Below are 234,284 nucleotides of genomic sequence, written 5' to 3' on the forward strand. Positions count from 1 at the left end.
TTGGATTTTCTACATGTGGTGTTAATGATTCATGATGGTTTCTAGGTCTGATAGGCACTTCTGCTTAATCATCACCTGAACTCTCCTCCACTCTGTGACAGTTCCTGAAGAAAAATCTTATTAGTGGGAAACTTGTAAGGTCCAAGCATAATAATTCAGGCTTTATTCATATAAACCTCTTCATACCATGTGACTCAATGCCTGTCTAGAAGTGTAGTGTAACTAGTGGTAGCCTTGGGAGTAAGAGATGAAGCCTTAGCCTAGAGACACAGAGTTAACCACAAGTCTCTTCCTCCAGCTCTGCGACTGGACTGCCTGGGACAGGCACCAGTGCAGCTGGGTTGTCCACCTGTGTGTCACAAGGGTGAGTGCATTTGAGGCATACAGGGCTCTACTCAGAATTAACTCTGGAAAAACTTGAAAGCATCAGACTTAGTTTTGACTTTTTGTTTCCTCTGCCCCTCTTTTCTTTGGTTTTGTTTTATTTTAGACAGCTGCTATCACAGCTGAGATTTGTAGGCTCCTGAAGGGAATAATTTCAGTTTCAGCAAAATGGTATTTTCTTTTAATGCCTGAAGACATTCTTATGAGTACTGGGAGAGAAAAGCTTTGTAAAAACTTTTTTTCCTCTTTATACAAACAACAAAAAGTCCTCTTTATTACATTAAAGTATTTATTGGAATATTTACTTATCTATACTTTCCCTATATGACAATACAGCATTTAAATAAGTAGTTAGTTTTGTTGCATTTTTGTCATCGGCCAAATAATTTGACAAATTTGCCATAAACTCCCTGACATTTTTGCTCAAAAGAGTTAGTTTTCTTCATTCTTTGCTGCCAGACAGGTCATGTATCTTTTCAGGCTTGAAGAATTTCTGTTGGCTATTTAAATGCAAGGCCACAAAGACAAAGGCAGACTCAGGCTGCAGCGAGCTGAACTGGGGTGATTCAGGAGCAAAGATGTTGCAGCACATAATTAAACAGTAACTGTGCCCAACTCCAGAGACTCTATATCTTGTAGTGTAAACTGCCTGCTTTAACAATTAAGAAGGGGAATATGTACAGTTACCAGAGATGTTGTGTGAACAAGGATGGTGAAAATTGTTATTGAGTGGCATTTAAAGTTTTCTTTTTCCCTACTACTTAGGCAGGGAACGTGACTAAAGATGGCTGCTGCCAATCCCCTGCTGCCGAGGGAAGAGGATGAGTCCCGGCTTCCCAGCTCTCAGTGCTGTGAGGAAAAGAAAGGGTAGATCTGGGCATGGGTCTCTCCTTGGCGCTAACGGCAGCCGCCTTTGCTTTTCCTCCCCGCAGCTGGGCTCAGAGCCAAGGGAATTATATACAGCCATGGCTGTGCACTGAAAGGAGGAGGAGGAGGTGGTAGAGTAATCTTTCTTAAGGCTTCTTACACCTCTCTCTGATGTTGTCCTCGGCAGCAAGTTTCTCTTCACCTTGTAGTGATCTGGGAGGATCGAAGATCCTGTCCCCCAGCTCACAGTACTAAAATGAGAGAGGAGAGATGCTATTAGCTCAGTTTTAGGGCAGTGAAAAGAATCTGGCACAAACAGCCCTACCGTTGTGTTGGCCTCTAGACAAGGAGGTGATACACCCCCACCCGATGCAGCTGAGCAGCATGAGAAGGGAAAGCCTTGAAGTTAGAGCTGCCGCAAGCTTGTGGGTTAGTAACTGAGCAGCCACGGGTTAGAGAGCACAGGCTCCACCAGAAAGTTTTGAGTTGAGGTGTCAGCAACCTTAAAGTGATTGTTATAGACGGCTATGTTGAATTTGATGAGGAAGAAACATCCTGAAAAATCTGTTGACAAAAAAAGGTTTGATTTTGCTGATTTTCAGAGAAGTGCCTCAAAGGAGTGGGCTATAGGGAAGAGGCAGCAGGGTCGTGAGGCTCCTCAGGCACAGGGCAGTTTGATAGCAAGTGCAGATGGTGCACACAAAGATGTGCTTGTACTGATGAAGGCAGCACCGTAGCATGTTCTTGCTGTGAAACAGGCAGAGGCAAGTGAAAGGCCTGGAGCTGTCACAACCTCTCTTACACAGCCTGAAATTCAGAAGAGGAGCACACAAGGCAATGATAACTGGAGTCTCACAGTAGGTCCTGGAATTCAAGTGTGAATGGTTCTCAGCATACCCTTTCTCAAGTCCTACACAGATGCCTTTGCCCTTTTGTTTGCGTCACAGTGGAAAGCATGTGTGCAGAGGAAAATACATGAGTTTGTGCAGCTTCCTGGGTATAAAGACTGTTTATTCTGCAGGATAAGTTTGGCCATGACTAGTCATATATTTATTTATTGGCATCTAGTGCTGAAATGAAGTTATACCAACTTTTACTTTCCACAAACCAGATGTGCAGCTTTCCCAAGACACTGGGCTTCTGCTTCCCCTTCAAGTGCGCTGCTCTGATGGTCTTTATCTGGGAGACTGCTGCCTGTGCTCTGCAGGTGGCCTGATGTGTCTAGGGGGTGATTTCTGGAAAGAAACCTGCAGCCATTTCTGTACCTTTGAAGATGTTTCTGGCTCTAGCAATTTGCTGACACTGTGGCCTGTGTCCCCTTAGTTCTTGTGCATCTCTTCACTCAGTGGGATTGTTTCCTGTCATAACCTCTGGGGTTATCTTGCAGCCTTCCTACCTATCCCTTCTTTTTCTTACTGTAATGCAGAGAGCTCTGCGAGTTCATTTCTGCCCACATGCATGCCCTTGAAAAATGGTTTTATGAAAGAAGTTAGTTTATTGTAGTAGTATCTGGGGGCTCCAGGCAAACTCAAGGACTTATTTTTCATACTTTGTCCAAGCAAACACATAGGAAGGTGCAACTTTTGCTCTGAAGACCTGTAATAGTAAATTCTGTGGAGCCTGGTGCATCTTCTAAATTCATCTGAGGATGTATGTTATAGCTTCCAGAAAGAAGGGCAGTAGAGTCAAATAAACTTAATGCTTTATCTCATCTGACTGGTAGGAATAAATCTGAAATAAGAAAACAGGAGGACAGGAGTGGTTGAGTGTACACTGTGGAGTGAGTATCTTTGAGTAGATTAGGTTAGACTTCAGTAGCTCAAAGGCTGCTTTTTTGCTACTTTGGACTCGTACTAGTGTGGAAAAGATTTTGGTTGGGACTGGGGCTGTAACGGTATGAAATGGGGGCATAGGACTGGATTTCAGAGACCACAGTTTGAGAACTGCTGTAACAAAATTTCTCGTGAATGACTGATTTTTCACACATTAAAAGTTCTTTTAAGACCAGTGGAAATGCTCAAGTATATAAGTTTTTACCCGACTAAGAAATTAATGCAGTTTATGTGCTTCAGTTGTTCATATGAGATGATTAATTTTTTAATGTACCATGGGATGGGGAGGGGATAGAAATTCCCAAGGAGCTTTGTTATGTGTGGGGAAGCATTTCAGCCTGTCATTTAAAAACAATCAGCAAATGAAACTAAAATGTAATAAGTTTGAAAGCAAGAAAGCCTTTTCTTGCTAAATAACCTCAGACTGAGTATGTTTTAACATCTGTGGAAAACTTATGCCTTCTTTAGTTTTATATGTTGGAAGTTTATTTTCAATGCAGACAAACACGAAGAAAAAGAGCATCTTTGTTCTTTTGCAGAGAGTTGGATTGAACGATGTCTCAATGAAAGTGAAAACAAACGTTATTCGAGTCACACCTCTCTGGGGAATGTTTCTAACGATGAAAGTAAGTAACTTGTAATTTATTTAAAATGAGTGTGAGTGTGTCCAAGTGGTAATTTCCAGCTCTGTAAGTTGCTACAACCTACTGATGTTTTTAGTGCTCTGTAGTTTGAAGAGTCAACTCTCCAATAGTTTTATTAATTATTATGCTTCTAGAATATTTGCTGGTTTGTATTATTTTAAAGAAAGTAATACTAACTACTAGTTAAAACAACCAGAATAATTTGTGTGTCACTGAATAAAGGTTGAATGACCTCTAAAATGTGCTGTTAGTATAAGCTCATGATTAAAACTGTCTGTTTTACTTTCCACTGGTGAACATCACGTGGTTAAAATACAGGAAAAATTGTGCTGTTTTTCAATACTACTAGATCAAATTACATATATGGAACCTTTCTTTTAAGAGTTAAAACCCGACACATATTAAATCTTACAGCTTCCTTTTTAGTCATAGAGAAGAAAGAGTTATAAATCCAGCTGGTATTAAAATAGCTATTTTTTTTCTCACCTGTTTTAGTTATGGTAATTTTAAAACTTTATTTTTAACAACCACAGGTAGTTACAAAGCCCCCCAAATAACTGAATATAACCTGTTTTTTAAAAAGTTGTAAGACAGTTTTTAGTTTAGCACTTAGTTTTCCGTGTTTATGCAATTTCTATTCTAGTTAATTTGCCTAAAGCAAAATATTCTTCATGTTAGTTTTCCTCTCTGGACCACATGGGTATGGTTATGTTACAAAATACTAATGGAGGATGAATTCTTTAATTCAGAAAGATTCATATTTTTATAGTATTGAAGTACATAAGTTTAGAAAAAGTATTTTTAATACCTTCTTAATTGTCAAATATCCTTTTATTTTTTTTTCCATTTTAAAAGAACTGATTTATTTTGATATCACAGTATAATTACATGCCTTGCAGCACAGAGTTTTACTGAATCACATGGTTTGATATACTGGGACCCTACTCTTGTTTATCCAGGGATTTCTTTTGAGGCAGTATCTCTTCTGAAATATTAGAAACACAGTATTTATTCATGACTCCTAAGCTGAGAACAGCGGACAGGATTCTCTAAAGATAGAGAATAAAACTTGGACAGGTTTGGGTTAAATTAAGGTCTACATTAAGGAATTAGAAATTGGTTTCTCTCTAAAAATATAATTGTAGCTAATTGTAGTGAAAACCAAAACCCATCTGGTTGTTAATTTGCATTTTGCAAGAATCTTATGAAAGACTTATGAAATTTCACTCTGATGCTACCGAGAAAGTGATGGAGAGAATCTGTAATGAATGAGGAGTGAATTTGGACTCTGGAATTGGGTCAGAATTCAGAATTCCACTCTATTGACTTTAGTGAGCTTTTCCTTAGACTCTCAGTTCAAGGCAGGATTGTCAAGGTAATTGTTTAGCACCATCCTTTATATTTTAAAAAGTTCTGATATCACAAATCTCCTGTTCTAGATATGTTATCCTAAATAGGTTTTATGTGCTTTCAGTTTAAATGCAACAAGAGAACTTCTAGAGACAGTAAGAAGTGGGTTATCAAGAGTAGGTATTTTGGACAGTGGCACTGAGAAGATAGAATGGTTGTTCGTTCTATCTTCTGGAATGAGGAATGGTGCTGGAATTAAGGGGCAAGAGATGATAATGAAAGGTGACAAATTGAGCACTCATAAAACATACATTTCTAAACAAATTTATCCCACAATTTGTGTGCAGAAGATATTGTCACAGTATGTAATGGAAACCTGAATGACATAGTTGATTTCATCTAGCTTACTTCTTAATGGCCAGTTTTTTTCAGATTCTTCCTTTGCACTGATATTAGCATTCCTTCAGTACAGGTAAGAGAATTAATCCACCTGAATAGTCATCCGTGTTTTGAGGGTCAAAGCTAGAGAAGGGAGAGGGTGGACTGGAAGGAGGAGGAAAGGAAAAAAAGACACTTGCCCAGCAGCTAGTAGACCAATAATCTGTGAAATCCAGAACAAACTAGAAATTTCACCATAGAAATCATTGTACTATGTGCTTCTTTCCAGCACTTGAATTCTTTCTAACGTTTCTCTAACAGTGCCCACACACCAACCAAGAAATTTCCAAACCATTGCGTCACTCTTTGTCCAGCCTCTGTCATACATTTGCAAACAGCAGGAGGCAAAATGTTTTGAGAAAACCTATGTAACCCTACTTGAATTCTTCAGAACAGTGGTCAAATTGCTGTTGTCAATGGAGCTCTAGTTTTCATCTTCTGCCAAAAGGAAGGCATCATCCATCTTTCTCTTGAATAGTTTTTTGTTTCTAAATACATTAGGTAGCTGTTGGCTGGACACTACAAGACAAAATGTGGGGTTTGGTGTTGAGGTTTTTTGGCCTTGCATCCAGTGAAGACTATGAGAATTCTCACTGTGAACTGATAATGTTCTTACTCAGTATTCTGCTTGCTCCTGTGACTATTTTTTTCCTGGATGTTTTTTGAGTTCATGGAGTTTTAAGTCAACAGTAATAGTTTTGCTTGTCTTCTTTTCTACAGTTGAAATATGCTGCAGAACCATACACAGGGTTCACAGGGGTCCTTTGCAGTCTTCCATTCTTACCCAGATACCTCCAGGCCTCTTGAACCTGCATTATGTTGTGAAAGGAAGCAATGACTCATAGCTGTGGATTCCTGTGGTTTCACTGCTTCTTGGGCACTTCTTACCCTTTTGGAACCTTTTATGACCACTCCTTAAACACAGCTTTTACACTGTAATATAAAAATTCTAGAGATTTTTTTTTTTTTAGTTTCCAGTGTTTCAAACATTTTTCCTTCCATCACATCCACATTCTACGTGTCAGTCAAAAGACCCAGAGGAAAAAGGAATAGCACAGCCTCAAACCTAATAACAAAAAAACCCCACTCCAGAATGTTTTCTGTGTAATCGCATGGAGCCAGATTCTCTAATTGAAGTAGAGGTCTGGAAGAATACAAAACAAGGACTATGAAAGTTTCGACTTCAGTTCTATGGGGAAGGAGTCATGATGTTATATGATGAAATGGAAAGGTTGTTTGTCCAATTTTTTTGGTAATGTTTAGAGATGTGGGTATGTAGAAAGTTCCTATGAGGTAAAAGCAGCGTTCAAAATCTATGTTCAAACTGACAGAAATGGAAGATTTATCCAATAGTTTCTTCTTTTGTTTAAACAAAACCTCTTGTTCTCTCATTAGAAAATAAAAATGTTTTAAAAAGCATCTCATTTATCTGAATCTTGCTTAGGGCTACATGTAAGAAAGAGACAAGGTAACTTGTTACTATTGATTTATGTTACTTAATGGTAAATCAATTCTGAGAAAGGTCAGAACCTGGACTGCAGGGTCTACTGAGGAGGAGGCAGCTGTTCTGAAAGGTGTGAACTAAGGGAAGAATTTTATCCATATAAAGCTGCTGATAATCCATTAACACTTCAGAGGTTCTCTGGACACCCAGAGGCAGCTCTGGAAAGTGCAGGACTCTTCTATGACCTCTATAGTGGAAAGCAAAGATTCAATTCCACTTTAGTTATGACAAATGGAATAACATCAACAATTTAGAAAAAGGTGTACTAAATGCAGGGTCTTCACTCTGTGGATGTTTCACTTACTGTGTTTAAGGCAGTGTGCTTAAAGAGGTGCTGAGCATAACTCCTTTTGCCTCCATGTCTTGGTCCAAGAAGGAAGAAATCCCTCAAGTTGTACCTCAAATGAGACAGCAGAACTTAGAGGATACTACTGAGAATTCAGGGAAAGCCACAATCATATGCACAAGGTACAAACAGAAGTCCCATCTTGTGGTTTTGAAACAGAATTTTGAAAAGAGAAAGATGGAGTTGTTAGCAAAGAAACTTCCATCGAGTTTGATGTGAAAATGATTCCCTACTATGTCTGAGAGACAAGAAATACTCTTTTCCTAGTACACTGTTGATTTCAGTTTTGAGTATCTTTGAAGGTCTCTTCCACACTGTGAGTTTTACTTGCAACTGTCTAAGCTATTACTTGCTTTCAGTTTGGCATGAGTACCAGGTTTGCCACCTAACTGGGCACCTTGAAGATACCTTTCCTTGGAATGCTGGCAGTGAAGTGAGACCTGCTCCTATCAAATGGGTTTCTCCCTGAGGAACTGTGCAGCTGCCACAAATGTAAGCACCTGCAGCTGTGTGTGCACCAGGAGCATGGTTTTACCTTGTGACTTAAAGTCCATTTGGTTTTATCACAGAAGAATTGTCACCTCTGTTCTCTGACAATGCCTTGAGGCAGGACTTCTTTCAGTGTCTTTATCTCTTTTCTTTACAAAATAAACTGTATTTGTAAAGTATTTTGTTTTAAAAGATACGAGTATAGTCAATTATTTGTTGATATTATATTGTTAAACCACACAAGTTAGAATAAAGTGCTTGTATATGTAACATGGAAGATTTATATTTCTAGATCTCCTCAATTCCTATTCTTTACACCTGTTTAATAAAAACCTGGAAAGTTTTCTGAAAGTAAATAGTTCAGCCAACACATAGTGAAATGAGATACATTGTGGCTAACAGCTGGTCCATTGGCAGAAAACCAAAAAGAGTTCTGTTTTCTTGTACAGAAATTTGATTTTGTTGAAGACAAGAACTTACTCTGTGAAAAAAAATAGTTTTGTTGAAAATCTGATGGTTCAATGGATACTATTTCAAAGGAAAGTGGTGCTTAAACATGCTTTTTTACCTACATTCAAAGTCCATCATTCTGCTTCTTGATTTTAAGGGACAATAAGTAGGAGATGTTGAAGAGTCTTGTAAAGAATTCCCAGGAAGCAAGCATATCTGAGGAGGCACTTTTAAATTGCAGTCTATGACCTTATTGTTAGTTTGTGGTGTTAAAACAAATCCTTACATGAGAGAAGATGAGTCTGGCTGGCTTGTAGAGTGTCTGAGTACAGTTTAGGTAAAATATTTGTTCACAGATAAACACTTTCAGGGTGAGTAAAAAACAGTTGGGAATAGCATGGAAGTTGAAACTCTAACATTGTGTAATTTAGACACGGGCTTGATGCCTGATAGTGCCCCGAGTATGCAGGGGAAAATTAAATCTAGTTAGTATAGGTGAAAGCCATCTAATTACAAACCTTTGAATATTAGCCCCTTTAGATCAAGAAAGATAATAAAAAGTTTTATTCTGGGGAGGGGAGAGCTGTACCTCTTCACAGATACAGGATTTCTGTACCTTCGTTAGATGAGGGGTTATTTGGATAATGGTTTTCAGCCTTTTTCTCATTTGCATCCCTCTAGCAATTTCCAGCTGCATGGTAGACTTAAACCAGTGAATGGAAGGCTTTGAAACTGACGTAGAAAATATTGATTAAGCAAATGAATGGCTTTCACATGTGAAGCAATAATAGTAATAACCTTTCACTTTTACTTCAGAAATGATTGTGAGGCCACTGGCTGCTGGGCACCTGCAGGGCTGCGCCAGACCAGCCTGCCGGTAGGTGAAGGAGCTGCAGCAGGCTCTGTGCCCCAAGCCTAGGAAACTGTCATAACCTGGACAGCTGGGAAGCCACAGCAGGATGCAGGTCTGGGCTGGCATCTGGTCAGGTCACCTGCCTCTTGTCCCTCCATGGCGACTATGGGGCATTCCATGAAGGGATCACTTGCCCTCACAATAGGTGCTTTTGCACCACTGAGCCATGCTCCCTTGTCCCCTGTTGCCTGGAAAACTATAGAACTCAACCCAAAAGGCTCTTCCCACTGGAAAGCAATGCAGACAGGAAAGGCTTGGAGCCAGGATAGCTCTTCTTAGGGTGTCCATGCTGTCAGTTAGGGCAAAACATTTGGTGTCGTGAAAGGGGACAGCTACAACTATTTTATCCACCCAGTGGTTTAAATCTGTGCTCCACAGCTCTGTCTCCTGCTATGAAGAAGGCATTTGTCTTGCCACAGGCAAGGCTGGGGGCTGTCGTCAAGTGTTAGTGGCCTGCGGCAGCCATGGCCACTCGGCATTCAAGCCCTGTGTGCCGAAGGTTTGTTGCATGCCGACCGTTTGTTTAGGAAAAACAAATGAAAAACACAATTTAGAAGTGATTTGAAATGTGTATGTTGGTCCTATCCGCTGAATAAAAGCGGGCCCCTGAAAGGCAAGGAAGGAGTGTGCGATCCAATAATTAGAGGCCCATTATCATGCAGATGCAGAAGAGGGGCTGCAGCAGTGTCTGTGGCAACTGTAAATCTGGATTTTCCCCACATTCAGGGGACCGGCCTCACAGGCTAAAGGATCTTCGGTTAACACAGTTTACCCTATATATAATGTAAACAAAGTTACGGTGTAAGGCTGAAGATAGAGTTTTCCAAAGTAGGGCTTTGTTTGTGTGTATTGCTTCTTGTGACTGCACAAAATGCTTCCTAAAGGAGTCTGAGGTTCAGAGGAGATATATGAGTTCCTTAATGATTCAACATCTTAAAGGCTCACTTAGATAACTTCTAGAAGTTAATTGTGTAGAGAAATGAAACTTGAAGCACGGTGTAGATGCAGTGTTTTACCTCATTGTTTAGGTATCAAAGCGTTCTACACTTAATGTTTTCATCAGGGATAAGTTGTTAAAACATCAAACTGTGTTTGATACAACAGTGTTTTGCAAAGAACACCCTTCTAGAGATGCTGATTGTGCTTCAACCCAGCTTCCATCTAGGAATGTTTTACATGCTTAGCAAATCACAATTTAAGAAGAATTATGCTACACGTGCTTTAAAAATGTATCAAAAGAACTAATATAAACCAGGAAGAATGCAATATTTTAAGGGTTTTATTTTAATTATGTTTTTCTTTGTTCATATTTTATTCAAATTTTTGGAAAGTCAGCAAATCAGAGTTACCTTGGAAACGGTTAATGAGAAATGTTATCAGAAAAAATATCTGAAAAGGGATAAACGTATCATATAATGTTTTTTATTTCATTTTTTCTTGTTCACAATTAATATTTGTAAATTTATAAACATCTAGAATATATCATATGTTAGGATCACAACAGTGGATGAAACCTATTGGGTTAAATGCCTCATCTAATATAAAATTTGGGTAAGGCAGCTGTTTCCTTAAAGCATGTGAAAGAGATTTTATGTTCTTATGTGCTGCTAGAGGTTTAAGAGTTGTTTTGTTGTTTTTTTTTTTTTAAATCTAAATGTATCCTTTCTAGTGTCATTGTTCCTGTGCAGCTCTCTGCTCTTGCTGTCAATGATGTTTGCAAAGTTTATTGCCTTAAGTAGTATGTATAGATGCTAGCTTAGCAAACGTTATTTACGTATCCACAATTTAGACAGCATTTTGAGAAAGCTTTGGCACTTGAAAACTTTATTTTTAAATCAAATAATTCCTTACCAGTTCATAAACACCTGAGCAATTCCCACTGAAACTACATAATATTTTGTTGTTTGTTTTTTAACAGATGAAGAAAAAGAAAATAATAGAGCATCAAAACCACACTCAACTCCAGCTACATTGCAATGGTAAGATGCCTTTTTAGACAAAACAAGAAAACCTGTTAGTGTTTTTTTCCTTATATCTTTTCCAGCTTAAGTTCTAAAGATATGTTCACTATGTGTTTAATCTGCTCATTAGTATCCTCTACAGTATTCATAGAATCATAGAATGGTAGGGGTTGGAAGGGACCTAAATGTCTTACTCTCACTGGATTTGTTTGAACACGGGAAACCTCTGACCTGGTTTAGAAGATGTATTTGGCATATTCACTTGCCACTTTGGCAGATGGTGATTTGTGGCTTGTCATTATTGTTATATTTATTACAAAAGAAAACTAGTACTTAGAATTTTTTCAAGAGCCACATTTGATTCAGTTTACGATGAAGCCCACCTTTACTGACTATTTTACTGAAATGAAATCTCAGTAATTTAACACAAAAGACAACAAAAGAAGAGAGTTTGAGATTTGACTTGTCTGTCAAAATCCCCTTTCAAATTTAGTGAGAGAGGAAAAGGGTAATTAGGAAGAGAGAAAGAGAGAACGGGGAGAGGAAGATTTGTGAGTTAGTCTACTGTGCTATGAAAAATTGAACAAGTGTTCATTGTGATTTACAACAGTAATTTAACAATTAAATTGCATTGTTCTGTAATGTTACCTACACTTTTGGCATCTTTTTCTATAGGTCATCACATACGCTTTTTTTCACTTTTCCCTTAAGTTAGGTTTTTAATTCTGGTTTAGCTTTCTTAATATTCTAAGTGATCAAGCATCTTTCAGGAGGTTCCTTGTATCTATCACAGCTCTGTTACAGAGAAGCCTCAGAGCATGCTTATCTGAAAACCCGTATTCCTTAGTTTAAGCCTTTTGAAGAAAGGCCTTTACCTGTAAGTAATTGTCATAGTTTTCTGGATGAAAATGGCAAAAAATGTGGTGCTTTTAGCAAAATATCAAAAATATTTTTCTGCTTCTGTCAGGCTCCTGGAAGATCTAACTAAACAAACAACAAAGAATAATAAACTTGGTGAATTTTTCTCTTTTTCTCTGACTGAGAAATTCTGTGATGCTGAGAAATACGAATAAAGACATTTGGTTTGTTTCATCTATATTTATTCCCTAATCAGTTAAGTTTTAGATGTAAAATCCCTCAAGACATATGGATTGTTTTAAGACAGGTTGCTGCAAATGTTCAGTGTTCTGCCTTGCAGAAACTTGCAGACACTTCCAGTGCAAATAATGAGACATGCAAGTACAAATAAAGCATGTAGTTCTGAACTACTCATTATTTGCACCTAATGAAGTGTCATAGAGATGTTTCATTATTTTCCATTGTTCACCCACATGACTTAAACACAGTTCAGACAGGATAACAAAGAACTATCTAGCTAAAAGAAAATAGTAGGTGAGACTTGCTATTTCCAAATTCAGAACAGTGTTTGTTTTACAGTACGGTCAGCTAAGAGTCTTTTCCACGGGAGCAAATAATGGAGTAGCCAAGAAGTCAGAGTTAATTAGAACATGCCAATGATACTGTTCCCAGCAGAAAACATGCAAATACTGTAAACAATCTTTTGCCAAATACTTTCAAGCTTCCTCAGTCATAAAGGTTAGTAAATCCCTAAACTCCTGGGATATTGAGCCCCGCTGGAATGCTGCATGCACGCTAATGCTCATTCAGCAGTATTTGCAATAGAATCCTAGAATTTGGATTCTGAAAGGCTACTTACATAATTTCCCTCCTTGCTAGTGTACTGGCTTACTACTTATCCTGTTTCTTGTACATTATGTCAGAAATTCTCTCCTTGGAGTCTTTTGGAGCATTTGCATTTTCCTTCATTCAGTTTTCCACACAAAAATATGTGAGGGAACAGAAAGCAAAGAAACTCTTGAGTTTTATTTCTTTAATTGATATAAAACTGAATTATGTTATTCGTTCATTTATTAATAGACTTGTAGGTTAAAGTTTCCCAGCTTAGTAGCCATACTATAGAACAGTTTTCTGGTGGTTTCCATATGCTTTTCAGCCTTTGTACGGCAGCTTCAAATTGGCATTTCCTGGAGAAACTGTGCTACCTGGTCTGATGCACTAAATAAAATGACAAGTTCAAAAGTTATGGTCAAATTACTAATGTAGTAAGCTTGCTTTGTGTGAAGATGTCAAGTTTCCACTGTTCTGGAAAGCCAGACATGGTAGCATCACGTTATTGGTAATACAGTGGCACCTAGCAATGGTCGGTAAACCATTGTGGTCAGCGCTGTATAAATGCTGCACTATTTTCTGTAGATTTAGCTTTATGTATTTGGCAGTTTTGCCTACTCAAGTCTCAGATCAAGTTTCTGCACAGTCAAGAAAGACAAAAGACTAAATTTACCTGAATATGCCTTGGGTAAGCATGTACCCTACCCTCTTACAGGATACAGGAATCTCTGGGCCATATTCAAGAGGCAGAAGGGGTAGGGTAAATTATTGGCCAGATTTCAGGATACAGTACCAAACTTGCCTTGTCCTGGGAAAGGGAAGCACCACAGTTGTCTGCAACATCTGATGTCTGACAATTTGAAGTTGGCAATGGTTTTCCTGTTAGATGCTATTATCATTTACAGCTCACAAAGGCAATGGAGTGTTGGAGAACAGAAACAGAGGAAATGTCAGTAGCAAGGAAGAGGAAGAAAACAGTCAGAAGGGTGAAACAACACATAAGGAAAATAAATTTTGTCACATGGTTCATATTATCATCAACTTTACTAGTTATTCATTGCCTGGCATCTTGCTGAAAGAGCTGAACATCGTCAATTCCACGAGATCTATCCTAAATGCTAATACCTTTCCAAGGGCAAAGTACATTGAACAGTACAAATAAGGAGGAGGAAGAAGTAGCTGAAGATGCCAGGAAGTATATCTGGGTGACTGTCAGTCTGGATCAATAATCTTTTCCTGGAAACAGGAATTATGTTTTCATTTTGTTCCATTGACGACACAAAATGAAGCGAAAAGCCTGGTAAATATAGCATTGCTGCCAAATGCATCATGTAGTGACTCAAAGAATACATCAAATAATCATAACTACGTGAGCTTGAATTTAACCATTAAGGCACAAATATAACTATACCTAATGTCCTGTGCTTATCCCATGTTTGTGTGTTCCTTATCTGTAAAGCTATAGCTTGCTAAACCCTTGACTCTAAACTGCTCATGATTATTTCACTGGTGACCTGATTGACCAAATTTTAAGTGTTAAACTTTATTTTACCCCAGTTCAGAATGGTAGGTGGCTCTGTGTGTGTGTGTGTGTGTCTGTGTCTACTTCTCCAAAGGCAGAATTATTCCAAGCACGGACAGCCTAATTTCATGCAGTTTGGTGGCTTACAGTGGAGGTGCCCCGAATAATAACAGTATTGTAAAGCTAAAAATCAACAAAACTATTCTATTTTCTGCTACATTCATAAGAAGAAGTAAAAAAGAGGAAGGTTAAACATTGCTAGGTAATGGATTCTCCCCAAATTAGTCGTTTCTCATAAATTATTGTAATTGTTATAACGTATTAAAATTAGTCTGTTCCAGAATCCATTATGTGTTTAGCAATGTTAACATTACAGTTATGCTTTGGCCTTCATCTCTGAAACCAAGCTTGCAGCAATACTACAGACCTGACTGGTGTAGAACAATCTCATTTAATCTAGAAGTATATAAGTGTATAAAGAGGGAAACGGTAATAAGGATAGATGAAATTGTCATTCCTGTGGAAGGATTAGGGATTTTACTGATATACTGTAGCGTTACAAAAGGTCTCATTGTGAACTACTGGATTTCACATGGCTTTATTAGGACATTTAAAATGTTATATATATATTATTTCTGATAATGATTTGTTAGGTAGAAGATTGAGTTCATTATCTTTCTACAATACTGTAGAATGAAGCTGAATTCAAAATATGATAAAGTTGTTAAATAAAAGACAGGAAAATAAAAGAAGTGGAGCAAGATGGGGTTTTGATCATTAAAAAAAAAAAGTTCAGGTATAATAGAGCATTGTTCAGTGTCAGACTAATGACTCTCTGTGAAAGAGAGGAGAAAAAGAGAAAAATTCATCAGATATGAACAGAAATAATTAACTGCTTTTCTTTCTCTCCTGTCTTGGTCACGAAAGCTGACATTCCAATTAGCAGCTATAGTATACAAACGAACTCTCCAGGTTTTGAAAGGAGGTTTTGTTAAAGCGCTATGAATTTGAGGAAAGATGCCATGATGATATTTCTGTAGAAACCAAGGAAGAATAGATGTTGCCCATACAAACCGCTTCCATTCATCTGGCCGGATATCTTATTAAAATAGTTTGCAGTCACAAATGATCACCATAACTGAAATGGAAGGTAGGTAGGTCCTGAAAAAGGCAATGAAGGAGAGAAATTAGATATCTGGAAGGTGCTCTGTAGCTGTAAAATGACAAGGGGTTATTTACGGTAAAATCAGAGTTGTTTGAAAATATGTATTAATTTTCTTAGGTGTTTAAGATGCTGTTGCACCTACCTTCTTCTCCTAGTCAGCAAGGCAGACAAGCACACATGCATCTGTATATAAATATGAGTAACACCATAGATGACAAGATTAATTATGGTTTAAAGTTAAGTGTGTATGTAAATATCTCTTGGACTTTCTTGGAAGAGCAATCAGAAAAATTGTCATTTCGAATGAATGTTTCTTCTAACCTGTAGATTTATGATGAACCCAGATTCAGATTTTAAAGGTGAAGCATATGCCTATTCATATATTTGATGCATTATTTAAGATTTTATAGTTATGTGTTTGCATGCATAAGTGAATAATAATAATTTCTACAAGTCAGAGGAGGATATCATTTCACTGTTTTATTCAGCATTGCATTTGGATAATGGACTCCTACTTTGTCCATACTTAATAGTAAGAAAACATTTTACTGATAAAATTTTGCACAGGTATTGAGCATTTGCAAATAACTTGCTTTAGCTGCACCTACTTTCTTGAGGTAAAGAATTTTGCAGCTGGACAGGATTGAGAAGAGTGTTAGAAACCAAAGGTAAACTATTTCAGAAAGAATGAGAGAATGCTTCCCCTCAGTGAATGGTTGTTGTTTCATAGTTGTACATGTATTTGTTTATTACTGGTTGGTCTTAGGGTATAACAGATTACTAGTGTATCTTTTTCCCCCAAAATAGTACTTTAGAGAACGATTAAAACCTGATATCCATTTTTGCTAATCTCTACTTGCCTGAGAACTCATGGCCTATGTTTTTGATAGTAAGTATGAACCCAGTGCAGCCAGAAAGTGGTATTGAAAAGAACATTTAGGAACAAAGCAGAGAAAATTTAGTAGGTAAGCAGAAGCCAGAATGTTTTATCTTGAAGATGCAGCTTTGCATACTGTTTACCATACAGGACATCCAACATACTTGCAGTTCTCTCTGTTTGCTATTTGCTTTTTAAGGCTGGAGGAGAACTATGAGATTGCAGAAGGTGTTTGCATCCCTCGAAGTGCTCTCTACATGCATTACTTGGACTTCTGTGAGAAAAACGACACACAACCTGTTAACGCTGCCAGCTTTGGGAAGGTGAGTCTAAACAGCAGTATGATGCCTGGAGCTTTCACCTAGTTCAGGTAGATTTGGATTATTGTATGGAATTAAATCGACATTTACTATTAGAGATAGAAGAGATTCCATAACAATAACAATGTTATTCCATAACATAACAATGGAATCTCTTATGTAGTCAAATTATTGGACAAAGGCTCAAGTTTCTAAGTATTTTTGACACTTGGAATAATTTCCAGTCACAACTAAGACTCATAATGCACTGTTGTTTTTTTTTAATGACTTCAGTCCCCAACCTACCTGACAGTGACATGGTATATGATATTGGCAGCTTGGAAGCTACATACAAGCCAGAGTAAACATATCTGCATTGTGACCTGTGCTGCTTTAACAAATATACATAGTTTTAAAAATAGAAGGGTAAAATATCAGTCATTGAATTCTGGAGCCTGTATATGTCATTATTGTAAGCATGATATGAACAATCCTGGATGAATGATATCAGCCCACACTGGCAAATTCACATAGTGAAGTACAATGCCTCCAGATGTGAAAGTCCAGAAAGCATCTAATGGCTGCCAAGTTATCTTTGTGCTGTGATTCCTTGTGCTTTGACTTTCCAGTCCAGCTCTAGTAAGAGTCACTGTAGTTGACTCTAGATTCACAGTGGAGATGCGCTCGTGGCAGAGAGGCAGCTGTGCATTGTCTAGATGTAAGCAGTAAAGCTCTTATGCTGTACACCACTAGCAGATGTTAACAGCTGTCTAAGATGTTACATAAAGTTGGGACATCCCTTTTTTCTATAGTAGCTAGTAATAGGACAAGGGGTAATGGGATGAAGTTGGAACACAAAAAGTTCCACTTAAACATAAATAAAACCTATTTCACTGTTGAGGTGAGGGAGCCCTGGCACAGGCTGCCCAGAGGGGTTGTGGAGTCTCCTTCCTTGGAGGTCTTCAAGACCTGCCTGGACATGTTGCTGTGTGACCTGATCTAGGTGGACCTGCTTCTACAGGGGGGTTGGACTAGATGATCTCTAAAGGTCCCTTCCAACTCCTACCATTCTATGATTCTATGATAAAGTTGGTATTTTGGATTTGCTGATCAGGTGATATCTTCCTCTTGGTGAAAAATTAGATGGTATTTCTACATTGGTAGTTTTTAATTTTATAACTGAAATTTTACTATGGAATGTATCACAGGCCATTAACACTGGTAGGCTGTGAAAAAACACAAAGTGTAGAGTTTACCACTGTTTTCGAAATACTCATAAGCATGAATCAGAAGCTGATTTGTTACGAGTGTTGGCTATTCAAAAAAGGAGAAGTGTTCCTAAGGTAAGTGCTTGTTTAAAGAGTAGGTGAAGGAGAGCAATGTATTTAATGATGTGTTTTGTTATAGTGCATCTTTACGTAGGCAGTTTAGCAAGGGACACAAAATGTACCATGTTGTAACATTACTATGTCTGTCATGACTTAGAGATCTGCAGAGTTCAGTTCATTGTGTGTTAGGTTTCTGTTTAAATACACTGCAAAAGTATGAATGAAATTGTTCATTGCACATGTTGTTGCTACTAAGTGGTAAGTATAGCAGCAACACATAATTTAGGAATAGTGAGAACAGGAAATAGATTTCATGCAGGCTAGCAATGCTGCTTTTGCTTCTGCTAAAAGCTTCTGTAAATTGTAAGGTGTAAATATCCTGAAATCTTTTAACCAGAACATAAATTTACCAGGGACTTCACCAATTTTCAGCATCCAGCAGTCTTTTCACACTGTATATTATTCCATCCTCCCCCCCTGGTTCTCATATACACATCTGTTCATTGATAGGAGTACCTTGACCTAGTAGGACAAGTATAGTGTCTTCCATTCAAAAATCATGGCTTTCCAATGTATTTTTCAAGTGTTTTCCGCTTGATTGCAATAAAGTTTTGAGGCAGTGATGCATGAAATTTATTTTCCCTTATTGTGGAGAGGAAGACACACAGAATTATCCTAGTACTGTCTCAAGCTAATACTTCAAGTGACTATTTTTGGATCTGGGAATTGAAGCTTCTGCACAGGCATGTCCAGGAACCTAAGAGAACACTGGCACAAATATTGAAGTGAAACAAGCTTCTGCATCTGTCAAACCTGGAGCAGACCCCAGTGATTCTTTCCAACCTATTATAAGAAAATGTACTACACAGTCATGAAAAGCTTCAAGACAGACACTCACTTCATTGAGTTGATAGTTTGCAGTCAGCTTTTCCTTAGGAACAGGTACATGTCTGGAGTTTTAACTAACAGAGTTGTTACCAGGTATATAAATACTGTATTGGCAACGTATGTTACGTAAATGTCTTGGAGGCAGTGCAGAGAAATAGATGCTATTTGAGGGATTCTGCATCTAGCTGCTGAAAGACTCCAAATGTCTTTGTCTTTGGAAATCATCAAGAGCCCTGCAGCTGTCATCTCCTCCAGAGAAAGGAGTTAGTTGTTCTATGAAATTGTAGACAAGTTTGCCTTTCAATAGACCACATCGAATTTATGATTCATCTTTGAACTTTAGCTCTGTGGGCAATGTTAAATATTTAGCTTTTTTCTGGTAGTTTTTAGAAAGAGACGTGGAGTTCTGCACACTAAAACAATCTGTAATAAGTAACTTCCTAATATATTGTTACATACTCAGTTAGGTCTCAATAAATAGTGTTGATGTCATACATCAACATCCTCAATGTTGTCCCTAAACATGTGAAGGAAAAGGTGAGTATCAGTGGAGTCAACATGGATTTACCAAGGGGAAATCCTGCTTGACCAACCTGATAGCCTCTGTGAGAGCATAATTGGCTGGCTAGATGAAGAGAGAGCAGCAGATGTCATCTACCTTGACTTCAGCAAGGCTTTTGATGCTATCTCCAATAACATCTTCATCAGAAAGCTCAGGCAGTGTGGCTTGGATGAGTGGACGGTGAGGTGTATCGAGAACTGGCTGAATGACAGAGCCCAGAGGGTGGTGATCAATGGCACAGAGTCGAGTTGGAGGCCTGTGGCCAGTGGAGTTCCACAGGGATCGGTTCTGGGGCCAGTCTTGTTCAATATCTTCATCAATGACCTGAACAGAGCACACCCTCAGCAAGTTCACTGACGATATCAAACTGGGAGGACTGGCTGATGCCCCAGAAGGCTGTGCTGCCATTCAGCAGGATCTCGACCAGCCTGAGAGTTGGGCAGAGAGGAACCTCATGAGGTTCAACAAGGACGAGTGCGGAGTCCTGCACATTGGGAGGAACAACTCCATGCACCAGTACAGCATTGACCTGTACAACATTGACCTGCTGGAGAGCAGCTCTGCAGAGAGAGACCTGGGAGTCCTGGTTGATAATAAACTAACTATGAGCCAGCAATGTGCCCTCGTGGCCAAGAAGGCCAATGGCATCCTGGGATGCATCAAGAAGAGTGTGGCCAGCAGGTCAAGGGAGGTTCTGCTCCCCCTCTACTCTGTCCTGGTGAGGCCTCATCTGGAGTCCTGTGTCCAGTTCTGGGATCCCTAGCTCAAGAGGGACAGAGAACTTCTGGAGAGAGTCCAGCGCAGGGCCACCAAGATGATCAAATTGGAACATTTTTCATATGAGGAAAGGCTGCTGGAAGTGGGGCTGTTTAGTCCAGAGAAGAGGAGACTGAGGGGGGATCTCATTAATATTTACAAATATCTAAATAGTGGATGTCAGTAGGCTGGGGTATCCCTTTTTTCTGTTGTATCTAGTGACAGGACAAAGGGTAAAGGGAAGAAGCTGGAACACAAAAAGTTCCATTTAAACATAAGAAAAAACCTATTTCACTGTTCAGGTGAGGGAGCCCTGGCACAGGCAGCCCAGGGAGGGTGTGGAGTCTCCTTCTCTGTAAGTCTTCAAAACCTGCCTGGCTGTGTTCCTGAGTGATATGATCTAGGTGAACCTTCTTCAACAGCGAGATTGGACTGGATGATCTCTAAAGGTCCCTTCCAACCCCTACTATTCTATGATTCTACGTTCAGCTAACTAATGGATTTTGTTTCCTTACTTTCTCCTATATTCCCTAAATCCACAGCCTTACTAAATCTTATAAATCTCCATGTTTCCTTGCAGTACATTCAGTTATTTCCAGGTCCATCTCACCACATCAAGGTCTTGCTTCTTTTAGTTTTCTTGCACCTTCTTTGTACACTATTTTTAGATTTCCTCACGTCCATTTGTCTGTCTCTCCTGCCCTCATGCCAACAGCTGGGCAAGAAGCAGCATGTGGGGTAGCTGAATCAAAGCAGCAGAAGGGTTAACTGGTTGAGTCATACTTGTGGTTGTCCAGTCTGGCAGTGCCAAATGTCTCAGAGAAGGCCTGAGCTTTCTTTCCTGTCTTCTTCTCAGCATTAACATCATGATACTCTTCCCACTCTCCAGCCAATGTTTTCTGTTAAACGTCTAGGATGTGGACTGCGCCTCAGGCATTTGGTAATGGATTAGTGACACAAAAACTGGTCTGGGAGGTGGACAGATTAGCAGTAATAAGTCATATAGAAACCAGGCTACTAGCAACAAAAGTAACAAGAAGAGGAAAGAACAGAATTACTGTGTAAATAAACACCTTAAAAAAAAGCAACCTATGCTCCAGAGCCACTTAAAATGTATATAAAATAAGGAACATATTAATATGTTTATTAAAGTGATATATTATCATATGACAAAAGGAACTGTAGCTTTACTATGTCAGCCAAGATTTTAGGGCTTTACTCACCTAATGAATATGTGAAAATTACAGGCAGGTTTGTCTATACTACCATTTGTCAATCTGCTAATAGCTATGCTACCTAGTCAGTTATTACAGAACTTTTTCTGCCTGCAGAATACAGAACCAAGCACTCTTTTACCCATACACTTGAACTGAACAGTGACTGGGGAGCACTCTGTATCTGCTGATTACAGCTCTGCATCAAGTGGAGACTCCCGTGATAAACTTCTGCTCTTACTATAGGCAGCAAGCCATACTGTATTCAATGGAATCACAGTTTCACCTCAAAGCAAAGCAGAATGAAACTGTTCCATGCAACCAGTGAGAAGACAGGGGGGTACAGTGAGGAAGAGCAAGTGTTTTGCTGAGTTATTAACAATAAAATGTGTATGAGAGTTAGTCTTCAGGCAGAAGGAGTGAAAGCCCTGTTGATGCTGCCAGCCTTGTATCTTTCAGCCCTGTGCTGCAAATGTCTGGTGCTCTGGGCTTCAAGAGCACTTTAAAGTGTTTCCAGCTGGAGGTTCTGCTGCTGCCTGCAGCAAGGAGGGCTGAGCAAGTCTATGGGTTGGGGTTTGGTTTTCTCTTTTTTGTGAGAAATGTGTTAACATCAAGTGACAGCAATAATTAATAGAGCTGGGAATTATGATACTTGAAGGCTCTGATTCATTATTGTCACTGGGTTTGGTTGCAAAAGATAAATCATTCTGAAATGGGGCCTTCATTTAATTAAAGAAAAAGCAGTTTTGAGCATTTCTAAGCCCCTCGGTAGCTATTGTGTATGGATGGGTACTGTTAGGCTTGTTGGTTCTTTCCTAGCTCTAGCATGTCACACAACTGTTTGGCTGGATTGGCAGGTCTTTGATCTCTTTTGCTTTTACTTCCAATGCTGATTTTTGTTCTTGTTTCTTTTGTGACTCCTTTTATGAACCTTATTTTCCTAATCAAACCCTTTGAAGATGTGATCTTCCTCTGCACCTGCTTCCTCTACCCTTCATGTGCTCAGCTCTCTGCTTTAAATGTACTGTGCAGTGCTAAGCCACCTCCTGGATCCTGTCAACTCTCTCGTGTAGAACACTTAATTCCTCGTGGTGCAACCTCTTTTGCATCCTCGTGAAGTGTTCCTCTTGCAACTCCCATATGCCCCCTGGAGGTTAAATACTTTCCTCTTTGTTTTTCTTCTTCCCCCCACCCCCCTCTTTTTTTTTTTCTTGTGGTGTTTTCTTGCCACGTGTTTTGACAAGCAATAATAAATTAAGATTTGAAAAGGAAAACAAAGGCTGATGATACTCTGCAAGATGGTTCTCCCCCAGCCTAAAATCCTTTTATATCATTCTGGAAACATAAAGTTGTTTAACATGGATGCATGCTCACACAAATTTTCGAGCCTCTTTGCTGCTTCCTGATTGACTTTGCTGTAAGTGAAAATTAGATTCCAATAAATTTATTTCACTAAATAAAAAAGGATAAAGTCCACAGTAAATTTATAATACTGGTTCAGAAAGAGATCTTTTAGATTTTTGATCACTATTTCCTTCCTATTTAAAAAAAAATGGGCTGAGTCAGAGTTACACCAGCAGAAAAGTGGTTTTTCCCCCAATAGTTTGCTTTGCTCTCAGGAGGTACAAGCTGTACCAGCCAGAGTTCTCTTTTATCGCTATGTACTGTCTCTATGCCCAGAAGTTTTGCCAGCAGAACTTCTCCTCCAAGAATGATTAGCATAAATAGGATTTACAGTTTCATGCTATCATAGTCTACAAATTTAATGTTTAAAAAGGATAGACAAGTAGCCTTATTGAAACTCCTTTGATAGTGACATTGTGAAGTGATTGTATTTTGATTTGTCTTTATGTCAAAATGCACACATCTGGAAATTGTCTACTGTGCATAAGGAGATATTTCTCCTGAAGATGTACTTTATTCCCTTTGCTCTCAATTTGCTCCAATTTGTTCAATATGAACTGGTTACAGCAAAGCCAAATTTACTCTTAGTTCTCTCCTCTGAGAGACTAAAAGGGTACTTACTTTATTCTGAATAACATATGGAACAATTTTTTTATAAGGCTTTTTTCCTAGTCAATCTAGAAAAGAAAAATAGAACTAGGGGAAAATCACTCTAAAGCTGAGGGTATGATTTCTGTTATTGCACCAAAGGATAGTGTCAGTCTGTCAGCACTATCTGAGCACTGAACAGCTTTTGAACAGCTAAAGTTCCTGACTGAAGGACGGTTAATATCAGCATGACTTTTCTTCCCAACTCAGAATCTTCTGAGGAAGCCATACTAACAAAAGTACTGCAAAAGCAAGTGGTCTTGCCAGTGTGGGGAATTCTTCAGTGTAGTTGGAAAGGTCTTTGCTGCCTTGGCTCTATTTCACTGATTCCTTGTAATATTGGAGGTTGCTGACTAATGCTGTTTTCTCCCTGAGATTGGAGAGTAAGAAAACCAGCAAGGACCCCTCAGTTTCTTTGGATTGACTTTTCCTTTCCCAAAGATTTGTCTTCTAGCAAAGGGATTTTCACTGGCTTTGCCACATCAAGCATCTGGCTTCTAGCTAGGTCTTCAGCATGAAGTAAAGCAGCCTCTGGGCTACTTTTACCTCATGCTTTGTCAACACGTCCCAGAGGCTGTTCTTACAGCAGAGGGTCTGCCAGAGTGCAGGGATCCTGGCACCCAGCCTTTTCCCACAGATATGCTGGGTGATGGTAGTAAGTGTGCTGGCACCAGTACAGAGCAAAGGGAGTTGTACAGGGTTTTAGATTTGCTTGGCTTCATCAAGTCAGCACCGAAAGCGGCTGCAGCTCAGCTAAGCATCTGCGTTAGAGTATTCGATGGTTACAGCTTTGTTGGGATGCAGTAATCTGTTCGATGATTCCTTAGGCTGAGTTCCATCTGGACAGTGGAGCTGCTTAAGTAGGATCTTGTTGTATACAGATGAATTTGAGGAGAGGTCTCACATACTTCACTAAAAGGCCCAGTTCAGTTGGAGTTCCTCATGGAGTCTTATCTCCATAGCAGGGAGAATTGGGCACAGGCATTAGAGAAAGTGCCAGCAGGCTTTAATGACTTTCTTTGCAGTATCAGTTGAGGTGTATCTGTGCTAGAAACAAGATCTTATCCTACAGCTAGACCATTCCCTGCTCCACAAAATGGTGTGAGAAATGAGAAGATTCTTGAACCTAAACAGACAAAAGATCTGAGGCCAAGAATACCGAACACGTACAATACAGCCTTCTCTCCTAGGCCGTGCAAGGGGGTATAGAGACAGTCACAGTGGATCTTTCTTGGGGCAAAACTTTCTTGACCTTTTCCTCAAGGTAACATGGTGTTAAGCCAGCTTCAAGACATCTTTGAGCCAAAAGGTGCCTGTTAACACAGGCGTTAATAATAACAGATTGTCTCAGGGCAGGATTCTCAAAAGCACTGAAACAGATGGGGAAACCCCAGGATGATCCAGCTGGAACAGTACAAAACCAAAGATGAATAAGCTTAAAAATCCTCCACTCATCATATAAGATTGAGGGTATCAGTGTTGTTTCTGTTTCACAGCAGTTAGGATAAGAAAAGCTATGTGGGAGTATAGTACCTGGCATCACTGATTTCTTTCCTTCTGCCACGACAAAGAAGTTAAAGATTGAAACACTACAATAAGATTATTTGTTTATTTGGTAAATAAACACAGATCTTCTGTACCTGACTTTGTAAAAGAAAAGTATGCTTTCTAGATATGGAATTTGAAACTTGAGTTGAAATTAATAGAGGCAGGCCCTGCTGTGAAGAATTGTTATCAGAGAAAAGAGAATTTATTCCATTGTATTTAGAATCTCTCTAGAACCTCCCAGAGATACGTAGCCTGGAGCCTGAATCCATTTCTCATTCTGTCAGACTGCAAATGCTGAATTGAAACTTAGTTTGATTTTATTAGTCTGTGAAGTTCTAGAAGCATGGCTAGAATGATTTCAAACAGAAAGGAACAAGAGTCATGAAGAATAACATCCCTCTAGATCAGATGCACTAACAAAATTAACATGCCTTTTGAAAAGTAGCAATTTTAATTATTCCAGGGAAAAGACTTTTAAAAGTCATCTGCCTATTGTCCCCAGAGCAAAATTTAATATTTTGACACAGAGAAGGAGGAAAATATTATTTCAGAAGTTTCCAGACATCTCTAGTTTCTTCCATCCTTGTTTGTTTGCATGAAGAAAAGTGCATAAGGTGTTTTATAAGATGATTTGAGGTGTGTTTTTTTCCGTGATTTGTTTTGGCATATAATAGAATAATTTCGATGAAAGAATTGGGAAATATAAAGTCAACATTTTGATAGAGAATGCAATGGGGAGTGATGTGTCACAGTGCTGGGATGAAGGCAGAATAGACAATATATTTCTCATTTTAAAGCTGGGACTGGCTCTGCTAGGGTTGGAATGTCACAGGGCTGGAGATATGAGGAGAGAGGGAGGGACAAAAATTACAGCTGGCAGTAATCAGGACAAAGGAATGCACCTTTGTAGCCATTTGTGGACAGCAGAACAGCTCTTGCAGTACAGACTACAATACAGATCTTCAGAGAGGAAATGCATTTTCCCTGTTGTTGCTCACAAAGCTTCCTATGTTTTGCATGGATGATTGAGTAACTCATTTAATTTTTATTGTATTGGGTCAAGAACGACACAAAATATAAGTAACTAAATATTTAGTTCAAGTTTATTCAGAACCCTCCACTAGGTTCAAAAAGCTGAAATGGGATCAAAATACTGTTAGGTCCAAGACTTGTGCATTATCTCTTGAATGTTGTACTACCAGCATTGTAATCTCAGTGTGAGAGAATGATATGAGATGACTTTTCCCCCCTGAATTCATTTTGGATGTCCCACGTGTTGAGTGGAGAGGTTACAGGTCCCCTTATGTTCTACCTGCCACAGACATTCCTAAAACCATATATCAGGATTGTCTGCAAAAGGGTTAAACAAATGCTGACCTAAAGATACTAGTCCTCTGAAAAGCAGTCAAATTCTACGTTGTAGGATGACTTCTATTTGGCCCTCATGAATGTAGTAGGCAATCACCAAAAGGACTATGGACTTGTGAAAAGATAAGGCAGTTTTTAATATTGTTTTAATATTATTAATTAAGAAAGGCATAAAATATCTTCTATAAGCAGAAGACAATATCACTTCTTGAGTAGCTCACAGAGGATGGGGAGAACAGCTGGATTTGTGGTCGCTTTGGAGAAGTATGAGATGAAATTTCAGTTCCATTGAAGGGCAACGATAAAAGACCCCGTTCACTCCAAAATTCCCTTGGATACCACCCATGAGATCTTTTTACCACTGCTTCTGTTGAGAAGCCAGCGCTGCTGTGAGAACGGGCACTGGGTTTCATTCAGAAAGCAGCTCAAACTGCGTGGTCTGGTCTTGATTCATTTGCTTATGCAACCCCACTGCAGTGATGAAAGGAAAATGATCCAACTTGGGTTTCAAACCCAAACCTGAATTTTCACAGACAATTGTGAATCCCTTTCCCTCCCCACCCACCTGTAAAATTAATTCATTTTCTCTCCAGATCTTTAAAAGTTAATAAACACGAAACACAATGATGATGTATTTTATGGGGTGACTTTTCACACTGAAATTACGATTTAAAAATCAACATTTTGGACACTCTGCTTTTTCCATTGATTTCAGCACACGGTGAACTCCACTTTGTCCTGCCTGTTCTGGCTTCCTCTCCCTTTCAGGGAAATTTAACTGCCATTGGCAACATCTTTGTACAGGAATTCACACAAATGTAGCTGAATATAAACATTTATATGAGCAGCTAGTTCATTTAGTACTTGACTTGTTTTATTCCAAATGCAAACATTAATACCCATGCTCATGTATATGAACGCCATATTATACGTATTTTACATATGCAACATTAGACCAAAAACTCCAGACCTTTTTTTTTTTAAAGGTTTGATAGATTATTCTCTTTTTTTAACTATTGGTAAAGAATATTTTAAGTTATTTATGCTTTACAAATATATTCTGAAAGGCATATCCCAATGTTTAAAATGTGCTGGATTTAAAAAGAAACAAACTAAAAAGGAATTTTCTGATCAACTGCTCTATTCTCTTTTCCTGATCACCTCTGCCTTGGTATGTATAAATTGGCTGATTTATTTAAATCCCAGGAACTCCCACGGCATATGGTTCATAAAGTAGCATTTACAGTGTGCATTGTAACACTTCATCACTACCAGAAACAGTTGAAAGTAATAGAGGTTCACGTTGCTCCAAAAGAAAAAAGAGAAAAAAAGTTACAGTATCTCTAATGTTAAGATTTACTTCTGAGTCTACTGTTGTAAAATTAACTTTTGGAGAGGAATGGTATTTTCTGAATGACAAATGCCCTCAAAAAAAATAAAAGAGAGAGAAGTAAAACTAGAAAAAATCCCCTAGCCCAAAATAAACCATCCTCAGAAAGTAGTTCTTCAGCACTGCCTTTTTTCCCACAGCCTTGTGGAGCCCCCAACCCTGTCTGCAGAAAATGAAAGAGAGAGGGGTGGGATTAATGTGTAATTAAAGGGAATTTGGAAGGCTGAGATGTTGCGGAATGTTAGATCAGTAGCTGGAACAGCATGTGGTGTTCTTTAGGCAGGCTTCATTGAATCCATACAAAAAAAGAGAAAGAAGGGCTGCTTGCCTGTCTGCTCATTTATCAAACAGCTAGGCTGAACTTTCACAGCTCCACAAAAGTGTTTTACTGTTTGCTGAAGTTTTGCTCCAGAAATTAAAGCTGAACAACCTAGCGACTCGGAGTCTATGCTGCGTTTTTTACATCAGCCTCATTGTGCAAAGCTCTTGGAAACTACCACAGGTCAATTTTTTATATGATGCAAAGGGAAGATGATTGTACATTTGTTAAAAAATTAAAATATTACCCAAGAAATGGTAAAAAATGTGACATTGTAATCTCTTTATTTATATAGTACCTTTTGAGCTAAATACATGTTCCAGAGCTTTCAGTCATCAATCAGGATTAAATATTTATCATGGTGGCAAAATGGCTAATAGAGAAAAAACATTCTGTATTATTTAATCAATTTTAATTGACTTTTTCTTCTAGTTGAGCAGTTGTAATCCATCTGTGTGCCTGTTTCCCTTTAAAATTAGTTATTGTCCTCCCCAAGAGGAAGCTTTTTAGCAATTTATATAATAAACCCACAAAATTTTGTATAAATTTAAAAAAGGAGAAATTCCTCTTGCAAGTGAGTCCTCAAGGCTTAATGCAGTCTTTCTTGCATGACAGTACTGCCAGAGAGTTTTCCTACTACTGCGGACCACACTGAGAATCAGATTCAATCCTGTAAGGTTCTGAGTGGTGCTTTTCCAGCAACTACTGCAGAGCTTTTTCATCAGGACTAGCCTGTTTGACAGAGGCTTTGGTTACCAAAGGCACAATCTGTGCTCATGAATCATTTCTTTAAAAGCATGTGACACTAAAAAAATCCTTTTTTACAGTAGCAATGTTTTTTTAATCTCTGTTGATGTACTAGAGTTACTGGATTCTTGATGACATCCTGCTGTTTCTGAGATGCACTTGTGTGCCATAGAGGATAAATTGATTACAAGATATCTTTACAAATGCAACAGTGAGTCTTCCCTGGTTGAAGTAGTGCCCCTGTCAAATACCAAAATCTTTTCAGGGAATCATCTTTTAGAAGAAGGAGTGTTTAATGGCAGGCTGTGAGGGTCTTCAAAGAACTGTGACCTCCAAAACTCAAAAGGAGTTTCCTCTATTTGCAGCAAAATGGAGTTTGTTGATTTTTCAAACTGACATAAATAAATAGTAGCCAATTCTAAGTACAATCTCCCTTAGTTTAGAGGCAGAACTGATCTTTGATTTTTAAGGAAATGTACTCTACTCCAGTAACTTCTTAAAAAACTTATTTAAGTTAATGATAGGTAATGGATTGATACTGAATTTTAAAGTCTCTTTCCTCTCTTTCAGTAACGGAAAACCCCCAAAGCTTTATTGCTGATTTCTCCTACAGTTTTTCTGTTTAAAAATCTATATTAAATTATTAGTAAATGTACTTTTTTTTCCCTAATATCAGTTCTGTTTATTTGCAGATAATAAGGCAACAGTTTCCACAACTAACAACAAGACGACTTGGAACAAGAGGCCAGTCAAAGTAAGCGGTGAATAGCGTTATCATCTTACACAGAGCCCTAGCTGGCTTGGGCTTTACTGAATAGGATAGTAAAAAATCAAGTCTAGTTGGGGACTTCAAACCCAAATTTGATGAAGGTTTTGTTGTAGTCTTTTACATTGTCTTATTGATTCAATGGTGATCCTGCAAAGATAGACTAATAGAGGTCTTTTACTGATTTTATCAGCAATATTTTCCATGTTATCCCCGTAATGTTTTTCATATTGACTCCCTTTACACAATGTAAGGGCCATTCACATCCAGGAGTTATGGAGCTACTATTGGAGGCAGGGAAATAATAGCTGGTTAACACGTTTTAGTTCAGAGGACAAGTGGCAGAATGATGTCTGGAATTTAGGTAGGAAAATGCATTGTCCTAAACTGAAACAGTCCATAAATCTGGATTTAACCACTATTTTTCCTGTAATTGAAATATAAAATTTCTTTAGATGATCCAGGACTGAGTTTATTGCCTTACTCAAAAGATCTTACCTCCTGAAAACAATTCATCCTAATTCCAGAGTGAGAAATTGATTCAGAAAGAAGAATGCACTTCCTGGGGTATTTGACTTTTCCCAGTTGTTGACAAGATGTGATTCTATTTATAAAGAGAATATAGTGTTTTTTAAACTACTTTTCTGCTTCTAGACTCTGATTTTTTTCCAGTGGAGCTCTATATCTTTCCTGGTAAACATAAGCCACCTAAAAAAAAGAAAAAAAAAAAAATCTATATCTGGTTTTCTTGATCAGCTTTCACAGAATCCCACAGGGTAGCCAAAGAGGGGTCTCTTTATATCACAGGTGGAAAACTACAGAGGGGGACATGAAAACCTGGGATAAGGTATTTGCAAAAATTTGCTGGTAAAGTTTCTTGTTCAAAACAAAGCTGAGAAACACAATGTTGTGAAATGTTGAGAAACAAATAAGCCATAAGAATTGAGCTTACATACTAAAGCTAGAATGACCCACTCTTTAAGGGAAAAAAAAGAAATGAACATGCTAAAGCAAATGCCATTAAAATTTAACTGCAGTCTTCTAACAAGTCATTAATGTCAAGCAGTATCTCTTTGATGGGACCAGATGTTCTCTCCTCCACCTTGAGATTCCCCTAATTTTTATAACTAAGCTTTCTTTTTCTAGAGCAGTCATATTTAAGTAACTAATTGAAGATTTTACTTCTCTTCCCAAATGCAAATTCAGAGTTCCTGTAACATCACTCATAACAAACCTACGAGAAATCTCTCAGGTTCTAATTATGGGTTAGTCTAACAGCATATTTGGAAAGTGTGATAGTTCATAAGTTCATAAAGATTAAATGAAAGCATGAACAAGTTGCTTTATAGAAGCATTCATATGACAGTACCCACTGTTAGCTATCAAATCACTCTCATATTGACTATCACTTTATTTGTCTTCCTGTTTAATGAAAAGAATGACCACTGCTGTATTTTCAAACTAAATTCCTCCCACAGTTCTCAGAGGGGTAAGATGCTCTTGATCTGCTGACTGGAGCAGATTTGTCTTGTCTCTCTCTACTCTCAATAAGATTTCCCCACTAATCTGCCTGCCTTCAGAGGGGCTTTCGTGCCATGTTACTCATCTCATTCCACCTTTGCAGAGTTTTTTCTTCTTGTCTAGCAAATAAGGAATACCTGTGTTCTGCAAAATCCTTGGCTCCTGAGAATCCCTGCTTACATCTGTGAAGGAGACCATAGTCACTCAAATTTCACAATAAGTTCTTCTGCTCCAAAGAGGATGCCTACATCTTGCCTAGTGGTTAACACCCCAAGCGTTATAGCATACAGAGGAGTCATTCTCACTTGATCCAATGAAGCACACATACTGTGTGTGTACACTGTACTTCTTTACAATAAATATACTCCTTACTAGACCCAACAAAGCTGTAACTGAGCTCTGGTTTTATTGTCAGAAACATCTGACTGCATTCCAGCTAAGTGTTACGTAAAGAAATGACTTTAGGCATTAACACTTCGGTCCCTTTACTGCCAGCTGTGCTGACCGATTGTTGACAGTATAATTTTTCATTCTGTTTCCTTTCTACTTGCCAAAGGAAGTTCAGCCTTAGACGTGGTTAAGATTATCTGACTTCACACTGTTCTGCCTCCAATCTTTTTATAGCAGGGCTGACTTGTAACATTAAAAAGTTCAGAGCTGCAATGATGCTATGCTCTTGGTCATCAGTTGTGAGGCTTTCTCTTTTTTGCAGCTGGGTTTATTGCTGTGAGCATGCAGCTGTTCTCTATCGCACTGAGCTTACAAACAGTTCCACCACAGGTGAGCCTTGAGCAGGCAGCTACACAAAAGCCAATTTCTTTCTGTACTGTAGTTTGAAACTCTTCAATTATGTATACAAGAGGTTAGTTAAACTGATAGAAATTACGTGGTGTGAAAGAAATTTTACTTCTTTATTTGAAGGAGTACTGCAGAGGCTGGCTTCACAAGAGTAAATAGCATTCTACCATTTACCACAAAAATGATTGTGTTGTCTGCATATTGTTCTTCTACAGATCAAACTTTCAATTCATGTTTATTGAATTAAGTTGGGGTCTTTTTCTAATAGAAATATGGAAAAGTGCTTGGAAAAGAATCTTTGTAACTGCACCAGTGAGTTTTTGCCCTTCGGGGTAGTAAAATTACTGAAGGAAGAAGCTATCTGGAAAAACTTTGGAGTTAATTTAGCTATTGCTGTCTATATGATTTTGAGACTACCTGAAAAACTTTTCTATGTAGTTGACTGCCAAGTACAATATACCAGAAATTAAATAATGCACAGTGAATTCTACTACATTTTCCAAGCCTTCATTCTTTTTTTTCCCCTAAAATGATATAAGAGGAAATTTGAATGAGACTGACCCCTGTTTAAATCATACAAACCTGTTAGCACATCTGGAACTTTTTCAGTCCTACTTGCTGTGATCTTTTCCCCTTTTTCCTCCGTTCCCTCAGCAATTTTTGGTGCTAGCTCCGTGTAGCATTTCCTTTCTAGTTCCCCAACTCCAAGTGCACTGCACAGGATGCGTGTGAGCTTTATGGCTTTGCACATATGCACATATGACAGTTGCTAGAGACCAAACTAGGGACTTGAACTGCAAGCTGGAGTTGTTACTATTCAAGCTAAAAAGCCAAACTTCTACAGCTGGTGTGATAACCCCAGTGTTAGCACAAACATACCATTAACTATCTGTAACAGGTAAGGACCAATTTGGAGACTGGTTTCTGATGTGGAATACACATATTGGCCGTGGCCGTGATGGACAGATTTGGAGCTGATAGTTTGACTTTCTAAAGTATTGACATTATACCATGTCAGCTTGATATTTTAATAAATCTCACTTGGGTTATTTGATCAACAATGTGGAACATCCTCAGTGGGCATGGTAAGAAAACCACACACTGGAAGTTTACTACAGCTCCCTAGACCTCCTCTTGACTCATCTGTGTTGGTGAAGAAGACTAGGGCGTCCAGCTCTTTGCAGCCATTTTCTGATGGAGATTATGACATGAAGTGATCTGTGAGTGAATGACTGAGAGTGAAAAAACAAAAAAATGTCACCTGAGTTAGTTTGAACTCCTATCACTTAAATGCTACTCTTTCACTGATTTAATTGATGACCTTTGTAAAAACAGCAGATTTTGCCTAAAGCAAACCTGGATTCATTCAAGTGAACAGATTTACTGGTAGCACTCTGAAATCAGTAGCTGTCTGGGGAGTACAACAAACATCCTGAGATGATAACTTCTCCCACCACAGTGTGATCCTGAAGACTCATCATGATGTGATATGCTTTTAATAGGCTGTAAGTAGAGAACTGGAAGATTGCTGAAAATTCCCTCTAGGAAAGTAGAGTGTGTCAAAGTATGTGGAATATAATCTTGTGATACCTTTTGTAACCATTAAAAATTTAGCTAGTGGGTTGGTGGTACCTACAGGTCAGAAACTGAAAGAAAAATAGCAAATTATGGAAGAAATAAGATTACCTTTGCTGCTTTGAAGTAAGTAAGGTTAGTAGTAAGGTTGGATAACCAGTGCTTTCGTTAACACCTGTAATAAAGCGAAGTTGTAGCATAAACAGAAGACATAAGACCACTGATCCATTTTAATAGCACAGCCAAACTGTGTAATTCCTACTGAGGTCTAGCATTGTGTAGCACTCTTGCTGATCTAAGCCCAGTTATGATGCTAAATATTGAAGTAAAATTATTTTGAACTGTACATTTCCTACTGTTCATTGCATTCCAGCATAAGCCTTTTCCTTTTCTCTTTTCATTGAAGTGTTTTCAATTTCTAAAGCATTTCTGATCAACTCATTTGCAATAAAGACTCAGGATTTTCAGGGATCAAACCAGCCCTCATCAGTCAGAGAATCAGGGAGCTGAAGTAACAAGAGAAGGGCCAGTCCAGAGGGTCTATACCTCTGCTTATTGCTAAACTAAAGGAGCAGCTGCAGAGCAGAGCTCTGCCAACAAGTAGCTTTAAGAAGCTTTTTTTTTTTTTTATAAGAAGGAAAAAAAAATATGAGTCCATTATTTTGCTGCCCTGTGACAGAATCAGTTTTACTAATTATGAAGAGAGCTAGTTTTACCAGAAGGAATGAAAACTGGAAGCCCAATATATTACTCGATGTTCTGCTACTGAATTAACGCTTGTTAATAACACATGAAGTACTGCACAGTCTTTTTTGCTGTAGAAATCATTATTATTATCAATTTCTCTTACCATCATACCTTTGAAAAAATAAATCAAGCAATATGATTTATAAAATATACATTTCTGTGTATCAGGTACCATTATTATGGAATTGCAGTGAAAGAAAACTCCCAGTATTATGATGTGATGTATTCTAAAAAAGGAGCAGCCTGGGTCAACGAAACAGGAAAAAAAGAAGTAACCAAACAGACAGTGGCGTATTCACCACGATCCAAACTGGGAACATTACTGCCAGAGTTTCCAAATGTCAAAGATCTAAATCTGCCAGCCAGTCTGCCAGAGGAGAAGGTAACACTTTGGAAATCTTTTCTCAACTTGTCTTGGGTTCTGGGGTTTTTTTCCTTGCTCTGGATGAAAGCTTTGTCTAAATTATAAAGACTTTAAATTAGAGTAAGTTTAATAGTGCTTTGACTTTATTTATGGGGGACTTAATTACTTCATATAATAGGAAGAAATGTCTTCCCTTAAAACAGGCAACTGTTGCTATCAGCTGCACCATATTTCTAAAGCTCATGCACACTCTTATTTAAAGTTACAACACATAGAACAGCTGAAGTTTGAAGGTAACTGTTTTTAAATACATTGTAGCTCTTTAATCTGTGAACACATTTGATGGTAAACTGAAAAACAGTTCTGATGCTTTCTTGGGCAGAGAGGGACTTAGTGCACTTCTTACCCTTCTAGACCAGAAACTAAGAGAATCCTATCTGCATGTATGACAAAAGTGTTCTAGCTGCTCTTGGCTGAGCTTACTAGTTTTCTGATGCTATTCACACGTGTAGTATCAATGTAAAGTGGACAAAAGAATAGGGTTTTATAGTTCTTTATGTCCTAATTAGGGCCACATTCTCGTCTTTGATCTCACTGAGGCTTTTTGCTCCTCTTACATTTGAAGAATCCCCATTGACATAGAAAAAAATCCACGAATTCAAAGGGAGAATTTACTTTTAAGAGGAAAACTCATCTTAAAGCTAATCTAACTAATCTTACTAGACTCTAACCAACTTCATTATTTTTCCAATTGTGCATAGATAAGATAAGAAAAAACTTACTTTTGTGTGCTCTATATTCTGATAGCTTTAAATGTGGTTTTCTTAAAGTAGAATGATCTTTTGTGTGTCTCCCTCATTCTTTTTCAGGTTTCTACCTTTATTATGATGTATAGAACTCACTGTCAGAGAATACTAGACACTGTAATAAGAGCAAATTTTGATGAGGTATGGTCAGAAACTACAGTTGTACTTTAATGATACATAAAGTATTAACGGATCTGAGAGCTTATTTTGAATGTGATGTTTCAAACTTATGGTTTTGTGGTGGCTGATACTTTTCATGAACAATGAACAGTAGCTATACTTGAGTATATAACACATGGCCAGCTGTGTTAAATGTCACTTAAAACCCTGTGTGAATTGGAGGAATGAAAGCAATGGGAACATTTTTGTGTCTGCATTGTCCAGCAGAATAAAGGTAGCAATATTCCCTTACAAGACGTTGGAAAATCCAGTTCTTCTAACTCAAGAAGTGTGTCCACCACCATTTTTCTAAGCTTGGAGCTGGGACCGAGCTCTGCTTCAAGGAACTTATCTGAGCGTTCAGCGCAAACCCAGGACGGGTGCCACAGCCAAAATGGTGGTCTCTGCTGGTCTGTTAACAATAGCACAGGGTGGTGGGGGCCTACAGTCTCCCGGATATCCCAAAAAGCTCAAGACTCCAACTGCTCAGTTGTACTGCAGTGCAGCTCACATTACGCACACTGCTCAGCAGTTGACACCATGCATCAGAGATGCAGAAGTTTATACCTGTCGCATATGTGACTGAATCTGAGGGTTTTCTGGCAGTCCATGTGAGCAGCTCTATGATTAGAGCTGAAAAATAAAATGTTACTGGAATGCAAGCAGTTTTACACTATGTGTAGTCAAGGCCCCTCGTCCAGGAAAACAAGTCTGACTATAGAGATGCTGAGAGCCTGATTCAAAAGTGACATCCAGGTCCTGGAAAAAAATACAAGGAAACAGGTATTCTGATTATGTCTTCTAAACAATGGCAAGAATTTCCTACTTCCTCTCACAATTTAATTTTCACAATCTCGCAGCTCAAAGATGAGGCTTCTGTCAATAATTGTACTCAGTCTAGATGTTTCCATGTGAGAGCAACATATGACATACATTCAGGAAATTCTGCTGGATGAGTCTCAGAATACTTTCTTGAGAGCACGATGTTATACTTTGTTAAGCAATTTGTTTGTCAGGATCAATGATGGGGAAGGGGCTGAGCAGCAACACTTTGTAAATGGCAAGTATTTTTTACTGTACTTGATGTGGTTACTTATTTCAGTACAGATTGTGTGCAAAAGTTTATTGCTTATGAATGCTGGTGCTCTGACTCCTGTAGAATTGATTATATCGTTCACTGAGCAACACCTTTGTTTCTTATATGAAATTTTTGTAGAGGTATACTTTGCTGCATCTGAAATCTCCTCTCTTTTTTTTTGTCTTTTTCCATTCTTTCTCGTCTTTCCTTCATAAAGAAGTCCAATAGTGTAGTGTTTCTTTCTGAAATGAAGAGAGAAAATGGTATATTGACCCCTGTAAGCCATGTACTATCCTTCTCTCCCTCCCTACACCAAGCCCTAGATTGCATTCCTTTGTGTACAGGGACACAGAGCAAAGAGGGAGAAAAAGGCTTGACATGTGGAAGCCAAAGAGTAACACTCACCAGCCACTGATGGAAGGTAAAAATACGGTGGTTACCATGGGTCTCTCTACCGTAGTAACACAAAGACACCCCGTCACCAACTCAGATTGTCTCCTTGCCCTTTGGTTGATTATCCCCTTGAGTGCTGTGTCACAGTATAAGCCTGTCTGGTTAAGGAATATGCATCACCTCTGTTATACACCATCAGTCAAGCTCTGGGGCTGAAACAAATGCTATGTAAGCAGGATCATTTAAAGAGAACAGTATTTGTGACCTTTGATTATTTTAATTTAAATATCCCTGTTTCTTCTCATGATTGCAGGTTCAAAGTTTTCTTCTGCACTTTTGGCAAGGGATGCCTCCTCATATGCTGCCTGTATTGGGTTCTTCAACTGTAGTTAATATAGTGGGAGTTTGTGATTCAATTCTGTACAAAGCAATTTCTGGAGTTTTGATGCCAACGGTACTACAAGCATTACCTGACAGGTCGGTATAGCTAGCAACACTGGCCACTTTTAGCTCAGCTGTCTTTGTCATATGTCTTTTCTTCAAGAGTGGCACTAGTTCTCAGCAAGCTGCCACCTGTTTTCTGAGTTTAATCACAGTGCCAGTTCAAAGGAGTTGAAGAGCTGACACATTCCTGAAGAAATGTTCAGATTTTAACAAGATTTGCATTGTGAAAAACTTGTTAATTTTTTGTGTGATAAAGAATGCTGCCACCTTCTTGGTTGAATAGCATCAAGCTGATAGTCATGTCCCAACTTGCAGTCAGAAGTCTGCAAGCAGATTTCCACACTGTCTTCTGAAAATTTTAGACACTTTTCTGTTAACCTGAGATAACAATATCACAGTATTCAGAATTATAGTGGCAAGAGGAGATGGCCTGGCTGCTTTGTTTGTAGATACTTACATGCATATTCAAGCACTGCAACCTAAGCTTTTGTCTCTGTATACACTCTTGGAATCCAACTGTTATTCTGCTTGCTAGGAGTATAAAACATGAAGATGATACTTGTGAAGTCTTGTCACTTTATTAATATTAAAAAGAATTTGCCTCTTGTGTTTCAAAGCTAAATTAACTTTTCAAATCTGTGTGGTAGTTCTCAGTTGTTCTCTTCCTACCTGGAGCTCATGTGAGTCCAAGAAATCTCTTTTGTATAGGTAAATCAAGACAGAGATCAACAATTCACAGCAAAAAGTGTAATCACTGAGTGCAGTCAACCTGTTTCTTCCTTTGATTTTCCTAATATGAATATCTAAATATACATGTATACCTTTAGTATTATTTGACTGGTGTGATCCTGAGACCGAGTAATTCATTAAGAATATTGCTGTAGGAGTTTCTTATTGGTGCTGTATATTTGGTCTTCAAGATTTTAAATCATCTGTAATCATGATGAATATTTTCAATATGTTGTTTTGCTCTCCTATGAACACTGTATGATGGCAAAGTACAGGAGAAGTATTTTTTTCCATAAGAAACCTGTCATAAGCATAGGCTTTCCTTGATAAGACATGTACATTTTTACAGGCTTTGCCCCTCACCCCCCCCCCCCAAATCTATTTCATTGGAAGGATTAAACAGAACAGCAGTCCTTTTCTCAAGCTGCTTAGTTCTTTCATAGCAAATAAGGAGAGACTTGAGTGTGAATATAGACTTTTGTAATGCATATAAAGGGCCAGATTGTGGCTATTAAGCCATAGCCTGCACTGGAGGGGGTGAAGAAGGGTCTCGTTGCAATGGAAGCTCCTGAAGGAAATCTTGCTGACTCAGCCAGAATCCTCTGAGGGACTTCCTGGGAACAAATATTAGCTGTCCAGAAAAGCCACTTCTTAGTGGATGCAGTGGTTGTCATCCATTCTCTGTCCTGTTAAGGTATCTTTGTGGAGCAGAGCAGGCCTATGGACATGTTTATTTTACCAGCTCTGTTCTCAGGGGCAGTGTGTTAGGAGTACAAAGAGAAAAGGCTGTCTGGCTCAAAGAAGAAAAGTTCCTTGCATTTTTCCTCTCTCTCTCATTTGTGTATCTCAAGTACACAGACAGTACATCTCAGTATGGCAGAACTGACTATTGGATTCCCCTGCACAAAACCCTGCAACTTTTCCTGGAAACTGACATTTTTTACCAAGCAATTCCAAGAAGAAGGGCACAATGAGCTGCCCACCAACTTTAGTGGGAAATAATGGAACCATCAGGAAAGGGTTGTAAGGAACAGAAGATAAATCTCTCTTGTCTGTGAAAGTTCCTATTATATGCAGAACTAAACCTCCTCTACCTGTTTGGGCTTGGCCTGGAAATTCTTCCCCACCATCAGCACCCACTCACTGACTCCAAACTGAGGTATAATTAATTGTTGCTTCACTCACATAAATGTGGGCATAGCTGAGTGGAAACCCAAAGCTTGATTATTGTCTTCTTCAAACACTTGTGATTTTATGTTCTTATTGTTTGTACAGAGTAGGAATGATTTTATTTTAAGCTAAGAATGCCATTTCTAAGTATCAAAGCAGTGCAGTACAGAGACTTTCATTCTTTGTGAGGTTTTATAACATGGTGATATGTTTTCCTGCAAATGTTTTCAGAAGTTTTACTTCATGCACACAAACCAAAATGTGTCAGCAACTCTGCATAAAAACGAGTTGTAAATACCTGACTCATAGCCTTCACGTGTGCACAGATTTTGTACTATAAAGCACAGAGTAAACACGTTCTGATGGAGTGATTTCTCTTTTCAGTTTGACACAGGTGATCCGAAAGTTTGCAAAGCAACTGGATGAGTGGCTGAAAGTAGCTCTCCACGATTTACCAGAAAACCTACGAAATATCAAATTTGAATGTATGTATTGCCCAATCTCTCTCCTGTTAACCCGGGATATATGTCTAGTGTTTATTGATTACAAATTAGTTGCAAGTGAGACTAGTGTATTTTTAGGAATCAAAACCTGTCAAGATTATAAATCTTGCATTCACTTAAAATCTGCACTTGTTCATGGGAACCAATTTCATTTAGTGAAATGAGGCACTGCTCAGAAAGAAAATAATTGCTTTTGCTTTCTTGTGGATTCTGGTAAGAAATTAGTTTTGTTGATAGTAAGCAAATATTAGGGATGATATTAGGCAAAGGAAATTATTAAACAAACCTTTAGGCTAGCACAATTTGAATACAGCTTGAGGCCCTTACTCAAAAAAGTGCCAGAGTTAAAAATGAAGGAGATCAAATTACCCTGTCACCACAGGAAAGGGCACTAGTCCTTTTCAGACGTGCTTTGTAGATGCCTGCAGTGCACATCACCTATTGATAAAGCCTGCTTTATTTCACGGCTCTCAATTCTTTGCCTTTCATGAGCACTAAATTCCACACCACAAAGTTAAAGGGGAAAAAAAAAATCTAATTTAGGAGAAGGATTAACTATTTTGATCAGCATGGAAAATTAGGTGTATATTTTACTGAGAACAGTCAGAATATACATTGGACCAACTAATTCTAGGTATTTTTGCACTGTTTGCTGAAATATTTTTAAAGTTACACCAAGTCAGGACTTAGAATATGCTTCATCACATCTTTGTCAGTTCAAAAACATTGAGAATTCTCCACAAAATACTCTTTTACAAACTTATAGGGATGGAGGGACAGACAATGCATTTTCTCGTCATTCTCAATCTGTAGTCTTTAATTGTCTATGTGTACAGTAAGTAACACAGGGAAAACCTACTCTGTGGCCATAACTGAGGCAAATTTGGATAGATCTGTAAGTCTTTAGTGATTTTAGTGTGAGGAAAAACTTGAGTGCACCCTACCTTTTATATGAGCCGTTGTGACTTCTACTGTTGATTCATTCTCATCAGAATTTGTGATAGTATGCAGAGTCAATGGAGACACTGACAAGAGTAACGGGAAGCCTCAGATTTCAGACAAAAGATGTATAACACAGCATTTTAAAAGTCCATTTTCCAAGAATAGGAAATATCTTGATACAAGGTCCCTATCACTTGGAAAGAGATAAAATAGGATCAGAGGACTGACAAGAAACTTCTGGGCCATTTTACTCTATGGGATATTAGTACATCATGGGATCTCTTTCAGAAACTTTGATCAAATTCTAAATGAAACTATATCAAATTTTAATTCGTACTAGTCCAGTTAAAAGACTTCTCTAAAACCTATTTGCTTTAACAGTTTTCAACCTTTTCTAATACCCACACACGATTTATTTATTGTTATTTTATGCCCACTTGTCCTTGCACCAACATTTTTCTTTCGATTAAATAGTTCTTCATGGTCTTCAGTTCCTTTGTGTATCAAGAGAAAATTTTCTATGCTGAACAAGCAAAGCTCTTCCATTGTCCTCTGCATTTCTCTTGTCATCTTACTATTCACCGCTTCTATAAATAATAGCTTGCAATATGTTTCTGTAGAATTCATTGACCATCCAGATTTAAGGTTTTAGGTCAAGGTTTAAACTAAGTTAAAACTGGGCTATTTGAATGAATCTTATGTAGTCACAATTATATAAAAGTGGATATAGTTATTTTGTTCTTATTTTAATTATTTTCAGAAGTAATTTTATTTAGCATATTATGTGAATATGTATCTCTTCTTTTCCTGCAGTGTCCAGAAGATTCTCACAAATACTCCGTCGACAGACATCACTAAATCATCTCTGCCAAGTAAGTATTTTGGTTACCCAGGTTTGCTGAATGCCATTTTTACTATTTTTTTCAACATATGAATTGGCAGTCTGGACTTCATTCCAAGAAGAAGAGATCATGTTAGCAGTTTGCCTCCAATATTTGTGTCCACCTTTACAAAAATCAAAAACTAATCAACAAAAATGATTTACTCGACAACCACTCACTATTAAATTACCCATGTAATTTACCCATGTACTTTTATGAAACAAAACTGTTGTTTTGAAGGGGTTGTTCACTTTCAGGATATAAATGAGAGATATTCCATTAATTTCAGACCAGTTTGTATTAAGCCAGTTGTAAAGCAAGTAAACATTCTATACACCTGATGATATTTCTATACACCTGATGAAATTCCAAGTCTAATTGTGTATTATAAACCTAATGCAAATTAGTAAAAACTGAAACAGTTGAACCACTGGGGTTTTAAATAGAAATACTCTTGCAGCCATGGCAAGTGAACATAAAAACTACTCTGATGTGTTTGGTTTTCACCAGTTAATTTAGATTGCAATTATCTATAAAAAAGTTATGAAGCCAAATTCTGTGTACTACAAAAACAAGGAGAATTAATTTAATTAATTAATGTTTCACTCATATTGGAGCAAACTATTGGCTTTCCTTGTCACACTGAAAACTCCATTTTTGGAAAGTGTATCCAACACCCTAGATTAACCATGTGAGTAATGAACCTGACAGGAAGAAGCTCTGGGAAAAAAATATTAACAGTCCAGTAAGGACTTCTTTGTAGTTGTCTTCCTCCATTATTTTAGTGTTGGAGGCAAAGATACCAGTGCTGCTTTTCCACAAACAAGGTGGATCATCAGTGAACTTTGGAGGTCCATAGGGATTCAGAGGAAGTCAACATACAGAGACCACAGCCTTCTGCAACACACCCAGGATCAGAGAGTTTACTTACATGAAGGACTCTTCAAATGCATTATTTTCTTGGGGAAACTGACAACTATAGTATGGATTATCATCTCAATTTACTGAGATCTGCTATATGTTATATGGGCATGACGTTTTGTCTCTTCCTTTCCTCTCAGCCCATTTTTCTCATTATCAACAGCAGGCCCCTGTCTCAGTTCAGAAGCAGATCTGATAGAGGGCCAAAGAAGCTTTAACCCTTTCACGTGGCTGAGGGAAGAATGAGAATCTTTGTAGTTTAGGAGAGGGGAGGGTTCAAATCTCAGTGGAGTTGGTTTGGTTTCAGTTTGATTTTGCATGATGCTATTTGGTTTTGAACTGAAACTGGTCATGAAAATGAACAGAGCTGTTAGCGATTGAGGGATCTAGCAATAACACCACCAGATTAGTGTTGCTCATCAGGATTTGTGGTGGATGCAATCAAAATACTTGCAGTTGGGTAAAATACACAAAATTACTTGGGAGTTCTCTGTGTTTAGAGAGCCCTATAATGTCTGTAAGATATCAGGCTTGTGGGTGGGGGTCCATGAGGAGAATCAACTTAGTGAGCCTAGCTAAGGAAGCGTAAAAGCGGATAAAGCCTATTTTTTAGCCTAATAAACCATGAACTAATGAATAGATTGGATTGGATTACAGGCATCAAGAACGGTGATCCACAGTGCAGACATCACATTTCAAATGCTGGAGGACTGGAGGAATGTGGATCTGAATAGCATTACCAAACAAACCCTCTATACTATGGAGGACTCACGGGAGGAACACAGAAAGCTCATCATACAATGTAAGAGCAGAACCCTCAAATAAAGCCAGGTGAACTTGGTTTCCTGATGGAAACAAAGCTCAGTGAAAGTAACACTGGTTTTGCAGCCTTCAGTTTGCTTGGAGGCTTAAGATAAGTACAGAGATATGTATCAGAATGTAAGGCAAAGCCCTGTCAAGGCCTTATGTTTTGAGGCATAGATCTGTGCACTCTTTCATTAACGAGTTTCTTTCTAGTACCTAGAACAGCCAATGTCACAAAACCTGAACACAAAATCAAGAGGGCTTTTTTCCCATGAACTTTAGCAAACTAAATCTATGAGTGAACAGTGAATCTGATGAAGTCCAATCTCTCCTGCTGTAGAATCTAAAGACAGTTGTCTTTTGAATTGCTTTGACACTAAAGTGGCTGTGTATTTGAGTTTCTTGTAAACTTGTATTTGTAGAAAGTTCCATTTTACACAGATTTTATAAACAAGACTTTCTGCAGGGGAGTTGGACAAGATGATTTCCAAAGGTCCCTTCCAACCCCTCCCATTCTATGATTTGATGATGTAAGCTTTCGTCTGGAGTAAGGAGTCCCATGCTGTGCAAGCTCATTGGCTAATTTAGATTCTGCCTACTATAGAAAAGGACATGAACTGAAAAGTAACTCGAGAGATGTTGGCAAATTGGTTTTAGAGTCAAAGATCTTTTGCAAACACAAAATTTTACTTGCACCGTCCAGCAAGTGTGTGTGGTTGGAAGCTTAGGTGTAAAGCTAAGCACACCGAGTTTGTCCCTCTGAGGCACCAGAGGTGACCAGCTTTGTCTTTAGCATCGTTCATAACCTCACTTACATGTGAATCCATTTATTGTATTGCCATCTCTCTCCTGAGGAGGACGAGTCATCTTTTATCCTGAACCAGCCTTAATGGGGAGCAACCCGGGCAACCACTTGTGGGAGCCCTGCAAGGGTAGGTTTGCCAGTGGGGTAAGTCTTCCAGTGAGTGGCTGGGAAGAGGAGAGGTGACACCTTCTCATGTGCTCCGGACTCTACAAGGTTGACTCTGGCACTCATCCCACTGTGTTAATGCTAGAAGTCTTCTCCCAGTTTAGGGACAAGCCTCACATTCTCTGTTAGCTCTGTTTTCCAGTAGGAGGTGCTCAGTACTCTTTCCTCTTCTTCTTAAACCTTGATTAATTTCCTGATACGGCTCCTCTTCCCTTTTGAGGAGAGAGATACTTGACGTGGCAGCAAGTGAGGTAGCAGAGAGTGAGACTGAAGCTGAGAAGCTGGATGCATCCTTCTGTCACACGCCATGTTTTCAATACCTACCCAACACCCTCTCACTGTCCAAAAAAGAGAATTCTCAAAGTTATAATCCCTAGTAGCAGCAACAGTTTTAGCCCTCATTCAGAAAATCCTTGCCTTTCATTTAGGAAAGCTTTTTGTAAATGTACTATTTAAATACAAGCTGAAGTGTAATAAAATAAAATGACTTTTTCCTGAATGCGAAGGGATTTGAACACATTTTTCCATATTTTAGGTCGATATATTCCAATAAACAATTAGTCAGAAACGGTAACCTAATATGAATCTTCATTATGAGATGAGGTTCCACTGAGATGTGCCAATACATATAGAGATCATTCTTGAACTTGGATTTTTTTTTTGCCCCGATCTTTGATGTTTATTCTACTTGGCCATTGATCTTTTCAAAGACCACGCTGCATGGCTTTCTTCAGGTCTGCTTTCACATTTTTGGTATTAATAATCAAGAAGATACAATTTCCAGCTACTAGAAAAGGATGCTTATGAGCTTGTAAGTAAACTTAGAGAGAAACAGAAATATCACTGAGTATAAGAGATCTTCTCATGCTCTGCTATGATATGGTTTCCTTCCTCTCTCTGGTATAGTTTCTTCTCTATTCCCTCTTTCTCGGACCCTGTTGAGGTATTTTTAACAGTCACTACAGGCTAAACAGTTACTTCTCAAATAGGCTTTTGTTCACAGTTGCATTTCTCCAGCAGCAAAGCAGGGAACTGATTTGTTTTTCCACTCTTGCTCTCCTCTTTGCACAGCACATGAATTACTTCATCTGTTGTATCAGGCAGTTTTTGTCCACCAAATACTCAGGTAAGGAGACAACATTTAGATTTCTTTGTGATCCTGTTCTGAATAAAGGGAGGTTGCCCATTCAGTAAAACAATGAAATAAGATTAAGGGTGGCCCAAACATCATTATTTCCCACCTTCCCCAAATAATGTTTCTGACCATCCAGCTTTTGCCAATCTAAATTAAACGAAGTTATTGTCAGACATGAAGCAAATGCATTCCTGCTCATCTTGCTGATCCAACTTAGAGACCAGGGAGCTTGTTCTTTGCATTATTCTTGAATAGTCTCTCTGATTCACTTCTCTAGATCTCATCTCTACGTTTTTTCTCCTCCACCTCCCTCATTATCTTTCCTATGATGAGAAATTCCTTCCTCCTGTTACTTATAATTAAGCACAAATGGAAATGCACAGCACAGTCAGATCATCCTGTAACACAGCAGGTAGAAAATATCTTTCTTCTTGACTTACTAGGCCTTTTATTTTAGCTGAGTTGAGGAATAGTCTCTTAATGTGTCAAGGCACATGATTCTTCGTCTATCAGCCATTGATTCTCTTAAATAAACTAGAGACTTGCAGTTTTATGAACTGCAGTTCAATGACTTGAGTATTTTTACTTTCTGTATTAAAATATGAGTACCTGTATTTGGGAGAGGTTAAAAAGTACACAGGTTGCTTTTTGAAACTCTTTTTCATAAATTAAGCATAGCATTTGTGTACTGGGAGCAGTTTGGTTTTGAAGAAGTAAGAGTTTATGGAAACCCTTTGTGTGCGTCTGGCATTACAAATAAATTATTTGCAGCAGTTAAATCATGTTTTTGCAACTAAAGCATTATACAGATGAGAGCCCTATCAACAATACTCATCCAATTGGTGCTTAGAAGATTCTTTATGCATTTCAAAATCAATTACATGCATGACCTTTTTTCATCACCAAGGTCAAGACTTGGCTTCACACTCTTCACACAGAACACCATAAATGTTTAACTTCCGGGCACACTAGACAGCTGAAGCTTAAATCAAAAGTTTAATCTTAAACAGTAGATCCTGATTTGCTCACAGTAAAATACCACTTCCAATAAGTCCATCACTTTCAGTAGAAACAAGATAAGAGACAAAGAAAATTTATAGGGTCGGCACCAACAAAGATATATTTGTTACAGCTAAGAAATCTATTACGAAAACCATGGGAAACTTGTGATGTTATTGGCAGCATTTTGTGATTTGTTTCTCTTTTGTTCAAAACAGAATCCAAGAACTGAGGTAGTGTATTTTTCCTTTGTTTGGCAGTGTATCAGGAGTTTGATCACCTTCTGGAGGAGCAGTCCCCCATTGAGTCATACATCGAGTGGCTGGATTCCATGGTGGACAGATGTGTTGTAAAGGTTGGTAAGCAGCAGTAAGGACCTGAGGCATAGATACACATCATAAGTTCTATTCAGGGTGTAGATTTAAAAAAAAAATAAAAAGAAAGAAAAAAGCCAGGCATTGGTAACAAGCAAGAATGAAGCAGCAGTGAGTAAAATCTCACCACCATTGATGGAGAACTACTCACAATCAGGATTCTGCTTTACTCTGCTCTGATCTATTCTGTCCTGAAAGATGGTATTCAAGAATGGAACAGGTCTGAGGCTTCCAATCAAATGGATATTTCAGTAATATGGAGAGAGAAATTCAGAATCATTCTAATGACATAGTGAAAACAAAAGCATAATCTAGTCTGACCTTTTAAGGTTTTAATGAAAAGGATACTTAGGCTAGCTAATTCATTCATATATATACTCAAAAGGAAGGAGGAAAGTCTACATTACCATTCAGTCAAGCAGCCATGTTGTCTTTTGGGCTGATTTGGGATACAGGAACTTACATTTCATTTTAAGTTCATAGAAAAACCTGCTAAAAAATCTCTACAAAATATATTCAAAAGTGATCAGGCATCACCATAATTTTACATAGAATATGACTATTTTAACTTGTGTCACTAACTGTACTTAGAATTTTCTATTAGAATTTCATCTCTTCCTTCCATCTGTAAGAGGTAAGAAGTAAAAAACAGCCCCACAAAACTGCTGGCCCTCTCTCTGCTGCAAAAGAAAACAAAAATCGAAGCAATCTTCCCCAAATAATTTGAAATACTTTGATTGGTTTGGGGAACTTTTCTTTTAGTCAGTAGAATGCAGTTTGAAGTTCAGACCATAACTGTTAATTTTCATTATGAATTTGACATTAATTTTATTAACTGATTGGGTGAATGTAAATCTTTCTCTTACATATGGCTACAGAAAATAATTTTTTTAAATGTTGATGTCTAAAGTGTGCTGTCTGAAAAGTATTTTTGCTTGTAAAATGACTACTTGACTTGATAAAAATAAAAACTCAAATGGACAGCAAAATTTATATTCAATAGTAAACTACAATTGAAACATTAATATAAAATTTTATTGTAGATCAGTCATTCCAGATTATAAATTGCTTCCTTGACTAGGAAACAAGAATGAACATGTAGGTAATTAGATTAAGACAAAGTTCAGAGCAATTTTTTTGACAGTCCTGTCATTATTTATGAAGTAGATTCAGTCTTGGTGTTGAATAACACTTTATTATTTCCTTTTTCTGATGATTGTATATGGTTATAAGATGGCTTTTTGTGTGAGGCTGCTTTGTGTTTTGAAAAACATTCTCTCCATGTCAGATGTATCTATTTTCTTGCAGGTAGCTGCTAAGAGACAAGGCTCCTTAAAGAAAGTAGCTCAGCAGTTCCTCCTGATGTGGTCCTGCTTTGGCACTCGAGTGATTCGCGACATGACTTTGCACAGCGCACCCAGCTTTGGTACTTTGATTTTGTTGTAATAACTGCGTGTCACAGTAAAAAATATATCTATATATATCCTGGGTTGTAATGTACAGTGTAAGTGAAAACATAACCTGTCATATGTTCAGGGTTCTATTAACAAAAGAGAATTGGGGCCACTGACATTTGGAAATAATACTCAGACAGATATCTGTCTTCAAGATCTAGCCTGGGGAGCTGAAAACATTACAACTTCCTTCTGTTTGTTGTTAGTCAGTAGCTGGAGTTATCAATCACATGTCAGCTGTAGGAGACACTTACAGGAGCATTACCTAATGCACTTCAGTGCAAAGTGAGCCCAAACCAGTCTGACCACGTGTTGTGCTAAGAGAGGTGACTTTGCACTGAAATGAATGAAAAGCTCTCCAGTGAACCGCTTTCCCAGCTCTGCTGTTAAAGGACATAGCATTCTAAACTAGCACCTGCAAAATGAGTGTCTCAACAACTTGAACAGATTCTCTTAGAATTCGGTCAGGGTGGAAAAATAGACTTTTACTTTTCAAATGAAAAAGTATTTTGCTTTTCTACACAGTTTCATAAGAAGCTTTGTCTTGTATCCTGGGGTATAAACTATTTGGGTTAAAATCAGTTAAAAGCGGGAATGTTTGAAAGTGAATTTCTATGTCAAGAGCGTCAACATTTGTAGTCATTTGGGACAAGATTTTGCATGAGGGATGGTTTTTATAAATGCATATTTGTCCAAATATATTAGTAGAAGCTTAATAAGGAATTAATTTTTGAAGGCACTGCATTGAACTGCAAGATTTTCTGACAGCTTAGCTTTGAATCCTTTATGCACAAATTCAGATACCATCTGAGATTAGCACAATATAATCTTCTATTTATATTTTACACTGAAACTATATTCAATGGTTTCCCATTGTAAGGAGTTTATGCAATAAGTATTAGTGAATCACCACTAGAGCTCAGGAGAGTCAGCATCCCCAAGATGATCACAATTTCCATCTACTAGATTGTGTTTTCAGCACCAGTAGCCTGGTCACATCTATTTTCCAGCTCCTCTAGTACTCATTTTCTCCTTGAGTCACTACAAGTTTTCTTTTCTTGTGGGCAATGCTTAACAGTGTACTTTCCTCCAGTATTTAAAAATCCTTTTGCATGAGTGTTGAACAAAGACTGAATTTTCTTTTCTGGCACTTTGGGCTGCTACATTTCTCTCTGCAGACATAATCCCAACCTGTGAAACACAGCAGTATCCAATAAATTAAAAAACCCCATCCAGTATTGGTGCAGTGTTGAGATTACAATGAAATGTCAACATTATACTGCCCTAAAGATAGATTATTGCTACTGAATTTCACGTTACAACATTATTTTTATTCCTGTTCAGGATATGTTTGTCATCTAATTCTGTTTTAGAACATCAGTAACAAAAACACCTTTAGTCAAAAAAGAATTCCCCAAATAATTATTAGACCATCAGTTGTCTGGACTATCTGTGCAGTGACCCTCAGCTGTCATCACTCACCTACTAACTTTTATTACTTTGACATGTAGGGAGTAAATCACAGAATACCAGAAGTTGGAAGGGACCTTAGGGACCCTCTAATCCAACTCCCCAAAATGAGAAAACACCCTCAAATGAGAAAATTAAGAATTTTTGTTGGTTGGAGTGTGGGACCCACTGCAATACAATAAATCAGATCTACTAAAATAATTTTTAGCTTGTTCCTGTTATAAATTTCACTCTTGAATTTCTCATTTTTGGGAACTTCAACTGCTCAACCAAGTTGGTAGCATTTGAGTGCTTTTTTTGACTTTTTAATTTACTGTACAGTGTGTATACAAATACATGATTTTCCCTCTTATCTGGACACACAACTTTGAATGTGAATTTGATATGTTCCTATGTAACAATGGTCAGGGAAAGAATGTGCTGGTGATAGCTGATGTGTTTTCCATGGGTATATGGTATTATCATTAGAACTGAATCAATAACTGATTTTAAATTTGGCAACCAAAGCAAGAAGTTTAAAAGAAAAATCATCCTGCTCAGCGGGAAGCTGAGATTGTTTAGGATTTTTATCGAATTCTGAAATCCATAAGTTTAAAAAAGTAAAATGAAAGAGAATTCTTTCTCATCTGTAACATTTTAGTGCTTAGATCACAGTTGCCTGACTCAGTAGTCTCGAAGCAGTGTTAATCACTGCCAGAGCAAGATCTCTAACCACAGAGCTGGAGGATTCATCCTGTGGGAACTTTTCCTTATCTTTTCTGGTAAAACTATTTCACTTCGTACAAGCCACATAACCATTTGTTGAGCTCCAAAAGTCTGCAGCCTGCTAGGTGGGTTGTCTCCTGGGAACTAATGTGGCAAGAGTTAGTTTAGCCTCTATTCTAATCTTTATTTTTACAGAGTGCCGTTTGCCCTGCTCAGGTACAATGCCAGTGGAGGCAGGAGATGATCTGAGCCTTCAGGTTTTCAAAGGGGAGGCCAAAACCATATTCTTGTCCTACCAGGCAGAAGTCTGGGCTATCCCTACCTTGTTTCCTCCAAAATGTCTCATGTGCTATTTAGCCATGGACACAAATTTATAATAATTTGTATTAATGATGCTAGTCTTTCACTGCAAGGCCATTTCACGCATGGTTCATGAGTTAGAGTGGAGCAAGCTGCAAAAGAATAACTTCTGAATGAAACAGCTTAGAACTAGGTGGAAGAAACTCTTCTGTGCTTAAATTAACACAGTTCCTTCTACCTTTTCAGAATAATATATGCATTTAAGTGAATTCTATGGAGAGAAATGAAGACAAATTTACCATTCCAAATGTTTACAACTATATACCTTTGTTCTTCATTTGAATAAAAAGATTTGCAATTTTACTGCATTGGAAAGTGAACTGACCTTTAATGGTTTTTCCCACTTCAAGCAAAATGTAGACTCAGAAGCTCACAGTTTAACTTTCTTTGAAGGAAAAAAAAATGTGTTAAATGATGGAATCCTTACTATTTACAGGATGGAATATTTTAATCTTTAAAATAGATAATACAGAAGTCTGATTGGAGGAAACTGGAATACCTGTCACTGGACTGGCTAGCACAGATTTGATTCTGCAGAGCTTTTAAGCAGGTTGAAACAAGCTCTGGCTTAAAAAAAGCTCTCTCTCCCTTTTTCTCTCTGCCTGCTTGCCTGCCTCCCTCCCTCTTTCTTGTCTATGCATATCAAAAGCACAGTTGGTGGCAGTGTTTGGGTAATGCATCCAGAGTATAAAGTAATTAGAAAAAGAAGCTCCATGATTTTCTTCAGATCTGGAAATCTCACCGTTGTTTTTGCTATGAAGACATAATTTCTGTATCTGTTAATAGCTGCTGATACTTACTGTATATTAGCTAGGTAATCGTTACAGTGATTTCTCTTAATGTCTGAAAACTAGAGTCAAATGTTATTTATTATTGTAATTACAGTCTCTTGAATGACTTCTTGCCTCTTCATAAAGAGATGTATGGTTTACCAGCTACAGCTGCATCCGTTTTGGAACTTAAAAGATATATTTGACAGAACTAAATAGTTTAATGTGGAAAACTGTAGCTTGCAAATACAAAATAAATTATTGTACACCATGCTGAATAACTACTCACTGTGCAGCTGAAATGTGCTCCCTGATATTGGTTTCACTTTATAGTTTACATTTCATTTGACTCATTTAAAAAGATAAAAATATTGCATTCATTCAGTACCAACAACTTGTTTGTGTACTGCCTTTCACACAAATTCTGGGCTCAAAAACTCTATGCAGACTTTTAAAATACACAGTGACAGAAATAATAGGAGAGGAAGAGAGAGATTCAAAAGAGTGACAAGTACATTAGAAAGTTAAGTGCTGCATTCAGTATTGCCAACTCCAAGGCTTCAAAATAAGGCATTGGACCCTCCTCCAAAAAAGACATTTTTTAAATAGCACATCTTACTGTTTTTTTGTTTGCTTACTGACATTTTAGTTTTCAGGGTTTGCATTTCCAGACATTTTTATGAAACTACAAGCAACTTTCCCTATTTTTTTTTAATTAAAGCTGAGCAAGGATTTTGATGGCAAACACCAATATACTGAGCTTTATATCACCACATGAAATTTTCCAGCATTTAAACCTGTAAACTGTAGTCAGAAGTGAGCATTTTGGGGAGATTCTTGGTAATCTAGGTTTCTGGGGAAATCCTAGGTCAGTAACAAGGTGTTCAGCCAGGCCTTCTGTCTTTATCGTACTGCTAATTTTAATAGCATTTTATTTCACAAGATTTGAGCCCAAAAGATTTCTAAACCCAAAATCTCTACAATAGTTAAGTGAAGATCTCCTGTATTTATTTGTGCAAAGCTGGAAAAAACTTGTTGCTGTTTCGATTTACATAGATCAATGAAAATTAATTGAAAATGAAAAATTGAATGCTTCAGGTTCATCATCAAAGATTTCCTCTCCTTAGTAAAGGTGTTGCAATCATGTATGTCCTTTTGCTGTGCTGCCTTTGAACACAAAGGCTCATGTTCACCTCCCAGTGTGTGCACTCAGCTCGTATCAGTGATGACAGAAGCTATGCAGGCATGGAGTGAGAGAATGAAACACAAAGACCATCCAGGTCACAAAGAAAAAGAATGTGCTCAGAGTTGCTTTGAAAGCTGAATTGCCAGCTAGAATTGGATAAGGATATAGGGTCTTTCAAACCACTTCTTCCACCTTTCAACAGTATATTTGGGTAGAGAAGTCAGAGTAGGGGCAGTTATGCTTTGCTATGGTAAAAGCCAATATCCCAAGATAAACCTAACTTTCATATGGAAAAAAACCCCAATCATTATGAAATTTGATTGAATTTGAAACTTTTTGCATCTTCTTCCCATGGAAATGTTTTTTCCTCAAAATGTAGTGATGGAATTTTGAAAAGAGCACATCTAGATGGGGCTTTTTTTTTCAACTGGTAGTAGTTGATTTCTGCTTCCCTCTCGGCTGGTGATCTTTCCCTGGTTTAAGGCAGCTGCTGGACTGGCTATTGTTTTAACCTGACTGCATTTATACTTCCCAGGGTTATTTAGTGACTTACATGAACATGTCTTAAATATTCCACACAAGCCTAAATAAACATAGAAGCTTTTTAAAAAAGACACTGTATGGTCAAATCCTGTCCAGAGCTATTACAGGTGATCTGTATTATGGAGTCTATTGCACAAACTGACCGAAATCTATCTTGATACTTGTCAGTATTCTCCTGCAGATTAATTCCTTTCTGGAGGACACTACACAATATCTCATCTCTGATGCTTTGTTCCTTTAATTTTCTCCTTAAGTGCACCTATGGTCTCTTCCTACACATTGATTCTTGTGGCTATGTGTGCTCTGGAGCAAACATTTCTTCACCATCCCTGACATGTATCCTTCTTTGTAAATTATGGGAAGCAACTCACTTCCTTTCTGCAAAATGAAGCCATCTGTGCATTTTTAGTCCTTTGAAAACTATTATCCATTCCTACATCCTCCTGGTAATCTTCATGCCGGCTTCAACTTGTACTCATTTTTCTTGAACATGAGTGACTAAAGTTATGTGCAATATTCTAAGTGAGATTTCACCAGTGCCTTGTGCGATAGTATCAATACTTCTGTTTCTACAGAGAAAATGTGATCATCAGAGCATGATATAAATCTCTAAGTGCAAAATTTCTTACAGCATCCTTTTACATTTCATTTCTACTACTTCAGTCCATAGCATCACCCAGTTCTCTCTTCTAACAACATTGGCAAGCTCTCCATCTGTACTCAAATCTTACTTAAAGGTTTGTGTCTGATAGCTGTCCATATAAATTCTTTTTCTTTTTAAAAGTGTTTGTTGACTCCATTCCCAGAATTTTGTCCATAATCCTCTCTTTAGCCCTTCAGTTTTTCATATTTCTGTCATGGTGGTTAAGAGATAGCATCTATAGCATCTTCAGAGGTAAACTCAGAAACAGGCCAAATGTTATGCTGCTGATATGATTTGAACTGTTAATTAGGAAAAGATAATGTAGGAGGAGAACTACGACAGAGCAAAGCTTTGGCACAATCTTTCCATTTAAGACACCCTCAACTGCAGCTATTGCCTCTATGTTTGGCAGTTAATGGATATCTCATGAAATCCAGGCAGTGCACTGGAGACACATCAGCATGAGATCTGGAAGATTCTTTCTACCTCCTGTTGATTAATCTCTTATTTCTTTGTCTGACTGACACAGGTAGTTCAGAATATTCACACCAGGATGTGTTGCTCATACAAACAAGGAAACAATTCCACTGTAGAACACAGGAGAATAAACCTGCTCTCAGCTAAGCAGCCTCCATGCACTGTAAACCACAACAACTGGTTGCATAAGTCCAGGAGTGAATAGAGTTTGCAAGTTCTCAGTTTTACTTTAACCTCTCTTACCTTGAGTAAGAGAGATACTTCAATCCTACTCAGTACTGTTTGTGTTGAATACTGTAATCATTGGTTTAATGAGTGTATTGAGATAGTCAATGGTTTTTTTTGTTTGTTCACTTTATTACCAGGGTCTTTTCACCTTATTCACTTGATGTTTGATGACTATGTATTGTACCTGTTAGAATCACTCCATTGTCAGGAGAGAGCTAATGAGCTAATGAGGGCAATGAAAGGAGAAGGAAGCACAGGTGAGTTTGTTCTTTTATTAATCCTTTGTTGTTTTGTTTCATTCACTATTCTTTATGTTAGGACGTTTCTTTATGCTCATCTAACCCAGTGAGGCTTATCTAGGAGCAAAATGTTTTTCAGCTCCACCGTGATGTCAATCAAGTCATTTGTGAGGCAGATATCTCTGGTTAATACATTCTGAAAGAGGTGTGCCTGGTTCATGATGTAACTGGGTGTTTGAACTCCCATTCCTAAGCACACACTTGGTGGTTCAGTAAAAGATTTTTGTACTGATCCTTATACCTCAGTCGTTCTAACTCATTATTGTATTTCAGTGAACTCAGTCTTGATTCTCTCTCTCACCCTGGTTTAACGCTAAACAAATTCACTGATATTAAATAGATTTTTCCAGTCTAAATAAGAGACAGAGGTATGAGAAGGGAGCAAAGACAAAACCCAAAGCTATCATTTCTGGTACTCTTTTGTTTTAAGTGCTTATCCAAAAGCAGATTCCGAGTCCTGCTCCACTCCCTCTGTATTTACTCATCAGAATAGAAGTGAACAGAGATTGCCTTTAGTATCTCTGTTCAGGAGAGCATCTTGTAGTAACAGATACACAGTGATCTCACATTCATTTTGGGAAGTTCCACTCTTTATTTTAGCTGTGGCTTAATTTGTCATCCTGTAGATTTATGGGAAGATAACTTCAAGGATTAGATTAATATCTTCTACACATTGAAAGATCTGGATTTCATTCATAGCCCTGCCATAACCTCTTGGCTTTTTGACACACAAGTTACTTTTCCGTGTGTACTTTCCACATACCTTTAGCAGCTAGAACTATCCAGAGTATCATCCTCTTTAATCAATGAAGAGAGTTTCCACTTTCTTTCCAGTGTCTCTAGAAGGCATAGGAGTGCCTGACCCAGGAGGGACTCCTAATTTAGCTCTCTAATAGTATATTACTGGAATAGAAACCTTAAGCTCTCTGTGCATGAGTTTCCTACTTATACGACAGGAAAAATAGCATATTCCCTTAAGAGCTTTTATGAAGGTACACTGAAGGTTGTAATGCTGAATGCTATAGAAGTGATCTTTCAAAGATTTGTGATTCCTGATGTGCATTTCTTGAAATACAACCTACAGAACTTCACTGCTTGCACTATTTTTTAGTTTCTCAGTGTTCCTTGACTCTGCTTTTAACTATGATGACTTTTCTCTCACCCTGCAGCAGAACTACGGGAAGAAATTATTCTGAACGAACCAGCTCCTCCAACTCCCTCCCCAGTGCCATTCTCCCCAGCTAAATCTGTCACCTCAGTGGAAGTTCCCTCTGCCCCCTCACCTGTCAGCAATCAGTCCCCAGAGTACGGTGTCATAGCAGCTACAACAGGTAGGTAGGCTTATGGCAGCTAGATCTCTTTGAAAAGGGCTTTTGCCCTTGGACACCTGAAATTGAGCCTGAGAATATGATGTGCCAGCTTTCAAGAGTTGAGAAGTCTTCCCAAACAGAAATCTCTTTCAAGTATCAGTTATGCCTCCTCAGTGTATACAAACATGATGTGCAATCTAACAGTAAAATGATCTAATGTTTGGAGTCCATAGGCCTAACAGGAGATCCCAGACCTCAACGTGTCAGAACCTGTTGTTTTATTTCTCAATGGTTTGGAAAACAGTCCAATTTTTCATCTTTCTAGCAATGGCTCAAAATATTTATTAATATAGCACTTTTGAGCATCTTCAATGACCTTAAGGGTAAGGCTCTCTGAAAAATGTTATATACCTCAAGGAAATATGCCAGATATTTTAAGGTTTAGTGAGGTTTTTGGAATACTGAACCACTAATGGGCAAAATGGGAATTGGATATCTTTCAACAAATTTGAGACCCAAATATGTTTAAATACCTGCACAAGTTTCTCTTGGCAGTGTTTTACCCATCATTGATAACTTTCATCTGTCAATGTTAAACACTAGGGACTACATGTCTGAAGCCTGTTTTCAATTGCATACTCTATTATGGCAACTCATGAGGTAGTTCTATTCTGATGGGCCTACAGATTTAAAAATCTGTGCTTAAGGATATTCAATATGTGGGCAGAATTGCAGAAAGCAATAAACACGAAACTGGCTTCTTGTTTGTTCTGTGTAAATGGGCAATGATCCTTTGTGCTGTGACGAAAAGTCCACTCATTACCTCTTCCATGAGGGCAAAACAGTCTATCTGTGTGATCAAAAGACAGTGTTTTCTTAACTCATGGGAAAAAAAAAAGTCAGAAATGTGAATGACTTTCAGAAGGTCTTCCAGGCAGTGAAATTCCAGCTTTACTTCTCTTCAATGAAATGGGTGTATAATCAGAATATGGAAACTATCACTTTTGTGAGGTACTAGAAAAGTTACAAAATCTTCTTGAAAGAATGTCAGGAAGTGATGATTTACCACACTGGAGAATTTGGCAGTGGCTAAAGGACTAATAAATCTTTCTGACAAATGTTTTCCATGTTCTCAAAGGTGCCACAGGGAAGCACAATACATAGTTGCAGTAGTAAGAGATTTAAGAACATTTCTCCCTATAACAAAATGTAAGGCTTTCTCACTGTTAAAGCCTATACCATACTTGAGAGAGAAATAGGATGGTGTCACCTCCAGATCAATTAGACAAGGGACACATGATTCCTAGATGTGGCAGATGAGCATATGGTTTTGGATCAGGCAATGATGAAGGTTGTGTATATGAGTCTAGAAATGTTGATTTTGTATTTGCTCTGTGGACATTGTGGCCCAATGGGATCTTTGTGATGTTATAAACAGAACTTAGTATGATGTGGGCCTGTACTTAGAACTAAAAGACTGAAAAGTAGGGAACTGCATATTCTCCAATGGCATTGACAGGAAAGGAGACTTGTGTTTGGGCTGCAGTCTATAACTCTATGTGATTATCATAATTATTAACCCAAGGCTTATTCCATATTTATGCAATAGTCTGTTTGTCAGCTATACAGGCTTCCACCTTCAGCTTACTTGATTCAGGTACTTGGTTTCAGAACAGATCTGGGCAGGACTGGGTACTGAGCGGGTCTTATATGCTCCTCCTGAATCTCACCACTAATACAAAGGAACGGACTCACACAAACATTACAAATGCAATTCCTTTTTGTTTTCTTATTGTTTATTCTTTTTATCATAAACTGGTTTATTCTCTCACTCCCTCTAACATTTTGTGTCCTGGTAAGGACAAAATCTGCTAGTTTGAAGTCTCAAGCCAGAAACAGGATCATTTGGGAACAATGGCTGAAGGACTTATTCTCCCAGTATAGGCTGTACGACTTGGTGTAGTTGTGCCAATAGCAGAAATTTTAGGCAAGAAAGCTATTTCTGATTTTTTTTCCCCAGCTTTTCATTTTTAGGTTGTTTTTAAGACTTCTGTTTGGTTCAGTTGGATTTTATTCCTATGGTCTCCTGAAGTCTCACTTTTGCAAGCATGAAAATCAGTTTTGCCTAGCATATTCCAAATTTGTCAATGCAAGTAGCAGTCTGGTTAAGATTAAATATTAGTATGTGGCTACTTCCTAGTACTAATTGGGGCAATTAATAAACCTATTTCATATGTTCATCATGTAGATGAACTCATCACCTTTTTAGCTTGCTAACCATTATACCACAGAATGCAGGGTCCACTGACACAAAAAGTAATAAAAAATAACAAGCATGCTTCAGCTATAGCAATTTGCCATACTTTAAAATAGGAGTGCTAAATATGTATTACACATAATCAAATTATTCCATGTACAGATTTCTGGCATTAGTGTATAGAATATTTTGGAACAGGAACATCTATTCTGGAGAGACATATTTAAAGTACACTCTATTGATTTTTATACGTCTTTTACGAGGTGAATGTAAAACTGCAAATGCTTTGCAGATCTTGAGAACTCATTCCATTTCTTACCACTAGCTCTCAGTTCCCCAGTTTAAAGCATCATTAACTCTTTCTTGCTTGTGGCATTGGCAATAAAAGTTAACTATTAAACTTAGATTTTAACCTTTTTGCCTTCAGTCAGTGGTCAGCACAAAACCAGCAAATTAAACTGTTGCGATAACACGATACCAAGCAAAAGAAAGGTAAACCTATAGCACTCTGTGTTAGAACATCTGTCATGGCTCAGATAACATTTTATTTAAAACTTTTTGTTAAGTTACTAGACATTTAAAAGGACAATTAGTCTGCATCCTTTCTAAATCACAAAGGCCAGATTAATGATTATTCAACTGCAACAATATTGTAATAAAAGTGATAGCTATATGGCTGACCATACTACTCTCTCTTAAAACCCCTCTTAAAGCTGTGATTACTCATTTGCCAATGGGGTTTAGACAACTCAAAATGAACTCTAAATTGTAAATAGTTCCTAATATATTAGTAAACTAATATATGCAGTTTACTGTTTAGTTTCAAGAAATATATATATGAAATAGTTCTTCAGGTCAGCAATGGTCATTTAACATCACTTAAATGGTCACTATTCTTCCAAGTCTAGGCTAGACCTTAAAGTTCAGGGAATATGGAAAAAGAGATGTTGGCACAGAGCTACCACTTCTCATATTTGTGTGTGTGAGCAGAACAAATGTGTATTTTTTCCCTAAAACTTCAGCTCCTGGACTCATAAATATATGAGCCCATCAGTTCTAGTTCAACAACCAGAGTTTGATTCTTATAGCTACAGAGTGTAAAAGTCAAAGGTTCCAATTTCAAAAAGCAATTCTCCCCTTCTAAATGGAAAGGTTTGTGTTTTTTCTAAAGCTGATAGTTAAGATAACCTCTTTGTTGTGTGGAGGCAGAATGGGAGTCAAACTCCCAGTTTCTAATTGATTGAGGTTGTCAGTACTACTTACTATCAAATATAGTAGAGTGCTCCGAGTGTCTTGCGTCTACCTGAGTAGATGCAACAATGGTCACTAACTTCAGCATAAAGCAAATATAAAATGACGCAAAAGCAAGCAACTTTTGTTTCTTTCTATTCTGGTGTACGTGATGGCACCAATGACAACACGGTCATTGTTAGAGTGCTAGCAGTTCCATTTATATCTGTCCCTTCTACAGGTCAGATGGCCTCTTGGTAAGGATCTTCAAAATCAAATTTTTCATTAAAAGAGGAAAGAAAGAGGAGCGATAATAAATTAAATACCCTATTTTAATCAAACCCTGAAAGTTCAGAACACAAAGCAGAGTAAAATGTTGCTCAATAGCTATTGTTTTTGCTGATTTCAGAAAGCAGTTCAGCTGGGTTCAGTCATATCTAAGAGATATTTCATCTCCTGGTGTTCAATTCTACAGTCAGCTGAGGAAATTATTCATGTGCAGCTGGGATATAGGCAGGTATTAAAAAGCTAACTATGGAAAACTTTCAGACTTACCTCATAACACCTTTTTCTACCTACCACAATGTTGGCGATATCCTGGAAGATCTAATATATACAGACACACATCTGTAAATCTATTGTTTTCTTTTATCTTTTCTCTCTGTCTTTGTGACTAGGCCACTGAAAATAATGGTATCACTTCCACAAAGGCAAAGAGAACTGAGGCAAATGTAGTTTCCCAAGAACATCCTGGAAAAAAAAATTAACAGCTTTCTGTCACTCTGTACAGCCAGAGTAAAACCCAACATACTTTTGCTTCTAAACCATAACCTTCAAAAGAAAGTGAGCGTTTCCTAGAGCAGCTGTGTGAAACACTATCCCGTAGTACCACGGACTATTCTTGGTTAGGAAAATTAAACAAAGGTATTCACCACTCTTCCAGTGCAAGACCTATTCTCTGTATCTGTTTCTGTGTTGTGTGGACAGAGGCAAGACATGTTACACTCTAAACATTTATTTTACAGTTCAACTGAGGTAGCTACCAGTTAGACTTGAATGGCCAAGTTCCCTCATCCAAGGAGTCTGACTTTCCACAGCAGGTACAGGAAGCAACTTGCTGTCCCAGACTGACCCATTTTCCTCAGACTAAGATAAGATTCATACCATTTTCCAAAAAATCATAAAAGGATGCTGTCACAATCTCAAGGGCCAGTCAAATTAGGCATATTTGGTAAAACACAAAGGATCTTATGGCTCTGTTATTACTGCTTCTTGTTAGAGCTAGGAATGCCATAAGAGTTTTGGCTCAATGGCCAAATTTTTTCTCGGAAAAAGTAAAATCAGGTCGAAGTAAAATTTATGGTGAATTTTAAAAATGAAAAAGTGAAAGTATCCCAGTAATGTTACCTAAAAATAAGTATTTGAGTTTTTTCCTCCACCTTTGTTGACCTCTTTTCTTTCTGTTTTTAGCTTTTAAATTTGAGCTTGTTTTGAAGCAAATGACCACATAAGCTGTTTTGGTCCCTTCCACATAATCTGTATTTTCAAGTGGAGACAGGCTTCCTTAAATACTTTTTCTCAACTTAAGGAACTATGACTGCTGATAGCCACAGCAGCTCTGAAGTGCTAGCTCAAATGTATATGTCTCCTCTTTAGCATGAGGGATCTCAGTGGTCAATAGGAGGACATGAAAGACTGAAAATTCAAGAGCTGGTAACAGAAAATGCAGGCATATGAAAACAGACCTAGCACGATATCTTTGGTTGTGACCCATCCAAGGATATCTCTAGTGTAAGTTCACTGAATCACATCCTGCTGGAGTATTTCAAGCTGAACTTACATCATGAAGCTCTGAATGCCTTCATTTGCACACGGAATTAAGTATTTTCCATTTCAAAAAGAATATTTATCTGATTTTGCCAAATAAAATCACACACATCTGAAAAATATTATGCACATCTGAGATAGGGTTTTCATTCCCCAAAGCCATGGAGTGGACACAGACCTGGTAATACAATCACTTTGTCTTCTGAATTAGGTGCTTTCATACTACAGGAAGCCCTAGAATCCATACTGAAAAAAAAAGAGTCACCTCCTGCAATTCCTTTTAGCTGCTGAAAAAGAGTCAAGAGTGCCCAGAGCCCCCCAAACTGGTGTTCGTACTGGGTTAAACTCAGTGTTCTGGTCCTCATTTACAGGGTAATCTCAGCTAGTATGGTCATGACCTCCAGCAAGAGCTATGTTATACTGGAACAATGGATCTGTCAGCCTCCTGAGTGAAAGGGGTGTGTGCAAAGGACAAAGGTTTCACAGCAGCTGGCTCATGAGTCTGGAGTTCCTGCCTGGAAGGGATCAGGATGATTAAAAAACTCAGCACCTTCCAAACAAAATGGAAAACCCACTTCTTTGCTTTGCTCTTCCCACAAATGCTCTACATGAAAAAATAAATTAAGTCCAGACACCGCCGTCTCAAAAGAAGAAAGAAGCATTATTTGCAGGAAGAAACTGGCTAGGCTACTTCTGTCTATCTACTTGTTAGAACTTGGAGATCTACCACTGTGTGGCCACTACAAAGGCTGGTACCTAGTTGGGTGGAACAGATACAAAAGGACTTGAGAAATGTATTTGTGTAACAGTCATCTTTTTCTAATCCTTCATTGTTCTGGTTCGCTCTTCGCTCATTGCTGCTTCGCTCTAGGCCTGATCAGCCTCAGAGTTAAACAGCCCATGTGAAAGAAATGTCAAGGTTTGGTGCATCATGCCTGAGAATTATTAGCACTGGTGTTCCTCCAGTCCTGTCTCAATTTTTCTATAAAAATTATAGCCTCAAATTGCAACACCACACTCAAAGTTCAGTCTGAGCTATTCCAGATATGTCTCTTCCCTCTGGATCTTTGCACATTTAAGATGATCTATTTGTGTTTTTGTTTATGCCTCAAACATGAGTGTTTTGTTCACTTTGGTTGATGCTGTTTTCATTAACAGTGCCCGTTAGGTGGGTTTCCTGTAACCATCTCAAAGGACAACACCTCTACCAACAACATGCTACATTAGCTGTATTTATTTAACACTTGTTTGTCTGCAGGGGCTATGCAATCCTACACGTGGTCACTCACCTACACTGTGACAACAGCTGCTGGGTCACCTGCTGAAAATTCCCAACAGCTGCCCTGCATGAGAAGCCCACACGTACCATCGTCATCTGTCACACACCGGATACCTGTTTATCCCCACAGAGAAGAACACGGGTAAGTCACTCCCTGGTGTCTTGGGGTTTTTTTGTGGTTCTTGTATTAACTTGTGTTTAGGGGATTTTTGGAAATGCGGAGAAATCTGTTTCTTGACATAGTAACTCTGTATTGCAAAGATGCTGGTATCATTGTTGCTATTGTTGTATCACAATGTGTCTCAGTTTTACAATTTCATTTAGTTCTGTTTAAAAACACAGTAGGTTTGGAGAATATTTTGTAAAAGACAAGGCTTCAGAAGTTTCTTTCTCTGATTGCTGTTTTCCTGTGTCATGTTCTGTCCCAAAGGCTAGATGTGACCAAAGAGTGACCTTACTATATCAAGTCTCAGGAGAGGTGATTATTCTCCTCTGCTCAACACTGCTGGAGCACTGGATCCAATTCTGTGCTCATCTGTACAAGACAGACATAGGCATGCTGGAGTGAGTCCGGAAAAGAGCCACTTAGATGATTACAGAACTGGAGAGCCTGTAATAGAAAGTGAGGCTAAGAGAGCTGGACTTGCTTATCATCGGGCAGAGAAGGCTTAGGGAGGGTTTTATCAAGGCGTATAAACAACTGGTGTAGGATGGAGACAGATTGTCCTTAGTGGTATTTATTGACAAGACAAGAGGCAGTGGACACTGACACAAGGAATTCTGTTTACATATAAACAGGAACTTTTTTTTAATGTAAGTGGGATTGAACACTGGAAGAGGTTGCCCAGAAGCCCTGTGGAGCTTTCAGCTCACTGAAATACACACCCCATCTGGACACAATCCTGACAGCTTACTCTACTGGATTCTGCTTTAAGCAGAGGACTAGAGTAGGCAACATCCACAGGTCTATTCCAGTCTCCATGATTGGATGATTCTGTGACTAATGTTAGACCTGCAAATAAAAAATGTCCAAAGTTTGGAGAAATAGTAATATTTTCACTGTCATGATCTAATCCCATCTCCTTCACCAAAATTTGGTCCAGGCTCTCGGATGGAATAATTACAGTAGAAATTTATGTAATGTTACTTGATCTTGGAAATCTTCAGACACCCAAACTAAGTCTCTCAGTGTTCTTTTCGTTAAGCAACACTTCTTCTGTGCCATCCTCATTCCAGTGAGTGTTACACAACTCACAGATATCTATAACTAGAAGTGTCATGAAGAAAGGCCAGACACGTACAAAATTAGCAAATGCTCAGATACAAGAAGTTCAAAAGACTTTACTTAGAGTTCCTCAGTCTCACTGTGTGCTCATTAACTTTGAAGAAATGCTTTCCCTGTGTGGAAGACTGTATACTGTTTAGAAAGGTAATAGTAGATTAATTTGAACTCTGCATGTCCTTCCCTCTTAGATGTGATTAGGTTTGGATTTCTGATTGAATGTCAATGCTAAGTCCTAACTGGAAAATCCTGGATATGGAAATATGGAATATCTCTCCTGTCCAGCAATATGATTGCTTGGTGGCGGCAGAAATAGGTCAGCAGGGAGATTGAGAGTTAGGCAGAGAAGAACCTCATGAGGTTCAACAAGGAAAAGTGCAGAGTCCTGCATCTGGGAAGGAACAACCCCACGCACCAGTACAGGCTGGGGATTGACCTGCTGGAGAGCAGGTCTGCAGAGAGAGACCTGGGAGTGCTGGTTGATATTAAACTGAACATGATCCAGCAATGTGCCCTTGTGGCCAAGAAGGCCAATGGCATCCTGGGATGCATCAGGAAGAGTGTGGCCAGCAGGTCAAGGGAGGTTCTTGTCCCCCTCTACTCTGCCCTGCTGAGGCCTCATCTGGAGTACGGTGTCCAGCTCTGGGCTCCCAGCTCAAGAGGGATGGGGAACTTCCAGAGAGAGTCCAGCGCAGAGCCACCAAGATGATCAGGGGACTGGAGCTTCCCTTGTGGGGCAAGACTGAAAGACCTGAGACTGTTCAGCCTGAAGAAGAGGAGACTGAGACACAATCTCATTAATGAGACTGAGACACAATCTCATTAAATACAAGTATTTAAAAGGTGTATGTCAAAAGGATGGGACAACACTTTTTTTCTGTAGTGTCCAGTGACAGGAAAAGGATTGACGGACAAAAGCTGGAACACAAAAAGTTCCATTTAAGCAGAAGGGAAACCTGTTTTACTATGAGAGTGAGGGAACCCTGGCACAGGCTTCCCAGGGAGAGTGTGGAGTCTCCTTCTCTTGAAGTTTCCAAACCTGCCTGGACGTGTTCCTGTGTGACCTGATTGAGGAGAACTTGCTTTAGCAGGGGTATTGGACTGGATGATCTTTAGAGGTCCCTTCCAATCCCTACCATTCTGGGATTCAGAAGCTAATAGGATGCAAGAATTGGGACCGACCACAGTAAGGCAGTATATATATATAATATACATATGTGTATATGTGTGAGAAGTCATTATTCCTAATGGAATCTCTTGCCCCTGCTAGATGATTTGAAGAAATTTTACATCTAGATAAATCAAGTTTTCTGAAAAGCAAAAGAAAATTTATAATCTGACTTCTTTTGGCATTTTGTGACACACAGATAGAAACATTTTGGTGGTGCTTCTAAACATTTCAATGATATCTGTCTTGTCTGGAATTGACTTTGTACACTCATAGGGATAGGGCCTCTGTCATTCTGAATTGACATGGCTTCTTTCACAAAGTTTTTCTGATCTCATTTGCTATCTATATAGTGCCATTAATTTTATTTTTATTCATTACAATTTGTACTTATTTTGAATCTACAGTAAAATCAACATATTGGTATTTCAGATTTTATATGACTTGAGTCTAATGTGACAGGCTACAGAGACATGTTTCAGAAAAAATGTTTGCAGGGAAATCCAGTGACCTCACCCATGGTGTTTTGAAGCACAAGACTCATGATGTAGTTTTTATAGAAGTTCCAGTCACAGATTCAAGACAGATCTTGTTTAAAATCATTAAAGAATCATATTATCAGAGAGGAAAAGATCATACACACACACAAAAAAAAAGTCCTTGCATGCAAGATTCAAACAGCCTACTGCCCTGGAAAGAAAGGGAAAAGATCAATATATCCACTAAGATTTCAAGATTTCTGGTGAGAAAGGTAGTGAGCAGCTGCTGTAGCCACAAAGGCTGAGCCTCACTCCCATGCAGGGGGCCCAACAGAGACCATAAGAAGTATGGAGCCCACAGGTCATTTCCCTGATGCATTTCTCCACAAATGCAGACTCTTAGCCGCCTGTCATACCTAAGAGTTTCCTACAGCAGTTCTGCTCAGGTCCTACCAGTCTTGCACACTAAAGATGATCCTCTGCGAAATATAAAGGCTTCAAACCATCTTGAGAAAGAAAGAAAATACCTAAAAGATCAGAGTGCTTTATACCACTATATTCCACAATGCAAAAACATTTAAGAACTGAAGCCTTTGAACGATGTGAAGCCCTAGTAGTTCCCAAGAGAGAACTGGATATGGGCTGCTATAAACTGAAATATAGATTATTGGATTGATTTGTAAAAATACTTTATTTTTGCCTCTGGCTAGCTATGGAAAGTTAACTGTAAATTCAATGATAAAAACTGTCCCCTATGAAATAAACTTTGATTAAGGCTAAATACATGTTACCAGAAATGCAGAAAGGACTACATGATCTGTTTCCAGTTTTTTAAACAAACCTAGAGCAAGCAATACTAAAGTAGATTTGTAAAACTAGAGAAGATCACAAAGTCCATAGTCTATTCTAGCTATCTCCAGTAAATCTTATTCTAAATCCACAGTGATACTCTCCACACAGTGTTACTCCACACACAGTGGTACTCTCAGGACTGTAAATGGGAGATCTGTGGTATTAATAGAAGAACATATTCTTACATATAATTGGAATTTCCCTTGTTCCAACTTGTGTCTGTTGCCTCACACTCTGTCACTGTGAATCTCTGAGAAGAGTTTGGCTCTAGCTGGTCTGTACCCCTCTGTTAGACATTGGTAGATCATCCCTTTACCTTTCTTCTTAAGGCTGGACAAACACAGCTCTCGGTCATATGTTTCTGTCCCATATCTATCTTAATAGCCCTGCAGTAGACTCACTGCAGTATGTCAATATCCTTTTTAGAGTGGGGAGACAGAAACAGGACAAAGTTCTCCAGATGTGGTCCCACATGTGTCAAATAGAGAATAAATAGTTCTTCAGGTCTGCTGTCCACATTCCTGTTAAAAGAGTTCAGTATGTAGCTGATCTTCATTGCAGGGTCATGCTGGTGACTCACGATCAAGTTTTTGTCCCCTGAAACTTGTGGCAATTTTCAGCAAAGCTGCTTTCTCTCCAGATGGCCTCAATCTGTACCACTGCAGGAGTTATGACATAGCAGATGCAGGACTTTGTATTATTCTCTCTATTGTCAATCAACCACTCTTTCTGAATCAGAGCTACTAGACTCCAGAGTAACTGTTAGTTCCCAGATAGACTTCCTCAAAGATATGCCATCTGTGCATTGTTCCCACAACTCAATGATCATAGATGCGCTTCAGCAACCCCTGTAAGATATGGTACTTGGCAGAAAACATTTTTGTTGGATTTTTCAGGTATACTTTCTTCTTAGAGAGATGTAGGGTTCCTCAGACAAGCACTTTCAGATAGGCAGAAAAATACTAGCCTTGAATGAGCATAGTCATCTCCTTCTCATGTCCTCAGTACCCTCCTGAAGTTGAAGAGAGACAGCAGGAAGCTTCCTAGATGAAAAGTACAATAGAGATTAGGATAAGAAACTTTATAACTGCATACTCAAGTGAATTAAAGTGTTGTATTTTAGCCAAGAGGAATGGGTTTTAGAACAAAGGAGACAAGACCAATAGCTTCCAGACTAGCATCCTTAATGAGTAGAGAAGGCATGAATTACAAACACTACTTGACAGGACTTGGGTTGGTTTGTGTGTTAAAGGGCATCCCTGACTATAGGAGGAACTAGATAGGCAAGCATCTTCTTCAAGTAGAGAAATGCCAGGCTTACACATATCTTGCAGATCCTGCTTATCATTCTATGGTGTTGAAGGAATTAAAATACAAGATGTCTGCCTGCCACTGTGTTAAACAGCTCCGTGACATAGCCATTCCTTTCTCCCCTACTCTCCACTATCAAAGTGAGAGACTATCAAATTGGCATCATATGAACACCAGTTTTTCTGAGATAGTTTATGAAAATCACTCATGTTTACAGCTAAGCACAAGTGAATGTAAGATTGAGAGCTCAATGTTGAACAATGAAGATGGACATAGAGCCTTAATGTCTTGAAATTTTTTTTGAGGGAGTTCTCTGCTCTCATTTTGAAGCTGCTGATTTGGTTGGTCTAAGACATGATGTGGAGTCTCTAGAATATTATAAAATCAAAAGAATAGTAGATGTTTAAACTCCACCCAGTGTAGAAAATTACACTGAACCTTCCAGAGAAAGTCTGTACAAATAACTATCTTCCCTTTCTTACAACAAATTGGTTACCCTGTTTGTTTATTTATGATACTTTTTAATACTTATTTACGATGCTTTGAAAAGATAACATATATTTTAAGAGCCTTTAAACTTCTTTTCTGAGTTAGCATAAAATGTTCACATGGTTACACAAAGATGGAGAAAGTACCCAGGCATCTTCTGCTACTGGTGGCCAACAAATATTGACTCGAAAGTTTTGTATAGTTAAGGAAACTGCTACCTCCTTTACCTTGTCCCTAGAAAAGAGGTTGGGATAAAAAAAGGAAGTAGACAGGTTCTCCAACCTCAAATTCCACTGTACTGTTGAGTCAGCTGTGCTGAAGCTGTATCTTGTATGCTTCAGATGCAAATTAATACACTTCTCTTCCTCCCAAAAAAGGAATATTTAATCCCAGTGCAAGGAGGTAGCTGAACTCCAGAATGAAGTTCTTCAAGTCAAATCTTACTATACTTCCTCAGCCTGGATGACAATCTACTAGGAATATGGCAATAAAAAAATAATAAAAGGGAAATATATTTTCTCCTTGAAAAATGCATGAATGACTCTGCAATTTAAAGCTAGACACATCAGAGAAACATTCTGAGACTCTCTAGTTGTTGTGCTGAATACACTGTGGCATCTGCTTCCCAGCTGAGATGAGAAACATCTTTTTTCAACAGGTTATTTAAAATACCATTCTTCTATGCAAAAAAGTGTAACTGTGTGTCTCAAAAGTTACAGAATTATTAGTGGCAGTATAATTATTATGCATACTAAATAATGTTTTTAAATGGATTTTTAGATACACAGGAAGTTACAACTACGGTAGCTATAGCAATCAGCATCCCCATCCAATGCAGAGTCAATATCCATCCTTACCACACGATACTGCTATTTCTGGACCACTTCACTACTCAGCTTACCACAGAACCTCTTCACAGGTAAGCTGGATTTATTACTTGGCAATGCTTGCTAAAACATTTTGAGTAAAGTTGTTCTTGTAAATTTCTTATCAGCATTTTAGCTGTCTGAAACAGTGCAGTCATTGGTGGTCTCTAATTTTTTTCTCTTCTAATATGATCTAGATGTCTTTTCATTCTGGTGGAAATTCTTTTATCAGAAGTAGCTTTAGATTGTACTAAACTCTGAAATCCAGCAGTCTGGATCATAGAAAGTGTTTCTGTATTAAGAAGGAACTTAATATAATTATATAGTTATAATTGTATGTTTCTTATGTGTTGGGAACAGGAAGAGATTCCTAAGAAGTGGTAAGTGTTTTTGTATAGTTGAAAGAAGATGCAGAGAACATAGTGAATTCATCTGGGGCCTCTGCTTTTGGGAATATATATCTTTAGGAATTTTGCAAAAATGTGAGTTCTGATTGCATCTGAAGTAGCTTCAGGATGCCATTGCAAAGAGGTTTTGTTTCATCTGTATACCATAGTCTCCTAAAATAATGCTGACAAACTACATCAATAACTATTTCGGGACTATTTCTACTGAGCCAGTAGAAACTAGCACAGATTAAGTGGGAAGATGATATTTGGCAGCAGTTCAAAACTAATGTTACTGTAGGAGGGCGTTAGTACATCCTGCAAGTGGTGCAAGGAGGTGATGGTATTGGGATATTCCACCCGCATGGCACGTCTTATTCATTATTTGGAAATTTATACAAGTATATTAGGGACCACCATGCTTACGTCTTGTCACTGGACTGGAACAAATTCATACCAAATGCAAAGTTGTGAATTTGATAGTGCTTTGGACAAGAACACAAAATGTGCATCTCGTTCTGGTCTTTGGCATCAGTCTGCCAGGTGATCTCAGAGTAGTAATTTCTCTTTTCAGTGCCTCACTTTCCTGAACTGTAAGAGAAGTGTTACACTAGTGGTTGGACTCAATGATCTTAAAGATCTTTTCCAACCATAATGATTCTATGATTCTAAGAATGACGGTGTTGATTGCCTCAAAGCTCTTTGAAATCTTCTGGGAAGATTATTCCATGCAACCCCAATATGCTTGTTTGGACCAGCTCAACAATGGGTTCCTAGCTTATGGAAAGTCTACAAATTTTCACCTGTATGTGTAGAACTTGGTCCATCAGACAGACTACAGGAGGTGTGAGGATTTCTTTGAGGGTTGTTGCAGCCGCTGTATCTTCAACAGGAACTGTGAGTAAATGTTTAAGCACAGTGTCCCGTGATAGTTTGTGTACGTTGGTTTCAGTACAGGTATTACCCTGTTATCTCAAGATTTTTTTCCAGAATGCATCACTTCCTGACTTAAAATTGGCTCATCCATTTTCTTTAATCTCTCTTATCCTTTCCTGTAGAAAACCCACATGATTGCTAGATCTGAAATGGTTTGCAAGATCATGAATCTGTGTGTAAACCACAGGATTAAGCTTTTACTGTTTAGAAATCCTATGACTTGCACAAGGAGTTTCTTTTAATACTCTGACAACTATCTTTGTCACACTGGTATAGACAGCGTAAGTTATGCAAGTTAAGCATGACATTTGCACTTTACTCATGTCCTGAATAACATGTTATATGGAAATAGTGACATACATTAAAATCATGCAATGCTTTTCATACTGTAGTAGGCTGTCTCTACACATGTAGATGTCAGGTCATTTCTTCCTCTCTTAAACTTTCCTGGACGTAGATGAAAAACAGCTATGCTTTTATGATCACACTTCAGTGCAAAATATTTTCAACTTGTATTTATCACATTCTTTCTCATGCTACTTTTTAACTGAGCTAGAACCTCACAGCAGGATGCAGCTAACAAAACCCTATAACTGCGCTCATTCTGTATTGAAAGGAGCTACAAACTGAAACACTGCTTTCCAAAATAATCTAAAAGTCTTGGAAGATTTTCATATGGAATTTGCTGATATTCTTTTTGAAGCCAAATCCTTTTGAGCCTGCCCCGATCATAAGTCCTTTCTTAGTTACTTTTAAATAACAGAAGTTCATAATGTACCATTGCCTCAAATCCTAATAAGATGTTATGGAATTACTCTTTTTCCAGTGGGCTTTCTAAGAGCAACATGGGGTAAAGGGTTGCAACAGGACTCATGACACTGCAAAATTAAAATATAGGAAGCCGAATTTTCAATTAACATATAAACAGCTGCCACTACACTGAAACCAGAGCAGAAGCAATGTGTATGTCTGTGGTAATGTAATCAGCCAAGAAGAGGAGGCATTGACCATAGCTCTTTAAAGAACTCTTTGTTACACAATCTACATTCAATCCAAATATAGAACTCTGGTTCAGCTTTAGCTAATATTCTATCATACTTTTCAGGATCATGTCTAGAGATTAATTCCTAAGAAAAAAAATCTGTGTGGGGGGTAAGTTCTCCTCTACAAACATGGAATCAGAGAGAGCCCTTGTCCTAGACAGGGGTCTGTGCCAAAATAGGTGACATGTACCAGAGGTGTGGTTTAGGCTGCAGCTAAAAATGACTTTTTTTATTCTCAAAGAACACCGTGTCCAACCTCTTAATGTGGAAGAAAGGAAAATACTCCAGGTTTTATTGGGTCTATTATTTTGAGACAATTTTCCATCTCAGAGCAATGTATCTAAAGAAAAACAGACAGTTATCCTTGATGTTTTGTTCATTAAGTAGAACTTTAACATGGATCATTTCACAGATACAATTTAAAAAACAAGAAAAAAAAAATTGGAGTTGGAGCTAAGGGAACAGAGTGAATAACTTTTGTGTAGTGGAAGTAGGGAATTGAACCACTGGGAAAGCAGGAGGGAATGAATGACTCATTACATCATATTGGCCAAATATATAACATGTTGATCCCAACCTGACAATACAGTGACGGTTGCATTGTATTAATTTTAGGATGCTGTTGCAGTTTTGTCATTGGAATACTTACAGTGGGGCTGTGCTGCGGAAGAAGTCACACAGATGTAGATCTTATACTGTCTACAGCTCTCAAAAAGCACAAGTGGGGCTCCTAAGCCAAGCCTGCCTCACCTGATCAGTGGCAGGTCCATGTTAGCAAGAGGCTTCTGGACAATTTGCATTCCCCAGTGTTAGAGGAAATGAGACAGTGGTAGTTGCTGATACTGCTGAAGCACCATGTGCCACAGCTGCATGCTCACTCACACCGTGTCCCATAACAGATAGGTGGGAGCCCTTGAGGTTTACTCTGAGACAGTCTTGAAGCTTACCTTGGCTGATGGGGGAAAGTGGTGCCTTGTGACTTTGGGCTAAATAGAAATTTTGATAAGTAGATTATATTTTCAGAAAGATCAGTGCCCCCGAGATGGACAAGAAGACAAAAAAAATGGAGGAGATGACTTGTAAAAAACTTTATAGGTGAATAAATGTTTTGCTGAAGTAATATCTGCAGCTACTAACCCAGCCATAAGCCCAAAATTGGCTCATTCTGGCTGGATAGGCTGACTAATTCCCACTAAAGGCTGAGAGTCTTTTTGCTGACAGGCACAGTCTGTTCAAACCTTGGTCTTAATCCGATTTTTTTTTCTTTCATCAGCATCTGCAAATAGTTCTCAGAACAGTTGGTTTCTTGTAACTCCAGGCCTGATTGATCATTTCTTGAGTTGGCTTTACTGGCCAGGAGCCTGGTACACAAATAGAAAAATCATCTACAGATTGATTTGTTATTGCTTAGTTCTCTAAGCCACACTGCAGAAGTGCATACAAGCTTCTGATGCTACTGCATCAGCAACTAGAAGGGTACATAAACATATCTATAGAGACTTTATGCTTTGGCAACTCTCTTCCTCTGCAGTTTTTAGGTATTAGATGCCAATGCTTTGGCAACTCTCTTCCTCTGCTGTTTTTAGGTATTAGATGCCAGGGTAGAAAATAGACAATTCTGTCTAAAAGTGTCTGAGCATTCCTATCAACCTATGTCAAGTTTAGCAGAGAGATACCCCCTTCAAAGGTAACTCCTTCACAATGTCACTACCTCACCCACTTCCACAATGTTTACTTGACTGGTCTTTGATCACAGCTTTTGCCTGCAGGTTCCACTCTGGTTGGACAGCTCTTGAGCCTCTTTCAGGTTCTCCGTAAACACTTCAGTTCACATAATTCCACTTCTTCCTTAAACACAAAGTAATTCATGCTGAAGTAATTTATCTTTGTAAGACACAAGGATAGCAATTTTAGTAGGAAGAGTAATTAGAGAAACTTTCAGCAGTATGTATTTTTATATTTTAATATATCTGGTAACACATAGAGATGCACATCATACGGATGTGCATCACTGTGTATGCAGTACAGAAGACAGAAAACATGCAATATATATGTGTAAATACTCTTCATGCACAGCTGTAGTGACTTATACTGCAGGTCCATTTATCCAGGTCCTGTCTCGAGTAATGGCCAGAAATGAATGTATGGAAGAAAAGTCTTAGAGTATGTAGAGAGCTGTCCTTTCACCAGCACAGCCATGCTGTGTTTGCCAAGAGCTGACCTAGGTACTTCCTGAGTAGGAAGCAGCAGCTGGACTTTTTGTATTTTGTAGTAAACTGCTCTCCATTGCTCTACCTTTAAGCTTTTTTTGTTCTTTGAGCTTTTTTGTACTTATAGACATCTTATGGATGGGTTGTATGAAACACATTCCCTTGTTAATTTTAAGCCTACTATCATACAAGTGCATTGGGTGCCCTATGTTTCTTGAGTGATGAGGAATAGAAAATATTCACTCCCTATTTATCTACTCTCACCTTTTGAGACTAGATCTGTGTCATTTCTCCCACTTCCTTTCTGTCATCTTTTTTTCAGATATAAGAATTCTCATTCATTTAGTTTCTCCTGTGATGGATACTCTATACACAGGAGTTATCTAAGGACTGTAGGTGCACTAGAGGGCAGGCATAATCTGGTGAGCACATGGACATCCCATTCTCTCAACTGTGCTGAACAGGAAACCTGCTGGAACTGCAGCTTCCATCCAGTCCTGATCCCAGAGTAGGTAGGAGGGATTCAGTTAAGAAGCTACTAGATCAGTCACTTTGATCTGGGAAGTACTCCTGGATCCCACACTGCATACAGGCTTATTTAGCTTTTCTTCCTTTGCACTTCCAGGATGGAGTAGCCACCTCCAAGTGGCCTAGCTCAGATGGAGATATTTAAGAGAGAGCCTCAGAAGTGGCATGGCAGTGTTTACCTCTGTTCCTTGAGATGCAGCTCCCATCCTAAAGACAAGTAAATTTTTTGCTGCCTTTAGTCTATCTCCTGTTGTGGAGATGGGTCAGCTGTTTGTGAATCGGGAGTCTGTCCTCAAGAGGTATGCATGGGCTTCTAGCACTGGGAGGAGCACTTCTGTATCAGTAAGTGCTCATGCTGCTGTTTTGTTGTCATCAGATTTGGTTTATGAAGAGCATAGCTGACTTCCATGGCCTGGACAGAACAAATCAGCCTGGAAAACACTGCAATACAGTAGTACAATCTGCTCGTAAGCAGTGGGTTGGGTCTGCACCACTCTGAGGCACAAAGCACAGTATTGCAGTCATAGTTAGAGAGGCTTTAAGCAGTGTTTGTACTCTTGACTCTCCTAAATCACTCTGAGGACTGCGGTGGTCTCACATAACTTCATGAAAATACCCAGAGTTGCAGCACCACTTAGTTTCTCTCTGCAACATTGCAGATCACAATTCTACTCAACCATGTCTTCACTTCTTTTCACATACCTCTAGAGCGGGATTTACATAGGGGAAGTACTAGAAGAAAGTAGGTTTTTTTGTTGCAGTAGGGAAGCAAAAGAAATCCTCTCCCAAACCTCATGCTTTGGTGTCCATTCATTATTCTGGCCCATCTATGTCACAAAAAGAAGAAGAAGGGGGAAAATTTATTGTTCCCTCAGCACATACCACAGTTTAAACAGGTGACTATACCCATGCACTAAGAATAATACACTCTTCCCAACAACCAGTCAGTCATCAAACAGCTTGTAATGACAGAAAGAAAAAAATACTGTCCTCCCCCACCATTCCTAATTTATTTCCTTCATTTATGTATTTAATGCAACAAGTGTCTTGACTTCTTTTAAAATAATTGCAAATAGCGTTTTAATAAGGCTGCAAATGCTACTTCCTAAAGTACTTAAATTAAGTCGTTTGACCCAGCCTATTTGACATAATAATATTCAATAAGCTTCAGTTTTTTGAGAAAATGGTCAAATTAAATGTTATAAAGATGCAATCTATCAATAATTTTGATTATGTAAATGTTTCAGATTTTAAGCATATTTTATGAAGTTAATTTATAGACATTTCTTCACAATTGCTATAATTTCTGGTATGAGTTATTTGCAAGTCCTAAAGTGTGGCTAATGTACAACATTAACCAACAGCATCCTCCAAAAGTGTGAACTAATGCAATGTAAAGTCAGAGCCACACTCATAAGGAAAATATTTTGCTGTTTGGACAGAAATACCTTTCACCTCCATGTATAATCAGTCAGTCAGTTGAGGATAAGAATAAAGGGATAATTCTCCATCCTCACACTGCAGGAACTCAGCCTTCACTGGAGGACATATTTAACACTGAATTTTAAAAAATAATACTAAAAGAAATTGAATTAATTTTACATTTTTGGGCAAGGCCTTAACAATAATCTGCTCAAAGTCTCCCAGACTTAAAGGGCTTCTTGTCTAGGTCCAACAGCAGCACCAGCAAGTGTGAGTTAACCCAGAAAATGACAATTTCCTGTCAAGAGCCCTCCAACAAATGTCGCTTTTATATCTGGCAAAGATCACTAGGCCCCAGTGTTTTGAGTTCAGCATGCTTAAGGACTCTTCATTAAACCGGATGTAGAGTGTGAAAGGTGATTCAGGCAGCATGGGCAGGCATCCGCCCAGATGGCTATGCTTTGGACACTCCAACAAGGCTGAATAGATCCTTCATTGGGTGAGTTAATAGTCAGGCAGAGGCCAATGAGCACTTTAAAAATATTGTCTTTCAATAGTCTCTTCACTGTAGAGAAAAAGAAGTCACTGACTCATTTGCGATTAACTGACCTACCATTCCAAAACTTTCCATCTTGCACTCAGTCATAACAGAATTTATTGTAAAATACCAGATATTTAGAGTCCATGTTATTTTCAAGCAATTATTCTTTTTACATTCATGACACATTCATAAACACAGCTGCACTGGGAATGCTGGATGAAAAGGAAAAGCAGCGCACTGTATCCTGTCCCCTGATGCACAGCCACTAGCCCTGTCTTCTTATAGCATGGCCTCTTAACTGCAGAGAAGAGGAGGATTATCTTTTCTTTTCTGTTCTTTGTGAAGTTCATTCTGGGAGGCAAAGTTTCGTTCCCCCAGTGGCACAGGTTTTGTGGTTCCAAATTACTTTAAAGGCATTATGTGATTTCCCCAGATAATGCCATGTACAACCAGGAGACCCACCACAATATTCCCAGAGTTCATTTTGTTTCTCTTGCTCACAGATGAAAGTTTTGCAGGCTACAAATTATTGAGTAGTAAATTATCCCAGTTGAAGGCATGGCTTTATCTTGGCATTTGCAAGGGGTATGAAAGCAAGTAATTCCCCTGTTATAAGTCACTACCTCTGTTTCACAGCCTCAAAGGAAAATTGTACTCAGGATAGCAAAGGATTCTGTTGCTGTTAAAAACAGAGGAGATCAATTATCACATTGAGAAGAAGACAAGAGATAATCATTGGTATATTACAGCAAAAGTCTAGATTAATCTTGTTGTCAGTATATTCTTTAATACAAGAATCTACAGCGACTTCAGGTATAGATCAACGGATAATAAAGACACAGACTGTGATAAATGGTATCAAGTAAAATACTACTGAAGATAAAGAATGTTTCTAGGTTGGCTCCCATCTTGCAGCTCTGCAGGTGACATACAGGAAAGAAGAAAGTTAAAAATGTATTGCCTGTATGATGTGGTTTGTTTCCCAGTGATCCATCCTAGTACTGCCTCCAAACATCTGAAAGCATTTTGTATACAGTCATTAGTGAGACATTTGAGATCAGCCAGGAAAAACAACTTATGGCTTTGACAACTATGAAAAAGAGGCTTTTTATTTAACTTGAGCCAACTGAACTAATGGATTATATCGTGTAACAGGAGGAAGAAAAGAGCCATCTTTAGAGGACTGCTCCTCTTATGTCTTAAATATTTATCTTGAGATTTGATAAATTCTTCTGGTGACTGTAGACTCACTTTTATTAGATGCCTGACTTTTTGATAATTGAAGTTAGGCAAGGTGAATTCAAATTTGAAGCTGTGGCAAATCGTGAGACAACTTGTTCCCCCTGCATGCATAATGGCAAGAGCTTTGTCCAAGAAGATGTTCAGGTGCTAGCATGTTCAGACACCAGCATGAAAATTACTCTTCCATATTGCTGGTGTAGACCAGGAAAGCAGCATCTGTTTCTGTGGGATGAAGGTGGAAATTCAGATGATCTTGTCTAGACTTGTTGCCAGTTCTGCCAATACTGCTTATTCTGATAGCTTTATTAGCAAATAGCAGTTGAAGTGTTGACATTCCAGTCTGGTACTGCCATTTGCCAGGCTGTTTCAGCAGATGACTGCACAGGGAAATCCACAGTCTCTGTGGCAATGAGAAATACATGCTAAATAATACATCATACAGCTTTGATGTCTTTCTACTCATTTGCTAACTGGCCTGTCTCCCCAAGACACAATGGAATATGGTAAACCACCAACTACAGTATGTTGGTAAAAAATAGTGTTCTGTTTCTCCTCTCTATTTAGGAGTGTCCAACATGTGGATTTTGAGCTGCCAGAGGCTTATGAACTCTTTGAATACATTTGCCAAGGCAGAGCTACTTTTCTGGCTGCAGTCTAAGGGGAGTCAGCACAAGCTCCCCACAGAGACTTCACTGTAATTGCTTTGGGGACCCACTTAGGCAAGTGATTAACCTCAGCCCAATCTGGCAGTGGAGTAACATAATAAGACTCTCTGGGAATCATTGCCATCTCCCTCCTATGGCAGCTCTTCTCTCTGTGACCCTCCAAAACATAAGGAAGGGGTTTTACAGTCCTCAGCTATATAATATTTTGGCATGCAACTTGCAAGGTCTGTGAGCATCAGAAGTGGAGACAGTCCTGCTTTGGTGACAGCTTTCTAGATAAGGAAATACCAGAGTGTCAAACATCCCAAGACAAATTTTTTAAAAGGTAAAAAAATACAAAATGCAGAAGCTCTGAAGATACATGGCACAGTGATCCTAACCCTCTCTGCAATGGGGATAAATACAAGGGTAAAACAGGGAGAGACATTTCTTAGACACAGCACACAGATGATCTGCTCCTGTAAGAGAGACAGATGTTAAGCAAACACAAGTTTACTTTCTGTTGCTGGGCAGTCTGTGGCTACAGAGGGCAAAAGCTGTTCTCTGTTTTCCTGCCTATCCTATCCTATCCTATCCTATCCTATCCTATCCTATCCTATCCTATCCTATCCTATCCTATCCTATCCTCAGTACATCTTCTCTTTAGTGAGAGGCATTTGTCAAATTTCTTTGATTTCTAGTTTCCAACTGTTACTGCAAACAGCTGGGGAATAGAGACATTATTCTTCTGCCTGCCTCTTTTCATGTTCTCCAATTAGCTTCTCTCTCCAAGGCCAGACCATACTATTTTTCTGCAGAAAGTGACAGGATGGCTTGTGAACATTTAAAAAGGAAGGCACCTTTACAGTAATAAGGATCGTTTTGCTCTCCTCCCTCAAAACCCAGCTGAGTGAGTAGGAGTCAGGATATTTTATAATGTTTTTTACTGAATAGCAAGTTTCCAAGTAAAAGCTGCATGAAAAAGATTAGATGAATTCAATTTATTTTTCTGCTCCCAGATAGACCTTCCAGTACCTAGATCTTTGATACTTGAGTTAATAATTCAATATTTAAATGCAGTGGTTGCTTTGCAAGACTTTCCCTGACACTTTTGGTGTGACTGTAAGCACTAGGTATATGATATTTCACTTTCAGTGTGTTAGCTAGTTGTTGGAGAGCTGCTAACTCATGCAATTTTGGTTGGGTTAAAGATGGCACTGTGATATCATCAGCCCTTATTTGAAAATTAAGTGTGTGACAGATAATTCTTTAAGTTCTTTTTCTTCATTTGCATTGTAGTACCCTTTCAACAGCCCAACATCCAGAATGGAGCCCTGTTTGATGAGCAGTACTCCAAGGCTGCACCCCACACCAGTGACTCCTCGCTGGCCGGAGGTCCCAGCTGCCAACTCCTGCTACACAAGCCCATCCATGCACTCCACAAGATATGGGAACTCTAGTGACATGTACACCCCTTTGACTACACGCAGAAATTCTGAATATGAGCACATGCAACACTTTCCTGGCTTTGCCTACATCAATGGGGAAGCCACCACAGGTTGGGCTAAGTGAAAATGATTGGCATCAGCTAAGCCCATGTGCTGAAAGAGAGTTATAAAACCTTCATGTTACGTGGGACTTTTCATGGATGTTCTTCAAGGGAAGCGAAGATGGGAAAGATCCTGGGCAGATAAATGTAGTTCATAACGTGGGCAGACAGCGGATCAGTATGACTGAATGTTCCTGTAGCCGAAGAAAGGGTTTTGTCCTATTCTAGACCACTTGGGGCCAATCTGTGCCTTTTTTAATTCTGGCATGTGGGCCAACCCTGTGTGATGTCAGTTTGAGTGAGATGTTTTTGTCCCCCTCTCTTATTGACAATTGTTAATGAGTCTTACAAAAGAAAAAAGTTCTGTTATGGGACCTATTTATAATTTGAATTAAAGACAGGAAATTCGCCCTCAGCAAAACTCTGTAATCTGTTCTTCTTTTAAGCTCTTAAAAACCATTCTGCCAAGTCATCACTTGCTCATATAAATTCCTCTATCTGGCTCCTTAAAAGACACGTGTTATTGTAGGTTTCAGTCTACACCTAACTTTGTATATTGATGCACCTTTCTGTCGATCCAGTAAGTTTGATCTTTACAAAAGAGAAGAAATGACATGTAGCATTGAATTATACACTGCCTTAAGTTGACTATTGTTCTTATTGTATATGTATTTGTGTTAAGTTTGCACAATCTGGAAAAAATCTAACTTCTCTGGTCAGTAATGACAAGGTTAAGAAGGGACTTGGGGACTGGGAAGATTTGGATTCAGAGCCACATATGTTAAATATGATGATATGAAGCAATTATGTAAAGAAAATGACAATGCAAACATGATTATTCATTTAATTACCTATTGACAGGTATGAAATTGCTCTCTCAATTCTTTCATGTGGTGGTAATTCTATATACTTCTACAAAAGCAAAATTCAAAGCTGTGCCTTTGAACTTATTCTGTACTATGTATGTGTGGAAAAATGTATTGTATTTTGGGGAGAATTTTTCTTAGACATTTTCTGTCAGATTTGTAGCTATTTGTGAGTTTTTGTTAGATTTTATTAACATAGCTTTTTCTTCTGTATTATAAAATGCACCAAGCAATTATGGTGGACCTATTACCCTATGGGTAAGAAATAAATAAATGGAAATATGACATCAGGCATTTTAGTAATTGTTTTGTAAATAAAATCTTTGATAGCACCCAGTGTGACGATAACGATGTTTATGCCTAAAATGGACATGTGTTATTTGTACAGTTGTGCAAGATATATGAGGGATTTTCACACTCAAATAAAGTTCTTGAAATTAAATGGATGCTCTTTAAATTTACTTAAATACTTAGAAATTTGTACAAGCTGCAAACCTTCAAAAAAATCCTAAATGTGACCACGTATGTTTTTATCCAACAAAAGACTTGAGAACATACCTAACTCATGGCAAATGAGTAGTCCTGCACCTGTGCTTGCAGCTACAAATTGCACGAGGCTCAAGGCTATGAGTGGACAGATGGCTTCGCAGTGTTTGGTTCAAGCCCTGCTGGTATTGTTCACCCAGGCCATTGCATGTACCGAGGCAGGTAAGATGTGTTATCTTCTTTACCTCGTCCCTTGTTAACAAACGTGTTGCCAGTGGAATGCTGGAAACGGTGAGGTCATATTTTTTTCCTTAGGCAAGTAAATAAAGTGGCAAAATTCTCAGACCTTGTATATTTAACTCATGAGTAAACAGGTGACAGTTTGGTATCTAAAGCAACCAGAGGAATGTGCTGGAAATCTGCAAGGACTAAGATAGGAAGGATGTTCCAGGCTAGGTTTGGCAAGCATCCAGGCCGTTAAATGTTCAGCCAAGGTCCTGGTGAGATTTCCAGAAACACATTGAGACCCTATCTCTGCCTTTAGACATGTGATGAAAATCTTGTTTCTGGGTTGGTGCCACAGGCATTATGAAATTTTACCCCTGTCTGCTGGTGTTATTACCCAATATGCTTTTACTCTTCACTTTTATTAAAGACAGGAGAGATCAGGCTTAGGCTGATTTGTCTATTTTATTCTTGTTCAAATTATATTCAGGCAAAACTGTCTACACGTGAAGAAAGTAAGTCACACTTTAGTGGCCAGTTTGCAGCAGCTGGAGTTTTGATGTGTTTGTGACCAAAGTCCTCCTTTTCATTTTGTTATTGAAGATGTTTAAATCAAAGCATTGATTCTGGCTTATTAATTTTTAACAAACTTATATATATGTGCCTCATCAAGACTGAGAAATTAGTATGAGAAAGGCAGTGTCACTAGAATAGAAAAATCCACTTTCTTTTCTCCAGCAAATTCCAAATCTATGCATTGCTTCACATCTGAGAGGAGCCCACTGTGACCTTGTTCACTCCTGTATTATTGCTGGGACATAGATTAATTTCCTGATTAACACTTGGTGGACCACAGATTGTTACCTGACATGGTCCTGCCAAAGACCAGATGCAGTGGTGAGGCATTTGTTGGCAGAGCTGGCCAGTAACTCAAAGCTGGGTCTTTGGAAGGATCAGGATGGATATGAACTACTCCAGGGAAGCTATAAGCACTTCCTACATTTTTTTACAATAACTTGCTAAACCAAATGAAGTATAATCTCCACTGACTGGAAGACTGGAAAAAAATGATACTATTTCAGCATACAAATGTGCAACATCCTTCAACGCATTCAACCTTCATTTCAAGAGCTCAGAGAGACTATTTGGGAAGGAGAATGGATATTGAACACAGTGCCAGCCCCAGAAATAATAAAGACTTTCAAAGTGGACAACTGCAACACCCTATGCAAAGTCCCTGGAGAGGGAATTTTGACAAACAGCAGCACTACAAAACTACTTATACCAAAGCACCACAGAACAGCACCAGTCAGACAAGGCTTTTGAAGTTGTTTGCAAAAGAACCTCCACAGTCTTTCTCTTTTTTTTACTTTTAATTAATTTAGAAACTCGTATTGATGTCATAGGAGTCTGAATGTGTCCTTCCAACTACCTTTGAATTGCTTCCTGATGAAAGCTTTGAAATTTAAACTGGACCTTCATGGGGAGCAATATTTAGATTACTGAACACAGCTCTATAGAAGACACCATCATCATCTGCACCAGCAGTGCTGCAGGGAAAGCAAGCCCCCTCCTCAGCCACAACAGGTCGGAACCCACTATATCAATACAAACCACCATGGGTTTATACTGTCATGGGGTATAAACCAGGCTGTGAAGTGCAGCAGCTCATGAGAGAATGATAATCTCTGAGTGGAATGGCTGGTTAAGGGCAGGAATCTCTTAAATCATCCTAGTACAAATTGCAAAATCTCCTGAATCAGAGCCTACAGTCTCTTAATGAAGCCCTTTCCTTGATCATGGTAACTGAAATTGCTGTTTCTTACCTAGCCACATATTTATTTATTTATATATATATTTATTTATTTATTTATTTAATTTTCTCTTCCTTTCTTTTTTCTTTTTAATTTTCTTTTCCTTTTCTTTTCCTTTTTTGTTTCCTTTTGCTTTCTATTTTCCTTTTTTCCTTTTCCTTTTTCTCTTTTTCTTTTGCTTTTTCATTTCCTCTTCCTTTTCTTTTCCTTTTTCATTTCCTTTTGCTTTTTCTTTTCCTTTTCCTTTTCCTTTTTTCCTTTGCCTTTTTCTTTTTCTTTTCCTTTTTCTTTTGTTTTTTCATTTCCTTTTCCTTTTTGTTTTTCTTTTCCTCTTTTTCTTTTTCTTTTTCTTTTTCTTTTTCTTTTTCTTTTTCTTTTTCTTTTTCTTTTTCTTTTTCTTTTTCTTTTTCTTTTTCTTTTTCTTTTTTCCTTTGCCTTTTTCTTTTCCCTTTTCCTTTGTTTTTTCATTTCCATTTCCTTTTTATTTTTCTTTTTTCTTTTGCCTTTTTCTTTTCCCTTTTCCTTTGTTTTTTCATTTCCTTTTTCTTTTTATTCTGCTTTTTCTTCTTCTTTTTCTTCTTTTTCTTTTCTTTTTCATCTTATTTTCTGATCACTTTTTGTCTTCTCACAACAAATATTTTTCATGGGCTAAAACATAAAAGATAGATACACGTCATATATACAATAAATGATAGTGTAATAATATGTGGTATAATAACATCTCTGATATTTTAAAATAGATGTATAAATACACACAAACATGTATGTATGCATAAAAAAAAAATCCATTACAATCCTTCAGGATTTTTCATTACCAGGTAGAAAAAAGACACAGCGGGAGAAGAGCAGTGAGAACTCCATTCACTAGCATGAATCTTGTTTTTGTCAGGCTACCTCTTGCTGCTAAGGTCACTACCCTTTGACAAAAATGGCCTCTGACCTCCCCAGCCCCACAATTCTGTTGTGACTGACCCTGAAACCCATGAAATTCAGGGGCAGACATTGCTTTGGAAGGTTTAGATAAAGCTGACTAACATGGGAAGGGCTCACGGTATGCACCCATCTGAAAAGGTCTGGCAGTTCTTTGGTAGAGGATGCAATTTATTCTGTCCCTCTCTTTCATTGAAATCCTAATCCTTCATATGCTACATAAAGTGGAAACTAAAACGCACTGATGATGAATAACAATGTGCCTTTAAAGGGCAGTAACAGTTTATTAGTCTTCATATTTTGGGGGTTTTAATTAAAAAAAAATTAATTGGCTACGTACAAGTAAAATGAGCATTTTGTTGTGCTGTGAAGTAAATCTAAGCAGGCTTATGTTTTATTCGAGAGTTGTAAAATAAACAAGCAAAGGATTATTTTTACTGGATTGCAAAATATCTGCATTAGTATGTATGCACACGGACCTGACTTCAAGATATTGTTTTCTGCTATCTGGACAGTGAGTATTGATTACAGAGCACCTTGGGTATAGAAACATTACATATCTTCTCAATATAGTTTAAACCTATGATCTTGCAAAGCACTTTAGAGACATAGGTCACCTCTGACCTGTCAGTGAAGGCTCTGCCAGTGCAGCCCACCCTCCCCTCCTCCCACCTCCTGAACCACGTGGCACCAGTATCTCTCCTCTGCACCACCCAGGTTGCTCACATCCATACCACCACCCACCAAAAAGTATATTGACTCCTCTAGGAAAGGATACGAGGGCAGTGTTGGGAACATAGCCTTTCTGTCCATCAGGGAGAGGGTTTTCTATTCCAAATGGAAAGGGAGAATTTACATGTACCATCATCACCACTCTGCTTGGCTGGACATTATTGTGGGTGCCCGCTCCCTGGTGGTAATCAACCAGTAATCAACCTGGTGGGTAAGGGCAGAGAGGGGAGGCAGATCCATAGCCATCACACACTGGAGCATCTGCCCTGGAGAAAGGTGAGGTGAAGGCCCACAAAATCCTGTGATATTGTCGTCTGAAAAGGGGATTTGTGCCTGGTGTGTAAATAAGCCAATCTACACACAGAGTCGACATACTGCTTTATTTTGTGTCTGCGCAGAGAAGGCTGCTAGGGGATAATTCCACACACTCATCAGTTCATCCTGCTCTGTATTTACACAAAAACTTATATAACATGTCTTTAGTTACTCTATTTAGTAAGTCCTCTGCCTGGTATGTAGATCTATCCATTCTCTAGCATCCATCCTCTGGCACCTGGGCAGGGCCAGTGTCTGATCCTTCTTCGAGCACACAGTCATTAACAAGCCATCTGTATAAAGCAATCAGGCACGTGCCATCGATCTGATGATTGTTAGAGTGCAGTCGTTTGCAAGCAATGCAAATCATCCACCTGTTGATAATGGTCCCTCTGCCTTAGGCAAAAAAACTTATCAGACATTCTTTATGAGGACAGGTGTTTGTCCTGAGCTCAAATGTTTATTTTGATCAGTGCCATTGGAATATTCTAGCTATGCATCAGACCTGGTACATGTTATTTTAATCTGTCTCCTGTGTTCTTTTATCTGGTTACAATACGACTATTTTGTCTAAAAGCTTGAGGAAAAGGAGCCAGTCCTCATTTTGACAGGCTGTTTGCCTTCTGGAGGACATGGCAAGCACAAGGTAAGCCGCAGGGAGTACACCACTGAACAAGCCCAAAAAGGAAGGAATGTGATGGAGTGTGCTTTGTGGCACGAAGCAGCCCGAGGGCACGCTCGGGACTCGAACCTGCACTTACTCAACACGCCCCGCCGCCCGAACTACCCTGCGAACTACCGCACCCATCCCTCCCCGCGGTACCAGAGCGCGACAGGCGCGGGCGCGCACCGCACTGACGCGGAGATGAGCATGCTGGGAGTCGTAGTCCTCTCGTGCCGGCGAGAGGGGAGCCAATAGGAGGGCTCGGGGGTGCACGCGGCCGCTCCTTCCGGCCAATAGCGCGCGAGCCCTGCTAGTCCCTCCGGGCGGTTTCCAAGGAAAGCGTCGCGTCGCGTCGCGTCACGTCACGGGACGTCAGGGGGGCGCGGGGTGGGAGGTCAGGGCGCGGCGGGGCGGCGGCTGGTGCTGGCGGAGCGGAGCCTGCTGCCAGCGGGCATGGAGCTGGGCGCGGCGCTGGAGGCCCTGGAGGGCCGCGGGGGCGCTGAGCCCGTGGAGCGCGTCTTGGCGCGGTACAACGAGGAGGTAACGGGCCGTCGTGGGGAGGGCGGGCGTCCTCCCCCTCCCCCCCGCGCCGCCCCGCCCCTCCCCTCTCTCGGCAGCAGCGCCGGCACCGGCCCGCGGGGGTCCTGCCCCCGCTCCGCTGGCCGGACAGGGCTCCTGCCGCCGCCTCCCGGGCGCTGCAGCCGCGCGGCTGCCGCCGTTCTCCTAGCGAGGGGGCGCCGAGGCAGCCCTCCCGGTGGAGACGGCTCGCGTCCCCGCGCTGCCCCGTGCGCTGCCCGCCCGCAGCTGCGCGGGACACTGGGGCGGTGCCGGAGCGGCGAGCGAGGGCAGCGCCGAGAGGAAAGCGGCTTTCTCGGGAGCAGAAAGCCCGCGCTATGGCGGGTGCACCCAGCCCGTTGCCAGACTTGGTCTCTCACGCCTTCTGTCTTCCCTCTACGTGCCTGGCAATAGCATAGTGGGGTATGGATTATCAGACCGTGAAAGGAACCGTGCCACAGCCCAAGTGTATCTCAAAAGTATCTTAACCTGCTTCTACCTCCTAGAGGAAACTGGACAGAATAACACTGAAGCATCACGGTGAACCTACTTGCCTACCTTTCCTGGGCAGACATTTGTCGTGGCTGGTGTATGGGAAGGAGGCCCTATTGCCACAGACAGCTTGTCAAGGTGCAGAGGAGCTCTCTGCAGTGGGAGAAGGCGTGTGTGAAATGAGCTGACAGACCTCACTTGGCTGTTCTCCCTTTCTGGTCAAGCAAAGGGAAAAGGGGAGACAGCTAAAAGTAAAGTTACAGAGGTTCAGCTTTTAGTGCTGACAGGTATTAAAGGTTACCTGCCGTTTACCTACTGCTGCTGCAGAGTCATATGTCTATGCTAAGTCAAGAACGGAAGGGATTTCCTGGTGATGCTAGGAAGTAGAAATTGGAGTGAAGTTAGTTGAATTATGTTTTTTTCTCTCCTCTGATTGCAGTGTTACAACATCCAAGATTTTTTGCAGAGCAGTATTCTAAAGGTCACATCTCAACCCACTGGGTGTCTTGTCTTTTGTGTAGACAGTTCTGTGACTGATATGCAAGTCTCTAAAGCTCACAGTGGCCTTAGAGTTTGCCTATGGATGTAATTTAAATGCAGTTATGTTGAACTGTCTCCTGAAATTTAGGAATCTGTTACAAAATCAAACGTTCAGGGTTTTAGTCTTAGATCCCTATCTCTGTGATTAAGGGAAAAGCCAAAGAATGTGAGGTGGTGTATGATTATTCCTAAGCCTCCAAGAGATGGCTTGAAGTTTGCTGTCTTGTGTGCAATACATTTTAAGTCTAACAGTGGCGGTATCTGAGCTTTTAGAATAAGCTTGAGCAACAGTCTCGATGTAGGCTGCCTTTGTGCCCTTGAAATTCAAATGGAGACACTGATGCAGCTGTAGGACACTTTCTGTCAAGGATTGGTAGGTGTAGAGGTCTTTAGACACGTTAACTTTTACTTCTCTCACCTCTAAGAGGATGGATTCTGATTAAGAGAACCTTTTATTTCCTATCATTACTCCTGAGAATGACCCTTTGTTAAGTGTATTCAGTCAAAAAGTCCACAGAAAGATAATTACTTTGTTTTGTTGTACTGGATTTTATGCCTTCTGAGCAGCTTCCTCAGGTGAATTATTTAGGCTTAAATTAAATTCTCAAGGACAGAGTTTAGAGCTGCTATGGTTTCTATTCTGACATTCCAAGTCTTTGAATGAAGTCTTGGAGTTATGTATGTAGCTATATAATGCTTTTGAAGTGGGATGGTTATCTTGTAATACTGAGTCAATGTGACATTTCTCTCATTGTATTTCTTGTTAAGAAGTTTGCCTTAACATTTCCTACATCTCTCTTTCCATGCAATGTGTTACTAACTCAGATATATTGCCTATGGGCCAGCAAAGACTGGGCAGAGTACTCCAGGTTCCAGATCTTTACCCATGCATCTTCTGGATTTTAAGTGTTCTTAGTTTGATTTTTTTTTTCTCCAGTTTTAATATGCTTTAATTGAAAAAGAAGGATGGATTAAGTGAAGGATGATTAACTGAAGTGTGTTCTTCTTGTAAGAGAAAGACAAGGAATTGGTAGGTGGGGCCAGTCTTGTTCAACATCTTCATCAACGACCTGGATGAGGGGACAAAGTGTACCCTCAGCAAGTTCGCTGATGACACCAAACTGGGAGGACTGGCTGATGCCCCAGAAGGCTGTGCTGCCATTCATTGGGATCTCGACCCGCATGACAGTTGGACAGAGAGGAACCTCATGAGGTTCAACAAGGATAAGAACAGAGTCCTGCATCTGGGAAGGAACAACCCCATGCACCCATACAAGCTGGGGTTGACCTGCTGGAGAGCAGCTCAGCCAAGAGGGACCTGGGAGTCCTGGTTGATAATAAAATAACCATGAGCCAGCAATGTACCTTCGTGGCCAAGAAGGCCAATGGCATCCTGGGATACATCAAGAAGAGTGTGGCCAGCAGGTTGAGGGAGGTTCTTGTTCCCCTCTACTCTTGCCCTGCTGAGGCCTCGTCTGGAGTCCTGTGTCCAGTTCTGGGCTCCCCAGCTCAAGAGGGACAGGGAGCTTCTGGAGAGAGTCCAGTGCAGGGCCACCAAGATGATCAGGGGAACGGAACATCTTCCTTATGGAGAAAGGCTGCGGAATTGGGGCTGTTTGTTCTGGAAAAGAGGAGACTGAGTGGGGGGATCTCATTAATATTTTCAAATATCTAAATGGTGGATTGTCAGGAGGTTGGGGCATCCCTTTTTGTGTCTACACAACAGGACAAGGGGTAATGGGATGAAGCTTGAACACAAAAAAGTTCCATTTAAACATAAGGGAAAACTGTTTCACTGTTCAGGTGAGGGAGCCCTGGCATAGACTGGCCAGGGAGGGTGTGGGGTCTCCTTCCTTGGAGGTCTTCAAGACCCGCCTGGATGTGTTCCTATGCGACCTGATGGACCTGCTTCTGCAGAGGGGTTGGACTGGATGATCGCTAAAGGTCCCTTCCAACCCCTACCATTCTATGAATTATTTTCCTACCATCCTCAAGGCTCTAACTGATACTGGTAACTCCTGATGGAGGGCAGATGTCCAAGATTTTTCTGTGTGACTGTGAGCTTGTATCATGAAAGGTGAGAGGCTCACTGATGTGCTATGGAAGGCTGCTTTTGTTTTTCAGTCACTTGCCAGTTGTGTGTTAGAAATAATAGGAATTGAGATTTCATTTTCTTTTAGAAGTTGTTTATTGTGCCTAATCATTTAACTTGGAAGTTTTACAGTCAGTTGAAATAACTGTCTGAGATTACCGCTGTTTTCTTTTGACTGGCAGAATAAACTTTGTGTTGAATGAGTAATGTACTTCAGGATACTAACAGAACTAGACTCAGTTACTCTTTGAGCTTTTAAACAGGATATAAGTACTTGGCTTTAGACGATGTCTGTCTTGTGTTTAACTATACCAGACAAACTAAAACCAGTTTAACTATACCTTGGTAACCTGTTTTGTAAGACACTACAACACATAAAGTAGTAGGTTTTGTAGGAAGGTTAATCTGATTTGTACTACTTATTTTCTGAGCAAGGTTATACTGTGGTTGTTCTAGTGTGGGACACTGTAAAGCTCAGTCAAAAGCTTGTTATCAAGAACTGCTTAGGGAAGAGTCTGTGTAATAAGGCATTTGTAAAACACAAGGCTGCAGCTAATATTTTTCCCTCTGAAGTGCCTTGTGTGAGGTGGTTGACTCATGTCAGAAATGCAGCCCAGAGGTAAAGGCTTGCTCTGCACCAGTAGTAATTGTGAAATTGTTAGTTGGAGCTCCTTAGTGAAGCTCTTGCTCTTGGGTAAAATGGATAAAGGATGTGAGTTGACATAGTTATGGCCTCATTAACTGAGGCTGGTTTTAACCAGACCACTAAAGTGTTGTAATAGTTTTTCAGATATTACATACTTAGCAGCTGATGTTCATGTGACAGATTCAGCTCTTTGTTTGTTTGTTTGTTTACAGAATCGAACCATTTTCAGATTTGATCCAGCAGATGAAGACAAAAGAAAGGTAAGGAAAATTGGCTATCGAGCTGCATAACTGCTGTGGTAAGAAGTATAAAAAAAGTAAAAGTCCCTTAACTGCACTGCCATTGTAGAATTGTACAAGTAGTGATTATAAAGTTCTGGTTTAATTTTTGTTTCTTCAGTGCAAGAGACACGAAAGCTACCCGTTCCACGTTTCTTTTTTTCTGAAACAGAAAAGCAAATTGCCCAAACAAAATTGCAATTGAATGAAAGAAGTAAGGGCAAAGCCATAAATAGTTTTACTGGATACAGATTTGGGATGGGGTGGAGGAATAAAGCACAAATAATGTTTTATATCTACTGAGATGAAAAATTTGTAGTACATTTTTTCCATTTTCTCTTTTCTCAACAAGTAGCAATATCACAGATGTATTTCTTGTCAATGTTAGATATTTAAAGAATATCAGAGATTAAGATGAAGGGATAAGTACAGAAGAAAGCTGTGGAGCTGTACGGGAGACAGAGTTATAGAAGCCTGTTAATCCAAAAGTAGCTGTCATCAGCGGAATGTGTACTGTGTGTGTCAGGTTCCAAACATGGGAAATGTTTGTATGAGAGTGTGGATTTGTACAGGTGTGTCCCTTGAGATCCACCCACAGCTTCCCATTTAAAGCTGGGACATTGCTGTTCTTTTTATGGTGTAATATGTAATGACAAGACCCTTCCTTTCTTTTCTCTAATTAGTTTTTGGGCTGATTTGCATATTTGTTCATAAAATGCTCATTAGTAAATGAGGCTGCATGTTTCTACTATTTCTGAAATAAAGTCAAAGCTTGCAATCAAGGTTCCTGAAGGGATAGCCTGTCTCAAATTGAACACACATCGATTCATCCCATGACTTTGTGCTAAACCTAAATATTTTCAGGCATTAAGTCTTTCTCTGGTAGAAATGTATGGGATGATAAGTTTCTGTCCTTTGCATTTACAAAACTGTGTACTGAATCTTGTTACAATCGTTTTATTACACTGATGACTCAAAGACCTCCTGCCTTGGCTTTTTCTATGGCTGTACTCAAAGCTAATGTTCAGTAATGTGGTGATGGACTGTGTGTGTCCCTTGTGTCCTGTGTGTGTCCCTTGTGTCCTGTGTGTATCCCTTGTGTCCTGTGTGTGTCCCTTGTGTCCTATAGAGGAACTTGGTTGGGATCCTGACTTGACTTTCTTACTCTGTGTGTGTGATTCCCTCTGTTTCCTCCCCATCTCTTACACTTCTTTTTACATGAGAAAGTGTCTAGTCTGAAAAGCTAAGTAGAGGATGTAGGAGAGTAAAGCAGAAGCCAAATTGTCAAGATGTAAATAAAGACAATGAACCTTGAAGGATGTAGTATTTTCTCTCTGGTGGTTTGGGGGTTGGGGTTTTCTTTTAACAATTTCTCAATTGCACATGCCCAATAGTATTGAGAACTCTCAATCTTTCAGTTAAGGTAAAATGTAAAGATACTTTAAATTGGAAGGTAAATTAATACATACTTTTGATAAGAGCAAACTGCTGAAGTTGTCACCATGATTAATGGGGTGACTGGAAGACTGTATGATGCAACCTGATGCTAGTTCAGAAACAAGTTCCATTTTTTGTTTAGTAATACCAAAATACACGAGTTGCTAGTATTTGCAGTTCTGCTGCTGTTAGCTTAGCATGATTCTTGTGAAGGAGAATTTAGACAAAGGGTCACAATCCGTAATGGAGTCACGTAGTAGACTTGGAGTTCAGATCTGGGGGCAAATACAGAGAGACTTGAGGATTTTGTCTTTGGTTACTGGTGCTATTGGAAACTTACCACATAACCTGATTAATGCAGTATGTACTTCTCCCCAGTCTCTTGCTGCATATTGGGTTTGCTCGTGCCTAGGAGTAAATTTGCTTTTAGTTATTTACTCCAGCAAACCTCCCAGCCTTTGTGGTGAGTCATTCATGTCTAAGCAAGAGTGTAAATAAAAGATCAGCAGTAGCAAAGCATGTATTCTTTTCTCTATCTCACCACACAGTTTCAGCCATGACCTTGGAATTATAGCAAGGTTGTGTCTGTAGTGTAAATGTATCTTATCACAGGTGTAACCGTGCTTTATACTTTTCTAGGTTGGATGCTATTAGGGAGAAGACAGTCTGTAAATTACAGTGACATACTGTAAAATGTGAAAGACACAAAGGTCAAAACTGTGACTTGGCTATAGAAGCTGGGTGAATTGGACAGCAGAAGTTGTTCTGCCATAATAAGGCTATCAAATCATGGTGCTTTAAACTGTAAACTACCTAAATTGCCAGTAGGTTTGTAATACTGAAGTCCAGGAGGAAAGTAGGTTGTGTCCTCTAGAAGGCAGGAAGAGAGGTAATGCTATCAACCTTCTCTATCTGGTCATAGCCACAGGACTTTAATACCTCACAGGATGGTAAAAACCCACAAGATAGTAATGTGAGCTGCTGTTTGTCCTGCTTGCTTTGTTTCATGATGTTTGTGTCTGCACTGGCCTATATGATGGATGCTATGGTTATATATCAGTTGGCAACCTGTGTTGTACTGTAAGATCTGCTCAGATAGCAGGCAGGTAAACTCGATGCCATTCCTTCTTAACTAGTCATATACTAATTAAAAAAAAATAGGAATTTCTGAAAGTCTGTTTTCAGTTAGTGTATGTGAACAATATAGAAATTGCCAGCCAGAGGTAAACATGTTCTGGAATAGCAGTTGAAATTAAGGCATTGTGGTTGCTTCAGATGAGCTTAGCCAGCTCTTAGAAATCTATTTGTCGCAACCAGCCAAGAAGTTCTGGACAATGTTTTGCTGGAAGAGGTTGAGTCTTCAGAACTGCAACAGCAGCAGGTTGACAGAAACAATTGGTCCTTTAGGTCTATGCTGGAATGAACTCCAAAAAATGAGTATCTGGAACTTGACTAGGAGATCACCTTGGAGAGAGCTCAAGTATAGTGCCAACCTCTTGATGTGACACAGCAGGAGCTTCACCTTGAGCCTCACATGTCCTAATGCAAAAAGCAAAGGGGTTTTTTATAACTGCTTTCTCATTTAGTAACTTTATTCTTCTTTACTTACACTTTGACAGATCCAAAGCCTGTTTCTGAAGTAGCAACACATTTGTGCTGATGATAGACTTAAAATAAGAAAATCACAGCACTGTTTGTGTCCTGGAAACGTCTGTCAGTACTGATTCCCTAGTTAGCCATGGCCTTCCACAAGTGAAGGGAGCTACAGCACCATTTGCCTAGGTGGTGTAACACAAAAAGTAAGTCCATCCAAGATAGCAAGCAAGACTGACTTTTTTAGTTGGATAAAGGTGTTGTGTTTGAAGGAGGAAGGGGGGAAAAAAGAAGGAAGCAGAGCAGCCAAATGTAAGAATATTAGTCATAAGATGTAGTCTTACCTGAAATGATAGGGTCTTCATGATTTACATATTTCCTCTTCAACTAATTATGTTTTGTCTGCTTTACCTCTTTAGTACTTAAAGTACCTGATTTCTACTGGCTCCTACAATAAGTGTTGGGTCAGTCCTGTGACATAAATCTTGAGATCAGTTTTCTTGACTTATTCACTGGGTTCAAATCAAACCTCATGGATCTAAAATTCAAGTTGTCTTTTAGTGGGAAGAGAATCACCAAAATGGTCTTTTCTCCTGACTTGATGAATGTTTTAAAGGTGTTTAAATAATGATGGTAAATGATATCAAGTGTATCATAGAACTTTCTCACCCAATTTAAATTCATGATGTGAGGAGATTCCATAAGGCTGTGGACTGGATCATGTTTGAACTTGGGAAGCATGGAAGTACTAAAGTACATTGATGGAGCAAGATGCTGTCACGCTTTAAATCTCAGAAGAACCTCATTAGACAGGGCTGTTGACACTGTGACGCTTCTGGGAGGTCTGAAGATTCCCACAGCCACAAAGGCACCGAACTTTTCTCCTCCCAGCAACTTTGTTTGTAAGCTTTTAAAGTCTGTTAGTGAGTGTCCTATAAAAATACTAAGCTCAAGTGCTCCTGTGGGCACACTGTGTGGTATCTTAATATTAATTGTTATTGTTCTGACTTGTACTCCCTTAAGGGGTTTCCATACAGCCTGCAAGAGAATAGAAGTTACTAAGTATCCTTCATTAGTATTAAGCATTTGTTCTAATTCCCTCTGGTCTTGCCCACTCCCATCCAGCATTTTTCATTTCTAAGGTGTCTCAAGGTTTATGTCAAGCCAATGAAACCTATCCCTCCTTTTAATACCATCCTGTCACCACAGGTTTACAGAGGATATAAAGGGTTCTCTCTCTTTAGTGATATAGGCAAGGAGGGCTACTGAGAGTGTAGCTATAGAGAATTCCACCTTTCTGTGACTATGAACCAGGTGTGTTTATTCACCCAGTCCTGACAACACAGGTTACTGTGCCAGCCCCTCACTTTACCTGTGGAGCGCATCAAGCCTGAGCATGTTCAGATCTGTGACTTGGACCTCTGCCTTGTCAGAGCTGGCAGGCTCCTGCCAGGCAGGACAACCTGCTGTCAATATGGTCTGAACAAAGAAGCTTTGAAGTGAAGCAGAGTGAATCCTCAAGGAATACAAGTGTACACCTTCCCTGCCCACCCACATCTGTCCACCAAGACTAAGCAAAAACTGAGCATGGCCTTTTCAGAAGAGGTTATCTAATTGTCCCATTATTCAGCACAGTTGATTATAAATGTTATACAAATGTTGTCTTGACTTCCAGAGAAAATGAGAGCTTGCAGTAATGTGTCAAATACTTCTGGACTTGACATGTTTAGGAAGTTGGTTGCCAGAGTCCCTTGAGAGGCAGCCCTGAAGGGCAAAGGAGTCCTGGATGTGTCCTCATGGGCAAGAAGATGAGCCAGTGGGGCAGAAGATCATCCTGGCTGAACAGGGAGCTTCTGCTAGAGCTCAGGATAAAAAGAGAGTTTTTGACCTTTGGAAGAGGCGTCTGACAACTCAGGAGGACTACAAAGAGGTTCTGAGGTTACACAGGGAGAAAGTTAGAAGGGCCAAGGCACAATTAGAACTTAAGCTGCCCACTGCTGTAAAAGTCAGTAGGAAAAGCTTCTGTAAATTTATTGGCAACAAAAGGAGAGCTAAAGGGAATCTTCATCCTTTATTAAATGCAAGGGGAAGCATAGTGACCAACCCCATGCAACCCAACAGACTTGGGACATAGTGTCTGGAAGGCTGTCCATTGGAAAAGGACCTCGGGATGTTGATCTTCAGCCAGTTGAACACAAGCCAGCAGTGTGCCCAGGTGGCCAGGAAGGCCAAAGGCAACCTGGCTTGTATAAGAAATACTGTGGCTGTCAGGATTAGGGAAGTGATTATCCTCTTGTACTTGCTGCTGATGTGGCTGCACCTTGAATACTGCATTTAGTTTTGGGCTCCTCACTAGAAAAATGGACACTGAGCTGCTGGAGTGTGTCCAGAGACAGACAACAAAGTGGTGGAGGGTCTGGAGCACAAATCTTATGAGTATCAGCTGAGGGAAGTGTTCAGTCTGGAGAAAAGGAGAGAGGGGAGACATGATCACTGTCTACAACAAAGTGAAAGGAGCTTATGATGAAGTGGGGGTTGGTCTCTTCTCCAAAGTGATGAGTGATAGGACAAGAGGAAATGGGCTCAAGTTATGCCAAGGGAGGTTTAGATTGGAGATTAGGAAGAACTTTTTCAGCGGGAGGGTTGTCACACACTGGCACAGGCTGCCCAGGGAGGTAGTGGAATCCCCATCCCTGGATATATTTAAAAGAAGCATAGATGAGGTGCTGAGGGACATGGTTTAGTGGTGGGCTTGGCAATGTGAGGTTAGTGATTGGTTAAAGTTCTTTTCTAACCAAACAGTTCTGTGGTTCTGCTTCTTACTGCTTTGGATGCTTAACTCTGAAACCTAATAAGAGTGCAATACAACAATTATTTTATTGTTTCAATGGTGCTCCTGTTAGCAGAAACAATGAGCCAACATTCTTATTCCTCAATCCCAAATGATGCCTCTTTGCTCCTGGAATCTCTTATCTCCGACTTGCCAAAAGCATTGTTTCTCTGCAACACTGATTTGCATAGTCTACTGGAAATAAAAGAAACATGTAAAATGCTTATTTTTGCCTCATACAAGACAGAGAAACTCGTGTTTTAAGAGAAGCTTGTGGATAACTTTGAGAGCCAGAAACTTAAGTTTAAGTGTATTTATTGTGGTTGCTACTAGTATTTCTTTCATCTACCTGAAAATTGGATGGAGTCTGCTAGGAATCCTTCTGTTTACAGTAAAGTAAAAGATAAGTTTGAGGAATAGAGAGCAATACAGATGGGATAAATAATAGCAGAACTATGACCTGTTGGGGAAATACATTTCCTTGTGAGCTTTGTGTTTGGTGCTACAGTTGATCATTAACCATTCTCACCACCGAACAGCTCCAGAACTAGGTGAATTAAATTAAGAATGCTCTTCTCCTAAACCCCTAGAGACAATTTAATTAAAATTTAAATTTTAAAGTTATTAAAAACGTGAGTCAGAAGACAAAATGATCTGGAGGGACTTAAGCCAGTGCAAGAGAAGGAAGATATGACCTGGTACCACATAAGATGTTCCTGTTCACCTATATAAATGTTGTGCTCTGGCACATAAAACTTGATGAGGCCAAAGACATGACGACTTCTGATTTGCCAGTGCTAAAAGAGTGAGCAAGCACTCACTGTTAGGTTTGTGACTTTTTCTGAGCAATTAAAGAAGAGAGGGGAGGACTCATTTGGCTTTTGTGAACAGGTCTTTAAAAAGCTTCATTTTTTTTTTTTTTAAGTGAAGCCTGACAAGTGTAGTAAGAGTTTCCTATGTCAAACACAGTCATATTACTTCCTGTGTGCTAATATTCATTGATGCTCAGTCAAGATGGATGTATTTATGCATTGAAATGTACAAAGAAGTCTTAAGAAATCTTGCAAAATGACTGAAGGGGATACAAAACCAAGCATACCTCCCGTGTTGTGCTGTTGTAGACTTTCTGTTCTTTTCTGGCATTTTTATTACTAACGTGCTCTGCCAGTGAGGCCTTATCAGGAGTACTGTGTCCAGTTCTATGCGGCTCAGCTCAAGAGGGACAGAGAACTTCTGGAGAGAGTCCAGCGCAGGGCCACCAAGATGATCAGGGGAATGGAACATCTTTCATATGAGGAAAGGCGCAGGAACTGGGGCTGTTTAGAGGAGAGGAGACTGAGATATCTTATTAACGTTTACAAATATCTAAAGGGTGGATGTCAGGAGAATGGGGCATCCCCTTTTTCTATTGTAGCTAGCAACAGGACAAGGGGTAATGGGATGAAGCTGGAACACAAAAAATTTCAGTTAAACATAAGAAAAAACTATTTCACTGTTAAGGTGAGGGAGCCCTGCCACAGGCTGCCCAGAGGGGTTGTGGAGTCTCCTTCCTTGGAGGAATTCAAGACCCACCAGGACATGTTCCTATGCAACCTGATCTAGGTGACCCTGCTTCTGCAGGGGGCTTGGACTAGATGATCTCTAAAGGTCCCTTCCAACCACTACCGTTCTATGATTCTATGAACATGTCTTTCCAAGTCAATTTGACACCACGCTATTGGTTTGTTTTTCACTTTGCTTTAATTTAAGCTTATTTGCTGAGAAATGTACCTCTCCTGGTACTCACAGCACCTACAGTATAATTGAAAAATAGAGTTGCAGAAAAGAAGAGATAAAGTGTACACTATTTCGGTAATATTTAGCAGAACTTTTGCTGCTCACCTTTCATTTGCAGCTTTAGCACTGAATAATCTGTGGCTAAATTAAATGCTGCATTTAGTAACACAGTGGTGTTCACTTGAATTTGAATGCTTACAGAATGGAGACTATATTATCTCACTGCTCTAATCCAAAGCCTGCATAAGTAAAGAATGATTTGCCAAAGAGGAAGAAGTAAATAAAGGGAAATTGTCTCCTTTGCTTGCTAAGACTTTTATTACTCTGGTGTCAAGAAGCTACAGTAAATTCAACTGACATAATGTAGCCAAAGTTTAGTGGTCTGTGAATTGAAAAAAGTGAATATAGGTCAAGTGTGCTTTTAAAAGTTCTTCAAACACAAAGCAAGGAGGTGGAAAGGGACCTCACATGAAGGCATCCCAGGACCAAAGAGCAAGATCATGAAGTACCCTATTTTTCACAAGCATCCCCAGCTGAGGTTGATCCTGGAAAATATAAGCAGCTGCTAGTATGCACTTACAGTGCTCCCCTCTCCTCCCCCTACCCCCAATCTAATTAGCCTGTAAACAAAGATGAGAAAGGAAAATGAAAGTAAAGAGATCATACAGTTTTGCTCGGAGTCACACAATGGATCTGTGGCTGAGCAAGGAAGAAAATGTAGGTCCCCTGTAGAAAAAGCAATATGCTGAGATGACAGGACTGTGTTGCTTCTCAGCATCAAACCTTTATGCAATCAGGATAAAGGAACAAAATGCATTCAAATTTTACTCGTTTAGACAAAATGACAAACGAGTGTTTCTGGGCTTCCTGTTTTAACATGCAATACTATTTTCAAGTGTTTCACCATTATCTATGATTATTCACACTACACTATAGACAAAAGGAAGGGTATATATTGCTCCATCTTAACCTTACGGATAGCATGAAAGCTGAGCTGAGAATTTGAGAGACATGAGTCTATTTTCCAATTTTAAAAAAAAATCAGGAAGACTAGAAACTGTCTGGGTTCTGTGGAAAAGTATATGAAAAACATTTCTTGCTGTAGCATGACTGATGAAAGTCAGACTCCCTTCTGGACAGTGAAAAGATAGAACTCAAAACTCAAAAATGTTAAATTCATGCAATAATTTAGGAGTTGGCAATAAGCCCCTGAAATGAAGGCAGTCATATTTTGTAAATGGGGAGGTATCTTACTGTCTTAATTCTTTCATTTGCTTTGATTTCCAACCAAATAAGTAACATCTGTGTCCCTTAGCTTATGCCATGCTAGTGGCCTACAGGGTGGTAGAAAAGCACCACCTAAAGAAAACGAAAGGGATAATAATGCTTTTGTGGTTGCATCCTTTCCTGTTTCTCTTTGTGCATCACTTCCCTCACACCATGAAGAAGAAAGCAGATGATGTGCTGTGTGGTTTTAGTTGTATTCAAGGCAATTCCCTAATAGGATGAATTTTGTTTTCTTGCTTCAAAACTTTCCATGGGTAACTCTTCAACTATAATCAGATTCTCTGTTTTCTTCCTAAGTTCCTGTTGTCACTTGAGGTCAGCCAGCAGAGGTTCAGTGTCACGAATCTTGGCAGTGTTGCAAGTGGCGGTGTCATAACTGGATTCTGGTTCCTTTAAAACCACTCGAGGGCTCACCAGGGTCCAGCTTCAGAGAACTTTGTCAGCAGTTCCTATGTATTATTCACTTATGTGACATGTATATCTTAAAAGAATCGTATTTTGCTGTAATGGCTAGGAAGCTTAGTAACTGTTCTTAAGTGTGTGATGGCATAGTTGTTGATTTAGTATTTATAAGACTGTATAATTAATGCTTTTAAAAATTAAGCTCTAGCTTTGTTTATATTGTGAAATCTTTTATACAACTGAGGCTTCAGGGACATGTAGGGAATAAAGCACCTTACAAGCACACTGGTGTTTGTTTAAATTATAAGCACGTTCCTTAATCTCAAAAAAAAATTGCTCGCATTCTGTTCAGTATCTGTTTTCAGTACAGCTATTCAGAGTTAAGAATCTTCTGTTGCTGCATTTCATGAAGATTAGAAGCCATCAGGTGATGTTTCTTACAATAATTAGTTAAATAGCAAGGATATTTTTCACATGTATGGAGGGAAGGTTAGGCTTCCATATGTTGTGGCAAATCAGTGGGACTTTGGTGCCCTTTGGGATCTCCCCTGCAGTGCTTTTAACATTTTGCAGTAAAACTTCCATAACAGCAGAAAATTAATATCAGCCTGAATTTGGGAAAATTGGTCTCTACAGTCAAATGAGTGTTCAGGTTTTATTTGACTGAGATTAAAGACCAAAGCCCCAGATGCAAGATGTGTATAGTCTCTGCTGCTGGCAAAAAATAATGGAAGCTTGAAAACTCCCCTAAATTTTGATGGATATTGACCAGACCAGATAATTTATGAAGTGATTCTTCGTGCTTAAAGTCCTAGAAGAAAATTTTGGCACTGTTAATGAAAAATCGGATATAAAATTGTGCTGTGTTTGTTTATAGATAAAGCAATCTGTTTGGCCCAGTATGTCCTTGAAGTGTTCACGCAACATCTAGGTTTGGTAAAGGCTGGTAACTTGGCTTCTTGTGTTGTCAGTATGGTACTGCCACACAGATCCTGAAGAGGAGAGTCCATTTGGTGAACCAGCTCTTGAATTTGGGGAAATTATTACAGACCACCTTGTAGCAGCTTATGTCAACAAGGAAGACTGTAACCACAAAGTTTAACAGAAATATGCTTAAACGGGAGATAGAATAAACTGGCCTTTTCATGGAGTTCTTTGAGCTATTCATTCAGTTCTGTTGCGCCTTAACACCAAACAGACCTCACAACCGTTGCTTCAGCTTTCAGAGCAAAGTTAATTGTATGGAAAACTCTCTTAACAACAGCAACAAAATTCATGTGGAAAGTTGAGCTGTGACCAGATAATTTGACTGTGAATCTAGACTGGTCATTCTTTGTTTGCTAGACATTTTTTAAGAAACAATTAAAAAGATGCTACCTTCATGAAACATTTAGCACAGGTCTAGCGTACTGTGCCGGGGTCAGTGAGTTGTACAGATCTATGGGAACAATGTTAGGTCAATGCTGAAGAACTCTGAAAGCTCTGTACGTGTTGCAGTGTCCATTATATTCTCACAAGAGATTTCTCATGTTGCCTATGTGATAGTAAGAGGTGGAGCTCCCTCCTTGTTTTCAAACTCTTACTGAATTAATCTAGTCAGGGCTGTAGAGATACAGTCATGGTTGCCTGGGTGGTGTTTTTGAGTGGGCTTCTCCATAGGACAAGCATATTGGAAATCATTTTTTGAGTTCCTGCTGTCTTTGTTTACAGATTGTCTTTTAATATTGTAGAAGACTTGTGCTATTTCCTCCCCTTATTCTTCTGGAGTGTCTGTTCTAGATTTGCTGTAGACTTAACTTTTGGGTTTTTATACTTAATTGTAAGTGATTACAGTAGCAAAACTCGTTTAGATGTCCCAAGTGGAACTTTTGTTCTGAACTTTGTCTCAGAGTGGTAGGCTGCTGCGAAAAGTACAGATCCAGAGACTGTTCCTCAAGAACTATTTTTTACTTCATTAGTATTCCTGTTTGGGTGGTTTTTTAGCACCTTCTTAGTGACATATACTGGCCGAGGCTATTGATATGAATTTCAGGTCCTAAGCAGACTTCTGAACTGCGGCTATTCCACTCAGTTGCTACTCTGGCTTCTTTGATAATTTATTTATGTCAGTGGTCAAGACATGAAGCTTGGAGGGTGAGAAGGGGAGAGGAACTGTGTCCTCTAAGATATAATGCAGTTTGTATTGCTGCTTAGCTGGAAACTTCTGGCTCTGGTACTCATGAGTAGTAGTGTTGTCTTGAGCTTAAGTCGTAAGAACCCTATGGAGTCCTCCCCTATCAAGCAATCTTTTCTGTCCTGTCTCTTCTCCCTTGATTGATCTGATTGTCTCTTTCTGTCTTATAAAGATAGTTCTTCTGTAATTCAGATGTTACTGCTCTGACCAGCAGATTCTTGGAGAGTTTTGCTTTCTCATGCCGCATTTACATTATTAAAGTTTATCCTGTAGTCATGTTGGTATAAAGTATCAGTGAAGTGTTTTGATTTCAAGGACAGTCTGGATTGATGAATCAACCAGTGGAAGTGCTACAGCCTGTCTTCTAATAAATCTGTTTTGTGTTTCTAAGAATCTTATTTAAGATGGGAGAAGTCCATAGATTAGGTTGAAGTGGCAATACAATTTACAGCTGTTACCAAACCTGGAGTGCTGATGAGTATGTTGAGCAGCAGTTACTTCAATTTGGTTACTTTTCTCCCAGTCTCTTGACTGAAACAATCTCAACTTACAGTTTTGCAGGTACTTCAGGTGCAACTGTCCTACTTTGACATATTTTTAAAACCTTTCACTTCTCTCCAGCTTTGTTTCTCTGACTACTCAAGTTTTTAGTCCTGCCAGTGGTGAACAGCATCTGCCATTTTAACGTAATGCTTTTGCCAGTGTTGGTGTATTTGGATTGTATCCATGGTAAAAACTGTTTTTAATGATCTTTGGCGGTGTTTTGCAATAGTTTGTTTTGAAGAGCTAATACAGAATACCTACTTTCTCAAGTCAGCTGAAAACTCGAAAGTTACGTGGAAGCTTAGCAAAAGTAGTTTCCTGTTGCCACCAATATTTTGAAGCTAAAATTGTTTCTTCTTTCTGTTGTTTGTGTTTGCATAGAAACTATGTGAGGGAATTCTAAACATCCTTGAAAAAGACACAAAAACGTCATGTCAAGTTGCCTGCCTGGAGGCCCTCAGGATTCTCTCCCGGGATAAGAAGGTTTTAGTGCCTGTAACCACAAAGAGGAACATGCAGATCCTGATGAGGCTAGCAAAGCTGGACGCTGTGGAAGATCCTTTGGAGCGAGTATCTGAGTTTCCTGTTATAGTAGAAGCTTTAAAATGCCTCTGTAACATAATTTTTAATAGTGCTGTTGCACAGAAGCTCAGTTTGGAACTGAATCTTGCAGCTATGCTCTGCAATCTTCTGGAAAAATGCAAGGACCAACAGTTCGTTGATGACATTAAATGCTTTGATTTGCGTCTCCTTTTCCTCTTGTCGCTTCTGCACACAGATATTAGATCGCAGTTGCGTCAGGAGCTGCAAGGGGTACAAGTTTTGACTCAGGCTTTGGAAAGTTCCCTGAGTGTAAGATGGATAGAAGAATACAAAGCAGCAGAAGATCGTGACAGGCCTCCTCTCTCTTTGCAAGAGACAGATTGTGCCATTGAGGCACTAAAGGCCCTTTTTAATGTAACACTTGACAGTTGGAATGTCCACAGCAAGGTAAGGCTCAGCTGAAGTGTTTTTTAAATTGGTTTTGTTTAGCCTGCAAGAGCCAGCAGGTAGATACACAAGAGGAAATTGTTGTCCAAGCATCAGAGCAAGGATTTTAAACCTAAATTTTGTTACTGTAGTTTTGATCAAATATTGCATCGTAATTTCTCTATATACAAAATCGGTCTGAGAAAAATTTTCTGCCTGAATTCTGATTGTGTCATGTATTGGTGATCTTTGACTTTCAAGAGCTGTTGAGACTTTAATGCTTATTGCATGGAATACCAAAGTAACTTCTTTGTTCTTGTTATTCCTTAGGCAAAAAAATCTAATGCATACGTTTTCTGTGTAATGGGAGAATAGCTGGGATTATCTAATGCAAGTTAGAACTGTATGTATCAAACGAAAAAAATGCAAAGACAACTATTTCATAAGAGTTTTAAGATTTCCAAAAGAAAATAAATGCTATTCACTAATGATTAGCTGGCTAGGAAAAACTTATTAACGTAAGTGCATCAGATGACTACCTCTGTGGGGACTCTCCTTATTACAGTGGGGTAATAAGGAGAGCTGAGAAGTCTCCCTAGTTTTCTTCTGTTTGTCTGGGCATGATGATAAGCATATCAACTCCAATTTTTAAAGAAATAGCTCTGAAGAAAGAGTGATACTTGTTTTAATATCTTCATCTCCCATCCTCCCCAAACGAGATCTGGACTTATATATGATCTTTTATGATGAGGTCGTGTACAAAGACCAAATGCACTCTCATGTCTTATGAATAAGATTTCTCTCTTTCATTATAATATTTGATCTGTCTTTTTATTAGACAAATATGCTTTCCTATGTGTTGCATCCCAAAAATTGTAAACAGAAATGATGAGGGTAAATGTTAATAACTTTTTAATCTGAATGTGTGCTACAATAATAAAATTATTATAGGGAATCAGTCTTTCCAGTCCATATCATATTGTCTCTAAAACAATTTTTTTACTGAACATTGTAAATTTGCAACATTTAAAGCTAATCAGAAGTTTAGTTAAAATTGAATAATTAGAATGGTTCTCTTTAGTGCATTGGACTAAAAAGCAAATAAGACGCTAATTGTAACATTAAGGAATGTAAATTGAGAAAAAGTCTGAAGCTTATTCTTTGCTTTAATGTCTCAAGGATATACTGAATAAGAAATTCTGACATGAGTGAATGAGGGGGAAAAAAATTTTAAGAACCTAATACTTTGAATTTCAAGGAAATACGAAGGAAGTTTCTTTTGATTCTATTCCTGACTTAAACCTTTATTATAAATAACTTTGTCAGAGGAAGTTGTTTGTGTAAGCAAGTGATTGATTTGTAGGTAGAAACTTGGGTGGAGGAAAATTGCCCAAAGTCAAGCATATAATGTAGCTATAGGAATGTTTGCTAGTTCAAGTTTGGAAAGTATTGTCTTTGTGATTAAGTTTTGTGTGGAGGAAATAGTGTCAGGTGTTGGAAAATGAAGTTATATTACATATTCACGTCCCAAGAAGTAAGCTCTTGAAGTCTGGATCTCAAAGTTGGTGTACTCTTAAAAAATATTGTGAATCTGGAGAGATGAAAAGCCCAGTTTACCACAGAAAGGCAGGTGGGAGATGGCACAGGATTGCAACCTTACTCAATGCAGTTTTATGTGGCCCCTATCTGTGGAATGATGATTGGTTTGTCTCACAAAGTTTTTCCTCCCTAAAGAGTCCAAGCATGCAACTGTCAGGAAAATTTCCTTCAGGTTGGAGGAAATTCTGGTGTTATGAACCACCTCCTTTTTTTTTTTAAAATTTGGTTGAGAGTTTAAGACATTCTGGGGCACGAAAGGCTTATTTTGTGTTTTAAGAGAAAGCTTATATAATAGCTCTTTACTAAAATTTCCTAAAAGTAAGGAGCCTTTAAATTCCAGAGCTCTTTAGTAGTTGTAAACTGTTAGCCAGATCTGTTAAGTGACATTCTGCTTAGCAAGTATCCCTGTGGAAATATTAATGACCTGTAAGAAGAGTAAACAGCACGTTAATTAAGTGTGCTGAAAATGCAGAATTTGAAGAGATTACAAACAGTAGACGGGATGGAAAATAAAAGGAGAGCCCAGAGGTTAGGCATGTGGGTAGAAAACTAAATGAGATCCATCCACCATTTGAAACACCAGTATTTAAAGACTGGAGATGGTTTCAAAGTAGCAAAGCCAGACAAGAGCCGCAGGTGGTACAGCTGGCAGATTTGGATGCTGATGTTACAAAAGATGCATTGGGGTGCTTTGTGCTAGGTCAAACACCCCAGAACATATGATGGATGCCAAGAAGAGCTAATGAAAAAGGACCAGAACAATGATACACATAGTTAAACGATTGAAGTTACTGATGTACTTCTGTGTGGTGGCTGTCTGGTGGGAGATTGGAAGGAGGAGTTCCTTGGCTAGAGCAAAAGTAGGGCAAATAAGGTTGCTGAGAGTAGAGAAGTTATTAAATGAAATGGAGAAAAGGTATCGAGGAAACAGAAGCAAGTGAATTAATAAAAGAAACAGACTGTGTAGGGGAATGAAACTATTGGCAACAAAAGGTCTAAATGGGGAAGAGGCAAATAAAATGGGGAACATACGTGATCTAAATGGATGAAGAGGCGTCTGGGAGCAAATACAGAGGAAAATAGTAGTGGTATGTTAGGAATAGTGACATGGAGTTGAGCAAATGTTTGTAATGGGATTTTCTGATAGTGAAGGCTCATTTAACTGGAAAAAGAAGTCCCCAACAACTTTTACAAGGCCTAGCTAAAAGGCCAGCATAATACAATTAACATTGCATTAAGCATTCAGTGAACTCTAAGGTACAGTCCTTTTATTGGTAGGGATGGATGTTATGATCTAATAGGTATTTTCCATCTTTAATTTTTATTATTCTAGTGACCTGAAACCCCACTTGCAATCTTCAAAATGAAAAAATATCTTCATAATTTATATTTATATAGAATGAATCTCATCAATTTCGTTACATGGCTGCCATCCTTCGACACTGCTTATTAACCTCGGGCCCCACTGAAGACAAAACTGAAGAGTTGCACAGGTTGGTAGAATTGCAGACCAATATGTTTTTTAAAAGGTCGGGGTTTTTTTTTAATAGGAAAAATCAAAATAAAACTTTATCTAAAATCTGAAGTGGAAACCTGAGAAATAATAAAAACTATTAATTTTGAGTACAATGTTATTAATGTTTTTGATGAAATCTGTTTACTTGAAATATTGAGTAAGCATGTGCACCATTCCAGACAGAAAGTGACTAGCAAGATTGTTATTTTTGATCAATAATACTGAAGCTGATCTTTTTGAAATCTCTATGTGTGTGTAACACATCAGGATGTGAGGATAAAAACACAGGTGGAATTTCTAGGGGTAGCATACGCTTAAGTGGAGGCAACTTCTAATGTTTTGCATAAAAGGTGATGAGAAAACTGCATTTTGAGCTTTTTGGGTGCAACTTTTGCAGTTCTGATGGATTGGAGTGGAAGTGACAAGCTGATATTTTATCTCCAGTAGTTCTAGGCTGCTTTATTAAAAGTAAAAATATCACTTCCCTGGTGGTAATTTTATCTTTTTCCCAAAGATGAGTCATCCTTTAGCTTTAGGTGCATTGGGTCTTTTATCCTCAGTATTGCATAAAACTGTTTGTTATGCATTTGCAGCCAATAATTTAATAAAAATTCAGGGTATTTTTAGTAAAGTGGTGATTCTCAGTGGTTTTTTTTTCCCATGGCACCTTTATTTTTATCCAAGTAGGTCAGCTGTTCGTAGGGCCTGACAGTTTGGTAGCTTCAAATGCCACCCCATGTTATCTCTGGGCAATGAAAGTTGTCGTTTTCTCCATCAGAGATGTCTGTATGTCTAAGTGTAGGATCTTTTTGGTGATCTTCTGAACCAACCATCTCCAGGAAGAGGGATGTATAACTTCACACTCAGCAGTCTTGAAAGTGTTAAATGATCTTGATTAAAGTCTTGGAAAGCTCTTAGAGATTAACACTAAAACCCTTCATCAGAGCCCTTCTCAGTTGGTGCAGGCTAGTTTGGAATAATTTAGGAAACTACTGCAGTAGTTGCCACGACTAAAGTTAATGCTGTGTCCTAAAAGGCAAACAGTGTATTTTCTTTGCTGCTTCTTATGGTGGGTAGTTTATGCTCTCATCCTCCTTTAAGGGAGGGTCTGGTGTAAGTTCCTCACTGCTGGGAAAATTGAACAGGTTTGGATAAACTCAACAACTACAAGAAGACAGAGATTGGCCTGTAACATTTAAACTTGTATGTAGTCAGCAAGACTGCCTGATGTTCTGTTGAACTGGTATAGTGCCGACACTGTTCCCGTGAAAACATGTTTTGTTCCCTTGTTCAGGAATCTGACTAATCACCCTGTAAAATATATAACCCTGTAAAATTTAATTGTCTTGTGCTATTGCAAAAGGATGCATGTTAACTGGTCCTTTTGGTTTTACCTTTTACAGACACTTACAGATGAAATCCAAAAAGGGCTTTACATAGAGAAGTAGGCAGCTGTGGAGAATATGTAGTATTGGTGTGATTTGTGTCCTCTTTCCAGTCAGAAAGGTTATTTTGTGTAGCGGTGCTGCCCGCATGACTCTTATGGAGATACCAAGTCAAGGCAGGGGTTCTCTGTCATTGCAAAAAGGGGAACTGGAAAAGAAAGGAGGATGGCTATAACTGCCTTCTCTCACTTCAGTCATTGCCTTTCCTCCATCAGACTCAGTATAGCACTGCATCAGCTTTTCTGTTATTCTGGGAAAACAACTTTCTTCCTCTGTTAGCTAACTGTTGCTAGTTTGTGTAGCTCAAAGGTCATAGCAGAAAGAAGGCAAGTATAGTATTGCTGCATGTTGTATTAGATTTTTTTATTTATGTCATACTTGAATTTTTTTTTTTACCTGCACAGGTTTTGACTTTTTGTGATTCAAATATTTCAGCCCGTTTGCAGAACCCGAGTTCTGGTTTTGAATGCTACAGGACACAATAAAAGCCGAATCATTTAATAAGCTTTTCCTCCGAGACTATTCATCACAAGGCAGCTCTGGAATAGAGAAGATGTAGCCAGAAGTAACACCCCTGCAAATCCTCAGAGGGATCAAGGGCCTGGATCAGAGGCCTTCAGTCCCCTGAGGTATTTCTGCAAACGAAACTTTCATTCCCAACAGGAGCTTCAATAAGGAATGAATAAACTTGTGTCAACAGTCTACAGCTAACATAGTATAGCAGAAAAAATGAGACTGTGTCATTGTTTGAGCTAAAGATGAGGTGTAAGTTGGAGAGCAGAGTGTAACTTCTCTTTCTGCTTTCCACCTGGAGCTTATCAGTAAGGCAATTACTATAAAAATGTTTAAAATTGAATGAAATAAAAGCAGTGTTGAATGCAGAATAAACTTTACGAAACATCAGGGAGGCGTAAGTATCTTTCTTGGAATTGCTGATCACTTGCACTTCTCTAAGTTCCTAAAACTGCAGAATGTAAGGTGCTTAAATGAAAGATTGGGGCAGCCTGTTAAAGCACATTGTATGAGGGCTTGTGCTCTGAATATGTAAGCTGAGGATTTCTTTTATGTGAGCATCAGGTATTGGATACATGCCCTGAGCTGTGATGTGAGTGTGACTATTTTTAATAAATAAGCAGAAGTTACCTATAAAAATATCTCAACTAATTTAGTACCTGGTATCATCATCATTATTGCAGTTCTGTCATGTCATTGCTTCACGTTTGAAGATGAACAGCTTAAAGCACCAGAGATGAGAGTGAGTGCCGTTTTTACCCACTAACAAGGTTTTAATCAAGGCATTCAGCAGCTCTAAATAGGCCTTTGCTTCTGAATTTGCATATCAGGAGGGGGCTGGGAGCATGAGTGGGTGGATGTCATGTCCCAGTGATTAATGATCTCTAGGAAGCCGAAAAGGAGAGAGTAATATACGCAGTATTTCTACCCCCTGGAGTAGGAATGCAAACACTATTGTGCAGATCTGTGCATAGTCACTGACTTCCTGGTAGCTGGAGAATTTCATACACTCCTCAACCACAAATAAAACTGTCAGTGGAGTGACAAAGATCAGAAAGCCAGGCTTCATTTATTGAAAAGAATAGCTCAGACACAGTGATCCAGAAAATTAATTTTGTAGGTGTTTGGGAACTTGGTTGTTTAATAAGAAACTGGTAAAAAGAGAACTTTTGATGAAAGGCCTGAAGCCACCAAATATTTGTTGAATTTCAGTCTGATTTGTTTCTGACTATTCCTGAATTATTGGAGAGGGATAACTTCCCTGATATAAAAGTTGTATCTTAAGCAGGAGTTAGAAACAAAACAAAGACAACAGGCTTTCCAAAAAGTAGAAGCTGTCTGAATTTCAGATGCTAAAAGAGCAGAAGGGAGATGGCATAGTGTGGAACAGCCACCCAGTCTGATAGGACTGAAGCCAGTGCATTTGTTAGGAATCCTGTTATGTTTGATTGCCGTGATTTGCTTTCTCTTTTCCTAATTCTCTGTTTGTATTAATAACATAAAAACTGAGGGCATCTGCTAAGAAGACATTGTTTAAAGTGATAAATGAAGTTCAGAAAGTTTTCTCTGTTCTTGGAAGACTTTCCCAATCCTCAAAACATTGATGCTCATGGTTTGGTTGATAGCTTTGAGGTCTGCACACGTAAGCCTAATAGTTCTGGAGCATTTCTAAATATATCCATTTAGAAGTTTTATTTGGCCATCAGCAAGTAACTAATGACAGAATTTTAACTTTTGCAGCATCTGTGTAACTTAGCCCCGTATTCAGGGAGAACACAGACCTGATCTGTGTAAAGAGAACAGGATAGATGGCAAACGCAAGGAATGTGTACCATACAAGAGGCTTTTGCAAAGTGAGTTCCATCTTACTCCATTAAAGAGGAGGGAGGGACCCTGTGGTCTAATTTAAATCACTTAATGGACATTTGGGAAGCCCTCCTCTGTGTGTTTTCTAGAATGCAAAGACTGCCAGTTACTGAAAGGTAGTGCTTGGTAAATAAACCTGAATCTTTTTTTTAATGTGTAAAAAGCCTTCTGTATTTCAACACAAGTTAAGTAACAGTGGAAATATTTCAGGGGACCTGAGAAGTTGCCACCACGTCCCACTGTTATAGGAGGAGGAAATGTTGTCTGTGGTGTACTTTGACACATTAATGATGGTAATATGGAGGTGTTGTAAAAGGTTTTAGGTTTATGGATGTGTTGTAAAACGTGGTAAGTTTCAAGGAGGAAAAAAGAAACCTCTTGACTGCTACAAATCAATGTGAGAGTTCCCCCTGCTGTCCTGCAAGATCAGCTGCTGTAACAGACTGCTGGAAGCAGTCCCTTATCTAGGGGATGGGGTCCTGGGAGGCTGTAAGTAATAATGCACTGCTGCAGTATAACTTATGGAGCTTTCATCTTTCTTTTTCCTTGTTTGTTCCAAGAGCTAGCACTCCCACAATAATGCATTTAAAACACAGAGTGGAAAATAAAGCATTGTTTGAGCTGCAGGGCCTCTCTTTGGTTGCAGTCGTACAAACAGTTTATGGTGAGCTGTACTCTGTTTTTAATTCTTTCTTCCAAACGAGTAATTAATTTTTAAAATCTGTTTCAGCAATGCAATCAACCTCTTAAGCAATGTTCCCATTTCTTGCTTGGATGTCCTTATTAGTCCATCATCCCAAGAGGAAACAGATATAAAATACAATGGTATGAATATGAGAGCAATTCAGATTTTACTGGATTTCATGGAGAAGAGAATAGACAAGGTATGAGTTACAAAAATTCTTGGCAGAAGTGGCTCTCCTTCTTTTACCCTTTCATTAGTGCAAAAATGCACACGTGTCAAGCTTCTTACAAACCTTTCAGACAGCATTTAACACAAATGTGGATGTCCTTGCTTCTGGATTGTGAAACACCTCAAAGTCGAGAACAAATTCCTGTGACTACCTGAGGCATACTTGCTCATGTTTGTGTGAAGATGAACATTTGTCTCTTTGTTTATATCTATGTAAAGTTCATATTTTAATTGTCATATAGTACTTCACGGAAGGGTTCATAGGATTTGACGAGGAAAATTTGCTCTTAAAAGTGTTTAATTTGTATTTGGTTTTATTTCAGGGAAGCAGCTATAGAGAAAGTCTGACTCCAGTTCTCAGTTTATTAACTGAATGCTGCCGAACTCACAGGAATATCAGGAAGTTTATCAAAGCTCAGGTAAGTAAAATATTCATCATGATCTGAATATGAAGCTAATGATAAACATTGAGATTTGTACATCAGTGCAAGACACTGATGATTTAAAAATATGAATGGTTTTGTGTTAAATTACCCACAAAGCTCTCTGCAGGTTTTTTTTCTGTTAGGTCTCTGACAACTGTCAGCTATAGAAACAAGTTTTCAGTCACATAAATCAATAGCTATTGTGGCCCGAGCTCCATGATGCGTTTTGTAGAGCTGTTAAATAATATCGTTAGGTGTATTGTAAAGCTGTGTTAATGAAGGTCACCATGGATTGTGTGACACGGGCAAAGAAGTCAGTGAAGTCCGTTCCCTTACATCCAGCATATTAAAAAACCCCATTTCAGCGTGGTTACAGCTTTGCACAACTACATGGTAGCCGCTGAAGCTACAGGTGTTTCAGTGTGCTCTGCTTGAGCTTTAGGTTGACCTGAGCAGGCAGGAGTCATTGAAACGCGGGTACCAGTGTGTATCAGCTGTTCTGTCAGTGTAAAGCTATCTGTGAACAGAGGCACACGTCGTCACTTGGTCTCTTAAAAAAGCACAGTGCAGAGTCTGGGTAGGCTTTCTGCAGGAAAAAAAGATTTCCATGCCACAGGTTAAGATCTAAAGGATCTCTGTGGCTTGATCTTTGAGTGTGGTGTTTTCTGTTTGTTTTGCTGCTTTTCCTGAAGTTGAGAAGAGAGAAGGTAAGAAAAGAGCAAGGGAAAGGCAGCTGAAACCAGGCCAGCAAATGTTCTTTTTTCCTAAAGCTGCAGTGATTTTTCGGATTTCATCGTAAATGCCGCTTCCAGATCAAAGCTGCACCTGAATTCATATATGGTGTTTATTATGGAAAAGGACATCTATTTCCTGCCTCTTTCATCTATACCAGAAGAGTGCTTTTGAGGAGCCTTAAGAAACTCATTCTTACTGATTATTGGTTTAGGTCACAGCAGCTCCAGAACGGCAGAGGAGCATCTTTCCTCAGATGCTCTTCTGATCTTTAAGTAAGAAAAAAACAAACTGCAGAGAAAAACATGCAGAAGTTGAAAAGTGAAGTTGTCTGCATTTTTTGTGACATCTCAGCATCTCGATGTCAGGATGTAATTGCACACTGCTTCCTGCCACAGGGCCACCGCCTCACATAGTGCACAGAAACGATGGATGCTGCTAACTGCATGACTACAAAATTCCAGTTGATATTTTGAATTATCCTCATTGTTAAGTGTTGCCCTTAGGCTTTATGTATTGTGCACTATTCAGATTCTGATCTGAAGACAGAATGATTAATTTCTTGGTGGACTGTCCTATGGCACTCATCGCTCTGTTAGTATTAGAGTACTCTAAGAACATTAATTCATTCTTACAACACTGTGACTAGGCATTCATGGTATTATCCCCATTGGGGAAAGCAAGCAGGGACAAAGTAAAAGGTTTCTGGTGATTGTTTGAATACTTAGTTTATGAAAGAGGGGGTCTCTTTTTTTTAGAAAGTAGTCAATACTGTAGCAATCATTTGCTTAAATATCATTTCCCAATGAGTCCAATTTCAGTAGTAATTGTGCAGTCATTTTCCCCAGAATAGGACATTTTACATTAGACACCTAGAAGACAAAGGACCTGTAATTTTTTATGACAGTGATATCTTTGGCTTCATTCCCTAGTAAAACATTGAATAATTCTTATAGGAGTCTTCAGATTATTAAACTTCTCATATTATGGCCCAGATTTGTTTGCAAATCATACCATATCCTCTGAATGTGAGGGGAAAAAAATAGAAGTGGGTTTTGAGTCTGAAGGCATATGCAAAGGAGGTGGACTTGCAAACCAGTCCTACTTCAGGCACCTCCTGCCTTTCTTGAGGGTTGGAGTTAAGAATATTAGTGATATTTAATGAGAAAACAGTGTGTTTGAGGAAAAGGTAAATAGTGTTTTCTCCAAAATCTTGCTGAAATTTAGCTTGAGCTTTGAAAGAGTGTTTTCTGGGAGAAGTGTGCATTTCCTTCATACATGTAGAGCCAATTTTTGAAGTCTATGGTAGCAGAACTTGCAATGTGACTTATTTTCCTGCTTTTGCATTGTCAGCGTGTTCGTTGTGCTGTACACATCACACATCATGTTAATATTGTAAGTTTCCTTGAGTTGGTATTTTTAATGCTTTTACTAGATAGCTGAGTAAAACAGAAGAAACACAAGAACGTGTGAGGTTACTGCTGCCTGTTGGCCAGGGACACAAGCATTTGAGCTCTTACTCCAAAGAGTTGTCTTTTTCTTTCAAGTCTACATTTGGGACTGACTACTTTTCTGCCCAGGATGGCAGACCAGAAAGCTTGAATATATTAAGAGCTAAGAGTGCATCTAAGCGAGTTGGGTTGATTTTATTCCTTTTTCTTAAAGGAGCAGAGCTTACAGGTTTTTTTCTTGTTCCATTGACTGTGTTTGTTTCTGCAGGGATTGCATAGGTATTGCCATACATTCTATGCTGGTTTTCCCTTTTTTGTGCTGCTAGGTACTGCCTCCCTTAAGAGATGTATCGAATCGCCCAGAAGTTGGCACAACAGTGAGAAACAAACTTGTGCGCCTTATGACTCACGTTGACCTCGGAGTAAAGCAAATTGCAGCAGAATTTCTTTTTGTCCTTTGTAAAGAGAGAGGTAGAAATTACTTTTTCTTCTCCCTTTTCTGTAGGTTCTTGCTGTAATTACTGTATTTGCCTTTTGATATAACTGCGCTATGCTGTGTTTTGTTTTGCAGCTGATAACAGCTGAGTAATTTTCTGTATCGCTCTTTCCAGTTGACAGCTTGTTAAAATATACAGGCTACGGGAACGCGGCAGGATTGCTGGCAGCAAGGGGCCTGTTAGCAGGAGGAAGAGGAGACCATTGGTACTCAGATGATGAAGATACAGATACAGAAGAGTACAAGTCTGCAAAGCCAAAGTATAGTATTGTTTTAAGTTCTACCTGTCCTGTTGCAGTTCAGATGTTTTTACTTTGTTTGTTTCACCTTTTCCAGAGAGGACAGTTTTAAATTTACATGTGCTCATGTTCTCTACTGTCTCCTCTTGCCTTCGTGGTCTCATTATTGAGAAATCAGCATGTAATAGTGACCATCATATCGTCAGATGGCTCCAGAGAAAAACAAAAATCACTATGAGAATCATTTAATGCCATTCTGAATTACTATTTAAAATTCAAGTGTCAAAATGGTTTTTTTAAGGAAATTATAGGGAAAAAAAAATGTTGTAGTAACAAACAGCAGGGATGACTTTGGCCCCAGATTTTCCAGGAAGTCACATGAAGCTGCCAAACTACTAACTGTTGTTTGTGGGGTATATCTCTGTAACAGGGAAAGTAAAGGGGTCAGATATGCCTTAAGGTTTTAAGTATGACTTTGTGAAAAAAGGAGCAATCCAGTAGGTCTGCTTCCAGTCAGTCAGATTGCCTGGTACTAAAATTTTCCTGAAGAATCATAACATAGGTAAATGTGGAAGGAGCAAATTAACTTCTGTAGAAGTCACACATCAGAAATCCAATACATTTGTTTGAAGGATTCAGTGATAATATAGGAGCTCACTCTGTTGATTTTTATTAATTGTAATTGATTTGATGCTAGAGGTTTTGGTTTGCCATGTTACATCTATCATTTGATACCATTTTAAGTAGGTTCTGATAGTGTTAGTATTGGGCACGTTATTTTTCTGCTTTACTCCATTTTCTTGAACTACACAAACTTGATTTGGTATATGCCAGGGGGTTGTGGTTTACCAAAAGATTCTTATTAAGGAACACAAACAAAAGACAGGATCAAATGTATGAGAAGTTACGGGAATTTATATTGATTCTATGCCAAGAAACAAACTCTAAACTAGGAGGTTTCTGTTTATTTCTGCACTTAAGGATTCTTTTTTTTCCCTACTCTTTTGTGTGTGGTCTTTCAAAAGCCTAATATCTACTTACATGCATGTAAGTAAAATTATAACATCTATTTAGTTAAAAGCTGAAAAAAAAATTAAATGAAACATTCCAGACGACTTTCAGTTGATTTAAGCCTTTGATTTTCTGTATTGCTGTTAGATGTTTATGATTAAACTGCTTGAAAAGGTAATTTGCCCTGAAAGTGTTGTTTTAAACTACTTCTCTGTTTTTGTTATCATTTCTGCATTGCTGCTCACTTACTTTAACATAGAAAATAAAACTAGCATTGTAAATTTTGAAAGTAGAGTAACCTTAATTTGGTGTGAGGAAAAAATGCCACTGCAAGGGTGATAGTAAACTAACTCAACAGTTCTTCATGAATAAGAAAATGTAACTGGAATCTGACTGAATTTCTAAAATTAAGCCTGTACAGAATTAGTTTCAAACCTTTACCTGTCCTCCTGTTCAGTATCTATGTCATTATTACCAGTGACATTGTCGTTGTTACCATCGTTGTTCCCCTGCTTTTAAGGTGCTTGTTTGGGGGTTATTGCATAACAAGTATTAGTGGCCTGTGTATTTCTGAGTGGCTAAGAAGAAATTAATGCAGTGAGTCAACAAGACTCATGGTTTGTAAGAAAAGGCTCCAAAACAAAAGTGTAAATATAAAAGGCGGGCATTTATAGGGAAAACTTGAATGTGCAATTTGGTCTTAATCCTGGTGGTTTCTGTTGGTGTGTTCCTCTTTCCTGTACAGAAAATAGAAAGTTTACATATCCCTGCAGAAATGTAAACTATTGTTTTTCCACTTCCAGCATAAACCTTATCACTGGTCACTTGGAAGAACCAATGCCCAATCCAATGGATGAAATGACAGAAGAACAAAAAGAGTATGAAGCTATGAAGCTTGTCAACATGTTTGATAAACTTTCCAGGTATTGTATTATAGCTGCTTTTGAGGGAGGCAGCTCGTACCTTGGCTCTTTACTAGCGTCTGTTGCTTCAAAATAGTGCTGTAATCAACTTCTTTGCAGGATTAGGACTACTTTAACTGCAGAGAAAAATGTTTAGCACTCCAAAAAAAAGTGTGATTTGTAACAGGACTTCAGAGGAAACCTCTTGGAGAGGACTGGACGGTATCAGGGAGATGTGGTGGTGTGGGGACTTGCCTCCTAAATGGACAGGCTGATAAAAATGAAAGGAATTTCTATTTTTAAAGAATGGGACGCAGTCCAAGCCCAAGGCAAGTGTACTCATTTTTCCCCAAGTCAGTGTGCAGCATCTCGTGGTAGCTGCTTAGGTCTGCTGCTTATATGGAGACCAAATACAGAGTGAAAATAGTTGTCACCAGAAGCAATAAATTATATAATGGATCCATTAAAAGGAAATTTGCAGTTAATAATTATTGTGGCCTGGATTACAGTTGAGTCTTCACAAGTTGTTTTAAATGGCTGAGGTAATGCTATAAAAGAAAATGGTACTTAATGTGACATAAAGGTGTACATTGTTGATACAGAAAGTTGGGGTTTTGCTTTATGACTTTCTGTATACAAAAAGGGAACAGACCTGTGCTGTTAGCTGTAGCTTTTTTCCTCTTTTATTCAATGTGCCTAGAATTTGCCGATTTTTCTTCCCCAATATTTGTAGCCATATGGGAGTGGTTGTTTGTAGTTTGTTTTCAGCATAAGCAAAGTTTTACATTCTCGAGGAACATTTCATGTAATGCTAATTTAACTTTGAGCTTAGTATAGGAATTTGGGTAAATACATAATGAGTCATTCTTCGAACATGGGAGAACTCAGCAGCTAGAAATATGTTTGTTTTTCCTGAGAGTTTGTAGATATTCAACTACTAAGATCTATTGAGAAAAATTCAGCAAGCCAAGCATTGGTTTTTTCCTCTATTAAAGATTAGGAATACAGCAAAAGATATGGGAAGAATCTGGATTTTATATTATCTGACAAAAACTGAACTATAAGCAGGAGTCAATGCGGGAAAGGATCTTGGAACAACTGACCTGAGACTGTCAGTGAAGTAATTAGATACTTGTTCACATTATTGGCATGGAAAGCAAGTATAGTATGTTACAGTCTTTTTAGTAAAGAGAAGAAAATACAATGCACAAATAATCTGAACTACTCTGTGAAATGGAATGATTGCCACATAAGCTGGGGAATTTAGAAGCTGAGTGTTAGGAATATCACAATAAAACGACTAAATGGTCTAAAACTTTTTTAAAAGGAAGATTTGAGGCCGAGGAGAAACTAAGCCTGAAGACAAGTCAGTTGCTATCACTATAGCAGCCACACAAAAAGTCCAAATGGCATTACTGTAGCATAAGAGCCTTTTCAGTTTGGAGGATTGGAGGCACCTGCTGTGTCGCCCACTAGAAACTGACAAGAACTAAGCAGCTGGTGCCCCCTGTCAGCACTTATCCTCTTGGCCAGGAGCATTACTTTCACCTTGGGCTTTCTGTGTTGCTTACATCCACCTGCAGTTTCTTGGACCTCAAACTCTTCTGGGCTGGGACTCTTTCTGTTGTAAGAGTTTTGTTTAGTTGATTTTTAGTATAGTGATTACTGTGAGACAGTGTTGTTGGTGTTGACCGCTTTAAGTGCTGTGATAACATGAATAAAATCACTTGACTGTTCTTCCCACCCTTTCTGTTTTACTGAAAATTGGGAGGGGGAGGGGAACGCTGGCAGGAAGGAAAAAACAAAGGCTTGGTTTAGGGAGACTGTGGGGTGTTTTTAATGAATGTAATGGAGTGTAATTGTGGGCTTTGCAGATGTTAAATAAAATGGGAAGCTACCAGTCTTGTATACAAGAAGAAAGAGTTAGTGACATGCTGATAGTAGTGGGAGTCCCTCTGTGTTTCTGGAATTAAACACTTCTGCCTCCAGTGCGAACCCTTCAGTACTTGGAGATTTCAGAGACTTAAAGCTACCAGTGGAACACACTCTTCTTTGCCTTGGTTTGCAAAGTACAAATTTCAAGTGGAGATTGCTTTGATAGGAGGCTTCAGTTGATTCTAGGTTTTGAATCTCACTGTGAGGCAATCTAGCAGTGGCAAGTTTCCTACTTCTACTGTTCTTTGTTGTTAGCACTCTAGGAGGGGACATATACCATGAACTGAGCAGTTTCAGTTTAGTGCAGTGCTTTGCTTGTAAGAGGGGAGAAAGTTGGACGGGGAACCAACATCTCCTTCTCACCGTGTCCAGTTCTGGGCTCCTCAGCTCAAGAGGGACAGGGAAGTGCTGGAGAGAGTCCAGCACAGGGTCACCAAGATGATCAGGGGAATGGAACACCTTTCATACGAGGAAAGGCTGCAGGAACTGGGGCTGTTTCGTCTGGAGAAGAGGAACTGAGGGGTGATCTTATTAACATTTATAAATATCTAAAGGGTGGGTGTCAGGAGGGTGGGACATCCCTTTTTTCTATAGTATCTAGCAACAGGACAAGGGGTAATGGGATGAAGCTGGAACACAAAAAGTTCCACTTAAACATAAGAAAAAAATATTTCACTGTTCAGGTGGGGGAGCCCTGGCACAGGCTGCCCAGAGGGGTTGTGGAGTCTCCTTCCTTGGAGGCCTTCAAGACCTGCCTGGACACGTTCCTATGTGACCTGATCTAGGTGACCCTGCTTCTGCAGGGAGGTTGGACTAGATGATCTCTAAAGGTCCCTTCCAACCCTACCATTCTATGATTCTAAGCTTGAACGAGTTTATGTAACTTTATCTGTGTAACTTGAACAAAAGCATAAAGTGAACTTAGGTGATGTACAGCAAGACTGGTTTGCTTAGTACATTTATATTTTCCCAGTAATGAAAGCTGAGCTTTAAAGAGCTAGCATGCTTTTGCTGGAGAAGGGTATGAAAAAAAGGGAGCTGAATGACTGACAAACTTGTTTCCCTTCTTGACTGATGAGGATAATCAGGCCAGACTGTCACTGGGCTGTTCTAGATTTGACTTTGATTTGCTTTGTATAGTTTTTGAATAGTTACCTGATGACAGATTGAACTCAGAAAACAAATTTGCAAAACAGTACTACGTCACTGAAAAGTTACAGCCTTCATTAACTCACTGTTTACACTGTGCCCTTTGTACAGGTTTATTGAAACTATAAGTAATAAAGAGGCATTTTCTCCTTTGTTCCATAAGATGCCAGTAGAGTTTTGCTCTGTGGGTTTCTCTTTATTTTCAGCATTGGCACTGAAGAATTGAAACTGCTTTGAGGTGATGTAAAACTGATCCATTTTTTTGGTTGTTTCAGATCTTCCTTCCAAAGTTTTTACTATTTTATTAGGTTGTTTGTGTTTAGTTATTGACTGTCAGCAAAGCTAAATTAAAATTAATCGCCCAGGTTTGTTTTCTCAAAATACGTGGAGGGAAGCTGAGTGTTGTTTGTGAACCCATTTCCCCTGCCACAGTATTTTAACATAACTTCGTTCTACAAAAGCTTTTCTAGAAGTTAAACTTTTGGATGAGATTATTTTTTGAAGTCATTACATGTAAATTTTAAGTGTAAATGGAGATGAAAAATCTTGATTACTTCAGCTCTTGGGACATGTAGATGTTACTTGTCTTGGACTTTGCTGGATGCCTGAACTTGGCCCTGAGGTAACTCTGTGAGCTTTGCCTGCGGTAAGGGTTGCCTTGGTGGTTCATTGAGATTTTTTTTTGGTGACTGTAGATCAATGTCCTCTGTATGTGATGCACATCTTCGAAAAAGTTCTCCAGATCTACAGGAATATTTAAGTCAACTTGAGTGTTTTTTTAAATATCAAGTTGGCCACCTTAAATCAGTGCTGTATGATATTCTCTCTGGTTTTAGTGTAGGTTATTGGAAATACTCCGTGTTAATTAAAATGTCTGGAAAAAAATGGTGACATTTTTTCTAATATAAGCAGTAGGAAGAATTGTATATTAATTGACTAATTTAAAATGTCAGGATGCTTTTACCAAGCCAACCTCGTATTAATAGCAAGAATCCTTTTGCTGTTGAAATGGTCTCCAATTATCATAGCTTGGTTTTGTTGTGCATTGAACAGAAGTCAACAAAACAAGTGTGTAAGAGAAGCCATCTAAATAAGCAACCATACTCATTAAAAACACAGAATTAATCATAGGATGAATGAAGAAGGCAATGTTACATAGATTTTTTTTTTTCCCTTCCTCTTTTTAATTGTAGAACAAAATAATGTTACATGAAAGGATCGGAACTATTATGTAGTACTCAATTATAAGGAGGTGAATAGGTCCCTAACATGCCATTTTATCAAAGGAGCAGACTGGTGTTTACATGATGGCTGTTTCATTACAGACACCGTCATTAATTCCATGTGTCAATGCTGCCCTAAAGCACATAGAGCAGACAAGAAAGAGTTACCCTTCAAAACAAGGGAATGATTTTTGAGTCGTTATCAAGCTCAATGGCAAGCAGGAAGCTAGAACTTGTATAGATACATTCGAAGGGAGTCTTGGGAGATGTGAAAATGGAAGAAAAGAATGCATTTTACCAACTGTTTAATTATGGTGTGTTTCTAAGTACACTTGAATAGAATGCTTTGTTTGCATGAGGGAAATGAATGTTGCAAGAGGTGTGTTTGAGTATATGGGAGGTCACATAAGGATGTTCAAATATGTATAAATGTGCACATTGTGTACTTGTATGTATCTTCATGGACAGAGAAATGTTCTCACTGGCACATGCAGGGCCAAAGCAATCTGTCTTCTGTCCTATAGATGTACCTTAAACATCCAGTTTTGAGATAGGGAACCATCTTCTGAGGCTACACATGCTGGTCTCTGGTGCTTCCCTTCTATCTTGCCTTAATCAGTAGGTGCATCCTCAGCTAGCCCAAGCTGTCAAAGCTCAGTTGAGGTCTCTAAGCAACCAGTGCTAAATGGGCAAATTACTGAGGCTGACAGAGCTGAGACCATTCATATCAGGTAAGGATCGGTTCTGTGGGCTCTTGTGTGGTACTGAAGTTACTGAGTGATGCCTCTTGCAGTCCTACCCAAAAATCTGTTGTTTGGTTGGTAGTTGTTCCAGACTTCTGAAGCTAGCTTTGTTAGGCAGCCCAGATCTTTTCATCTGCTCGTCCTTCTCTATATTTTTTCCCCCTTGAAAAAACAGGAGTAAGACTGTGTGATCTTCAAAGCTTGCAGCCAAATCTTCACCACTGGAAACATATCCTTTCTTTTGCACCATTTTAGGGCCAGAGCATGGCTAGGGAAATGAAAAAAGGCAAATCCCTGCTTCTCCACCAGCTGCTTTTGATGGCCTAGAATATTTCTGTCTGGTAGAGTTCAGTTTTGCAGGGTAACATTGGTCTGAGGAAGGATGTATATGGAGTTCAACCTCCCGATACAGAGAGAATAACAAACTTGTAACAAGCGTCTTTCACCCTGCTCAAGGATTTGCAAAGCAGGAAGCTCATGCAGGAACAGAAACGTAGCTGACAGACATCCTTGTTATTCTATGAAATGTGAGCTCATGCAAGCTCATAGTTAAACCCTAGAGAGAAAGAAATGCTTTGGAAATGAACTTCAAATGCAATATATAGCACAGGTGCACTTGGAAACACCTCGAGCTGAGGAACAGGCTTTTGATCATCACAAATGCACATGAGTCTCTGAGTAACGTTCGGCATTGCGTTGTCAAGCAAAACCTGGCGCATTTATCCCCAAAAGACCCCCAAAAAACCCACAGACCAAGACTTGGGCGAATGGGTGTGTCTTGTCCATTGCGTCTGGTGTTCAGATGACTCACTGGGAGAGAAAACATTTGTGTCAAGTTCTGGAGCGTGCTTAGCAGGATATGAAAAGTGAAGCACGCAAGGGAAGTTGCAGAGAAAGAACTATGTCTATAATTGGCAAGATATCTCTTAAGTGGCATTATGTAAGGAAAGGGAGGCCTCCACTTATGGGGATCTTGGGACCTTGTTTTCACCTGCTTCTCTTTCTCTTGAACTGTTTCTTTGTCCTTTACTAGCCATTATAATCTCTTTATTACTGATAACAAATGGTAAATGACTAGGAAATGATGTGATTCTGTGACTTCTGGCTGCAGTGTTACACGTTGCAACCTAAGAGTACGCATTGTGCCTTTTAAAAACAAAACTCTAGGATCCTCTCAGCTTAGAGGGCAAGCAAAGATGATTTTGTTCTTTGTGGCTATGATTGTAGTTTTAGAAGTTAAAAAATATGAGCAGGGACTTACTCTTCAGGTTGTTGTTCTCCAAAAAAACAGTGTAATATATCATTAGCGGGGCTTGAACTTGAGTAAGCGACACTGAAGAAATATTGCAAGATTGATTACAGGTTTCAAAGGACGTTTCATCCGTGTTATGATGTTTAAAGTTTAAAAGCCAAAGAGGCCTTAGATGGATAGGTTTGGGTTTTTTTTCTCAGGGAAGAAGTGTTTGCTATCAAACACAGCTCCAAAGCGCTCCAGCTTTGCCTTTGGGAGACCCTACAGGAGGCAGGCAGGGTTCTGGTCCTGACTGGACCCTAGATCTGCAGTCTGCAGGGGGTTCTTTTTGAGCCCTTTCAAATCTGATTTCAAGTATTCTTTTGATCTCTTCTCTCACACATCTCCAGTGGATACTTGAAACTTTAAGAGTGCTCTTATTTGTGCAGAATCAGCATGCTACAGGTCGCATTGCCTGAAGGAAGAAGACTTGCTATCAGTCCTTAAGGTTGGCTAGCTATCTCCACTCTGTTTAAAGACAGATCCTACTCTTAAACACACACAAGCAGAGTGTGGCCTGTGCTCTTCAAGTATGGTCACTGAAAACCTTCTTCCCTGGCCCACAGCTTCCCACACAAGCCTGGTTTAGCCAGAGCACAGCAATTCCTCCAGCTCGTGTCTCCTGTTTTGAGCTGCCACAGGTGGTGGGATTTGCAAGCTTATCACTGTAGTACCCGATGGCCACATCTGCGCGAACAGCTGCATTTCTCTCGCTGATCTCTGCTCTTCCTGAGCAAAAAAAAGCTCTTGGAGATTGAATTTGACTGGTGTTTGGCTGTACAGTATCTAGTGCAGTTCAGCCGTTGCCTTTCTCGCTTTTCCTCTGGCTGTGTTAAGGTTAAATCACCAGCACTGTACAAGCAGTTCCTGTCTCTTTTTTACAGCCAAGGTAGCAACACCAACCAGACAGAGAGCTGGTGAAATACCTTTGCTTCCCCAATCAGTGATGGAGTTTTATTGTCTGTGGCTTGGGAGGATGGTATATGTGTGTTAAAGTAGCAGTTTTACTGGGCTGCCTTTCAAGCACTCGGACACCAAGCCTCTGCTCCTTTATTTAAGGTGACTCGTGAATGTTTAGAGGTGTTCTCCGTTATGGGTTTTTTCAGCAGAAAATCAAAATGTTATCTTTGCCCTTACAGCTTTTGCCATAATCCACATATAAATGAGATGATAAAAAGTAAGGATTAAATAAATCTTTGCTAATACTTTTTGATTGGCTTAATCAATAATTAATCATCTCTTAGATGAGGCTGTAGCTTGTGGAGTAGATATAATTGGATTAGCTGCTGAGAGGCCTTTGGAGCTTTGAGGAGATTAAAATGGCTGTCAATCCTGTAATTAAACTGCCACAAACAAAAGCAATAGTATTAGAATCGGTCAGCTTTTTTTTAAATGAAGCAACAAGTACTTACACACCCCTAGCAGTGGTGTAGGCAGAGTCTGTTCTCGTGACTGATTTATTTCCTTCAACACGATGAATATGTATCAAATCATTGTTTTAATTGCCTGGGTCTATCTTGGCCAGAACGGCAGGTGAAGTTTTAGGAAGAAATCTCTGTCAGAGAACTGCCAGAAGAAAAGCTAGTTTGTATATCTAAAAACAGTGAACTTGCTCCTTGCCTTGAGCCTATTAGGCACTGACTTTTCATGGTGTCTTTAATTGGCTAAGTAGGTTTGGCCTACATGAATGAAGTCTTTATCTGTCCTGCTCTTCCCCTCCCACCTATTTTGGAAGGTTTTTTTGTTCCCTTTTCTTCAAAATAGAGGGCTTTAGCAGAAATAACTTCCTTTTAAAGGCTCATTATGGACTAAAGCATATACTGTATGTGACTGTATTATACACATGTGAATTGATATGTGTGCATATGCTAATAGATATTCTCTGTTTTTAAATCTCTTACAGAGATGAGCTTATAAAACCAATGGGAGTGCGGCCGGATGGTACAATGGCTCCTTTGGAAGAAGCAGTCAGCCAGTACCATACCAACAAGCAAGACAGCTCAGATTCAGACTAAAGCATCACCTGCTTCACTCTCAATTCTCCTCTAATCCAGACTTTTACTTAGAGCCACGGCATCTTTTATCTAGGCATTTTACCCTCACATTAGCCAGCATCACTTTAACTGTTCTATTGCCAGGATATTTAAATGATGGGTCCTGTGGTATAACATCTGGTTTTTATATGATGTCTCTTTAAAAGAACGTATCAATTTATGAGTTTGTGATCTTTATTAATTTAAAACTAAACGTATTTCAAAGGGATAAAAAGTGAAAGCCTGCAAAGTAAAATAAAACACACTTTAGTTTTCCAGAATCCTGTTTTCTGAACTTTGTAGGTTTTCCCTTTATTGATATTTAATTTTTTTTTTGTATGGTCTTGCCAATCTCTCCCTTTATATAACTGTAATTGAGGAAGTGTGTTTGCTCAATGGCATTAGGAGCAGAGAGTGTTTGAACTTAGAAGTCTGACTGACCTCGTGAAGCTACTTCAGCTGGCATTCAGTGGTGGTTTCAGAGCTACTTTTTAAAAAGTCATTGGTTTTAACTGCAACACACTTCTGTGGTTAAGCTGCTGCTTTTACCAATGTGTCAATCACTGACTGCTGCTAAAATGAATTTTAAATTGGGAACAAGATGATATATGTTGTATGCCCTCCCTCCCCTTCCCCCTTAGGACCACATGAATATGCCCCTGCTCCTCCTCCTGTCTTAGGTTAAGTAAAAACATCCCTATTCAAAACAGCATTCAAGTATGTACACTTAAATGTTGCCATGAATGAGAGTGAACTAAATTGAAGTGCATGTGCAAGTGTTTCACTGAATTGAGGCCTGCTTTTGGAGATCAACGAGTGTGCCTCACTTGAAGGGAAGTCAAAACTAATCAACAAAGTAGTATTTCCTTTTAGGGAGGACATAGGAAACGGTGGGATAGAGACTGGGAAGGTGGGAAGGAGAAGAAAGTGTCACTTCCAACTATGTACTCTTTAAAAAGCAAAGATTAAAGTTTTGGGCGTGCTGCACTGCTGTTGTTGCCTCTTTGCATGCTTGGGTTTTTTCTCTGGGTGTTTCTTGCAGCATGACTTACATGAAGAATAATCCATGTCCTGCTTTGTAGTTCCCTTTGTTTTTCTTCTCAGAAACATACACAGGCTGTTCTTGTGACTCTTTCAGAGGCTGGCGAAGGTTCCCCAGTTTGTCTTTGTTTCCTATGACTTGACTCTGTTTCACTGAGCTAAGAAAGTTTGTGTTCAAAGACATAGCAAAGGGAGGACCTGGTATGAAGTGATGCTGTGGTTTCCTGGGCGAGGAAGCTTCCACAGGTCTCTTTAGTCTGGCAAAAGGACTAAACAAAACTAATGCACTGCTGTCCCCTCAGCAGTTAAGTCTGTTTTCCCAAGGGACATTGCCCCAGCCATAGCAGAGTACAAACACAAACTGAGGGAGCTTAGAGACGTTAATTGTACACATTTCTGTATGCTGGGACCTTTATGAATGGTAAAATCATTGATTTTTCAAGTTATGAATTGACTTGGGCTATATCATCTGCTGCATCCACATGGAGCACTAACCACAGTTTGCATAGGAGAGAAGGGAAGCAGCTACTGTTCCCACATGGCAATAGCTAAAGCAGAACCCATCCAGGGTATGAATAATACTGTCATTATAGAATCACAGAATGGTAGGGGTTGGAAGGGACCTTTAGAGATCATCTAGTCCAAATCCCCTGCAGAAGCAGGATCACCTAGATCAGGTCACACAGGAATGCATCCAGGTGGGTCTGGAAGACCTCCAAGGAAGAGACTCCACACCCTCCCTGGGCAGTCTATGCCGGGGCTCCCTTGCCCTCATCATGCCTATTATGTATGAGGCTCAAAAGGAGGAGTTGTCCAGAAGCAAGAAATATGCCTAACTGCATCTACAATGGGTCTCAAAAATGGAATTCTGAGTTTGGCATCATCTACTGCCTACTCTGAGCCCAGTATGGGCAAGTATTAAGTGCACAGAATTTATGAACGAACACTTCCTGAGGAGCAAAACTTAACTAGGTCTGTTAAAGAGAAATTGAGCCTGGTCTTGGCATCAGGTGAGACTCTTCCTTGGGGCTGGAGAAGCAATTGTTTCAGTAATAGACTTCTATACAAGTCGCTATAGGGGGATGAGCACCAAGCATGAAAAAGAGCAAAATCTCAATGTGTTGCTTTACAAGTTGTAGAATATGTTCCTACAATTAGCTGGCTGAAGAGATTAATAAAACAATAATGGCTCCAGGGACCTTGTTACAAAGGGTATATAGCATGAGGCTTTTGTGGTCTGGCTCCTGTCAGTTGCAACAGGGCAACAATAGTCACAATAAATAGTCCTTCTGGTTAGTTTATCTTGGAAAGTACATGCTCTTAGTATGTTTTACAAATGTGGGATGCTGCTTCAATTAAGAAGAAAAAAAATGAAGACTAAGCATAGAAGGTTCTGCCTGAGTCCTCTAGCTCCAGAGGGATTTTCATAGTTTAGTTTCTTGTGGCACAGGTTGATTTAGTTAATTTAATAACTTCCACTAGTGCAGTGTCTGAAAGCATCTCTTGTTTCAAACTGGTACGTTGTGGAAGGGATGCTGCAAGATACTTCGCTTAGCTGAGATCTATCCATAGCTGCACCAGCTGGAGATCAAGGAAAATCCTGGGACAGTGTTCCTCCAACACAAGAGTACATCTGCTTCCTTGTGTGCTGTGCAATGTTTTCTCTTCAAAGTAGCCTCATGCGTTGAGACTTCTCTTGGATTGGAGTCTGGAGAAAAGTAGGGAGTATTTGATGGTTAAAAAGGAGGCTCCCTGGAATTCTTTGTTTATTGTGAATTCAGGATTTGCTCCCAAATTTGTTTCCAAAGCTGAACCCACAGAATTGAGTGCTTGGGCAATTGGGCTTTATTTAAACCAGGAAAGTGAGTGATAAGCCTGACCAGTTTGGGGAATGCTAGCTCTTTCCTCCCCGGCGGAACACAGAGGTGCTGCCTCTGCGTTTGAAGGAGTATGCAAAGTTCCTGTCTGATATGAGCATGAGAATCTGCTGCAACTATGTAATAGCTGTTAAGTCTCAAGCCTGGAGAGCCATGAAAGGTTTGCTGCAGTTGTTCTGGTAGGGTCATTGTGTACCTATTTGACTAATGCATTTCATTCCACAGAGTATGAGTTATTCTCTGGTACGTGAAATAACAATGTTTGATCATATACATACATGTTTTCATTATTCCTCCAAAACACTTGAGCATAGTTGACTAAGAAAATACTGTAATCAGAAAAAGGAACTCTTCTGAGTACTATAACAGATTTTCTGGTGGTGGCTGTAAAGGTGTTAGCCAGGAGGTTTCAGAGATGTGTACCTTTCATTCCCAAAAACCCTTTCACAGTCAGTCCCAAATACAAAAACTCGTATTTCAGTCTTTATTTTGGCATCATCAGTCCAAAGAAACACAGTTCTCATTAAAGCTCATCAGTGATTGAGGAGCTTTGCTTTCCTTTGTTTCCCATTAGAGTTATGAAACCAAAGAGGATGGGAAATTGCTGAAATTTGTCAGGATACTTTGTTCTTTTGCATAATAAGGCGGATGTATTTGTTTATGCGTTCATGAAAACTTCCTGGCAGGTATTCTCGGATGCTAATTGAAACTTTATGTGCCCCAAAAGTGGTTTTCAGGAAAAAGGGCCATTTACAGTCTGTTAAAAATATTCTCCTCAGAAAATTACCAGAACTTTAAAGAAATTTGCCACAGAGGAAAACCATGTTAGCTTCATGGTTTTAAATGTACAACATTACTGTATATACATGTGACCAGTGGAGGTTTTTCCCCTTATATCTGGAGTTTTTTGAAGTACCTGAGAATCTACAATGGCTTTTTAAAAAAGTTAGAACAATGAGGCAGTATTGTATTTCTCTTATAATCCTTCAATCAATAATTTCCCTCTACTTGGGTAAAAAATTGGTTGTCAAACATGCCTTTAAGGAAGAGAATATTACAAAGAGGCAGTTGTATTAGTTGGTTGCCAAGCATCCTAGTCCAAAAGAGGAAAATAAACCCCAAAGCATACAAGGTCTCGAATCTCTTGAAGGAGCATTCCACAACATTGTCCTTCACCTTATTACCACAAAACAGCTAATAAAATCCTGTGCTTTAATAAGGCTGGCTGTAAAGAGACTATTCCACTGTTCAAACAGTTGAGAGACAGACTTTGCCAGTCTTTGATGAGCAGCAAGTTAAACAGCTGCCCAGGTCAGATTCTTTTCTGATCGAGCATGGAAAAATGATGATTTAATGGTAGAGCAAAGATGCAGCTCACTTTCAGATTAAAAAAAACCAAAAAACCAAAAAGCAACAAACCAAAATACCCTCATAATTTAATCCTACAAATGAAACTCTCTGTTGCTTCAACATCGTAAGTCATTTGGATGGCTCTGGCTCTTATGAAAAGTGATAGGCAACATTTCCTGCTTTTTCTGTGCAAAAGCTTTTGCTGATCCTGAAGTTGGTTCTCCAAAATACGTGGTCTCACATTTGGTAACACAGTATTTAGGCCAGGAATTTTAGGGGGAAGAGGTCTCCTTTCAGCTTTACCATGTGTCCTCCTGCTGGGTGTGCCTGGGAATGCAGAAGCACCTCTCAGCACCTTCTGAAGAGCCGGCAGAAGAGCCTAGAAAGGTAGGCTGTAACTCCTCCCTGACCTGGGAGCGTCCCCAGGGCAGGGAAGGCCCTTGCTGGCCAGGTGGGAGCCAGGAGGCCACCCTGCCTATCTCTTATTGCCTGTGAGTAAGCAGAGCAGGCTACAGGGCAGCCAGGCTGATGAGGGAGACACAGGTGGCTCTGTGCCATGGAAGATGGTGGTAATTGCCTATTTGCAGCAAAGCTGAGTATTTTTCAGGGCTCCTCCTCTCACCATCAGCAACACTGTCTGCAGGGGAGTGGTTAATCCTCTGCTTTTACCTGTTGATGGTGTGGAAGGTTGTGCCTGTGTTCAGATATTGCCTTTGCAAGGATCAGTAGTACTTTGACTGCTGTATGTCTTTCCCTCATCTTAGGGGCATGCCATACCTCTAATTTGCTTTCCTTCTTGCGAGTGAACCCCCCTCACTCTGGACAAGTGGGGGGGGGGGGGGTTCTCACAAGAAGGGATGAAGCTTTTGCTGGGAAGGAGCAGCCATGTCTCCTGTCTATGCAGCACAGGAGCCACTTTCAGCTCCACCATGAGAGATCTCTGAGGACCAGGCTTTTCTGGAGCTACTCCCATCTCGGTGGCCTCTGTTCGGGCTGGGCGCTGCAGAGCCCAACAGGATCAAGTGAGCTCCTCAAGCCTCCCAGCTTTCTCTAGAGCAGGCCTGAGCACAGATTACTGAACTGCTGACATGCTTGGGAATCGATCCCTCCAACGACATGCCAATCTCTGTGGGGTACCTAGGCAGGCTTTTAGACGTTGGTGGGGAAGGAATTATTCAGACCACCCATCTTAACTGGCTAAATTACCCGAGTAGTCTCTTCAAACTCCTTCTCCAGTCATGGATGAGAGAGAGGACAATTCAGAGTAAGGCTAATTTGGGTGCACTGAATGACCCTCTGCAGGAGCTTTGCTTTCCCTCCCTCGACTACAGAGGGAGCCTGGGGAGACCAGCTGGTTACATTTAACTGCTAAATTGGTTGCCAAAAGATGGGTGGTGAGAATTCCTTTCAATTTCCCCTTTGCCACGGACCACACTCTTCCCCAGAGCAGGATGCTCATTTGCTCTCCCCTGCAAATTTGGAGAGTACTCAGTGCAGTGGGATACAGGGCCCCAGGAATCACCACAAGAGAAACATTGTGTCACAACAGCTGATAGGTGTTGCATATCGTTATATGGAAGATTTCATGGACTTTTACTTAAACAGATCCTTTAGAGCAGCTTTCCTTTTGGGAGCCTCTTTAACAATTTGCTTTGGTATAAGCCAAGCTTTGCAAACATTCTGAAATTTAAACAGCCAAATGAAACCTTGAGCAAAAATTTGTAATTAGGGATGTACAGACAAGAGAGAGAAAAGTTCTCTCCAGATGTTACAAATGGAGAGGAAGGTGAAGCAGTTCAAAAGAAACCCTGCTGAGATTGCCTCTTTCTCTTTGCCTGATAAACCCATTACAAATTAAAACAAAAGCAGCCAAGATCCACAGGCTTCAGGGTCTCTGTAAGCCCTCTTTTACCTTTTAGAGCTTGTAACAGATGCTGACTGTGGGCGTTAGTCCTGGTCTAATCAAAAGACCAGTTCTTCATTCCGGTAGCTTAAAATACAGGTTTCTGCCATACAAAAGCCATCAAGAACAAGAATCCAAACATAAACCTAAACTACCAGAATTCAAAGGCTTTGGAATTATTTTTTGCTCAGGAAGTCCCGGTTAATAACAGTGCTGTGGCACCTTGCACTTCCAAAGGCATTTGGAAAACCAGTAGTTTATTTCTTTTCCTTTTTGAGGACAGAGGAGTGACTGCCTGGGTTCCCTCCTGTTTTCGCAGCCCCCAAATGTTCATAACACCCTGTTGGGGAGGAATAATTCTCATCCAAGTTGTAAAACACACTTGTAAGTAGATGGGAAAAGCATGAACAGAGCCGTACAGAAAACAAAACCACCAGGAGCAAGATCTTATTTTGCATGCTTCTCACTGTTGTATTTTTTGCCCCAATTAGCATATTTTAAAGACAAGCCTTTAAAAAAAAAAAATATTCTGCTATCTGCCCGAACAGTTCTCAAGCTTTGAACTTTTCCATCCTTTCTATTGATTATGGCCAAGTGACCCATATTTAAAAAGCATTTACAATAAAATTATAGCACTTTCTTTTGTGCTGCCGGCTTTCCCAGTGAAAAGCTAAAATGTTTTAAAATTGTCACTTTTTGACAGAGGTAATGGCTGTAATATATTTAGTCTCTTCCCCCTTGTTGTGCTTAAAATGGCTATGCTAATAAAGGGCACAGCTGTCGATACTTTATGGCCTGCTGGGGGGAAGAGGGGGAACGAAGGCAAAAAACAGATTGACTGTGTGTCAACAAATGCAGCTGGGAAAGAAAAAAAGCAGCCCCTTGAAGGCCCCTGCAACTTAAAGTCCAAGATAAATGATGTCCCTATGCTTAAAAAAAAGAAAAAGGAGGTTGGAATTCAATAAAGGGGAACTGAAAAGGAAACTGCTTAAAACTGAAAGCCTTTTCTCTGCCTCTAGACAGCTTACAAGAGAAATGAGCAAAACTGACCACAGAAAGAGGGTGAGCGGCCAAGAAAGAAAACAAAAGCCTATCCTGGAAAATATATTGCGTCAACGAATTATCTGAAGTGCATTATCGCCGGCGGGCGGAGAGCGTACAGTTTAATGGAGATACGACAACAAACTTTTACATGCCGCTGCCTTGTGGGGAGCTGACTGCTTTGTGCCCAGGCCCGAGGGGAGGGGAAAGGGGAGCTGTAATTATTCATAACAAATAAATAAGGCCAGGACAAAACAGCCGCCGGGGTGCTGGTGGACATTGCTCCTTGGGGAGCCGGGATGGGCTGTCCCTGTGCTCCTGCCCAGTGTAGCAGTGCCCTGTGGCCTCGCTCTTGCTGCACCCCACTTTAAGGGGGTTTTTCAGCAGAGCTACTCTGGTTCAAGTGTTTTGGAAGCAGCATGGAAAATAACGATGCTTTTCCCTTTTCCTAGAGGCAGCAGCTGTAGGAGGAAACACCATTTGGTTTGGCCTCTAGCCACTGACAACAGTGAGCCAGGCCCAGGTGGCTGGCACAACATGGCAGACACGGCCCTTCACAGGCGCACCTGGACAAGCAAGAAAGGAGGCTGGTAGGGACCGACTGCTCCACCCAAGCCTTTGCATGGGGAAAGCTGGTGGGAGCCATCACCTAGCAGGCTGAGGAGTGCAGGGGGAGAAGGGCCATTGCCATCGGGAAGCCCCATGGATAATGATTGGCCTGTCCCCACCACCCTGGCAGTGCTGCAGCTGAGCTGATGGTGAGGCTCATCCTCTCCAGAGATTATATACCCCAAGGATGTAAGCAGATGTTTTTATTGTGGTTCTTTTGTTTTCTGTTAACAAAGCCTTTCTTTTTTTACTCATACCAAGGTACGTTAAGACCTAACCCCATGCTTCAGATAGAAATAGCCCTTGAAATGGTTGTCTGGAAGGTGGAAACACCCTGCTGGCTGTCCTGGCAAAGGGCTGCAGTGGGTCTTGCCCAGCCTGCTGTGAGGCACCTGGGCACACCATAGAAAGGCTTAGGGCCCTTCTTTAGGCATGGTGAGAGGTGCAACAGGGTTGTAAGAGGCATAGAGATGAAGACCTTGAATCACTGCAGTGAATAAATGGAAATATTGGGTGCAAACCTGCAAGAATCAGGCAGGTTTCACCCCCTAGGTCATGGAGCAGCTTGTTTGCATGGAGGCAAACCCATAATAAAATAATGAATGACAGGGAGCCGTTTGTTCATTGTCATTTCTTGGGTAACTGTGGAAGATGAAGACAATTTTTCCCAGCCTAAGGCAAAATGCCATTTTAAGAATGTCTTGTGTTTCCCAGGGGCACGTCTAAAGTACGGGTGAGGCTGTGTCAGTGCCACTAGAACTCCTGCATCCACCCGAGGAGAACCAAGGTCCAGACACTCCTGCTACCCATTTTGGACCTGGAAAGAAGCTTTCTGGGACATAAAGGCTCAGAAGGAGGTGAGACCAGGAGAGCCAGTCAGCCTGCAAATAACTTCTGCTTCTGTAGGTCGGAGGGTGAGAAGCAGCAGCCTTGAGTGGGATGTCCTGCTTTTAGGAACCATCTACTCTTCTATTTCTCCTTCCCATTTCTATCATTCCCCTACATTTATTTAAAAAAAAAAAATATTATTCAAGGCCTTTTTTGCCTGGTTGGATGTTCCCATTCAATAACATCTGGAAAAGGCAGTCAGATAGAAAAGAGTGTTATCCATTTTCTCAGTTTCCCAGTTTTTGCATGCATGTGTTCTTTGTAACCTCTGAAAATTACTTGAAGAATGGGAGGAAGGAAAAATAAATAAACAAAGATGAGGTAAAATCAGGAAAGCAGAAAAAAAAAACCCAAAACTGAAATGGAATAAAACAATCATGTTAAAACTTTACTGAAACAGTAGGACATTAAAATGGCACAGAACGTTCTCATTTCCTTCTGTAATTGTTTCAAAGAGTTTTAAAAGGCCATAATTTTTACTGTTCCTTCTAGATTTTTCTTGGTTAAGCCCTTGCACCAGTAAAGGTCAATATCTCCTAGAGTTTCTACATCTGTGGAGTGACTGGTTTGACTTTACTTTAGAGAGAGTTGAGTTTTTTGTGGCTGATGTGCAAGAGGAAAAGCAGGATAGTATCTCTTCCCAAGGACAGAAGATATAAGAGGTCCCCTGCCCGCATATTGGTTTCTCTGGTGCTGCCCTGTTTTGACTTTGGAAAGTAAACTTAGCCTGAGATAGTGACACTGTGAATCCCACTGTCACTTTGTAGTTGATAGTTGGGGGAAAAACAGATTAAAACAAAGGACAAAAACACCTGAACTCTGTGTGTAATACAGCTTAGATGTTGGCGAGCATGGGCTGATATGATTTTACAAAGGTTCTCCTGAAGATGGGTTAGAGGTGGAAATGTATGGTCCCTTCTTAAATAAGAAGTAATGTTATGAGAACAAGTAATGATGAAATTGGTGCAGTGCATGGAGCAGGACTGTGAGTAGCTCAGCAGCATCTGAGCTGTAACTCTTGCTGAAGAACATCATCCAAAGGAAAAGGCCCAACAGGTTCCTGGAAGATCTGTGGCCCTGGGAGCCTCAGTGTCTGCATCCATGATTTAGAAGAGAACCTGAAAAGAGGAGGCAGCATAGAGATGGTGTGTAATGGTCAAAGCCGGTGAGATGGACAGAAAGGCTCCATAATCCCTGTGTGGGGAATGTGGAAAAGTGCTGTCAGCCGGGAGGATCTGTATCACAGAATGATAGGGGTTGGAAGGGAAACCACAACCATGGCCAGCCTCAGTGCAGAGGCCCGAACAACCCAGTGAGATGATGTACAGCCATGTTGCTTAGCATACTCAGGTGAAGGCTGACTGACTGCTGCGTGGGAGCCAGAGCAGATGGTTTCTGCTTTGCAGACCACCACAATTTTCCAGGGGAGGTGCAAACCCAGAATGGCAGCTGCTGAGCTCACACAGAATCACAGAATCTTAAGGGCTGGAAGGGACCTTGAAAGATCATCTAGTCCAACCCTCCTGCTTGTGGACCTGCTGTGTTTAATTACCACTTACAGGCTGTTTAATCAAGAAACACCAAGAGCCAGAAACTGACAAGGACCAAACATCTCTGTAGGAGGAAGGTATGTAAAACTTTGAATTACTTAATGAAGCTGAAAAAAGACTAAATAATATTTCATGTACATAATTGAGCATTGAAGTGATAGGCTGTGAGGTCTAGCAGGCTTGCTGTCACCTGAAACTCTTCTTTTGGCCAAGTCACCTTTGAATCTGGACAACAAGGCTTGCTGCTGCCCTTGGTGTTTCATCTGCTACTTTGGATCTGTGGGCCCTCAAAGGATCTGTGCTTTGTCACAATTACTTTTAATGCAGGTCTTCATGTCAAAGCCTTTTAAGTATAGTGTCTACCATAGTCCTTTTAAACAAAAAAAATCCCAGCAAGCAACAAGTCAAATTTTAACTATTGGGTTCGTGGGTTTTTTTGATTATCATTTTGTATTTCAGGCACCTTGGCACATTGTCCTCATTGCCTGATCTGTCAGTTTTAATCACAGAGTGGTAGGAATTGGCAGGAACATCATCCAGTCCAACAGCGTTTGATGTCTTAAATGTCTTCCCTCTCAGTCATAGCTTCATCTTTGGGGCTGATGTTAATTATCTTACTTTCAACCCACCTGGTGAGAGGGTCCCTCGGTCTCCCTCCCAGGCTCTTGTGCTCTCTGCTGGTTTCCGTCCACTGAGGGTGGGCAATGGGTGGATTTCTTGGAGGTATCAAATCACCTAAAATGTAACTAAAGGAGGCAGGGAGAGGGGAAGGAAGGGTTAAATGTGTGCTTTATAAAATACCAGAGGATCCACCCAGACAAAAAAGATGAGTAAGTACCTTACTGCAGGTAGGGGTTTGGACCAAGCTATCAGCTTCTTCATTGCTGTCAGCAGCTGGGCACAGATCTGCAGGAAATAGGTTTTGCTGGTTCTTGTGTGCATGAGCAGAAGGTCTTTCTCAATAATTTCTTTAATAATAGTTTCATCCTTCTAATAACCAGCTTTCCAATCACACCATCAGTGTGTAGGTAGATGTGTGTTTTCCTCCTTTCCCTGTGTCCCCTCTGGTAGCTTTTAAACCTGATGGCCAGCTTCAGACTATCTGCCAGGGCATTGAAGGTGATCATCATCGGAGAGATGATATTCCTATGTGTTTAATGAAAAGCTGTGCCCTGAAAGAAAAGAGAGGTGCAAAATGCCCCCCCTCTGACAGCAAGGCTGCAGTACATGCTTGCAGTTTGCTGGAGAATTTCCCATGTAGATGACCCAGCTCAGCCAGCCCCCAGGTCCCCATCAGACACACATCTGCAGCAGGCCAGACGTTAACACTTCCAACACCTTATTGTAGTATTGTGGTACTGCCTCTCTCTTCCTTTTCTTCTCCCTTCACTTTTTCTCTCAGAAAGACAGGCCCTGGGTTTACCTTGCCAGCTGATGTTTAGGGATGAGTTGAGGGGTGTTTAGGGGATGTGCTAGAGTTCAGGATTGCGTCTAAGGTAGATATCTCCTTGCTTATCTGCTCCAGAGAGCAACTCATCCCACCTGTGAAGCCCATCCCAGGAGGCCTCACTTGCTCTTCAGAGGTGCCCATATCTCCACTGTGTCCAGAGCAACCTGCAGCAGGTCAGACATATTTTTCAGATAGTTAAATCCTTGAGTTGAATCTAATACAGCCTTCAATTCAGGCAGTTAAATCCTGAGACTTGCTCTTGGCAGATGTGGTTTTCGAAGGCGACAAGGAGAGCAGCTTTCCCTTTCTGCCACCCCTGAGCTGTGTGAGACACAGCCCCAGAGTGGCTTTGCTGTCCTTAGCCATTCTGTGGTGCCCACAGCCATTCTGTGTTGCCGAAAGGGAAGGGGGCTTCCACGTGGGACGGCGACTGGCTGGCTGAGCAACACACACACCAGCCTGTGGGTGCCCGCCTGCGTTTTTAGCTCTGCTGCCAACACTTCAGAGTGAGTTATGAAGTGGCTGGGAGAGATGGGTTTGGTCCAGGCTTGTGTGTCTACACAAAACTGGGCTGTGGTTCAGCACTGGGCAGGCTCTTCAACCTTCAGCTTGCCCTGAGGTGGGGAGACAGCAGCTGCTGGAGCAATTTGCGGTGAGAATAACTGCAGAGCACAGTCTCCAAATTACCCTCTGCATGCAGCCCCTTGTATTACCCCAAATGAATCTGAGAAGATTTGCAAGGGAGGATGGTACAGTGCACAATCCAGGCACTGTGGAAGGATTTAACCCAAGCATTTGAGAGTGTCAGAAAGCCAGTTAGATCCTGACAGGAGGGACACTGATGAGAAGCCCTTGCTGAGTTTCTGATGCTCAGAAACCTTCCTGGTGAGAAGCTATAAAAACATAAGAAAAGTATAAATTACACAATAAGGTGTTTGGGATCACAAGGGAGACCTTGCAAATCTAGCCAGGAGATATTTGCCCACTAAAAAATCTAAGTTTAAAACAGGCAAACAAAAAAACGGCGCTTCCTTCAGCTGCAACCTAAACTTTGTGCAGAGTTAAATCTCCCCAGCCTTGGGCTGATCCCTGCAGCCCCTCCCGGGTTTTCAATGCATCCAACAATGAAAGTGAAATCCAATCCCATCCAATTAGAGGAAAATGAATGGCTCATCTACAATAAATGGGCTCTGAATAACAATAAGCCAACAAGAGAGCAATGAACTGGAGACAGAGTACAATCTTCCTGAATGTTAATCGGCAACTAACTCCACAAGCTTCTTAGAGGTGGAAAGAATTGGAGGAAAATAGATTAGGGAAGCTTTAGAGCACATTGCCTTTTAACTGCTTAGGCCTCACATTTTAACCTAAATGCAAGAATGTTTCTAATGCTGCCTTTTGCAGGGTGAAGGGGAGGTGTGTGATGGGGTGTTTGTTCTCAAAGTTGAATGTTTTCAGTTTATTTATCATTTTATGTGGCAGTTCTTACTGTATACCCTCTAGAATTATTTCATGGGTTTATTTATTCAAAAGTCCCTCTTTTAAGTTACAAAGTAAAAGGGAAGAAGTCTTAGAAATATTTTATGTAGATCTGAGGATTTGGGGAACGAGGTTGAATGAATCCAGAAGTCATCCTGAGACTGAAGAGAGGCTGGAGAGGTGAAAAGGAAAGGATAAGGGAAACTGCAGTTCAGCAGCTGAAGTGCTGTCCCTACCCAGCAGGCTGCCCATTCTCTGGTCCCAAGCAGCAGGCACCTTTTCATGCTCTTAGAGCTAACAGTACCTGAAGTACTTGAATACCCCACCACTGCTTTCCACTGTCCTCAGCCTCACAGGTAATTTCTTTTAAAGCCAGGGGAAAATGCAGAATTCTTCTGTAGCCATGCAGGTCCTATACTCAAGGCAACCAGCTCTCACCAAACTGAGCTGGGTAGTCCATCCTCTCTATTCACCTTCTTAATTTCCTGGGAACCCTTTTTTGTCCCACTCTAGGCAGCTAGACAGTATTTACCTGTGCCAGCACTGCCATCTCCTCCTATCTGCTTTCATCCACAGGAGTCCAACTCAAAGTCCATGGAGTCCCACTGGCCAGTGTGGGCATCTGATTGGGCCTCATTAGGTGAGGGCAGGTTAACCTCACTGCAGCCTGGGCACTCACCTGGGCTGTGGTGGCAGAGGGTGAAGAGCACGTTGGCCCTTTGGGGAAAGCAGTGCTCCTGCACTTGTGACATAGAGCCACGGTGCTGTGGCAAAAGAGAGCACACGGGGAGGTCCAGCAGCTCTCAGCACTCGCTGCTGTGGAGCGACAGCACCCTCCTGGTTTGTGATGAAAGTGATGGTTTTCACAATCCTAGTATCTATAACTTACACAATACACATATACATACATGCAAGCTATCCCTGCTTGCTCCTGAAGAAAGCTGTCAAGAAATTTCTTTCAGAAATCATGAAAGCAAAAGGCCTTCAAAGAGAATGGGGATGTGAGGGGAAGGTGCCATTGCTGGCTTTGAAAAAGGCCTGGGAACATAGCCCATAGTAATGCACACTGTGATTCCCAAATCTGCAGAGAGGCTGAGATGATGTGCAAAGGGTGTCTAATGCCTTTGAGGATGCTCTGAGCCCCTGCTCTCCTCTGGTCCTTCGGTGTCTGCTTTGTACACTGTTCACAGAACTACAGAATCCCGGAATGGTAGGGATTGGAAGAGACCTCTAGAGATCATACAGTCCAACCTCCTCCTAAAGGTTCACCTCTATCAGGTCACACAGGAATGTGTCCAGATGGGTTTGGAAACCTCCAGAGAAGGAGACTCCACACCCTCCCTGGGCAGCCTTTGCCAGGGCTCCCTCACCTGAACAGTCAAGAAGTTCTTCCTTGTGTTTAAGGGGAATTTTTGTGTTCTATTTTATGTCCATTACCCCTAGTCCTGCTGCTGGACACTACAGAAAAAAAAAAAGGGTTGTCCCATTCTCCTGACATCCATTCTTTAGATACTTGTAAGTATTGATGAGGTCCTTCCTCAGTCATCTCTTTTCTAGGCTGAACATCCCCAAGTCCCACAGCCTTTCCTCATAAAAAAGATGTTCCCAGTCCCCTGATCACCTTGGTGGACCTCCGCTGGACTCTCTCTGCAAGCTCCCTGACTCTCTTGAGCTGAGAAGCCCATGACTGGACGCAGAATAGCTCCATGAGGAGTGAGTGCTAACAGCACATGGGAGGACTGCAGGCATGGCACGTCTGGCTTTTCTGTTGGAGACAAGCACTCGGCTTTCACATTCAGCTTGTGCTACCAGAGCTGCTCTTTATCTGCAGGAGAGAGAGAAGTCTTTGGGCAAACTCAGAGCTCTGATTGAGGGCAGTGGGGTGCAATGCAGTAGAAGAAGGTAAGGTCAGCTCCCAGGTCCTAAAATAGATGGTCCTGAGCAAACCATTTTCAACAGCTCACCTGTGTAACTCCTCCAGTATGCAAAGGCTACAGTGCAGGGGCCTTTAGAGTATTAACCAATCCCCATCAACATGAATCCTGTAGGCTTCAAACAAGCCAAAAATAAGGAACTTTGAAGGCAAATGGTACAAAATATCATTATAATTCTATCAGCAGGGTTACTGGTGCAAGTACGTTTCTTGTGTTGCATTCCATATCACAAATGTCTTCCCAGAGGCAGCTATAAGTTTGATATCTCATGGCCAAAAAAGCTGGCAACCATGTCCATAGAAATCCAGAGCACATTCTTTCTCTGTATGTCAAGATGGGAATGAAGACAGGGGCTACATCCCCTTTTCCTTCTCCTAATCTGCTGTACAGGCACAGGACTGCTCATTGTATTCTTTCAGAGGAGCAAGAATTTGATAGGCATATGGATAAGCTATTAAGTAATATACATGTGGAGCTAAAGGGGATTTGGAAGGGAGAATTATTCATTTGTTAAATTAAATAACAATTTGGTCTCGGCAGCATTAAAACAAATTTCCAAAGGCCATTGTTTGTTTGAACAAAGAGGGGAAAGGAGCTGTTAGAAGCAGTTTGCACAGTTCAAATATGAGGGGTTGTGTGCATTAATAAGATCAGCGTTGGTGCTCAGCACATAGCACAGAAAACACATTTACTGTAGCATGCTGGACATGCTTTGGCCAGCATTTGGAAACACAGCATCACAGGCTGCCAAAACAGCATTGAGAGTAAGGGAAGCCAAGAGGAATTTTAAACTCCACAAATGGATTTTATATATAAAAACTGCCTTAGGCTGTTGGACCAGGGCAAAGCAGTGGCAGTGAACAGTAAAAGCCCCAGGATTTGACCATTTAGGGCAAAATAGTGCTCCTTACACTTCCAGCTTCCTTCTGCCATCTTCCTTCAAGCCCTCAGCAGTGAACAGGGATCATTTGCTGGAATCTTCCATCTTGTCTAGTTTCTTGGCATTAGTCATCACTAAACCAATACCTACAATTCTTCGGTTAGTCAGCAACTCTCGGTGCAAGAGATTTGCTCTGGAAGGCTTGGGAAGAGTTAGGATTGCATTGCTCTCTAGCTGAGGTCAAGTGTGACCTTTAGCTCAGGCCCAAGTATCATAAAAATACTGAAGATCTCAGCACCTGTAGCCCTCTTATGCAAGAACTGCATGGTTTTATGTTCATTACACAACAAAAGGGAGCGGCACCAATCAGTTGAATTGCTGGTCCAAAGTTTTATAAAACCAGACTCTAGGAGCTTTATTTACTCCAAACAGCACAACTTGTTCTTCAAGGTTGGACCTGTGGAGACAGTGGTATTGCTCATGTAACAAGTTGCTACTCATTGCGGGGGTCATGGTTGAGGGTAGTAGGTTGGGTAAGGGCAACAACTCTAACTGATGGAAAAACAATCTTCTGTGAGAGTTTCACAGTAGGCATTTCCATTTAGGAGAACAATATCCTATGAAAACATATTCCTTTTTCATAGATGCTCATCACATTTTCATTTTTTGTCAGAAAAGGAGTAATTTCTGCCAGTTCCTGTGACCATGATGCCTCCAAAGAGCAAAAGCAGTCTGAGGGCTAGTGTCCCTCATTTTCTTTTGGAGCTGGACCATCCCTCCTTTGAGGATCCGTGGCAAATGCTCCTAGGAGGCTCCTGGCCTGTTCTACATGGCAGGCAGCCAAGATTCCCAACAGATGGATGATCTTCTCCTGGTCAGGAGAGCTTCCTCAGGGACCTCAACAATGGTGCTCACAAGTCAGCCCTGAGGTAAAGTGTCTGTGATTTGGAAACTTAGGACTGCCCTCATCCCTCTCCCTCATCCTGGCTCTCGATCTCCCTGCCAATAGAGGAAAAATAGTTCAAAAACTTGCTTATGGCATAAAGCTGGGCCTTGCTGGGCTACAAGGTGGTCTTGCTGCCAAAATCTTTGCTCATAGCTAGAATCTCAATGCCTTGGAGAAGATCTGGTCTCCTTGTTCCTGTGACAGTGGTAGGCTCCACCAGATCCAAAGCATTTTGGCCTCAGGTCACTTAGCAAGCTGAAGAGACCCGTGTTCATGTGTGACCCAGCCCTGGCTGCCCTCCCCGTGTCTGCATAAAATGCTTGAAAATTTCCCTTTATGTGCCTCCATCAGACGCATTTCTGTTTGGAAAATAGGAGCTGAAAGCCCGTCCCTTTATCCTTGTCAAGTCTCAGCCTTCTTTCTTATGGGGAAAGGCTGCAGGACCTTGGGCTGTTTAGCCTGGAGAAGAGAAGACTGAAGGGGGACCTCATCAACACTTATAAGAACCTAAAGGGTGGGTGTGTCGAGAGGATGAGGCGACACTTTTGCTGTAGTGTCCAGCGACAGGACAAAGGGTAATGGAAAAAAGCTGGAACACAGAAAGTGCTTTCTGTGGTGTTCAGGTGAGGGAGGCCTGGCACAGGCTGCCCAGAGAAAGTGTGGAGTCTCCTGCTCTAGAGGTTTCCAAATGCGCCTGGGCGTGCTCCTGTGTGACCTGATGGAGGTGAACCTGCTTTAGCAGGGGGATGGACTAGAGGTCCCTTCCAACCCCTACCATTCTGGGATTCTGTGATATTAGGGATAGATTTACTCTGCCATATTTTGTATTCCCAGCCTGCCAAAGAGGCCGGTCCCCAAAGCAGAGCAGAGCATAGTACAAGGTCAGTGCTGCCCTGGCAGCTCTCTCCGGAGCTGCCTGAACAAAGCATCATTTGAGACCATCTTTGGTGGCCTGTGGCTCCCTACAGGGAATCTCTTCCACTCTTGAGAAAAGCCTGGCAAATGTTCATTTCTTCCATCCTGAAGTTTGTGACTGCTCCCATGTGAGAAGTGGTAAGTTGGGGATTGAAAAAGCCAGGTTCCATGGGCTCCCAGCAGACTGCTGAAAACCAGACACCTTTCCCTCAAGAAGTTTTTACATGTCTTGCCTAGTTTGTGGGTTGATAATTAACAACTAATTCCTGCTGTGTTGATCTACTTCAGCTCCACTTTCTGTGTGTCTATCGTCTGGGAAATCGAGCTGGGGGAAAGAGTGTTATAAAAAAAGGTAAAAGTTATGCCCAGGTAGTTCTTGGAAGGGAAATCAACACAGATGACTTTTCTAATTATTAATATGAACATCTTTACTGACTCCAGGGATATCAGTTGTTTGAAAGGGAGCACTTACTGGGAAGCGTTTTGTTTCTTAAGTATTATTTTGAAAGAAGAGCACCTCTTTCAGGAGAACACCTGGCTGGAAGGAGACTTGTTCTGTTAGTGCTGAACTGCATGAGGCCAAAAGTGGCCTCAGATAATGTCACTCTATCATGAGACCAGTTGTACTTATCAAGGCACATATGCCCAGGAGAGGGCAGGATTTAACACAGCTTTTCTTCAGGGACATGGTTTTGTGACGGGCTTGGCAATACTCGGTTAGTGATTGGACTTGATGATCTTACTAACCAAAATGATTCTTTGATTCAATTACCCTGCTGAAAAATGTAGGCAGAAATGTGTCCACTTTTTGTGACTCCTTCAGTCAACACTCCTGGAGGCTTCACAAAGGGAGTGGAAGGCAAGGCCAGAGCTGCAGGTGGCACTTTGGGCTGAGGTGTCTGACAGTCATTGCATCATCCAGCTTCTATCCTAGCTTTGGGCACTCAACCATCTCCCATATTTATCTTATAAACTCATGTTGTCTGAATTTAAATTTCTGATATTGCTTTTCAAATCCTTGATAAACTTTGCTGCAATCAGCTTATTTTTATTTGAGTGACTGGCTATATCAATAGTGGCAGATACTTTGTTCCCTTGAATCTTATAGGAGACCTCAGGTCTCTAGCCCAGCATCTGCATCCAGCATGTCCATCCCACTCCAAAATTCAGGAACCACCATGAAGCTGTAGCACTTACAAAGCACCACCATCACCAGGAAGACCAAACTCAGATTTATATGCCATTAATGTGCCACTCCATGCCACACAAATTCAGAGTGTCTCTTTATTAGCTGTAGCACTGCAGGAAAGACCATCTCAGATCTTCATGTGCGCCTTTGCTCTCCTCAACTTGTCCAAAAAAGAGATTTTAGAATATCTCCTGATGCACCCTCCACTTTCTGAGGAGTTGCAGGCCTGCTACATCCTTAGAGGCTGCCAGAGTGTACCACAGTTCATTTGAATTTGAATATGCACTGAACTTTATTTTGAGCCCTAAAATTCAAATCCGAGTGCGATGAACACATGCCTGGTGGATGTGAATTTTAAAAAGAGCTATTAAGCAGAGCTGTTTCCTGTCTCTCTGGTTTTGTCATCTGGAAAGCAAGCATCAAGGCAAAAAAAAAACCTCACAAACTAAAACAAACCAAAAAAAAGCCTCCCAAAACCTGGACCTCACCGAGTTTCGTGGATGTTTTTCCATGAGGAAAAAAAAGTGAATCCTTGTTTGTTTTTCATCAAAATAAAATTTTGGTGGACACAGAGAGGCTACCCTAACTGTCTCAGATTAAGAAAAGCAAAAATCATTTATTTTAAAAGGAAAAACTGGGGGGGGCGGACAGGGGGATGGACACGGACCACCTTAAAATGCTAAAGATTTATTCCATTTCTGGTTTTGACAAATTGCATAGAGTTTTATTGACTTGGAAATATTGTCAAAACTGAAAGTCATGTCACAATTTTCTACAGGAAAACAGCTGCCACATTTAGTAGATCTAGCAAAAAAAAAAAATCTCAGTAGTTTGTCAGAAAGAGTGAAAACCAGCCAGCCTTTCCCTGGAGTTACATAGGACTGCAAATTGGCAAGGCTCCCCAGGTAATCCTTTTTCAGTAGAAGCTTACAGAGAAACTATCAAACCAATCCAAGAATAATAAGAACGTTAATTATAGGCTTTCTCTCCCTACAGAACACATGGGTTTTAATGCCTCTTGCAGGGATTTTGCATACATGAGGATGTGGTATATTTTTGACTGCTCCTTCTTGCCCTTTCGCTCGTGAAATACTGGAGTTTTCCAAATGTGATGCTTTGCTCTCAAAGACTAAATCCTTAGCTGGTAGAAAATGGGATAATGCAGCTAATTCTCTCTGCAGCTATCCCGATTTGCACCGGCTGCAGATCAGCCCCGTTACATTACCTAGGTGCAGAGTGGAGCCACTTTAATTCATTGTTCTGGCTTGATATCAGTTTCCAAAATAAAACTGTCTTACAAAGTACTCTTTTACAAACGAATCAAAACCCGTAACGCTGAAACTGTTTAATTGTGAGCTAGGTCGGCTTTCTTGTGATAAAAGCTTCTGATATTGGTGTCTCTTTCTTGCTCAGGCTTAAAACTTTACTTGCAAAATCTCCTTGTATTCCTTTGAACTCCCTTGGGAGATTAAAAAAAGAAGAGTACTCGGGTTAAGACTCCCTCATTTCATTTTTAAAGGTCATGCTTCGAGCTGGCAGTTGTTATAGGAGCTGTCCTCTGTAAAGAAAAGTCTTAACTAGCCAGGCACAGACTTAACCTCAGCATCGAAAAACTAACATTGTCACTAGGATATGAAGAAACCATGGTGAAGAACTAGCAACAGCCAGGCCACGGCAGAATGAGCAGTCGGCATCTGCTCGGTGGGCCTTTATCATGCAGTGTTGTATGTACGATTCAAAACGCACAGAACGATTGTTGAAATGATGTAGACAAATTGACTCAAATTAGTTTAGCATGGGCCATGCAAAGTTTAAGCTTGTTGAGCCCAGACACATAGCAACAGCCACAGCCGCCGTCGCCGCCGTGCTTTGGAAGGAAGGCCGGGCCGCGCGCTCCCAGACAAGCCGTATTCCGGCCCATGTCCGCGGGCTCGGCCTTTGTGCAGCACTGCTCGCTGCTTTGCTTTTCATTTCACCCGGCTCTAGAAAGCCTTGGCAGAAGCCATGGCTGCTGAAGACTACACCAGCACTGATAATTTTATAGAAGTACTTGCGAGCTTTAATGTCGTTTCATACTTCCTTAATCTTTTGACTGTTGCTTAATGACAAACAAATCCCCAAAGAACTCGGGGTGGGGGCGGGGGAAAAGGGGGGGGAAGATTAAAAGGATTTTGAGATTGTGTTCTCTGCTTTCAGTCAAACTGTCCCAAATCCTGCCAACACAATTCTCCAGTGCCCTATGACACCCCTCCCTAGACCACCAGGAGTGAGTTTCTTATTGTATTTACAGTAATCTAATTACAACAGTTCTTCAATTCACAGCCAGCTTTGGTATACAGACTTTAGCAAGAACTCTCCTCTCACTGCAGACTGCAAACTTTAATCTTTTAAACTAACATACTTACAGACACCTCCCCCAACCCCCCCACCCCAAAAAAAAAGTTCTGAAATGCCTGTGTAAGCTACTAAGATGTGTTCCTCCTCCCACGGCCGCCAACGCTTCTCTCATCTTTTTGTTAAGTTTTTCTTTAGTGTTAATTTGCTGCCTAAAGGTAATGAGAGAGTTCCTAACAGATAATATTCTGTAAGGTTATAAAATGATGGTTAAAAAAAGAAAGGTTGTCTGTCAGAAAATACATTTCTTTTTTTTAAAAGATATTTCTCTAAACATGTGTAGTCACTTCAATTTTGTTTTAGTGTCTCTCTATACTTCTATAGCTGAAGTGAAAGCTGCGTAGAGGAAATGAAGACTAAACATTTTGCATCAAAGTGAAACACCATCTCAGCTTAAAATCCTCATTGCCCAAAATCAAGCGACACCAAATCTTAAAGCTGATTAACTTTATTTAAAGTCAGATGACAGAAGTGGACGGGAGTTTGTACATAATAAAAACGTCAAGAAAATGAAGACAGAAAAGACCGCTTTATATGAAGCAAAACATAAAACCAAAGTAGAATCGGCAATGAATTAGCAACTCCGGACATGCTTAGTGTGTCACTGCAGCCATCTAGCAACAGATACGAGTATTGCACCATTCCGTTTGATTTCCACCACGGGTTTCCCACTTAAAGCTTTTACAGTAGTACTGAGTTTACCAGTACACCTCCTCCTGGAAGTTTGAGAGAGCTTTTCTCTTCTTCCAGTCTGCTATTTGACTCTTTGAGCTGTGCTCACACCAGGTCTAATCTCGAGCTCACTAAAGTTAATAAAGTCTTCACTCCCAAAGACATTAGGAATAATTTTGGTCCAACATCACTATAAATTAGTCTCCCCCATTAGTGTGTGCTTTGGAAGATGTACACAAGGCAGAAATACGTGTATGCACATACTTCACTTGCAAGTGTTTCACATCCTTGGTTTGGCCTTTGTTATCTGTTTGACTGGTTTCTGTGAGGCTCATCAATCATTTTGCTCCTTGTATGTACCAACACTCCCTATCATGTCTGAATTGTTTTAATACTTGATTTCTCCTGTTGAGATCCATTGCTGTGTAAGATGAAATGAGCTGGACTGTCAAACCCCAGCTATTTCCTACTGTTTGCTGTGAACCTCAAAAAAATTGGAACACAGTAATGTCTTTTCTGGTCTCATATTCACTCTTGGAAAACTACCTCTAACGTACCTTTGTGCTGTTTCCCTCTGAGTAAACTATCTGCAGTGATACTTAATAAACAAAACAACTATTCAGTTTATAAAATCCTTGTGTTTCTAGATAATGCGTGTACGCTCAGCTCAGCCCGAAGAACTCAGAATAATGAAATGGCTTCGAACAAGTCATATGAAAGAGTAAGAGACAGCAGCTGCTTGGAAACCTCCCAACCTTCATCAACATGTTTTGGAAATGACAGATTGTACACAGTAGATTATTTCTGTGAGATGTAATTTAAATTTTGATCTGTGGGATAACATGTCTAATCCTCGCAGTCCAGTCATTTATCAGATCACACAATGTACAGGAAATACTCACGGCTTTATAAAAACAAAGTTCTTTACAGATTTGGAAGATATTCTTGTGTGAGTGGCTTCCCATAATAAAGGGAAAACATCTCGAGTTGCTGCAAAGGAGGTGTGGAGCAGGGAAGGCCAAAGCGTACCAATGCCATCTGCTGGTTTGCTTCAAATTGACGACCCCCCAGCAACTGACGCTGCTACCTTTGAAGATGAGGGTGTGGGGGGACAGATCTTTTAACTCAGCCAGTCACAGTATTCTATACCTAAACTCATGTTAGTAGAAGAATCAAACTGAGATGATACAAGCCAAACCTGCCTTAATGTGCTTGAGCATTAGGGTTGTTTAAGGCTTTATGTCATCGGGGCTTAGTTAGATTAAGATTAAAAAAGCATCTGTGCTTGCAGTTTTGCTGAATATCGTATTCAGATGTACTAATCCTTATGTACATTTATACCCATTAGGCTATTGTTCCATAATTGCAAAGCTGCATGGAAATTGTTCTGCACAGCAAAGCCAGCTTTAGCCCAGGTGATTTCATCTCTTTGGGTCCGTAACCAGCTTTCCTTCTCAGGGTAACAATCTGGCCTGCTCCAGAAGGATCTCTGGAGAGAAGGAGCTGCTCAGTGAAATACAGAGAAACCCAACCACACAGAGAGGAACTCGCACCCTTGACAGGAGCTTGTACCCTCTTTGAACTTCTGTTTAGGGGTCAAAGTAGAAACAGCAAAAAAAACCCCATGTGTTTTTTAATTAAATCACAGAAAAGAGTCCAATCATTTGCAGCAATTTTACAGATTTGAGAAATTTTTCCTCTGTACTTTATGGTCTGTCTTCTCAGCATGTTCCTACAGAAAGGGGTAATTCAGTCTGCAGTATGATGCTCAAAGGCAATCTCTTCCTGGATACGGACAAGCAAGTCCATGCCATGTATAAGTGCTGGCAGATCTGTGACCCATCTATTCTCACTGTGATGAGGCAAAGAAATGGGAAGTAAAAACTAAGTACAGGTTCTCACCATGGTTTGTCTTTCTCTCCTGGTCTGCACTGGAAGTCCAGGTGGGGAGGAGCATGGTTCCTTGCTAGGTTCACCCTTAGGTTTTGGCAAAACCAACTGAGTGTGAGCCCTGCTTTTCCTGACCTGCTCATGTCTGGCAGAAAAGCTGGCAAGAGATAGACCCAACCTGTCCTCATATTTCTTTTTTTGCAATTAAACCAGAGAAGCAGCTGCTGCTTAGAGACTTTCCACCTCACACATTAAATTCTTTGAGGGAAAAATAGACCACAGTTGGTGACTGTGACCTTTATTGCAGCAGTGTAAGCCATAACCTTTCCAAATTTGCCACAGACCTCCAAATTCACAGGACTTTAAAAATACCAAACATTGGCTGGGTTTAATTTGCCCTTCCTTGCCTTTTGGCTTCTGAGCTGTTACAATTTACAGGCAACCCATTCTCTTCCCACAGCACTGCTTCAGACAATGTAAGACGTCAGCATGGATGGAACAGCACTGACCAGGGCATGTGATTTTTATCTGTATAGAGATGTGACTGATTTGGATGTTATTGCTTAGAAATATAAGGGTGTTTTCAGGTGACATGTTTGCAGTTTATATTAAAAAGTAACATACTGTCATTTTTTAATCAGCAAGCAGTCAGAACACTCCCTTTCTGGACCTTCACGTTCTCTTGGGTGTATGTATTAACAAGTAGCACCATCTCCCTCATACTCCCCACAGTGAATATGATGCACTGTATTTTTCCAAGGATGATGCATTCTTGTGAGGCTTTACCCATTCCACGGTTCTACTCAGAAAAAAATGTTTTCCTTTTTCTGAATTTTCTATTGTAGATACTTCATGTTGTTCAGAAACGACCCACAGCCAAGCAAGCTGAGAAAAATGTCTTTAGTTAGTGCCTGAACTTTAAAATAAGGTCAGAGCCTACAGCTCTGAGAAGTGGCTAATGACAGGTCAATGATGGTTTATGACTAATGAAGGGAAAAAGATTGCAGAACTGCAAAGTCACTGAGTGCAGTGCATGGCAGATAAAAACTCCAAGTCCTTGTATAACCACAAGCCTACAGCCACTGTTTTGCCCTCTCACTCCCCTTCCTGGTAACACAGCAAGAATTTCCAAATCACCCATGGCAGGACCTTGCAAAGGCCGCAGTTCCCACCACGAGAGTTCAGACTGACTGCACACACTGCCTCCAACAACCAGCCCCTGTCTACTCTGAGGGATGTCAAAGAGTGGTAGTGGGATGTCCCCTAAGCAACGACAGCGATCCCAAAACTTCTTTCTAAAAAGCAGTTCTGCGTCCTCTACAGACATCTAGCTGCATTACAGGAGTGAGTCAGTGCTATAAAATGCAAGTCATGAATTATACCATCATCATCCTTATCACCACCATTATTATTCTTATTCTTTTATTGAAGAGAAAAAGGAATTAAAGGAAGTGTAGGACTTGATTAGGAAAATGGGGAGGAGGAAGAAAACTTCTTCACATAGAGACATGGTACAAAACCAGTGTGCAGAATTTAGATCTGGTTGTGTAGGGGATTGTATGTGACAGTGTTCAGTGGGTTTGTGAAGCCATGTTTCCTCCTTTACTGTTAAATCTTCCTTTCATCCCCACAGAATGCCAGATATAGGTATGGAGAGGTCAGGCAGTGATCAATGCCCAAGAAAGCTGGTCGATCTTCAAGTACTACTTCCTCCAAACCCAAGATCAGTGTGTCCTCACAAGCAGAAGATCCATAAAAAGAAGCAAGAGGTCTACATGGATGAAAAAATAACTACTGGAACTACTCAAGGGAAAGAAAGAAGTCTATGTGAAGTGGAAAAAGGGCCTGATTGCTTGATGTATAGGAACATCACCAGAGTATGCAGAGACAAAATCAGGGAGGCCAAAGCCCTTTTGGAACTAAACCTGGCAAAAGAAATTGAGGAAAGCAAGAAGGATTTTTTCCGATATATCGCCAGCAAAAGGAAGATTAAGGAAAATGTGAACCTGCTGATGAAAAAAGAGGGTGCCCTGGCGACAGAGGATGCAGAGAAGGTTGAACTATTGAATGCCTTCTTTGCCTCAGTCTTCACTGCCAAGGCCGGTCCTCAGGAAGCTCAGTCCCTGGAGGATAGCAGAATAGTCTGAAGAATGGAAGAATTTCCCTTGATGGACAAGGATGAGATTAGAGAACTGTTGGGCAAGCTGGACACCCACAAATCTATGAGATCTGACGGAATGCACCCACGAGTACTGAGGGAGATGGCTGATGTTATTGCTAAGCCTCTCTCCATCATTTTTGAATGATTATAGAAGACTGGCAAGGTGTCTGAGGACTGGAGGAAGGCCAATGTCACTCCAGTCTTCAAAAAGGGCAAGAAGGAGGAGCCAGGAAACTACAGGCTGGTCAGCTCCACCTCCATCCCTGAAAAGTTGATGGAACAACTCATCCTGAATGCCATCATGAAGGAAAAGATGGTTATCAGGGGGAGTCAACACAGAGTCACCAAAGGGAAATCCTGCTTGACCTTAATAGCCTTCTATGACAGTATAACTGTCTGCCTAGATGAAGAGAGGGCAGTGGATGTCGTCTACCTTGACTTCAGCAAGGCTTTTGACACTGTCTCCCATAACATCCTCATCAGAAAGCTCAGGCAGTGTGGCTTGGATGAGTGGATGGTGAGGTGGATCAAGAGGTGGCTGAATGACAGAGCCCAGAGGGTGGTGATCAATGACACAGGATTGAGTTGGAGGCCTGTGGCCAGTGGAGTTCCACAGGGATCGGTTCTGGGGCCAGTCTTGTTCAACATCTTCATCAACAACCTGGATGAGGGCACAGAGTGTGCTCTATGCAAGTTTCTTGATGACACCAAACTGGGAGGACTGGCTGATTCCCCAGAAGGCTGTGCTGCCATTCAGTGGGATCTCAACCTACATGAGAGTTGGGCAGAGAGGAACCCGATGAGGTTCAACAAGGGCAAGTGCAGAGTCCTGCATCTGGGAAGGAACAACCCCACACACCAGTACAGGCTGGGATTGACCTGCTGGAGAGCAGCTCTGCAGAGAGAGACTTGGGATCCCTGGTTGAAAATAAACTGAACATGAGCCAGCAATGTGCCCTCGTGGCCAAGAAGGCCAATGGCCTCCTGGAATGCATCAAGAAGAGTGTGGACAGGAGGTTGAGGTTCTGCTCCCCCTCTACTCTGTCCTGGTGAGGCCTCATCTGGAGTCCTGTGTCCAGTTCTGGGCTGCCCAGCTCAAGAGGGACAGGGAGCTTCTGGAGAGAGTCCAGTGCAGGGCCACCAAGATGATGAGGGGACTGGAACATCTTCTTTATGAGGAGAGGCTGTGGAACCTGGGACTGTTCAGCTTGGAAAAGAGGAGACTGAGGGGGGACCTCATTAATACTTACAAGTATTTGAAAGGTGTATGTCAAGAGGATGGGACAATACTTTTTTCTGTAGCATCCAGTGATGGGACAAGAGGTAATGGGAATAAGCTGGAATACAAAAAGTTCCACTTAAACACAAGAAAAAACTTCTTTACTGTTCAGGTGAGGGAGCCCTGGCACAGGCTGCCCAGGGAGGGTGTGGAATCTCCTCCTCTGGAGGTTTTCAAACCCATCTGGATGTGTTCTTGAGTGACTTGATCTAGATGGACCTGCTTGAGCAGGGAAGTTGGACTGGATGATCTTTAGAGGCCCCTTACAACCTCTACCATTCTGTGATCCTATTAATTAGAAAGGCATCAGGTCATATTCACTTCTAAGCAGCGTCAGTGTTGTTCTCCTCCTTCTTTGAAGGAGGTTGTTTATATTTCAAAATTGAAATGAAGATGCCTTTTTGGAGTATTCCCACACCTGGTTTACAACTCTGTTTCATATTTGTCTTTTCTTTGCAGGAATAAATGCAATAACATCAAAAAGAGCCTCTGGCATGTCACTACTGTGATATGCACACCTTGAGGACCAGTGGAAATCTGTTGGCTCTCGTGATTAACTGTTAGCAATGATCAGACAATTTACTAGACCTTAAGAGAGATTGTGGAGTGTTTTATTGTGACGCTGTTAGCTCTGCAAGGTACCAAGAGTACATGAAAGCACTTGCTTATCTATTACCCAATAATTAAACAGCTGTAACAAAGTATGGAGATACCCACCTGATTTTCCAAATGCTTGGGTGTCTCGTCAGTCCACTGGGGAGAATAAGGAAGCAGAGCAGGGAGTTGAATGTCTAATTAAACTGATGGAGGGCATATCCTCAGCTCTGCAGACCCCTTGGGAGAGAAAAGCAAGGAAAGAGGTGCCCAGTGCCCTTAGAGGCCTGGGTTTTATCTTTGCTTTGTTTGTGACCTCAAAAATACGGAAGGACTTCTTGCTGTGTAGATCTGTAAATCTGACAATTTTAAAGTTGTATGCTGCAAGAAAAATAGTGGCATGGTAGAGATAAGACTTGAGGAGTGACTTTACACTTAGTACAGCTTGTAACTTTAAATGTCAGTCTCTTGGGGGAGGTTCCCATGCCAACAATTCTCTTCAGAGCTCAGATGCTACAAAAGTGGGTGAACACACACTCAACTTGTAACTCAATCAACATTCCAACTTGATAAAAATGAGCAAAAAGCTCATGAAAACACACTGATAGTAGAGCGCATAGCTGGGAAACAACAACCAGGATATTTTCCTTAAAACTGGATAAAGATCCAAACCATCACAAAAGAGTCGCTGCACTTCTATGCAGAGTGCCACACCTAGGAGACTAAACAGCAATATGATCATCTACACCTATTTATTCAGGGCAGGATGTGACCTCTCCAGACTCATTCATTTCAGCAATCTTTGCTCATGCTACTCATGACTGCTCCTATTCATAAGACTTGCAAGATTTGAATATCAAATAATTGCTGATAACATAAGGAAAGTGTGATAGGGGGAACAACACTGGTTCTTGTTATGTGATTATCTTTTTTTCTCTAAGACTCTGAGAAACCACTTCAACTATTTCAATCATTTTCTTCTCAAAGGTACATTTTTAAACTGGCACTGGACTTCCACAGATAGGAAACTTTTTAGTGCAACCAGTATTAATGAGCACATAAAACGGGGGCACCATAGTTCTACCAAATAATATTGTAATTATTTTGTTCCAGGTTTGTCAACGTCCACCCAGGGATTCTCCAGAGGAAGCACCACCCTGCATGTTGAGCAACAGATCCAGGATGCTTCAGGGTTTGGGTGGCTTCAGTCACTTGACCCCAAAGTGACACTGTGTCCTGACCTATAAAATGAGGACAATAAAATCCATTCACCTTTGTACACACTAGTGCAGCATATGGGTGAATAACAGTGTGTAAATTTAAAATCTTAATTAAACTGAGGCAGAGTGCCAAGTAATCACAAAGCATAGTCTACTTGAAACAAGCTCATTAATAGTTATGCTGCTGGAACCAGTTTTTTAATGGCTCGATAATGAGCTGACAGTATAATCTGCAAAACCACCTTCTTGGTGATTTTTTAAAGTATATCATTATATTGTGATAATAGCTTGAACTTGTGTGTGTACAGGTAACAAAAAGATACCACCAAACAATTAACAACCTGAGACTTAAAGTTTATTCTTACTTAATTCCCAGTTTGTACTGGTGTAACTCTGTGGCCGGCTGTACTGTGAAAAGGAGTGAGGATAGTCTGTCCTTTCTGTCAGTTCCCAGGACTGCAGCAGTACTGCAGTAACATGTTTGATCTGTCATTTTCTGAAACATCAGCCTAAAATGCTGTTACAACCAACTCAGATCTCTGCCCTTCTTCCCCTGCATGCCACAGCCACTCAGTACTGATAGCAGACAGTGTCAGCTTCAGACAAGGTGCAGGTAAGATATCCCACTTAATTAAGCATGTCTTTTCGTATGCAATGAAGACATTACATACATTTGAGTGGAGTATGCTGCTCTTTCATTCCAGCCTGGTTTGGTTAGTGAGATACGGTCAGACAGTGGCTTCACTAACAACAAACGCTGGATATTAATCTCCCTCCCTCCTCCCAGCACATTATTGACCTAGGTTATCTACTCAGGGAACTCATTTCTAAGCCCTGAGGTAGAATTATATTTCTCATTTGCAAAAACACAGTTCTTGCCTAATCTTTGTCCACTACACCACAGGCATGGATCTGTGATAGGGATCTATTCACACCCATGGCTGTATTTGCTGTGGCTGTATTGGCTTTGCATGGTGTGGCCTTTTGTGGTAGTTTGGGAGGGGTTGCAGTGGTGGCCACTGTAAGAAGCTGCTCAGAGCTTCCCCAGCTCCAAGTCAGACCCAGCTGTAGCCAAGGCTGAGCCAACCAGGCACCTCTGCAACAAATATTTAAGAGGGTAAAATTTAGAGCAGAAGGAGAAAGTTAGGTAGAGTGAGAGAGAAAACAGTTGTGCAGACACCAAGGTCAGTGAAGAAAGAGGGGAGGAGGTGTACTGGAGCAGAGGTGCTCCTGCATCCCATAATGAGATGGCAGCTGTTCCCCTGCAGCCCATAGAGGGTAACAGTGGAGCTGAGATCTGCTGGCAGCCTGCGGAGGACCCCATACCGGAGCAGATAGAGGTGTCTGAAGAAGGTTGTGATGCTGTGGGAAGCCCATGATGGAGTCATCCACTCCTGAAGTACTGTAGCCTACAGAAATGAGCCACACTGGAGCACTCTGTGAGGAGGTGCAGCCCTTGGGAAGTACTCACAACAGAGAAGTTTGTTAAAGACTGTATCCTGGGAGAGAAACCCAACGTTGGAGCAGGGGATGAATGTGAGGAGCAATCCCCCTCCGAGGAGGAAGAAGCGGCCTCACAGATACCATCTGTGAGACACTGAGTCCGTCCCCCATTGCCTGTGCCTCTGATTGGGGAGGAGGTAGGAGCAGGGAGCTGAGCATGGGAATAGCTCCTGATTGGAGAAGCTGTTTTTAAGATGTTTGTGTGATCTTTGGTTTTTGGGGTTTTTTTTTGATTGGTGGTGGATTAAACTGATTTTTCTCATCTCATCCCAAAGTGAGAGGAGAGGACTGAGGTGCTTTCTTGCCATCTGGGTTTAAACTATGACAACGGCTTACAAGTTAAGAGATGGCAACCCGTAAGATCCATCTCTGGCCTTCATCTTTGGCTGCTATACTTTATTATCTCTAGAAATGAACCAAGTAAAACAGCACATGCAGTATCTCAGGTGCTTTCTCGCTGTGCTGCTCATTCAGCTCTCCAGTTAAGTAAAGAGTCCAGCTGGAGTTTGCTGTTCACTCACATGCCCATGGACTTCAACAGACCGCAAAGCCTTTTGCTCTCACCAAAGCTTTGACTTTTCACAATGGCTGCCTACAACGGGAAAAATGAGATTGCAAGGCCTAGGAGTTCAGGAGACACACATCACGTTTTAAGTTCTGCACTGGAACAGCAGGGCTCCTTTCAGAGCTGTCTCCTAGGTCTACATTGAACCCAATACAGTGAAACTCCAACCCTGGCTGCAGTTCCCCATAGCTACTGCAGAAGTAGAAGTAACCACAGTCATTGCAATGGAATACAAAATGAGTATATTTTGACCTTGCTTCTATTATTTCCTGCATCTGTAATCATAGTACATTCACAGACAAAAATCTCACAACCTGTAATCTAAATGAAGGAACCACACCTTGAGGGAGGAGGGGTGGGGAAGACTGAATGTTGCTTTTTTTTCCATTTAAAAATCATTAAGAAGCTGCTTTTGTGTCATTTCCAGTGAAAGGAGGTTATTTATTTCTCATAAAGACTAAATATACTAAGGTAGTCTTTACTATTGCAACAGCGGACTATCTTTGAGACTATTTACAGAAGAACCAGTTAATGCATAAAAAAAGAAAGGAGAGCAAAAATAGTCACAATGGTGACATCTCTGCAACAAAAACCTTTTCCTCAGCTTTAACGTTGGTTTAGCAAAGTAACAGGGATGCTCCTCACGTGTCTTCTGCCGTTTGCAGAGATGTCAGCCTGAAGTGATTTCAGTTGCTACACCTGCCTGTGAGGCTCCACCGCCAATGGCTGTGGTTTTACAAGGAAGCTGGTGCTTTCCATTTGCTTGGCAAAACACTTCACCAAACCAAGTGCTTCTGTCCCATCCTCTGTTGTCATGGTTTAACATGATTAATTCATCAACCCTGTGGTGTAATGTGACCATTCCCATGTCCTGAAAGATCCCAAGGTGTGCTCCCAACCAGACATTGCCCTTGGTTTTTCACTTGGATTATCTCTATTCATGCTTTCACCTGTTTGGTGACAAACTAAAGAACACAGCTGGTATTTGTTCAGCAGGTCAGGAACACCAAGTCCCTGTTATCAGCCAGCCTGTCTGAGGCTAGATCTGCATGCTCTCATGGAGGAGAGATCTCTTTTACCTTCATCTCACACCTGTGTTATATCCTTCTGTGCTAATCCAGAGGTAAACTGCTGGAGCTCAGTTTACAGAAGAACTAATTGGTTTGGAGAAGTCCAGGAAAGATTATGTTCCATACATCCCTCACTGTGGAGAGGATGGAGCAGAAGGGCAGCAGTCAAGCTGGGCAGAGGAAGTAGGTTTTGCCTATACAAGTTTTTTCAGTTTTGTGAAGCATTTCATGGGGTGCTCAGTATTCCCACGCTGCTGAGAAGGGTCTTGTTTCTAAACTCGCATTTAAGGTACATGGGACTTCTCTCTCTCTCTCCCCCTTGGCTATCCAACACTTCTTCCTGTAGTAAACCTGAAAGTCACTGCTCATACCCAAAGATCCTTAGAGATGGAGAGGTCCCAAGGAAGGAGCTGCATGTGAGAAAAACTCTTTGCCCAACTACCTGTGGTGGTGTAGTTAGCTAGAAAATCCTGATCTGACTATAAATTCATTCCCTACAGGTTCATAGAATCACAGAATGGTAGGGTTGGAAGGGACCTTTAGAGATCATCTAGTCCAACCCCCTTGCAGAAGCAGGTCCACCTAGATCAGGTCGCACAGGAACGCATCCAGGCGGGTTTTGAAGACCTCTAAGGAAGGAGACTCCACATCCTTCCTGGGCAGCCTGTGCCAGGGCTCTCTCACCCTCATACTAAAGGAGTTTTTCCTTCTAAGTAGAACTTTTTGTATTCCATCCTATGTCCATTATCCCTTGTCCTGTCACCGGACGCTATAGAAAAAAAAAAACATCACTCCATCCTCTTGACACCCATCCTTTTAGGCACTTACAAGTGTTGATGAGGTCCCCTCTCAGTCTCCTCCAGACTAGACAGCCCCAGGTCCTGCAGCCTTTCTTCATAAGAAAGATGTCCCTATACGACCTAATCTAGGTGGACTTGCTTCTGCAGGAGGGTTGGACTAGATGATCTCTAAAGGTCCCTTCCAACCCTACCATTCTGTGATTCTATGTTCCAGTCCCCTGATCGGCTGCATACAAGTAGCTCCACACACTCAAGTAATAGCTGGGATAAAGAGCGCAACGTAAATGCTGCTTAACATGAACTCTGGTCCTTCAGATGAGAAGTGCCACAGCGAGCTTCTGCAGCCTTCACTTTGTACGGACTGCAGGTGAAGTGCCAAATGGGCACATCTACTCACCCCAACTTCTCTGCCCCCCAGCCCAATGCCACAAGCCAATCTCCTGCACCCTGTAGCATCTCAGTCAGTGATGGCAATGCCGTCCTCCCTGTCAGCCTCCCCTCTTCCCAACCACTACCTGGCATCCCTCTCCACCTTACCGCCCTGGCAGCTACGACAGCATCCCTCTGCACAGGAACCAAACGGGCCCTTCGCGGAAGCCGGACCCCGCGTAGCTGGGCCTGCCCTGCCCCCCGGCGGTGGAAGGTGACCGCGGGTCCGTGGAGGGCATTAGGGTCGGGCAGGGGCCTGCGCAGCCCCCCGGGGGTCTGCTGGCGGGGCCGCCTGACGCCAGAGCACGCGCCTGCCGCGATGGGAGGCCCCGGGAGCTCCCCGGCAGCCCCGGGGCGGGGAGGGGGCGGGGGCGGCGGCGCCTGCGCGCCCCCCGGCCGCCGAGGGGCCGCGCCGCGCCGGGCGCTGGGGCGGGGTCTGCGGGCGCCGACGGGGCGGGCGCCACGTCGGCAGCTGGGAAGGCGCAGGACTAAAGTCTGCGGCGGAGCGGAGCGGAATACAGCCTTGGTCAGCCGAGCCGGCCGTGTTCGCCGGGCGGTGAGTGAGGGCTGCGCGGCCCCCCGCTCCGCCGTTAGCCGGGCAGCTGCCCCAGCGCCCTTCCTGCCGCCCCTCTTTTCCTCCCCGCGCAGGAAGGGAAACTTCTGGGGGAGGAGGCGGGTGGGGACCCGGCGGAGCCGCCGGCGGGAGAAGCGAGGCCAGCACCTGCCCCCGGTACATCACGCCGCTGCGGGCTGCTCCCGCCCGCCTTTGTGCTTCCTGCCGCGGCACCGGGGGGCGGGAGGCAGGGAGGGCCGGGCCGGCTGCAGCGGCTCCGCCGCGGCCTTGGCTGCCACGTCAGGGCCGCCGCCCTGCGCCGAGGTGCCCAGCGGTGCCCGCGGCCGGCCCGGCGCGGGAGGCGGGCAGGGGGTCGGCATCGGGCCGCTTTCCGACCTCCGATGGGGAGGCAGGTAGCTGGGAGGGGAGAGAGCGGCGGGGGCTCGGGCAGCCCAGCGAGAGGCAATGGGGGTCTCGACGGGCCGGAGTGGGCGCCCCCGCGGCGCGGGAGCGGGCTGGGGGCGGCTGCGCGTCCCGCCGCTGCTGCCTCCCCGCACCGGCGGCCGCGCGGCCCCAGCCCGCCGCGGGGGACGGCTGAGGAAGCCGTGCGCGCCTCGGCCTCGCTCCTCCCCGGTCTTGTGCTCTCCCGTGAGCTGCTCCGCGCCAGGAGGAGCTTTGTTTCGCGTTTTCTTTGCATCTTTTGAACTTTGCAGTGTTCTGATGTTTTCTGTAGTAACCTGCTCTTTATTTTGTCCATTCCTCTCAACTCTAGCTTGACGGAGCAGAATCTGCAGGAGTTTTGTGTAAACTGTTTCAGAGCAGCTTAGCTTTCTGCATTCATCTAGCCTAGGCTTTTACGTAGTGTGGCCTGAAAATATATCCAAGTTATTTTAGCCGTGCAGCTGGTTCTGGTCATTGTATGAAGCTCATGGACATCCCCTGCGGATGCGATTAAATGCTTCCTTCTGCTCCTTTAACCTGGCTGAGAAGGAGAGCTTGGAATCAGGATGTCACTCTGTAAGGGAGATAAATACCAAGTGCACGTAGCCTGCTTCAGTGTGTCCAGAGCATTCCTTCTGGCAATATATCTCTATAATTGGAAGGGTGCATACAAGATAGCCTAATTTAGTACACAAATACTGGTTTATATGCACATCCGTTTTAAGGCTGCTCAGTAAATACTATCCAGGCTGGCTTGTTGGGTTTTTTTTTTTTTTTACAGCTTTCTGTTAAGCTGTGGTTAAACATCCAGTCAAGCTGCTGTTGCCTCCTTGGTGTAGAAATGAACTATGTCACAGAAGCGCAAACCAAAAAGCAATCCTTGTCTGGCAAGTGAACAGGTCTAAGTGTCAAGCAGGAGCCAACCAACAGGTGTTGGATGGTAGGGAAAATTCATTATTTCATTAGCAGGGGTGGCAAGAAATTTGGGCTTTATCATTCTGGCTGTGAGGCACTGACAGGTTTCCTGGAAAAGCAGAGCTGAGGCGAGCGTGGAGTGCGGAGCTCGGGCATTGGCAAAGCATTCAAAGAAAGAGGGAAAGACTCTGCTTTGGAAACCTGAGCTAGCAGGAGGCAGAGGCTGATGGGACTGGGAAAGCAGAGCTTGCGTGGCTTTGCTGAAGCTGTGTCCTGTACCCTACAGGAATTTACTGTTTAATTTCTATACACCAGTTTTGGAGGACTAGAAAAGAGGAGTTCAGGTTCCTGCTACCTTTGATTTGGTGTCCCGTGAATCCTTGCTTCAGACAAAACTCAGTTGCCAATATCAGGTGTTCCCTAGAGTCTCTATACTTTAGTTGAGGTTGATGGAGAAATGCTGGATTCCCTGATAGGCAGACACAATGCTGTCATGTCCTGGTCAGAGTTAAGAGTAGTTTTTTGCAGCAAATAGATCTGGTTTTTTGCCTTTAATTGTGGTGTGTATTTCTTTGGGGGTTTTAACACAGATGCATTGCATTACCTTCTCAGCTGTGTGCTGAACCCTGTGTGCTGTAAGCCTCTAGAGAGTTGTAGCCTATCCTGCTGTAAGTTTAAAAGTAAGCTGTGTTTCACAGCAGGAAACTTCGGATACACATTTTATAGTCTTTCCCTCAATACTATGTCTTTTTGGTTTTTATCCCCCTGTGAAATGGGCATGCTGGCTTCGAAGACAATCTAGCTTTGTATATAAATCTGAATTTTGAAACTTGGCTTTTAAACAGGAGGCTTGTTAAAATGTCAGCTATGCTCTTGGGTTTTAGCTGCACGCTTTCTACATGCCTGGATTTGTTGCTTTACTTAAGCGCTGTGAGCATTGACTCTTGTAGAAGTTCAGTCAACTGTCTCCCTTCTACCTGAAAAACACATTTCCATATTGGCTGTGCCCCGAGGGTTATGTCTGAGGAAATCAACGATGCTGAGCACTCTTACCCTGTAACATGTTCCAACCCCTAGTCCAAGAGAAGCTGATAGTCAGGGGTTGCTTGTGCAGCTTGATGTGGCACCCTGAAGAGCAGCCATAAGTGGGGTTACCTCTCTTCTAGCTTCATGATTGTTTCCTTGTTTAGTTTGGAAAGAAGAGTACTTCTTAAATATATTCCTTAAAATATCAGCTCTAAAAATTTTTTTTCCTTCGTGTATGTGAAAGACATCGAGTTCATTTTTAAACCCACTGAAAGGGGAGAAAGAGAGCCGTGCATGTGGCAAGGCTTGTTTTGTTTTCCATCAGCTCTGTCACCAAGCTTTCTAACTAACTGCATAGCTGGTGGGCAGAAGGAAGGTTATTTTTTTCATGCAATGAGTTTACTTGCAGTTCTGTCAGGTGAGTAGTTTCAATGCTGTCTGCTACTGCAAGCCTTCTGGAGCAGTGTTATGCTGCCAGCCAAAATTGGCGCCATCCTTGGGTAGTTTCTGCCTGCAAATATCTGAGTAGTGGCATTGAAACAAGCCAGTGTGTACTGGCTGCTGCTCAGGCCAGGTTTGCTCTGCAGTAACAGTTGGGCTTTTTGTCTGTGAAGTCAGACATCGAGAGCATCATCTGAATCTCTGGAAGTTGCACACACATCTGTAAAGGTCAGAGTCCACTTCTCAACACAAAGATAAAATTTGACACACATTGCTGTCCAAGAACTGCAGACTAGTTAAGGAGAGGTTGTGTCTTAACATTGATTACCACACTGTGTAGTAATGACAGCATATGAAGCATGTAAGGTTATCTCCATTGCCCAAGAACACAGAAGGAATTAGTGTTTTAGAGAGACAGATATCTCACAAAATCTTGCCATCTAAAGGCCATGGTGCCAAGTGTGCTTCTCGCCTGCCGGGAGGCTTTGTATTCCCGTTTCCCATGGCAGGTATGTGACAGTAGCACTGTTTGGTAAGATTATATTAACCTTCTGCTTTTCTTTTCTCATAGGTGTATGCAAAATACTTCTTTGGAAGCAGCAAACTAGAAACCTTCACGGAGGAGCATATTTGGTGAGAAAGCTTTACTTTGATCATCTTTGATTAAAGTACCTCCAGAGCTTCCTAGCGCTTTCATTCCTGTAACGGTGTTAGTGTTATACATGCTATAAATAGCTCTTAAATTAAAAATCCTGTTCTAAGTGATTCATTACAGTTGTGTGGAAGTTTGAAACTCCCTATGTATAAAGCTTGGAAGCTCACTGTAGCAGGAGGTTGGACGAGATGATCTCTAAAGGCTCCTCCCACCCCCTACCATTGTATATTTCGTGTTCTGACAGTAGGAAAGTGCTTTCTTCTTCAAAACCAATTGAAAGAGTGACTTCATTTTTTTAATTTTAGTGTGACAGTTGATACGTGTTTTAACGTGTTGTTTGAAAAGATGAGGAGCTATTGCTTCTTGCTTGAACAAGTAGCTCCCTCATAAGCACACAGAGGGGGGAAAACCTCACAAGGTAGTTTGCTTGTGTCTCTGAAATCTAAGGATCTGGGTTTACTTCCATTTCTTAACATAAGAAAACACAAAGCTTACGTATTCATCTGCACCAACAAAGGAGGAACTGAAGAGTGCCGCTGATATGCCATGTATCTTCTTTATGATTGTCTATGTGGGTTCTGACAAGGCTTGGAGAGATCCTACCTCATTCCATGTGACTCTTTAATGCAGTGATAAATAAAACTCGAGGCTTTTCCCCTGTGACACAAGACACTGGCATCACAGGATGAAAACGCCAAAGAAATGCATTTGCTTGGGTTCTTTTTTTCCCCCTTTATTTTTTTTCCAGCTGATCTTAGCATACTTTGAAGAAGATCCTGAAAAGGTATTGGAAAAGTTCCAAAGTTCAGGCTTCTGACAGATCTTTGCCTTGCTGCATGCACTTGCAATCTTCATGACTAACGATTCAATACATGGGGGACTTTGGATCTGCAGCTTCAGTTAGCAAAGTTCCTTGATCAATACTGTGTCTGAATGACCTAATTGTCTGCAAAACAGTCTTACCCTTGCACCTTCTGATTGATGCCTTTTAGCTAAGTTGTGATCTCTGTTGGGTCTCATGGGTTTTGCTTTCTTCTTTTTTATGGGTACGTGCTTTCAGCAGGGAGCCTGAAGAGGAACCTTCCTTAGGATCCACTGCAGTCTGGTGACCAGGGGACTCTGTTGCAAAGTGGGACGTATGAGCTTGAATCTTAATAGACAAAGGAGGCATTGAATTGTAGGTGAGTGCTTTCATTTTGGTGGAGTTACGTAAAAGCTAGTGAGGAGTTTCTGCTTTTCTAACTCAAATGTTTGAAGAGAAAAATTGTATTCCTGTCCTTTTTGTCCAAAGACTGGATGAAATGATCTGCCACCAAGCAGTTTTTCCAGGCCTTTGATCTTCAGTCAATAGAAATACCTTAATTCTCTGGAAGGGAGCCAGGTTTGAGACATGCTCCAGTGGGTCGTGTTTTCTGCTCACCAGATATGCTACATGCATTTTAGGACATGGGATTTTGGATCACTTTTCAGGGGCTCTAAGGTTTCCTGACGTGGTAAGTGAGATAAAAGGATGCATGACGCAGGCTGTAACCTAGGTGTCTGAAAATTTTCTGCTGGGAGCCCTTTGTTGGATCTCAGTCTTGTTTCTCTGATTCACTGGAGAGCTTCTACAGAGAAACAAAAGGACTTTAACTGCACTTTGTGAGCTCTTGTGTTCTGTTTAGGGTCAAACTGTGAGCCTTTTCTGACAGTGGTGTCATTCTGTTTTAACTTATATTGATGCAGTAGGAGAACAGTGAGTAAAACCTAGCGCCAGCTGGTTAGTCCCATCTCTTGCAGCATCTGTAAAGGGCTTCCAAAAACACATCATACCTGTGGTGGTTTAGCCCTGGCTATGTACTAGGTGCCCACCAAAGCCATGGGAGAGAGTCCTCCATGAACTTCCTCAATGTGGATCCTTCCAGGCTACAGTTCTTTGCAAACTGCTTCAGCATGTGTATCATCCATGGGGGAAACAATCGTTCAGGAACTAATTGCTCCAGTGTGAGTCCCATATGAGGTCACTGTCAGAAAACTTGGTATGGGCTCCTCTCTCCATGGGTTCGCAGGTCCTGCCAAGAGCTGTTCCAGCATGGGCTTTCCACAGGGTCACAGCCTCCTTTGGGCATCCACCCACTCCAGTGTGGGGTCCTCTGTGGGCTGCAGGTGGATCTGTCTCCATCATGGACCTCTGTGATTGCAGGGACAGGACTTGTCTCACCATGGGCTGCACCACAGGTCGCAGGGGAGCCTCTGCTCTGATATCTGGGCACCTCCTCCCCCTCCTTCTCCATTGACCTTGGTGTCTGCAGAGATGTTCTCACATTCTCACTCCCTGCTGCTGCTGCCTTTGTCAGCAGCAGGTCCATCCTAGAGCCGACTGGCACTGGTCCTGGCCCTGTTGGATACAGGGGAAGGCTCTAGCAGCTCTTTTTGAAGAAGCTACCCCTGTAGCCCGCTGCTACCAAAACCAGGTCATGTAAAACCACTACAATACAGTAGTCTTCTACTATCTGATCTCTAGGCACCTTGAGGGTCCCTTCTGTGTCAAATTCAGTCCTGTCAGCAGTACCATACTTCTCATAGCTGCTCCTCTCAGGCCCATGTAGTTGTCTGGTAGCAGCAGGTTACTGGTGCCTGGGCTGTAGAAGATGGCCCACTGTGGTCTATGTAGATGTAAGAGAGGGAAGTATTTCTGTGGTCTAGGAGTTGCAACTGTGTTCTGTCACTCACATGCAGAGATTTGTTGTGTAGTATTCCTGCCTACCTTTTAAAAGCAGCTTGTGTTAAAGAATGATGTGACCTTGATGTTCTAGGGAAGGTAGCAGAGGAAGGCATGCCTAATCTTACCACTTTTTTTTTTTAATCTAGTGTTGTGACTTTTATATGCTGGTTTGGATTTTTTTAATATACTTTATCACTAAACTAGAAACTGTGCTGTGAAGATCCCCTGCCAATATATAGCTTCACTTATTTAGCTTTGCAGGAACCGCAGGCAAACCTGACTGCAGCCTAAGCTAGATTCCAGAGAGTTATGAAAGCATCATTTAGCTGTGCTGTTTGCCAGTCTGACTCTTTCCGTTGGATGAGTCTTATCTTAATTAAACACTTGCATGATGCCCAGCACAATAGATTCTCAGGGCTGTTGGTGCTGCTGTGTCCGATACTTTCTTGGCAGCAGAAAATACTGGAACTTGTGCGGTGCCTCGTGACCCTTTCTAGTGTTCCACCGTGTTCAGAATGGGTGTCTTACTCCAACTCTCCTCTAAACTTGTTCATAACCCCTGACAGTATTTTGTCTTTTCTCATGAGATTAAATAACTTTGCTGAGCCTCTTGTGAGGAAGTGTTGACAGAAACCTTTTGGGTTTGTTCAGACAAGCAATTTCATCTAGGTTTATTTTGGGAGTTACCTGCTGGTTAGATACAAATGTATCTGTAGCTTAACCCATTTGTGCCTCCCTTAATTCTGCATTAAAACTGTTTTGGTCTCTTTTTTTGGTCCTTTGTTTGAAGTAAGATTTCCTAAGATGTGACTTTTATTTTACCTTTTTTAGGACCTTCCCTAATGCAGCAAATAAAGTCCTTCCAAATTCCTGATAATTGTCTTAATGAACAAAATGGCCATGTGTTGAGTCAAAACATAGTTGCTTCATCTTTGTACAGATGTTCTGATCAAAGGATGTCAGCCCTGTCAGTTTCTTATAGCATTTGCCTTCTCTTTCTTATAGTGCTTGATATCTCTGTTTCAAGGTGGGAAAAAGCAACAACACAGTGAGGATGAAATACTTCCAGTTCTTCCAGCTTGCATTAGATGAATGCAAAGAAGTTGTGTAGTACCTGCTTTTGGTAGCTCCCTGTGATCAGTTGAGCTCTTGTTTTCCATTTTTTGTCTTTTTTTTTCCTTCCTTGACCTACTGACTTGTGATTAAATAAAATAACAGATAATTTTCCAAATTGCCTCTTGGCCCTCATGTATTCAGTTGTCCATCTTGGTGACTTCCTACTCACTTTCCTGTTTCTTAGCTTCTACGTTTGCGTTCGTGGCTCCTGAGAGGTACTTTTTCAGCATCACCATCAAATCGGCCATCTGGTAGTAGGTGTCTTTTGAGTGTTTTCCTGTTCAGCTTCTGGCATAAAGGTGCCTATGTTTTGAGTCATGAACTGACACCCTTAGTGCTGGTTGTGAGGACTCTTTTAATATTCACTTTAAGCTTGCTTTGCATCATTTAGTGTGTGGGTGCAGGTTTTTACTGTGATGTTCTGACTCCATAATTATACTGTGCGGGTTTTAGCTGTTGGTTTCCAGGTGAGTCTTCCCACTCTCAAATTCTACCTCTGCCTCCTCATCCCTTCAGATTCTAGCCACTGCTTTCTCACCCAGAGGAGGTACAGAGAGATCTGGGCATGGTAAGACAGGCTGGAATTATTTTTGTGGTGGTCGATGACTCCTGGAATAAATGAAATTATTTAGATTTGTGTATATGTGCATGGAAAAGGAAAAGAGGTCACTGGCAGAAAGATAAGAAGGATGCTGGGTGGTATAATGCAACTTAACACTGAGGGACATGTTGGTAGGTGAGGAAAGGAGAGGGGAAACCTGGACTAAATATTGATTTCTTCCTCTCCAAAGAGAAAATGGAGTAAGCAAAGCTGCTGATTTGTGCTTTCTCCTGTGCTTCCCCTCGTCAGGGACTGCTGCTCTAGAACTGCTGGAGGAAATGGCTTTTGGTGTAAAGAAATGTTCTGTCTGTAGTGTTTTATTTGGAAAACTTGGGTAGAGTTATAACAGTCTGGTTCTGCAACTAGCACCACACCATGGATGCAGTACTGCCACAAGATTCCATTGCCTTTTTTTCTATGTTGTTTTCATGGCGTTGGTTTAAGTTCTGTTGCAAGAACTTACATCTTCAAAGTAGTGCTTTACACGTACTAACAGATCTTACAGGCATGGTGCTGTTGTTTTTTTCTGGTGTCCACTGCCTCTATGATCACTGGGCTTGGCTTTCTTTAGTACTGAAGCTGTTGTATGGCAGTAGCTGTTTTGATTTTTATATTGTTTTTCTTCAGGATTGCTTTTTGGGTTTGAGATGCACTTGATATGGGGTGGCAGCCCTCACCAAGCCCTCCAGCCTGATAGAGGGCTCCTTTTTCCTGTAATAAGCGTGGTTAAAGAACACAAAAGCCTAATGTGACAGTGAAATAGCGATGGTTTAGTGGCAGCTTCCAGTGTATCTAGTGACCAAAAAAAAAATCTTTAGCTACATGAATTTTAGATTCATGGATTACATTGATGTTTTGCCAGAAAAGATGTACAGAGTATGTGAATTTCTTTTTTTCTTTTTTTTAGGGAATAATGAACCAAATGGATAAAAATCAACAGGAAGTCCCATCATACCTTCATGAGGAGCCTCCAGAAGGTATGTATTAGTTTTTATAGTATCAAGTAAATTCACAGAATTTCATCAGAAGTTCAGACCTCTTAAAGAAAAAAAAGGGTCTGTAAGCTGAATGCTTTAACTTTCATTTGAGCAACAGTAAGTGAGCCAGGCCTGGGATGGGATGGGCCTGGATTATTGTTTACTTCTGCATTTTCCTGCTGTCCAGATTGGTTGTTGAGTCTCTTTCTCTGGGGGTGTTTAAAACCCAGCTGGATGAATTCCTGTGTGACCTACTCTAGGTGGTCCTGCTCTGGCAGGGGAGTTAGTCTTAGCTGATCTTTCAAGGTCCCTTCCAGCCCTTGAGATTCTGTGATTACAATAAGGCCACCGAATATAACTCGGTAAACAACTGTGCCAATAAATTATAGAGAAGGTGGGCAGGTATGGAAGGACATAATTTGCAGATTAGTTTCCAGAGATGTGATTTGGTCCAATAAGTATTTATTTCTGATGCTCCATGTGTGAGGTGGAAAGAGCGCAGCTTCACATTTGGGGATCTTACTGAGTTCACAGAGCTTGTGGCTTTTAAACAAGATGTGTTTAAAAATGTGAAACTTCTATTACTACTTTTGGAGACCCTTTTCCATTATACAGTTAACTGTGGTTCTAACTGTTAACTTAATCTCATGGTTTTCTAAAGACAAAGAAACAAACACATGCTTGATTTTATTAATGCGGTGTCATCTTGGTCTCCTGAACCAAGTGAATGGTAAATTGGCTATTAAATCTGCAGAGGAAATGCAATTGTAAATGAGCAGAGTTCCCTTCCAGACTATGGAATGACAGGACTGTGAAGAGTCCTGTTTGCATAATGTGTCTGGAAGCATACTAGATCAAAAGCCATTCTTGGCATACAGCTTGTCTGGGTTCTGTCTTCTCATGATTTAAGACCAGAAGTGTTGGATGTAGGAGGTGAGTGAGTCCTGATTCCACTCAGTTTGTTGCTTTTCACTTTGCAATAGCCTTTTAAAGGTCTGTATGTTTGTTGGTTTGGGATTGTTTGGGGTTTTTCCTCAGGTTTTATTTGTTGTTTAACTGATTTTATTTCACTTGGGCAACATCATTATCCACTAACTGTAGCAGAAAGGGTTGAAGTGAAATAGCTTGCTCTGTTCCTAAAAACCTATTAGGCAGGAAACACAAGTACAAGAAGATGAGAGGAAAGGGAAAAATAGATTTGTGTCACAGTGGTTCTTAAGCTCCACTATTCTTGAACTTTTACAGTATCATGTTGTGAGGGGAAAAAAATCTTTCTTGTTAAGCATTTCTGAAAACAAATGACAGGTTGGAAACTATGGCCTAATGTGTGTTATCTTAAAGTCCAACTTTTGAAGTGCTTTTTTCTCTTGCCTTAAAAACTGAATAGCTGTATATATGTTAAACCTCATGTATAGAAATTGATCGGTGGTCTGACTGGTAAACTACCACGGATTCTTGAGGAAGGCAGGGAAACAAGTGGGTCGTTTTTGTCATCATAGAATATTCAGTAGGTTGTTCCAGATCCAGAGCATAACAGCAGAGTCTGATCATAACTAGATATTGCAAGGTTTTGTTTAGAACTTGTAAGCGATTGATTTTTCATCTGAACAATATCTTCTTTCAGTATGACAATAGCCGGTTTGAATGTAAAGTTGGTGTAGTTAAGACAGTAGAAGGAAACACAGCTCATCTTAGTGGGAACTCCATCCGTGAAGAGGCTTTTTCTTTTTGGTTCTCTGTCATGTGCACTCTTCAAGCCTTATGAATTTAGTTAAAATGTTGGAATATCCTTGAACATCCCAGTTTTAAATGTCATACAAGGCCTTCATGTGCAATCCACTTACTCCATCATAGGAAAATGGCCAAATGTAGATGGAAGGCTACCAGTTAAGTGTTGGCAAGATCAGCTCTCTGAACAGACTGCCAAAAAAAATCCTTAGAGGAAAGGCTCAATTCCAAAACCAATTTGCAGTTTTTTTCTAAAAGGTATAAATAGTTCCAGTTTGTCCAAGTAGCACTCGACAAGCCTGGTGCCCAAAGGCTTTAAAGAAATGCATGTGTAGGACAAGCTTTTGTGCTCGTGCTCTCTGAGTGGTGCTTTATTTTCTGCTTTGCAAGTGGCACCAACCTTTGCAACCTAAATTCATTCAGACTTGTTCACTGTTGGACTCTGGAGGAAGCTGGCTTCAAGGTAGCAGGGCAGAGCCAACCCCTGAGCAGGGAACTTGTGTCATTTTCTCCCTAGATTTAGGAATGATGTGTTTTACCCTCTTTCTCATACTGATTAGAAACAAGGAGAGCAAGAATTCATATCCTGGAATAGAAAAGAACCGGCAATAAAAACTCTTTTCAGCTGTGGGCGTTTATTAGATCTAACGGACAATGTGAACAGGAATGAAACGGGAATGTGTCAGCCATCACCAGAACCTATTAATACAAGCCACAGTTTGTGTTTTCACTTGTGAAATCGAGTAGATGTTGCCAAAAGATTGGCTACCTGAAGTCATGTGAGGAAAAGCAGGTCAAGATTACTTTTGCTTGTTTCTCTGTTAGTTTTTTAAGTTAGCTGTGATGGGTCTTTTCTGGCAAGTGTCAGATCGGATTCACTGAAAACTGCTTTTAAAATTCAATGGGATAAAATTTTTCTCTCATTCACCCTGGTGACAGTGATCTAGTTAGCTGCAAGTGAGGCACTTTTTGACTGAATTTTTGGTCAGAAAAGTAAGTCTGGTCACAGGAATCCTCTAATTAATAATACTTGCACAGTGGATTTTATACCAGGCTCTATATTTATTGCTTTGATTCTTCAAAGGCTTTCTGTATGTAGATAGAAGTTCTGATCTCTGTGTACTTACATTGACAATGCATACCTGATGGAGGTGTCCAGGTTGAAAGCTGCCGGCCTAGAATGAACCAGCCAAGGGTATTACTTGGCTTCATGTAAAAGACTGTCATTTATGTTTCCAGTTTCCATGACCCTTTCTGTTATCTCTATCAATTTCTTAAGTAAGAGAGACTAGCGCAAGCTGGAAGCATTTTCAGTATTTTTTTTTTGCTCCTTCAGCTGCACTGTTTGTATGTTTGTTTTTTTCTTTTTATCAAACTCCTAAGAAATTTTCTCATTTAAATGACATATTTTGTATGAATTCTCAGGGTACATGTAGGAACTCTGAACTTCATGCTTTTGTGAATGAATTCCAAGTCCTGGGTCAGTCCTGGCACTATCAGAAACTCCTTGGAGGAGGTGCATGAGAAGTTGTTCCCCCTCATCTTATAAGAAGTGACTCCTGGTAACTGGCCTCTGAAGGCAAACTGTCAGCAGTCAGGGCACTGGAATCAGAGACCTGTTCTGCTGGTTCTAAAGCATGTTGCACTGCACAATGGATGTGTTGATGGGAGCTGGAGAGTGGACTCTGGAGGATCTAGATCTTTTTTCTTTACCCACACCTCCCTTGGTTCATTGTCCTCTTCTGAGCATTTTCTTTTGGCTGCTGCCTTGCTCACCTCTTTATTTTGTGTTCATTTCTTCCCTTGCTCTGCCCATTGGGGTTCCACTTGCTCTTTTCTTGGTTACCTCTGTCCTTTTTCTCCTAAGAAAGGGAAACATATCTATTAAATCCCATGTATTGTGTGCAGGTAGCTAGAACATAGGAGAACCTGTGGAATTCCTGCTTTGCTGTCTGTCTCTTGCCATGGTTCTCCAACTATTCTGAAGAAGTGTTTGGAGTTGGTGAGGAATTAACAGGACAGGAGCTGTACCTGTGCAATGTTGTTGTGAAGACCAGAGACTTTCTGAGGTTCACATTGAAAACACCTCGCAGACAAACATTTGTCAGGGCTTATAGGTGCAGTCAGTGATATTGTGTGCTTAATATATTAACAGCCTATTTCCTCTTCCTATGGTTTTTGGAGATTTAGATGATGCTTATGCAGTAGCAGGGCATGGAGTCTTCATTTCCTTTGGAGTTGGTGCACATATATCCCTTTAGGGTTTTGGATTTTGAAGACTACATTTAGAAATATAAATTAATTACTAAGCCAGTTAGCCTTCCAATAGTTAACTCTGAGAGTCTTTCTGTTACTCATAATACCTTGTTATTTTGAGGCTATGTAATTGTACCATAAATATGGAATAGGAGTTGACTTACACAGCATGTAGCAAGAAACTGTGCAAAATGCAGGTTAAGCATAACATAAAAAAGAAAAGAAAAACATTTATGAGGTCGATAGCATGCAGGAACCCTAGGGTTTGAGATTTGGTTTTGTGCATCATATTGGGACTTCTGTTCCAACTATTATTATTGTTCAGCTCTTTCTATTGCTATTGCCTTTGGGAACCACTTCTGGTATTTAATGAGCTTATTTGGCCATTAGAGTTCCCTGCTCCTCTCTATTCAAATTTACAGTAAAGACCTTTTTGGAGGAACACATTTGTGTACATGATGAAGAAAGGAAGAGATAAAGGGAGGAGGTGGCATCAATCTTGTCCTTCTTGCACTTCTTTTGAGTCTTCTAATTGCTCTCAGTAACCTTCTTTCCATCTCTCCTGATCCTTGCATACCACTCACCTAAAGATATTTTCAAAACTAATTACTAAGGAAAGAAGCAACTTTGTCTCCAGGTGAGCTCTTTTCAAAGAACAGGGCTGATTGAGTGGTTTCTTTTTTTTGGTAACCTTCAGCTCCCTTTCTTCTGGAAACTTTTCCCAGTCCTTAGAGATTTGAACAGCAGAATAATGCTGCTGCTTTTGGGGGTGCCTCCCATCTGTGGGTTAACTCCTAATATTATGATAGGGTGAACGGGAAGATGTGTCATGTCCCTCTAATAAAGTCCAGAAGTGAGGCTGATTTGGCTTCCAGAGTCTGGGAAGGTAGTGGTGTACATGGAGGACAGAAGTCTAGCACGTAAGACTGCCTGGGAGCTGTATGTCTGATATCTTTAGGCTCAAGATTGACTTGTGGTTTAGAAAACAGCATTTGAGGTGTGTCTCGCTGCAGCAAAGTCTTCTCTTACTTGTTGCCATGGTAGTGTAGGAGCATCCAAGAAGAGTAGCCTGCAAGGTAGGCCCTGCAGGCTACAGTGTGCAGTGGCTGTTAGGCAAGGGAAGGAAATACTGCTGAACAACTTTTCCTTTTGAAAATACTTTAATCCTACCCCTGTGATTGATCTTCTTGTTGTTTCCTCCCTTAGGTTCATTAAAAGACCACCCACAGCAGCAGCCTGGCATGCTTTCTCGTGTGACTGGTGGCCTCTTCAGCGTCACAAAAGGAGCTGTTGGTGCCACGATTGGGGGTGTTGCTTGGATTGGAGGAAAGAGCTTGGAAATAACCAAAACAGCGGTCACATCTGTGCCTTCAGTGGGAGTGGGGCTGGTCAAAGGAAGTGTGTCTGCTGTAGCTGGAGGTGTTACAGCTGTAGGATCTGCTGTTGCAAGTAAAGTGCCTTTAACGGGAAAGAAAAAGGATAAGTCTGACTAAAACCAAAACTGAGACATAGTCAATTCTCCCAAATATTGCATCAGTGGCATTTAAGTCTGCTCAGATTTGGACCATGAGAAGCCATGTGTCTTAGACACTCTTATCTTCTAAAGAGTTGTGCAAGTAACTCAATTTCATCTGAAAATGACAGAAGGAGCTTGGCTAGCACACCTATGAAGATTTGTTAGAGCCTAGATTGAAGCTTTGTATCGGGTGAAATGTTACACTTGATAACTATAGAAGTAAGTGTATCTGAAGGGATAATGCATATTTGAATATTCATTTACTGAAAGGTTTTTTTGCAGCTTTGGACTAAAATGTGAACATAGAAACTCAGTGGTCCCTGCCATACCATCAGTATGATGAGATGCCATTTACCGTTCTCAATGGTTTCCACGTCCTCCTGCTATGGATCCTTCGGCTGCAGAACGACGTCACCAGACATACCCCAATAGTTTGGGTTGGGAAACTGTATTTGCAGGCAGCCTGTAAATGATCCGTAACCTCAGAACTGGACGTGTGCAGAAACTGGAGAGCAGGAGATAGAAGTGAGAGAGACTTGATGATGTGGTAGAAGGGATTATAAAGAATAAATGAAGTTAACGCCTTATTAAAAAAAACAAAAGTATCTTTGTACTGGGTGAAGCTGTGTAAAGACCTTTCCTGTCGTTTCAGCGCCATTCACAGAATGAGCTTCAGACTTGATAGCTGAAACCTTGTCAGTTTTTACTGAAAATAAGATTGCTCCATCTCAGGTGTATTTAATGATACGCATCTATCTCCAGCAAGTGGAAACTTGCTTCTAGTAAGCCTCTTACAAGCGCTAGGGAAAATGATGGCATAATGGAAACTGGACTGATGTTTGCAGTCGTCTAGATCAACGGTCTGACTTGAAATAAATTCCTTTTTGTACAGCTGGGAACCACTGAAGAACTAGCAAAGCTGTTGCCTCAGCTCTACAGTGTGCCAGGTGAGCTGCTGGCTCTGTTTAAGCAAATGCAAGGAATTTTTCACTACATCTTTCTCTTATACTTTGCATTTTGATTTTGGAGTAAAATGCAATACTTTTATTTAAAACAAAAAAAAAAAAAAAAGATGAGGCCTTAAGAGAAAAAAAAAAAAAAAAACATCCACTTGTATACTGACAGAGTCCCAACATCAACACACCTCAGATGGGAACATCTGGAGTTCCTCTACAGCGTGTGAGGCAAAATGCACTTGTAACAGCACATCTGAGGCTGCCTTAAAATAGAAGCTGTTGGTGATCTCTTTTTTTTTTTTTTGTGTGTGTGTACTGACTTTGCAAATAAGTAACCTCTTTGGAAGCCCATAGAAGGCAGCTGTGAATGTTAACCAGTATTTTCTAAAACCTTGTGTTCCTCCAGAGAACTTCTGAGCATGTAAGTTTCCTTTTTCAGTGGCTGTGGGTGTACAAGAAGGACATATAGAGAGACCTTATAGAAACTTTAAAAAAAAAAAAATCAAAACATGTCACTTGTCTAAACTTGGTCCCATATTGGTGGGCATTGAAAGTACACTATGTGTAAATTATGGTACAGGAGTTGCTATGTCTCTGAGCCATTTGTACTTCAGCTGCACTCTGCAACAACTTTGATGTTGGTAACTGTCTATGTTGGCAGGATGGTATTGGTCAGCACAGGGACTGGGGAGGGAGAGCCAAAACCCAGCAAATGCTCCTGCTCCTTTCCTTTAGTGCACCAACTGCTTAGCTCCAGTCTGCCACAGGGATGTAAGGAAATAAGTTTGTGCAACAAATGGAAAGTATTACCTGGCTGTTAAAAGGTAGTGGCATAGAATATGGTGTGGTGTAAGGATACCATTTAGCTCTAGAAAAGAGCTGTCTTGGGCATCAGAGGCCACCTGGCTGCAGCAAACCGTGTAGCATGGTCTGCTCCCCTGTGGCTCCCAACATATCCTGCCACTAAACTCTGAAATGTCACCTGTTTGGAGCACAGTGGTATTGGTGACACTCAACTGAATCCTTCCCAATCGTCTTCTGGAAACATAAATGTCATACCCCTTTTTTTTAATGATGTTTTCTCATTTTTATACTATGAAACTTGCTGCAAGCAAGTGTGGTCTGAGATAAGCAATGTTAGATCTGTAAAGAGCTGCCAACACTTTATTATGGTTTTTTTTCTTAACATACTCTGTAGTTCTTAGTTCTCAATCTTGTAACTGAAGCTTTAACATGGTGTATGGTTTTAGTTTTCAGAAAGAGCTTTGTCCTATATCCTGCCTATTTTCCATTCACTTACGAAACTTGCTTTGTCTTAAACTTGTTCTAATTCTGTCCTGACACTTGTTAAACATTAAATTGTTGCTGTTTCAGATATTTGGGAGCTTCTTTAGTTGATTTGTGGAGAAACGCATACTTGGGTATCAGTCTTCCCACAGTATCATGCCCCAGAGTGTCTTTTACCTGCATCTAAATTGTGCCAACCAGCTCTTAACAAACACTGTAACTACTCTGTGTAGACTATGCATAGACACAACACAGAATCTCTTGTACTAAATTCTCTTTTTTCATGGGTACTAAGGCTTGGGGATACCCTCTTTTTAAGATGAAGTATGGAACTGAGTTTTTCAGGGGAAAGTGGGGTTGCTCTTGTCTTGGGGTTGTTTTTGTGGTGGTTTTATATTGCTCTCCTTTTCCCAGCCCCTGTTTCAAAAGGGGAAATGTTTGTGAAGACTGATATGTATGCCTGGCTGCTCAGTATGTCATGAAAGGCTTGTCCACAGGCTTTTATCTGTCAGACTAGACTTTAACAGTATAAACTGGTTCACATTCACTGTAACAGCAAGAGATGAGGAAGCAGACTTCAGCAACACATTTTGGTAGCTGGGAGCTTCCCAGAGGTTTTACTACAAATGAATCCCGTGAAGAATAGAGAAGCAAGTCCCAGGTGTAGAGTTGTGAATAAAGGACTGAATAAGTTTCTGTCTGCCGGTAGAGAAAAGGAGCCTTTCTGCTTATGCTTTTGTTTTGGACTGGGAGGAAGAAGTTTCAAGATTTGGAATGGCAAGTGATTTTGTGGTAACTCCGCCTGTGACTCAGTTAAGGAAGTATGTCACTGCTGGTTTGTTGTCCGTTGCCACTGGAAATGCTGTGAGTGGTGGGAATACGCCCTTTCAGGAAGGTTAAAAACATACCTGTAGAAAGGCTGAAACTAAATTTTCAGGGAAAAGGCTATTCTACATCTTTGTTTCCTTTTCAGTTCTGTGGTTCGGCCTTACAAGACTGTATTATGAATAGCTTCAGAGAACTGAAATGCCCCCTTGTGTCTGAGGGGAAGGAGGCTTTTGAATGCAAATAGTATTGTGGTCTGCTTTAATAGCTGAGCACTGAGGTACAGCCAGAAAGTGACAAAGACATCTTCCTGTGAATTTTTAGTATGGCTATCTTCCCAGTGTCCTCTTAAACAGTAACATGTTTGGAAAAGTCAGCAAAGACATGGCTTAGTACTGCAGCCTGAATTCCATCGTGTTGGTGCTACATGCCTCTGCTTGAATTCTGGCCAGGGTCACATGTGCTCCTGTAAGTGTGATGTTTCCCCCCTGCCCCAGGCTGCTCTCACATCCACACTCGCCAGCATGGCCATCGGCTTAAGACCTTCAGCTGTTGAGATCTTGGCACTGCCCCAACCAGATGTTTCTGGCCCTTTCCAGGCTCGCAGTGGATACCGTGACAGGCTATATCAAATCATCATCTCACAGCCCACCCTCTAAACAAGTAATTCAATGCTGGCTTTCCTCAGCAATTTAAAACTTTCCTTTAAGAAACCCTGGACTTGCTGCCAAAATGTCTGTTAAAAAATGACCTTGAAGAATGGCCCAGAGCACGGGGGGTGTGGAACTGGCTTTTTTCTCCTGCTGACACGAGGGAACATGTACAGACTAGTTGCTTAGGAAACTGTTTCTGAGAAAGGAAATCACTGGTGATCCTGATACTATTGAGATGACCGTCAGGGATGCCACTATTTTATATTATCATTCCACAGCCTGTAAATGAAAATAAATAAAATCCCCCCAAGGACTTAAACACTGTCAGAGTTACTATTTTGAAAGCCAGCACTTGTCAACAATTGCCATACGGTGTTATCTGAGAAGCAGCATCACCCATATATTTAGAAACCGTGGCAGCTGTTTGCAAATCTGGTAGTCATTTTTAATCACCAGTGGTTTGCAGACTAGACTTCTGTTACACCTAATATAAAAGCACAACTTCTTCCTTTCTCCTACAGCTGTCTTGAGACTCACTTCAGTCTCTCCCTTGCACTTTTCACTCCCCTCTTGGACAAGAGCAAGAAACGTATTTCTTCCTGCCCTAAGTCTTTTGCAAAAGGAGTAAATTTTGAATTCTTAGAAATGTAAAGGAGGTTGTCTTAACAGCTTCTTTACAGTAGGGCCTTGCTGGAACAGTCACTAAATCGTCCTACCTTGTTCTCAGACTGTGCTTTAGGTAGGCTTTCCTATCCAGGAACTCAAGCCTGCTGCAGGACAGGATCTGGGAGCAAGAGGTATTTCCTGCAGAAATAAGGAACGGAGCTCCACAAGAGTCTCCAGAAGTCTGTGAACTGGTGGGCTGACGAACACTGCTGGAAAAACAACCCACCTTTTCTTTGACAAAGATTGTGCTAATGACTGTGCTCAAGCAGTGACAGAGCTGAAAGCCCAAAGCAGTTAATGCCCTGCTAGATAAGGAAACAACCACACAGGTACTCCAGGGGAAAAAGAGGCAACCTTTATCATAACCAAGGTCTCTGATGTTGTTTGCAAGCATTAAAAAGCTACAATTGTACAATGCAGTTTATGCCCAAGGCCTGTGCCAGGACACAGGACGGGGTGAGTCTGTAGTCTGGTCGAGGCTCCTTTTTGTTTCTGCTCTTCTCAATGAACCAACAGCTCCTGCTTTGAGAACTTTCTTTTGCATAAAGCACAGCATTGAAGTTAATCTTTGATGCGTGTGGGAGCCACAGGATTAAAAATTGGTCTCTCCTCCTTTGATTGTATCTTACCATAACTGACTTCAAAGTCTTTCTTAGTACCACTCAGGCTCTCCAGAGTCCCACTCCTGATGTCATGTCCCAAGGCAGACAGTTTTTTAATGCGATACTGAACAATCTGCGTCGTCAGCTCCAGCACTGATGGCGTCTCTCGAATCTGAGCTACAGAAACTCCTTCCTTCAGGAGTCCTTCAAATCTCTCTTCCAAAACCGGAACAGAATAGTAGAGAAGGGCTGGGCATTTCAGCACCAGCTGTTTTAATTCTTGGTCGCTACACTTAAAGATGTTTTTGGAAAAAAGCATGCTCTCCTGCATGGTACTAGAAGTAAGCTGAAAAATGAAACCTTTGAGTTTGGACAGCAGCTGTAGAACTTCGTGGTCGGTGAAATCATTCTTCTGGAGAAATTCCAAGCTCTCCTGGATCGCTGTGGAGGTATTTAATAAAATAAATGGATTTTGGCTCAATAGCTTCAGTATCCAGATCTTCATATTTGCCTCAGAACCGCCTAAACTTAAATAATTTCTTTGTAATGTCTCTATCACCTCTTTGTTTTTCTCAACAGGATTAAGGAAAATACTGGGTGCGCTTGTCAAGAACCTGGTGATTATGTTATTCTTAAGCCCCAACTCTTGCAAAAACAGTATATTTGCCTTCTGGTTCTCATGACACTCAGTAGTAAAAAAAGACTCTGGAAATTGCTCTATTAATTTAATCAACTGTTTTTCATTTTGGCATACTAATTGCCATAGAGCTTTCTGAGAGTTTATCTCTGCAGGAGTATGAAGAATTGCCTCAGGGCAGCGTTCTAAAATGTTGGCTACAGCAGCCTCGTCTGCCCCCATTTCTTGTAAGATATCAGTAACTTCTTTAACATAGGCCACGTCCTGGAGAAGGACCCACTCCTTCAGCCTGCGTATTTTCTTAATGTCAACTGCCAATCTGTGGAGCCCCTCAATGGTTTTTTCGTTTTCTTCTCCTGATTTTGTATCAGTTGTGTAAATGGAACGTATTAGGAATCTGTGTGCTACTCCAGTCCCTACTGATGGAAGAATCAAGCCCAAGTTACAGTACTGAGGTCTTGTCAGAAGAAGAGTAAATGTCTCTTTTGCACCGTAAGCGACTCCTCTCAACATGGTGGAATTCAGCCCTATGGAGAGAGAACAACCGTGAGAAAACACATTTAAGGCACAAGTTAATGCTCAGAGACACTGATACTTAGATTGAGCTGGCATTAAGAAATTACTCTCAATGGTGTTTTTTGTTACTAGCACAAAATTCAGCTTTCAGGTGAAAGCAGAGGCTGACGGGGAGGGGGTGGAAGTACTTTTGAAAGGTTAATCTTCTGAGGGATGCCTCACTGGAACAAGATGTGGGGGCAGCACTGTCTCTGTAAATGCTTGCAGTCATGTAAGAACCAAACTGCCAGTCCTTTCCTGCAGCTAACATTGTTACTATGTTACAGCTTACTCACACTGTAGGAGAAAAAGGTTTCATGCAATTTAATTTGACAGTAATTCTACTAAATGAATTAAAACAAAACAACAAATCAGCTTAAAAATCTTTTCTTAACCCTTCTGCGTATGTTTGCTTAACTTCTGAAGTGTTATTTGGAGCATGACTTATTCCTTCGTGGGTCAGAGATACCCCCCCCCCCCGCTGCTCCTTCAGCAGCAATTTGTAGCCTAAACGCATTTTGAAGTCATTCTTGTTGGCATTCAGGAAAAAAAAATCACTGAAACCTTTATGTGTTTTTCACCAGTTGAGTCTGATAAGTGAGTTCTGGATAAGCACACCAGTATTCAGAGGGAGGAAGTAAGTGCACTCTGACACTTCAGGCCTTCATTTGCTACTTCACTTACATATTTTGCTGCAGCAGCCCTTTGCACTGCCACCTTACTTCTGTCTCCAGGTCCCTTCTGTCCTTGCTGCCACTCCCAGCAGGCAGGCAGTCATTGAATCACAGAATGGTAGGGGTTGAAAAGAGCCTTTAGAGATCACCCAGTCCAACATCCCTGCCAAAGCCAGTCCACCTCCATCAGGTCACAGAGGAACGCATGCAGGTAGGTTTTGAAGATGTCCAAGGAAGGAGACTCCACACTCTCCCTGGGCAGCCTGTGCTAGGGCTCCCTCACCTGAACAGTGAAATGGTTTCTCCTTATGTTTAAATGGAACTGTTTGTGTTCCAGCTTCTTTCCATTACCCCATGTCATTGGATACAACAGGAAAAAAAAACAGGAATGCCCTAACCTCCTGACATTCACCATTTAGATATTTGTAAATATTAATGAGATCCCCCCTCAGTCTCCTCCTGACTAAACAGCCCCAGTTCCCGCAGCATTTCCTCATAAGGAAGATGCTCTAGTCCCCTGATCACCTTAGTGGCCCTGCACTGGACTCTCTCTAGGAGTTCTCTGTCACTCTAGAATAAGTGCATGGCTGTGCTGGAGTCCCTACAGCAACCCCAGGGTAGTCATGGGTGACGCTCTATCCCACCTTTGGTCCGAGTGCCGGGTATGGCCCATGCACTGCCACCTGTTCTGCCGTAGCCCAGGGAGCCAAAGGCACCGCTAAGGGGGTCTGCACCTTCATTGGGGGTGTTTCCAAAACAGCCTTTTGGGAGCACGAACTGTGAAAGGGAGACTCCCTGATCTGTGAAACACATAAATTTGCTGCTGCTGGTAACATGCCTCAAACAGCTCAAAATTAAAATGAGAAAAGAACCCCTTCCAACTGGTGCATTTGACAATTCTATTTCTACAGCTGCTTTCATCTCTCCCAAAGTACAGCTTGCTTCAAAAAGTAACTATGGGAAACTTAATTCAATTACTTTTTTTGCCTTTTTTTTTTTTTAGGAGAGAAAAGACTGCTATGATCATGCAGTCTAATCTCCTACCTAACAGGCCAAGTCTAATGCAGGAAGAGCTATAGCAGACACCATGAATCTTTCTTATAGGCCATCTTTTAAGAAAATACGTGGTTTGTTTAGAGAACTGAAGTGATAGAGCCTCTATCTAGTTGCCAGGTAAGGTTAAATATTTTCCAGGGGTATATCTCAAGCAAGTGTACCTTTTAAGTTGATGTTTTTCAGCATCTAAAAGCTGCACATTACTACATAATGCTGTTAGTTTATGATGCAGTAAAGACATAAAAATGATTTCCTACGGGTAAACTTATTATCAGAAACTGTTTACCAATAAATCATTTTTTAGTAGTATTTCAAGTCTCTGAGGCAAAATCCAATTGCCTAATGACACTGCTTGTATCAAAACCTCAAGGCTAAGGGTTTTATCTTCATAAACTTTGTGACTTGAAAAGTGCTGTCCAGCAAACTCCACCATACAACAAGCAATTTTTCCTCAATAGCCCTGAAAGTACTCTTAAGTGTAGGTAAGTCAAAGACTTTTCATGTGCTGACCTTTCCAGCTCCTGAAGAAGTGGCTGTTTTCACTGGGACTGCAAACTGAAGCCTCTCCAGGGAGTGATACAACTGCCCGTGTCTGAGTACTTCGAGCATTTCAATTGAATTAAGTGGGTCCTGTCAGAGAAAGTAAATCTCTAAAGGATCAGGGCTTTCTCCACTAATGCTTCAGCTCACATGGAAACTGCCAGAAAAATATTAAAATTGTTTGGGATACTGATACAATACTTTTAAAATATACAAACTGGAATAAGAACTATGACTTTTACTTCAATGTTAAATCCTACTGTTACACAAAATTGCCTTATGAGTAACAGTCACTTAAAATACAGTAATTTTATCTATTAGAGAGCTATTAAAAAATTCTGATATAGTAAATCAAGCTCTTCCAAGATTTGACATGGAAACAATTACGTTCCCTTAAAAAAGCTTTATGTTGTTGAAATGCTTGACGTTGCAGTCATTTTCTTTTTCCTGCTGTTAGTGAGAATCATCCATACAGAAACACAGAATGCTATAAAAGGAAGGAAAATTTTATTTGCTAAGCCACATTTAATTGGGGCAGGTACTCAGGAGCCCTTGAAAAGCACCAAGCAAAATAAAACATGCAAAACAAAATGAGATGTGAATGTCACAGTATTCTAGAGAAACTCTGATGATGATTAAAAGCACAATTTGCTGTACTTCAGAGTCCTGAGATGACAGTATCACATTGCCAGGGTACGTCACCTATTCTGGAGTTCAGAGTTCTCTTAAAGCTCCTGCTGGACAACTGATCCTGCAGGACCACAATGTAACTTTTTTACATAATTACATTGTTGTAGGAATTGTAAATCAACTGAGAAGTGTTTGCTCTTCCTGTCAGCAGCACCCTCTTATCACCAGGTGTCATAACAGCAATAAGGAAGTGAAATAATGTCTACCTGAAAATTGTCTGTGGTCCTGCTTGCTAGCATGCTCGCAGTGACCTACATCATAGAACCACAGAATGGTAGGTTTGAAAGGGAGCTTTAGAGATGATCTAGTCCAACCCCCCTGCAGAAGCAGGTCTGCTTAGATCAGGTCGCATAGGAACATGTCCAGGTGGGTCTTGAAGACCTCCAGAGAAGGAGACTCCACACCCTCCCCGGGTAGCCTGTGCCAGGGCTCCCTCAGCTGAACAGTAAAATAGTTTTTTCTTATATTTAAATGGAACTTTTTGTTTTCCAGCTTCACCCCATTACCCCTTGTCCTGTTGCTACATACAATAGAAAAAAAGGATGTCCCAACCTACTGACATCCACCATTTACATATTTGTAAACATTAATAAGATCCCTCCCTCAGTCTTCTCTTTTTCTAGACTAAACAGTCCCAGTTACCACAGCTTTTCCTCATATGAAACATCTACAGAGGAAAAGGGTGTTACAAATGTCATTATTTAATGAGACTCCTATGTATGAGACCCTTATGTATATCTTCTATAGGAAATGGATACTAGGATCAACTGGCTGATTCATCCCTCATTTCATTCAGAAATTTTGAATTTCTGAATGTGTATTTGAGACTCACATCTCACTTTCTGAAAATCAGAAAACCAACCTCTTGCTTGTGTAGTAAAAATCTTTCAGTAAAGAGAGCAACAAGATGACTACTGCTGTATGCTGGTCATTACCGCTCTCATTACAGCAAACCATCGCTGGGTCTTAGTAGCCTGTAGAGAGTTAAATGAAATTACTAAATGCCTAGATTGCACTTTGAATTAACCAGGATGAGCAGATATCTCCCTAGAATAGAGCAGTGTAGCCAGGCTTTGAATAGCTTGTAAAGAAATCAGGAGCAGCAATAGGAAACAGGTTTGTAGATTAATGCATAGCACTGTAAGCATTCACGCTTCTGCACTTACAAGACAAAAAAATAGGAATCCCTGCTTTGTGTCAGTCGTGGAAGTGAGGTAAAAAAGGATCACACAAATATGCTAGACTGGCATAAAGCTTTCCAGGAAAAAAGAAACTACAGAGGTCTGAGGAGATTTTAGGTATGCAGGGGCCTCAAGAGTTCAAATGACAGTTTGCTATAAGACCAGGCTGCTTTGTCCAGTCAGGTCTTTAAAACCTTGATAGAAGGAGCCCACCCCATCTTCTCTGGGTTGCCTGTTCTACTGCTCAACTGTACTCATGGGGGGAAAATAGCTTTTTCCTTAAACTTAGGAAATGCATTTAAAGAAAAGTCTAAGGAAGCGTAGCACCATTTAAGCCAAAGGTCATCAAGTGGTGCTTTTAGTCCACAGAAAACAAAGTTTTCAGCTACAGCCAGGTCGTGTTAAGTCTGGCTGCCTGGACCACCCCTATCCCTACACCCCTTTCACTCCCTTTGAGCTCCGCTTCGGGGCGGAGGAGCAGGAGGAGGAGACGGTTTTCCTGCTGCCAACGTGGGGGCTGAAGGTGAGAGGCCCCGCTGGACTCTGCTCACTTAGCCCGGCCACCGCAGCCGCTGGCTACCGTCACGGCCTAAGCCCCCCGGGGCAGAACCGCCACTCGCGGCCTGCAGCGAGGCCTCGCACCTATGGGCTTCTTCCCCAAACACGCGTCACTCAACAAACCGGCAGCTTCTCCTTCTGCAGCCCGCCCCGTGCGTCGTCAGGCCCTCATCGCCATCACAGGCCGCGGCTGTTGGCAAAGCCCGCCAGGCCAAACAGAACATAACGTCGGCGGGCCGTGGCTGAGGGCCGCGCCGAGGCAGCCTCCGCGCCTCGTGCCTGGGCTGAGGCGGCTGGGACCGGCACGGCACCCCCGCGCCCCGCCGCTGCGCTGAGGCGGCTGCGAACGGCACCGCACCCCGCACCCCGCCGTGCCTGACCCAGCTCGCTGCCTGCGACGCCGCGCCGGGCCCTACCACCGGCGCCGCCCGGGGAGGGGAGAGAGGGAGGACGTACCATGTGTCGGCTGCGGCGAGAAAGTGCGGGCATTCAGCCGGAGTTTGTGGGTAACGGGGACCGCCGGTGTGATTCGAGAGAGCTGTGGTTCACGTGTGGGAGCTCTCTCGTCTTCACCGGTGTGGTAGGTGGGCTTGCACGGTGTCTTTGTGATGCAAAATCGCCTGAGGTTCTACTGCTTGTTAAAATATGCTTTGTTAGGATTGGGAATACTTAAAGGTGGTTGGATGTAAGCCGTTTTCAACAGAGAATTAGTTTAGTAGATGATTAAAAAAATAATCAAAATTTCATTTGAAAATCGAGGCACTGGACCAGGCTGCCCAGAGAGGCTTGTAGATGCTTCATCCCTGGCACTGTTCAAGGCCAGGTTGGATGGAGCCCTGCTGAGCAACCCGCTCTAGTGAAAGGTGCCCCTGCTGATCTTTAAGGTCCCTTCCATCTCAAATCAGACTCTGATTCTATGGTTATAATAGCAAATAAATTAACCTTTTAAAACGAGGCTACTTGAGCAGCTGTGTTCTGATAGGAAGCAAATGATGCCATTGATTCAGTAAGCAAAGTGCTTAGTTTCTTATATCTGTCCAGAAGTGAAGTTGAAATAAAGGTGCTAGTGCAGGCTCACACCCTGCACAGCACGACCCAGCAATCACAGCGCAGCTGCTCCCAATACCAAATGCATCGACCTCTGCAGAGATGCTTCTACTCTTTTTGAAAGCAGTACTCTGAAAAATCTCTTCAGGATCAAATTTGGATGAGAGAGAGGCAACACCGATGTGAGGATAGGAGGCCTGTGTTATGTCAGTATGTTTTTCTTATGATCACTGCACTTATTACAGAATAAAAGAATAAAATTCAAAAATGTGGTCATTGGATTGATAAGGTTTTGCTGATGGTGTTTCAGAAGTGAGACTCATCTTCCTCCGTCTTGTTTCAGCTGTATTGACTTTATTTCTCTTCAAAAGTTACGAGTAACGAATCAGCAGAGACACATAAATGATTTCTAGACTAAAAAGACTTTTCTAACACTAAGTAAGTCTGAATCTGCACAAAAACATCCTTCAGAGAGCAAAAATCAGTACCATTCCCTCTGGGAACACTTCTTTTGTTGGCTACGTTTTCAAGAGTTGGTATTAGAGCTGTGAAAATTATGTAACGAAGAAGAGATCTGCTACAGAAAATTAAACTACTCTATGAGCCCAGTTCAGGCTTGGTCTCCTACATAACTGCTTTTTCAAGAACAGTTAACAATCCTTGTGAAAGTAAAATGACACACAATGATGTTAACTAGACATTTCTAAAAGACACTTCTGATGTGTGGTATGCAATGTATTGTATAAGTGCTTCTGTTGTGTTTTTCACACCTATGCGTTAGCTTTTTTTTCCTCCTTCCTGCTCTCTTGGTTTTTGCACTTGTGATCTGGGCTAAATTAGCTAAATTTGCAATAATGTTATTTAAAAAAAGATTATTCACAGGAGAACGCAGCAGTGAGGTTTACTCATACGAGCTCCTTGATTTAACTGGGATTCTATTTCCTTTTCCCGCTAACTTGGAGAGATGCTCCCCTTGAGATCTGATGTTTTAATTAATATATTCTTCACCTTCCTTCCACTTCTAAATCAAAACCAAACCGTCTAGCGAAGAAGATATGGCGAGAGCTGAATGGTGGTGTGACATAACGATGCACTGATGACATACTACAGTTGTTATTTAGTCTGTAGCGACAAAGGGCTTAGAGGCTGATGATTTTCATGGTAGCAATTTGGTTATGAAACCATAACGTCTAGTAAGGGAGGATTGCTTCTGCTTCAGTATTCCCAAGAAGGTGGACCAGTTGATGCTGGACTTTATTCAGGGCCACCTTCAGTATCACAGCCTTGTAAGGAGCTAGCAAGGGAACTACAAGGAGCATGAAAAAGTAGTTTTAGAAGCTTGAAATAAAAACTATATTGCGAGGTGGCTTTCCTTGAAAATAATCTACCTTCTTCTGCGTGCTCAAAAGTTACAGAATTAAAAGGAGTTTGATGGAAAGTGGTCATTAACTACTGAGATTTCTTTTCTATTTTATTTCTTTGAAAATGAGTCACCAAATATTTGGCATCTCCTAGGAATAAAAAACAAACAACTCCCACAAACAAACAAGCAAAACACCAAGCAAGGAAAAATGTACTTTGTACTGACTGAGAAAACAACACTCAGCTTCAGAATGACCCAGCTACTCAAGGTTTGTGTTGCAGCGAGGGTATATGACAGGATCCCGTATGTTCTTGGACCAGAATGATGAGCTGTGGAATAGGACTTTCCACGTATGACAATGTGGTAATTGAAAAACTCAGTAATACATGCTGTTGTTAAAACCAGTGCTTATGAACAGTTTGACTGACTTCTGTACTTTCTAGGAATATTTTTGTATTAAGCCAAAGAGAACGGGATTCAAATAATAGCTGAGGCCTTTGCCACTAGCATGCCTTGATCATGAATGACACTTTATTAGGTACAACTTCAGTTGTTCAAGTGCTGTCCCACTCTAGTCAAAAAAGGTCAGTACTGCTGATGTGAGTCCTTGGCCTTTTACTTGGCAGTCATTTCTAATGAAACCTCTCTTAGTGTTGCCACTCACTTGTCTACACTCTGGAAGTTGTAGATTTGAGTTACAGTCCACAGGTGGGAGGTTTCTTTTCAGATCTTCATCAAAAGCTGCCCTGTTAGGACTCAAAACTTCTCTACCATGTCCTAACAACAGTGATAGGACTAAGACTAATGGACAAAAGTTGGAACACAACAAGTTCCACTTAAGTAAAATCTTCTTTACTGTTCAGGTGAGGGAGCCCTGGCACAGGCTGCCCAGGAGGATGTGGAGTCTCCTTCTCTGGAGGTTTTCAAACCCACCTGGACGTGTTCCTCCGTGACCTGATTGAGATGGACCTGCTTTAGCGGGGGAGTTGGACCGAATTACCTTTAGAGGTCCGTTCCAAGCCCTACCATTCTGTGAGTCTGTGATTTTGTGTGATGCCCCATTCCTTCAACAGCCACGTGTAGTAGGTAATGCAAGAGAGGTTACAGGGAAACCTGCAGTCTTGGCAGCACGCAGACCTTGGCTCGAGCTCTGTAATTAAAAGCAAAGATGTTAGATATACACCATTTACTAATAAAGATTTTACTAACTGCGTCAGAGAGACCATTTTAAGGCCATCCTCAGAACCCACTTCCAAGCACGTTTTCTTCCTGCAGCCCTACATGGCCGAGCTACTCTCGCTCAGTGGTTTGGTTTTTTTTTTCCCCCAGATCTTCTGACAGCTCCTCAGGACTGCCGCGGGCGGCCACAAAACCAAGGACTGTTTCATAAGCAACGCCACGCATCTCAAACTAGAACAGGAGGAGTGGGGACCGGGCCGAGCGTGGGAGGGCAGAAGAAGACGTACGAAGGCTAAAAGAGGGGGGGTGGGCGGCCGCCGTCCCCCAGCCCTCCCGGCCCAAGCGCGTCTTAGAAGCACAGCGTGCACCCGGCCGCGGCTGGGCTCCCTACGCACAGAGCTTACATAAATGCTCCGCCTTTGCCCTGCCGGAATAGGGCGCGGCGGGGTCGGCCGAACCCAGCCAGGACCGGCCCACAAGCACAGGCGACCCCGCCACATCCCGCCGCGGGCGCGTGTCGGGCACAGCCGCGCCTCGCCGCGCACGCGCAGACCCCCGCCAACGGGCGCGCGCCCGGCGCGATACATAACAGGCCGGCGGGTGCGCGCCGGGGGCTGCCCACCCCCCCACGCGCGTGCGCGCCGGGGCCTCTTGCCAGGACTCGGCGCCTCCGAAAGCCTCCTCGGAGCCCCGTGCTCATCCGGGTCCCGCCGCCCGCAGCTTGGGGCGGGAGGGGCCGCGAACTCCGCCCCCGGCGCCCCTCCCCGCCGCGGCTCACCACCTCGCGCCCCCCTGGCGGGGATTTTCCCTCCGAGGTCGCGGCACCCCCGGTGTGAGGCTGCCCCGGCGCGGGAGCGGGGCCCGGCGGGCCCCTCACCTGCGCTCCCCGCGCCGCCGCCCCCCCGCGCCGCTTGTAAACACACTTCAGAAACGTGAGGACCGGCGGTCACGTGGGAGAGGGCTCGGCCAATCGGCTGCGGGGGGCGGAGCGGGGCAGCCGGCGGAGCCCCGGCGCAGAGTCACAGGGCGAGCGGCGAGGCGGCGGCCGCTGGCTAACACGAGGCAAGCGCGGGTGGCACCGACGGCCGCTTCGCACGGACAGGCAGCGGTTCCGTCGCGACCCCCGGATCGCGCTTCTCTCCGTCTCAGCTCTCCCCGGCGCGGGGGCACCGCGGGGTGATGCGTCCCCGCCGGGCGGCCGCCCCCGTCATCTCAGCCGGGTCCTAGAACCTGCCGAGGCGAGGCCCCGCGGGCCCCTCTCCCGTTGCTCGCCCGGGCGCCGAGCGGCGGCGCCGCGCCATGAGCAGCCCCGAGGGCGACGACGGTGGTGGTTCCCGTTGAGCGCCCCCGGCCCGGGCATGGGGGTGAACGCCGTGCACTGGTTCCGCAAGGGGCTGCGGCTCCACGACAACCCGGCGCTGCGGGAGTGCATCCAGGGCGCCGACACGGTCCGCTGCGTCTACATCTTGGACCCCTGGTTCGCCGGATCGTCTAATGTGGGCATCAACAGGTGGCGGTGAGTGCGGGGCGACGGGGGAGGCCGGCGGGGGCCCCGCTCCCTGCGTTATGTATGCGGTCACGCTGCTTCTCCGCCATCACCTCCCCTCGCCGCCCGATTGGGCCGCCGCCAGCGCCGGCTTCCCTCGCCCGCTCGCCCTCCCTTCCCGCGGCTCCGGCTGTGGTGTTACATATCCAGCCCCCGCGCCGGCCCGGGCTGCGGTTGCCGCTGTGGGGGTGGAAGGAGGAAGACGCAGAGAAGTCTCTTGAGGAGTGCGGGCCCCCGAGGGAGCGGGGGGCTGTGCTTTCCCAGGGGACGGGGATTCTTGGACTCGCCTCTCCAGAGCAGCAGTTGGGTGCTCGAGTGCGACCTCAGTGCCCTCCCGCGTTCGAGCTCGGGGAAGGGCTACTGCCGGGCTGTCAGTCCCGGGACGAGCAGCCCGGAGGGCGTGCGTCGCCTCGGGACCTCTGGCCAGTCAGAAAGCCCGCGACCGCACTGAGTAACTCCGTTCTGGAAAAAGAACTGTGAAGCTGCTTCATTAGTTCAAAAGTAATTTCTCGAGAGTAGTTTTCCGAAGGGGAAGGACAGGTAGTGTCCTTTCCCGGAGCATGCAGATCTATTCCTATGCCTTCAAGACAGATTTAGTCCTTCCTACCTAATACAAAAATGAACCTTACTGTGAAGTTGTGACGCTAAATGCGTGCCATAATAAGACAGAGATTAATGAGACTTCGGTGCATGCTTGTCTTGTGAGATTAGTTAAAGCATCACTAGGGATCTGAGAGTTACCATCTTAAAAGGTTTGATAACGCAGTAGAGTTCTTATATCATCTGTCCATCCAGTGTCAGAAACTTGAACTGCTCCTGAGCTTAGCCTGCCCAGGCTGTGATGCTGAGAAGAGTTGCCTAATTATGGAACAAGCGCGGTGAAACTTGGCTTAGCACCATGTCATAGAGGAGTGACAAAGTTGAGATACTTTGGGTTTAAGTTCAGAGTTTACTTCAAGGATCACTTCTTTCAGACTTAATAATTTCTATCTCAGGTCATTAAATATGTTAGCAGTAAGGTAACTTACTTTGGAGGTTGACTTTTTTTTTTTCAAGTTCTGAGATTTTTTTTCTTGTGGTCCTATTTCTGCTTTTCAGAAGATAGAAATATGAACAATGCTTTCTGTGAGCCTTAATTTGATGATTATTCCGTGTTCACTGACAAAAATAATATTCACGCCACTAAAGAATAGTACTTTGATACTTGTCTTATCTGAAGTACATTATGTATGTTTCTTTTATAGAGGCTTTTTAATTTGTTTGCTTTGAGGAGAATAAGTGTGTGGTTTTTTTGACTAGCAAGTAGTGGCTTTATAAAGACAACTCAAAGGACTTAGTTTTATGGATGAAGCATGAACAACTAACAATTTAAAAGACTGTAGGCAATTGGTGCAATTCTAAGTGTTGAAGAAATCGCATGTCTTAAGAATACTTCATGGGTTTCCATTGTGTTTTGCAATTGAAATGTAAAATGGTTATATTCTCTGAGCTAGTAAATGACAGACAAATAGGAACTTTGATTCTAGCAAAAGGAAGTTCATGTCTTCAGTGTCACTGCTGTGATCCTTCAATGACTTTTTAATGCGATCATTAGCTAATACAGTCCTTGAGTACGTTTCTGTGTGATGTGTTTGCTAGTTGGCTTACTTTAATAGCGTTCTCTGCTCAAAAAAGACAACTGGTCCATGCATTGTGTTCTAGGTGAACCTGCTTTAGCGGGGTGGGGGGGTGGGGGTTGGACTGAATGATCTCTAAAGGTCCCTTCCAACCCCTACCGTTCTGTGAAAACCATCTTCTCTCATTGCTGCTTAGAGGGGTGAGTTTTTGGTGGTAGATGTCTATTTTAGTCCTTCATTTTTGTGTGTGCCTCCCTCACATCCCACGAGGATCTTCCAGAAGAAAGTTAAATTACAGCTCCCTTATCCAAAGCCCTTCAGTCTCCTGGGACTCAAGTCCCCTCCAGGTACATGCTGCACATGGATTTGAGTAGGAGATCTTGCTGCCTGCATAGCCTGATTTTGTGAGATCTTCAAGTTTTCTTCTAATTCAAAAGTATAGAAACTTCATATGGCTGCTAGATCTGTGTGTTTATTGAAGTGATCTCAATTTTTTATTTAAATGATCAGTTACTAGTTTGAAATGAATCTGTTTTAGGTTCCAATGGTTTTAATGAGCTATTTTTAACCAGTGGTAATGACATGCATTCACAGTATGCATACCCAAGATTCATGATGCAGTTTTTTGGTTTGTCAGTCTCATTTGGCACTCATAATTGATAATCAAGGATTTTTATCTCCTCAGTCACCTGATGACCCGAAGCAAGATCCTTGCTTACATACCTGCAAAGTAGGGTGTTGAATTAGTGGAAAATTTTATTTGAGATTAGAAGCAGAAGCATTTGGAATGTGAGTCAAGTTTAATCTTGTGGTGTGAGTTTTTGGTGGTCCTTTCTTAGATTGAGCTGATTGACACCAGGAGTTTTATGTTCTGGTGAACTTATGGACCTAATGCCCTGGGCAAAAGTCTTGTCTGTCAGAGATCAAAGTATGACTGACACAATAGATATGAGAAGTAATGCAAGAATACATGAAACCAGGAGTTTTAGTTTATTGTTAGAAGAAACTGACTGCAGAGTCCCCAGTTATGGTTTATTCCTTAAAATGTATGTTAAATCTGGCAAATAGCAGCCTCGAATACCTAGGTGTGCTCTCCGATTAACTTTTTTCTTTAAACAGTCATGTAACACTCTTGAACTAATTTTTGTGTAATTGCACTATTGAGCAAGTGTAATTACTAAGCAGTCACATGGTCTTACTGACCTCCTTTCTCCTGGCATTCAGCCTACCTGTACTAAAATCATGAATGCCATGCAACATATGCCAGGATCTTCCTCATCTCACTTCATTTTTTTTTCTGGTTCTATTCTGTGTTTTTCTTATTATTTCCTCTTTCAGGCTATCAAAAAAATCAAGATGTACTTTCATTGAGACATGCTTTTTCTATGCAATGAGTTTTTTAGTGTCATTCACAGACCAAGGCATGTGAGTAGGGTTATTTGGTGCAGTAAAAGGTGATGCAGAAATGGTAGAGGGAGATGCTAAATGGAAGATTGCTCTAACACTCAAAGTTCTGTCAATTGCCATTAAACTTTTGGCACCAGAACTAATGCGTCAACAGAACAGACAAAGAATGTAACTTACGTACTCCCGACAAGTAACCATTACCTACTTATGAAAAAATGTGTTTGTGTGTTCTCACAGACTTTTCCATATTAAGGAGAGTGGGATCTCCTGGTTAACTATATCACTTAGGGGAAGGTTTCATTCAGCCCTGATTTTAGTACAGAGTGGCAATTGATCACAGTACCTAAGAAGAAATATGAACATTCCGTTAGTTGATGCATAAGAATTTACTTTGGCTAATAATTTACTCTTTCAGTTTATCTTTTAAAGTGTGTATGTGTGTTTCTGATATGCTAGTTAAAAGACTGGTTTGCACTAATTGATTTTAAAAAGATGGATAGTCTAATCTTGCCAATCCTTGTATTTGTTTTTTAATAATTCCTGAGGAGAATAACTTTCAATTTTAAAATAAAAGTAATAATATTTGTCTTGTGTAACTAGTAGATTTTGTGAGAGATATGCTTAACATCCTGCAAAGTTAGCTATTGATACTAATGATTTAGGAGAGAGAAATGAGATTTTTAATTGCTTTTTTCACTCTTGTACATCAAACAGTGTCAAAAATTAACAACCTGATCAAAAACAACAATAAAGAAGTTTAATTTCCAGGACAATCGCTGCAATTCATGGAAATGGGAGCTTGTTTTAAAAAATTAATACTTACACATCCTTCTGTAGCATCTGTTAAATTGTGCTATTCTGTGCATGCTTTTTTAAAATTTTTCTCCTCTTCTTAAATATGTTATCACAGAGGTGCTACCACTGTCACTAGTTGGCTCAGTTTTGGCCATCAGCAGGGCTGTCTTGGAGCCAGCTGATGTTTGGTCTGTTGGACACAGTGGAAGCTACTTCTCACAGAAGCCACCCCTGTAGCCCCTCCTACGAAAACCTTGCCATGCAAACCCGATAAAACACATCACTTTTTAAATTAATGGCTTCAACTCTAGTACAGTGAGCAGCTTGGAGCACTTTTGTTCAACCATCTCACTAAATTGAGGATAATTACTCTATAAATTTTAAATTCTGTTATCGAAGAGGCATAACTTATTTTCATAAGCAACTTGTTCACATGGGAACTCTGTGATAGCAGTGATTAGATCAGAGAAACCCTCCAGTGCCACACACCTGGGCTACCCACCTTTCAGAGAAAGCCTTGTCTACCCTAAAAATGCCCACAGTTCAGTGATCCCCTCTATAATTCATCGTGTTATATGGTCTACTGCTATGGTTTACAAAGTACGTCACTGAACCATTCTGACGTATGTCCTCATGTTTTTAATACTGTGGTGTTGATGAAAGGAGTGGTTCCACCCTTTTGTGATAGCACACAGCCCTGTGGTGAACCAGACTGGCTCATTAACCAGTCCAAAATAAATTAGTTACTAGTTTTGGTAGGATTAGCTTCGTAGTTGATTGTGCAAGCAAAAAAATCCTAGTAGTTATAGTGAAGAGAGGAGAGTGGGAAGGGCAGGTATAATTTCCTTCAGTGGCAGTATGAATTCGAGCCAGATTGAAATGGCCATGTAACTGTGTTGCTCATGTGTGTATTGGTTTCTTCTGGGATTTGCTATTTGTTGATACTCTTTGAAGTTATATTGTTGAAAATAAGTATTGGCCTTTTACCTGGTAGGGGAAAGGCCTGGTTTATTTTTTTTTTTGTCAGACTGTCAGAATGTGAGAGATAACCCTGCCAGCCGAGAAATTACACCGTGCTCGTTTGTTTATGTTTCGTGAATGAACTTGTATCGCCAGATTCTGTAATGTAACTATTATTTAATTGGACAAGAAGTCTGCACTGCTTGTTCTGGAGAGAGCAGGTATTCCTGCAATCCAGTTTTTATACAAAGTGCTCAGTAAGTTGTTTTCCCAAGTATCAGTTACTATAGACCAGAAAAATGCTAGTAAGGATTTCCCTTCAATATTGATGTAGAAGGGATTTGATTCCTCAGGTTAAGAAGTTTTGAGGTTTTAGAGGCCTGGTTTTTAATACCTAATCTGCAGGTTTGAGAATAATGAGAGAAGATTTGGGTAGAGCGTTCCTGATGAGTAGAGTAGTGACTTTGAGTATCAGGGGCCAAATGCAATCTTGAAACAACTGCATAGAATTATTTCGGTTTTCGTTTGGGAGCAGAAAAGCATTTTTGTTTCAAAAGTGTCTATGGAAACTTTTACTGAAGTATCCATAAATTGCATTCATTGTTTCAGTAGGGGAAAGTAATCTGTCTGCAACTTGTGGTATTAGCTGCTCTGGTCGTAAAAGGAGAGGGTGATAACCTCCAACAAACACCATCTATGATGAATGCAAAAGCAGCTTTTTTTTAGGCAATTGAGATGTCTTTTTTTTTTTTTCCCCAACTCATCAGTATGTGGCAGTGTTAATGATTTCTGCATCATTTCCTCAAAGCAAATTATTTTATATGTTATCATGCACTTGGCCATTTTTATGCAATAAAGTATGTTTATGAAAATGTCTTCATTCTTTAAACATATATCATTATGCAAATATTGCAGAAAAAGCTGTCTGACATTGTACCACCTAAACCTTTTGACTTGAGACAGTTTCTCTACTGCATGGAAGCCTTTATTTTCAGGGAAAATGATTATTTTCCATACTCTCTCAGTGCCTGGCAGGTTTTCAGGTTAGTTATATAACCTGTGATAGGAGGAAGGTCAAGCTGCCAGCAAAATCGGCCATTTTTTCAGTGAAGACACTAAAGTCTGTAATGTATTAATCTGCTTATTGAAAGAAAGTCTTTGCAATAGGGAATTTTGTGACCTTCCCATAGTGACCTAAAAAGGCAAAAGTCAGCTTGAGCATTAACTGCTCTGTAGGAGCGTGTGGCTTTCTGTTTATAGGCTTAGTAATTTGAGTATCATATTTTAGCAGGATTAATATCTGTGCCTTTGGTTACCTCTAGGAAAAGACTGGGTTTGATTACTGGGGTAAGAAATCCATGGTATTTTGGTGGAAAACATTTTACGATATGGAACAAGCTAGTTTGTGTGCCTCTTCATACTTCTGGCTTTCAAGTTCTTTGCAATCTAGGTCAACAGGTGAACTATAATTGCAGTGTTCTTCTAACCCCAAAGCTTCCATGGTTTTTTTTCAGGTCACCATTAAGCATTTACCTTCACCAATTTTTGTGGAGTTTTGTGTGTGTAAATGTTTCTTTATGCAGAATTAAAGCTTTAATGGAGGTGAAAAATAGACCAGGAAGGATTAGAGAATACAGATCAATATTGTAATGTTACATTTTCAAGCACGTAAACGTAGACAGATTTGGCAAAAAAACTATCTACATGTGTATCTGTACTTTTGAGATGGTTACAAATCTGAACATACCAAAAGACTAACAGAGAGATAATGAAAAATTAACACATGAGCTTTGTTAGCATTATTTGAGACAGTAGCTGAGCTTCAATGAAAAGAGCTTCCTAAATATGTACTTTTTTCCTAAAATTCTGCATCTTGTTGTGCTGGGTGGTTTTTGGTTCTTTTTTTTTTTTAACTGAATTAGTGTTTGAAATGTCTGAGAGTCTCTACTGGTAAACCTGGGTGAGGAAGTAAGAAGTCTGTAATACTTCTGAGTTTCAGAAGTAAATTCAGATGTCAAATTGTTGCTTATAATCTCTTTGAAAGGTGCTAACACAACAAGTTCCTTGCAATAGGATGAAACTTGGTTGGATTATCAGAGATAGAAAGAATTTTTTCCAGTCAAACACTGATCAGGATGTGTCTTGCAAGAAGTTCTTGTGTTGTCAGGCATGTGATGTCATGTACACTTGAACTTGTGTTATACATTGTTAGCCCCTGCAATGAAATTGGAGAAATTTTCTGGTGCTCCTTTTGAAACTTACTTTATATCTCGGTGTTTCTTGATTAGTGGGAAAGTATTTCCTTTCTTGTTCAGCTCCATGCCTTCTGTTTTTAACATCTGTTTGTTACTCTCGAGCAGTCATGAAAAGTAAAGACTGCAAAATTCTTGCACTGCAAGTTTGATTTAAGGACACAAGCTCCTTGTCCTTTCAAAATGAAAACCAGAAATGTCAAAAGAAGTCTATGTAAGATCAAATGGGAAAATTTTGAAGTATGGGTATGCGTTTTTACTGATTCTTCTGTGATGAAGGTGGAATATCTACAGCGCAGCCTACTTAGTCATAACTCCTGTAAGGAAAGCTTGTATTTTTTTTAATCTGTTATCTATCCAAAATGTGTAATCCATGACCTAGGTAATGCCTTTTTATAGTAATGAAGGTGTGGAGTTCAGTGCTTGAAGATTCTTTTTTTGTTAATAGTGCTAATGCCAGTATTCTACTTGGCATGTAGGGGAAGGGTAAGACTATGCTGCAATTGAGAGGGGCAAAATAGTGATCAAAAGAACTGAAAAAGGAGGGCAATTTGCATCAAAAAAGATGAGTAAACAGGCAGGTAACTCCTTCATATAGAATGCCTGTTCCTTCATGCTTTTTATATTTCATAAGATATGACCATGGTCTGCATAGTTACAATTTTGCTATGTAGTAAAGATGTAGAACACCATGGCAAACTTTATCTCAGTTTCACAGTCTGTGCAGTTGTGATGTACTGGAGAAATGTACAGGGAATTGTGAGACTCTGTTTTATAGAGTAACTGCCATTAAAGTAGTTAATGGTTTAATTTGTAATACATTGAATTAATTGAAGAATGGGGTAAAATTTTTCTTTTCTATCTTCTCTTTTGAGTTTCATCAGAGTTGAAGTTTCCTGTTTTTAAGTTTTGTGGCATTAAGTGATTTTTTTTTTTTTTCCCTCATTTTTGATGTTTCACATGCTTTAGAGTAAACAAAGTTACTTTTTTTTCTAGGAGTCTTAAAGTGGAAAAAGAGAACAATACAGCTTTTAGAAGAGATTGCCTGCTATTGTTTCCCTTGTTCCTCTCTTGAGGGAGAGGCATGAGTCTACATCTGTTAAACTGAGATATGCATTTAAAATAAAAGGCTGTATGGAATAATTTTTACCATCCAGGTTTCACAAGAGTCTTTGATTGAGCTGGAGATTGCATTTTGCTTTTGTTCTTTGTTTTGTAAGTCTAGCTATTAGTGAATTCAAGAAGTTGAAATTATCCAAGGCTTAATGAGGGTGATCAAGCAAAGGATGTCATCTGAATTGTTTTATTTGTGTTGCCTAGGGATAATTCCTCTGTCTTTCCATCATTATTTTTCAGTAGATGACAGGCTTAGTAAGGTCTAGTTTACTGTGCTTTATCTATGTTTCTTTATAGACAGCATAGCTTCTGTTCACTGCTACTAGGCAGTATATCTTAAGTCCTGTGTCTGCTTCTTCAAATGACTTGTCACTAAGGACCTTTTCTCCACCATATTCTTTAACTGGTATGACAGTGAAACATCTACTCATGCATAGTTTCTTCAGTTTATAACAAAGGGAAAAGTTGTAAGTTGATGTGATGGTGATAGTTCAGCTTTAACGGTGGTATATTTTCTTTCCCCTTTTATTTCAAGACTTTCATAATCTGAAGAGATCTGTACAAAGATTAATTTTGAGCTATGGTGGTTTTCAGTGAGTGGGGTTTTTTTCATTTGATTGAAATTTCATTTCTGTAAGCTAATTGCCCATAAATCTACTGGTGAAAAGTACTTTATTTCAGCAGTAGTGTGTGTTTTTGCTAAACCATGAAGAAAATCTTGGGTTTGTGGGGATAATATGGATCTTCCTGTTTTTACATTTTAGATTTTCATAACTCCACCAGCCTCTCCTCTTCAGTGCCAAGTCTGAAACATTGGGTTAGTTTGTCAAATAAAAGTTTTTTCAGTGCTGCATTTACTGAAAGTTTTGCTCTGGTTCTTTACTATTTCCATATGAGACAGCACAATAAGACTTGTATTTTTGGCAGCGGAGGTCACACTTTCAAGCTGGAAAGTCTTACTAGTGGTCAGATGTTGCTGTTGCAGCAGCTGCCTTTCTGATTTATTTCTTTTTTCCTCCATAATTCTATGGGATTTTTTCATCTATTAACTAAACTTTCTTCCAGAATTCTACCTTTGCAGATGCTGCTCTATGACTTGTCAAGTGCAATGTCAAAGAATTTTTACGGCTTTTCTTTTTTTGCTGTTTTGTTTGAAGATTTGCAGGAGTAATTGTCTCATTATATACAGTTTATTCCTGAGTGAAATTGTATGCAATTTTTTTTTTAAAATACACCTTTCCACTCACAATTCCGTAAATTCCAGTATTTTTCCTGCTGAATTTGTGAATTTGAAGAAGAGTTAAGTAAGGTAAAGTTAGCATTGGAGAACTTTGCTATATGTATACTTCATTTTTCAGCTTTCATAGTATGAGCTGTATCTGTCAGAATCTTTGTGTTTGCTGAAGTTTCAATTAGGATGTACTCGATGGTAAAGCAAAACTTGCCTATTGTTGGAATGCATTGTCTTTCCTGTGGAAGTGTTAATCTCTTGTGTTTACCTCTTAAATCTTACCTTCACTGAAAGCTTTTGAACTTGAGATTTGCATGAACCCATTGAAAAGTACCTATGCACAAGTCAGTGTGATTGATGTTTGAAGCCTTGTAGGATTGTTTCTACAGAGACATCTTTATTTTCTTCATGAGGTTAAGATACTGGTGGTTATTGTTTTCCTCTGGTTATGGTCATTAACAGTAACAGTAAACAGGAAATTAAGCAATTGTCAACATTACTTCCTGGATGTGTGTGGTACCTTCCTAGTTCCCTGTTCCACTGTCCATGCGGTTTTATATAGGGTTTAAAACCATGTTAGCTTTACCTGTCATTTACGAGGGTTTTCCTTTTATGCAGATTTAATGTTATTTAGACCTGTAATAAGGGATTACATCCGTTTGCTTGTGCTTGGATGGTAGTACTGGGACAGTCTGTTTGTGCTGACGCTTGCTGCCAGCTGCTGACTCTGGCAGGGAACACGTTGTTCACGAGCTGCTGTTGTCTTTGACACCTCTTCCCTGTATTCTTTTTTATCAGCCCCTCCGGTTTTGAACGTTGACTTGGTACTTTTGAACTCTGAGCGCATACTAGGTTTCACTTAACCTTTCATAGCCAACACTTCAAAATATGACACAGAGGAGTAGAACTGACTCTCTCGCTGCTTGAACCTGCTCAAATCCTTTTTCTGTCTCGGTTAGGAATAAAGTTTAGCTGCAGTATGGGAATCCTCTCAGAGCCGCTCCAAAGGGAAGGAGAAATTCAGCTCCTACTACAACGGTTACGTATGACTGGAAAAGTAGGTCATTGTGGCAGGGAGTAGTCCAAACAGCCGCCTGGTTGCTGCAGCAACGACCTACTTCAGGAAACTATTTTTGTTGATTCATATTGAAATGTTCTTCTTACAAATGGTACAAGGAAATGATAAGGTTCTGAGAAGGGTACCAATGAAAGCTGCAGACTTTGTGGACTCCTCCTCCCTCGCACCTCACCTCACACTCCCCTTTTTTTTTCCTTCACTTTGGTCTTGCCCTTTGATATTAGACATACGGGGATTAATGCAAAAAGGGCTTGTTTTTCTTCAGTTTGACCTCTAGTGGGGAACATTTCTTCTCTCTTGAAGGTTCTGTGCAGCAATACTTATCAATGCTGATTAAGTTTCCAGAGTTGAGCACCACTTACAAATGCTCTCCTGTTGTTTTTGTTTGTAGAAATAACTTTGGAGTTAGGAAAAAAAAAATAAAAAAAGAAGTCTTTCTTAGGAGTATCTGTTTAACTAAGTGTATCCATCTTCTGGAAAGTGGGCTTGTTGCCCCTCCTTTTTCTTTCCTTTTTGTTTTTCCTCTTCAAATTGGCAGGAGTCCTGTCTGCATCTTCTGTGTTTCTATTAATTCTGTTCCTGGCACAAGCAAACTCGAAAAAAAATAAACTGATCCTGTGTGGGATGATGTTTTCCAGTTGTCTACCTTTATTCTTTCAACAGTGAAAGTAATAATAATAAAAAAATCTGTGACTGATGTTCAGGAGGAGAATTTTACTAATTCACTCCAGTCTTCTGAAAGGAACGTGTATACAGGGAAAAGGACGAAAGTACAAGAGTGCAGTTGTTCTAATAGAGATTTCATTCTTTTGTAAAATAATTCTTTATCTAAAGTATATAACTTCTGCAAAGATGATTAAATATCACTTTTTACTTATCAGAATGTTCCACTTAACTGTACTACATAAGTTTTCAAGACTAATTTAGTTACTTCAAATGAGATGCTGTCTGTTGGTCCTTACTTTCAGTATTGCAGTGAATTGCTGTGGTTGTGACAAATGAAGATGGCATATTTATCTAGAGGTTTTGGGGATTTTTTTCATCTACTATGTCTTAAGCAATATGTCAGTTTTGTTTACCGGGGTTTGTATTACTGTGCTCCGTGCATCTTTTTCATCAGCTCTAGATTTTGAGATGGAAGACCTCTTCAGCATGAAGTGAACCATTGCTTCCACTAGTCTGTTCATACACAAGGGAAGTTTTGGACGAAGGGGAATGTTTCTGGATTTATGCAGTTTAACAAACAAAGCTGTGTTTCAGTTATTGGAGAGTTTAGAATGGTGAGGGTTTTTTTTTTTAGTATACATTCTTTCTGTGTTGTTGTTACTCAAAAACCTGAACACGTTTTGTTCATGTTTGCTTTGTATTCAGGTGTAAATGACTAATTCCAATGTTGAAATACTAGTTCAGAAAATTTTGTCCCTTTTGATTCATAGGAGTAGCAATGGGAAGTTGAGATAATGCTGAATATCTGACCACCATTAAGGCAAGCACCACAGAGATGAAATCCAGGCAGTTTTAGTTAAAATTTTCAGGAATAGAATCATAGAATGGTAGAGTCAGAAGGGACCTTTAGAGATCATCTAGTCCAACTCCCCTGCAGAAGCAGGTCCACCTTGATCAGATTGTGTGGGAACAGTCCAGGTGAGTCTTGACCTCCAAGGAAGGAGACTCCACAACCCCTCTGGGCAGCCTGTGCCAGGGCTCCATCACCCTCACAGTGAAATAGTTTTTTCTTATATTAAAGTGGAACTTTTTATGTTCCAACTTCATCCCATTACCCCTTGTCCTGTTGCTAACTACAATAGAAAAAAAGGCTATCCCAACCTCCTGCCACCCACCCTTTAGATACTTGTAAATGTTAATGAGATTTCCCCCTCAGTCTCCTCTTTTCTAAACAGCCCCAGTTCCTGCAGCCTTCTCTCATAAGGAAGATACTTCAGTCCCCTGATCATCTTGGTGACCCTGTGCTGGACTCTTTCCTGAAGTTCTCTGTCGCTCTTGAGCTGGGGAGCTCAGAACTGAACACAGGATTCCAGATGAGGCCTCACCAGGGCAGAGTAGAGGGGGAGAAGAACCAACCTTGACTTGCGTCAGGTTTTTTTTTTCTGTTTTCCAAACTTTGTGCCGATTTCTGTACTTGCTACTGGATTTCAGCTGTATCCTTAATTACCTTCTATTGGTTTAATAGATTTTTCAGATATGGCAAGCCAGAGATGATGGAATTCTACCTTAAGGACTTGCAATTTATACAGTGTAGTTGAGAAAATATATTCATTTTACATAGTGTTCAGTTTCTGAGAAACTTAAAACTCTGCAAAATCATATTAGCAGTAATTATAGCCTTTAAAAGGTCACTTTAAGGAAAGTAAAAGGATTTAGGGTTTGCTTAAAGTAAATGAGAGGCAGATTAAAATTTGCCCTTCAGAATCAGATTGCAAGACTGCATCTTGTTATAGTGCTGTTATCACACTTGCTCTTTTGAAATGAGCTATAGCTGTTACTTTCTCATGGCTGGCTTAGATTGCCAAAAATAATGTGGCTGAACTATTTTATAAAGCTGGCCAGCTCTGCTTTAATTACATCAAGCGTTATGAGCTGCTCATTTAAATAAGAGAACTTGAGTATGTGAGAATAAAGAATTTAAATTTATTTAGATATGAGCATGTCTGTACTCTCAAGTAACTTTTCTTGGTAATTTGCTTCTAGATCCTATTGCCCCAGCTGTCCGCAGTGCAATTACATTTTATTTGCTCTTGGGTTTTCCTTTATGGATCCAACTAGTTTCTCTGTGGAAAGAGCAGGCATAAGGATTTAGTCAAATAAAATAATGTCTTTGATTTATTTGATTGGACGTAGAGCATTAGAGAAAATAAGCACAGAATATATACATGAAAGAATGGAAGACACTGAGAGAGAGAGTTTTTTAGGAAGCTTAGGACACTTTTAGTCTGCTATCACCAGAAGGCTGACCTTTGTAACGACATAGCAATTTCATATGTTTGTTGCTAGTTACATGGGAATATTTTAAATGAATAATAGGTGCTTGTTGAATGTGAAGTTCAGATCCAGTCATTACAGAAGGTAAATGCACTATTTGCTGTGATGTATGGCTTGCAAAATAGGCACCAAATACAGATTGCTGTTTGTGAGATTATGAACCTCTTTTGAATAGGACAAAAATTCTGTGTGTTTCCTTCCTTTGGAGAATGCTAACCTTCAAAAGAGTAGTTCAATTGGAAAGAAATTAATGAGGAATTGTGTGTAAGGAAATGGTAGCTTTGTGTCCAATGTAAGGTAGGTTATATTAAAATGATTCTTCTGCTCTTGAGAGCAGTCTTGCTTGCTCTAGTTGGTATTCTAGTCTCACTCCATCTGTGGGATGGTCTGCTTAGCTTCAAAGAAGATGCATCTAAAAGGACTCAGCTCACAAAGATTAAATTTTAAACATTTATTTCTCAATTATTATTTGAAGCCTTTTCATCCTTTTTTCAAATAGTTGAGTTTGCTGTAAAAGAAATGCTTAAAAAACAATTATGAATGTTTCAGCTGTAGATGGGCTGGGGTGTATCTTGCATTCTTTTTCCATCAGCTCTGCTTTGGCTTTAAGAATATAACAATAGTAAATGTTAGAGGAAGAAAGCCAAGCGTGACGCAGGTTGTGGTCTCTGTTTAGTTCTGGTTTTGCATGTGGATCAGCTCTTACTAAGTTATGAAAGATGCTGAAGTCCTGAATTGCACTTTAAAGGAGCTGTTTTTTTCTCCACTGCCTGTAGAGCAGCCCTGCAGGAGATTAGTTAGCTCCCACTGCCACTTCACTTAAGTATCTGGAGTTGAATAACATGAAGTTTTTCCTGCTCTGGTGTATAAGCTTAAGGAATAATATCTCCATGAAATGTATTATTGTATACCTTTTAAGGATGTGGAAGTCCTCTGTGGTATTTGCTGAAACAATATAATATAATGAGGCATGCCTCTGTGACCTTGATTTGGTAATAGGAAAATATTGCTATGGCTTGCTGCCAAAAGATGTGGTGGAGTGTACATAACACTTAAATCCTGTCTGAGCTTAATCTTCTTATAGTTTCATAAGAATATACTGCTCTCACTAAGACACATTGGTTGGTAGCAATCAAACAGGAAAAATATGCTGATAAAATTATATATTTATTTAAAAGTACATCAGATTTGAGGTACTTCAGTGTCTTATATGCTGTTTTGATATTACATGGATTCCACCTTATGATTCCTCTAGAAACTAGTATGGGGAATAGAGGACTTTCATGGTGACCTAACCAAATATATGACAAAGTAGCAGGTATGCGTAAAGGAAATGTGCATTCTCTCACTCTTCCTGTGAAGAGAAAAAATGTTGCGTAATTTATTAATACAACAAGGATCTAATGCAGTAAACTACACTCAAATAAAAAAAAGTGCTTAATGCTGTACAGTATGTAATAGTCTTTCTTTATATTGAATCCAGCTCTACTAAACTCTGAAAGATGAATATCTTGATAGTAACGTTGGAAAAAAAATTGAATGGGGAGAAGAAAACTAGCAGGCCACTTAAGATAATTCTGATAGATTAAGTCTACATGACAATCAAGTATCCTAATGACATGAGTCTCTTGTTAAGTAGTGCATTTCTTTCATTGGAGAGATGTTAATGCTTTGGCCTGAGCACTAGTGAGTAGGTAGAAGTTATTTTAAAATATTGGTTAAACAGAAGTTTGGGTGTATTTCTGGAAGAGGACTAGTCAGAGGCAAAAAATGTTAATTAAACTTAGGAATGAAACATGTTTAGCATTATTCTTTTTCACTAAAATTTTGAAACTTCTTCCTGAGTCTGAGGAAGCCTGACTAGATTTCTTTCTTTGGTGTGGTACTGGCTGTGCAATATAATGCTCCTGCGTTGCCTGATGGTTATGTTCAGAATCTGGATCAATTCAGAAAAACACCTGGAACTGAAGTTTCATGATTGATGATGGCTTGGCACCAGTGTTTTCAGATGTGAATGACACCTGAAAAAGAAATCATTGCATTTTTAAGTCCCCTCAATTCCCAGCAACAGTCTTCATACTGGCAAGGATGGTTCTGCGTAATTACGGTTTCTGGGCATATATTACTTCTAAAAGTAACCCAAAACAAGACTTAATGGTAGCCTTAAATGGTATATCTGTATCCTTTTTTGCAAGTCTTCTCCTAAGTAAGAAAGCTGCCTTATTTTAAAGATTGCACCTGACTTCTTCCCTGGAGAAAGTCTTAGACATGTTAGTCGTGCAGAGCCAGGAAGGCTACATGATGTAGTGCTTAGTTTTGTTTGTTTTGTTAATGGTTAACTGTCTTACCTATTAGTTATTTAACTTTTTGAACTTCTGCCTTGATGGTATCAGTGTATTTCCATTGGATGGTAGCTAAAATTATGATCTGTATTATGCAAACCGGTTTCTGGCAGTCACTCTTCAGATGCAAGTAGGCAGAATATTTTGATATTTAGATATTGGATATATTACATAATATTTTATTATTTTAGTTTTTGTCTTGGACCACAAGCAGAATTTGCGCAATTTGCAACAGGGAAGATTGTGGAGTTTCTTGAATTAAACAGCTACATTATAATGTGCACGTCTTTTAAAGAATGTGGTCTTCAGAAGCTCTCAGAAAAATTCTAAGTATCATAATTAGATGACCCCTAGGGAAAACATGTGTAACGCCTTCTAAGAGTGTTGCTTAAAGACCAGTCTACTTTGCATCAGCATCTTCCCTGTATTACAGTAAGTCAGTGTTTTCTGCCTCTGTCCATCACCTCAGTCATTCACAAGGTTTGCTACTGTGAAGTTACTGGTGAAATTTTCCCTCTTCTGGTTTGTCCAAGAGAAGTTGAAGATGAGATGCAGAAACCTGGGGTCATGCTCTAGTCTGAAAAATATCTGTGCATCCTTTTTGTGTTGTTTTAGTGAAGTCATATCATGTAGTGTTTGGAATCATAGAATGGTAGGGTTGGAAGGGACCTTTAGAGATCAGCTAGTCCAACCTCCCTGCAGAGGCAGGTCAAGCTAGATGAGGTCGCATAGGAACATGTCCAGGAAGGTCTTGAAGACCTCCAAGGAAGGAAACTCCACAACCCCTCTGGGCAGCCTGTGCCAGGGCTCCGTCACCCTCACAGTAAAATGTTTTTTTCTTATATTTAAATGGAACTTTTTGTGTTCCAGGTTCATCCCATTACTCCTTGTCCTGTTGCTAGATACTATAGAAAAAAGGGATGTCCCAACCTCCTGACACCCGCCATTTAGATATTTGTAAATATTAATAAGATCCCCCCTCAGTCTCCTCTTTTCTAAACTAAACAGCAGGATGTTCCAGTCCTCTAAATCATCTTGGTGACCCTGCGCTGGACTCTCTCCAGAAGTTCTCTGTCCCGCCTTTTATATTCATTATAAGTGATAAATGAGTGCTTTCCCCATTGACTGTTGGGTTGAGAGGAAAAGGTTTGTTTAGATTGTGTACTTGCAAACATGAGCTGTTACCATAGGGGGAGATTTAAATAGGTCCTGATTGCCACACACTTCAGGGTAAAGTATAATAGTGTTCAAGCCTAGTAGCAATTACTTATTAGCTACTATGGAGAAACTTTGCCTCAAGAGCTCATATATACTGAAATTACTTTTATGAGATGGAGGTTTCATACTTGGTTTCATATCACAGAGTAATTTACCATTCATTTTCATTTGTATTATATTTTGAAAGGAACGTGTTTGTGAACTTTTTGGTGTATCCCTTCAGAGAGAAAGCTCAAATAATTTTACTTTGACTGTGCTAGAATGCTGCTCTTAATTGGATTTAAATAATGTCTGCACTGAGAAAACCACCTGTATGTTCTTGTGCACTTGCATGACATTAGAGCGTTTCAAAACTATTTTCACATACAAACAAGCATTACCAGTCAAAATGATACCTTGGAACGTTAAAATCTCTTCTCTTCTGTATTGCATAATAATTCACTGTGACAGTATGTTGAATGACAAGAATTACTATTTTATTATTTTTCTATTGGTATCCTTAATGTGTGTGGGTGTGCATGTTGTGGATGTGTTATTACACCTCCCTGACATACGTATGTGTGTTATAGATGAAATGTTAATTTGCTAGGACAGGAGATAAATGCAATTCATTACAATGCCATGCCAAAATCTGAGAAAGTGCAGGAGTTAGACAGCTGTACTTAAAACATTTCCTCTCACTTCAGCCTATTCACTCAGACATCTGCTAAGACCTTAGATGAATGCTAAAGTTCTGAAAGGTAGAGTTTTCTTTCCTTAAATTTAGTGTAATTTATATCTAGATATACTTAAAACTAGATGATAATTAACGTGCATTTAACTACAGTAAAGATACTGTGCTGCTTTTGCAGCTTTTTTTAAAAGTACTCATGGGGAAGAGGAAGTAAAAACTTTGGTTATGACAAGTACTTGATTCAACTCTTAACTTTCTTGGAAGGGATTGTATCTAAAAGCAGTGATTTAAGAAGGTTGATTTTTAACTGAGCAAGGTTTATTGCAGGAGTACTTGGACTAGATGGCCTTTAAAAGTCCCTTCCAAGCCAAACTATTCTGTGATTCTATAAATCTATGTAAAGGCTTTTGTGTTTAGGCAATTTTTGTTAACACTTTAATGAGAAAATGCCTCTAGATGTGACATTGCATAAATATGGTTGGTGAAAACAAAATAGGAGATTAATTATTTGCAGAACGTTTTGTTAAAATACATTTGGTCCAAGTGAAAGATTCAAATATGCTTAATAAAGTGCATACTTACTCTGAGTAACCACTTAGTAAACTGAATCTGTGTTCTGAAAGACAAAAGCAGTATTCTTTTGCACTGCTGTTGCTATACATATCATAAGGTGGCTAGGGTTTAATTTAGTCTATTATTTTTGAACAATGTGCTTTCAGCAAGTCTTGCAACACAAACTGTGGTTTGTCTAGTTTTAATTTGTCTGGTTTTGGTTAGGTAAGGGGAGTGTGTGTGTGTCCTTGGGCTATTCTCCTGCTCCCTTCCTGCATATATTTAACAGTTTGAGTCTACACCGTTATGTTTGTTCAAGATATGAAATAGTTTTATGGAGATTGAAATGCTGGAGTGTGGTAAGAGATAGCTAAGAGAGATAAGAGAGGGGATTTGAGGAACAAACAAAATAAAGATTAAGAAGTATTAAGGACAAGTTTCGGGATCTTGGATGTGAATTGGAGACTGGGTCAGTGTATGTAATCTTCTTGAATAGGATTTTGTGCCAAGTTCAGACTGGAAGTTGTATGTTGTGGTCAGGTAGGAAGAAAAGAGTTTGAGAAAATAGAGGTAACTGAGGTGCAAATAGGGAAAAACCTAACAGTTTTCTGACAGATGGGGTTTTTTTTCTTTGTTTGACTGTTATGAGCATATTACATCACCAGCTTCTCTTCCTACCCTTTCCCTATATTCTGTGATAACTTAAAAAACAGAATGAGAAAACCAATACCACAACAAAACCCCATCAAATCAAACAAAGAAAAAAAGAAAACCAACCCAAACCTCTCCTGGACTGTTCCAAAAGTATCCAAGACAATTGCAATTTGTCTTCATTATGATTTGTACGGTATATATGGATGCAGATGCTCCTTGAAAGCAAGTTTCACATGGATAAGATTATGTATTAGATCTGTCATTAAGACTGATTATTAGACCTGGGAACATGGGGCCCAAATTCAACCTGATAAAAGCATATGGACTCCCATCTGATTCTTAAAATGACTTCTGTGTGGTTTCTAGCTACATGAATATACAGAAGTTTCTTTTACATTTATACCTTCACGATCTCCCTGCCTCAGTGTTTATTCAAAACAAGGTTTAGCAAAGTGAGAGAAGTAGGCATTTTTGGTTTGTTGCACTCATAAAATCTATGAGCATAGTTATCAGCCAAGAAGCTGTTGTATTCTTGTACAGCGTTAGCTTCTTGGACTTGCCTGCTGTTACCTTTTCAGGCCAAGTGAGCTATGCGTTTTAGGTATTTAATAGTAGCTAGGAGGGTTTCCTCACAGCCTTCTATATATTATTTTGGGTTTGTTTTTTTTTTCTTTTTTCCAAATAAAGCTGTAGGCAATGTCTGTTAGGGAGGCATCACTTATATATTGCTAAGTGTCCAGAAAATATAAACAGTTGTAGATTTACAACAGGCATGTATGCTATATCGCTCCTAGAAGATGTAACATTTTCATTGTAACTAGATATTTCTTAAGATTCTTTCTTAAAAGCCTGTGTGTTTTTATGAACTTGTGATTTTAGTAAACTTGGTTGCTCGGTTCCTTTGTAGTGCTGGGGACACATGCAGTGGTGCAGTGTGCCGTGTCCTGGTAGCTCCACACCCTTTCACCAGGCTGTGGGCCCAGTGCAATGCTTTCCCCTACGTTGATCTTATTCTCCTGGCCTTGCATCTGCACATAGCGTCACTACAGCAAGCTCTCTTGGTACTAATGACCTACAGTGTCAGAATCTTCTCTTCTTTGCTCCCTTTGGGTGTAGCTTTTGATTTATGGCAGGCGATTCAATAATGTGTACACAGGGGTTAATAACTGTCAGGCTCTGACTCAGCAGCTGCACTGATCAGCACGCACTTTAGTAAATGCCAACAACATTGAAAGTAAGAGCAGCTGACAGGGTTTGAGCAGCTCCTGGTGAACACTGTATTGTTACTATGAGGTAAAATACTGTGGAGAAACTACTTGTTACACTGGAGAGGAGTGCAGGGGAAGGACATGCATCTAGGGATCACCAACATCTCTCTCTGGCTGACTGCAAGGAGTAGTTTTCATTTTTCCTCTTGCAGAATCAGAATAAATTTAGTTAGAAGAGACTTCTAAGATTGAGTCTAACCACTAACCTAACACTGCCAAGCCCACTGTTAAACTGTGTTCCTAATTGCCTCATTTAAAAGTTTTATAAACATCTTCAAGGATGGAGACTCCACCTCCCTGGTTAGCCTGTGCCAATGTCTAAAAACCCTTTCAGGGAAGAAGTTTTCACTAATATCCAATCTAAACCTTCTCTGGTGCAACTTGAGGCCATTGACTCTTCTCCTATCACTTGTCACTTGGAAGAACAGACTGACCCCCACCTCACCACAAACTTCATTCAGGTAGTTGTAGAGAGTGATAAGAACTCCTCTAAGCCTCCTTACTTTGAGAATTTACTTCAGAGTCCTGAGTATCTCCTCTTTTTTTTTTCTTTCTTTTTAAATTTTTTTTTAATATCTCCCCCCAAACAACTTTCACCTTTGGAGTTATTTTTAGTTGCCATACCCACTAATAAATCTGAGATGTGAACCTGTCTCAACATCTTTTGTGCAACTACCTGTTGCTCTTGAAGACTTTCAGCATTGCGCAGCCTCTTTTTTTTTTCCTTTTCCTTGTTTGCTGATTTGCTGCTCATTAAATAATTAAGGTGAAGTTACAGCCAAGAAGCATGAAACTGTTGCATAGCGACCTATTTTAGAAATGAAGGCCAAAGGCATGGTTAGGAGCATGTAGTCCTCTCGTGAGCTGTTTTTAGTAACAGTTTAGACTGCTGTGTTGTAAGAAGGACTTGGATCAAGTTTATTATCAGTATGCCAACAGCTGATTGTCTGTTGGGTTTTTTTTTCTGTGGTGTGCTTTTTTCTTTAGAGTGACCAACTACTGAAAGCTAAGTGCAATTGGCATATGAATATCCATACCTCACCAAAATATGCACCAAATACAGAAGCTCTGATAGTCTTTCGTGTATTGTTCTCCTTTGTTCCCGTTTTCTGTTGTAAAATTCTCTTGTTTTGCCTGACAAAATAAACGTTTCTTTGCATTTCCTTGCAGGTTCCTGCTTCAGTGTCTCGAAGACCTTGATGCCAATTTACGGAAACTGAATTCACGTTTGTTTGTCATTCGTGGACAGCCAGCAGATGTTTTCCCCAGACTTTTTAAGGTAAATGCCGTCTTGCAGTTATTGTTTCTATGCATACATGTGACTGGCAAGCTGATTTAAACTAAGAGTATTTCTTGTACTATATACTTCAGTGCAAGCTGTTAACCATGCAGGCGCTTAACTATCCTTGCAGTTTCTCTTCAGGGTTATTTTTGTTAGATTTGGGATTTTCCCCTGTAATGTGCATCTTGGCGACTTAACTGAGTCACTCTTCGACTTCACAGATTTTGTTTTCCTTTTTTTTTTCAGAAACTGAATAAATTTCTAATGATTTGCTAAGTGTAGATACTATACATTACTAAACTTTCCAGACTCCCTTTGAGATACCAAAATGTAATTCTGTGCACGCGAATCCAGGTTCAAAGCCTGACCGGTAAAAGCAGTGTTTTTAGGCCATATATCTGCTACAGTTGCTTTTTGGTCATTAAAAGTGATTGAATAAGCTTTAAGTAGGCTTGGTAGAAACATAGTGCAGCCATGAAGCAGTTTCTAGTCAAAGGACTTAAAGATTTATTTTTTTAATTTTTTTTTTTTTTAGTTAGAGGGTCATATTAATGGGCAAATTAAAGCTGTGAGGTATTGTTACTGATAATATTGATATAACAGAGAGGACTGGCTGATTCCCCAGAAAGCTGTGCTGCCATTCAGTAGGATCTCAACCTCCTTGAGAGTAGGCAGAGAGGAACCTCATGAGGTTCAACAAAGATAAGCGCAGAGTCCTGCATCTGGGAAGGAACAACACCACACACCAGTACAGGCTGGGGGTCGAACTGCTGAAGAGCAGCTCTGCAGAGAGAGACCTGAGAGTCCTGGTTGATAATAAACTAACCATGAGCCAGCAATGTGCCCTCATGGCCAAGAAGGCCAATGGCATCCTGGGATGCGTCAAGAAGAGTCTAGCCAGCAGGTCAAGGGAGGTTCTTCTCCCCCTCTACTCTGTCTTGGTGAGGCCTCATCTGGAGTCCTGTGTCCACTCCTAGGCTGCCCAGCTCAAGAGGGACAGGGAAGTGCTGGAGAGAGTCCAGCACAGGGCCACTAAGATGGTGAGGGGACTGGAGCATCTTCCTTATGAGCAAAGACTGCGGGAACTGTGGCTGTTTAACGTGGAGGAGACTCAGGGGTGATCTCATACTTACAAGTATTTGCAAAAATGCACTTCAAGAGGATGGGATATCACTTTTTTTTCTGTAGTGTCCAGTGACAGGATGAAGAGTAATGGACATAATCTGGAACACAAAGTTCCATTTAAACTTAAGGAAAAACTACTTAACTGTTGAGGTGAGGGGGTTCTGGCACAGGCTGCCCAGGGAGGGTGTGGAAACTCCTTCTCTGGAGGCTTTCAAAACCACCCTGGACGCATTCCTGTGTGACCTGATTGAAGTGAACCTGCTTTAGCAGAGGGTTGGTCTTAGTTAATCTTTAGAGGTCCCTCCAACTTCTATAATTCTAGGATTAATTAGTCTTCCATGGATAGTAGTGTTTAAAGTAACAACAGAATAATAGGATAATAAAAATGAACACTTTGCACATTGATTCAAAAGTTTTTGTGGAATGACTGGTTTGAGGTGACTGAGATGAGCAAGACTGTGAGGATAAAAATAAATATCTGGCTTCCAAAAGAGGTTGTGTTCAAGACTTTGATTCCCAAGTCTTCAGTATCAAGCTGAAAACTCAATCAAACTTCTATCTTCTCATGTTTTAATTGTGAAATATTAACTGGCTGTTACTTTGACTGGACTTTTCTTGATTTTCCCCTCAGTGAAGAATTCCTTGTACATGTACTGTGGCATTAATTGCTGTTTGCAGCTTCCCTCAGATATTCAAGCTTATTGTATGTGTCTGCCAAATTTGATTTGATTGCTTTTAAAAAGGGGCAAAGATCTTACTGTTGTGTGTGTTGCCTTCTGGACTTCAGTGACTTGTCCTGAGTTTTATTAAATACTTTAATGGCCACTTTATCAGCATCTGTGTCAGATCTTGCTACTAGACTAATTCTTTTTCTATGTCCAACAGCATTGGAGTACCATGTTTTCAGAGTATTAATTAGTGCTAAAAAGTTAATGACAGTAACTTGTCAGATAGATAGTGTACAGAAATCAAAAAAGAACATTCACTGAGAAAAGAACATATCCTCTGGTTCATAAAGTTACCAAAAAGTGTCTTGATAAGTGTTTACTTCAGGACATCTTTTCTCCGCAAACAAATAAAAAGCATTGTTGAAGCTTATTGAGGACTTCTTCAACTTGGACTGAAGAAGTCCTGAAACGTACATCTATCTCATGTCAATAATCTCATGGTCTCTTTTGCTTGAGTAGTAGATGTATGTCAGGCATGTCCAGTGCAGTAGAGGGCATATAATGCTGAGCAAAGTTTTTTAGGTCATTCTCATTAAGTGTCTCAAAAGTGAGCAATGATCCTGATCCTGAAGAACACTTTTTTTTTTTTTTTGGCTGGGAGATAACTAAGTAAAAAATGGGAGGAGTTAGGGTTCCATGGAAATTTCACTATCACAGATGCCAGCATCTGTGGATTTCCTGGGGATAAATGTTGATAAGTGTTTCACAGCTGTTTCTTATTTGGATTCTCTCTTTCACAGACTGAAGGGTAGTTTCTTGCAAAAGGACCTTTTAGACTGTTTCATTTATGTGTGTGTGTGTATATATATGACTGTTTACTTTCCTCTTTCCAGTCTTTTGGAGCAGCTTAAGACACTGAATTCAGTACCACATGCTTTCAATGGTACTAGCTAACAGTGATCCAGATAGCAGCAGTAGGCTGTTGTTCTCTAGGCTAGTGCATAGTAGTGCATAAAGACAGTATTTTTACAACTGGACTTTGGAGGTCTTTGCAAAATTATTTTTAGATTTTTTTGTTTGGATGGGTTTTTTTTGGACGTTTTTTTGTTTGGACGGAATTTAAGTGAGTCAGAGTGGTGGTTCCATCTGACTGCAAACGTGCAACTTCCACTAGTATCAGGCACTCACTTGGCACCTGTTGGTTTACTTGAACCACTCACGGTTTGGTTGGGTTTTGTCTCATTCCCTTAAACGTCCCTTCTGCTCAGTTTTCCAGCTCCTTGGGACTGGATAAGGAAAATAGAACTGGAACAATCTCTTTAATTCTTTAAATGTATCAGTAGAAAACTCATGAGTTGATTTAAAGGCGGTTTAATAGGTAAAGGAAAAGCCATGAGCACAAGCAAAGCAAGGAATTAATTCCCCACTTCCTATGGGTAGGCAGGTGTTCAGCTGTCTCCAGGAAGCAGGACCCCATCACATGTAGTGGCTGCTTGGGAAGACAAAAGCCAACTCTCCAAATATCCCTCCTTTCCGTCTCCTTCACCCAGCTTTACATGCTCAGCATGATGCCATATAGTCTGGGGTATCCCTCTGGTCAGTTGGGATCAGCTGTCCTAGCTGTGTCCTCTCCAAACTTCTTGTGCACCCCCAGCCTGCTCGTGGGCAGAGAGAGGCAGAAAAAGTGTGTAAGCCCTGGACAGCAGTAACTAAAAGGTCCCTGTGTTATCAACACTGTTTCAAGAACGTAGGCCCGTAGTAGCTATTGTGAAGATAATGAACTACTCCAGCCAAAATCAGATGTGATCTGGGTATACTTGCGTCATGCAGCACTTGTCTCAGAGTTCCTTGGCTCCCTTGGGGACACGGCTCTGGCTCTTGGGTGCATTTTTATGGTTTTCTTTGCAGTATGCCAGAGGCAAAAAACGTTTTAGAAAAATATCTTCTGTGACTTGTCAGACTGGTTTTACATTATGAGATGGGAAATAAATGTTGTGTGAGGGTGTAGGAAGTTGCTTGAGGATTCAGGGCCTGCTGGGTCAGTCTTGGGAGACTTGACATGAAAAGAGCTAAGTCTTCTTTCAAAGAGCAAAGACTCCTTAGAATTACTTGTCCTCAGGGCTGTACCTGGGCTTTATCTAGGAGAGAGCTAGAGTTAGGAAGTGAAACAGCACCTTATGCGAACAGCAAAGAGTGCCCTTTGCCTCTTTGGTGTAAATCCAGTTCTCAGAAATAGTCAGGCTGACACATATAAATCAACTGGTAATGATTCTGAGATATTAGAAAGGTATTTATCTGAGTTTGATTGTCAGGATGGGTTTCTGGACCCTTCTGTGCTTACTTCACCTTTCCAGTTTCCTACTGTTGCAGAAGCCTTAGCTATTTGCTGATTTTTCACTGCTTTTCCCTCACCTGTTCCCCTTGGGAGCAGTATCTGTGACATAAAGGGTATTAGATTTGAAGGCATTCTCTTTTTAGAGAGATTTTTTTTTACCAATTCCTTCTCCCCCCCCCCCCCCCCCCCCCCCCAAATTGAGAATTTTAAGATTGTCCATTCTGGTGGATGAGAGAGAGGGGTTTGGAATAGGGAAGGAAATATGTAGTGGGTCGGAAGGAGGTATATTTCCCCAGCCCTGAAACTTCAGTTCTGCTGTTAAAAGTTGACAGACGTACCTGAAAAGCTTTTCTACAGAGCAAGATACTGCTGCTGATGAACGTGCAGAAGACAGCTTCTGTCATCTTTCCTTTCTGTTTTGTCTCTTAAAGTATGTGAATCCTTATGTTAGAGATGAGTTCTAAAATTTTGCACAGAAGTTGACCCATTACTGTGTGCACCCACAGTAAAGAGCAAGATACACTTTTTTAAAGTGCTTAATCCCTACTTAGATGCCAAAATGTTGAACTGTATTTTTGTGAGTTGGGATGTCTGAACGTATTGTAGGCCTTTGTGTATTTCTGACTATCCCCAGGTACTAGCTGGTGTTGCGTCTTGTCCCTGTCCTTCCTCTTCTCCTTTCACTCATTCTCCATTAAGCTCATGAGTTCTTGAACGACTGTATTTCTGTTTTATGTTGCAGGAGTGGAATATTGCAAAGCTTTCTATTGAATATGATTCTGAACCATTTGGGAAGGAAAGAGATGCAGCAATTAAAAAGCTGGCTAGTGAAGCTGGAGTGGAGGTTATTGTTCGCATTTCCCATACATTATACGACCTAGACAAGTAAGTTACCATTACCTCTGATTTTGAGAAGAGTATGAATTTTATGTAGTATTTGGTTAGATATAATGTGCTACTTTCTATGCAGAGCACTTTAGGGTTAGGAAGGCTGCAAATTTATGTTTCTGTCACTCCATTCAAATTTTACTTCATATTGAGTAGAGCTTTGCAACTCCAGGAAATGATACGTAACTATCTGAAGTACAGTTGCAATTCGGGGTTCTTTTGAAAAGAACGGTCATGTTAATTATCTGTCTTTTATAATGAGGTTACTCCAACATGCGTGTAACTTCTCTCAAATAAGATCTGTCACTGCTCAGTTGTTTTGTTTGATTTGGTCCTTATTTCACTTGCCATACACCAAGTTAGCACAAAGTCCTTTACTTTTCAAGAAGTCTTTCCTATCAGTTATATATCCAGTAAGTAATTTGGGATTGTTTGATATCCCTGTGTTGCCTTACTTAATGTCTTGTCTATTTTTTCCCACTGATCTATTTAAACGGATTAATATAAGCTCCCTATTATAGAAACGTAATCCACAAACTCTTTGAAAGTATGACTTGGCCTCTCTTAATATTGACTAATTTCTTTCTATAACTTTGTAAATTATTTCTTTGAAGCTTTCCTGTTTGAAGATTTTTAGATACATTTTGCATTGTTGCCTTACATATGGAAACTGTGTTTTTTCCAGTGGTCATCGTGTATAAACTATGCATTCATTTTTCTCCGAAGTAAGACAATTGTAGTGTTAACTTCTGTTATCAATACCAGAATAGGGGAGAAAAAAAATACAAATTAGCCTAATCTTGTAGGTGACTTGGATGTATCTTTATGTAGCTATTATTGATGTCCAATGGATAGGACAAGGGGCAACAGGTACAAGCTGGAGCATAAGAGGTTCCAAAGAAAGATAAGGAGAAACTTCTTCACTGTGAGGGTGACGGAGCATTGGAACAGGCTGCCCAGATGGGTTGTTGAGTCTCCTTCTCTGGAGACATTCAAAACCCACCTGGACAAGTTCCTGTGTGACCCAGTCTATAGGTGGTCCTGCTTTGGCAGGGGAGTTGGACTAGGTGATCTTTCAAGGTCCCTTCCAGCCCTTAAGATTCTGTGATCAGAATTTCTGTTTGCCTTGTGCTGCCTGTATTCATTATTTGTCATTCCTGAGGAACTTTCCTCAGCTCAGGAATGAAGAAGAAGGTGACTTGGTTATAAATACGTCTTTTTAGTGAGGAATGAAAAATGGTAAAATTATAGTTTAAAACATCTGGATTACTCTATATATATCTGTCATGTGTCATATTAGAAGCAGGAAAGAAGAGATTTATCTATGTATATGTTTTATATTTAAAAAAAAAGTAATTGTTATAAACTGTCTGACATGTTTTTTCTTTTGTCTCTCTTTTTCAATCCAGAATAATAGAATTAAATGGAGGACAGCCTCCGCTTACTTACAAGCGATTCCAGACACTAATTAGTAGAATGGAACCACTGGAGATGCCAGTGGAGACTATAACGCCAGAAGTAATGGAAAAATGTACTACTCCAGTTTCTGATGACCATGACGAGAAATACGGTGTCCCATCACTTGAAGAGCTGGGTATGTTCTAAGTTTGCTTTGACACTGTCAAACAAGTAAGATGTAATCTACCACTAAAAGCGTAATGCTTGAGATAACAGTGAGAAGTGTCCTGCTTATAGTTAATTGTTAAACCTGTGCCAATTCTAATATATGAAAGGAATGAAAAAGGATGATCAATTCTGTAAATTTTAGCTGTTTTCTTTTAAATGGGAGGTCAAATAGATCAAACTACACTAAGTACTGTTTGACTTCTTGCAGTGCAACCTTAGCTGTTTTCCCATGGTGCCAAGTAGTCATTAAGCTACTAAATAGCCTTTGATACTTCATTTTGCATTAAATGCATTTGGTATCTTTGTGCTTCAGGTCATTAATCTGTCATTTTACAAATTAATTTTTAAAACTCTCTAGTGTTGCAATGCCCAAAAAACGATGATAATAACGAGGCAAATAATTGTTTCAGAAGTTTCTTGGGAAAAACAAAGTCTCATGTCTGTAAATTTAATTGTAAGAAATAATATCAAGCTATTGTCCTGTGAATCTCCTTCTCCTTTACTTGAACCCCCCACCCCTGCCCCAAAATACAAGCAAATGTAACGTCATGTACAAATTGCTAACAAAAGGGTCTAGACAGATTTTGGCTAAGCTCTGGCTGCTCTGTCTAGCCTATTTGAACTCTTGTACAACAGACTTTGCTTTTAAAGTCATTTTAAGAAGAAAAGATCTCACTATGCAGTGTTTAAACTATAGGCAGACATATTGTCTCCTGCACCTGGTGAACAATCTTGGAGGAGATGTGAGAGTGTGTAAGAAATCTTGTTGCCTTCTTTTCATCTTCCTCTTGCAGCTCAAATGTATGTTTATCATCAAACAGATCATAAACCCTCTGTTCAGGGACCATAAAACCTAGGAATGTTCTGAAGTTAGCACTCATGCTTTTAACTCGATTCTGTAAATTGCAAGAGCGCGGTTATTGCTTCTTAGTACTAATTTTTAAAATACCTGCATATTGCAGATAACTCAAAAATACTTCGAAAAAATATAGAAAGTTCTCTTTGTGCAGAGAATGGAATGAGTGGAATTGAAGTAAGACCATTCACCATGTAAAACTTGTAAACTAATGTGAATGTAAAAGTAAAAATTGGATTTTGTTGCAAGTTAGAGGTATGAAATGTGCTTTAGTAAGATGTGGTTGCATGCTGTTTTAAAACATGTACTTTGCCACATGTTCAACTTAAGGTTACTCTCCAGATACAACAGAACATAGTCAAGTATCGATGTGCTGGAATTCTGTTGCGTTCCGCAATAAGCAAACAAGGAATTTCCTTGTTTCAATTTGTTTTTCAGGTTTTGACACAGATGGTCTGCCTTCTGCAGTATGGCCAGGGGGAGAAACAGAAGCTCTTACTCGATTAGAAAGACACTTAGAGCGAAAGGTATGTTTCAGATTCATTGCAAGTGTGACACATCTGGGAAACATAGTTGTTCTTTTCAATAGCATATAAGAAGAATTGGGCAAGTCATTGTAAAAAAATAATCAAAACCACAAACTTGAACTCAGGGCCTCCATATGATAATATAAATCAAGTTGCTGTTTAGGGAGATGATCATTCCCCTGTACTAGGCTTTGATGAGGCTGCACCTCAAATACTGTGTCCAGTTTTGGGCCCTTCTCTACAAGAAGGAAATTGAGGTGCTGGAGAGGTTACAGAGGCAAGCTACCGAGCTAGTAAAGGATTTGGAGCACATCTCATCTGAGGAACGGCTGAGGGATCTGGGGCTGTTCACTCTGGAGAAAAGAAGCCTCAGGGAAGACCTTATCACTCTCTAGAACTACCTGAAAGGAAGTCATTGTGAGACAGGAGTCCGTCTGTTTTCCCTAGGAACAAGCAATAGAACAAGAGGAAATGGCCTCAAGTTGTACCAGAGGAGGTTCAGGCTAGATATGAAGGGGAATTTCTTCACTCAAAGGGTTGTCAGGCATTGGAACGGGCTGCCCAGGGAGGTGATGGAGTCACCATCCCTGGAGGCGTTTAAGAGGCAGTTGGACGTTGCACTTAGGGAAATGCTGTGGTGGTTGATGGGGCTGGGACAAAGACTGGACTCCATCTTAAAGGTCTCTTCCAGCTAAAAAAATTCTGTGATTCAGAGAAAGTCTGTTATACTGTTTTCTGCACCAAAAAAAAATATTCTTTGGACATATTTTTACTTGAAACATACTTTTTATAACTTTGAAGGGGAATTCCTCTAAAAGCTGACATTGCTAGTTGTTGAAGTTATCCCTTTCCCTTAAATACAGAGGTAAGTAGTTCTGGAAGACAGCTCATGCCTTCTACAATGAGATAAATCACCTTCTAGAGATTCTACTCATTTGAAAGGAACCTCTAGATATCGTCTAGTAACATGATCATCTGTCCAGTGTCTGGATTCAGTTTTAGACATTGTGAGATTTCTTCCTTTATGTTTACAAATTGCTACCTAGCCTGTAGACTGATGTGTGGGTTTTTTTGTCTGTCTTGTTTTCTTAAGGCTTGGGTAGCAAACTTTGAAAGACCACGAATGAATGCAAATTCCCTTCTGGCGAGCCCTACAGGACTCAGTCCTTACCTCCGTTTTGGCTGTTTGTCCTGTCGGCTCTTTTATTTCAAGTTAACAGATCTGTACAAAAAGGTATGATTTCTATGTAGTCAGCTATACATTCTTAGATGCTATGTTTTTTCCCTAGTTCTCCTAATTACAATGTTTTTCTTCAATGATGATCTTCAGGTAAAAAAGAACAGCTCTCCTCCCCTCTCCCTCTATGGCCAGCTGTTGTGGCGTGAATTTTTCTACACAGCTGCAACTAACAATCCACGTTTTGATAAAATGGAGGGGAATCCTATCTGTGTTCAAATTCCATGGGATAAGAATCCTGAGGCTTTGGCCAAATGGGCAGAAGGCAGGACGGGTTTTCCTTGGATTGATGCCATTATGACACAGCTTCGTCAAGAAGGTTGGATTCACCATTTAGCCCGGCATGCTGTAGCATGCTTTTTGACTCGAGGTGATCTCTGGATTAGTTGGGAAGAAGGAATGAAGGTATTGGTTTTTTATTCTCGAATTTCTTAAAGTGCTTGTTAAAATTTCAGATAGTCATTCTATAGTTGTCATTACTATGTGGTGTAAGTTGGATTTTAAACCTTTAAACCCATGGTACTGAGGTTTTGCTTGTTGAATGTCCCCTTTGATTGGAATATTAAATGACTTTTTTTCAGTCAGAGAAGGTCTGAAATTCTTTTTAAGTTTGAGATTTCTTCCTAAATCTTGGCAAATAAATGTGGATTACTCTTATAATTGAAATTCCTTTCTAGTTAAACCGTAAGAACAGTTTCTGTTCACATCTCACATCTTCCCTGCAAAAAGAAAGCACCATGGGAATTAAAGGGAGAAAGTTAAAAGCTAAGAACGTCCTTTCAGCAATTTCTGTCCCTTTGCCCAATGTTAGAAGTGTGAGTATGGGCAACGTGATTTGGCTGAAGTTTCACAGCAAATTTCTATGCCAGTATCCAAGAGATGTTCAAGTTCAAATTACAAATGTCAGTCTTTTGAAGAAAAGAATGGAATAATTTAATCTCAACCCTTGAGTGAGCTTTATGGTTTTAGAAGGTAGCACATCTACTGAGCAATAATAATGAATTAGTTTTTTTGAAATCTGAAGGAGAATTTACTTGCCATCAGGATTGTGACCTTGTTTATATATTAATATAAACTTCAGAAATTTCACTTAAATCAGTTGCAAGCAAATACCTTTCATTTAAAAAATAACCATATCTTGGTTATACAACAACATAATCTACTTCAGGAATTTTCCTTTTACCATTCATAGATACACATGCGTAGGTAACTCAGCCAAACACCAAAGCTGTATATTACAGATAAATGCCAATTTGGTCTGAATTTTGAAATATTACAGATATATGGAGGGCCCAGACTTTAGGAAGGATGTCTTAATTCATAAGCCTGTAGCAAAAGTTAATCTGTCCTTCCACAGTGACGTTATTTTCAAAGCCTTATTACATGGCAGCATCTAGTGGAACAATTGTGTGCTAACACTTAATGTTCACCTAAAGAGATTGTTACATTAGTAATCATTTTCTGTTTAAAATGTTGTTTTAAAATATTTTAAGATAAGCCTTATTTTTTACAAAACAACCTTTTTTTTGGTCCCAAATAGTTGCAGACAGACAAAGATACTTTTGTAACACTTGATTCAGCATCTGCTGTAGAATTAATGTCTTACTCAGTAATGTAGAGATAGATAACCTTGTAACCTTATTCAGGCTTTGTATTGGAGTAATATTAGTTGAGGTTGGGTGGCAGTAGTAAGATGTTAAGTTTCAGTGTCCTAGTGTGAATAAAGATGGTTTCTTTGGGACATGAAAGGAAAATCAGAACTTGTGAAAAATATGAATTAAGTAAACATCTGTTTTGAAAACTACTTCTCAATGCACTCTTTTTATAAAAAAAAAGAGGTACTTGAATGTTGTGCTTCAAAGAATAAGGCTTCTCTTTGTTTCTTGTTAGCCTGTATTGCTAGTAATCTGTCTGAGCAGATATATTTTATATAGAAATTTTTGTTGTCTGTGTTAATACTTAAGTATTCAATACTGGAAACGTGAATGTTGCACAGCTATTGAGCTCCACATTTAAAGTAAAACCCTCATCAGTCTTTTCCTTCCTTGTTAGTTATTTTTCATATAATAGAGGTAGAAGCTATCAGAGAAGACTTTTTTTGTCTTCAGACCAGAGTTCATCATCTGTCCTAGCATTCAGCATGCCTGGTGGTTCACTTTACCATTTTGAGCATTGTCAAAACTCTGACTTACTTGATTAACTGTTTGCCTTCATGCATCAATTTCTGAATGCTTGTGCTGCCCTGAAACTCTTGAATTCTGCTCTAAGGACACCTTGCATAGTGAAAGGTGCCACACAAGTTGTGGTATTCAGGCTGATGGTTTGAGTTGGAAACGTTCCCTGTTTTCTGGAAGCTTGCAAAGCTTAGTCAGTTGAAATGCGATGATGCTACTTGCAACAACCAGGTTCTATCCATCCTCTGGGAATTTATTTTTTAAGGATGTGTTTATGCAAGATTTTTGTAGCTTTCTGAGATGTCTGTAAGGTTTTTTACAGGGTAAAAGCCAAATAAGCTAACGCGCTTTGGATTTGAGTTTGGCATTTAGGTAAGTGCTTGCAATTGCGTACGGAGCATTCTGTGAATGTTGCCAGGTAAGAGAGAGTGTTGCTATCTGTTGGAGAGCTGGGTTTCCTCTGCTGAAATTAGAAACTCAGGGCAATTCCTGAGTGGGTGTTTCAGAGGTGTGCCATGTCCAGACTAACTTGCTCTAATTTCTGAAGGTCTTCGAAGAGCTCTTACTTGATGCAGATTGGAGTGTGAATGCTGGAAGCTGGATGTGGCTATCCTGTAGTTCCTTCTTCCAGCAGTTTTTTCACTGCTACTGTCCAGTGGGTTTTGGCAGAAGAACTGACCCAAATGGGGATTATATCAGGTAACTCACAATCCAGAAACTGTAGCAATTAATGGATGATACTTAAGCTGTCATGTGGTTTTATACTTAAAATTATCTCTCTCTCTTTTAAGACGTTATTTGCCAGTACTTAGAGGTTTCCCTGCAAAATACATCTATGATCCTTGGAATGCCCCAGAGAGCGTCCAGAAAGCTGCAAAATGTATCATAGGAGTTAATTATCCCAAACCAATGGTAAATCACGCAGAGGCGAGTCGTCTGAATATTGAGAGGATGAAACAAATCTACCAGCAGCTTTCACGATACAGAGGACTGGGTATGATTATAGGCTATTGGTTTTGTTTACTTAAACTTCTCTCACAGTCTAGCAATTAATAATTGAGAGACCAATGAAACCTCTGGTAGCATTCTTCCTAGTTAGGAAAGACCCTCCCCTTTGCACTTGTGTTCGTCGGGAAGGTGTAAGCAGTCAATATGTTCACATATTGGATATTGAGTCAAGAAGTGTTGCACTTCAGCCCAACACAGTGAATATGTGCAACTAATGATATTCAAAAAGCTGTGCGGAATATTATGTGCCTGTTAAGTAACTGTGAACTAGAATTACTTGGCAAGATCCCAGAAGTGGGAAAGATGGAGAGATATTCTCCTGTTATAAAGGTAAACCACTTAGGGTGAGGATGGAGAATTTGCTATGTGAGGAAAACTTAATTTACTCTCTTTTAATTCTTTTCTATCTTTGTTTATATCTGTATATTTTATTTTGTTGCTTAGGTCTTCTTGCAACAGTGCCTTCTAATCCAAATGGAAATGGAAACGGTGGCCTAATGGGCTATTCGCCAGGAGAAAGCATTTCTGGTTGTGGTAGTTCAGGAGGTCAGTAAATTTCTTTCAATACATAGAATTATTGCAGCTGAACTACACAGATTTCTTTTTTAATGCCTGTGCCATTACATATTGTAAGAAATAAATGTTTTCACAAGACAATCTTCAGTGCAAGTCACACTTTCAAATTTATCCACAAAGTTGATAGTGTTTGTATATAGACATCTTCAAGGTTTTTTTAATGTCAAACATGTAAGAATTTTTTAACTTGTGGATTTTTTTCCCTCTGAAAATTAACTATTAACGTGTATGAAACATTTCAAGAGCATTTGAAAGTTATTTTGTTTTGGAAGTCTACAAGCATCCTGGTAATTTTTAATGAGGAGTGATCTGTGAAAGGAATGATTTCTGAGTTTTAAAGTCAGAACTATTAATTTGTAAACTTTCCTAAGGGTAGCATTAGATTGCTTACTAGAACTTAGTTCTACCGTACTGTCAACAGCAATGTAGTAGATAGTGTCTGAAAGAATTTAATATGGAGTTTATCATACAGTTTTGGTGAAAATTACTTTAGTCTATTGGCTTTCTCTTTGTTAACATCCAAAGACCAGTATTAACTAGTTAATAAGAAAAAAATAAGTATAGCCTCAATGTTGTGTAAATCTGTGTGCATCAACATCTTTGATACTATGTACACCTTGGACTTCTTGTAAAAGGGTATAGCAGAAATGGAAATGTTGTGGTTTGTGTTCTCCTTAGGCTTTAGTCAAGGTTAGAAGGAGATTGCAGAGGAAGATGGACCTTATTGTTTAGCAAGTAGAGGTCCTTTCGAAGAATTAAAGTCTAGGCTCCTTCAAGCTGAGTTACTTGAGTTTTGGTTTCTTCTAAGTTCATAGATTGAGAAGACAAGAAAGGCTTAGTTTTAAAAAACAGTATTGACATTATGTGCACTCTTTTCTCCTTAAAATGCATACTTATATACTTAAATGTATACCTGCACTTAAACTTTCCACATCAGCAAGTTATCTATTTTGTAGGAGATTTACTCTGTATTCACCTGAATTTGCAAGTCTGAATTTGAAAAGGTGAAAGCATTAGAGCCTTGGACCTGTTCCAAGGTGGTTTAGGGAAAAAAACTACCACAAAGTCTACCTCTTGAAGAAAGGAAAATTTTCAAATATTTTAAATTACTGAACTGAAATTGTATCTTCTGTTATATTAAGTTGTTTTTTTCCTGCATCTCCAGGAGCTCAGATGGGAACTGGTGATGGTCATACAGTTGTTCAGCCATGTGCCCTGGGAGATTCTCATTCAGGAGGAGCAAGTGGAATTCAGCAGCAAGGTATTATGGCAGTGCCTGTCTGTAGAGGATCTCCAAATCCTTGCAACTATGGGAAACCAGACAAAACATAAAAGTAATATATATTTTTAGTGACAGCTACTGTCTGCAACTTGAACTGGCCTTGTTTCTGTTCTTGAAACATAAAAATTATTTCATAAAGTGCACTTGCTTGTCTTGTTGCTTTCATCTCTAAAATGCTCATATAGAACAATATTTGTATATTTTAAGTGGGGAGGGATCACAAGTGTGACTAAAACAAAAATGAATAAACATGCTTGATTACTTCAAATGAAAGGTACTGAAAGAAGGAAGCTCACTTTGTGTATTTCATAGCAGAATTTACATATTATCTTTTCCCTGAATTCACTACCACTCTTTCCATTTGTAATCAATTTCCACTGTTTTGTGTGGATGCTCTCATGTTGTGGAAGAACATTTTTGTTTATACAGAAATTTAAGGTGTGGTTTGTGATAGATAGAAGTTGCAATCTGATCTAGCACAACAATTTATTTCTTTGCACTCTTAAGATGTGTTTACTAATTGTGAAAGACTGTCATCTGTGCTTTTATTTAACCATCCAAGACATAACCAGAGCACCACAACTGTTGAGAATGAGAAACTTTGCAGCTGCTTTTGCTAATTTGCACTGTGTATGCAAATCACTCGGTGTTAAGGTTGCCACTGGATAGTCTAACATGAACCAGAAAATAGTTTGAAGTTTTAAGTTACTTGCATTTTTTTTCTCTCCTTTATACTGAGGATTGTCTAGTATTGCTATAACAGAACAGTAAAAAAGATGAGAAGACTTGGCAGAGCGAATGTTAAAATTTATAACAGCTTAGAATTGAAGTGTTGGAATATGTAAACATTCTGCTTGTTGCAAATATAATACATACATATGTACACAATATTGTTCACTGTGCTTATAAGTACATATGTGTTTGGTACTGCAGTCTACTGCTTTAGACTGCCATGAGGCCTTTTTTGTTTTTTTGCCTAAGAACTCTTCAGCATCAGGATGGTTTCTGGCAGGGTTTTTTGTGATGATGGAAAATAAATCAATTGGCTTATTTTTGTTGTAGAAAAGAATGTAATTGTACACTTGCTTGCAGCTCTAAATTTTACTTATTATAATAAATATCTACTATATCTGAACAGGTTACTGTCAAGCAAGTAGTATCTTACACTATGCTCATGGAGACAGTCAGCAATCACACTTATTGCAAGCAGGTAATTTAAAGAACAACAGAAAAAACCCACAAACCACTAAATGCTTTTCCTGAATATATAAAGGTGCAATAGAGTCTTAATTTAAATACTGGTTTTAAATTATCAGGAAGAACGGCCCTTGGTACTGGCATTAGTGCAGGGAAACGCCCAAACCCAGAAGAAGAAACTCAGAGCGTTGGACCAAAAGTCCAGCGACAGAGCACAAGTTAAACTGGTAAGATCTGGAGACACCTTAAAGTTATCCTGTTGATGAGTAGATTCCTGTGCAGATTTTGTCAACAATAAGTTCATGTCTCTGCAATGCAAAGAACCCTAAATTATTGCTGTAAATATTTCAATTCCAGGTGCTGTACAAACAATACAAAATCCTTTTTCTAGAGACTTTACCAAGTATGAGGTAGGAAGTAGTTATAAAAATAGAATGAGACTGAAGATGATCAGACACAGGTCAAGGTGGTAGTGGAAGGGAGATGAATAAACTGTAGTTTCACATAGGTTAGCAGAGCTTCTTATGTAATTTCAGTTACTCTCTGCTCACACAGCTTAGGTTGTGCCAGCAGTATTGTGTATGTGAATGTACGGTGACCTGAATCATAAGACAAACCTAACTTGAAAGGCTCAGGGCCTGGATTTGAGTTTTAGACTTACAAGTGGACTAAGCAGAACATGTTTTAGAGAGAGGCTGCAGAAAACCTGCAAAATGCTAATGTAGTTACTGCACATAAAGATGTAGGGACAAGAAAGATTTGAAGACTTGAGCATTTGTCATTGGTCTATAACCTCAGCAGCATTGCCAAAGTTTATCAAGAAAAACTGGGTTGAAAAGTACTTTAATTTGGTGAAGGAGGCATTGCTAAATAGATACACATGAACAGGTGTGAAAATGTGTAGAGAAAAGCAGTAAATTGCAGAAAGAGTTTGATATGTGTGAAATCATCAACCTAGAAAAGACAACTGGGTTTTGTTTTGGATAAAGTCAATTAGGAACAGGATAGAGAAAAGAGAGGACCAAAGATGATATACCCCCTCCCCCTGTGAGCTTAATTTGAGAGGAATAAGGAAGAGGAACTGAAAGGTAAGTTAAAGGGCATTTACTTAGGAGGAAAGTCAAGGAGTGGGGGACTATCTGAAACAAGAGGAGGCAAGATTTCAAGACTAGGAGTGTAGCTGCATAGATTAAAAGTGGTTGAGATGTCATTCCATCCTTACCTTTTATAAAAAGCGAGTTAAGAGTTTTTCATCGTAGAATTTGAAGAATAGGTAGGAATAGCACATAGGTGAGATAATAGCACATTGAGAGACTTTGGGGGAACTGGAAGACAGGGATTCTATACAGCAAGTACAGAAGATGCATTCACCTTCTTTAGAGGTAAAAAGGGAAATTCAATCCCCTTCATTTGGATTTGACAGCAAGATCTAATTTTGTTTGTTACATGGTGTCAGCACTTAGACATTATTGTGGTGTGTTATGAACAGTTGTGATGTACAGATTGGCTTCAAGGAAGAACCCCAGCATTGTTTCCATAATGCCTGTCACTTCAAGTGAGCTGAGACCTTAGCAATTGATCCATCTGCTATTTTCTCACTTACTAGCAGCACTGCAAACTATGCTTCTGTGTTCTCAAACTGGTTTCTGGTACTTGAATGGGCCTGAATGGATCCTAACTCCAAGAGGGTCCACATTTCAGTAGCTGTCTGTTTCTTAGTAGGTGTAGATTCATTCAGTTTCCATGTTTTGTATTGCAGAATTGCTTAGGTGCTTGTGTCTACATAGAATGTCTGGTTCCTGTCTAAGCTCTTTTTTGTGTTGAGACAGGTTGGAGGGATTTCTAGTTTGGCAGAGAAGATTGATTCTGTTTAGGGGTCTTCAAAGCACACTGCAAAAGCATTATGGTTAAATACAAAAATCAGCCAAGATATAACAACACTACTGCTGGCCAAAGGATGTGTGCCTTCTGGATAGCACTAAAGTACACAGGCTGTTGGGTTTCTCTTTTTTTTCTTTTCTTTTTTTTTCTTCTTTTTGAGCCTCTAAGGAGTAAGAAATAAGAATTCTGAGTATTTGGGCTGATATAAATAGGGATAGGGCTTCCTGCTCTGAGAAAAGGTAGTAGAATATTAGTCCCTTGAACTATTTTTGTCTTCTTCAGAGACTCACAACAAACTGCTTAAGAGTAATGTTTTCTCTTTTTTTTTCTTACAGCATTATTGGAAGAAAAGTAACCACTTAAAGAACACACAGAACAAAATTCCTGCTATTTCTGTGTTGGAACTGATGTGTTGTGAGAGTACGTGTACTGAAACGACATACTTTTTCATAAATTGTTTTCAATTGTTCTCAGTTGTTGTAAACAAGGCCAATTTTTGGAATGCATTATTTCCAACTGACATTTCTATGGTTTTTAACTTTTTAATGACTCTTTCACAAAGGGCAAATTGAGTTTTGTATATAAAGTATTTGGTGAAGAATTTGCTAACTTAATGTAAATATAAAAACTCATGATTAGCGATAGACCCATCGATATATTTTTGATAATCTTTCATGTATATGGTAGTAGGAGAAGCTGTAGTGATGTTCTGTGAAATGGATGGACATAGAAGGTTTTGAAGTTTTAAAATTGTTATTATTTTTAGATTCCAGAACTTGACTTCTGTATGATTAACTTCATGTTTTCATAACATAAGTGCTTAGGACTATGTTTAATCAAATATGGTAGAGTTGTAACCTTTTATTAATCACATCTGTATATAAGTCATATGCCAATTTTTTTGTGAAGTTGTAAAATTTTCATGTCCAGTCCGTGTATTTCGCAGTTGCCTTGTTCAGTAATGACATACCTTGTTAATAAAAGAGAATTGTATATGTATATATATGTGTCTGTCTTTTGTAAATGCTTTTCATAGAATCATAGAATGGTAGGGGTTGGAAGGGACCTTTAGAGATCATCTAGTCCAACCCCCCTGCAGAAGCAGGTTCACCTAGATCAGGTCGCATAGGAACGTGTCCAGGCAGGTCTTGAAGACCTCCAAGGAAGGAGACTCCACAACCCCTCTGGGCAGCCTGTGCCAGGGCTCCCTCACCTAACAGTAAAATAGGTTTTTTCTTATGTTTAAGTGGAACTTTTTGTGTTCCAGCTTCATCCCATTACCCCTTGTCCTGTTGCTAGATACCATAGAAAAAAGGGATGTCCCAACCTCCTGACACACACCCTTTAGATATTTATAAATGTTAATAAGATCACCCCTCAGTCTCTTCTTCTTCAGACTAAACAGCCCCAGTTCCTGCAGCCTTTCCTCATATGAAAGATGTTCCAGTCCCCTGACTATCTTGGTGGCCCTGAACTGGACTCTCTCCAGCACTTCCCTGTCCCTCTTGAGCTGAGGAGCCCAGAACTGGACACAGGACTCCAGATGAGGCCTCACCAGGGCAGAGTAGAGAGGGAGAAGAACCTCCCTCAACCTGCTGGCCACACTCTTCTTGATGCATCCCAGGCTGCCATTGGCCTTCTTGGCCATGAGGGCACATTGCTGGCTCATATTTATCTTACTATCAATCAGGACTCCCAGATCTCTCTCTGCAGAGCTGCTCTTCAGCAGTCCAACCCCCAGCCTGTACTGGTGTGTGGGGTTGTTCCTTCCCAGATGCAGGACTCTGCACTTGTCCTTGTTGAACCTCATGAGGTTCCTCTCTGCCCAACTCTCAAGCTGGTTGAGATCCCACTGAATGGCAGCACAGCCTTCTGTGGAATCAGCCAGTCCTCCCAGTTTGGTGTCATCAGCCAACTTGCTGAGGGTACACTCTGTCCCCTCATCCAGGTCGTTGATGATGATGTTGAACAAGACTGGCCCCAGAACCGATCCCTGTGGAACTCCACTGGCCACAGGCCTCCAACTCGATCCTGTGCCATTGATCACCACCCTCTGGCATTTTCCTTCGATACATATTTCCAAAGAAAACTGTTTCAGGGAAAAAGGAAGGGAAATGTAATTTATGGACTTAAACTGGAAGCCGTGAACAATGAACTGTACTGCCTTTCAGTCCAAGTCTGAAGCAAAACATTGCCAAATTATTCAGTCCTTTATGTTGAAATGGCTTGCATGTATTCTTACCATTAAATGTTTTTGACTAATGTATTTGTTAAGTATTTCTTCAAAATCTAGGGCAGTGGATTGTGGGGTTGTTTTTTTTCTTTTGTTTTGCTACAATTCCAATTTGCTCGATAGCCAAGTAGATTTTCCTGCACTGCAGCTGGTTTGCTGCTCATCAAGGACATTGATTTCTAAAAACACATCAGGTTTGCTGACTGCTCAGTCAATAGTGATATTTAGAGAAGTTTTACCTAAATGTTTCTTCAGACCATTAAGATAACTAGGTCACATGTGGGAGAAATTAATTATCTTGTTCGTAATATCACATGAGTTACTTCAAGTCATAGGGCACCTCTGTGTGTCAGTTCAAAATTCAGACCAGATTTATGGGTTGACAAAGAGCAGGGCACTTGCTGGTAGAATAAACTGTCGTGGTTCTGCCTGTTTTCCTAGATTTTGGATGATAACAGTTAATGTAAATATCTGCATACTGATTTAGATACGATAGCAAAATCAGAAGTACTACTAAGAAGATAGGGACATGCTTATTGTCTTGAGGCTGAGAATCTGTGATCTTGAAAAAAAAATGTCAACAGAACAGAGAAGCAGAGGCTAAGTGTTTTCCACAGATCAGTCTGAGTAGAGTGGTTTTCTAGGGATACACATAATCAGAATAAACAGTTTTTCTGTTCCTTCGAGTAGTCTGGAAAAAAAAAATATACTATAGACCTACATTGTTTTAAGAAGTGTTTTCTTGTATCCACACAAGTTCATATTGGATTTTTTTTACTGCCTGCTTATATTAGAAAGAGCTCATACCACCTAAATGAAATATCCTATCTAGATTTTCCGAATGAAACTCCCACAGAAGATCCTTTATCAAGGTAAGAACATGTGCTTAAATATCACCTTTCCCCCAAGCAGTCTGAAATTTCAGATGCAGGAAGAAATGTCCTAAGGAGTTAATTTCTACGGTAAGTGAATTTTCCCCCTCTTTAAATGATAAAAGGAGGATAAAAGTTCTGGTGTCAGGACTGCAGTGGAAGAAGTGGTCTATAAGTAGGTTATTGTGAGAAAGGGGAGACGTTGCCTTCTGTGTAGCAGTAAGTTTATAAAAGCAGGCCCTTTATATTCTTCCTCCCACTGGTACTTGCTATGACCACAGAAATAAATAAAAAAGACTAAGGCTTTGACTGCACAGAAAAATTGACCAAAACTATTGTAACATGCAGAGGCTCGCTCCCCCTGCCCCCACTATCCCCTTGTGATTTTTTTTCAAGGAGTTTGACATGTGTTAGAAACCCAGTATGGACGAGGGCCAACATTTTGTTTCTTATTAGACCTCTTCTCCAGAAATCGAGCTTAAAATATTCTCCAAGAAAGCTCTGTTCCTGAGGGATTTAGCTGGCCTTTCCCTGAGCTGCTAGGACGTGGGGAGAGGAGCGTTGCAGACTGAGGCTTGTTGGAAACCAAACCCCAGGAGAGTGTATTCTGAAGGTGTGGAGGGACAACTGTAGCTGGTATTTGTGACAAAAAAAATTCAAGTGTCTTTAAGCCTTCAGAAACTGAATGCTTCCAAAGGAACTTGTAAAGGCTGTCTTGCACTGGTGCTAACTACTTACAGAAGTTTCTGAAAGGAGGGGAATGAAAGGAGCTAAATGGAGAGCAAACCCGTTAAGGGCCCTGCAGAGGGGATCCTGGTGTACCTTAGCATAAGGGTAAGTACCTGTCAGTTAGAAAGCAGCAATGAGTCTCATGTTGGGCTTAGCGACATAGTTCACTGGTTTCTCTTGAAGAAAAGTGACATTCATGTGAACCTTCCAGTAACTTGGAATTCCTGCCTGTACTTCACAGGAGCATGGAGCAACACCAAGCTACGACACATGTTTACCACCTCCCCACTTTGTCAGGGAGAGTCAGTTTGCAATGGAAAGCGAGTGCCTGCGCTGCTCCCCGGGTTAAGGTTTGTAGCCTGGTTTCCCTCGTGGCGGTGTGTATTGCGGCATCCCCAAGCACCTGAGGAATTGTATCCCTGTATTTACTGGTAGTTTGGGCGACTGAAAGTGATGCTTAGAGGTAAAAAATGAAACTTGGTGTGTGCTTTCGGTAAAACTATTGCTGGCTATTTATTAAGTGGCCAGCCTTGGCTGCTGTTTATCCCTTTGCAATGACGGCCTCGCGCTGTCACTAGGCGTGTGAGACCTAAACTAGCCTTGGAGGGCTGGCGTGACACCTCGGCCCCCTCTCCCTCTGCCCTCAAGAGCCACCCGCAAGCTTGAGGAAGAAAGGGCGAGAGAGCGCCGGCTTTCCCGCTTCCCGCCGCCGCCTCGCTGCGTTACCGCGCGCGGGCCGTAGGTGGCGCTGTGCGCGCGAGGCGGGCGCGGAGTGGCACGCGGGCCACACGGAGCGAGGCGGGGCGGGGCGGCTCCAGCCGCCTGAGGCCCGGCCCGGCGCGCGCGGCCCCGCCTCACCGCCGCCGCCGCCGCCATGGAGGGGTGCGGCCTGCGGTCGGGGGGCACGCAGCGCTGACTGGTTACGGGGGTTTAATCCTGCCCTGGAGGGAGGAGTTTGGCTTTGGGAAGGAAAACCTGCTCATGATCACCCCGCCAATAAAGATCCTGCGTGCAGCCGGGGGATCGGTGGATATAGCAGCAGTAGCGGCTGCCCCATATGTTTCCAAATCGGAAACCCAAATCTCAGCTGTTGCTCTGGAAGTTGTTTTCCAGGAACGCCACTCTCTCTGTGCTTGCCTGCATAAGCATATTCCCTTTCAAAATGTGCTTTGCCTAGAGATTACTTTAAAATGGGCCTTTGAAAATGTACGCAAGCTTTTATGCACCCAGAATATTTACTGGGCTGTTACTGGCCCTTGAGGACTGAGACCCCAAGGATTTGAGTTCTTGTCTCTGCTCAGCAGCCTCAAGTAAACCTCAGCCCGTTCTTGAGGTTCAAAAGTACTGGCTGCTAGCCTTGTTACCCCGCTCTGTTGAGATGTAGGTAAGATTAGGTTAGATTAGATTAGATGAAACAGGGTGGAAAGAGAACCTCCTCTCTCTTTTGTGCTCCTTATTTCCAAAAGAAAAGTGTTGTTCAGGTGATAACTCCCTCCATTAAAGGGCCAAGAAAACAAAATTCTCACTTCAGCACCCCCCACCCCACCCCCCAAAAGCGTGAAAAGTTCTGCATAGAGGAGAAATTTACAGTGATCTAAAAAGCACGAGCAAATCTTAAGCAGTTGTAGAGAGGTAATTTTAATGTTGTTTTCAAGGGATCTAAGCTGCTCGTTTTGAACTGGGTGCACCGGAAAATTCTGCACCTAATTCCCAGTAAAATGTATTTTTCTCTGATTTTAATATCTCTGCTGAATATATCTAGCACAAGAAGATAATCTTGTTAACTGTGATTATTCTGACTGGGAGTAGCTGGTAAGCACATAGATAATTAATAAAAGAGCAATTTATAGTCAGCAATTACAGAGAGGGAAGATTTTATTCAAATCTGTTTGGTTTTCTAGAGCTTCAGACAATGTGGTCATTGTCAGATCTTTAATTACCTGGATTATACATATCTAT

General features: G+C 40.5%; 5 protein-coding genes across 17 annotated transcripts; 4 read left to right on the top strand and 1 right to left on the bottom strand.

Annotated features, from left to right (window-relative positions):
• The first annotated feature begins 1,168 nt into the window (after positions 1 to 1,168).
• RFX4 (regulatory factor X4) lies at positions 1,169 to 79,990 on the top strand. Its single transcript, XM_062014171.1, has 18 exons — positions 1,169 to 1,235; positions 3,584 to 3,709; positions 11,136 to 11,196; positions 16,631 to 16,754; positions 29,595 to 29,656; positions 34,478 to 34,691; positions 35,543 to 35,620; positions 37,423 to 37,586; positions 39,837 to 39,937; positions 41,711 to 41,769; positions 43,357 to 43,501; positions 46,868 to 46,962; positions 48,290 to 48,407; positions 54,955 to 55,074; positions 56,286 to 56,447; positions 62,999 to 63,161; positions 69,381 to 69,519; positions 79,718 to 79,990. The coding sequence occupies exons 1-18, from the start codon at positions 1,169 to 1,171 to the stop codon at positions 79,988 to 79,990; spliced, it is 2,271 nt and encodes a 756-aa protein (XP_061870155.1).
• A 6,408-nt stretch (positions 79,991 to 86,398) lies between these two features.
• On the top strand, positions 86,399 to 126,081 carry RIC8B (RIC8 guanine nucleotide exchange factor B). The gene is made up of 10 exons (XM_062011625.1): positions 86,399 to 86,539; positions 90,537 to 90,584; positions 103,025 to 103,633; positions 106,610 to 106,704; positions 111,282 to 111,435; positions 111,788 to 111,883; positions 114,399 to 114,543; positions 114,684 to 114,828; positions 116,622 to 116,741; positions 124,965 to 126,081. The coding sequence occupies exons 1-10, from the start codon at positions 86,453 to 86,455 to the stop codon at positions 125,074 to 125,076; spliced, it is 1,611 nt and encodes a 536-aa protein (XP_061867609.1). The 5' UTR covers positions 86,399 to 86,452; the 3' UTR covers positions 125,077 to 126,081.
• A 33,076-nt stretch (positions 126,082 to 159,157) lies between these two features.
• On the top strand, positions 159,158 to 178,068 carry TMEM263 (transmembrane protein 263). Of its 5 annotated transcripts, none has more exons than XM_062011636.1 (5): positions 159,158 to 159,279; positions 162,671 to 162,732; positions 163,815 to 163,935; positions 168,083 to 168,152; positions 173,343 to 178,068. In XM_062011636.1, the coding sequence occupies exons 4-5, from the start codon at positions 168,089 to 168,091 to the stop codon at positions 173,627 to 173,629; spliced, it is 351 nt and encodes a 116-aa protein (XP_061867620.1). In that variant the 5' UTR covers positions 159,158 to 159,279; positions 162,671 to 162,732; positions 163,815 to 163,935; positions 168,083 to 168,088; the 3' UTR covers positions 173,630 to 178,068. The 5 variants fall into 5 exon arrangements, with proteins under 5 accessions (XP_061867620.1, XP_061867654.1, XP_061867637.1 ...); XM_062011670.1 differs by having other exon boundaries at positions 163,818 to 163,935; XM_062011653.1 differs by lacking the exon at positions 159,158 to 159,279 and adding an exon at positions 159,371 to 159,453.
• Positions 178,069 to 178,372: 304 nt separating this feature from the next.
• MTERF2 (mitochondrial transcription termination factor 2) lies at positions 178,373 to 184,894 on the bottom strand. Of its 7 annotated transcripts, XM_062011685.1 has the most exons (4): positions 184,617 to 184,894; positions 183,656 to 183,767; positions 182,074 to 182,193; positions 178,373 to 179,805 (listed from the first exon to the last, which is right to left on the bottom strand). In XM_062011685.1, exon 4 carries the CDS (start codon positions 179,789 to 179,791, stop codon positions 178,601 to 178,603), a length of 1,191 nt encoding a protein of 396 aa, XP_061867669.1. In that variant the 5' UTR covers positions 179,792 to 179,805; positions 182,074 to 182,193; positions 183,656 to 183,767; positions 184,617 to 184,894; the 3' UTR covers positions 178,373 to 178,600. The 7 variants fall into 7 exon arrangements, with proteins under 7 accessions (XP_061867669.1, XP_061867684.1, XP_061867678.1 ...); XM_062011700.1 differs by lacking the exon at positions 183,656 to 183,767 and having other exon boundaries at positions 184,656 to 184,894; XM_062011694.1 differs by lacking the exon at positions 183,656 to 183,767.
• Positions 184,895 to 189,099: 4,205 nt separating this feature from the next.
• On the top strand, positions 189,100 to 229,490 carry CRY1 (cryptochrome circadian regulator 1). 3 transcript variants are annotated; one of them, XM_062011745.1, is made up of 14 exons: positions 189,101 to 189,637; positions 211,000 to 211,108; positions 215,982 to 216,124; positions 217,537 to 217,721; positions 219,048 to 219,136; positions 220,230 to 220,370; positions 220,467 to 220,778; positions 223,095 to 223,246; positions 223,339 to 223,541; positions 224,000 to 224,101; positions 225,297 to 225,392; positions 226,552 to 226,623; positions 226,730 to 226,837; positions 228,827 to 229,490. In XM_062011745.1, exons 1-13 carry the CDS (start codon positions 189,480 to 189,482, stop codon positions 226,831 to 226,833), a joined length of 1,866 nt encoding a protein of 621 aa, XP_061867729.1. In that variant the 5' UTR covers positions 189,101 to 189,479; the 3' UTR covers positions 226,834 to 226,837; positions 228,827 to 229,490. The 3 variants fall into 3 exon arrangements, with proteins under 3 accessions (XP_061867739.1, XP_061867747.1, XP_061867729.1); XM_062011755.1 differs by lacking the exon at positions 226,552 to 226,623 and having other exon boundaries at positions 189,100 to 189,637; XM_062011763.1 differs by lacking the exons at positions 226,552 to 226,623; positions 226,730 to 226,837 and having other exon boundaries at positions 189,100 to 189,637.
• The last annotated feature ends 4,794 nt before the right edge of the window (positions 229,491 to 234,284 follow it).

This window comes from Colius striatus, chromosome 1 (genome assembly GCF_028858725.1).
Source record: "Colius striatus isolate bColStr4 chromosome 1, bColStr4.1.hap1, whole genome shotgun sequence".
NCBI classification, from domain to species: domain Eukaryota; kingdom Metazoa; phylum Chordata; class Aves; order Coliiformes; family Coliidae; genus Colius; species Colius striatus.

Excerpts from the sequence above, each read along its gene's own strand:
- RFX4 (XM_062014171.1), top strand. The coding sequence starts at position 1,169 with ATGGCTGCTGCCAATCCCCTGCTGCCGAGGGAAGAGGATGAGTCCCGG. Across the intron at positions 34,692-35,542 it reads CCAGTCTGCCAGAGGAGAAG|GTTTCTACCTTTATTATGAT; the intron begins GTAACACTTTGG and ends ATTCTTTTTCAG. Across the intron at positions 39,938-41,710 it reads ACGAAATATCAAATTTGAAT|TGTCCAGAAGATTCTCACAA; the intron begins GTATGTATTGCC and ends CTTTTCCTGCAG.
- RIC8B (XM_062011625.1), top strand. The coding sequence starts at position 86,453 with ATGGAGCTGGGCGCGGCGCTGGAGGCCCTGGAGGGCCGCGGGGGCGCT. Across the intron at positions 90,585-103,024 it reads CAGATGAAGACAAAAGAAAG|AAACTATGTGAGGGAATTCT; the intron begins GTAAGGAAAATT and ends GTGTTTGCATAG. Across the intron at positions 116,742-124,964 it reads ATGTTTGATAAACTTTCCAG|AGATGAGCTTATAAAACCAA; the intron begins GTATTGTATTAT and ends AATCTCTTACAG.
- TMEM263 (XM_062011636.1), top strand. The coding sequence starts at position 168,089 with ATGAACCAAATGGATAAAAATCAACAGGAAGTCCCATCATACCTTCAT. Across the intron at positions 168,153-173,342 it reads TCATGAGGAGCCTCCAGAAG|GTTCATTAAAAGACCACCCA; the intron begins GTATGTATTAGT and ends TTCCTCCCTTAG.
- MTERF2 (XM_062011733.1), bottom strand. The coding sequence starts at position 179,791 with ATGTTGAGAGGAGTCGCTTACGGTGCAAAAGAGACATTTACTCTTCTT.
- CRY1 (XM_062011745.1), top strand. The coding sequence starts at position 189,480 with ATGGGGGTGAACGCCGTGCACTGGTTCCGCAAGGGGCTGCGGCTCCAC. Across the intron at positions 211,109-215,981 it reads TTTTCCCCAGACTTTTTAAG|GAGTGGAATATTGCAAAGCT; the intron begins GTAAATGCCGTC and ends TTTATGTTGCAG. Across the intron at positions 220,779-223,094 it reads GTTGGGAAGAAGGAATGAAG|GTCTTCGAAGAGCTCTTACT; the intron begins GTATTGGTTTTT and ends TAATTTCTGAAG.